Below are 243,793 nucleotides of genomic sequence, written 5' to 3' on the forward strand. Positions count from 1 at the left end.
AAAATAAATGCCTTCAAATTTTCAAAAGCAATTTTGCAATAAAAGCCTGTCATTCTTGAGAACTTCATATGAATATTGAAGTTTTAAATGAAAATAGTGAGAAGTTTTGAATGTTCCTGGTTCTAACTTGATAAATTTTAGTTACAGCTCTACAAGATGTACTTAAATTAGAGCAGTGGTTCTCAACCTTCCTAATGCCGCAACCCTTTAATACAGTTCCTCATGTTGTGGTGACCCCCAACCAGGGGTGGGTTCTAAATTTTTTTACTACCGGTTCTGTGGGCGTGGCTTATTTTGTGGGCATGGCTTGGTGGTCATGTGACTGGGTGGGTGTGGCTAGCTGGTTATGTGACCAGGTGACCATGGCTATGTGTATAGGGACTACTCATAGGGCTGAAAAAAGTCATTTCTGACAGGTCTTTGCACTTTTGACTGGTCCTCACACTTATGACCATCCTCACATTTATGCCCGTGCAGCTTTCTTAACAACCGTGTCACTCATTTCACAACTGCTTCTCTTCACCATGGTGACAAGATAGGGCAAAAACGTAACATGTGAGGACAGTCGTAAGTTCGAGGACTGGTCAAAAGTGCGAGGACCAGTCAAAAATAACTTTTTCAGCCCTCTGAGTAGTCCATATGCATAAAAGGATACAGCAATAGAGAGGGATGAAGGAAGGGAAGGGAAATTAGAGTAGAAGTGAGGGTAAGAGTGGGAGGAAGGAGGAGAAGGAGAAAGGAAGAGGAAGTAGGGAGGGGAAGAAGAGGGGGAGGAAGAGAAAGTAAGAAGTAAAGAAAAGAGAGAGGTGGTAGGTTTGAGGAGAAAGATTGCTGTACAATAAAAAAGATGAAAGGGAAGAAAGCCAACCCCAAACAAATATAAAGATATTAAGATAAAGAATGAATTGTTAAACTTTAAAGAATAAAAGAGAACAAATATGAATAAATAGCAATAATTAGAAACACACATACAAACATACAATGTATTTTCTTTTGTAGGAAGTTAGCACCCACCCCTTTCTTGGAAGAGTGAAATATTTTAGGAAATATGAAAAAGGCAGAATATTATATTTCCCTGGGATAAGCATGTTTTGAAGCAGCTCCCATCTTCCTGCCCCCACCCTTTGTCAATGGGCCATTAAGGCCTGGGCCAGTCTATTCTACATAACAAAGATCTACCTCCTTCATGCAGAGCCATAGTAGGAATTGCCAAAGATCCAATAAAGATAGGATTAGCCCTCTACCCATCTAGCAACAGAAATTCACCACATGTGACCTGGGAAGCACATGTGACCATCAGCCAGCAAGGCTAACTAAGACCCCCCACCCCCTGAGAGTCTGACAACCAATCAGGATACTCTTTCGGCGCCCCAAGAAATCCAGAGCCAGAGAGAGCATAAAAAACCGAGGATTTACTGTATCTGCCCTTTTCTGTTCAGGAACTCAAGCCATGTGATCCTGTCCACCATTAAACAATCTTTCCAAGCAGTCTCCATGTTTCCAGTGTCTTTTTCCCCACTTGGAGCACAACCTAGAAGGAGATTTCTTCCAACACTTTGAACAGAGTATTTGGCCGGTTCACAAATTTAAACAGTGTTTAGTCATTTCAATTAAATTTACAATTTCTATATTTCCTTTTTGCCATATTTATTCCTCATCTATTTTTGTAAAAAACCAATATTACCCTTCATCCTCATCTCTAATCATAATAAAATTCAATTTTTCCCTTCTATTCTATATTATACCCTTCCCATTGTCATCTATTTTTATATCCATCCTCACATTGGTTAATTATGTAATATTACAGTTGTTTAATATAAATTCAACATTTTAATATAAATCAATGTTATATAACTACCTTTTTTGTATATTAATCAATATGAACATGAATATTCCAATTATTTCCATGCAATCCAATTTCTTACAAATCAATTAATTATATTTACCAATAATAATAAACCAAATAATTTCCCCCATATATTCCTCCAAACCACAACTTAACCATTTCTGCTTTCAACACAATATACAATTAATAGTATCTCAATTATTACAATTCCCTAGTTAAATAGAGCTTTTTTTCTTTTGTGTTTTAAAATCTTGAACTCTCTTCTTTTCCCCTAAATTTCCCATTGTTTGCACCTACCTTTTTTGGTGAGGAAAAAGAAAAGAAATCTGCCTGCCTAATTTTCCAACGTTGCAGCAACAGCAAAGCCAACAGCCTGCTTTACTTTCAGTTTCATGTTTCAGCATAGCTATGGGAAAAAAAAATCTGCTCCAGCAAGCAGCAGAGCCCTGAGCAAAACAGCTGAGAGCAAATCAGCTGAGAGTCGGGAGCCGATCTAATCAAGGGCTAATTAGCCTATGCTGAAGCTCCGCGGGCCAATAAAATTACAAAAAAACACTGAACCCTTTGTTAAATTGCTGGCTCGCCCGCCCCTCGCCCACCACTGCCAATAAATAGTGGTGCGGAGCAATTTAACAAACGCAGAATCTCACCACTGGCTATAGGGCGGCCCTTTGAAGCCCCACAGCAAGAATTTAAACAGTTAGATTTTCCTCTAGCCATCAGCTGGGACTCAGGAGGCAGCAATAGATTGGGAGTGGGTAGGATAAGCGAACGGCCGGCGATCCAACAGAGCAGAGAGTGAGGGTGAGTGAAGGCATGGGGGGGTGAGAGAGGGCTTTGGCGACCACTGTGAAATGGTTGAGAACCGCTGAATTAGAGAGATCCCTAGAAACAAATGAGTAGAACTAACTTGTTAAAGTTTGATAGGTATTTTATTTATAAATGATTAGACTCTTTGGGGAAATTTTCAATTTAATTTCATAAAGCATGCAATGAAATAATATATGTCAACTAACTAAAGTTAAAGAGCATCTGGCAAAACAATAAAGATAGACAATATTTTTGCAGAATGCTGTTATTTCAGAAAGTCAGATACAATTATTGTGATGGGGAATGGTATTATTTGTTAAGCTAATAATAATGCTGGCGTTTCTATCTCATTCTAGGCTATACCCTGGACAAATTCATCCAACAAAAATATCAACATTTCATGTTACTGGTTTACTATTTATGCACATTGACTGCATCAGCTAGTCCTTGTTAAAAGTTCAAGTATCTCTCTAAGTCAAAAAGAAGCTAAATAAGAGTAAAATAAAATTTAACTCAACAATTAGTAAAAGCAAGTACTGTACCTCCCCAAGGTCATATCTTGGTGACTTCATTGATTATATCAATCAGTGTTTCTCAGCCTTAGCAACTTTAAGCTGTGTGGACTTCAACTCCCAGAACTCTCCACCCAGCATTCTGGTTTCTGGGAGTTGAAGTCCATACATCTTAAAATTGCCAAGGTAGAGAATTACTAATATGAATGCAATCTTCTTGGCAGTGATACAAGAATGATCTCTCATTGTCTTCTTCTTGGGTATTGTTCAGCTTCTTGGTCTAGTGTCTAGTCTGGGCATTTCCTCATAGTCTCTCAAATACTAACCAGGCCCAACTCTACTCTGAGCCCATCAAGGTCAGCCAGGAACTATCACTTGCTGAAATACTCTACAAAAAAAAAGTAACAACCACTAAATAATATTTTAGCTGAAGATCTTCAACACAGCAATGCTATTAGTGCAATGCTATTATTTAAGCTATTAGTGTCATCTTCCACAATCATTTCTACATGAAAACATGAGCAGTATCTCAGTGATCATGTTAATCACTCTGAAAATTCCATAACACTCAATTTTCAATTGTGAGATTAACAGCAAAGCCCTCAGTGAGTATAATAATCTTGAAACATAAAGCAACAGTGTGAGCAGCACAAGAAACAAAGCCAGCCTTGCACTGGATGAAAAATGTGATTATCCCAACCCAGCTTTATGACTGAAATCACAAAGAGTTAGTGCAATACAAGATTTGTTCAGAATTACTGAGTACATAATAAACAGAATTTATTTTAAGCTAAAAGATGAAGAGATAATTACAGATAAATTAATCTGTGCATATCTACATACGGCGAAAGTGAATTAAAAACGTTGCCAGAATTCACTCATCTAATGATTGAGAAACCATTAGTCTTTCTATAGGTTGTAATAAGAAAGCCTTCAAATAAATTTACTTTAACCCAAGCTTCAAACATACAACTAATGACTCTTCATTCTGGCCATTCTGCAGTTACTCTTTATAGTACATAGTAGTAATGCCTTTGTGGAAATTCCTTATTCGCCTGCTTCCTGGTTATTTCCTTTAGAAACTTTCTCCCAGATTTTGAATGCAAAGAAGTATGTTTATATATGCAGTCCTATGAGTTTTTTAAATGTTGTATAATAAGCAAGGTTTATGATACCCATTAACTAGTCAATTAAATATGCTCAGCTATATAGTCAGCCTATTACTGATCATACCTAAATAGGTATGAGTTAGCAAAGTTAATAGCTAATAGTTAGCAAAGAATGCCCTGGTCTATTTACATTTTAATTGCCCCTACTATCACCTAAAATAGGAGTACCCATTTTATATTGTTTGGTATGATTTTTCAAAGTAAAGGGACAATTCTTGCTACTAATTTTTAGCTTAACAGCATTTTAATGTATGGGGATTAGGAAGCTGTAATAACTACCTATAGAGAGTTGACATCAAGGTTACCGAATAAAAACATGCTACTGAGTGTCAGATCCACCTCTCATATGAAAATTTCTGAGGTTCAAATCCCAGCATCTTCAAGTACTTCATCTGAACTCTCTCAGAGAATTTTTCAGTCTTCTCAAACCTTGGATTAATTCTGAATGAGGATTATTATAAAACTATTGTTATAAAAAAGAAGTAATTTGTTACACAGTAATGTAATTAGTAAATTACTGAATTATCCTTATAGACAGAGTCTAGCCAGGAATGTCAAACTCCCAGCATCATGTTGCTGTCACGTGATGTATCACAAATTTTTTCCCCTTCACTAAACTGGGGGTGGACGTGGCCAGTGTGTGATACATCCAGCCGGCAGGCCGCAAGTTTGACACCCCTGGTCTGGACCATGTTTTTCAGGCAAATTTAAGTCGTGTGAACTTCAATTCCCAGAATTTTCCAGCCAGCTGTTGAGCTTCTTCAATGTCTTAAAAGTTGCCAAGGCTGAGAAACGTTGATCTACACCAGGGCTGTCAAACTCCTGGCCCATAGGCCAGATGCATCACGCACTGACCACGCCCATGCCTGGTTAGCAAAGGAAAAAAGTCCCGATACATCACATGATGACACCGTGATGACATGAGTTTGACACCCCTGATCTAGACACTCATAATCCTTGTTTGTCTTTAAAGCTGTGTAGCAGTATAAGAAACAGCACACCATAAAGCAGGAGTAGGCAATCTGGTAGTCACAGAAAGCACCTGGAAACTACCCTACTTTTTACAATAATTTCAATTTAAAAAATAAAGTGGCTGGTAAAATGCCAGTCTCTTGAACTAACATTATTTATAAGAATGGCACAGACCTACATAGAACCCCAAAGGCATTCCTACGAATAAGGATGGCAAGCTGCAACACAGAGCTTTGTTGAGAAATGTGTCCCAACACTTACCTACTCATGACAATAGAAAGCTAAGTTAGAAATAAACAAGTTTACTAATTGGCTTTCTGACATATGAGTGTTTTGTGACTGCTTACTCACCGTGGCAGATGTTTTGTGAAAGCATTCCTGTCATCCCCCTATATATTCAACATATATACAAAAAGAAGGTTTTAAAAAGTAGCATTTTTCCCACTGGTATTCAGAGCTTAGTTTATAAAGTCTTAAAAATTCTGATTTTGGTTTTATGGAGGATGGTGGCATGGACTAGATTTGATATTTTTTCATTGCTTGTGAAGTATAAGCTACAATATGAGGCCAGCAGAGCTGGATGGAGAATTCTGGGAGTTGAAGTCCGCCAGGCTTAAAGTTGCCAAGGTTGGAGACCCCTGTATTATACTGAATCTTGAAATAAATTTCAATGATGCTTGGAGATCAGAATTCCCAACCTTGGAATCTAGGAAAGACTATTAGAGAAGTTGTATGTGCCTCAGTGATAAGTTGGCTAACTATAAACTGAGTTTTCCCTATTTAGTCCACCCATAGTCTTCCTTTGCTCCCCACCTACTCAACAGTTAGGCAAATAAGGTGAAGAAAGAAAGATTTAATTAAGAAGAATTATTGGAGTGAGCTCAGAATTATCTACATTCTCTTTACGATTCTTTCTAATTAGAAGACTACAGGGGGAGATCAAGCCATTTCTTTATTTCTTATAGGATCTCTTGCAACAACAAATAATGAATTTTTTGAAATGACTCCATATATAGAAAATTCACCCAAAAAGCATACACTAGAGAGTATTGGCATAAGTAACCATTGTCTACTTGCCTTATTTTTAAGAATTTTAGGAGCCACTGAGAGCTACTCTAATAACAGTATATAGATTTGATCTGAATTAGAAAATCAGAGTTGATGTTCTTAGGACAGGGAAGGTTATCAGTTCAAAGCAACTCTGTTACCAGATGTTTTGAGCTCTTTCAAAATCTTTCAGAGCTGAATGTCTGTAAGCCCAGGCTTTGGATAATTCAGACGAATTTAGATACTTTAATGTACCTAAAACAACATACCTAATTTCAGTTATATATTAAAATTAAATGTGTCCTACTTTAGCAACGAATATTGCTGTTTCTTACTGTTGCCCAGGAAATCATTCTTTGAGAATCACCTCTTCAAAATATACTTACTGTAACTTCCTTTACCTGCTATAGGGAATACCATCCATAATTTTCAAAATGGCTAGATGAGTATAAAGAGAAAGCTCTAAATAAAGAAAATAATGGAAGTGCATTCTGAAACCATCTGTACTAAAGTAGGCCATTTATTTTAATTGGGCTCTTCAGAATAACTCAACTAAAATACAAATTACAGCCAGCAGACTACTTAGAAGTTAAAACTCAGGTGATAATACATTTTCAGCTCCATTAATGCATATTGTTGAAATGAAGACAATGATAGTCAGGTTCAATGGTCTTCTTTTTATATTGTGTAAAAAAAATAGATTATATTAGAAACAATAGTTGCTGCAGGTTATAAAAAATTGGTTTTTAAAAAATGGTTCTGCATTGACAGATTTTGAATTCTGGTTATGTGTTCCTTTCCATAATAGTTGTAATTCCACTTTAGAGATGAAGAGTACAAATACTTCTGTACAGACTGATCGCCTTTTGACATTTAAATTTTAGGGCTATGCACTGTACAGAGATCACACTAATAACATAGGTACCATATTAGTCACCAAAGTGTCTTCACTCAGTTGAAAAATTAATCTGAATGAAAGGACATGGGACTAATTTATTATGTAAAGGCCTTTAAATTTTAATGGCTCTTTTGATTACTGTGCTACAATAAAAGTACATAATCCTTTTTATAAGATTGCCAAATGCGAGACAAATCTTGCTAGGAAGCTTTCAGTGTTGCTAGGGGAAGTGCAAGGTTTTTGCAGAAACCTTTATGTTATGCTTTTCAGAAATCCCACAAGTTCATAAGCAGATATAAGATTTGATTCACCAGTTTCTCATATTTGTAACCTGAACATTTTATGTCATTTATTCATTGTTCAGTAACGGTCCACAAGGTAGCATAAAACATTTTTTCCTACAAAACAGTATCATTCAACAGAGTCACCATGAATCAAGATGGGCTGCGAACTAATCAAATGAATGAATGAATGAATGAATGAATGAATGAATGAATGATAAATAAATAAATAAATAAATAAATAAATAAATATTACAGTTAGAGAGCCAGTTTGGTCTAGAGGTTAAGGCAACAGTATATAAACCAAGAGATTGTGAATTCTAGTCCTGCCTAAGGTATAAAATCCTGCTGGGTGACTTTGGCCAGTCACTCTTCCTCAGCCCAACCCACCTCACAGGGATCTTATTGTGATGAAAATAAAAAGAGGAAGTAGTATTGGTCTGTTTACCATCTTGAATTACTTGTTAAAATATTAAAGGCAGGGTATAAATTAAATGAATAAAATAAAAATGTATGGTAGTTTGAACTGATTGTGAGTAACCAATCCAACGTCACCAAGGGAAATTCTATGGCCAAGCCTAGGTTCCCCTTAGTCCTAAACTAGGACCTTTACCATCATGTCACATTATAGGATGTGATTACTTTCTAGTACTCAAATTTGTCACATTAGTTGGCAGCAGTGTTAATACAAAAATAAAATCTATAAGTTTTGACTGAAAGAACTTTCACTGAATCTTACTGCTGGTTAAAATTCTTTTTGTCCCAGGACCGTGTGAAATTCCTGCTTTTTCTGTCATTCCGCCTCTACAATTTATGTTATCTCTTTCTCATAACATTAATACCAACCAATATATCAAATAATAATTTATTCCTGGTCTCATTGCTATTATCAAGGATAATATTTTTTTTTCCTATTGCAAGTTTCAGTGCGAGCTCATCAAGACAGACAATAATTCTTCTAGTCCCAGGTAAAACAGGCAATATTTCTTGCACCTTAATTATACTAAAAGTTTGCAATGCCATTGAAGTCTGTAAACCATCATGCCATGATGGTATGGTGTTCCCAGTTTAACTTGGAACCTATATTTATGATGAAGGCTCTTGTTTAACTTCTGTTCCACACAACTGCTACCAATCATGCCACCCGTGTCATATTATTTTGAATAACAATAACACCAAATATTCTAAAAATCTAAATCATGCCAGTTATTGTATTCACTGCATTTTCCTATGAGAACTTTGATTATTAATCTTTCCTGTTTATGCCTAGCAACTGTGAATACTTGATATCCACCAGCCCTTGTTCAGATTATGAGCTATTTCCTATGTAGTAAATTGCACAGCTAGCCAGCAGTGCAAATATTGAGAGTAATTAAAAGTCAATTTTGGACTATGACTCTGTTCAGCAGCACACTGAGTCAAGGTTTTCTTGATCATGTAGATCATAATTTTCAGGGTTCACATAATATATTAAGCTATGCATCATGACTGAATTAACCTAATGGACAAATAGATATGCTTGCATCAATCCAGTTCATTTATTTATTTATTTATTATATCCTGCCTTTATTATTTTTATAAATAATGTGGCAAACATACTTAATAATGCAGCAAGGTAATTTGTATGCAATGGGAATAGTTTTAATACAACTGCTGCATTGCAGGTTTGTTTTCTTTCTTTTTTCTTTGGTTAAAGCCTAAGAATTTAAAGATATTGCAGAACAGAGTTAAATATATAGCTTTAAAGAACTAGGACAACTTTTCATACATTATTCTTCCACAACCTGCCACCTTTCAAATGTGTTAGGGCCCTCTTCACATCAATTCTGCCATAAAGCTGTAGCTTATGAGAGTTTTAACCTTGTTAAAACAAGTTGAGATTATGGAAGTTCAAAAGAATCAATCTTTCCAAAGTGATTTTTCTTTTCAGTTATTAGGAGTGTGTTACAGATTGTGTTAACTTTGTTCATGCTGACTCACAGAAAGGATATTGACTAAAATATAATAGACACTACATGTCTGCATTTCTATATTCAAAATGGTAAATTCCTGCATAGGCGGAGTTGAATCCCCAGTTAATATTTGATCTCGCTGCTGTTTAGAATTTGTGTTTGCTTGTTTGCATTTATATAAAATATTTATGTTTTTTTTAATAAAAGGGATTGACAATAAGTCAAAACATAATAAAATAAAGAGGCAGTAGAAATAAAAATATTTTTAAAAAACCGCAAAACAGAAATGTATAACTTTTCTCAAATTGGGACATGCTTGACCTTTGAATGGTTTATAAGATGATATCACCCTAAGAGGTGAGAATAGCCTTTATGAGAGAACATAAAGGTGGATGAAATTAGGACAAAAATAAATTTTAACTAACATCAAAATTAAATTAATGGAAGACTCTTAACTATTTCCATCAATTTCATACTGTCCTCTCACAATAAAAATTACAGTTGGGCAACAAATTTTCAAGAAATGCTGGATGCTACATTTAAGGCTTGATTTAAACTTTGTATTAAAGTAGCTGGACAGCAAAAAAATATTTGCACAAATTATAGCAGTGGTGAAATTCTTTTTCTTTTACTACCAGTTCTGTGGACGTGGCTGGGTGGGCATGGCAGGGAAAGGATACTGCAAAATCTCCATTCCCACCCCACTCTGGGGCCAGCCAGAGGTGGTATTTGCTGGTTCTCCGAACTACTCAAAATTTCCGCTACTGGTTCTCCAGAACCTGTCAAAACCTGCTGAATTTCACCCCGGCATTATAGAGGCTTAACAGCACAGGATATATATTAATGAATCCTTGGATGTCAGAGGAACTTATTTCTAGTAAATGGGCAGTTTGGATGACATGAATTAAATAATTTTTTTGCATCTGTATTTACTGAATAATCTGTCCTATAAATAACTTGATTCTTACATTTTAATTGTAATGCCAAATAATTCCAACCCACACAGATGTTAATGGCACAGACATTCTTGCTGTGCTTTAACATTCACTAAAAGGAAGTAAGGGATTTGGAGACCTCCCAAATATGAACTCTAACATTCATCCTATTTTCATCCTATTTTTTTATAGAATCTGTTCTTTCCAATTATGTAAGTGAATATGTGACTGAATATAAAAACATAAGAATTTTTCAGAAGCTTTAGACAGATCTTTGAGCAAAGATACATACTGCATTCATTCTTAAGGCTAATTTGCTGAGTTCCCTTGGAATACATTGGTCTTTCGCTCTCATCATTTCCACATGGCTAGTTGGAATTGAAAACTGTAGGATGTCCATACATCCAAACAATACACACACACACACACAAACACCTACTTTGAAAATCTCCCCTTCATTGATAATCTTCTTGGCTGTATACTTATTTCAAAAGCCTTTTGTCTATGTTTAAAAGGACAACCTGTTCTCAGGGTACGTAAGAAATGGGATCCTATTATTTTAAAAAGTTTCTTTTTAATTTATCTTATTTTTAAAAGTTTCTTTATATCTGAACAAGGATTTGTAACCAAGATCTACTTTGGGAAATATTGAAAGAAACTTTCCACCAAAAAAAAATTGCCCTTCCCCACTAAAAAATCAAAAGCTTCATCATTTAATGCCAACACTTTGAGTTAGGCTCAGAAACATGCTAGAAGTCAGTGCAGCTGAGTTCGGGCATAAAATGACTTAGACTGTGTCAATGGTTTAAGTTGCTCCCTTATAAACTGCCACTTCATTTCCTCTTCTTTGTCTGTAATCTGACCCCCAGTTTGGCTAAATCATAAATAAAGTGATATTAGAAAAAAACCAAAGGATGTCCTTTCCAAGCAGACATGACCTAAGATTGTTCAAACATCCTCTAAGCCTTCCTTATTTGTATAGCTGATTGATGAATTTTAACATGTCAGTGGCAGATTTAGCATAAAGATATTTGCAGTAAATATTCAGGCAGCTCCTCTGACCAAAAGTAAAATATACATCTCGGATTCTGATGACTTCATGGACACACCCATGCAGTTTTATTAACAATAATACCAAAATATTTTGCTATTGCTTTCCTCTAAGATGGCCTTCAACTTTCCCATTTACCCAATCCCTGATATTTCCTGGAGGTTTCTGATTCAAAAGAAGAGAGAGAAGGAGTAAAACATGCAAGGAAAAAGAAAGTAAAAAAAGAAAAAGAGAAGAAAGAGAAAAGTAAGACTATAATAAAGAGACAAGAAATATATACAGAAGTGGTCTACAACCTTAAACACAGGAAGTATAAACAAATTTAGAAACTCTTCACTCTCTGTAACACTACATTTATCTCTTCATCCCATAGATCTCTTATCTATAAACAAATCAATAAAAGATTATCTTTTCAGTCCTGGTGCCAGCAAAAAGTTCATAAAATGTAACCAGAAGTAACAACATATCTTATTTAACCTTGATCAAATAAACCAACTTTATATTCCTTCATTTTACTTCTAATAATCTTTAGTTCATTCAAATATTGTTATACTATCTGATTCCTTTTCTTCTTCGTCCCATTGCAAAGTTCTTCAAGGCTTTAACAAGCCTCTTTTGTAAATCCAGTAGGAAAAAAATATCCAGACCACTCTCTTGGTTTGTAATTTGTCTTTCCGTTTTAAATGTTAAAAACTCAGCCTGCTTCTTTTCTAAATTCAGTGAAATATCCTTTTTTAAATCATTCTCTTCACCTGTCAAAATCTACTTTTGATACTATTTCTACCTGGCCAGATTAAATTTATTCTACACCTGACATTACTTCAGCAAAATCTTTTCAGTTCATCTATCCAAAGAAGCAGAAATTATTACTGAGATTGTTAATATTATGACTAGCATTTTCTGATTCCTTTCTTCAAAAGTCTCCTTTTTGTTGTTGAATGTTTTGTAATATCTTCCTGGCCTTTACATCTTTCCTCTAGCTAAAATCTTCTTTGAAATTATTAAATATTTTATCTAATTGAAACTATTAAGTTTTTTATGACTTATAAAAACCAAAACAGGTTTCCATGAGAAGCTGTTGGTTCTTTTTAATTACTCTAATCGTAAAATTTTCAATATTCCAATTTTATGTAGACCTTTCATCCATTTAAAACTTTATAAGATCAAAATCTTATTTAGCTTTTTGGTGTTTATTTCAGATTCTTTACATTCTTAAGTTTATGATTAACATTTTCTTTTGTTCAATTAAACTCATGGCTCAGTTTAATTATTCGTTGTTCTATACATTCTGTCTTTTGAAACCTCTGCTCTCCTAAATTTCACATACAGTATCACTTTCTTAAGTTTCCCTCTTCCTCACCCTATTCCCTACCTCCAAAACTTTATATTCATGAATCTTTGCGACTCAAGCTACTGTATATAGGCTATCATAGTTAAAGCTACAGTTGATTACATCATAACAGCAGCATGCTCTATTGAATACATATCTATTCAGCTCTTAAAATTTTCTTTCCTTGAAGCATTTATTCTCATCATCTATTATTTCCCAATTCTGCATATTCGCCTTTGCTTTTTCTTGGCTATGTATTCTTATGTTTTAATGTGGAGTTTTATGGGTAGATTAAAAAAGAGATAATTTGAAAATAAAATCAGTTTCTGTACTTCTTGAATATGTGTGTGTGTTTGTATACATACACACACAGACACACACACATATATTCACAAATACATAAAGTATTTTTCTTAGATTTCTTAGATTGCTTACTTTGGCTATACATATTCCTTGTTTTTTCCTTCCATGTTCAAACATTTCAATCTTTTCCCAGTAAGTCTCGTTTCCCAGTAAGTACTACAATGGAGTACAGGCATTCAAGCAAAGTCATTTCCCATGACAACTTTATTTCCATGCTATTCAAAGCTCACTTACCAGCATACAACTTGGTGTGTCACAAAACACTTAGTCACTTGTTTGCCTAAGCACAACGTAAAAAAGAGCCGAACTGTCAATTTTCCAATACATCAGTTGCAACTCTTGAAGACCGCCCCTCCCCATGATATGAAAGAGAGTGTTATCCATAAGCTTACTAACTTAACAACTGCACTGTTTCACTTAACAACTATGGCAAGAAATGTCATAAAATGGGACAAAACTCACTTTACAACTGTCTCTCTTAGCAACAGAAATTTTGGGCTCAATTGTCATAAGTTGAGGACTACATGTAGTATTCTGCCCATTGCCAATGACAATTTCCAAGGAAAATAACCTACACATTGAACAGCTAGGGCAGGGGTGTCAAAATTGCGTTGTCATGGCATCGTCATGTGATGTATCAGGACTTCTTTTTCCCTTTGCTAAACTGGGCATGTGCATGGCCAGCGCGTGACGCATCCAGCCTGCGGGCTGGGAGTTTGACAGCCCTGAACTAGAATGACACAGTGACTACAATTTAAGCTATGACCAGAGAGACCCATTTTATTTCCCTACAGAACTGTAAAGTGCTTACTGGTAAACTTCAAGCCAGACCCTGGCTAGAGTTGCACACCATAATGAAACATAAATAGGTCAATTGCATTTCCCCTTGGTGTATTGTATAAACCCTGCCTATGTGATTAGTTTATGATTATTATGCCGTCCCAACCCAGAAAACTGGTTAAATATATTGTATACAAAGAATCATGTGTGCATGCGCTGCACAGTTATTATGAGCCAAACATACTTTGTAAAGTTGTAATTATAAGAATAAAATTAGGCAAAATGCCCTCATTTAAACTAATTAGAACACCCAAGAATCAGGATGAAAAGATACAGGTACTGTATAGCTAGAACAAACATACAAGCACTCTTTGCGCATTCATTCATTCATACAACATTTGAATGCCAGTTATTATTGATTGTAAGTATGCTGAGGCAGGCAAGTAAATGGCATTCTTCAATTCCCACAAGACTTAATACATATTTTCTGTTTCAAACCTTACAAGGAAAAAAATAGACTAAGGAAGGATGTATTTTTCCCTAGTACATTGTTAGGGGATGTCAAAGAATTCCCATGAGGAGAAGTTAATAGTTAAAGATTCTAAAGATAAAGGTGCAAAACCATCATAAACATGACTGCAGGTTGTATTTCTGGGATGTGAAATGTCTTCACTGCTCTTCCTCTCTTTAATGGAAAGCAAAAGCAAAAGAATATATAAATGGTTCTTGAATTTCTAGACTACTGTGGAGAGTTTAGCCTTCTTCACAAGGTGTCCAATCCACACTCCCTTGGCCCCACCTGGTGTTTAATTATCTCAGGCCTCTCTTCGCTGGGGCAGGCAAACACACTGCTCATTTTAAAACTGGGGAAGAATTCCAGAAGATATAAACAAAGAATGGAAAAAGTGGATGAAGATTGTTCCTTCTAATCTCTGATTAAAGTTTAGGATTTCTACAAATCTTAGAAGCTCAACTGAGGGAACAGAGAACATATCAAAAGTTTCTTTCTTCATAAGAAATAAAGGAATTTACATGAGACATTCATATTTCTGTGCGGGCTAAGCCCATGTTTCTGAATTTCTTCATACAAATTAGGAAATAACTTTTATTCATACTCTGCACTGGGTTCCTGACTTTGTAGAATCAACTTGTAATTAATAAAATTAATTTGAAACTGTCCATCTCCTTTCATTAGAGAGAAGTACCATCATGTCATCTACCCAGAGCATTTTCTTTTGGGATTGTCTCTTATTTTAAGTCAAATTATTTTACTGAATGGGCACCCCATTGGAATGGAAAATAAAAAGTCCTGATCCGAAAACAAGATAAAGATCCTGGTAGAGAAAAATCAAGACTTCCTGGAGATTCAGCCATAAACTACAGTCACAATTAAGTTCTCAATGCAGCATAACAATGTTAGCTGAGTAAGAACCTATCAATCTAGAAACAATTAATTTAATTCAGATTCTGTCGTAACGCACTAAAGAAGTAGTTATTACTTCCAAAAGCATCAGAACAATAAAACCGGCCACAGGATAAACAGGGAGATAAGTCCTGTGTTGTTGATTTTTTAAAAAAATAAAATCTAGTGTAGGAAGTTAGCACCCACCCCTCTCCTAGAAAAATGAAATATTTTAGGATATACTAAAAAGGCAGAATATTATGTTTCGCTGGATGAGAAATGGAGAAGCATGTTTTAAAAGACGAAGCAGCTCCCACCTTCTTGCCCCCCACCCTTTGTCAATGGGCCAGAGGCAGAAACTCAATCTTTGTCAATGGACTATCATCTGCAACTCAATAGGACCCATCTAGCAACAGAAACCAACACAATAGGACCCATCTAGCAACAGAAACTTACCACATGGCACCTGGGAAGATTATATCAGCCAGCAAGGCTAGCTAAGACCCCCACCCCCTGAGAGCCTGACAACCAATCAGGATACTCTTCCTGGGCCTCAAGAAGTTCAAAGCCAGAGAGGGCATAAAACCAAGGCACACTCAGCATCTCTGCCCTTTTCTGTTCAGGAACTTAAACCATGTGATCCTGTCCACCATCTTTCCAAGCAGTCTCCATGTTTCCAGTGTCTTTTTCCCCGCTTGGAGCTGAATCCAGAAGGATATTTCTTCTAACACTAGCATTACTACTAGGGCCTGGTGGCTCAGCAGACTGATAGCATTGTGATTAACACCAGCTGTCTGCAATTACTGTAAGTTCGAATCTCACCAGGCTCAAGGTTGACTCAGCCTTCCATCCTTTCTAAGGTAGGTTAAATGAGGACCCAGTTTGTGGGGGCAATAAGCTGACTTTGTATAAATATACAAAAGGATGAAGGCTATTGCTTAACGCATTGTAAGCCGCCCTGAGTCTCCGGAGAAGGGCGGCATATAAATCAAATTTTAAAAAAAAAATTACAGCTGAACAGTTGATTTCCAAATACAAGGCAGTTTAAAAAATAATAATAAAGATTTACTTTTTCTACACTTGCTGTCACTAAGCATTAGAGCACAAGATTCACAATCATTGATTAAGTCAGTGGTCTGAATGACACATCAAGGAGAGCCAGTAGGGAGTCTCCAAATCTTGCACATTAAAAGACAAAACCCGTTCAACAAAGAGTATTTCTATGTTAATATATCATTAAGCTAATCAGTAAGTGATTGAACATTTAAACCGTGTGTATTCCTTTAAAAGAAACCGATTTTCAATCATCATATCATGTTTCATCTCTAAGCGTCAGGTCACCTTTTTACTATGTAAGTCAGATTTCTGTGTTCAGCCTTCTCTACATATACTGGAGAAAGATGTGTATTGATTGTTTGTTAATGACTGAACAGAAAAGGTAACCAGTAATCAAAATGTAGGACCCAGGCTGAATTACAGCCTCTTTAAAGATGTTTGCATTTTTCAGCTGAAGCAGAGTCGAACCTCCTGACCTTCCCTTTCATTCTTCTGTCTAAATTAGCCTATATTTATTTTATTCAAATATATGTTCTTCTTAACCTCTATTTTTGTCCCTGCATAAGTGACCCACCACTCTGTTTAGAGGGCATGCAAATGATTTTAACAGTATCTTAGGCTGAAGGCATAAGAAGAACAATAACAACGTAAGAAACACTGCACTGAAACAGGCTAAAGGACAGCATCCTGTTGGATACAATAGCCAACCATAGGCCTCAGGGAAGCCCACAAAAAGGAGAGCAATGATACATACACACAGTTGTTCTCCAACAATTGATATTCTCCATGGAATATTATCTCTGAACCTGCAGGCTATGTATGCCCATCTAATTAGGAGCCATTAGTAAGATTCCTGGCCATTAATTTATCTAATCCTCTTTTTTAAAGTTCTGTATGCTAATAGTCTTGTTGTATCCTATAAAGAGAATTCAGCTGCATTGATTAGTACTAATGTTGTAGGAGAAGACAAATATTTTTAAAAGCCAAAAGCTGTAGCCTTTCTTCAAAATAGAATTGTTCTAGTCCTCCAATAGTTTTGATTGTCCTTTTCTGTATCTTTTCCATCAACAATAACCTGTTTGAAATGTGGGTCCTGCACTCCATCTTTTAAATGTAGTCTGTCGTGAGCGTAGGTAAAAGGTATTATTTTTAATTTCTTTTGGTCTTCAGTACTTTCTCAAAATTGTGTTAGCTTTTATTCATGTGAATATTGTGTGTGTGTGTGTGTGTGTGCGCGCATGCGCATTTCAGACAAAAACTGAATTCTGATCGACTGTCTTGTTGGAAGGAGAGAGTTACACATCCTCTAATGAAAGGCAGCATATGCCAGAACAATGTTTAATGTGTATGCCTGTATTATTTCTATTTGAAGGTGAAACGATTTCACTAAAAATAAGCTAGTCCTCTCCACCTAGGATATCAGCATTGATCATAGCAGTGAAACCTTTCTGATTATAGATAACAGATGAGGCTTAATTAGTACAGGCATCTGCCTCCACCACTGAAAAAACATGATTGGAGAAGTCTGCACTCTTAATTAGAAATAGCTGTTAACCCCTCTTTCATCAGTCTGAATTAATTGAAGGAGATTCAGAATCCATTACTTATTTTTGCAACACTATGAATACATCATCAGCACAACACAGTTAACCATGGAAGATAAAAGCTGGCAACCTACTGCAGTCTGTTAGTTTTAAACCATAGTTCTTGAGTGATGTTTAAGCAGTTTCAGTAAAGCCTTTGCTACAGGCATTGCAGTAGATTTCAGGAAGAATAAAGAGAGAGAGAGAGAGAGAGAGAGACTCCAAACATCATGAATGAGATCTAAAAGTCTGCTTTAGGCATGCCCACGGATTGGAGTAAGCCAGTGATGTGTTTGACACATTTTTCTGTGAGCGACATACAAATCGTATGTTGCACAGTGGGAGGGATGCTATTCAGCGGGGCTTAATCAATACTTTCCTTGGACAAGCAGAGTTATTGTATATCAGTCACACATTTTATGGCAAGTTTTGAATTTCAAATACATGGGCCTGTTACAGATGTTCAAAAGGACTGAAATGAACATAGGCCAGCTTTGCCTCCAATTTCCAAATGGAAAACCTTCTATTTTCAATGTCCAGAAGTGTCCAGAAGAGCTATCCTTATGTTCTTATGTCTGTTATATTGCTGAATTTCACTGTCCAAATAAGAGCTCAATTTCTGTCTAATAATAGGCAGTAATAATGTTCAGGGGCCCCATAGATATTCCTGGTATTGCCTGCAAAATTTCTGCCGCCTCCTGTCTTTATTCTTTCTAGATACATTTAATTGAAAACAATTGCATAGAAAAATGTCTATGGAGATTTTCAATCATCCAGGTCATGGTTGTTCCAAAGATGCTTTTTCCAAAAGGCAACTGGATTTGTTTTGTTTTGTTTTGTTTGGAAAACATTTCACTTGTCATCCAAGAAACTGAAACTGGAACTGAAGGTACTGAAAAAGTTTCTTGGATGAGAAGTGAAATGTTTTCAAAGAAAAGAAAACAAGAAAATCTGGTTGCCTTATGGAAAAAGCACCTTTGGGACAATTACATGGGAAGGAAGTTAGTCTACTACAAGACAAAGGGCTAGCACCTGATGGCCTAAAAGAAATAGCCGGTAACTTTTTGTATTCAAGTTTGTATTCTGGCAGAATGATTTTCTGTGATTGGGTCATTTCTACAATAGCGTCCATGTTGTAGATAAATAAGCAACACTGATATTGTTCACAACATACTTTTAAACTTTTAAAGGTGCTCACCAGCAAAACAAAAAACAAAAAAACAGGTTGCCTGAATGTGGTTTACTTCCCATGAATATGTGAAAAGAGGAAAATATATTTTCTCTCTTAAATACCGGTAACGTGATAAGAAACAAAATATACATGAGATATCCTATAGTAATTATAGGGTACATGCCATATTATATCACATTTATACTTCTTTTAAATCATGATGTAGTAACTGATTCAGATGTTGAAATCTAAATGGAAAAGAACATCTTTTTTTGAACGTCTCCATCCACAAACCTCTTTTATCCTTAAATCCATATTCTGATGAAGGAGATATTTTCAGTGAAGTGTAATCTGCTTGTTAGTGCTGAGGCAGCTGTTTCAAAGCAGCAGAAAGCCCCATCCAAATCTCTCTGCCTTACGTGTGTAAAACTGAATATGTCAAAGGTCTTCCTCACTATAAAAGAGAATAGTGCAATTGAATGAAAGAGACAGATTTTCTTTCTGTTTGCCATTACTGATGTGTGTAGCTAAAAAAATATGCTGTACTCTGAAGGACAATTAGGTCCATCCTCACTTCAATTTCAAAAGATGCAATGAGAAAAATTGTACCTTTCTTTCTTCTTCAAATGTTTATTTAATATGGCATTTTAGAATTTAAAGAGTCGTGGTTGCAGGGTGAGTGTACTATTTTATTGTCTTATATATTTATGTAGCATGATTTTTTAAACTAGCTAATCTTAGGGAAGCGTATGGACAAAGACTCCTTACATTGTCAGATTTTCCTAGCACTTCTGTGACCTTGCTGTCTAGAATGTTAAAATATTAACCAAAAGCCAGACAGCAAAATTCTTTGAAAACCTGATACATAGTCTATGGCCAGTAATAAATATATCAAACGTGGCCTTCTAAGAAAAAGACTAAAATGCTTTTTAGTAAAGCCAGAAGGGTATTCTAACAATTATTATTTAAGGACAAGGAGTCAGGAATAAAAAAAGGCATCACTTGAAAAGAAACCAAAGCCTCTTGTGACTCCAGAGCGGAGCTGCCTTTGATGTTAGCAAGAGCCATATCAAAACTTTTCAATAGTCAGGCCACAAGGTCAAGATTTGTCCTAGAAAAGACACGAAAGCTCAGTCCTACTTTATAAACATACCATTTGGCCTGTCACATCCATGTACAGTATGACTAATGAAGAAGGGGAAAAATGTTAACCTTCCTGCCAGGTTAGTGGTACTAAGAGACATCCTTAATCAGGATCTAATTGGCAAACCAAGGTTCTTTACCAAGCACAATCAAACAATTGTTATCCAGAAAACTCAGGAAACATCTTCAGTAATGAAATCCGTGAAACAGGAAAGAGTATAAATTCCATGTAGAAGGAAGGCAGTTCAGATAAAGATTTAGTGAGTATCTTTCCAGAAGGAGCAGCCAATTTCAATAAACAAAGCAGCAGTGCTAAAGTTTGAGTTTTGAAACAATAATATTTTCCCCCCAAAAAAGAGGGAACCAACAATTATTTGCTTAGTTTTGCTTTACAGCAAGTTTTGGAAAAAAAAATATTACAATTGTACATGATAATGATTTAATTGCCATGGCTGGAAGCCACTCAGGCCAAGTTTTGATATGGTTTGACCCCTTTCAGATTTTTAATGATTTTACCTGATGAATAGATACTTAAAAAGTATTATCTGGGCGTAGTTAAGTTATTGTCTTAATATGGATGAGGACTGCTTCTAATTTAAATTATCACGTTCATATTTAAAGGTAAATGTAAAGGTTCCCCTCACACATATGTGCTAGTCATTCCTGACTCTAGGGGGCGGTGCTCATCTCTGTTTCAAAGCCGAAGAGCCAGTGCTGTCCGAAGACGTCTCCATGGTCATGTGGCCAGCATGACTAAACGTCAAAGGTGCACAGAACGCTGTTACCTTCTCACCAAAGGTGGTCCCTATTTTTCTACTTGCATTTTTTATGTGCTTTCGAACTGCTAGGTTGGCAGAAGCTAGGACAAGTAATGGGAGCTCACCCCATTACGCGGCACTAGGGATTCGAACTGCTGAACTGCCAACCTTTTGATCGACAAGCTAGCATCTTAGCATGGACAAATATTATAAGATGATTATTAAAAGTCACTAAATGCTAAATGCTAAAATCTGAAATGTTATTACAGAAAGGAGAAGCAGGAAGCAGCAAAGAGAAAGTATATGCAATCTGGGTCAGTCACTGGGACCAGAGGTTTAGTCTTCGGAGCTTTCTGACTCATGCTGGAGCCCATACTCACGGAACATCTCTCTCACACATTCTGTCGTAAGACAAACCTCTGGTTCCAGTGACCGGCTGAGATTGCATACTGCAACATTATCCTGGAAAACGTATTTATTTATTTATTTATTAAATTTTTATACCGCCCTTCACCTGAAGGACTCAGGGTGGTGTACAGCCATATTAAAACCACATATACCTATAAAATTTAAAAACAGTTTAAAATATATTAGAAATTTGGCCCTTATATTAAAAACTACAAACACCCGATTAAAATTCATTTTCTAAGCCAGCCCAGCCTGTTGAAACAATAGAGTCTTAAGGGCACGGCGAAAGGTACGTAGGTCAGGGATCGTGAGCATCTCCGGAGGCAATTCATTCCAGAGAGCAGGTGCCCCCACAGAGAAGGCTCTCCCCCTGGGTGTCGCCAGTCAACATTGTTTGACCGACGGCACCCTGAGGAGTCCTTCTCTGTGGGAGCATATTGGCCAGTGGGAGGCTATCGTTGGCAGAAGGCGATCTCGTACATACCCAGGTTCTAAGCCATGGAGTGCTTTAAAGGTGGTGACCAACACCTTGAATTGCACCCAGAAGACCACCAGGAGCCAGTGCAGCTCACGCAGGAAAGGTGTTACATGGGTGTGCCGTGTCACTCCATAATCACCCGCACGGCCGCATTCTGGACCAGTTGGAGCCTCCGAATTCTCTTCAAGGGGAGCCCCATGTAGAGAGCATTACAGTAGTGCAGACGTGACGTGACGAGGGCATATATTTACCTTCATTCATAGGGAAGTGTATGTGTTGTGGCCTGCCAGGGGCCAGTGGATCTGGTGGCAGACTCAGATAGTGAGGAAATTGGGGAGGAACATGGGCCAGTCGTGGAATCTGGGGAAGGCTCTAATGAGTGCTCTGCGTCGGAGGCAGAGATGGGACCAGGACCATCTGACAGTTGTCAGCTGCCTTCGGAGTCGTTCCCAGTGTGTGCATGCACAGAGCTGCCAGGAGAAGGGAACAGCTAAGGAACAAGGGTTACTCGGGAGTAAAGCCACAGGTGGACGGTGAATGGCCCTTCCCATAGGGAATAAAGAGGAGCGAAAGGGGAGGAGAGTTTGCAGGAGAGAATTAATTCAATTCATTAGAGTGAAGATCTGTTCCTGACTTCTTGCCAAGTATTGTCTGCTACAGAGTGGAGTTTGGAAGATATCGGCCTGGCAGTTCTCCAAGCCTGATAAAGGTCTGTAGTTGTGAAATCTCTGGAAAGACTGTTGGTCAGGACTTTGCTTGAGAGGAATTCCCTTTAAACTAAATAAAAGGAGTTTCATCGGGATGAGGAGTTGGCTTCGTGCTTTTGGGAAGCCTAAGTCAGAACAGTATGCTTTCCTTATTCACCCAAAAACAGCAAGCAGAAATCACTGCCCTGGATTTCTTTTTGACATGTGGTAACCGCCATTTTCTGTTTTCCTCCCAAGTACAGAAGCAAAACAAATCATCACGGCTGTACAGGAGAATCCTCCGTCTGACTGAAATGGTGTAAATGTCTGTAAAAATGAAAATACAAAATAAATGAATAAACAAACTCAACAGGTTCCTTTGGTGAGGATAGCATGAATAGAGTCCCTCATGCCTTGACCTCTTAGAGAAAAGGTAGAACATAAAATCTAGCAAATAAATAAATCTAGCAAATAAATAAAACTGATGTAATGGGGGTATATATAAATGGTCACCTCACTCTTCCTTAAATATTTTAAATCAGGAGTGTACAACTTTGGCAACTTTAAGACTTTTGGACTTAGAAGACAAGAATTTTCCAGCCAGCCCTGCAATACAATTACAGTAACAATCACTTTCTGGCATGACAGATATTATTTAATATACTTTCAGCATCTCCAAATAAGGATGAGATAACAAAACTGGCTGCTCCAGAACTTGCTCCCACTTCAATATTACTGCTAGTCACAAAACATATTAGGATATTGGCATTCTGTACAATAATCTTTTATTTTTTTAAAAAAGGGAAAGATGGATTTTTAAAAATCAGAGTAGATAAACATGCCTTCCCACTCCCACAGGCTGCCTAGTCAGAATTAATCAGAATTAATTTTTTAGTATCATTATCCAATCCTTTGCGACCCTTCTATAAAAGCTATTTCAGGTTTGATTGCCTTCCCAGTCACTGGTGAAGGACATAGCACTCAGTTTTCCTTATAAAAGCTAAGCCAAAAGGGACGTCTATCGTCCATATTACTAGTGGCACTAATAGCAATACAAAGTAGACCACTCCATCTTCATCAGGGATCTGTACCAATTGAGACACCTTGTTGATGATAACCTGACTCAGCTCTAAGACAGATTCTTTATTAAAGAGGTCACCATCTGAGTTCACGGCTACCAATCCCAACAAATCACATCTTGCCATAGGTGGGAGAGAATGGAAATTTCTAAATATCCAATCTCGTTTAAGAGAAATGCTGCATAAAGGCAGCCACAAAATAAGGTGTGATTGGAAGGATTTTATAGTACCCCAAGAAACTCCTGATGTTGGTTATTTTGAATGCACACACACAAAAAAAATTAGCATTCAAATACCTTGTTACCAAGACTTGCCACTTGCTACTTATTGGAAGGCTAAAACATGTTCAGAATGACAGTGCATCAGAACATGAGCTGAATAAATCTAGTGTAGTGTATGCAAGCAGCTAGGACAATGTGTCCTAAGTCCTTGTTCAGAGTGCAAAATGCAGATATATTCAAAATAAATATTCCCATCTGCTTGGGGAAAACAAGGCTGGAAGAAATAAAACGATGAGAAATTCCATTATTCATCATCTTTAAAACCTGTTACTAAAGCTTTTATTTCTCTATCTCTTGACAATTACTTTTCAGTTTTTTTTTATTTTAAAAAACTTAATGTTTTTATTTTTGTAAATATATTCTTGCCATATGGCCAGAGCTGGCTCAGCTGTACAATTAATATAAGTGATGTTTTATAACAACAGTAACCTTCAAGGATATCAATAAAGGTTGAATCAGTTGTGTGTCAACGTCCTCAGAAACACTGCAATTAATTGTTGTATATATATTTCAGACCATACAGTGCATATTGCTTATTGTTATTTATTATTGTATTTATATCCCAACTTTCTGTTCATTCCAACAATCTTCCTAAATCCTGGGAGAATGGGAACCTAACCTGTCTCTTTAGGAAGATCATTCCATAGCCTGGTAGCCAGAAGAAGGCCTTCTTCCATAAGACATGATGGTCAAGTTTCTGACAGCTGGCATCTTCAGAAAGGTTTCTCCTAATTTAAATAACTGGACAGATTCATGATAGGAAAGTTGGTCCCACAAATCTTTATATTTTGCCCTAGTCAGCAAGCAGCTACTATATTTTGCACCAATTGCAATTTTGAGACATTTTTCAATATTCATCTAGAGCAAAGCATACTGTGGCAGTTTTGACAGGTAGTTCCTTCCTCCTGTTGCTTTCTTTCTTTTTCCCTTCTTTTCTCTCTTCCTTCCTTTTTCCTTCCTTCCTTCCCTCTCTCTTCCTTCCTTCCTTCCTCCTTCCTTCCCTCATCCTTCTTTCCTCTTCTTTTCTCCCTTCCTCCATCTTTTTTCCTCTTCCTTCCATCCTTTCTCCATTCTTTCCCCCTTCCCTCCTCCTCCTTCTTCCTTCCTTCCACCATTCCTTCCTCTCCCCCTTCATTCCTTCCTCTCTATCCCTCCCCCTTTCTCTTTCCTTCCTTGTCTCTTCCCTTCCCTTCCAGTAGGTATGTGGCTATTGCTGTGCTGAGTAAAAGTAAAAGAGGGAGCATGTTTATAGGAAGCAACTATTGGGAAAAAACTGCCCTTTTGACCGAAATTTCACACATTGTTTGAATGGCCAGGAAAGTTGATAATGAGGATCAGGGGACAGTAACAGTACAACAGCAGTGCTAAAGCGGTAGCAGCAGTCCAGCAACTCTGAAACAGCCACAGTTTTCTTAAATTTCAATCCTACAGAAGCCATGCGGCCCGGATTTTGCACACATTCTGTAGATTAGCCTATCTGAGATATCCTGGTTGAAAAAGTTTTGCCCTCTGATGTACCAATTTGTTCAGTTAAAGATTACAGAGATAAAGATTACACAAGAGTTTTAATAGTGCTTTATATAAATAGTAACAAAAGCTGCTAAGAGTTCCATCCATTCCCCCTATCTACCAAAGCACAAACTTGTATCCTATCCTGGACAAAAACCTAACTGAAGTGGGTCCAGAAAATCAGTTTCATCCATCATTTTCCAAAGCACCAGAAGGCAAGACAAGAAAAATGGATGGAAACTAATCAAGGAGAGAAGCAACTTAGAACTAAGGAGAACTTTTCTAACAGTGAGAACAATTAACCAATAGAACAGCTTGCCTTCAGAAGTTGTGGGTGCTCCACCATTGGAGACTTTTAAGAAGAGACTGGACAGTCGTTTGTCTGAAATGGTATTGGATTTCCTGCTTGAGCAGGGGATTGGATCAGAAGACCTCCAAGGTCCCTTCCAACTCTGTTATTCTGTTATCACTTTCTTAGTCATCTTACTCAAGAATATAATGTTTGAAAGCAGACTATAATGGAAAGATGTTTCAGACAAAAGGACAGCTTTTTTCAATAAAACCTTATAGGTTCCTATAAACATGCAGGAACATATCCTCTGCTCTAGAAGACTTCACTTTCCATAACCATGGGAGCCGACCGAGTCCAATTAGCCAGGAAAAACCAAGGTTGAGCATGCAAGATTTTGACCAATCTAAGACTGGAATTGAAGCAATGCATTGCCATTGGGATATAAAGCTTATATTTCAGGCTTTGGTGAAATTGGTGAATTCCAGTCACCAATTCTAGGTAATATAACAATTTATATTGATTGTTTCCTAGTATGATTTGATTGCTTATTTATACCCTATGACCAGTGGTGGGTTGCTACCGGTTCGCCCCAGATCAGGCAAACCAGTAGCGGCAGCGGGAGGCTCTGCCACCTGCCCAAACGCTTCTGCACATGCACAGAAGTGGCGCACATGTGCACGCACACGCACATGCCCACGAGCAAACCAGTAGCAATGGGTTTTGAAATCTGCTCCTGCCTATGACTCTAATTAAGTGTTGTACCTTATGATTCTTAATGAATGTATCTTTTCTTTTTATGTACACTGAGAACATAACAGGGGTCGGTTCTACTTACCTTTACTACCGGTTTGCAACGGGGCCATGTGTGCGCGCTCACTTCGCTCATGCATGCGCTCTTCTGCGCAAGCGCAGAAGCATTTTCATGATGTCAGGGTCAGTGAGTGGGGCCTCCCACCGGTTTTACTACCGGTTCTATAGAACCAGTACGAACTGGGGACAACCCACCACTGATATGCACCAAAGACAAATTCCTTGTATGTCCAATCACACTTGGCCAATAAAGAATTCTAATCTAATCTAATGAGTCTTTTTCTTGCCTGAATCTTCTGGCGTAATTTTTAATATACAATGATGATTGGTTATTTATACTATTGTCATCAACAGAACTGTGTGTGTAGGCATACTGATATAGTTGCAAATGTGTAGCATTTGTAAAAAATCACCAGCCAATCAGCAGTCTCCATTGTTGGTTAACAATTACCCACATTTTGCCCTCAGTCAAACTGTCTCATCCAGCCTTATCTTTGTGTGAAAATGTGCCACCTTTTCCTGTCTGTAGAGAAGAAAGAGATCAAACTGCTGCCATTACTGAACTTGTCATCCATTTCAAGCAAAGTTCTTAAACTGACATGACTGCTGTGTGGTCTTTAGAGCTTTTTATACAGAGATGACATGTAGCTACAATGTTGGGTTCCCAGGAGTTAGCCAGTGAGAAACTAAGCATCCCTGAAGGATACGGACTACTCTTTTAAATGCAGTCCTTAAAAATTGATTTATTCATTTATTCATTCTATCTATATGTCCATATATGTTCCCATCATGTGGAACTGACACTAGGGGCTTGTTGCTATGGATAGCATCCAACTATAGCACCATCTAATCAATGTGGCTAATTTGATACACTATCATACGACACCCAACTCATGGAAGAAACCACTATCTTACAGTTAATCAAATTCACCTTGCAGGATTACAATGGGAGAAATATGTATATAAATCTATCTTCAAAGTGTTGGGCATAAATGCATTAGTATAAATAGGGGGAATGCATTAGTAAATGCATTCATTTACTAATTTATTCATTCTATATCTGTCTTTTGAGAGCATTAGGAGGCAAATATGGCACTTTCTGCTCTAATTTTTCCTCATAACTACAGTCCCATGAAGTAACTTGACCTGAGAGATAATGAATGATCCATAGTGACCATGACTGAGTTTACCTGAACCAAACTGTTGCCTATTCTAAGCCATCATCTTAACCATTGCATCACCCTAGTTCTTCAATATACAGGTAGCACTCAGTTTATGACCAGTTGCTTAGTGATAATTCAAAAGTACCCCTCAAAAGGTACTTAGGATCCAGTTCTGAAATTCTGACAGTCACCACATCCTCTCCCTGCAGTCATGTGACTGCATTTCTGGGGCTTGGCAACCAGCCTGCATTTATGGCCATTTGTAATGTCACACAGCCACATGACCACAATTTATGTTTTTGCCAAAAACTGGACTTTGCTTCATTTTTTCACAGAAATACCCATAGCAAACACTGCGGATTCACTTAGTATCCATGGTGTTTTGCTTAATGACTCCAAAACAAAGTTGTAAAATCAGATCAGTCACTGGATGACTCACTTTATGATCATCACTACTTATGACCACAATGGGTAAATTGTAAGTCAAGGACTACTAGTATGTCATCGATAGGGATGTAGATGCCAATCAGATCATTTATGTACCAGAGCAATCTGGAAAGAGCAGCTGTGACTTAAACTGCATTTCCTACTTCTGAGTTTCCTCACTATATATTTGGAGTTTCACTCCTCTTATTTTTCATAGTTTAATATGAAGAAAATAATTCCCCACGCTAGGCAATATTTTACAAATGAGCGGCTACAATTTGATTTAGCATCTTATTAGTGCTGCCTGTGATTCATGATTACATACTCTGATACATTCTGCTTTAGGTCAGAGTGGGCACCCCATGACTAATCTGTGACTGATTTGGCTACTGGCATAGCTGTAGCATTTGCATACTTCTTCAAACAGTGGGAAGGGGTGGAGGCATAGAGAAAGCATTCCCTAACAGCCGGGCAGGTTGAGGTAAAGGCTTCTGGATGCTGCAGAGGTAATCGGGCCTCTTTCAGAGTGAAAGTTGCAGCTGAAGGACAGACAAAATTGCTTTCAAGAACAAAGAGGAGAGGTGAAAAACAACAAGGATTGAGGAAACAGAGGGAAAGAAAGGAGCTGAGGTGGGAGGGATGGTGGAAAAAGAAAGGAGAAAGGAAGGTGAGGTGAGGTGAGATGAGGTAATCTCATTGAAAAATGATCTTTCAGAGAAAGAAATGGCAGACTGGTTGCAATCTGATACATTTAAGTAACCAGATGTGTGTAACTGTATTAAGTTTTTGAAAGAAATAGATCCCTTAAATACTGAACCCACATCCATTTCTCTAAACTTGGTAAAAGTACTGATTTTATGTAATAGCACTATGATGGTTACTATTAAACTAACCCTAGGCATATTCATAAGAATTTGTACATAAATATCAAAGTATCATCCAAATTTCCCCTTTAGCCATACCATCAGTGGTGGGTTGCTCCCAGTTCGCCCCAGTTCAGGTGAACCTGTAGTGGCAGCGGCAGGAGGCTCCTCCCACCCACCCACATGTCATCAAAAACGCTCTGCGCATTCACATGAGCTTCTGCGCATGCGCAGAAGCACCACGCACTCACAAAGCGAGCATGCATGCCCGTGTGCTACCAATAGCAAACCAGTAGCGCCGGGATTTGAAACCCACTCCTGCATACCATATAGATTTTGGTTTTACACTCAACATTTTTTTGAAGTTCAATCACGCATTTAACTAAGGGTTTTTTTTCCATTTCAAATTTGTAGGATTCAACCATTCCATGGTTTGTCAAATGGCGTGATTGTAGCAGAGTAAGTTACTTGAGACGACATCCAATAATTTAAGCTTAGAATTACATACAAAACCAATTAAATGCCATGTTTGGTGTAACAGTTCTTTCATTTCTAAATAGATCTAAATAAGCTTTATAGTCTACATATATTCACCATAATTCCCCAGGCGCCTTCTTCCCATTTTCTTGACAGCATCTGGAACTTCTAAATTATGCATGAAATTTAGTATCAAATCAATGAATAAATCTATGTTACTTTTTTAAAAAATAGAGAAAGGAGCCTAAAAATGTAGGGTAATGTAGGGTAATACAGTAACTCTATATTAATAACTCAATAATAACTCTAACAATATCAGTATAGATATTCTGCAGTATTAACCTTAGTGGGAAAAAATAATATTTTTTTTTTTCAACATTCCCACCCTGGGTTTGCACTTTAACCTACTTTTCCCTAATCTGATATTTTACAGAAACACCGACTTTCAACTTCCAGGATTTGCATAAAAACACATAAAGAGAATCTGCCAGGGGGAGAAAACAAGACAAATTCTTCCCTCTGATATGGTTGCTTTGCTTGAAAAGGGTTTAAAAAAAATGGGGCAAAAGTTTACTAGGTTGCAAGGAAGCATTTTTGCTACTACTAATTTATAATCTGAATGTGCGCAATCCAAAAAATTCTTTGCTACTTGATTTTCTAAATCTATAAACCATTTATTTTCCCATATAAAATAACTATTCAGAAATAGGCACAGCTCTCTATATGTCAGTTTATACCTCAAGAAGGGTGGGACGCAGTCTTTGCAATAAAGAATTTATTCAATATATTAACCATTCGGGCACATTCTCTATCTCTTACAACAACAAACAAGCAATTTCAAGCAAAATATGACACCTTCCTGTTACCATGCGTGTTGCCAGCGCTTCCTACCTCTGTAAGTGTAGAAATAATGGAATCAAATAAATATAAACAATGTTCAGACACTGTCCTCTATCACAACCTAATTCTTGTCTTTGGGGGACCCATAACTTCTTTTTATTAGAACATGCAGTGATTTTATTCAATTTGCTTCTGGCTTTTAGTGGGTTTCAATTCTCTCTCCTTCTCCATGGAAGTAGCCATTTATGTTAATTTCATGGACTACGAGGAGGCATCTTAATAGCATTAGAGTGACCACAGCTGGAGATTCTGGCACCAATAAAATAGCAGAACAGGCTTTCCTGCAGCCTTGCCCTCTTTCTCAGATTAATAGAAAAATTTCTGAACCAATTTGCTTTCTCGCAGCATGTTCCTTTAAATCACAGAATTGATGATAGTAGATACTCATATTTCACTTCTTTCTTTCTAAGTGTGCTTATGCATTTTTTTAAAAACCCATCAGAGCCTCGTCAGCTCTAGTGAAGCATTTGCTTGCAATTCAGCTATTACAGTGATGGGATTCAAAAAATTTTACTGCCGGTTTTGTGGGTGTAGCCTGGTGGGCATGACATGGCTTGATAGGTGTGGCTTGGTGGGCGTGGCAGGGGAAGGATACTGTAAAATCTCCATTCCCACCCCACTCCAGGGGAAGGTTACTGCAAAATCCCTATTCCCTTCTGATCAGCTGGGACTCAAGAGGCAGAGAATTGATGGGGCCGGTGCCAGTCAGAGGTGGTATTTACCGGTTCTCCGAACTACTCAAAATTTCTGCTACTGGTTCTCCAGAACTGGTCAGAACCTGCTGAATACTACATCTGAGCTTTTTTTTTTTTAAAGACAGCTGAGCACAATAGAAAAAGTTATATGAAACTCTCCCATTTCCAACCACAGGATTTGCATTGAACTGAAATGGACATGTATTAATTGCTTTGGGGATCACCATCCAAAATTTTAAAAATTAGAAGTTTGATGGGTGGTTCTTCTCTTTAGAATTTTTAGCATACAATGTTGTTCAATTAGTGAAACCATCCCAATAAATAAAACATAGCATCTCATTAATATTTGCTTCAATTCAGCATTGAAAGGTACCTCATATATTTGGTCATGGTCAGGAAATGCATTTTCTATTTACCCTTGAACAAATAAAAATGCTGTTAGGTTAGTTAGGCTTAGTGTGACATGATCACAAATTAAATTGAGGTTAAGCCTGGTTTTAATAGGTTTATTTACCTCAATCATCCAAGCCTGGAAAATGGGGTTTAATTTATGCTTGAGCATAATTCTCTGTCTTTGTGTTGAGTAGAATGATCACGGAATATTCTCCTATGTAACTAGTGAGAACTGGTGGGAAGGAAGGAAAATCAAGAAATCCAGGAATTTCTTTTCTTAACACACAAACATGCATATCAAGGGAAAGGTAGAGTGGTGGTACCAGGAGGATGGAAGAAGTATGGTTTTCTTACTTTTCAAGCAGCTCAAAGACAGAAGGAGACCAGATGTCTTCCAATTCATATGGATTTCTGAAACTAGGAAATGTGGAACACTTATTTATTTATTTATTTATTTATTTATTTATTTATTTATTTATTTATTTATTTATTTGTCAAACATGTATAAGATAACAGATATAAGTATAAACATGATTATGAATACAGGATAAGGATACAAATAAATGGGGACAGTAGGACAGGGACGGTAGGCACATTGGTGCGCTTATGCACGCCCCCTTACAGACCTCTTAGGAATGGGGTGAGGTCAACAGTAGAAAGCCTAAGGTTAAAGTTGTGGGGGTTTGGGGAAGTAACCATAGAGTCAGGTAGTGCATTCCAGGCATTGACCACTCTGTTGCTGAAGTTGTATTTTCTGCAATCAAGTTTGGAGCGGTTTACCTTAAGTTTGTATCTATTGTGTGCTCATGTATTATTGCGGTTGAAGCTGAAGTAGTCATTGACAGGTAGGACATTGTAGCAGATACTTTTGTGTACTACGCTTAGGTCAGACCAAAGGCAGTGTAGTTCTAAGTTGTCTAATCCCCAAATTTCAAGCCTGGTGGCATAAGGTATTCTGTTGTGAGCAGAAGAGTGGAGGACTCTTCTCGTGAAATACCTCTAGATTCAATTGTATTAATGTCCGATATACAATGCGGGTTCCAGGCAGATGAGCTGTATTTGAGAATTGGTCTAGCAAAGGTTTTATATGCCCTAGTTTGCAGTACAATATTACCGGAGAAGAAGCTTCACAAGCAAGATTTGCTCTTTATAAATTGTTGCTTTCCACCCACAATAAACATTGCAATTTGTTTACAGATAGTAAAAACAGCTGTGTTTCCTTCTGGCCTTTTGATCTTAAATAACTGGGACATTAATTCAGGCTCAGAAATCAGCAGCTTTTCATCTGGCTTTACTATGGTAATGGAAAAGTCAAAAGGAGATAGGACAGAAAAGCCCTCCCCCCCCCCCCCAAATCCAAAATCCTGTTGTGGGAAACAAAGCCTAGAAGAAAACAATCTGAAATTTGATAAGAATAACCAAACTCTGAATGTATTAAAAATTGTGTAATTGAATATTTCTAACCAGATTGATACCATGTTACAAGGACTTTATTCTTAAAAGATAGAAGTTATTTTATTTTTTAATTCAGTAGGCAAATGTATTCTCCCACCGTACAATCATACTGTTTTATTTCTATCAGTCTTATTTTTTCAAAAGAATAACTGCAATTTAAGGAATAAATTCTAGAGAATCCCCTTACTAAATTGGTCTGAATCCTCCAATGTACATACACATGCACACATTCAATTAGTTCCATATTGTTCATGCCTGTCATTATTATATTGAGCCAATATATATTATAGGATTGCTTTGTAAATGTCATAAATATTTCATAAAGAATTTTGTACTCCAACTGAAGTGTAAATAATTAATTCTATATTGTTAAAGCAGGAAAACAATTCAGATTGAATAGAAACATACATATTGCATTTATTTCCCAAAATTGGTCCAAAACATTTTAAAAACACAGAGGTAAAACTTTTCTCTTAGCTTCTTCAATGTTTCAAGAAATGTTATTTCTCAAATACAGCTGGTGAAAAAGTATTCCTAGTGTGTAACAGCAGTAGAAAAGAAAATCCAGTGATAGGAAGGTTAAATAAAAGGCTTAGAATCATTTTTATTTATTTTTATTTTATTTTGAATTTGTATACCCTTCTCCCTGAGGACTCAGGGCGGTGAACAGCCAAGTAAAAACATCAAGTACAAATATTAAAATACAGTTAAAAATATACATAAAACAATTAACAACAATAAACAAAACACTTAAAAACACTTAAAAAATTAGGCCAGCCCGGCTTGCTGGAAAAGAAAGGTTTTAAGGGCACGGCGGAAGGCACTGAGGTCTTGGATTCGCCTTATCTCTGGAGGCAGTTGATTCCAGAGGGTAGGTGCCCCCACAGAGAAGGCCCTCCCCCTGGGGGTCACCGGCCTACACTGTTTGGCTGATGGCACCCCAAGGAGGCCCTCTCTGTGGGAGCGCACAGGTCAATGGGAGGTCATCGGTGGCAGCAGGCGGTCTTGAAGATAGCTAGGCCCTATGCCATGGAGTGCTTTAAAGGTGATAACCAACACCTTGAAGCGCAATCAGTGGTGAAATGTAAAATTTGTTACTACCGGTTCTGTGAGCATGGCTTGGTGGGGGGGGTAATGTGACTAGGTGGGCGTGGCCAACTTTTTTTTTTTTACTTTTAAAAGCATTTTTTCTACAACTTAAGAGGTTACAGGAAAAAAATGCTTTTAAAAGCCTCTGACGATCCCAGCTGAGCCGCACAATCATCAGAGGCTTTTTTTTTTTTACTTTTAAAAGCATTTTTTTGGCCGAAGAGTTTGTAGAAAAATGCTTTTAAAAATGAAAAAAAAAGCCTCTGATGATCATGCGGCTCAGCTGGGCATGGGGGGGGCAAGGATTTTTGCTACCGGTTCTCCGAACCACCCGCCGCCATCGCTATCGAACCGGGAGCATTTCACCCCTGCTTAGAATAGGAACATGCAAAAGATTCTGTACATAGAACATATAGTATTAGATGCTTATGTCAAGCCATAAACACAGATTTTATCTGTGCATGGATAACAGTACATATATTTGGTGCAGACAAACTTACAACATACATTTTCAAGGCAGAGGTGTTTGGGTAAAAGTAATCATGGAGAAAACATAAGGCCCTGGCTGTGTTGTACAGCAACCGTTAAGTAGAGCAAAAAGTAAGTCCTGGTAAGATGGGGAAGAGACAGGTGAGTCAGATATGTTGCTCTTTCAAGCATGGTTCATGGCCTGCAGGTACTGGGGGGAAATGTGGGAGAGAAGTAATGGGGTTGGTCAGATATGAACCATGTGTATATGAGGTCTCAAATAGAATGATAACTAATGGGAAAAGAGCAGTGGTGAAATCCAAATTTTTTTACTACTGGTACTGTGGGTGTGACTTCATGGGCGTGGCAGGGGAAGGATACTACAAAATCTCCATTCCCACCCCACTCCAGGGGGAAGGATATTGCAAAATCTCTATTCCCATGCCAGCCAGAGGTGGTATTTGTCAGTTCTCTGAACTACTCAAAATTTACGCTACCGGTTCTCCAGAACCTGTCAGAACCTGCTGGATTTCACCCCTGGAAAAGAGGCACTCGAGAGATTAAGAGGGGTGTATGAACCAGTTAGAAGGGACACGGTGGCTCAATGGCTAAGACACTGAGCTTGTCAGTCGAAAGCTCGGCAGTTCAATGGTAAGACACTGAGCTTGTCAGTCGAAAGCTCGGCAGTTCAATGGTTAGTGCCACGTAATGGGTTGAGCTCCCATTACTTGTCCCAGCTTCTGCCAACCTAGCAGTTCGAAACCATGTAAAAAATGCAAGTAGAAAAACAGGGACCACCTTTGGTGGGAAGATAACAGCATTCTGTGCGCCTTTGGCATTTAGTCATGCTGGCCACATGACCACAGAAGCGTCTTCAGACAGCGCTGGTTCTTCAGCTTTGAAACGGAGATGAGCACCACCCCCTAGAGTCAGAAACGACTAGCATATATGTGAGAGGGGAGCCTTTACTTAGACTTAGAATAACTTTATTGTCACTTTGAAATGTGAAATGAAATTCCGTTGCATATGTCACATTTGCACTCAACTGCATTGAAATGCAGAGAAAACAGTGGGGAAATTACCATAGGTGGATGGACTAGCACACCAGTCATGAAGAGAGAAGGGAAGACAAAAAAGCCTTGTTCCACCTGTCCTTAAAACACCTCCATATTTTTGTCAGATTAATCCCAGAACTACCAACATGTGTTGACCCTGAAGTGTTTTTTCCAAAAGGCAACTGGACTTTCTTAATTTTCTTTTTCTTTGAAAATGTTTCGCTTCCCATCCAAGAAACTTCTTTAAAACTGAAGAAGCTTCTTGGATGAAAGGCAAAATGTTTTCAAAGGAAAAAAAAACAAGAAAAAATCCAGTTGCCTTTTGGGACAACTTTTGGAACAACTATGACCTGGATAATTGAGAATCTCCATGGACAACATATTCTAGGTTTCCATTCAGCCAGATTGTGGCTTCCCTGGAATAGTCTGGCTGAAGGTCCTGATCGGTGCACATCTCGACTTCAACAGAAGAACAAAGCTTGTCTGGTTTCAAGAGAGAACCTGGAGTCATGATCAAGACCAATACTTTGTCCTCCTCACCACCACTACATAACAATGGGGCACAAGCAGAGGTGGTATTCAGCCGGTTTGGGCAAACCAGTAGCGGAGATTGCGGGTGGGCCCGCCCACCCATCCCCCTGCCCACCCATCCCCCTGCCCACCCGCCCACCCCAGCTCTGTGCCGTCCTATTTAGGGACTTTTTTGAGGCCGGGTGCATGCGCGGAAGGCACACGCACAAGCAAAGCGCATGCACCGAAGGCTGAATGCACGCGCAGAAGGTGCACGCACAAGAAAAGCAAGCAAGGCAAGTGCGCGAGCATGTGAGGAAAACCGATGGTAACAAAATGTGAAACCCACCACTGGGCACAAGCAGCAGTTTTGCTAAAGGGGAATGCCTTGAAGAGGTTGATTGTGACTAATATGTTGAACTGTAAATATCTAGCTGGTAAGCCATAAACCATTTTATAGGTTTTATTATTTAGGGTTTTTTTTATATGTTTGTATGAGTTCTTATAGAATAGAATAGAATAACAGAGTTGGAAGGACCTTGAAGTTCTTCTAGTCCAACCCCCTGCCCAGGCAGGAAACTCTACACCACTTCAGACAAATAGTTATCCAACATCTTCTTAAAAATTTCCAGTGTTGGGGCATTCACAACTTCTGCAGGCAAGTTGTTCCACTGATTAATTGTTCTAACTATCAGGAAATTTCTCCTTAGTTCTAGTTGCTTCTCTCCTTGATTAGTTTCTACCCATTGCTTCTAGTCCTGCCCTCAGGTGCTTTGGAGAATAGTTTGACTCCCTCTTCTTTGTGGCAAACCCTGAGATATTGGAACACTGCTATCACATCTCCCCTAGTCCTTCTTTTCATTAAACTAGACATACCCAGTTCCTGCAACCGTTCTTTATATGTTTTAGCCTCCAGTCCCCTAATCATCTTTGTTGCTCTTCTCTGCACTCTTTCTAGAGTCTCAACATCTTTTTTATATCATGGTGACCAAAATTGGATACAATATTCCAACTGTGGCTTTATAATTATTAGTAAGTGAATATCAATACAGGTATTCCTTGACGTGCAATCACAATTGAACCCAAAATTTCCATTGCTGAAAGCAGTTGTTAAATAAGTTTTTGCCTCATTTTAATACCTTTTTTGCCATAGTTGTTGAGTGATTCACTGCAGTTGTTGTGTGAATCATGCAGTTGTTAAACAAAAATCTGGCTTCCCCCATTGACTTTGCTTACGAGACGCCAGCTGGGAAGATTACAAATAGTGATCACATGCAACTGTCATAAATACAAGACATTTGCCAAGTGCCTGAATTCTGATCATGTGACCACGCTCATACTACAATGGTCTTAAGTGTGAAAACTGGTCATAAGTCATTTTTTTCAGTACTGTTGTAATTTTGGTCAGTATATGAACGGTTGTAAGTCAAGAACTACCTGTAATACAATAATTTTATAATTCTATATGAAACGGCCCGTTGTAGCTCATTCAAATCAGTTTCACATTCTATGTGAACTATGCCACTGAGAAATGTTAGCAGGCAAGGGTTCAATAAAGTTGGAATGGGGTTGGGTTACAAGATTTCAAAGCATTGCTAGGTGAACTCTATATTTTATTTTATTTTATTTTGGAGATTTATATTGCCGCCTATTCTCACACGGCAACTCAAAGCAGCTTACAAGAATATAAAAACATCATATAAAAAAATAATAAAAAGATCTATAAAAAAGCCAATACTAAATTGAGGGAACCTTGCTGTATAACAAAAAAGAGGAAATGGAAGAAAGGCAACCCCGAACACACATATAAATATTAATATTAAGATAAAGAAGGAATTGTTAATAAATAAAAGAGAATAAATGTGAACAAGTAGGAAAATTAGAATTTGAGAGCGAATGAAGATGTTTATACAAATAAGCATAGAAATATTGAGATATGAATTAAAGAAAAAATAGGGGGAAAAGAGAAGATTTTGGCGAAATTGTAATTGAGTAAAATGTATTTGAACTTGAAAAATTGTATAAGATAAGATATGGCCAATACTCTGTTCAAAAAAAAAAGATGCAGGTGAATGTGGGGAGGAAATTCAATATAACTTGATTAAAAAATAAATAAATAAATTGAGGGAACCTTCTAGTAAAAACACAATAGAAAAATCAGCATTTAAAATGTTGATTATGGACCAGAATAGCTAAAGGAGATATAAGACGCAGAGAACTTTTCCTCATTCCAGTCCTTTTCTGCACCAATAAACCCAAAATGTCACCACCAGGTGGCATTTGTCTTTTCAGGAGCTCTTGATGATGACAAAACCAGTTCATAATTAAACAGATCTCATATTAAAAAATGGGGGAAGATGCCTTCTTTTTCCCTAATATTTTCAGTTCTTGAAGAGGTATGGTTAATACTCTAAAATTCTTGTTTCAGGCTGACTAGAGACCTAAAGAGAAACATGTTGTTGTCTGCTGCCTAGAGTCACTTTCTGTGAAATGGGCAGCCAAATAAATCTGAATAATAAATAAACTTTACAAGCATTAGTCTTAAAAAGTTCTTCTATAAGAGCCATGGTGGCACAGTGGTTAAAATGCAGTATTGCAGGCTAATTCTGCTGAGTGCCGGGAGTTCAATTCTGACTGACTCAAGATTGACTCAGCCTTCCATCATTCCAAGGTGGGTAAAATGAGGACCCAGATTTTTGGGGGCAATATGCTGACTCTGTAAACTGCTTAGAGGAGGCTGTAAAGCACTGTGAAGCGATATATAGGTCTAAGTGCTTTTGCTATTGCTATTCTATCTTGCTTTCAATAGGAAAGTGTGGCCAATCTCATTCTAGAACAACTAGATTAAAAAGGGGCTACTATTGTAGGGTTTATATTATAATTATTACAACTACAGAAGTAGGAGGCTGTGAAAATTAAGTGAACCTTTCCTCATTTTAGCTATAATTAATTTGTTTAGCCAGAAAAAAAAATGAATTATTTAGCCAGAAGTTATTTCTTTTTTTTAAATTGAGTTTTATTGAATTTTAACAATGAATTCCTATTCAACTCTTGTGCATGACTGTGACCATTTACATATTATCACACTAGTGTTCTCCTATACTCTATATAATTTTACTAAATCTACTATCTGTTATTTCCCCTTTTTTCTATTTTTGATCCAATTATACCATTTCTCCCATATTACGTAAAAATCCGAATCCATCAGTCCTTTCAATTCAAGAGTCATTTTGTCCATCTCGGCACAATCCAATACTTTTCTACTTATTAAATCTTCAGAGGGTATATTTGAGCTTCTCCAACATTGCGCAAATGCCAATCTTGCCTCCGTTGTCATATGTAGAATAATATATGTTAGCCAGAAGTTATTTCTATATTGGCCTATTTATTTCTGTATAGAAGGATAGTGATGAAATTGTTACCATTCAAGGATTACTTCCCTTCAGTTTGGCTTTGCAATCAACTCCATTCAAAACAGGCAGTACCAAACTGATCTGGCAAATTTGAAACTAATTACATGTATCATATGGCAGATCTGTACAAATATTTAATGGTGGTGCCGTAATGATTACTTTGCTCATTAGCTCATGACACTTCCTTATAACCTATTGTCCTAATTCCCTGATTGTTATGGAACGCCTTTCAGGTAATCATAACTCTCCTATATTGTCAACTGCAATATAGAGTTGAAATAATATTAGTTCTATTTGTGAAGCAGGAGATCAAGCTAGGAAATCAGACCCAGAAGCTTTGTGAAACTGACTAGAAGAGATAGGGGGTTGGCTAGAGAAGGAGCTTTCTCAAGAAAACTTAATGAAATTTACAACAAACCTAGTATACGGTTAAATGGGAAAGGGGCATAACTTCCTTCTCTACCATAGGGCTTGGTCATTGTGTGAGCACCAAACTAATGTTAAGAGTTCTTTGATGGATAAATCCGCCTTACTAATTAATGGTAAAAAGAAAAACGTAACAGCAATTACAGCAATTATAACTCCCCACCCTTACTTCTCTTGCATTGACCATGTGTTAGTGTATGCCGTACTAATTTGTTTACTGCAGAGAAATTGAGTTGATGATTCTCATCCAGAAGGTGCTGCACTGTAGATCTTGTAAAGGCAACAGCAGCTATTTTACTTGAACTAGAGAGAATCAGAAACTAAAGAAGAATATAAGAAACTACTATGTATTACTTCAAGTTTCTTTATTCTTAGAGCAGGAAAAGCTTCCACTGAAACATTTCAGGAAAACTCCTTTTTCCAATATTAGGAAGATTTGGTCATTGTTATCTCAAAAAAAATATATAGCAAGATCACCTAATGGTAGAAGTGTAAGGATAGCAAGATTATCTAAAAACAGCAAGATAATCGAAGAGTGTCTTTAATTTTATGCCATGTGTATATGTTAGAGTCCTTGAGTGACCTTAGAAGCTAAATAGAGTTGGTTCTGTTTACAACTTGAAGAATGAACACCAGGGAATTTAAGGGTTATGTGCTGCAAAGGAAGGGTTTTTTTTAAAAAAAAAATGCCTGGAAGAAGGTAATGGAAAATCTCTTTGTATAATCGCCAGGGTTTAGCTCAATTCAGTTTTGGCTGATCTTGGAAGAGATAGATTGGGAAGTAAAATAATGCTTCAGAAAAAGACAGTGGGAAATCACCTCCATCATGCTGCCAAGAAAAGTTACATCATTTAGTAAGGTGGTGCTACTGCATCTGATTCAGTTCAATTCAGAAGGGACACTTCAGAAAACGTGGAAGTATTAATGTAACCCTGTCTGTGAGGCATTAATACCGGAACCATCTGTTTCTAGGATTGCATAGTTATTCTTAATTCCAACAATTCTTCTGAATCATATTCCGAGCATTATTTATTTTATTTAACATATTTACATCGTTGCCTGTCTTGCTAAACCTGGACAAATGTATAACCCATAATTAAAACAATGTCACAACTATGAAAACACTTTAAAAGAGAAATAAAACAAAATAAATAAGATAATTAAAAATAAAGTTGTGGGAGAACACCACTAAACTAAATCACTAAATCATTGCACAGGCTCCCCATAGAATACTCAAGGTTGCTGGGAGAAGCCTGTTTTCAGATACTTCTGAAAAGCCAGCAGGGAAAGGGACTGAATTGTGAAATTGCTCCCACGACTCAAACATCCCAGAAGTTAATGCAGAGCTCTTCAACTCCCCACGACTTCTAAAACAGGAAACAGTTACTCCTTTTGCCACTTAATGGTCATCCAGATTTATGCAACCCAGGTTTGGCCATTCTAATTTAAAATTTTGATGTATATTAAAGAATGTCACTTAAAGGTTTTTTAAAAATTAAATTAGCAGCCGATCTGTGTATGAATGTACAAGTGGGATGAATGAGAGTTGTTTATTTTTTGTCACAATATTTATTTGAGTCCAATCGCTATTTAAAATCATTTCTTGTATGTGAGTTAAGGGAACCGCCTTCCCATTACACAGCCGTAAGGTCATAGATAGATACAAGTGGCCAGAATGACGCCAAAATGATGAAATGTGCATTGTGACACAACAATGTTAAGCTCCACCCTTTTCTACTTCTGCTGTAATGTTGAATACAGGTATGTAAGGAGCAGAATTTGCATTATAACATAGAAATGTGTGCTTCATTATTTGATCTCCATCCCCCTTGCACAAAAGGAACATAAGCTAAACTAAAAATTATACTCTTCTAGAGAGGCAAGTGATGGTTTTAGCATGAAACAAAATAAGCGCCTAGCACAGCTGGAAGCCTTTAACTGGCCAAGTAACCAAGCATGTTGCAAGGTCACTGAACTATGTTAGTTCAATCTGAAGTCTGTATATTTTTGGTCTCATAAACAGAAGCCAGTACGATATCAGAATAAGCAAACTTAGTCATATTGATCAGAAAGTGGATTCTAATTCAGACGTTTCCAGCCAGACATTTCCAAATTAATCCATAAGGGGGCCCTCCGGAGCAGTTACTTACTACTAAAACAGTTTTAGTGACAAGTGAATGTTTAAGTGAACCTTCAGCCACTGGGCTTCTTCATAGATTCTTCTATGTAACAATAGAGTATCATATTTGCATAAAAATGTGTGCAAGGCTCCTTATATGTTGACCAACAATATTTAAAATGGTTGAGGATCACAGCTCTAACCAAAAAAGCATTTGAATCTGAAGCAGATTCAAGGTGAAGAGAATATTTTTAAAATTTAATGCCATGCAAATTTGGAATGCGTCCTTTAATACAGGGGTCTCCAACCTTGGCAACTTTAAGACTTGTGGACTTCAACTCCCAGAATTCCTCAGCCAGCTTTGGGAGTTGAAGTCCACAAGTCTTAAAGTTGCCAAGGTTGGAGACCCCTATTTTAATACATATTCAAACAGAATTCCATCTACTAAAACAAAAGGCTGATATGCCCAATATTTGGCTACAATTAATATGAAGGTCCCCAGTTAGTTTAATGTCATTGTCAGTGTTTACTTCTGACAAAACATTTTAAAAAAACATTAAAAATGACTTCTCAGCCCATTCTTAAATAAATAAATAAATGTGTGGTTAGGGAGTGTGTAGGCTTAGCGGTTAAGACACTGAGCTTGTCAGCTTGAGAGGCGACAACTCGGGTTCAAGACCTGAGTGTTGTGGGACGATCTGAGTTCCTGTTACTCGCCCCCAAGTTATCACTTCGAAAGCATACAAATACAAGGAGATAAATAGGTGCAACTTTGGAAAGGTTACTGTATTCCATATTTTCATGCTGACCACATGATGACAGAAACGTCTTTCAGACAACGCAGGCTGCCTCAGCTGAGAGAGAGTCAGTCCCCTTGAATCAGTAAGTTTTTTTTAAAAGGATCTGCTGGTAACATTGCCATTGCCTGGGGAATGCCCAGTTGGGGGCTTCTTTCATGTACCCATGAAGTTGACCACTGAAGTGGTAGCCATTAATCTACTCACAGTCACCTGCTTTCAAACTGCTTGGTTGGTAGAAACTGGAGTGATGGGAGTTCACCCACAAATCACGGCAGCAATGGGTCTCGAACATGAGTCTGTCGATTGTCAGCCCAGCATTTTCACCTTGTGAATCATCACTCCCCTTGTTTTATAAGTAAATAAATGTGAAAATATCTATATTATATGTTTTCCTCCTATGCCTTGCAATACAAGCCATCATCCTGATTATCAATTATAAGTTATTGTTCTAAAGATGCCTCACACAACCTGACATAAATGGAAGGCACAAGTTAGCAGTTCAGAATTAGTCTTTCTATACACACACACATATTTGTTTATTGTTGTATTGTTTTGATTTATTTTTCACTATCTAATATTTTTAATCAGCTGTAAGCTGCCCAAACTCAATTGGCAAGTACATGGCTATAGAAATTGAACAAACAAACAAATTTATTTACTTTCTTTGCAAACAGGGATGGAAATATTCTAGAACAGGATTTTCAACCTAAACAACCCCAACGTGGCTGGGGAATTCTGGGAGTTGAAGTCCACACATATTTAAATTACTGAGGTTGAGAAACCCTGCTCTAGATGATTAAACTGTTATGTGCAAATGTAGGCCTGTCCTGCTGTTTCCCAAATAACTGTCTATTTTTATATTAAACAGTGGGAAATGTAGATTTATGTACCAAGCCCTCAACTGACCTTTGATCTACACAAGTCACTACATGTTTTTAAGATTACCCACTGCTTTGATTCCTAGGCTTCATCTTGAATGCAGAGACCCCTTTCTCTTTTTCTAGTGTGGACTTCATACAGCAAAGATTGTACAAGATCTATCTTAATTGTTGCATAGCTTATAATAGGTTCATATAATTAGATTCACTAAAAAAGCATTATTATTTTTTTCACATTGCTTCAATAGGTAGGTGTAGATGGAAAGCTTATTCTTACTTCTCTTTCTGCTAATGATCTGAGAAGATGGGTGATTAATCTGAATTATGTTCCATTTAATGTGGATTAAAATGATATGATCTTCGGGGGGGGGGTTGTTGGGAAATTTCAGTGGGTAATTCTCAGTTTACTTTACACTCAGCATCCTGCCAGTCACTCCCCACTCTCAGATCTGAGCAAGCAGACATGCCACTCAGTTCAGCTACCAAAAATATAACTTGATGTTTATTTATTAAACATCAGCAAACGTCAAAAGAGATAATTGGCCAAATGGGACAAAAACAGGGAGAGAGAGGAGAATAACAAGCAAGAATTGACAATATTTATTTATTTATTTATTTATTTATTTATTTATTTATTTATTTATTTATTTAGATTTATATGCCGCCCTATCTCCAGCCGGACTCAGGGCGGCTCACAACACTGGAAACATACTGTGGTAATTAACATGGACAGCCCCAGCTTTAATCTTTTTATGTACATAACAGCAGTAGGATGAAGATGGAAATAAAATCCCAGGTGATCCTTCCTCTAATCTAGTGAACAGAAATGATGTATCTAACAGCACGCACACACAATACCTTCCACCTTTCATTCATTTTTCATTCTCCGTTGCAGCCCCTCCTCTCAATTTTAGATTTCTTTTGGGTTGTAATTTGATTCTTTGTTAACCAACTTGGCCAGTTTTAGCAATTTATTCATTATTCATTATTTTTATTTTATTATTTGTTTGTGTCCCATCTTTATTACTTTTACAAATAACTCAAGTCAGTGAACATATGTAATTTTTTTCTTCTTCCTATTTTTGTCATAACAACAACAACAACAATGTGGGTTGGGCTGAGAGAGAGCGACTGGCCCATGATCACCCAGTTGGCTTTCATGGCTAAGTCGTCTTCCGAGACTTACATTTAATTTTAGAGCTAGTCTGCTTTACCCCACTAATCGATGCACTTGATACTTAGATAGAGGAAATGTTTGGTAAATTTACTGTGGATTGTTAGTGGTATGAGATACAAACACAAAACAAGTGGAAAGGACAAATGCATCCTCTATTGCTACTCCTTAAGAATGTGGGATGTTAGCTACTTTAGCACATCATTCCATTTTCCTAATTACGACCTTTGTTTATATTTTGTATGCTTTTGGCTAAACAGTTGTGTTATTCCACCATTATGATAATAGAATGAAGATTTGCACATCTATACAAACTGACCTAGTCAAAGCAATTATGCGCCATAGGGCTGACCAACTATTCTGCTAAGTATGCTGAATGAGAACTAGCACAATTTGTCACTTTCCCACACATTTGGTTATGTTCCAGCTCATTCCACTGGGTAAATAGATACATCTATCATTAGCAGATAATGGACTCGTTTTAAATGGTTTTAAACTTTGTAGCTCCCCCGAATAAATATTGATTGTTATAGCATCATGGCAAGATTATTTTTTAAGGAGAGATCTCATTTTTTAAAATGATCCACTGCCTGGGGACATCATTTACTCCCACATACCCCAAGTTAAAATGCTCTTAAATGTATGTGATTTACCAGAATCTCATAACAAAGATTCCCTTAATTGAAAGGATTTTTCAATCAAAAGCGTTCTGAGTGAAAATAGATTTTCAAAATATTGACGATGGCTCGATCATTTTAAAATATCACATGTGAGAAACATAGCTGGGATTTAGGTCTTCCAGTTTTGTGAGGGGTCCCTATTTTATGGTAAGGAGAGGAGAACAGAAGGATATAGCATGGATCGGGGTGGGTTCTACTTACCTTTACCACCAGTTCGCAATGGGATCATGCAGAAGGTTCTGTGCATGCGCAGATCACTAATGACGACATCTGGAGTGATGGGCAGGGCCTCCTGCCGGTTTACTACCAGTTCTTGCGAACCGGTCTGAACCGGGGGCAACCCACCACTGGCATGGATAGCTTGTAGGGTGGTTTGTGGGGATCTGGTTTGTGAGGTGTCTGTGAGGCTGATTTAAGCCAGAAGTCACCTGAATCAATGGTGGGTTGCTCCCAGTTCGCACCGGTTCTATAGAACCGGTAGTAAAACCGGTGGGAGGCTCCACCCACTCCACCCACTGACATCATCAAAATGCTTCTGCTCATGCCCAGAAGTTTCTGCACTTGCGCAGAAGAGCACGCACATGCACGAGCAAAGCTCATGCACATGCACGGTCCTGTTGCGAACCAATAGTAAAGGTAAGTAGAACCCACCCCTGACCTGAGTGTTCCTAAGTCAAATGGCTGGGGGTGTCCTTGGACAGGAGGAAAATGCTGGGTGGGATGGGAAGGGGATCATTGAGCACAGGAACTCAGGGTTGAAGGAAAAAGGAGGTATGATGGAAGACGGAAGACTGAGAACAGGCTGCATATGGGGAACGTGAATTAAATATTTTTGGTCTATTTCTTCTTCCAGCTCTCAGTCCTCACAGCAGGAACCAGGGTTCAAGGACCTTAGATGGTGCTTTAAATCTAAGCCTATCTGTAATAAGTCCTTCATCATCCATGACAGTTGAATTACTTGTATTATCCAAACCTGGATGAGGGAGATGAAGGGACTTCCTTGGGAATCTGCTCATCCAGTTTGGGGTTTTGTACAACCCAAGACCCTTAAGGAAAGATGAGAGGATAATTGTTGTTATCAATGAGACTCTATTGACACCAAGAGATCCTACTCCATAGATATCCGGATGCAGGATCATGTTTGTTTTGCTGGGACAGAGAAATGGGTTAGATTTTCTGATTGTATACTGTATACTGTACAACAACATTCTTGATAGGGCTGCTTGACTTGAATGTGATAAAGTGGTGGAGTTCCCCTAGCTCAGTGTTTCTCAACCTTGGAAGCTTGAAGATGGGTGGACTTGAAGTCCACCCATCTTCAAGCTACCAAGGTTGAGAAACACTGCCTTAGCTAGTAATGTTAGAGAACTTCAGCATGCCTTCTGTTAGAAAGAGTGGCTCAGTGGTGGGTTTCAAAATTTTTTACTACCAGTTCTGTGGTGTGTACTACCAGTACTACCAAGGTGTGGCTTGGTGGGCGTGGCAGGGGAAGGATACTGTAAAATCTCCATTCCATCCCCAATCCAGAGGAAGGTTACTGCAAAATCCCCATTTCCTCCTGATCAGCTGGGACTTGGGAGGCAGAGAATAGATGGGGGCGAGACCAGTCAGAATTTTTACTACCGGTTCTCCGAACTACTCAAAATTTCCGCTACCGGTTCTTCAGAACTGGTCAGAACCTGCTGAAACCCACCTCTGGAGTGGCCCATATATTCATGTCTACTGTGAAACTGTAGACTTGGCCCAACTTATCAGGATCTGATACACATGAGAATTATATACTAGATCTTGTTTTGTCACAGAGCTCATACAACATGAGGGGTCCTTGGTGCTCTCTGTGCTTGCTTGTTTTCTTGCAGAAATTTCATTACCCAAACTATGTAACATCATCAGTGCTAGATTACCCCTCATTTCAAGATGAGCTACAAATACTCTCCTTTATTCATACAACATGATTTGAAAATGAAGGGCACCAAATTTTGCACTTTGTCATGGATAGATCATTATCTGTTTGCTACACAGTTATAGAATAGAATAGAATAGAATAGAATAGAATAGAATAGAATAGAATAGAATAGAATAGAATAGAATAGAATAGAATAGAATAGAACAGAACAGAATTTCTATTGTATGAACAGTCCATTTCTCTGCAGTGGGAAAGGCCTATTAAATTAATCTGTCCCAGATGCATGTTGGGAAATCTGTGAGCTTCCACAGGTCTCTTGGGAAGTTTCCTTAAGATCTAGTAGGTAAGTCAGCCAAGACTCTGGTTGCCCATTGGAATGAAAAGAATATCTGGGTTACTGGACTGGATTGTACCTGGAGAGCCACTCCCTGCTCACAGCTCCACTGGAACCCTTTAATTTACTGAACAGCTCAGGAAAATGCCTGGAACACCACTGGAGAAGTCCCATCTCAAGTTTGACTGGACATTGGTACGCATTCAAGCTTCAGAGTAGTTATCTAAACTACTAAAAAGGAAATATTTTGCCACCATTACTGCATCAGCTAATTGCCACCCAGTAGTCCTTTCTAAGGTGATTCATCCTTTCTAGGAAAGGATGATTATCAAAACCATCTGTGCTGTTCAAGAATTCTTGCAGCATTTGGCAAACAAAACTGCACTCCAGCTGGAAATGACTGGGTCTTATTTTATGATGTGGAATCATTTAGGGTTTGTGAGTCTTGAACAACATGCTACGCCTCTTGCAATATCAGTTCTACTATTTCTCTGTTGGATCCCTGCCTCCCCATAGTTGGTTAACCCCTCCTGTGGGATGGCAGAAGGTTGGAGCTGAGAAATAATAAATGCTTTTTTGATTGAGGAAGTACCTGTAGTTAACTCTGCAGGACGCTATAATATGCCTTCTGCTCAAGATGCTTTCACTTGATTCACTTGTTTTAGACAACTTTAGCCCTGTCTTCAACCTTCCTTTTCTTGGAAAATTGTAGAGGAAATGTCCTACAGTTTTAAAGATACTGAGAAGAAATAGTTTGGAACCTGGCGAGTAATGGTACAGGCCAGGATCTAACATTGGTCACAATTCTTGCAGATTTTAGATTAATAGGGATTGGGGAAGTGCAACCGTCCTGGTCCTTTTGATTTCCCAATAGTTTTCCATACCATGAAACATGTTATAAATAAATCATGATATATGTAAACATGGAATAAGGGACAGTGTCCTGCAACAATTCTCCTCCTTCCTGAAGTGCAGTTCAAATTGGTGATGGTGGAAGAGGAGAGATCTGCCAGCAGACCTTTAATTTCTGGAATAACTAAGGAATATTTCCCTTCACTCAGAGGTGGGCTGCTGCCGGTTCGGACCGGTTCTGGTGAACCGGTTGTTACAATTCTGCGGAGTTCAGCAACCAGCATATCCCACCACTGGCTGGCCCCGCCTGCCCCATCTCGCTTCGTCCACCTTGGCCGGTGGCTAGAATCATGTCCATGCCGAGCTACACTCTGGCTCCTTCGCTCGCTCGCTTGCCCAGACCACACGGCCCACTCACTGGAAAGGCACACTCACTGTTTCCCTCTATGACTGTCCTTGGAAAAGCCCGGCCTCACAATCAGACTCCCTTTCTTCCAATACTCATGTGGGGAACCCAGGCTTGGAGTAGGAACAATGGTTTGGAGCTTGTTAAGGAGGACTGCTCTGCCCCAGCCATGCATTTTCCAGGGCTGCTTGGAGTGAAAAGCATGCAATATGCTGCCACTAAGCTTCTCCAGGGTTCCTTGCATGAGTGCTGGAAGAAAATTGGCCGATGGTCGGCTGCAGCCAGGCTCCAGGCTTGGAGCAGCAGCAGATGGAGTTCAGGGCACATGATCTACTCCTCAAGCTCCCAATGCCCGAACCAGCAAGCTGGAAGAGAGATTCTCCATCATGCTGGTGAGTATGTACAGACCAAGTGGGCTTTTTGCTTCCGCCCCCCCCCACCTCCCCATCCCGATCGAGTGTGGCGCAGACAGTCCAATGGAGGCAGAAAACAGGGTGTTTCCATAGGCCCTTCTCTTTTTTCCCCCCTTAGCGTCCTTTAGCCAGCATGTCCAGGCAGGATCAGCAGGCAGTCGCAATCTTTAAATGGGCTTTTATTTTTTTTTTATTTTTTTTTTAATTTGATTTATATGCCGCCCTTCTCCGGAGACTCAGGGCAGCTTACAATGCGTTAAGCAATAGCCTTCATTCTTTTGTATATTTTATACAAAGTCAGCTTATTGCCACCACAAACTGGGTCCTCATTCACCTACCTTAGAAAGGATGGAAGGCTGAGTCAACCTTGAGCCTTGGAGAGATTCGAACCAGCAGAAATTGCAGGCAGCTGTGTTAATAACAGGGTTCACTAAACCCCTCTACTATCAAGGCTCTTTTATTTTGTCAGCCCAAGATGGGGGGAAGGGTACGTAGGAAATCGCCCTGTCTCTGCAGCATCAGCCTGCCTGCACTTCCCCACCTTGCCATGAGTGACGGTGAGTTGGCCACACTCACTAAGTCACATGACTCCCCCCAGCCACGCCCACCCAACCAGTCACTAGGCAAACTGGTTGTTAAATTACTTGAAGCCCATCATTGCCTTCACTCTTTTTTAACATGTACATGAAAATACTGGGGGAGGTGATCTGTCAGCACAAGAGCCAGCATCACCAATATGCTGATGATACCCTCTTATATATCTCATCCCTGAGTCAAATAGACGATGTGGAAATACTCACCCAGTACTTCAAGGCTGCAAGGGTCTTGATTGGGATGACTGACTAAATCCCTCAGGAAGTAATGGCTTCGGACTTGTTGCCCAAATAAATCCAAAGAATTCTTTCCCTAATTCTGAGTGGGATAAATCCTGTTTAAAGAGCAAGGGGCACCTGTGGCCATGGGAACTTTTGCACCAATTGTGAGCATTCTGGACCTCCTGGAAAACAAATCTAGTCAGATCCTGTTTTGGATTCTACAGGAGGCTGCGGTTGAAAACATTCAGAAGCGACAACAGGTACAGAATCTGGAAGCCCAAGCAATGATGGGTAGGTCCCGATATACTTAGCTGAACCACTAATTTGAGAGTTTTGAGAGGACAGTAGTCACTTTCAATCTTTGGAAATCCCACCTAGCAGAGATTCCACTTTGTCTTTCCTGGGCTTTAGGGAAATTGTATAGGCCAGCCTGTTGCCTCTTCCACAGGAGGAGGAAGTCTTGTAATTGAAGATGTGGATCTGTGAGTATGTGGCATTTTCAGTTTTTCAATTTTATCCTTATTGCTCTTTGTATATATATATTTGGGGCTTAAGGGTCATGATTTTACATGTTGATGTTGTTAGATGTCAAGAGTAGAATGGGTAGCAAATAAACAAAGCAAAAATGAATAAACTTTTAAAAAACTGATTTAATTAGAAAATTTTAATTAGAATACTTTCATCAATAGGACATTTCTATTCCAAATGAGCCTGTTATTAACTTTCTATGGCAGCAGAGAAAACCTTTTGACTCTGATTATTGCTCGTAATATCAAGTAGACTGATTCTTTGATTAACTTTTCATTTGCTGAGAATGAAGTTAATTACTCTACCATATCTAGCAGCAAAGACAGTATTGCTTGTCTCAGCGGCAAAAAGCTACGTAACAAAACTTAGTTTAAAGGAAGGAAGGATAGGGCAGTTAACATCGTAAGTGAAAACTGGGAGCTGAGTAAGTAGGTTCCTTTTCAAATGGCAAAACATTTGCAGCAAGCATGCTGCACTTTCCCCTTGAATGATAGCCTCAGGGTGGAATTGATGCAACATGCTAAAATGGGAAAAACTCTAAAGATGTATCATGAAGTAACCATGCAGAAATAGCATTATTTTGCTTCTTTGCTCCTTGGACTGTAAAAGGAGTAGCAGTACATCTTTGAAATGTATGCATTGTCCAATAGGGTACAGCAGATTGCATGAAAATAGCCATGGTTACTGAATCTGTTTAATAATATAAATAGCGTTAAGAGAGAATTAGATCATCATGACAGAACATAGTGTTTGATACAGAGAGCGACCAGGTTTTATTTTAAGGAGTCAAGAGGGTGAGTTATTAGAAAGGTGGGGGGGGGATTGGTTTTATTTTTAGGAAGTTGTAATAATGTGCATCACTTCACATCTAAGCAGATATAATGTATCTCTACTCCATGCAATCCACCTTGGTAGGAGACAAGCAAATATATGTTGGTTTGCAAGATTGCTAGATTAGAGAACCCACTTTCTATAGATAATTTGAGCATTTTGTGTGAAAAACAAAATAACCTTTGTCATAGTGACCCAAATGTTCCAACACAGATTATTACTGTTCTTACCATTAACAGAAAATGCTACATGTGGTTAACTCAATTAGGATTTGGAATCGTGTGTGTGTGTGTGTGTGTGTGTGTGTGTGTGTGTGTGTATTTCTCTTTAGCCAGGTTCTTCCTACGTAAACCAAGATTTTTATGCAGCCCTATTCGGGTTTTCTCCCATGTAAAATTGGAAGTGTCTTGGCGACGTTTCGACGAAGTCTCATTCGACATCTTCAGGCTGGTATCTTCGGCTTCGTGCTTCTAGGAGCAATGTGTAATCACAGCTGTTTCTTCCTTTTAACTACCAGTGGGGATGTGAACTGATTGGGTGGGAGCTTGGCTGTGTTCTGATTGGGTGGAGGTGTGTTCTGATTGGTTGGGGGCTTGGCTGTGCTCTGATTGGATGGGGATGTGTTCTGTTTGGGTGGGGGCTTGGTTGTGCTCGGGTTAGTCTGAGTTGCAGGGGGATTTGAGCTGGTAAGCTACATTGCTGTTATTTGGCTTCGCGTTCATGGTTGTGCCACATCTTCATGGTGGGTGTCAGTTTGCTTCATGTATGGATTGGAGGGGTTTAAAGTGGCTAATAATGCAGCTGTGGTCTGCCTTCTGGTTTGTGGTTGTGCCTCATCATCGGTGTGGGTTTGCTTTTTGTGTGAATGTGTGGTGGTGACATCCTGTGTGGTTTTCGTGAGTGTGGGTCTGGTGTCATTCTTTGTGTTAGGGACTCGTTTGTCAATAAGGGTGGGTTTCCAAATGGCTGGTAGGTGGGAGGTATCATCTCGTTTATTCATGCTGTGTGGGTGTTTTTCTCTCTCGATGGCTTCTCTGATTATTCTGTTGTTAAAGTGTTCAGTTTTGGCGATGGTTCTGGTCTTTTTAACACACCTCCACCCAATCAGAACACAGCCAAGCTCCCACCCAATCAGTTCACACCCCCACTGGCAGTTAAAAGGAAGAAACAACTGCGATCACACATTGCTCCTAGAAGCACAAAGCCAATGACACCAGCCTGAAGATGACGAATGAGACTTCGTCGAAACGTCGCCAAGACACTTCCAATTTTACACGGGAGAAAACCCAAATAACCAAAGACCTACATACAAACACCTGCGAAAACCTCAGAAAACAAATATATATATATATATATATATATATATATATATATATATATATATATATATATATATATATATATTTCTTTTGATTCATAGGTATAAATGTGCAATATTTTTGCAATCAGGGTTTTTTTTCCTATGTTGAAAGATGTTAAAATGGCCATGGTGGGATGAAATCTCTATTCATCGCTTTCAGGCCTGTCAGAAATTTTATGTTGTTTCTTCTGTGACTTATGGGAGACTGGGATAGCACTATTTCGGCCTTCTTGGGCCTCTTCAGCCAGACACACCCATATTTTGTGACTCCTCCCTGTAGAGGTCAAATATTTATTTCTTTTGATTCATAGGTATAAATGTGCGATATTTTTGCAATCAGGGTTTTTTTCCTATGTTGAAAGATGTTAAAATGGCCATGGTGGGATGAAATCTCTATTCATCGCTTTCAGGCCTGTCAGAAATTTTATGTTGTTTCTTCTGTGACTTATGGGAGACTGGGATAGCACTATTTCGGCCTTCTTGGGCCTCTTCAGCCAGACACACCCATATTTTGTGACTCCTCCCTGTAGAGGTCAAATATTTATTTCTTTTGATTCATAGGTATAAATGTGCGATATTTTTGCAATCAGGGTTTTTTTCCTATGTTGAAAGATGTTTCATCCCACCATGGCCATTTTAACATCTTTCAACATAGGAAAAAAACCCTGATTGCAAAAATATCGCATATATATATATATATATATATATATATATATATATATATATATATATATATATATATATAGTTTTCTGTTGAAGCACCTGGTCTACCCCAATATGGGAGGGAGCATACTGCTTCCCTTTCGCCTTTCAGCTCCAATCCAGGAGCTCTCAAGCAGTCACATTCACGACAAACAGTTTTATACCAAATTTATATTTGCTGATATAAATTTATTGTATTTCTTTATCAGCAAATATAAATTTTATATATAAATATATATATGGGAATATCTACAGATTCATATGAGAAATTGTGACTTACAAGAGGAGTAAATGGTATGAATTAATGAAGAAAAAAAGAAAGAAAGAAAAGTACTTATATTGTTTATGTTGAAAGCAATAGGGGGATTAATATGTTAAGTGTTCCAGGAAGACATTTCAACAGACTTCTGATTGAACAGTATGAAATCTGACAGCAAGCACAACTGGAAAAATGCAGTTTGGTTTTATACGGGGCAGAGGGTAAGCTGAGCAAAGGTTTGCTTTTCATCAGGCCAGTTTAAAAATGTATGAATGTGGGAAAGAAAGTTTACTGTACTTTGGTTGATTTAAACCTGGTATGATAAATAAGCTTCAGTTATGGAATGTTTTGCCTGAGTATAAAGCTCCGTCATTGAATATCTCTGTAGTAGTATATGATGGAAGTAAAGCATAAATGAAATTCTTAGCCAATAGTTCAACATTGAGCAGGGAGTAAGACAAAATCTGTGTTGTCCTTTTAGTTGGTTAATGTACTGACATGTAAATATATAAGGAATCCTTGTGGTGACAGCAGAGATCCCTTGGTTGGAAATGCAAATGTACTTTTATATGCAGACAATGCCATGTTGCTGTCTAAGAACTGAATTCTGGTGAATATTAAATAGATTATATGATGTAATGAAGATCTGAAAAACAACAATCAAAGTAATTGTTTATAAAAGAGAAAACAGACTGAATTATTGCAAGTTATAAATACAAATAGTCCTCGCTTACCAATGATACTTGGGACCTGAAACTCTGTTACCAAGTAACATGGTCATAAGGCACGACATCATGTAACCACACTAATTTACAATGGCAATTCCAGCAATCCCAGTTGCTGTTGGCAGGCAAATCCTCCACAGTTGCAGCATTCTATGGTCACCTGATTACCATGTACACCTTCCTGGTGGCTTCCCCATTGACTTCTCTTGCTGGAAGCCAGCAGTAAAAGTCACAAATGGCAATCACATGCCACATCGTCATAATTGCAAGTTGGTTGTCAATCACTCAAATTGCAATCATGTGACTGCAATGGCCACAACTATGGGGACCCATCGTAGGTACTCCTTGTTCAGGACCATCATCACTTTGAACTCTCAGTGAATGAATGGATGCTGAGCAGAGGTGAAATGCTCCCAGTTCGGACCGGATCGCCTGATCCGGTAGCAATGGTGTTGGGTGGTTCGGAGAACCGATAGCAAAAATCCTGGCCCCCTCCATGCCCAGCTGAGCCACGCGATCATCAGAGGCTTTTTTTTTCTCTTTTAAAAGCATTTTTTCTACAACCTCTTCAGCTGAAAAAATGCTTTTAAAAGTAAAAAAAAAAGCCTCTGATGATCACACGGCTCAGCTGGGATCGTCAGAGGCTTCTAAAAGCATTTTTTTTCCTGCAACTTCTTAAGGTTGTAGAAAAAATGCTTTTAAAAGTTAAAAAAAAAAGTTGCCCATGCCCACCCAATCACATTACCTCCCCCACCAAGCCACACCACAGAACCAGTAGTAACAAATTTTACATTTCACCACTGGTGCTAAGCAAGGACTACCAATATATAGCAAAACAGAGCAAGTCAACGAATTTATGTACTGTAAGTTGGGAGAAGGGAAATACGTTGTAAATTTATTTAAGATACGCAGATTCTGGTAAAAGATAGTGTAGTGGATGGTCTGTGGTCTGTTGTCAAATGTTGTCAAAAGACATGAAAAAAGATGCAAATAAAATAATGTTTATACCCACTTTGTTATATGGGAGACAAGTATATTCAACAAAAAGTTGAATGCAGTGAGAATGGATTACTTAAGACATATATGTGGTGAAAATAAGGATAATAAAGTTAAAAAGAAGATGAATAAATGTGGTGTGAGTGATCTGAAAGAAGCATGTTTAGTCATACTGGAATGGAATGAAATGAATGGAATGAAATAGAAATAGAATTGAATTGCAAAACAAATATATGAAAGCATCAATGGGTTTAGAGGAAAGAAAAAGATTAAAAAATCATGGTTGGAAGAAGTTGATGACATCCCCAAAAAAGAGAAAGGGAAGTTTAAAAAGCAAAGGCAATAGAAGTGGTGGTACCTATGTACAAAACTAGAATGGTTTTAAAAGATATATTGAATAGCGTTGGTGTAAATTAAATTTAACTCTACTCTCTTTTTTTTTTTTACTTCATGCATTTCACTTCATTGATTTATTGTTTTTGCTCTCTTTAGAGATTTGCATAACATTGCTAACCTCAAGAGAAAATAGCACAATGGGATATGTATGCATATTTGTATTCTCATATAGTGCATTCTTTTCTTTCTTTTGCATTTCATAAAGACTTTCAAAAGATTGTTTAGAAATCATAGCCTTTCTGGTGTAGTGATTAAAATATTTAATGCAAATCAGCATTCATTAGCAAATAAACTGAGATTTAGAATAAGCTTTTTTGATTGCCTTTTAACATCTATTAATTGATTCATTTCACCCAGGATAGATATTACAAGTAATTAACAAGGAAGGGTCCTAAATTAGTTGTACAATATCAGCAGCATAACAATGAAGAAAATGGTAAACAAAACGTTTGATGTTTTTGGAGAACAGGAAGCATTTCCATATCTCCAGAAGGGCAGAAAAAAACATGGCCTGATGAGTGATGGAAGCCAAATAATAAAATGTGTGACATTTAAAAATGTAATGGGCACCATGTGCTGACCAGAGTTTTTCTTGACCATGTTTACTACTTATACAAATATCACTCTGTTAGGCCACTATAGAGAACTCCTTCCCAAATTTTCCAGCTGATTCTGTCCATAACTGCAATTTTGAGTAAATCCAGTAGCCACTACATCAAAATTATACATAATCCAGGTGTCAAGTTCCCCTGACCAACTCACCAGTCAAGCAGAGATCTTTGTTTATGGAGATCCTCAGTCATCCAGGTCATGGTTATCCCAAAGGTGCTTTTTCAAAAGGGAACTGGACTTCTGATGAAGACACTTCTCGTCCAAAAAGCTTCTTCAGTTCAGAATGGAAGAAGATTCTTGGATGACAAACAAAATGTCTTCAAGGAAAAATAAAGTCCAGTTGCCTTTTGAAAAAGCACCTTTGGGACAAGCAGAACTCTTCTGACTTACTGTAGAAATCCCACAATCATGGCTTAGTTAGCTACAAATATTCATTTCAAACAAAAATGAAGCCAATGCAAAGGTGCAATCTCCCCAGTGATTTAAACTACCAAGAGCCTTGGTAGTACAGGGGTTTAAGGCACCCTGTTATTAAGCTGGTTATTAAGACCAGCTGCCTGCAATTACTGCAGGGTTCGAATCTCACCAAGCTCAAGGTTGACTCAGCCTTCCGTCCTTTCTAAGGTAGGTGAAATGAGGACCCAGTTGTGGGGGCAATAAGCTGACTTTGTATAAATATACAAAAGGATGAAGGCTATTGCTGAGCACATTGTAAGCCGCCCTGAGTCTTCGGAGAAGGGTGGCATATAAATCAAATTAAAAAAAAAAACCAATAAAGCCCCATAAATTAATGGATTCTCTTTGCCTTTGCCATGATGGCCTTTGAGCCAAATGGCTGTTCATTGTTTATATAATTGCCATTTCTGGCCTGAGAATACATGACTGTTGCCCTAATGCCAGGGAACCACAATCTCCAGTTGCCAACCATTTCCCTGATCACATCCTTTAGGTATGGTCAATAACAGTTCATCAAAGTCAAGATGCCCCTGGTGATGCTACTGTATCAATGCAATATTTTTGGCAGTGTTACAGAAATGCTTTGCTGTTGCTTTCTTCTGGGACTTTTCAACTCCCCAGTGATTCCCCATCAAGGACTAATCAGGATTGATCCTGCTTAGCTTCTAAGATCAGCTTAAATTGGATAGATGCTGCCTCAGGTTGAAGTTAATCCCTTAGTTGAATTTCTAAGCAAAATGCATATTTAGGGGAAGGGAGAAAAAAAAACCCTAAATGTTTGGGTTAGCAATGTTTGGCTTAGCAATGCAATTTCCAAGATAAAACTTCCACCTTTTGGGGATTTATTTTAAAGTAGTAACATACAGCAATCCCAGTTATATGAATAACGTGCCATGAGTGGAGACCTCTTTGCATAAATACAGTACAATGAAATGTAGACATTGCTTTGTTAAAGATGAAAGCAATGGAAAATTGCTGAGGGGAGGGGGAAATCAGATCTGAGATTGTAGTATTTTGTTAATGCTGAGGACAGACAATAATATACACAATCAAAGCATGCATGTGTGATTAGAAGGTATCATCATCGCCTTGGTGAATCTAACTGGCGCTTTTATTGGTCTTCATACATTTTTATCATTCTGACAACTTAGGGTCCTATGGAGAAAAGAAGTGCTTGAAGATTTCTCTATATAAGTCCTTATACTCAGGTATAATATAACAGAACATAAAGTAGGTTGTGTAAAGTAATTGAGATGCTCTGGGACCTTGGAAGATATAACAATTTTTTAGGATGAGAAGGGATAAAAAGTCACTAGAAAGATCACAGAGGGAAAGAGATGAAACAAAAGGGAAATACCTGAACCAGAGCCAGACAGAAAAGAATGACTGTCTACTGAATCACATAGGGGAAAATTACATTTTATAGCCTAGTAAAATAAAAGAGTCTTTACCTTATCAAATGATAGATGAAATGGTTTTTCATTGTCTTACAGCAAGCAAGAGGCAACTGACAATACAGCATGTTATTTAAAGCATTATCCATATAACTGGAAAACAGTTTCAGTATCATATTATGGATTGTCAGTTGTCTCTTGCTTGCTACAATACAGGTGTGGGTAATTAATTTTCCCAGGGAGGGAAAATGCAAAACTGGGAAGGCCAAACCAATAGGGCTTTTGCTACCTCTGCTGGCCGGCCAGGAACAGCCAAAGGCCCAGATGTGGCCCACGGATCATAGAATGCCCAGGTCTGCTAAACAACATTGAAGAATCGTTTCTTTCACAATTCAGAGCCAAAAATATGGACCATTTCATCAAAGACATCTGGAGGGTATCAGCTTGAAGAAGGCTCTCTTAAATTTAAAGGGCACTGATTCTTTTCATAAGAGTCCTGGGTGATCTTTTACATAATACATCTGAGTGGATCAGTATAAATAGCCATAGGTTTTTTTAAAAAATGCAACTCCCTAAGAATAATGAATATATGCATCCAAATCAGTGGTGGGTTGCCCCTGGTTTGGACCGGTTCTATAGAACCGGTAGTAAAACCGGCAGGATCTGCCCACTGACCCGGACGTCATCAGAAGTGATCTGCGCATGCGGGCACAATGCGAACCGGTAGTAAAGGTAAGTATAACCCACCCCTGATCCAAATGTATGAAACGTCAAAGTTCATATTTAATGTATTTTAAATGGTTTTTAACATTTGCATTATGTATATTTTACTTTCTGGCTGTTCACCGCCCTGAGTAGTTTGGGAGTAGGGCGGTATATAAATTTAATTATAAATAAATAAATAAATAAATAAATAAATAAATAAATAAATAAATATGTCATGGAATAACTGTCATCTGAGCTATGACACATTGACTTATCTTTCTCCAAACTGAGAAAGGCGGATAGGAACCTATTTATTTCCCACAAGATAAATGTGAATTGCTTTAGTAAATTGCCTCTTATGCTAGTTATCAAGCCACCTTATTCCCACATTTGAGCAGGTTTTTTAAATTGTGAGGGAACTATCTTAACTTTCTGGGAAGATTTCTAAATTATTTCAAGCCCCACTAGTTGCCTAAATAACCCAGTAGTCTTTAAATATGCCAATCATTCATATTGGTTATTTCAGTGTTCTCCTTTCTACATTTCTACAGAGAAGGTACTCAAGGCTCCCCTTGGGGAGTATTATTTGCCCTGAATAGAAAGAGTTGAAACAGTCAGTCATGTCCTTTTGTATTGTTCACTCTATTGTGGCACCTGATTCTATTCTCATGCCCACCTCCACCACATTTTAATGAATGGGAAATATAACTCTATTTAATATTATACCCAGTAACTTTTGGCAAATCTGAAACCATCAAATCACTCTTGGCATAGAAAATTATGTGTTGCTGCCTGTTAGGCACAAGCTCACACTGATCTGAGCTTTGTTGGCTCTTATTATTTAAGTAAACATGCGCATTACTACATATGAACATATTTGCTTATCTGCTTGTTAGTTGCTTATATGTTTATTCTGCAGGTTCTTACTTGTTTGGTCAAGGTCTGTAATTAAAATTCACTTGACTGCCTGGTATTTTTATTCCGGTCAGGAACCACCGTGTCTTAATTAATTAAGTGCACATTCCTCCTGATAGCAATACTTAGGTTGCATTTTGTTAGGTTCCAGTTCTTTAAAAGGATACAAGTGAAAATCAAACAGAGCAAATCTCGTAAGCAGTTCCCGATAAAAGGGTTCAATCCAATTTGTTTATGGTCATTCGACTACAACCATTGCTGCAGAAAGAAACCCAAAAGGAGCATAGTTTTTAATCAATAGACCCAGATCACTAGTTAACAGCAGGCTTCTCTGCTGGTGTATATCTGTGAGTCACAAATGTGGCAATAGCAATTTCTTGCAAAAAGTAATAATAATTTCAAATACAGCCAAAGTCCTAAACAAGAGAAGTCTCATGCTGCAAATTCCCACAGCTACCTTGTGTTTCATACGTCTCAGGACTTGTTGGTAAACTCCCAAAACATTTGGGCAAAATCCCAAACATTTGCTTAAATGTAGAACAAAAATAAAACCAAGGGAACCAGAAGTGTTATTCTAAACAATATGCAGATATTTAGCATATCTCTGTCGAGGAGGCACTTAAATAAGATGTCAGTTCAGCTAAAAAGGAGGGGGGCTGGATGTGCACCGTTTGGTATTATAGTAGCAAAAAAGATAATTTCATTTAACTTCCTGAGGGCTGGAATACAAAATATCTTCTTTATTAAACAGCGACAGTTTGTTGCCGAGGCAAAAAGAACAGCTTTCTGATTAAATACCTCTGGGAAAAAGTCTGTAGCAAAGCAAGTTATTTTTCTTCAGGGGGACATTTCATACAGAACTTATTTTCTTTGCCAGCTCTGACCATTTTTCTTTCAGAAGCAACACCCCTCTGAAACCAAGCAGGATCAGAACCCAATCCCCCAGTGCAACCAAGAGGATAAAAAATGGCATCCAAAGGACCGTGGGCAAAGCTACACACTGTTCTCCCCACCTCGGCATTTAAATCGTGATTCTGAATGTGAAATCCCCTACAGCCCCTGAAATGTATCTAATAATAAATTCAGCGCATTATTTATGTAAAAATCTGCCCCATTGAAATTTCAGCTGTGGAAAAAGCAGAGGGATGGAGAAAGTGCATAATGAGATTTTCCAGCACAATTCTTTCTCTTCTTTCTCTTGCTAACTGGGAATTTTAACAGAATCTGCCACTTGACCTTTTCATCTTATTCATAACAAGAGCAAAGAAAATAAGTCAGCTGTGGAATCATCCATATCTCTACAGAAAGCTTACTTGGTTCCTTTTTCGGCGGAAAGGCATCTGATGATGTGTGCAGATGTGTACGCACACACAAAAATATGATTTTGAAATGTGTATTAAAATATTTCTTCTTCCTTCTTTTAACACTATCCAAAATGATTTTTGTGTGAGGGTGTCTTTTTGAGTCAATTGTGACTCCGGGGATTGCCTGAACAAGTCCCTGCAGTTTTCTTGGTGAGGTTTTTCAGAAGTGGTTTGCCATTGTCTCCTTCCTAGGGCTGAGAGAGAGTATAGTATAGAATAGAGAATAACAGAGTTGGAAGGGACCTTGGAGGTCTTCTAGTCCAACCCCCTGCTTAGGCAGAAAACCCTACACCACTTCAGACAAATGGTTATCCAATCTTCTCTTTAAAACTTCCACCGTTGAAGCATTCACAACTTCTGGAGGCAAGTTGTTCCACTGATTAATTGTTCTAACTGTCAGGAAATTTCTCCTTAGTTCTAAGTTGGTTCTCTCCTTGATTAATTTCCACCCATTGCTTCTTGTCCTGCTTCATGTGCTTTAGAGAATAGCTTGACTCCCTCTTCTTTGTGGCAGCCCCTGAGATATTGGAACACTGCTATCATGCCACCCCTGGTCCTTCTTTTCATCAAACAAAACATACCTAGTTCCTGCAACCGTTCTTCATATCTTTTAGCCTTCAATCCCCTAATCATCTTTATTGCTCTTCCCTGCACTCTTTCTAGAGGCTCCACATCTTTTTTACATTGTGGCGACCAAAACTGGATGCAGTATTCCAAGTGTGGCCTTACCAAGGCATTATAAAGTGGTATTAACATTTCACGTGATCTTCATTCTATCCCTCTGTTTATACAGCCTAGAACTGTGTGCAGTTGCTGCACACTGCTGGCTCATATTTAAGTGGTTGTCCACTAGGACTCCAAGATCCCTATCACAGTTACTACTATTAAGCAAGGTACGATATATACTTACCTGTGTGTTTTGTTTTTCTTGCTTAAATGTAGAACCTTACTTTTTTCACCATTGAATTTCATTTTGTTAGATAGCGCTCAATGTTCAAGTCTGTCAAGATCCTTCTATATCTTAAGCCTATCTTCTGGAGTGTTTGCTATTCTTGCTTGCTTGGAGTGATTGGGCCAAAGTCACCCAGCTGGCTTCATGCCTAAAGCGGGATTCAAAGTCACTTCTTCATAGATTTCTAGCCTGGTACCGTTAACTGCTACACCAAGCTGACTCCAAAGTGAACATGTAAAAAAAAAAAAAAAGGATGTTACTTTTAGGTATTTCTACTCAAAACTAAAAGTATTCAGTTAAGCAAGGCTTATTGCTAAGCAACTGTATAGGTGAGTGTAACCAGAAACAACATTACATTACCAATGGACAGACAGATTCATTAGGTTGGTCCCTTTTGAAATAATCAATGTTAAGCAAAGGAATACGAAATAGAAAGCCCAAAACTCGAAAGCTGAGCTTTCTTTTTAAAAAGAAAACAGTTAAAAGTAGCCTACACTAACCTCCATAATTCTCCAAAACTCCTTATATGCCATCCTTGCTTCCTTTTGTCCATACCACAAAATGACAATGACATTACACTATTATGACATCATCCTCCAGATGATGTAAATTCTATAATTTATCCTTATTTCATCGTGACACAAATGACATAAGGAATGCATGCCATTACATGACAACATCGTGCTGTGCACAATTTCTGTTCCTCTTTGCCTTCCTTTTAGATGTCCATGCTTCATACATTAGCTTTGTTCTTTAACTTCCCCATCTCCCTCTCAAGTTGTTATCAAGGCTACCTATGGATTAACTACCCATCCTTTCTTAAAATGATCCAGGTGCGTTTTGAATATTACCACCAGGCAGGAATTTTCAGATGCAAAACACGTGGAGAAAACTTGACATTTTGCCGCTCTTACAGTCACTATGCAAGCTCAGATGTGAGTTCTTACTAGTGCTGAGTCAGGTCCACTTCTGGATTTACAACACTGTTGCTCTAAGCATCTTTGCAAGCACTTCATTCCCCTTCACTGCCCATTATCAGTTTGGTCAAATAATGCAAGGGGTTTTTGTTTTGTTTTTGTTCTTTTGCAATATAGAACAGAGTTCAATTAAGTAACCAACCTTAGCTGTGTCATGCACAGTATTCACAGATATTGTTAGTTCCAGTTAGTTTAGGCCAGGGGTGTCAAACTCTATTTCATTGAGGGCCACATCAGGGTTGTGTTTGACCTCAGGGTGGGCAGGGTTGGTGTGACCAGAGTGTGCATGGCCAGCTCGACATCATTTGTGTTGGGGGTGCTTGTGATGGCCCAAGCGCTCTGCCAGCAAAAATGGGCTCCCGACCTCCGTTTTTGGCTGCGATGGCCTCCTGCAACCCTCTGTCAGCAAAAACGGAACTGCCATGGGCAGCCCTCCTGAGCTCTGTTTTTGGTAGCAGAGGCACTGGTCCTTTGCAGTGGACCAGCCCGCCTAGGGCAGTCCCACAGGCCAAATCTAAGCACCCCAAGGGCCACATCCAGCCTGAAGGCCTTGAATTTGACACCCCTGGTTTAGGCACTTGATGGCTAGCATGCACAATGCAACCAAAAACCAGTTTTACCTTAAGCATGCTCAAGCTAAGATTGCTAATTTGGAAACTACTTTGCCCATATTTCTAATAAAAGTACAAACAATACAAAAATAACCATTTGGAGAACAACGTTTTTTTTTTTTTTAATCATACATTATAAGCTATTTGCAACAAAGGTGTTTCCATTCAACTGAACTTGAAATATAACATAACACATATAACATAACATACATAACATATACATAAATATAACATATTCCTAGAAATGCCTACCAAGAACAAAATCCCCTCAAATTCAGTGTGGCTGATTTCCAGAGTTGTCCATATAGGTATGCAGTCTTTAGCATACAAAATCTTTGCTAAGCCTTCAATCCTAATATCTACATAAGTCTGAAAAGCAAGAAGGGCAGAGCAAAACACTGGCTGCCTAACAGAAGAGTTTAACAGCACCACTGAACAGCTAATAGGCTTTTCATATTTCAGACATAAAACTTATATTGGTGATATAACACCAAAGGATCTTCTTATTGACTTCCAAAATTGGGGGGAAATGGTTGAAAATAATGCAAGATTGCTAATTTTACAACATAATTTATTTTCTTCCATGATTTCTCATGAGAATACACAAGACCTAATGATTCCCCCCCACACACTACAGTGTTATAAAACATTGTAGGAAATCACTTAAGATAGTACATCCAGTTGTACTGTACAATAAACGGTTTCATAAATGGTCTGCAAAGTATATGAATTAACCTTATCTAATATTACAATAGAGTGTAAGTATAGGTAGGCATTTTTAGGAATATACTTGGTCTTTCAGAAGAATGCAGCTCTTTCTGATTGATTTTAAGAGGCATCTCTTGATGTGTAAGGAATGGAGTTCCAAGCCAGTTCTTAGCCATCCTGATCTGTGATTCTGGAATTTGTGATTCAAAGATGTCTGGAAGGCAGATATCTTACTTTTTAACACCAGGTATGATTTGGCCATTAAGTTATTCAATACATTTATCTACAGTACCACTAATCAATAGTAACAGATTAGGAAGAAAAATCCAAATGAGTTCTATGTGTGAAATGGAAGGCTTAAACTGGTTTATGACTGTCGTGGGCAGCACCCAAAGATGGGTTTCAGCAGGTTCTGACCAGTTCTGGAGAACCGGTAGCGGAAATTTTGAGTAGTTCGGCGAACCGGTAAATACCACCTCTGACTGGCCCCACCCAATCTATTCTCTGCCTCCCAAGTCCCAGCTGATCAGGGGAAATGGGGATTTTGCAGTAACCTTCCCCTGGATTGGGGAGGGAATGGGGTTTTTACAGTATCCTTCCCCTGCCATGCCCACCAAGCCACACCCACCAAGCCATGCCATGCCACGCCCACCCAGCCACACCCACAGAACTGTTAGTAAAAAAATTTGAAACCCACCACTGGCAGCACCTAACCAAGTAAGGAGGCTATCTGACAATCCCAGGGTACCAGACTAAACTGGGGGATAAAATAACACATTCTGGAAGAAGACAGTGACAAACCAATTCCATCTGGTTGCCAAGCAAATACAAGGATGTCTCCATAAAGTCACCAGGAGCTGACGGAATGAATAAATCTTTATGGTTTTATCTGTTGCCTCTCTACAGCAAGAGTTATAGACTAGTAGTTGGATAGCATCAGCAATCAGTAAGGATTTGGGAGATGGTGAAAACATGCTGCAGTGGTGATGTAGTAGGTCTGTTTGCTTTCATTGACCATTCCCCAAGGCTTTCAGCTAAGCTACTGAGAGATTGCTGAAATGCATTTAGAATCAAACCAGTCTGGAATGTCTTTGATTTTTTTCCCCCCACTATACAATCACTTTCCTCCTTCCTATTCTTAATGCTTCAAGCACATCAAAGTGTCTTATACATCAGCTTAGTCCTTATAGAAGGATGTTAGCAATTATTTTTGCTTCGTTTGTTGCCTTCTCCTCTTTTTTTAGTTGTAAAAAAAAAATTAGTCTATGAGTCTAAGTTAAAAACAATAATCACAAATTAGCTAAAGGCTTTGTATGAAACATTTTGTTTGCTTTACATTTTCACAATGCTTTTCCTGAATAATTTTGTCTGTAGCCTGTCAGGCTTTATCTCATAGCTTTGAATAGTAATTCTAAAATCAATGCCCGCATCAAAGGCAGAAATATACTTTGTTCTAAATTGCAATTTGACAGAAGAAGGGAAGAATCCAATCAGCCTTACATGGTAGGTAGAAGAAAATAGTATAGACAACTTTTCACTTCTAGAGATTTAATCAGAAAGAAAGAATCTGTAACCAAGTTAATTCTCACTCATTGTTATTAAAAACTTCTACTATATTAAAATCTCACAAACACACTCAATAATTCAGGAATCAAAGACTTTCCATGCCAACAGCAATAATAGGTGATTATTTTTTAAGTAATGTGCTCTACCTCTGAGATGGTAGTCCTGGAGTTATAACTTTATTGAGCCCCACAACTATGATCGTAAATCGTGAGGGTGATGAACTGGGTCACCCCATGACCAGGCCCAATTTTATCACCTTTTTTGTGGCAGTCATTGTTAAATGAACCCATTGTTTACTATGTGGTGGTTTTACCAGAAACCAGAAGCAAAAATATCAAAGGTCACATGTCTGTGGGCACTGCAAACTACCATAAATTTGAGTTGGCTGCCGAGCACCCAAAATGTAGTCATATCATCCGAGGGAAAGGGCAGACACTGTAATTTCAAAACTGGTCATAACTCCTTTTTTGGGCATCTGTGGTAACTTCCAACAGTTGCTAAGCAACCAGTTGTAAGTCAAGAACTACCTGTATACTTTTTGTTACTACTGAACAATACATGACAATAATTATAAATGTCTCTCTGGCAAAAAAACCCCCCAAAACCTAGTCATTTTCTCAGAATATTATTAAAGGATATTCGAGAATTTTGTTATATAATATTACTACAGAATATTATCAAATTAGTTTAAACAAATATGCATCTTCTCATTTGACACACAGTGGGATTATGGGTCTGAAGGAAAGCAGCATTGTTTAAAAGGGATGTACAGTGCAATGTAGAAACATTTTCAACCTTCTATCAAATCAGAAGAGGGTGGCAGTGTGCATTATAATTTATTAGCCTTAAAAAATTGAAAAGTCTCAATGCGATGCTGCTGTAAAACCCTGTTCTCTGTACACACTATTATAAAGTGATTCTTGAGCACCAAGTCTTCTCTTTTCATCTAATCTCCCATTATCCAAGTATCCTGTGTGTCTCTGAAATTTTCATACCTTTTCCTTTCCTTTCATTTTCTTATTTGGAGTCTTCAATATTTGCTGATGTGTATGTTATTTTATGCCTGCCCAGATAAATGTCAGCAGATTAGAGAAGCAGTCAGAAAAATGGGTGAGTGGGAAAAGGAAGATGATATGGGACGAATTGCTGTGGGTTTTGTGTGCAGTGCAGTCCAAAATGGAAATAAGCAGGTCAAGTAAGTCAGAACCACAAAATTACACATTGTATACAGTACATCCAAATGTTGGCATGGAGGAGGATCCCTCAAAGAAGCAAGAACTACACAGATTTCAGAAAGGTGACTTTAAATCTGCAGTAGTCTGTAGTAAATACAGAATCTTGAAAACTGTAAGGGGAATTTCCCACTATTTATAATAAAATTACTGTTTAAGGCAAGTTCTCTTTGACAGATTTGAAATGCTTCGTCTTAAATTTTTCTCCACCAGGACTAAGTTGTTGTTTATGGCAGGGGTCACCAACCTTTCGGACCTCAGGGACCACTAAATTCATAACTTTCAATCCCGCGGACCACTAATATGAATTAGTAATGGAATGGGGTCCTTTAGGCACTTAGCGTGGCCACCTGTTAGCAAAGAGAAGCGCCCCCGGGTCAACCCTAGCTTTGCTGTCCATTGCAGCTAGGAATCTCAAATACAACCAATAATGAACATTTGTCTTGTAGCCAGCCCGGGCACTAGATCACCCCACCTCCCCTGCAAACTCTGTCTCTCAAGGAGCCCAGCTGAAGTTTCATGCACCGCTGACTGAAGCACCTGGACTCCCAAGGAGGGAGAGAGAAGCTGGAGCTACTAAACAGGCAGCCAAGCTAAATGCCTGAAGGACCCCATCCCATCAGCGAGTGGGATTAATTACTTTGGCAGGCTGTATCCGGCCCAGGGGCCATATATAAGGATCCCTGACAGTGCAATATAAAAAATGCAAAAATGCAAAGATTTTTCTGCGGACCACCAAAATTTTCTCACGGACCACCAGTTGGTCCACGGACCACCAGTTGGTGACCACTGGTTTATGGGATGAGCTTTAAAGTACCATCTCCTTAAAGAAACTGTATCTTTTCCCAAGCTCACTCATCTGACTGCTGCTACTTCATGAACCCAGAAAAGATGTGCTTCACTTAATACAGGTAGTACATACTTGACTTACCACCATTTCTTTAGTGACCGCTCAAATTTATAATGGCATTGAAAAAAAGTGACTTATGACCCTTTTTCACACTTACAACTCATGCAACAACTGAATGGTCACCTGACCTAAAATCAGATGCTTGGCAACTGGCTCATATGTATGACAGGTCATGTGATCATTTTTTGCAACCTTTTGACAAGCAAAGTCAATGGAAAAGCAAGATTCACTTAGCAAACATGTTACTTACTTAACCACTGCAGTGATTCACTGAACACTTGTGGCAAGAAAGGTTGTAAAACAGGGCAAAACTAACTTAACAACTGCCTCGCTTAGCATTGGGCTCAATTGTAATCATAAGTTGAGGACTACCTGTAACGTGCTGACAAGTTCTATATGTGCAGTCACCTACATTCCAAAACATCATTTAGATTAATGATGATGAATGAAACTATGTGAATCTACATTGCCATGCAGCATTAGCCCACACATATATTGGTGTATGTGTGCACTTGTTCTGCCCCAGCTACGGATCCCAAAGAACACGGCACACACAAACTCTGAACAAAACTTAGTTTACTCAAATAACGCAGTTTTAGCAAATGCCGGCTGTTAATATGCGTTCTTAACAGCCTGCCAGAATTCCACAGACAAGATAGTCAGAGTCTTACTGGAGTTGGCAGAAAGTCCAGAAGCAAGGTTGCAGAGAGATCCAAACTCTATGATTAGCGAACTAAAGTTGTTTCCTGCAGCTTGTTGCAAGCTGTGTTCTTTCTTAAATAGGCTAAGGCAGTGGCCAATTAGCCCCAAGCCTTACTCTCAAGGAGACCTCCTCCTGAGGAACCACTCCTGCCTTTTGGCAGCTCTGCGTGCCCGTGCATTGAGAAGACGCTCCTCCTCTTCATCCTCTGCACTTAAAGGAGCTTCTGGAGGTTCTGAAGGCCCTGACTGAATCCCTGCCTCTGGCACCACATCTTCTTCAGCCTCCTCACTGTCCGACTCGAGCGCCGGCTGCACAGGCTGCTGGCACAGCACCACACCAGCCTCCTCCTCATCGGGATCAGCAACAATCCGTGCAGGCCGCTGGCGGGCCACAACAGCAATGTGTTTTAAGAAGGATTCTGAAAAATCGGAACAATAACAGAATGATCAGCAACCTAAAAACTAAGTCATATGAAAATAAATAATAACATTTCAAAGCGGGCTCCCCATAAAATCTAATTTAACATTTATTCCACTCTATCCATTTCCTCCACTCCCCTAAATGTATCACTTAAAAATCCCTTTTCTTAAACTAATCAATCTGTAGCTAGCTTATTCACCCACTGTCTTACAAATTTACCATACACAACAATTCTTGATATCTTTAATTCACTGCCCACACTACTTAAATATATATATATATATATATTCCATTATATCTAAATAAAAAAAGAAAAGACAATAACTTTAAATTTATAGTCCATATAATATCTTCTTGAAGTCTTTCCACTGGATTGTTAGAACCAACATCCATAATAGGGTAACATAGCTTGCTGATGCAACAGTTTATTCAAGGTCTCCAATCATATCTGCCCCCATCAGTAGTAAACATCTTCTTATATATATAAAAGTAAAAACAACCACCCGAGTGACATTATAATTATATTCCATATAATAATAATTGTGGGTTTCATCAGGATTATTAATTTCCATCATCGTATTGGGTAACAACCCGATCTTCTGCATGTCCCAATGTGATTCTCTTGCCTTATAATTCAAAATAATTATAATATATTTATCAACACAAAAAGAAGTTTCAAAGTAGATAATTCAAAACCATCAATTTGAGGCTCTTTCCATGTCCCAAAATTACGGCAATGCAGAGATCTGCCACTATCCTCAGGATGATATTGACCAATGTGTCGCCTCCTCTATGTTTTCACATAATCATTCATATTTTAAAATCACTGGCTTCACTGTTGCTTGGGTTAGAAATTTCTATTTTTGCACAACCTATTTCTTTTTTGTTTTCTTTTTGTGGGTTTGACTTCCATCCTAATTTTTTGTGTCTCGCGTTTCTTTTTTATCCCTTGTATATCCTCTAATTGGTTTCCATGCTTGTCCTTGCCTTGATAAGTCATCACATTAAAATCAGATGGCACTTCTCTCGAATTTGTAGATAATCCAGCTGGGGTATCCGATAAATCCAAAGGCAATTTATCTGGTACAGTCTCTGTCTTTAGTTCCAGCTCCTTCTGCTTATCCTGTATTATATCTGAAGATGTTAAATTCATTTTCAACCTATTTTGATAAAATTCTTCCGCTCTTTCAACAGTATTTAACTGGTATCTTTCTCCTTGATATCTCAATATAATACCAACTGGGACGTCCCACCGGAATTGAATATTTCTCCTTTTTAACTCAGACACCAGAAAGCCAAATTTCTTCCTTTCCATTAATATCTTAGGTGGGAGTTCCTTGTAAATCCAAATCTTTCTTCCATACAATTGCAAATTAGAATTGAAGGAATTTTGCACAATTTTATTCCTAATTTCTTTATCTGAAAAATAGATTACCACATCTCTAGGCAATTGCCTTTGCTTGGCAGTCCAGGAGTTTATTCGATAAGCTCTGTCAATCCTACAAAACACTTCCTCAGGTTGAATCTTTAAAATCCCAGCTAGAAATTCAGAAGATATTTTCCTTAAGTCATCTCTGTTATTTTCCTGCAAACCTCTAAGTCTTATTGCATATTCTGTAAAATTATATTGTATCTTTAGAACCTCTTTTTCAATCCTCTGTTGCAGAGTTTCTACATTACCAGACTTTTGATCAGCATCCATTTTAAATTTTTCTTCTGAACTATAATCCTGAATATTTAACAAATCATTTTCAATTTTTTGAATTCTATTGTCCAATTTGTCTTGAATTTCATCCATTTTTGACTCTAGTAAATTAGCATTTATTTCCAACCGAATCATGAATTCTGACATTTTTAAAAATTTTTGCTGCAAAAAGTCAAACTTGGATTTCACCAATTCCTTAGTTTCCTGCTTAAATTTTTCAAGTTGCTGATTCACAATCTCATCCCTTCTTTCAATCTCCTCTAAGAGAAATTCTATTATATTAAAATCAGGTTTCTGGGACTGAAGAGTTAAAACTTGTTCCTTTAAATTCTTAGTGGGGGAATCCCCCCCACCTATTTTTTTGTCTGACTTCACAAGCCTCAGTGCCATGTTTCCGCCTAAGCAGGCTTTGTTAGAAGAAAAAAAAAAACAAGACAAAAGACTTCCAGCCAGCAACAATCAGGCCTCCAGGGGAAAAAGAGAAAAACAAAAACAGGAGCGGAGTTTTGTCTACAAATGTAGCCAGTGGTATTTATTCCGCTACATTGTAATAATAAAAAACGGAAGAACTTTCCCTCTCAAACTCTTCTCCAGCCGCGGCAGACGCCATTTTAAAAAAAACCTTTTTTCCTCTTTCTCTTCCTCTATTCTCTTAAGTAATTTTTAAAAGATAAGTAAAATACTTGCGCTTCAGTATTACAGGTCCAGCTCACATTTTCTTTGAGTAATCTGTCAAATTCGCAGGCTTGCTTTTGACGCCTAGCTCTGCATTAGCAGAGGTCTCCCAAAGCCCGGAGCAGCGGCTGGGGATATGGGGCATCTCATCCGCTCCATCCCAAAAGTAAAAGAAAAACTTTTGGGACTCTGCAGAGAGTTCTACCCACCCCTGCCGGCTCTATCTCCGTTTCCTCATGGGAACGGAGTTTTTTCGAGCCGCCGTTCCGTTGTGAAGGCGGCTCTGACAGGCTATGGAAGCTGACGATCCCAAAGGAACGTCTGGCGGCGGCCAGCAGCAAACAGGAATGTTATTAAAGTAGGACTTATCGTATAGTTTTAAAGTGGAAGGTGGTTTTGAATTGTTGCAATAATGTATAGATATAAAACACTATTATGCTAAATTAGAAGTTATTTTATAATAGTTATAGTATAATGTGTTTGTTTTTTGTTTTGTTTTTTTCTCTTCTTCTTTTCTGAGATGTATGGATAAAGGGGGATTTATAATACTTTTAGTAAGTAAAGGTCAGTATTTTGAGGAGGGAGTAAGTAATCTGTTATGAATTAGGGTTTTTTTTTTTGTTACGAAGAAGTCACAGGGGGGGAAGGGTGGGGAGGGGGGGTTAGGGAGGGGGGGGGAGGGGGGGGAAAAAGGGGGAAAAATTTGTATTTGAAAACTTTTTCAATAAAAAAAAAAAAAAAGAAAATAAATAAATAAAGAGCTAGACATATTATAACTTTGAGAAAATGTATGTGTGATACAAAAAAAAAATGCCATTCAGAAGAAGATCAAGAGGAATTCTTTATTACTAAGGATGGTAGGATGTGGAATTAATGATTTAGATTGCAGGAAAACAGATTCCAATGGACATTTAAGAAAAAAATTGTGAAAGTTGTGCAATACTGAGAGGCTGTTCAGTTGTACTTCTATCTATCTATCTATCATCTATCTATCTATCTATCTATCTCCATTTCTACATAGGGCTGCCCACATTGATGACTCTGGGCAGCTAACAAATACTTTAAAAAATCCTGAAAATAAAGAAAAAACATACGTATGATATACAGCCGAGACTAAAAACAAACTCACCAATAACAAATCACCATGGAGCCACACCTCCAGAATCGCAGACCCAGTGACAAAATCATGTCTCAAAGGTCTTATGAAAGGCTGACAGGGTCAGGGCCAGCCTAATATATGGGAGAATAATATTCTCCAAGCATGCCTTCAAGCATAGACAGGGCATCTATCAGCTACAATACTTTAATTTATATTTCATAGTCCAAGTTACCTCTTGCAGTTCTGTGATTCCAAGAAAGGGACAATAAATGGTCTTTCCTTGACGTCTCATTTTTTTTGTTTATATAATAATTTACTTATTTGGCCTACAGTATTTCTTTGAAATCTCTTTTAGAAATAGGGACATGTATTGTATAAAATGCCTTTTAAATTCATAACATCGTTTCCCTTGTTTTCATACCTAATGGCATATATAGAGGTAGTCCTTACTTAGTGACTGCTTCATGTAGTGACTGTTCACAATTAGGACAGTATTGGAAAAAAAAATAACTTTACAATCAATCCTCGCATTCATGACCTTTGCAGGTCTGTAAAGCAAAGGAAAGCAAAAATAAGATCATAAATGCATGGTGGTTTCAATTACTGACCACTTTGCTCAAAGACCTGTGGTTATTAAATGACAATTACTGTAGTTTGCAGCTGGGCTCCTTTACCCTGAGTTATCTGTTGCTTTCTCTTACACTTGTAATCTGGACTATATTGTTTGGACCAGTGATGATCTATTAAAAGACATTCAACAGTTGTAGTCCTTTAGAGGTAGGATACCTGGAGCCTGATATACTATAGGTAGTCAATGGAGCACAAAATTTCTGTCGTTAATTGAGACAGTTGTTAAGTGAGTTGTGCCTCATTTTACAAACTTCCTTGCCACTGTTGTTAAGTGAATCACTGCAGTTATTAGGTTAGTAACACAGTTGTTAAGTGAATCTGAGTGCTCCATCACTGGAGGGTTTTAAGAAGAGATTCGACAGCCAATGGTATAGACTCTCCTGATTGAGGAGGGGTTGGATTAGAAGATCTCCAAAGTCCCTTCCAACTCTGTTATTCTCCTTCCTACAATGGCTTCCCTCTATTTGCCTCATCTGGCGTGGGGACAGTAGGACAAAGAGGGACATAATTAGACATATATTTTTTTGCAAACTCCGGTGGATAGGAGGGCAGAATGCTGTCCTAACCCAAGTTGCATTCCCTTCCATGCCAATGATGTGTGACAGTCTTTTGATGCACCTGAAGGGCTATAAGTTTGTGAACCTAACTCTAGAGTATCTTTTTAATATCCCTGTGTTTTCTTAGTTCCTAAACAACATATATTTTATGCAGACAATTTAATGACTTGAAGTAGTTATGCAAAAATACATCATCTGACCTGTGCTTATTATTGGGCAATTTGGAAAAAAAAATGAATTAATACAGTAATGTGCTTACACATTGTGGGATTGGTCAGAGACATCCTCAGAATTAACTCTCTGCAGTTGCTGTTCTATAATTGCAAATCTTGTTACACCAAATTCTATTTCCACCATGCAGCTCAAAAACCAAGACTGAGATAGAATAGAATAGGATAACAGAGTTGGAAGGGACCTTGGAGGTCTTCTAGTCCAACCCCCTGCTTAGGCAGGAAATCCTGTACTATTTCAGACAAATGGTTATCCAATCTCTTTTTTAATACTTCCAATGCTGGAGCATTTGCAACTTCTGGAGGCAAGTTGTTCCACTGATTAATTGTTCTAACTGTCAGGAAATTTTTCCTTGGTTCTAGGTTGCTTCTCTCCTTGGTTAGTTTCCACCCATTGCTTCTTGTCCTACCCTCAGGTGCTTTGGAGAATAGCTTGACTCTCTCTTCTTTGTGGCAACCCCTGAGATATTGGAACACTGGTATCATGTCACCCCTAGTCCTTCTTTTCATAAAACTAGACATACCCAGTTCCTGCAACCGTTCTTTATATGTTTTAGCCTCCAGTCCCCTAATCATCTTTGTTGCTCTTCTCTGCACTCTTTCTAGAGTCTCAACATCTTTTTTACATCGTGGCAATCAAAACTGGATGCAATATTCCAAATGTGGCCTTACCAAGGCCTTATAAAGTGGTATTAACATTTCACATGATCTTGATTCTATCCCTCTGTTGGCTTTTTGGCAGCTGCAGCACACTGCTGGCTCATACTTAAATGATTGTTCACTAGGTCCAAGATCCCTCTCACAGTTACTACTATTGAGCAAGGTACCACATATACCAGTGATGGCGAACCTTTTCGGCACAACATGCTGAAAAGGGACCACTTCACATGCACGCTTGTCAGGAAGAAGAGCTGCCCAGGGGGCATGCACGCCAGATAAGGTACTTTCGGTTTCCAGCATGCGCATATGCATCAGCAAGCAAGTCTTCCAGTTACTGTTGTGCATGCACACATGCTGATCAGCTGGCCACCATGCATGCTCACGCCAGAAAATGAAAGACCAGCTGTTCTGGTTTCCGGAACTGCCGCATGCACAAAGGCCAGCTGATCATCGCGTGCGCATGTGTGCCAGAAACCCAGAAAAGGAATGGGCAATGCCATGCATGGCAGGCAACATAGGTCCACATGCCACTTTGGGCACACATGCCATAGGTTCACCAGACATATACTGTACCTGTGCATTTTGTTTTTGGATAAGATAGTCCCTTATTTGCAGCTACCAAAACTCAAGGTCTAAAACAAAGCGGAAATATCTGCATATTAAGTTGCATAATATTTTTAGTTTCTTGATTCCAACTAACTCAACCTATCATTTGGGCTGGATTTTATTATTTCTTTCATTCTGTCAGCTGTCATTTTTGTTTTTCAGTTAAACAAAACTGTTTTATTCCAACAGTACAGCAAATAGTAGAAACACACCTCCTAAGTGGCAACTATAAGCTGGGTAGACTCCCCAAAATATTAGGGCAAGAACAAGCAAAAGCAAAGCAAATAATACTATAATTTTTGATACAGATGACATCCCAAAATACTATGAAAATGCTCCCAAATACAGGTCATCTTTAACTTACAACAGTTCATTTATTGACCATTCAATGTTACAACGGCACTGAAAAAAGTGACATAACTGTTTTTCACACTTATGACTATTGCAGCATCCCCATGGTCACATGATCAAAATTCAGACACTTGGCAACTGACTCATGTTCATGACGGTTGCAGTGTCTCAGGGTCATCCGATCACCTTTTGTGACCTTCTATCAAGCAAAGTCTACAGGGAAGTCAGATTCACTTAACAACTATGTTACTAACTGAACAGCTGCAGTGATTCCCTTAACATCTGTGACAAGGTCGTAAAGTGGGGCAAAATTCACTTAACAAATGTCTCACTTAGCAATAGGAATTTTGGGCTCAGTCAAGTCACCTGTAATTTTTAAAACATTTGAACGCTCTTTGCCCTTTTCTGTTTCTTTTTGCTGTGGCCATGCACATTTCTCTTTAGAATGAATTCTTTTATGAGAAATGGATTATTCAGCAGATAAGCTTGAAGGTTTTTGCATTACTCCCTGTTCTTGCTACATTTCATTGCTTCTCCCACCTCACTTCTCTCCTTCTCATCTACCAATCGAACCTAGCAACCACATGCAGTGTAATTTTTTGAAGATTCTGCTTCAGGATTTTTAAAAAGGGCTACTTACAAGTGTATCTGAGAAAGAAAAGAGGAGGAGGAGGAAAATAAGCAACTGGAAGAAATCACATCACTATCGTTCCTTTTGGATGCCTTGCATCATATATGGGTTTTCTAGAGGGGTTTGTGTGTTGGGGGTGAGGGAAGAGAATTAGTTTGTAGAGAGATTGAATTAAAATAACCAGTATATTCAGTTATTTAGTGTAAGCATTTGATTTAATCTCTGTGAGCGCTGGCAGTCCCTTTTTAAAAACTGATTTTTATTTTTGCATGACAGTAAACTGTTAACAGAAATCAGTTCTAATACATAAAATAAGCATTAATCATTGCCCTCTCTGCCATTTTTACTTTTTTTTTTTTCTAGTGACTGGTTTTGTGCATCACACTAAGCCATAACAACAAGGTTTGCTAGGCGAGGCTAAACTGAGCTGGTAGTTTATGCTTCCCCATAATGTAAGGGTGTCTTTGTATTGGCTTTGTGGGTTTGTTTGAGTATAATGAGTTTTGTCAGTGCAACAGTTGTGATTTGTAAACCTTCATTAAGGGTTGAGGATTTATTTATTTATGTGATTTCTCTGCCACCTGAAACCTAAAGGAGTCTAGGCAGCTTACAAAACTTGTAAAGCAAAAATACAATATAAATGTCAGAATTATGATTACTTAAAGTAATAACATAGAAAACCCACCTTTTTCCAAACAAATGCTAAAAATAAGCTGAAATATTTGATATGGCACCTAAGGCCCAAAGTGTTTTCACCTGTTTACAGAAGACCATGAGAGTGGGGGCCAATTGTCAGGTAAACCAGAAAAAAAGACATCACTAGATGGACTAATTCTACTTTATTATTTATTTATTTATTTATTTATTTATTTATTTATTTATTTATTTATTTATTTATTACATGTATTTATATGCCGCCATTCTCCCGAAGGACTCAGGGCAGCGAACACAAGTTAAGAAACAAGTACAATAAAATCATAATTTAATCCAAATAATTAATTAGTAGTAAATAATAAAGCCCGGAATCAGTCTCAGCCTATTTGTTTGAAAAGCCAAGTCTTCAAGTCCCGACGGAAGGAGCGGAGATCAGGAGCCGTCCGGAGCTCAGTAGGTAATTCATTCCACAGGGTGGGAGCACCCACAGAGAACGCCCTACCCCTGGGCACAGCAAGGTGACATTGGCTCGCCGTCGGAACCCTGAGGAGAGCGGCCCTATGTGAGCGAACAGGACGGTGAGAGGCAGGCAGGAGAAGGTCATGAGATAAGATGACATTATAAGATGACATTAACAGAATCTTGCTAATATGAAAGTATAAATTTCTTACAACTGCTTGATCCATTAGGCTGGACTCTTCCTCAATTTTTTTTCTCTGAATATTAAATCACTGGGAGCTTCTGCCTCTCTTGTCAAATTATTTTCTAGGCAGCATCTCTTCCCTGTTTTCCTAAGGTCATCCACACATTTCACTACCCATGCTTTCCCCAGGAGACAAGCTGTTCTCAAGGAGAGGAGCCACCCACTGAATGCCTATAATTACAGCCCCTTTTCATTTGATATGACTTGAAGAGCTCCACATTCAATCATATTGCAAACAATTTAAATCTACTTAACAGTTAAATAACCTACAGTGTTCTGTTATCTGGAAACCATGATTTCGAAGTCCTCCAACTTGACAAATACTTGAAATTGGGTGGAATTTCAAAATCCCAGGCCAACATGGTCCTTTCTGGAAATTGGTAGACCTTTATCTCAATACCTGTCAGGGGACTATAAGAATGAGATTTGGGTGTACTCGAGGAATTGTCTGAGGCAGAGTTTCTCAACCTTGGCAACTTTAACTCTCAGAATTGAAGTCCAATGCCAGCTGGGAAATTCTGAAGTTGAAATCCACACAACTTAAAGTTGCCAAGGTTGAAAAACATTGATCTAAGAATTCAAAGACTGGGGTGACCTGAAGAAGCTGCCATTAAACTTTAATAAAGGACCATTAATTCACCAGCTACTAATGGACAATGAAGAAGATACCACAAAAATAAAAAAATATCTTGCATAATTTGAGGAAAGGTTACTTAAATACATCAAAGGTGCTTTCATATACGATGCTTTTCATTCTATTTTCTCTTTCTAATCTCTCACAAACTTGTGTTAAGTGCTTGTTCCAGTGGTGGGTTGCCCCCGGTTCGGACCGGTTCACAAGAACCGGTAGAAAAACTGGTGAGAGGTCCCGCCCACCGCCCCAGATGTCATCATCAGTGATCTGCGCATGTGCAGAAGCTCCAAACCAGGGAGCCCCTGGTTTGTTCATCTTATTTCAGCCAGCCTGAACATGCTGAAAGGCAACACCATAAACAGATTTATCAAACTGACCAATAAAGGTGCTTTAAAAATGGTATTCAAATTGTGTCATAAAAAAATATCTCCCCACCACTCCAAACAAAATAAAATAAGTAGTCCTTCTCAATCCCCATAATTTATATTTTCAGTCCAAGTGTGCATTGCCTCTAGCTATCTGCAAAGAAATAAGAATTATGTTAGGAAAGCAATCCTGTTTTGAAGACAGCAGTTCAATGGGGAATTGGCACTATAGGGCATCGTATGCCAAGGCAACTAGATACACAAAGGCAGTTTCTTCCCTCATGCCATCACTCTGCTGAATATCTAATTCTCGCAGCTAACAAAATACAGTGACTACTATGTTTTTTGTCTAATGGGTATATTAACCCATAGGTAATATTATGCATAGGGTGTGGCTGCAGTATTTATTCTTACTTCTCCCTTTGACTAGCTGTACCCTTTAATATTATTATTATTACATTTTGTTGTTTTGCAAATACATCTAACCATACATAGCCAAATAAATAAAGTAAGTAAACAAGTTCTGATTTTATTAAAAAGCCTCTGCTAACTGTAAAACAGGGAGTTCTCAATTTACAATCATTCATTTGGTTACAATGGTCCTGAAAAAAGTAACTTAAGAATAGCCCTCGCTTCTCACGCTTATGACCATCACAGTGTCTCTGTGGTCACATGTTCAAAATTTAGGCCCTTTGCAATCAGCAGAAAGTTATGAAGTTTACAGGGTTCTGGACAGTGGTGGGTTCCGCCCAGTTTGGCCCAGTTCCACGGAGCCGGTAGCAGTGACGATATGACGTCACCTAACCAGTTCTCCCCCCTGCCCCCCCACCCCCCGCATTATTCTTACCTTTTATTTGGCCCCACCCCCAATCTATTGCTGCCTCCTGAGTCCCAGCTGATGGGCTATAAGGAAAAAAACTGTTTAAATTCTTGCCACGGGGCTTCAAAGGGCCGCCCTACAGCTTATCAGTGGTAAAACGCAGTTTGGTGGTAGACCGGTGCCTCCAAAAATGAGTGGACCGGTGCCTGCAAAAAGAAATGGGTTGACCAGTGCCTGCAAAAATAAATGGGTAGACCAGTGCCTACAAAAAAAAACAAATGAGTAGACCGGTGCCTGCAAAAAGAAATGGGTTGACCAGTGCCTGCAAAAATACATGAGTATACCGGTGCCTGCAAAAAGAAATGGGTAGACCAGTGCCTACAAAAATAAATGGGTAGACTGGTACAGCTCTGCAAGCAGTTAAAAGCCTGGTAGACCAGTACCTCTGCTAAATCCTAAAGAATTGTCACATGACCATCAAGCCACACCCACAACATAAGCCACACCCACAGAACCGGTAGTAAAAAATGTTAGAACCCACCCCTGGTCCTGGAGTCACATAATCAGCATTTCTGATCTTCCCAGCTGGCTTCTGACAAGCAAAGTCAATGGGGAAAGCCAGATTCATTTAATGACCAGGTGCTTCACTTAACAACTAGTATGATTTACTTAATGACTATGGCAAAAAGGTCATAAAATAAGGCATGACTCACTTATTGGGTATCATCTGGTAGCAATTGTGGTCGTAATTTGAAGGCTACCTGTACTGAAAGTGTAACATTTTGGCATTTTGTAACCTGGAAATTTTCACAATAGCTTAAACACGAATGAACACTCAGCTCTCAAAAAGTACAGTGGGGAGAAGCCTCCAACCAAACTGGATGCTACAAAGAGTATTTCTGGATTGGTTTTATTCTTTTTCACAGACCTGTGTATCAGTATTCACTTAATTTGCCTTTCTAAAGTGCCTTCTAGAGGTATTATTAGAACTCCAGTTCCAAATATTCTCATAGCCACAACAGCCATTGGCTGGGAATTCTATGAATTAAGGTCCCAAAACATCTCAGTCCATGTGGGGCTGCTTTCTGCTTATTATTTAATACAAGACCAGCTGATTCTTTTATGTATTATTTTAGGAATCCCAGGGTGATGAAGCTGGCAGGATTTAAAAGGCTTAGTTCCTCAAATTATCAAAGGAAATATTCTGTTAAAGAAATTTGCATGCAAGTAACATTACGTTCTTTTTCAGTTCTTATAATGGCTACAAGGAAAGCCTTTTAGGGGGGAAAAGTTCTAATTGATTGATCTTCTAAAATTGCAAGCATTTTTCTCTCATACTCTTTTCTCTCCATTTAAATCATGCTCTGAAAATTAATGTTCACCTTCCACCAAATTCTGAAGGAGGGGTAGAGAACTGATGTGGGAAAATAGTGCAGAAGTTGACTGTCACATTGTCTATTTTCCTTAAACCTCTTGGGTTATGGCTTCTGATGGATGAGAGTGTGGAAGTCCTAACTTGTGCTTAAAGCAGAACCTGATTGGCTAGATTTACTAGAGATTTACCCAGCTCTTTATATGTAACTCCAAAGAGAGAAAAGATTTTCTTTCCCTAATGGATTAGGTCATCATTAACCATAGTTGGTTGGCTGCATTGGCTTCCAGTGGTCTTCCGGGTGCGCTTCAAGGTGTTGGTTACCACCTTTAAAGCGCTCCATGGCATAGGACCTGGGTATTTGTGGGACCACCTTCTGCCGCTGATAGCCTCCCACCGACCAGTACATTCCCACAGAGAGGGACTCCTCAGGGTGCCATCAGCCAGGCAATGTCGGCTGGCGACCCCCAGGGGGAGGGCCTTCTCTGTGGCAGCTCCTGCCCTCTGGAACGATTTGCCCCCGGAGATACGAAGGATATGGGATCTCCGGGTCTTTCGCCATGCCCTAAAAACTTTTCTTTTCCATCAAGCAGGGCTGGCGTGAAACACCCCCCCCCCCCTTTTTTTTTTAGCTTTTTAAATTGTCAATGGGTTTTAGTTTGAATGTTTTAAATTTTGGGCCAAAGTCATGTAATTCTTTTAAAAAATTTAAATTTTGTATTGGTATGTGTTTTAGTTCTGGCTGTGCACCGCCCTGAGTCCACTAGGAGAAGGGCAGTATACAAATTGAATAAAATAAATAAATAAATAAATAGTTTCTTGGTGGGCTTTCTTTTTTTCTTAGAAGGGATTTACATTTTATTTTCAAATTTAATAGGTCCCGATACCTAGTGAGGACTGTTGTTTATAAACTATATATGCAGCACACAGTATATTTCCTTTTAAGATGGCCAAGCTCACTCTTAATCAAATCAAGGTTGCTCCCTATAGCCCAGATTATAATGATTGTTTTTCTTTTCTTTGATAAATATGAACTTCCAAATACTAATGAGCGTATCTTATTCCCCTATATGAGAATCTGTTTGATGTAGTAGTTAAGGCACCAGACTACAAACCCAGAGATTGTGGTCCTTAGGCACAAAGCTTTAGGCACAAATCCACCTCACTGACTTTGGGCCTCTCCTAGCCATAGGAGGAAGGCAATAGCAAACCAATTCTGAAAATCTTGCCCCCAAAATTGCAAGGAGTGGTCAGGCAGTTGCCAGGAGTCAAGATTGATTTGGAGAAGCAAAACAAACAAACAAGCAAACAAACCTTTAAATCCCTAAATACCCTTTCTGCTATTATTTTTTGCTGTTAGGTGTGAATGAATATTTAACATGAATGGCAACATTTAGAAGCATGAGTGCTTCTTTTATGCCATCTGATTTGAACCACAGTATTCATGATCTCCTAAATTGGGGCGTCATTTCTCTCAATTCTGCCTAATTCATTGTGAAATAACACAGTTAATATTGAAAGATGGAGGCTCATCAAGAATGAAACTGAGAGATTATAAATATATTTTGCAGATTGGTTCCCAACTGTGTAGTCATTGAGGATATATAAATCCAGGTACATGGCCATCTGTTTGACAGAAAACCCCTACCAGGTTGCACTTTTCATATTTTGCTTCCATTGCATATTTTGCATTCCATTGCAGGTTTTCCTCTAGAATTTCTTCAACATAATGACATTAAAATAGTTGGTTTTAGGAATTGCCATCAGGGTCCAGCCTGGCATTAAAATCCTGTCCTATATGATTGATGACATAGGATAAGGTTTAGTTCATTTACCTTTTATTTTCAATGCACTCCTAGCTGGTTTTTATCTGAGTCCGGCAAATGGGAGGGGTGGGGAGTTGTTATATATTAATGAGGACAATTTCAAACTTTTTGAGACCCAGTAAAGAAGTTGCTACCAATGGCTGTAGGGGTGGCAGGGAGACATTCTAAAATGCCAACCTGTGCTAAATAAGTCCTCTTTTAGATTGCCTCACTAGCTTACCAGGTGTTGCCATACAAGACTTAATACAAAATTCATTAAACTCCAAGGTAAATGTAGGCCAAATTTCCTGCCCAAAAAAAGGATATCAAATTTTGAAAGGTACTTTTAAAAGGAATGGGTCCTTTGCATTTGCTGCCCAGCGTGAAATACTCCAAGAGATAAAAGTTTGAACGAATGTCACACTCTATGCTTTTGAGGACTTACAGATGTTCTGAAGGTGTTGATTCTATAAGGGGGTGTAATGGAATGTTGTCCAGAATCATAGGAGGGTGGGGCTCCTTCCCAGAAGGCAAAGAGATCTTGGGGAATGGGAATGTCTTATAGATAAGAAGAGGGCAAAAATGATCCTCTCTAGCAATTCTATCTGTAGTTATTGCACACAATTGCTTTTGGCAAACAACATTAAAGGAACTACTCAGAAGTGTCCTTCTTGGCTCTTTGGGTCTGAAACAGAGGTGGGTTTCAGCAGGTTCTGACCAGTTCTGGAGAACCGGTAGCGGAAATTTTGAGTAGTTTGGAGAACTGGTAGTAAAAATTCTGACTGGTCCCACCCCCATCTATTCTCTGCCTCCCAATTTCCAGCTGATCAGGAGGAAATGGGGATTTTGCAGTAACCTTCCCCTGGATTGGGGAGGGAATGGGGATTTTGCAGTAACCTTCCTCTGGAGTGGGGTGGGAATGGAGATTTTACAATATCCTTCCCCGGCCATGCCCAACAAGCTATACCCAACAAGCCATGCCGCACCCACCAAGCCACACCCACAGAGCCAGCAGTAAAAGATGTTGAAACCCACCACTGGTCTGAAAGGGTGTGAAATTTCCCTACTTCTGCTTGATTCCAGGACCAATGTCCAGAATAGGCACTATTCCTTGCACCTTGGATAGAGTGTTTGCAGTAAGATTCTTAGACAAGAGTAGAAAATATACTTTGTTGAGTGCCCTTTGCAGAACATAAGATTCAATCTTTCCACTTCAGGTTTCCAGTAGACATCTGGAATGACAAAGTTGGATTTGGAACTACCATCTTTAGAAAAAATGTCATCCTTGCCTTCTATGCTTAACCTTGTAGAAGAAAATATTAATTGCTTTGAATGTTCTGTAAAGCATAAAAAAATCTTTTTACTCATTCTATGCCTTCTTGTATCAATAGAGACTTCCTTCAGGCATCTGGACTTCCCTTCTCTTCCCCCTTGCTACGTTTGTGAATTATTTTGTGAAATTGACCTTCCCAGTAACATGCCCTCTTTCCAGCTGGAGCAGCTGTTCTAAAATAGCCATACTTCCTATTAAGTCTGCTGACAATTTAAGCTTATCTTCAAGGTCAAACACTCTCTGTTCTAGATTATTGTAGTCTTAACTCTGCCTGTAATAGGACTGGGGCGTTTGTGTTTTGTCCTTGAAAACTATTTGAAACTTAGCAAGGAATGATTTCATCTCACAGCTGGGAGATATTGTTGTTTAAGTATGAGGAGGATTATTTCTGATTGCAGAATCAGTGAATTGTGGTGAACATCTTGGAGGTCTGTTTATCCCTCTTCTGTCCAGCTCCTGGCTTTTGTTGATAAGACTCAAATCAATCTGCAAAACAACTTGTTTATCTGGTACACTCTGAAAAGTGAGAGCTGACGTTTGAAGTATTTGTAAGGGTGGCCTCTCAGAAACTCACAGGCAGCCACTGTCGTGAGCCGCAGGAGTATTACAAACAAAACAGTCTACAATCTTTCTCAGATAATTCCCCTTGTCTCTCAAAGATGGCTTTCATCATTTGAACAGTAAGGAAACAAAGCTGATACACCAAATTTCCCTCCAATCCACTGGATAATACTTTCTAAGCCACTTCCTCCTCCAAAGTTGGAGATTCATTGCGGAGGGAGAGATGGTGTCCTCTAAAGTTTTAAATCTTTTTTTTAAATTAAATATTTTTGATTTCTCACTTTGTTCTTCAAGTAGCCAGTAAATAGTCCATCTTTAGTAGTTCCATCATTTTCTTTAGGGCAGAGGGCTAGAGACTTATACCCAGAGTTCTAACTCTTCCCATCTGAAAAAAAAAACCCTACAGTATAAAATCTCCAAAAACAGATGGTTAAAAATAATAAAATTATTCAAGGGAAGCAGGGCACTTACCACCATTCACCATGGCATATGTTATGTATTGAAATGAGTAATTGAAGCTAGTTGTTGAAGTTATCACTCAGGTCCACTATTGAAGCGGGAAAATACTTTAATCTGATTGGTTGACCAGCTGATAGCCTCCTATAAAAGGAGCACTGTCAGCCAGGCTGTTGCTGTTGTTCGTATGAAAGAGCTTTGCTGAAATCACTCTGGCTTCACTTCCATTCTCACCCCGAACATAACACTGGTGATGAGGGTGGGATCGGATGGAAATTGAGGCCGAAAAGAGCTGAGCATGAACCCACTCAAGAGCTGAGCACCAATTGCCTGGGCTCGCATCGGTCTAGTAGAATGGCTGCACTAACGCCATTTACTCCATACAACCGAGCCTCGGAGACATGGGACTCATACATCCTTCACTTTGAGTGTTTCCTTGAAGCCAATGATTTTACCAGAATATCGGATAACAGGAAGAGGGCATTGTTCCTAAACTACTGTGGCCCAGACATTTTCAAAATGGCCAGAGCTCTCCTCGCTCCAGTGGCCATTCAGACAGTACTGTGGGACACACTGCAGAACAAGCTGAGGACTCACTATGGGCCCAAACCGTCGTGAATTGCTCGCCGACATGCTTTCCACCTTTGCAAGCAGAGGGCGAATCGATCAACCAGTATGATGCAGCCCTTCAGAAAGCAGCATTGTACTGTGAGTTCAGAGACTTAGACGATATTCTTTTGGACAGAGTGGTTTGTGGAGTGAGAATGTCAACCTACAAAGCTTTCAAGTTGCCATGAGCAAGAGGGAGTTAACTAGGGCATCTTTTGGAAACTTCACAGAGAGTCGTCATATTACAGTGATGTCTGCTCATAGAACCAAACATCAACCTCCAGATGGTGCTCAACAAAGTGCAAGCCACCAAAACGTCAAATCAATTAACAACTGAAATCCAGAAATAGACCAGTCCACCCTCATCGCACAAAACAGTTGCTGTGCACCATGACAATGTGGATCAACTGAGTCAACTGAGGATGATGAGGATGTCTGTCAGTTCAAATCATCAAAAAGGTAAGGTACAGCAATCGAGAAGAAACAAACGACATGTGTGGGCTGTGGCAGAAACCACCTGAGAGGAGCGTGTAAGTTTAAGAATGCCATCTGCCAAAGTGCAACAAAAAGGGACATTTAGCTAGAGCATGTCACGTCAGCCAGCCTACAAGCCAAACAGGCCCCAGGAGAGCACAACATAGACAACAAAATCATGGAGAAAAATGTTTCACCATCTCCAAAGTCACTTGCTGGGCAGATACAGTCATTGGGCAAGCCAGCCTCACCTGCTCAAAAAAAATCCATGTTACCGTCATGATCTAGGGGTCCCCTTGTCACATGGAGGTGGATACTGGGTTGTCCATGGCCATTGTTTCCTGGAGCACAATTAAAAAACTGGTGCCGAGAGTCTCTAAAAGCCATCTGAAGTATCGCCACGTTCACCTCTGAGACTACCAGCATTCCTGTCATCAGAAGTGGAACCTTCCAAATCTCATTCAAGAACTTTGTGGGCCCCTTGCAGCTGATTGTGGTGGATGGCTCCTTACCAAGTCTTTTGGGACTGGACTCGTTTTCCCCTCTGGGTGTTACTGGCATCAACTCCATCAGTAACCCTGATATCAAGACTCTGGTCCGGGAATTTGCCGACATGTTTGAAGGAGATCTGGGCAAGCATAAGGGCACACCCATCTCCTTCAACCTTGACCCCCAGGTTGCCACGATACGAATGAAGCCACACAGTGGGCTATTTGCATTATGTTCAAGGGTAAATGAACAATTAGACAAACTGATAGCCCAAGGAATTTTAGAATCAGTCAACCATGCAACATGGGAGACTCCAATCGTGACTCCTGTAAAGCCAGATGGCTCAGTCCGCATTTGCGCAGACTACAAATGCACTTTAAACAAGGCAATGCAACAAAACACATACCCAGTGCCAGTGGTGCAACATCTACTAGACTCCATGGGTGAAGGAAATTTTTTTGCCAAATTGGACCTTGCCCAGGCCTATCAACAACTTCTGAATCCTCTCTTTCCTTTATCATCATAGTTAATCTATTCATTTCTGCACAATCTAATTTTTTTTAATTACTTCTCCCTCCAATAGTATATTCTCTGCTTTCCAATTTTGTGCATAAACAATCCTTGCTGCTGTTATTACATGTATAATTAAATACACATTATCTTTACTAATTTTCTCTGGTAAGATACCCAATAGGAATAGTTCTGGTTTTAAGTCTATACGTTGTTGTATCATTTCCTCCACCCATAACTTAATTTTATTCCAGTAGCTTTTTGCTTCACATGTGGTAATATGAACTGGTAACTGGTGGCATTTCCAACATTTAGCTGACATCTTTAAGCCAACATCTTTAAACATTTTTGCCAGTTTCTCATGGGGCATATGCCATCTATAAAACATTTTGTATTGATTTTCCTTGTATGCAGTAGACATTGTTAATTTATAATTTCTTTCCCATAATTGTTGCCATTTATCCAATTCAATTGAATATCCAAATTTTTTTGCCCAGGCTATCATTGTTTCTTTTACTTGTTCTTCCTTTAGTTCTATATTTAATAAAAAAATTATAACCTTTTAAAATTAATTTATCGTCTGTTCCCATGAGTATCTTATCCAGCATAGTCTTCTCTGAGTAAAAACCCTGTAGTTTAACATCTTTTTCATATCTAGTTTGTATTTGTATATACATATACCAATCCATTTCAATTCCCTGTTCTTCCAGTTCTTGTTTCCCTTTCGATTCCACCTTATCTGTTAACAAATCTTTATATCTAACAATATTTCCAAAATTAAAAACATTTGAGTGAATTAAGGCTTCCATTGTTGATAACCATATTGATATTTTCACATAATATTTATCTCTAACTTTTTCCCATACCAATAACAATGCATTTCTTATATAATGTCTATGAAAGTACATAAGAGCCTTGGTACTACAGTGGTTTAAAGCACCCTGTTATTAACACAGCTGCCTGCAATTTACTGCTGGTTCGAATCTCTCCAAGGCTCAAGGTTGACTCAGCCTTCCATCCTTTCTAAGGTAGGTTAAATGAGGACCCAGTTTGTGGGGGCAATAAGCTGACTTTGTATAAAAATATACAAAAGTATGAAGGCTATTGCTTAATGCACTGTAAGCCGCCCTGAGTCTCCGGAGAAGGGCGGCATATAAATCAAATTTAAAAAAAATATATATATATATGTATCTTATTTCTACCATACCATAAAAAGGCATGGCAACCCAATTGTAAATCAGGCTGTTGCTGTTGTTTGTATGAACTAAATAAAAAGAGCTGTGCTTAAATCACTCTGGCTTCGCTTCCATCCTCACCCTGAACTTAACAGCATACATAGAGCACTCTCCTATTTTCTTCACAACCATAACCCTGTGGGATAATTTGGACTGATAAACTGTAACTGGTCAGTTGTGATACTAGGTAAGTAGCACTGAAACCTTTCACTCCATTTTTTTCAAGTTTGTGAATTTATTGTATTTGTTATTTATTTATCAAATTTATATAGCTACCCATCTCACTGGAAGTGATTCTGGTGGCTTACAATAATTAAATAAAACAATAATATAAAAATATGAATGAATGAATGAATGAATGATAGAGAGAGAGATGATAGATGATAGATAGATGATAGATAGCTATAGAGAGACAGAGAGAGAATAAGTAAATTAAAGAAAATGTTGAGAGTGTTTTAAGGAAACATACTTTGTTTCATTAAGAATTAACACCTCTATGTCCACCTTTGCTTTTGTAAGAAAAGTTTATATACCCAAAAGAATTATTTTGCTGCCAAATTTACCAACAGAATCGGGGCTAAGTGAAGACAAAAAAGCTAATTTGACTCCTAGATAACAGAATAACAGAGTTGGAATGGACCTTGGATGTCTTCTAGCCCAACCCCCTGTTCAGGCAGGAAACCCTATACCATTTCAGACAAATGGTTGGTGAAGATTGTTCAGTTGCATTTAAAGCATTTTAAAACATTGGTCTGTCATCTGAGGTTCTGGAACCTTTTTTGATTCTCTTGAATAACAAAATAACAGAGTTGTAAGGGAGCTTGGAGATTCCCTAGTCTAACCGCTTACTCAGGCAGGAAACCCTACACCATTTCAGACAAATTATTGTCCAATCTCCTCTTAAAAACCTCTAGTGTTGGAGCACCCACAACTTCTGGAGGTAACTTATTTCACTGATTAATTGTTCCGTCAGGAAATTTTTCTTTAGTTCTAAGTTGGTCCTCTCCTTGATTAGTTTCCATCCATTGCTTCTTGATTTCTTGACTCATACTCAGAAGAAGAAAAAAAAAACAAACATTCTATGCCATTTTCTCTGTTCTCCATTTTCCATCTTTAATCATAATTTCCTAGAATTTCTTCTATCAGTGATGTTATCTTCACAGATCCTCCCCACGGCTAGTTGCTTTTTCTATCTTCTGCGGTATATATAGTCAACATTTTCCACTTCTCTGTCTACTTTTTAATAATATTCATAAAATTACATTAATTCCCCCAACTCTCCAGTCTACACTTCTTTCCGCATGATCTGTTGTCTTCTTGCTATTTCTGTGTACTAGCTTTTCTAAAGTTGGTGGCTTTCCTCCCCCCCCCCCCCCCACAAGATGTGTTGGACATAAATTTCCAGAATTCTCAGGCAGCACTTCTCAGCCATCTGGGAAATCAAGGAGCTCTAAAAAGAAAAAGATGTACAATTCAAATATTTGCCTAGGCTCTTTTCTCTTCTGCCCATTCCCTGCTTTTCTGGTTTACAGGTGTGATATTTCTAGCAGGCTTTCCCATTGCTGTCTCTATTACCAATGGTGCTATATAAATAAAATTATAAGGAGGCTTCCAACGCCTATGAGAACCACATAACTAATCTGGGCTGTTGTTCTACTAAGACATTGGCTTATTCAAAATGCAATGTGGTTGATGTTATTTACCAATTAATGGGAAATTGATGGATCTCCTCTCACAGTCATTCTTAAAAACAAGTAGCATATAATTAGGCCATTAGATTTTTCTCACTTTTTCACATAGTCTTCTGCCTTATAAGTAAGTCACTTTTTAATGCATAGTGAAGGATGATAAATCAACTGTGGTTGTTCCGTTTCTCCGGTAGAAGTGGCTCCTTGCAAATAAGCACCTGAGAAGAAAATGTGCATGCAAATGAACCTATTATGCAGCCTGTCCCACAATTCCCAGGGCTTATTACCTCTGAAATTGCTTTCTGCATAAGGAGTAACTGGAACTTATTGAAGTTTTTTTTCTTTTGTCACTGCAAGAGCCATACTGGTGTGTTGTTTCAAGTGGATAAAATGATAGTCAGAAATGTCAGTGCTAAATCTCAGATTTGCATCTCTATAGATACTGAGATTTAAAAGATATTTCAATTTTGTAATAGAAAATGCCTATTTTTGTCTTTATTTCTACTCTATTACGTCTCGTCTATTATAAGACTAATATAAATTGTCATTGTCACCAAACAGGGTAAACCGAATGTGACAAAATTTAGATATAATCATTACAAAATTTAGAAAAAGATGGGATTCTTATGATATTATAAGCCATGATGTAGTTTGGTTTTGGCTTAGCTTGTACAAATTCAGGTTGTAAATTATAATTTGGTTCATTCAATCAATATAGTTTGACAAATCAGGATATCTTAAGGACTAACAGATTTATTATTCATCTATTATGCTATAAGTGAAACTTCTCAAGAATATATGCTATAACAATAAATCTTCAACATACCATTGATTTTGATGGTTTCAAAAACGTCACATCTCTGAAAGTTGTTCAGATATTCATCTAATATCTTGGCAATTGCTGATTGCATACAATAACTATGCTTGCATGCTTCAGGGGCTAGGATAATTTAATATGTACAAGTGAGTTTGCACCAGCAATGATTCCATAATTGTAGAGGCAGAATAGCAACCCAAAGCAGCACACACACTATGGCATCATCTGAAGAGATAGATTCCTTTCCCATGATAAACAGGAAACATGTACAGATTATATCTATGCGTAATTCTTTAGAAGTATGAGCTACAGAGTTCAAGACATATTCTTGAACAAGTAAGATTACATCCTGTTCTTTAATTTTCTAACAAGTGCTAGCCTGTAATAGCAAAAGTAGATAAAGTCCAGTATCTTTAAAGCTGACATAAATGTAATTTTGATTGACTTCTGGTCCATGTTATTGGAAGATCATGAATACTATCAGGAATTTTACCAGGAAAAGCCCACAAAAGCATATTGATTTTTAGATCAACTGCTTGACCATATGTAAGAGTGGCAGTACATGATGAAGGAAGCATATTTAGTGGAGGAGAATATGTATTGTGTTTTTATATTGAAACAGGATGCTTTATATTAAAGCTTTTATCATGCAGGGTCTTATCAATTACCTAACAGAGGGTGATCTCTTGGGCAGTAAAATATTCAGTTCAAAGAATGTCTTCCATAGGAAGTTTGTACGTGAGTGTGTGTGCCTTAAAAGTACATGGACTAGGTTTACACAATTGGTTTTGTAATTTGTTTCATGCTCACATGAAACTTTTTCCAATGGTATCCAGAGGATCAAAAAAGTAAAAATAGCAGCCACTTGATTTAAAGACACATCCCATTTTTATTTGTGCTGTAGTACATATGGAGTACATATTAAAAATGGCAGAGCTTTGTGCGGTTGTGGCCAATAGCTTGAATTTTTTTTTTACTATTCCCATGCAGATATCCTTGATTTTACAAAAAGCTTTATCTACTCTATGCATCTTTCAAAAGTGATTTGTTTAATACTGCAAGATCTTTGTGCAGAGTCAATTTAAACAGACTTAAACATATATCTCATCAGATTACTTGCATAGTTGTTACAACAAATAGCTTTGGAAAAATGGGTTGAACAGTTTCAAAACAGATTTTTTTAAGATACATCACATTTATCTTTTCAGAAGAATGCCCAATACTATACAAAACAAAAATAATATCAAAGTACCAATGCAAACAAGGTAGAAATATATGTAGCAATTAAAAAGTAACATTGATCTAGCAATAATATTACAATTTAACACCTAATCACCCATCCAAAGCTTTAATGATTAAATATTTATGTATATATTAAAAGTATTCAAAAAAGTATTTTAAAAAAAGAAATTCTAAAGGAATATATAATAATGAAAATAGAATGAAAACACTCCATTAAAAGCAAATAACTATTAGGGAGAGTTATTATACTTAATAAATCAACATAAAGTTAGATTTTTAAATGTTGCTTAAAATTCACCAGTCATTTATACTGATATACATATGCAGGTAGCATCTTCAAGTTGCTCTTCTTCTAAATGAAGCTGCAAAATATAAAAAGATGAGGATGCATGGCTGTAGCATAAAATTTGAGTCATTTACTATGTTGTCTTTCTTTCTCCTGATCTTTCTAGCTTCTGTCAGAAGAAAATAGCACCTCATTTATTAATTGTTAATTCTAGTGCTTTGATCTACAAGTCTCAACAACCTTAATGAACCTTAGCAGTGATCAAAAATATGGGGGTTATAGGCTAAACATCTATAGAGAATCTATTCTTGCCATGTTTCACACCATATGTAAATAGATTTCTAGGGCATCTATCAAAAATTTTATTCAACTCAACCTGATTTAATTTGCTGCAGGATTAGTAAATTATATCCATACATTTGCTGTTTTCTTATGCCACATAAGTAACATACGAGTTGCTTTCAAAAATGCTTTTTCAAAAGGCAACTGGAATGGTTTTTTTCCTTCAGGAAGATGTTTCGCTTCTCATTCAAGAAGCTTCATCAGTTCTGGCAGGATGGTGGAGGCAGTGGAAGTATCAGTTCTGACAGGATGGGTTAGGATCATATTTCTTTGCAGTCATCTGGTCACTTGGCTCTTGAGGCCACTTGGGGGTTTATCTGTGCCCTCAGGGTCATCTGTATCAGAGTGCAAATGGGATGGAACTTTCTTGGGACTGTTGAAAGGACTGCATTGTAGACAGGAGATAAGTAGTGTCTTAGCATTCTCCCTCTTTTGAGAGAGGGCTTCTCAATGTTAACATAAATGGCCTCTTTTATCCCTTTTTCAAACCAATAGTTCTCTCTATTCAGAATGTGGACTTCATCCAGAATGTGGACTCTCTATCCAGAATGTGGCTAGTTGAGGCTTCCTGATGAAAGATGAAATATCTTCCTCAAGGAAAACAAACAGTCCAGTTGCCTTTTGAAAAAGCACTTTGAGACAACTATGACCTGGATAACTGAGATTCTCCACAGACATACAAGTTGCTCTCGAAGCAAGGTAGGAGCACAGAATTAATTCATACCAGCAAAATAGAAAAGATAATTCTATTTCCTCAATGATATTGTTAACTTAAAAATCAGTCTAAATCTTTGTTCAACTACAAAAGGATACAGGCTATGTGAAAATAAAAAATTGCTTTAATTAATCTGTCTACATATTAAATAGAATTAATTTTGTTCCTAAAATAATATTGGATGAATTGACTGTAATATCCATGCCAATATTTGAGAAGCATAGTTTTTTTGCTACTATTTCTCAAGATTCTAGGAAATCTAAAGATGATCCACATTTTCTGGTAATAGAAAAGAATCTCCTAAATAATCTTATGTAACTTTTCTTGAAATTAGATAATTGATTTCTCTTTTCGAAACCAGGAAAACACCAGGTTTAAACACAGTAATATCGGAACTTCTGAGGCTAATTAGATTATTCAACTTCCTTCATCATGAATTGAAGCTGTCCTAATACAAATTTGAAAGTTAATTAATGTGATAACAATAACTGGTAAACTTTTTGCCAGTTAATTAAATCCAAGCTGTATGTTTCGGATTGAGGTTGATCAATCCAAATCATTTTTCTGAAAAGTACATGGGAATTTTCAACATGCTGTCTTTGTTGATTTAAAAACTTATTCTAATTTAATCTTGAATGAGATTATGGGGGGTAAAAACCCTCTTTCTTTGTCTGACAAAAAACAATTATAATAGACAAGTCAATGCATAGTCTCTAAACTTAGAATCACCAAATTTATTCGATCTACTGGAGGTGACTTCATCAAATGTGGCATCTTGAACCTTTTGCAATCCACTGTTATGGGAGAAGACTGAATCTTTGTCCCCAGTATTGACCAACATGCTTCAAATCATGCGGCTCCCTGATTACCCATAATATTAATCAAGCCATTCAGCCTAGAACATTTGCCCAAGAGAGCTGTAGGCTGGATGGCTTGAGCCTTCCACAACATTGCAGATAATCCCATAGCATTTGCTGAAACCAGTCATCTTGAAATATGTTGGTCAATGCTAGGAGACGGCATCTTTGTTCTGGCCAAAGTATTTTGAAATTCATCTTATGTTCTTGTACGTTGTTACAGCTTGTCAAGATTCACCTGAATCGTGATGCTGTTTGTTTGTTTGCTTGTTTGCCTTCATCAAATGTGCATGCTGCACCATCAGTGACTCTAACTGACTTACAAAATAAATTTTTGTGTCTATCATCTGCAAATGTAAAAATCTTATATTCTAACTTGTTATCCAATACATTTATGAATATATTGCAAAACCACCAAATTCAAAGAGTGTCAAGGACCCCGCAGTACAACCCTGAACTACAAATATTCTCTTCTATCAATATTGAAAAATATACTGCCTAGAATAAAGCCCTATAGTATGCTACTCAACAATGTCTTACATCACAACATGAAGCTATTGGCATAAACTCACTGTGTATAGTAGCTCAACTGTATGTAACCATCTAATTGTGACATAGTCCAGTACATAACTTGCCACTCTTTCCATTAAGACAAGATAGATGATTTTGTCTAATGCTTTGCTAAAGTCCAGCCCCAAGGTCAACTAAACTGTTCACTTTATCAAAAAAGGAGATTGGTTCAGAGGAAATCAGCTTGATTTGACAGGACTCATATCCATGCTTGCTCCTTCCAAGCCACACTTTCTTCTCAGTTATTTCCAAAATAGAAATAATGTTTCCAGGTTAATATGGAGAAAGGATAATAGAAATTATTATTGAAGCAATCAGATGCTTTCCAGTGTATATTTTGTCTGAATTCCTCAATAAGTCCCATAGGAGTAGTTCTGCTATTTCATATTAAATACAAGTTGATCCCAACTTTCTAACTATTTGAGGTAAAAGACCTCAAGACTTAAAAGATTTAAGCTAATGTCTCCCAGCCAGTTGCCTTCTAGTTATCTAGACAATGTTACAATAAAATGTATAGGATGGTTTGCACAAATAAAGAAATTAAACTGTGAAAAGAGTGATATATGATGGAAATAAAACATGAATAGTTCAATTTTTATCAGTAAGACAAGATTGTGTGGTATCCCTTGGTTTTATTAATGTATTTATGGATACATAAAGTATAAGGTGAGTATGAGTATAAAGAATGCTCATGGTACAGGTTGGCTAGTTAAGATGTTAACATGTATGTAATTTTTGTGAGAAACATTTCCATATTGCTGGCTAAGAACCAAAAATCATTTGCAGTAAATATGTATGTTGCAGCATGGATTAGAAAATTAATATATTTAAAACCAAGATAGTGTGTTCGATAGGAGTAATTCAGTTAGTGCTTGCATATTATGCATAATTTTAAAAAAACCAAACAGAAAAAATAAATTTGCAAACCTTAGCAGTATGTTTACGAAAGATATAAAATTAAGATGTTCAAATACTGAAAAAAGGGTAGTGGATAGTATATGTGTGTTGTTAGTAATGAATAACTGTTAAAAGAAGCAAAAATAGAAATGAATGAATGAATGCATGCCAGGCATAGCTATAGAGATAAGTAGACAAATGACAAACATATGCACAATGATATCCTCATGCAAGAGCCACAATGGTCATGTTTGCCTTAGACATAGTATTTGCCATCCCACTCATGTCATGTCATGATTTGTTACAAATGTCACTGCAAGTTTCTGTCAAGTTTGTTATCTGGATACTTCAGGAGAAACATACATGCCAGTCGAATACTGTAGGAATGGGAACAGAGCGTCAAGAACAAAGAGTAATGAAATAATGTGGACTGAGAATCAAAGTGAGTGATCGATATAAAGAAGTGCATGGAGATGGTTGGGTTACTGAATGAGAGTCAAATATGAAGGAACAGTTGGAAGGAATAGAAAGACTAAAAAAGTCACAACTGAACTGAATTGATGAGATGCTCAGAGAAGTTAGCAGTTTAAAGAACAAAGTTAATGTATGAATTAAAATATGGATATGGAACAAGATCCAGTTTTGGTCACCACATTATAAAAAAGATACTCTGGAAAGAGTGCAGAAAGGAGCAATAAAGATGACTAGGGGCTTGAAGACTAAAAATTATGAAGAATGGTAGCAGAATTGGGCATGGCTAGTCTAGAGAAAAGGAGAACTAGGGGTGACATGATAGCAGTACCCCAATATTTGAGGAGTTGTCACAAAGAATGGGGGGAGGGGGTGTTCAACCTATTTTCCAAAGTACCAGAAGCCAAGAAAAGAAACAATGGATGGAGACTAATCAAGGAGAGAAGCAACCAAGAACTAAGGAGAAATTGTGGGTTCTTCTGTTATATGTCCCCATTTAACTAAGTCATTTGTGAGTGCTTCATCACTGGAGACTTTTTAAAAGAGACTGGCCAGCCAACTTGTCCAAAATGATATAGGGTCTCCTGCTTGAACAGGGGGTTGGACTAGAAGATCTCCAAGATCCCTTCCAACTCTATTATTCTGTATTCTGTCTGCAAGAATGGAGAGATACACAGTGATAGAATGAAAGATATACAGTCAATTATATTCAAATTTCCTTACCTCCTGCTTCTGCTTTCTTTGATTTATTATTTCTGTTCTTTGTCTTCTCTTTGTATAATTGATGATTGTATGATTGATGCCCAATATTTGGAGGAATACATATCAAACCCAAAATTGTACCAAGCAATATGTCATTTCTATGGTTAAAACTAGATATTGTAATAATAAGTGAACATACAATTTTTGGAAAGCTTTTCATTACATGTCATGGAATTTTTTAGGTAGCAGTTTGAAAATTATAGAGTTAAAGTTCACTTGATTTGTGGTTTAGATAATATGGTAATGCTTAAATGATAAGCTATTTTTGCAAAGCAGTTTAAAATCTATCTAGTTGACACAGCAGATGGGGAAAGGTTTCTTGTGGGAGGTTAGAAGCTGTATCCTGGTACTTTGTAGAGAGTTGTAATTAATATCTGAATTCACCTCTCTCTTTAACTTTGGCCAACAAACATTTAGTCTTATTGGGCTTTGTTAATTTTTTCCTTAAGCAAAAATTATTTAATGCTGTTTTCATTTAAAACTGCTCTAAGCACAGGGAAATGAAAATAATCAAAAATTTGATAACTCAAAACCAAAAGAGTTTATCCTCATAAACTATGTGTGATAACTGATTAAAGTGTTTTGTTCATGTACTATTTGAAATAAACATTTGGATCTGTTTTTTCCAGGATGGAGTTGAATGATCTCCTCAAATTCCTAGGTAAGGTAAGAATAAATAAAAACAAACAATATATACATTGTCTATGCATTATCTAATGTATATTCTAGGACTTTGAATTTTTATTGTTTTAAATTATTATTTTAATTATGCTTTGAGTGCAGAATATATCATTATGCTTCATATGGTTGTAGATGTTTGCTACTTATTGCTCCTGGCTCTCATTGTTTCCTCCTGGAAAATGCTTTAAACCTGTTTCTCCAGCACAAATCTTATGCTTTATGTTGTTTAAAAATGATTAATGTGTGGATTTCTCACTTTTAACTTGTACCTAGTAATTATTTAATTATATACAGTATTTGTATGTTGCCTTGTGGAAGACTGTCAAGGAATATACAAAGCAATTAAGCAATCATCAAAGCATAAGTGAAATAATAATAATAATAATAATAATAATAATAATAATAATAATAATAATAATAATAATAAATAAAGGAGCCTGAGTGGCGCAGCAGACTAATGCTACTGTTAAAGGTAGTATTTAGCTTCCAGCTGCCTGCAATTACTGCGAGTTCAATTCTCACCAGGCTCAAGGTTGACTCAGCCTTCCATCCTCTCTAAGGTAGGTAAAATGAGGACCCGGTTTGTGGGGGCAATAAGCTGACTTTGTATAAAAATATACAAAAGTATGAAGGCTATTGCTTAACGCATTGTAAGCCGCCCTGAGTCTCTGGAGAAGGGCGGCATATAAATCAAAATAAAATAAATAAAAAATATAAATAAATAAATAAATTAGGCCAACTAAAAATATGCTCTGGGTTACCTTTCAGAAAGCAAGGACAGCAAGTATTAATTGTAATTTCCCAAGGAATACATTTTATAATTAATACAACAGCCCAAGAATCATTGCAAGTGGCAGTGTTTTCAAATGGACTCTTCTTAACATTTTAAAGAGAAGTCAGGTATCATAAAGCACCCCGCTCCATAGCTAATATCACTACCTTGAACAGAACTGAGAAAACAATATGGGGTCTATGTAGAGCTTTTAGGAAAGGATGATCCTCGTATTATCAGTTAGTAAATGATTCTATATTTTACATAAGCTGAATCTTTCCTGTGATCTTAGTTTAGGTATGACATAAGCAGGATATATATATAACTGCGGGTAAGATTGGTTCAGAACAGCCAACCTGTTCTACTACTATAGTCATGAAAATTTTTGAACATATATATGTATATTAATGAAACATTACAGTAAAGGATAAAAAGAATGTACTTATAATTTAAATGTATGGTTTTAAAAGTCACACCGTAGTTACAGAAACAAAAATAAGAACATAAAAATTAATACAGTACTTGCAGATGTCCTATTTTAGCACTATTTAATTACATCAAATTTTTGCTCTGATGCAACAATGAAACTCTTTATTTTTTATACTGTTTTCCTCTGATGAATCTTCCTTTTCTTCATTTTGCACTCACAAAGATTAGCACTTCAAGTACACCTGTGCTGGCCTCAATTGTGCATATACTTCCCTCACATTAACTGACTTTAAATTGCATTAAATGTGGCCTGGTATCAATTTACAATTTGCATTATCTAATATTGCATTATTCAAAGTTGCACTAATTGCAACCTACTTGTATAAGTATATCTTTTATTCTTGCTACCATTTCAAAATCGAAGGATAAGATCAATGAATTTTCTTTAACTATGAACCAATATTTCCAATATAAATCAAATCTCAATTCTTGAGACAGACTGTCTTCTGACTGCTGTTTAATCTTATTAACTTTCATCCAGCCCATTATTCAACCCACTGTTTAACTTTCAAAGATAACAGCTGCTTCCTTGGAGTAAGCTAATAAGAAATAATATTCCAATATGGCAGTGGAGCATTAAATAAATATCTGTATTCACTATGACTGGTGCCCATTAGAGTGGTGGAGAGAAGGCCAGACATTAGTTTTAGATGAGGCGGGTAAATAAGATTACCAATCTAAGCAGAGCGCTCCCTGGGTTATGAAATAGTCCAGGTCTTCTCTTGAATTTACATTTATTTTCTCCATAGCCTTATTTGCCTACTTAAATAATAACATTATGCAAACGAGGGAGACTACATGGTAACACCTGACAAATCAACAAACCAAAGCAATAAGGAAAGAGGTGGAGACTGTAGTGACTATATGTATGAGTGTCAGAAATTTGTTTGTATATATTACTTTGTGGATGCCAGACAAGAGCCTTGGTAGTACAGTGGTCTAAAGCACCCTGTTATTAAGACCAGCTGCCTGCAATTACTGCAGGTTCGAATCTTGCCAGGCTCAAGATTGACTCAGAAGGATGAAGGCTATTGCTTATTGTAAGCCGCCCTGAGTCTCCGGAGAAGGGCGGCATATAAATCAATTTTATAAAAAAAAAAAAAAAAAAAGTACAAAGAACAAGTGGGATGGTAAACCTTTAAGCAGAACACAGTCTATCACCTATCTGATTTTGGGTGTTGTAATTGAGGAACTTGCTTTATTTTGCTTTCCTCACTGGTATTTTAGATCAGGGGTCTCCAACCTTGGCAACTTTAAGACTTGTGGACTTCAACTCCCAGAGTTCCTCAGCCAGCTTTGCTGGGAGTTGAAGTCCACAAGTCTTAAAGTTGCCAAGGTTGGAAACCCCTGTTTTAGATAGTAGTTCTGGATGGCAATTTACAGCTGTGGATTCAGAGCTGCATTCTTTGAAGTATCATATTGGTTTGAAAGGAAATTGCGGATCACTCTACTCATTATGTGGAATGGATTATTGTTTTTTATCTGGCCGCTATCCTAATATGTGGACCAAGCTTCAACAATCGCTAAGTTGGGTGGGGAATTCTGGGAACAAAAGTCACCACCTTGGGAAGGCCCTTAGGTTAGGAAAGGTAACCTAAAAGTCTACCAAAATTATCACATTATTTGTCAACCTATTATAAAACTGTTGTAATAATTCAACATATTGAAACAAGCAAGAGTTGCCTAATATTTCTTTTTCTCCCAAAGGTGAATTGAGGAAGCTTTTGCTCTTTTTGTCCATTGCTTGCTTCACAGTGGGTAAGTTTTTATTCATTTAAAATATTTTTGATCTAAGAAAGTTTAGACTGATTTATCACTTAACTGTGTTGAATAATAATTAAAAAACAAAAAGGGTTGGATTAAAGTTGGTTATTCAATAAAAGACCTTTTTTTAGTGAAGCAGCTGTAAGAAAATGTATACTGTAAACATCTTTCCAACTCTTTTCCAGCAAAATAAATCCGTGTGACTAGTTATTTTACTTTACTTATTTAAATTCTGTCTTTTCTCAGTAGGCGCTAGTCAATAGGATGCATATAGCAATTCCATTAATAAAAATACTAGAAAATCATGAAAATATTAGTCACAATATGTTTTTGAGATAACTAAAGGAAGACATATGGTGTTAGGAATTCAGTCCAAATAACCTAAACATGGTAGGTAGGATAATTGATAGAGCCCTCATTCTGCAGGACATGATGGGTTCAGTCTTCCTGGGAATATTTCTCAGTTTCATTAAGCAAGTCATAACTCCTAGTTATGTTATTGTACATTCTTCAGATTTAAGCCGCTTCAGATGTTCCAATCTTGCTTTTCTTTTAGTGATTAATTGACCCATACTCTCCAAAGATTAGGCATGAGTGCCTTCTAGTGGCTGCTGGTTATTTCCAACTTATTTCTTTTTATTTTCTCCACAGAGTCTGCCTTTAAATGCTTTTTACCCAACAAAGGTAAATGCCAACCCTATCACTTGGATCTTCTTTTTCTTGCTAAGGTTTCTCCCACTGTTCTCCAGGCACTGGAGCTGAGACTGCTATGCATGTAAGCCCTTGTGCCACTAAAAACATTTGTGTAATGAAGAGATACCTTTTCACTGCCTGCATTTTAATCTAAATTGATCGAAATCATGCTTGCCAAATTAATTAAGAAATGAAAAGGCAAATCTTTGTATTTACTATTTAAATGTGGTCTGCACCTGGATTCAAACACTCTGTAAAAATTGTGGATTAAACAGAACAGAAAGTATTGATGCTTTTGAAATTTGCTGTTGGAGGAGGTTCCCAGGAATACAGAGGACAACAAACAAAGGTATCCCTGAACAAATCAACCCAGAGTTCTTATTCAAGTCACAAAATTCAAATTATCCTATTTAGACACACTATGCAAAGATCTGTTTCTCTAAAAAGGGCTCTAATGCTGAGAAAGGTAAAAGGAAAGAGAAAGAGAGGATACAGCAAGGTGGATGTCCTTAATTACAGTAAGTCAAGGGTGCACTGTTCAAAGGCCAGAAAGCTTTAGGTTAAGGACCAATGATCATGGAGCAGATCTATTTGTGTGATTGCTAAGAGTCAATGAATTAATGGCACATAGTCAAGGGTGAGAAAGTGAGCAATGTGAAAATAAGTCAAGGAAAGCATTCATAATTTTAAAAGATTAGAAAAATGTCATCAATTTTTCATATCCATATTTTTTTTCCCCTGTTCTCTCATAGGTGTTTCCGGTTGCGACTATTCTTTGTGCAAATTTCAACCAGGTGAATATCTTTGCTTACCAGTACCTGCATATGCCCCAGTCCCATGTGCCAATATCTGTATATGCTTCCCATTTTCTCCTTAATTACAACTTCAGGTGCAGGTTGCCAACTAAAAAACTTGAAACTTCTCTCCAATTGACTCTATCCACCCTTTTAAGATCACCCTGGGGGAGTGGGGTGGGTGGGTGGACGGGGGGGGTGTATTGATTAAAGAAAGCCACTTTTTGGGGGATCCAGGAAGGGTGCCTTTTCTGTCATGCAAATTCACCATGCAAATTCAGAATGGCCCTGACCCTGTTTGCCTTTCAGAAAGTCTTTAAGATCTGGCTGTTTGCCCATGCACCCGGGGTCAGGAAGTAAATGAAATTCAGGGGAGTAGTTGTTGCTTTTACTCTTCATTGCTTCTTTTGTTTGCTTGTTTTGATTATGTTTTGTGTGTTTTCTGAAGTTATTTACAGTGCTGTTTTTAAAACTTGAAACTTTGTTCACTGCCCAGAATTGCTTTGTCAAGATGAACAGCCATAATATTGAATAAAATAAATAAATAAAATTATTTAGATAACAGACAAATTCTACACAACACTCCAATATGGAAGTTATTCTGGACCATTACGGGAATGCAACATGGCAGTTCCCCAATTCGAATGATATAAATACAAGTGCTCCTGGGTAAATGAATTGGGAGAAACACACTAATATTGAACACAATTTATCAGAAATAGAGGTCAAATGTTCTCACTGCTTAAGTGAGAATCTGAAGTGGTTGTTTCACCTGCCAGCCTTAAAGAAAATATTTGGTCTCTCTATTTATTACCAAAATAGAAAAAGACCAGCAGCTATATGCAGATCATTTTGGAACACACTGGGTTAATAGGCAATTAATTTGCAGGAAGTACAAACTTGAGTCTTGTGGTTTTGTAGCAGAAAATAACAAAGATTAAAATCTCTGATCCTCTCACACTATATTCATGTACTCCATCTTTTAATAAAAAAATGTGAAGCAGTTCTCAGAAGTCATCCTCTGCTTCTATTTTTAAAATACTGTAAAGTAGTGGCTATAATGCTAAATTCTGCAGTTTTATTCAGAAATTTAAAAATTATTATAATCTCGAGGGTCAAAAAGACAATGGGTCCATACCTAACATCATCTCTATTTTAATTATACAATCACAGAGCAGTTTACTTCCACAGCAATAACTTTTTCACTTTCCAAACCTTTATAAAAAAGTGTGAAGTATTTCTATTTCCACCAGCACTGAAACACAGAAAACATATAAAGAATATTCTGGAGAACTGGAGAATTCAAAACATCTAAATACTGTCCCCATCAGTACACTTTCCCGGTACCGCTTACCTTCTTTGCCAGAGGAAAGGATCATTTAATCAGCATATAACAATGTAGGCTGGCGACCCCCAGGGGGAGGGCCTTCTCTGTGGGGGCACCTATCCTCTGGAATCAGCTGCCTCCTGAGATAAGGAGGATCCAAGACCTCGGTGCCTTCCGCCGTGCCCTTAAAACTTTCTTTTTTCAGCAAGCTGGGCTGGCTTAACATATTCTTTTTAATATTTTTTAATTCTTAATTAGTTTGTTATCTTAAATTGGGGCCAAATTAATATATATCCTTTTAATTGTTTTTAATGTTTGTATTGTATGTTTTTATCTGGCTGTACACTGCCCTGAGTCCCTCGGGAGAAGGTGCGGTATATAAATTCGAGATAAAATAAAATAAATATATACGGTCTCTGCCTGAAACGGGCCCAGAATGCAGGGATGTCATCAATGATGGACATATCTTGATCCTCTGATTCATAAGCTGCACTGGTTGGCCTGGATTCTTGACGGATCACCTGTCTCCCATAGCATCTGCCTGCTTGGTTCAATATGACATGATTGGCATGCTCAAGTTTCCATCGATTGAACAGTGCCATCTGTTGGCATTCTGAAAGCTCCTTTTCTCCATAATAGCACATGCCCTCTGGAATGAAGTTCTCCCAAAACTCAAGCAACTCCCACCCTGCTGGTATTTTTAAGGATCCTTTGGAGGAGACAGTTGATGCCTCTTTTCTCCATTCTATTCCCATCTGGGTTTGTTTTCTTTGCCATCGTTTTTTTGGTGCACCCTGTTTTTGGGGGGAGGGTGTTGCATTTTAATTTTAATCATTTTAAATCATTGTAAACCATCCAGAGTCTCTAGGAGTTAGTCAGTATATAAGTGGAAGGACTGGGAGAAGGAGGAGGGTGGGAGTAATAGTAGTTTTGGTATGATTTCAAATGCACCAAACTACAGTCATATATAAACCAACTTAAAAACATTCAACACCATCTGATTTAGATGGACATCCACATGGGGCAAGTGACAAAACATGACACAAAACTGTGGTCCAAATCCACCCCTTGCATACCTGCACATAATATCATAATGCACGTATGGAAAGTTGAAACTGGTATGGTGATTTCACAGGATAAATTTCATTATTTGGGTTTTATTTGGCTATCAGTCTAACATTGATCCTGCTGTATTACAAAGTCCTTGCGTATAAGTACTCATAATCAGAAGCTAATGCAAACTGCTAATATTATATAAGTAAAATAGGGGGGAAATTAGCGAAAAAAATCTGCCCCCAAATTAAAAGAATATCCCCATCTTATGTCTGTTATGAAAGGTTAAAAATAAAGTGCCATATTGTATGGAACATATATGGTGGATAACCATAATAACATTTTTCCAAACTATAATTAAAGGGAAAGTCAATAGCTAAGCCTTGTTTATGCCAGACTAACGTAAGTACAGTAATAATTTATTATACAGAAAAACCAGAAGTCCTGGAATGGTTCTAATAAAGTTTGTGATCTCTTTCCTTTCTTTGGAGTTAGCCCCAGTGAGCGGAACTGCTTTCTTTCTTTGTTTCTTTAACAGATTGGCAGGATGATATGACTTACTACTATGAGGAAATTTCTGGAGTCCACCTTTTTTGGTCACCACTTTCTAACATATCCAATCCGTTTGCATATACAGTATTTTTAAAATGGTAAGATAGTAAAAAAAAAAATGGCAGGGGGGGATTAGAAAATAGAAGTGGCTATTTCTAATGTATTGAACAAAATACAGCTCAAGAGTTAAATCTAGATAAAACTATTTGCTGATTTATTTATTGAATTTCTATACCGCCCTACTCCCGAAGGACTCAGGGCGGTGCACAGCCATGAAATAAAACACATAAATATACAAAATTTAAAATCGAATAAAATGGATTAAATAAATTTGGCTGAATTAATACCCATAATTTAAAATACCCATATTTTAAAATCCATTAAAATTTAGAATTTACACTTAATGTAAATGATTAATGGTATAATTAGTGAGTCATACTGAAAAAACCACATTGTCATTCGAATTCATACAATGTAAAAAAAAATCTAGAAATACTGATGCTTTCGTATACTTATGCCTTTATCATTATAAGTTGAACTCTTATCTCTCTGTCATTTTATTTAAAATGTGCTTAAGATCAGCGATTCCCAGTCCCTGGGCGGCAGCCTACTACCAGGCCTTTAGCCCCAAATATCCCCAAATGTATACAATCTATCTGAGTAAATCATATAAATGTTCAGTATGCCAGCATGGCAAGTCACTCACTGAAAATGGCATAGACAGATAGTTCTAAATATGCAGGGTGAGAGAATGAATTTCACAATTTAAAATTCTGGTTTTTGTGGATGAAATCCTGTGAGAATTTAATATAGAAATACACTATATTTATGAATTTGGTTCTTTCTCAGGTTAAGGATTATTTCATTATTTTTTCACTGCCTAATTGTTAAGCAAAAAACTCCTTTTGCCCTCTTTCTTTTAAATTACTCTTGATAATGATAAATTATGGATCTGAAGTCAAGAAGAAAGAGAAAACAAGAAGCACTTTCTTCCCCTTTCAGAATTTATTTCTGCTCAGCGAGAGAAATGGTAGAGAAAGAAACTCATTCCCCTGATTTATAGTCTTCTAGAATCACTGAATTAATGCAGGTAAAAGCATGAATGGGAGAAAGGAAATACTACTCTTTAGAGATGAATCAGAGATCTGATTATCTAGATCAAAAATGGCAGAATTAAAATATTATTTATTGGCTCACATCCTTTGGATACTTGAAGTTAAGTATCATCTCTCCATATGATCTTCTGTTCTCCAATCTAAGTACTTTGTATTTTTAGCTATTCTTGGTGCATTTTTCATTTCAGATCCTCCTTAAAGAACTGGTATAGGAAATCTCAAACGAAGTATTTCTTATCACTTAAATCTAATCTTGATAGGTGCACAATAAATCCTTAAATTCATTTGTTGTTTGTTGTTTCTTGAAATAATTGACCATTAGAAAAGACAAGCTGGAGTCGATGTTCTACAAGATCTGGATAGTTGTAGTTGCATGACTTTATTATTTATCTATTTATCAAATTTGTATGTTGTCCAACTCTCAATGACTGGGTTTAGAACAACCACCCAAAATGAAATTACAACAAAGCCAAATTTTTAAAAAGGAAAAACTTTTAAAAATGGCAAAAATGACAGACTAGATCGAAACAAAGCAAATTGTTTCTCTCTCCCTTGTCAAAGGTCCCTGGGAAAGATCTGATTTGGATCATGCAGAATCATATTGGACCTTAAAACAATTAGTCAATCTTCAGCCTTGCCCGGTTTAGCTGCCACATTCAGTTCTTTGCCACAGCTGAAGGTTTTTAATGCAATTTTTCATTAGAGAGTTTGTCCTTCTGGCTTATTATGTTAAATTGATTTTCCTGTGCTTCTTGCTAAGACAGACAAATCTATCTAATTTTCGTTTAAAACCCTGCAGACAACTCTCTCCATTACTGCTTCTCCCATATGGTGAGGTGACAAGATTAGGCACAAAGGATACCAATGTCATTTCAAGTAATTTGTGGTGGAATGTAGACTGGATTCCCAGAAGGGTGGGGCTGCATTCCAGAGGGCAAAGGACTTTAGATAGTTTGGTTGAGAAAAATAGGGTTAAGACCAGGGGTGGGCTGCTGGGGGTTCGCAGGAGTTCGGGAGAACCTCTAGCTAAGATTCTGTGCAGTTTGGAGAACCCCCAAATCCCACACCTGGCTGGTCCTGCCCCCCTCTCCCCTCCCAGGAGTCCCCACGCCAGTGGTGGGTTGCTACCGGTTCGGTCTGGATCTTGCGAAGTAGTAATGGCGGCGGAAGGCACCCGCTCGGACGTCATCACAGATACTCTGCGCATGCGCAGAAGAGCCATACGTGCGCAGAAGCCCCGCGCATGCGCAGAAACACTGTGCATGTGCGCTCCCATTGTGAACCGGTAGCGAAGGTAAGTGGAACCCCTCTCTGCCCCACGCAGCCCATTTTGGATGCAGGTAAGTGCAGGGCGCACGCGGAGGCTTGGGAAGGGCAAAAAACGGGCCTACTGGAAGTTCGGGAAGGCCGGAAATGGTCCCGGAGCCATCTCCATATCACTCATGCTCTTGGTTCTTAGTTTTCATCTAATTCTTGTTGATTTTAATCTGTTTATATTCATTTTATTTATTTGTTTATATACATATTTATTATATGTATTGTATTGTACTGCCCAGACAGTGAGATAGGCAACATATAAATTTAATAAATAAATAAAGCAACTAGCAATTCTACATAAACAAACAAAAACACCTTAAAATGATAAAGCAATTCCATGAACAAATGAAATAAACTTCAAGGACTCCTGATGTTTGAAGTCCAAAATACTACTAAGTTGAGACTTCAATATCTGGGCAATTTGCCCATCAAAATGGGATTTAGGAGGAGAGGGAAAAGTTGCTGAAACTATCTACATGGAGAAGGTGTAACATGTGCAGTAATGGCCTGGGTGCATCTGATATTATAGCCAGAAACATATGATTAAAACATGTTTTTTGTTTTCTCTTTACTTACAGGGCTCCCAACTGTTGTGAGAAGTTAGAAAAAGTTTCATCTCCTATCAATAGAACCCGGAGATACATGCTTAAACGTTTTCCTGTGACTATATGGGTAACAGCTAATTATTCCCATGAAAGCTGTGTGACAACAAAGAACATTACAATCGTGCCTAGAAAAATAGGTTAGGCACTTTTACTCACTGTTTACTTGTTTTTTACAAGATTTTTAAATCTTTAATTATCATTGAAATAGTCATTTCTCAGTTATATATTTAACCAGGCACTGAAATGCCATTTGGCTGGAAAGAACCTGATCACATCAAAATATAAGCCAGTGAGGGGTAGAACTTAAAGATCTGAACTAGAATTGCAGAGGCCCAAAATTCATGTTTGTCATCAGCTATGGAAACTGAGTTGGTATCTTAATCTCCAGAGCAATTGGTCACCCCCAGCCTTCTTCAGGGGATTTTTGTGAAGGAAAATTAGAGGAGGAAATGCCCACCATGCCACTATTTGGAAAAGGAGAATATTGCTGCTATTTGATATATTTTTATGATATATTAATATCTAATATTGCTGATGAATAGAGGAGAACTTATGGCTCAGAGGTTAATACACCTGCCTAACATGCAGGCAGCCCAAGTTTGAATCCAAGTAAGGGTATGGCTAGCTGATGAGAGCTAAATAGTTTGAAATAGATCTATACTAGTCTCCCTTTATTTCTTTATCAGCGAAATATAAATTTGGTATAAAATGGTTTGTCGTGAATGCGACTGCTTGAGGGCTCCTGGATTGGAGCTGAAAGGCAAAAGGGATGCAGTATGCTCCCTTCCACATGCTGGGGTAGACCAGGTGTCTCGATAGAAAAACACTTAAAATATATATACTTTATACATATATAAAGTGTTGGGCAAACACTTTCTTATTACCATCACTTGAAAAAAACAGTTTTTTTACCTCGTTTATGCACTAAATATTTTAATGCCAATTTGAAATTCGATGCTGCAAAGCATCATGATGAACTTGCTTCCATCACTGGGAAGGCCTCCTGTTTCCTCCATCATCTTTATCAGGGGTGTCAAACTCTCAGCCAGCAGGCCAGATGCGTCATGTGCTGGCCACGCCCACCCCCAGTTTAGCGAAGGGGGGAAAGTTGTGATACGTCACATGACAACAACGTGATGCCGAGAGTTTGACCTTCATAATTAAAAAGGAAGCCTCCTTTTAACTGATCTTTTATCCTGGTGATTTCATGGATACTGTACATATATGTAGTTTTTTCAGAACAATATGGAAGTGGTTTTCTGCTCACTTCTTCCAGAATGGTGGGGGGGTTTTTTTAAACTTTTCAACCTAGCCTACACTTTCTGGTGATCTCCCATCAAAGTCACTAAGCACTTTTGACCTTCTTTACTTTTTCTAGATCAAAGTGAGTCGGATATTCCCACCTGCTTAGTGATATCTTACCACCCACCTTTAAAAGTGTGCATTGTGTGGATGCTTGGGTGGTTTTAGGGGTGGGGAATTTTTGGTGGGTGGGAGTGTGTCTGGGGATTGTCATGTGAGTTGGGTCTGGTCTCTGGGTTTTATGTGAATTTCATTGTATGGGTATACTGTGTATATACGTACAATGACAATAAACTTTATTTATTATTTATATTTTATTTATTTATTTATTTATTTATTTATTTATTTATTTATTTATTTATTTATTTATTTATTAAAAATATTTCCTTTGACTAGAGAAGGTGTTTTGGAGCTTGTACAAATCAATGACTTTTGCATTTCTTATATTCTAGAAAAATGCCCTTCACCTTTCAATGTAAACACACAACAATTATTCAATAAGCTAATAATAACATGGGAGTCGCCACAAAATATACTACAGTATGAATTGCAATACAAGGAAGCAACGCAAAGAACCTCATCCTGGATACCGGTGTGTATTTTCAGTAGATATAATACAGAAGAAAATGTTCTCATTGTCAAAAAAAAATCTAGATATCCTCCATGTGTTCTTTTTACTGGAGTGAAAGCCAGTTCATTGAAGTTTAATTCTACAGTTCTTTGTTTCTTTCTCTAGCTTGTTAAAAGAGCTTCTACACCTCACATTTCAAAGGAGGCTGTTTGATATCAGATCCTTAGTATCCTTTCACTTTTTTAACTGACCAGAAGTTTCTTTTCTGACATTCAGACACATCCTTCTAAAAGAGATATTATACTTGGCACAAAGGTGCCAAGCCAAATTAAGTAAGCCTTACAGAACAATCCAGAAAGCAGTTGAAGGAGGTATACTGTACATATGTTAATGAATTAACAATCAGGGCAAAATGGGAGGGTAGCATCTGGAAAAGAAAGAAGTACACTAGTTCCAGAGTTTATTTATAAATCATATTTACAACACTGTCCAACTCCAGATGCCTTTGGGAAGCAAACAACAATAAAAATTAAGTATAAAAACCATCAGGAAAAAAAACAAGAGTTACCGTATTTTTCGGAGTATAAGACGCACATTTTCCCCTCAAAAAAGAGGGCGAAAATCTGGGTGTGTCTTATACTCTGAATGTAGCCCCACCCAGCTTCTCAAACGGAGGTTTCAGAGACTGAAAAAAGCATCAGAAATGAAGCTTCAGAAAAGAAACCCCCAAACAGAGCTTCAGAGGCTTTTTTTCTGAAGCTCTGTTTCGGAGGCAGGAAAAAAGTTTTTTCTGAAACAGAGTTTCAGAAATTTCAGAAGCAGAAAAAAAAGCAAGGCACAGAGCTCACAACCAAGGAACCTGTTGCTAAAATTCACCTCTGGGAACAGCTGATTGGGAGTAGTCCAGGAGGCTGATCTATCCACCAACCAGCTTTTTTCTTATTTTTCTCCCCAAAAACTAAAGTGCGTCTTATACTCCGGTGCGTCTTATACTCTGAAAAATACGGTAATCTTGAAGGGATTAACCCAAGTAAAGAGCTATTTTCTCTCATTCTGAATCAGATCTGCCAACTTTTGCTGCTAATAACAACATCAATAATTTGACAACAGAACAATATGCTGAATGAGATTTTTGTATCCATAGCAAAAGGGATGCCTGCATCTTACTTTCTGTTCGAAGGTCTTGGGATGCTGACTAAGGACTACAGCCTAAATGGACACTTCTACAAACAATTATTAGCTCATATAACAGAGTACCTTATTATTAAATTGAACCAGATTATGTTGCAAGGACACAGTTTTATATTTGTTTACCTAAGAATAAGTCCACTGAACTTAATGGGATCATTTGGGGGTAGTTTAATTTATTTAGATTTTTTCTCTGTTTCTGTATTGCTTCCTATTCTCAGAGCACCTCAAAACAATGTTTGTAATTTTAAAATGCACCTAGTTAAGATACAAAACTCAATAACGTGAAGTTATAATAATGAAAGCATTCTGTATTAAAGTGTTTAAAAGAAATAGGATAAAGGCAGAACAATGCATACAGTATCCTTACAAAGAAGGCCTATATGAAGAAGCTAATGGCAAACCATTTCCAAGAAAACAATGTGTTTGTGATAAAAGATTCTCTTATTTCGAATTCTTTGCAGGTCTCCATGGAAATGAAAGCCTTTAATGTTACTATCTCTGGTGTAAACCCAGCAGCATCCTACATGGTTCGCCTTAGATGCATACCCAAGAATAACCGCTGTTCTGTTTGTCTTTGGACAGAAGAAACTAGTATCCCATATAGTGAGTGTCATGTTGGGCAATTGATAAGACAACACTACTGTATTGATGAAATTCAAAGTTTTACTTGTTATTTTATGAAAGAGTTGCTGTGCATTCAGTTCTGAAATGAGACTTGACATACTTTGTCTTTTCACAGAGCTTACCAAAAAGCCTACAATTTTGAAAAATATAACTAAAGAGATCTCACCAGGAAAAAGAAGTTTCTTTCTTACATGGGAGGTATATTTTCATTTTCATAATTATTTATTACCTCAATAGTAGCAACTGTGAGAGGAATCTTGGAGTCCTAGTGGACAACCATTTAAATATGAGCCAGCAGTGAGCAGCAGCTATCAAAAAAGCCAACACAGTTCTAGGCTGCATAAACAGAAGGATAGAATCAAGATCACGTGAAGTGTTAATACCAGTAGCGGGTTGCCCCTGGTTCGGACTGGTTCACAAGAACCAGTAGTAAAACTGGTGGGAGGCTCCGCCCACTGCCTCAGATGTCGTCATAGGCGATCTGAGCATGCACAGAAGCTTCTGCGCATGTGCAGAAACTCGGCGTGTGCATGAGTGAAGCGAGCGCGTGTGCGCGATCCCATTGCAAACCGGTAGTAAAGGTAAGTAGAACCCACCCTTCGTTAATACCACTTTATAATGCCTTGGTAAGGCCACACTTGGAATACAGTTTTGGTCACCACGATGTAAAAAAGATGTTGAGACGTTAGAAAGAGTGCAGAGAAAAGCAACAAAGATGATTAGGGGACTGGAGGCTAAAACATATGAAGAACGGTTGCAGGAACTGAGTATGTCTAGTTTGATGAAAAGAAGGACAAGGGGAGACATGATAGCAGCATTCCAATATCTCAGGGGCTGCCACAAAGAAGAGGGAGTCAAGCTATTCTCCAAAGTACCTGAGGGCAGGACAAGAAGCAATGGGTGGAAACAAATCAAGGAGAGAAGCAACTTAGAACTAAGGAGAAATTTCCTGACAGTCAGAACAATTTATCAATGGAACAACTTGCCTCCAGAAGTTGTAAATGCCCCAACACTGGAAGTTTTTAAGAAGATGCTGGATAACCATTTGTGAAATGGTGTAGGGTTTCCTGCCTAAGATGGGGGTTGGACTAGAAGACCTCCAAAGTCCCTTCCAACTCTGTTATTCTATTCTATTCCTTTTCTTGTCCTCTCACCCCATATAGCTTAAGAAAATACACATGAATGTTTTCTCTTTGCTCATTAAAAACCCTCAAGAAAATATGTTAAAATCAGTCCCTTAGATCAATCATTCTTGGTTTGCGTAACCATAGCTTCCCTGACATCTGAATTAGAAAACTATGTTTTAGAAGGTTTAAGGTTGAAAGATGAGAAGAAACCCACATTCACATCATTTGTTTCCTATCCAAGAAACTGGTTAATTAAGCCTTCTTCTATAAAGGCATAGAAATACTAAATAATATGGCAGTCAGATAATTAAATATAGCCAAGAAAAAATGATAATGGAAAAAGTCTAATGAAGTCATGGTTAATTATATTTGTCAATGAAAATTAAATTACATAATTTATTTGGATTACTTTTGCATTATTTACAAATTTAACTCTATGTATAATATTACTGTTGTGCTTAATTGTTTAGTGCTGGTATTTATCTGCCCTAGACTTATGAAAGCAAGCATACCATTGGATATTTCATACATATTAAGAGAATTCTTGACTCCTTCCATGGAATAACATATCTCAACATAAAGAAAACGTGCCTGCATCTGAATCTCTCAATGGCAGCATACGATATTAAAATCACTGCCTATAATGAACACGGAAACTCATCCTCAATGACATACAGGGTTCCAGATTTCGTATCAACATATTCAGGTAAAATAGTTTCTTAAAAGAACATTAAGAAAAATTTTCCATTTGCATTTTAAGTTTCAGATAACAAACTATGGAATATCATTTTTTTTAAAATGCTGTCTTGCCTCAGGTTTTTGTTTTATTATCTTCAAATTCATGGAATAATACAACATAGAATTCAATAAATTTAGACCCTGTTGCATTAGTACATCATGTGATGCTCAAACCATAGCATACAATATTGCATGTTTTATTCGATTTGTATCCTTATTTTCAGCTTATTCTGTAGGAAAAAAATATAGATTTCTCCCATGTGAGAGGTTAAGAGTGAGTTTTCTTTGAAGAATATTCCCTTACTTATTAACATTTCTACTTATTCTTACAGATTTACCTGGTCATCTCATTATTTCAAATTGGCAAAATTATACTATTATAACCTGGAATCTAAAATATAACCCTGATTGCCTGGCTATTGATTGGGGCACTGGAATAGAAGACATGAAATCTAAAAGTTTATGTCAAAATGAAACAAACGTAATACTTGGTAATGTCATTTTTATAATATGTTAAAAGTAGAATGTTGTTTTCATTTTAAGAAACCACGTTAAAAATGAGTTTATAGTTCTGTTTGGGCTTGCAGAGTTTTATAAATGCATACAAAAAGAGCAACAATAATGACTGAAATGGAAATATGAACTTCCAACTGCATCAAAAAAAAGTCACTGAATGTTAGAATTGCTCTGCATTCTGGTATAGGTGTAGATTTCAACCACAATCTAACATAGAATTAGATACGCTTAAACCAGGGGTGGGCTTCAAAAATGTTAGCAAGAAGGCCTCTGCCCAGTTGCTGGGTGGGTGTGGCCATGGTGGGCGTGGCCAACTCAGTCTCCTGCACCATGGCGGGGGGGGTGTTTTTGCCCTCCCTGGGCTCCAGAGGCTTTCCTTCAGCCTCCAGGAGGGCAAAAATGGCCTCCCCAGGTTCCGGAGGCCCTCTGGAGCTTCCTGAACTTCCGGTAGACCCATTTTTCGCCCTCCCTGAACCTCCGCACAGACCCTGGACTTACCTGCATCCAAAACAGGCCTCATGGAGACTCCTGGGAAGGGAGGGGGCGGGGCCAGCCTGGAGTGGGATTTGGGGGTTCTCCAAACTGCACAAATTCTTAGCTAGAGGTTCTCCCGAACCCTTGCAAACCCCCAACAGCTCACCCCTGGCTTAAACCAATTGATATCAAATGTCTATTGTGACCTAAGAAGCCTGCTTTCAAATCTGGGTTTTTACTTTACTGGACTGAGGTATTTGTTGGACTGTAGATTAAGTTTTATCAACTAACCAGAAAACAGGGCAGTTAGCGTAATCTTAATCCCTTAACAGCAAATGCAAATTTAAAGCAGAATATTTAAAATACTGCAGAAATTGAGTACAGAACACCTTAATCCCCCTTGTGGAACTTCTGTGCACTATCAGTGAGACTTGCACAGTGAGACTTTCGAATAATGCTAAGTGAATATATTAAGAAAACTGCATTATTCTTAGCAATAGCAATAGTGCCAAAGGCATGACATCCAAAAAGAGAACTGAGAGATTTTTAATGAGAAAAAAAAAGGAATAAAATCCTGTAAACATAATAAAATCATTTTCTCTCCTGGAATTTCATGAATCTTTGGGTAGATTCTTTGCTGAAGTCAAGCACTCTACATCCACTCTACGTTAACTAAAGTGGTCACTCTCAAAAAAGAAGGTCAAAAGAAGATGGATCGACTATATTCAAAACAAGTATCAGACTAAGAAGATTCATATAGCTTATGAGTGAAACATTTTCAATTTTTAGCTTATGTTTATAGTGTTTTGATCTATAAGGAGTTAAAGACCTAGAAAGAATTTGAAGTCAATAATTTGTTAGCGTATTTTAGTCTTATGTTTGTGGATGCTATACCCTGTGCTTGTTCTGGGAAGTCTAGGGAGGGGGGTGGGGGGAAGGGCGAGGGGGGATGGGTGGGAGGCCAAGGGGGGAGGGATGGGGGGAGGGGGAAAGTTTGGGTGGGAGAAAATGTTTGTGTTTCCTATAAAACTTTTCAATAAAAAAAAAGAAAAGAAGAAGAAGGTCAGACAGATTTGGCATCACTTATTCTAAGTCAATCAATGCAGTCTCCTGCCAGGCAAGGCATTATTATTAAAATACTCGCAGAGTGCTTATTAATTAAGGACCACGGGAGACATGATAGCAGTGTTCAAATACTTGAGGGGCTGCCACAGAGAGGAGAGGATCAAGCTATTTTCCAAGGCACCCGAAGGCCAGACAAGGAATAATGGATGGAAACTGAAAAAGGAGAGATTCCACCTGAAAAAAAGAGAAATTTTCTGACAGTGAGAACAATCAACCAATGGAACATCTTGCCTTCAGAAGTTGTGGGAGTTTCATCACTGGAGGCTTTCAAGAAGAGATTGGACTGCCATTTGTCAGAAATGGTGTAGGGTCTCCTGCTTGGCTGGAAGGACCTACAAGGTTCCTTCCAGCTATGTTAATTTGGTAATTTGTTCCAGAATTTTGCACAGTATCAGTCAAATTAGTTTACTCTTTAATCATCCAGGGCCTTCTCCTCTCCCCCCCTTTTTTTTAAAGATAGGAACAATCTTTGTCGTCCAATTCCTTGGTGCTATGCTCATCTTCCATGATCATAGAAAAGGCCTCTGAAATTACATCCACAAGGTCCTTCAAATCTCTTGAATCCGGTCTTAGCAACAAACTCAGCATGTCAGCAGCTGCTCCTACACAATCTCTGTATTGGGTTGCCAGTCCTTTCTTTTCTCAATTGTTCTGCTTTAACCCAATTGAACCCAGTTCCTTTGGTGCAGCAATGCTACTTCTTAGTAGCTCCTTCGAGCTGTTTCTATTATTTGAATTTATACATTATCACTTTTACTGTCTTTGCTTCGGATGCAGATTAGCAGATTTATTTATCTACTTTATTGTGTCTCATCTGTCTTTCACTGATAAGCAGTTCTCTTTTTTTCTTAAATCATATTGTTTTCTTAATTGTATATTTCCCAAGTAATGAAATTTCTGTTACCTAGAACATCTCCAACCTTATCAGTTATATAAAGTAATGCTGCATGCATTGGACCGCCGAAGCAAGGACTTAATGAAAGATGAACGGACACTGGCGGTGGCCGACTTCTATGCAGTGGAAGGAGGTATTTTTACAGCACTTTCTCGCTTTGCTGAATGTTTGTCACTTTTAGTGAATTCCATTCCAATCTCCTAATTATAGTGTTATAGTTTCGAGTGTTTGATTATATAAGAGGAGCCAGGTTTAAGGTATATATAATGTAGTTTTTCAAGTGTTTCTATTGGTGTGCTTATTAATCTTGCAATTTTCTTCATCCTTTAATGTATGCATGTATATTATAAGTCAGTACGATAAAAGAATCTAAAATACTAAAATAGAAAATAATTGTAATAAACTACAGGAATTGAATGACTCAGGGGAGGGGAGTTTCCTTTGGCTGCTTTATCAAGCACATTAATTTTTTCTCTGCACTAATCCAGAACATCAGCATACACATAAATTCTATCTGCTTTCCAGTTTCTGCCATGAAATACTGCAATGCAAATAGGGAATGAAATCTAGTGCAGCATTCCTCCTAGCAGAATTGCTTCTGTCAGCAGATTCAGGAAGACAGCAGTTCCCTTGCACACCTTCTATAATCCTCTTTCTGCATTTGCAAATTTTATTCGTTGGATTACTCAAAGCTCCAATGCAGATTTATTTTCTTTGACATCTATATTTCCCTGGATGTGGAGCTTTTTTAATATATCGTTTCCAATTTTAAACTTGTCTGTATATAGTTTTCAGCTTTCTTCAGACATGACTTTTACAAACTTTTGATTGAGGAATACCAAAAGTTAAGACACCTTTTTAATGTTAACATTCATGTCATATAAAAGTCAGTGAGGGTAGAAAACCCAAATTTGTTCCCCAAAGTTTTATAGCTTTGATAATGTGTAAGGTTGTTTTCTGAGCTTGGTTGTTTTCTTGCAGATGTTTCATTACCAAACAAGGTAGCACCCAAACTAGGTAGCATCATCAATGCTAAAAGGGAGTGAGCTTTGTTTACATTTTATATACTAGTGGATTGCCCTGTCAGTGTTTATGGAAGTGATCTTGGTGGTTGCTTCATTAGGCTGTTGTTTACTGTTTGTTTGTCTGAGTTGACAGTTCCCTGATTGTGGTATTGTTCACTTCTTGATTGTTGGTCTAGTGCTAATCTTGGTGTTAAATCTCTGTTCATCTGGATATTTATGGCTGGTGAGGAGGAATTTTGGTCTCCCCCCCCCCACTTTTTGGCTTTTTGATTGTCTCTTTTGAAGGGTATATAGATGTTGTTTATCTCTATGGACATGTTGATGGTTGATTTGTTTCAGTGCCAGAATTCCAACAATTCTGTAGCATTTGGGGACTTTGCTTGGTCTAGGATAGACACAGTTTCCCAATTGAAATTATGGTAAAATCTGTCCAGTGCTGGGATCCTGCCGGTTTAACGATCGGTTCAGTGATTGTGCACTTCACGCATGCTGTGCATGTGTGTGCAGTTTTCTGAAAACTTAGCTTCCGCATTACTGCTGGGGAGTAACACAGGGGCAGCAATCCGCTCTGCTGTGCGAATCAGCTGAGAAGATATAGATCAGTAAAGCGCAGGGACAGGTGGGCCCACCTGATTGTCAGAACTACCGGTTTGCCTGAACTAGTCCGAACCGGTAGAATCCCACCCTTGAATCTGTCCATGTGCTATGAAATTAAGGAGTTTTCATCATGTCTTCTGACTGCTAGTTGGTGTGTCATTGATGCATTCTGCCAGTCTTCTTCCAGTTTGTCCTATGTAATGGTTGTTACAGTCCTTACATTATATGTTACATTGTGTGTTGTAGATGACTCCTGTTTTTTTCTTCTGGGACTGCTGGATGTTTTGGTTTACTTAGGCTGCTTGGGAGGGCTTTAGTTGTTTTATTGCTACGATGAGGCCATGTGCTTGTAATAGTCTGCTTATGTTTCTGAGTTGTTTTTGACGTATAGACAGTGTTATCCTTTTCACAGCTTGTGCTATATTGGCTTGAGTGGTCAGGCATTTTTTGATGAAGTTGCATGGGTATCCATTTTAATGGAAGATGCTGTACAGATTATCTGTTTCCTTATTCTGATGTTCAGGGTTTCTCCAGTGTGTTTGTGTTTGTCTAAATAGTATTCTTGCACAGCTACTCTTGTAGGAGATTGGGTTGTTCCTTTGGTAATGAAGCACTTGAGTAGTTTTACGATAGACTTGTGTTTCTAATTTGCTATCACTGCCCTCTGCTGACGAGGATTTGATGATGATTCTTTTACATCACCAATAATGACATACTGAAATGCTAAAGTTAGACCTTTTGTATTTTTATTTAATTCTTTATTTTTATTTAACCTTCCAATTTCAAGGATGACAACTCCATATTAACATTGGGTGGCTTAAAAATTAAAAATTAAAGAAAACAAAATATACCACAAGGGAAAAAAAAGACAGGTAACCAGAAACCAAAACCCCAAAAGTCAAACAGGCAATAATAAACCAAAGGGGTTCCACCGCCATCACCCACATTCTAGCTCAGGGCAGGAGAAAACAGTATTTTAAGCAGTTTATGAAGTTCAGAAGGTGGGAGCAGGGCAAATAAATATTTTTGTTACAGTTGTGAAGCTCAATAGATGTTAATTTTATGAGTGTCTTCTATGAATTAATGCTAGAATGAAAATCAGATTGATTCACACACACACACAAAAACAATACAGAGTTTAGCCCAATCGGTATGGCTGTCTAGAAGGAATATGTCAAGTTTTATTCCATTATGAGTAATTGAAATTCATTTCTGTGACTCAGGAGGCTTCAAAAGTGCCAGACCACAAGTCCATTATTTCCAATGTGTGCTGACTCTCGATGGTGAGGGTTGCAGTGCAATTGATTTAAGAATAAATTCGGGACTCCTGAAGTATATTGATGTAATAGATAGGAGCTGTAACCAAGATTTTTTCTTTTGTATCAGTATTTTGCAAAGTCTAACAGCACCAGAATGTATACAATTGATCAAAATAATTTTGGAAAATGGAAAATTGATTTGGATGTTCTTTTTAAGTCCCCAGGATAGGTCCAACTAATGTAACAATTTCAGCAGTGACCAAACGTTCAGCTGTTGTGAATTGGACTGAGATACCTACAAAAGATTGCTTGGGTTTCCTTTTGGGATACAGAATTCACTACACAGAAGTCACAGACAGCATCTCTTGGGGTAATTTACTTCATTGCATGGACATGATTAATCAACAGATTTATTATATACCCACTCTGTAAATAAATGTGTTATTCAAAATGGAAAGTATTGAAGAAAGTATACCTTGTGTTTGGCATTACTGAAGTTTCCCTTCACCCGAATGAAATGTTTAAAATTAAGGAGGAAGAAGAGGATTAATTAAAACCCAAAAGGCAGGTGATATATAAATTGCTCAATAACTTCAGCATCTTATAAACTTCAGAGCCTTCAAAGTGCTTTAAGGCCTATTTGCAGGGGTGAAATGCTACCGGTTCGGACTGGTTTGGCCAAAGCGGTAGCGATGGCAGAAGGTAGCTTGGAGAACTGGTAGCAACGGCAGCACAAGGCTCTGCCCATCCCCCCCCTCGGTTGTTGTTACTTTCTGGTTTTAGCCAGGAAGTAACATGTTTTTTACCCTCTGCGCATGCGCAGAAGGGTTTGTGCATGCACAGAGGGTCCATGTGCGCAAGTGATGTGCGTGGCGCATGCACTTCTGAACTGCTATGGAAGGTAAGTAGATTTCACCCCTGCCTATTTGTCAGTTCTGTTGAGGACAATCCTGTAATGTAAACTCTTGCCTAAGGCCATTTGCTCATGTCAGATCAGAAGCAAAAGTTAAACTGAGAATTCCCAAATGTTCAATTGTCATGTTAGGGAAAGCTTAGTTAAACAGGATTAGTCCATCCCATAACTTTATAAAGTAGGATCAGCACAAGGCACTGGAACTTGCAAGAAGTTTTTGTGGATGTGTCAAGGAGCTGGATGCACTGTTGAATACATTGGGCATCCCTTGTAAAGATTCTCTACATCCTCTAAATTTTCTCACGATAAAAATAGAAAAGTTATATAAAGATCTGAAGACCTAAAGAAATATTCTATCAGCTTTTCCCAAGCTAGTATCCCCAGCTGTGTTGGAATGCGATAATTGAATTAACATCTGAAGGTCCTCAAAGGCCCCGGTAGAAAATAATTGTGTTTATTATTTTATATAATAATAAATGTATAAATGTATGTAATGTATATAATGTTATATATCTATTTAGAGGAAATTTAAAATGTGGTGGGTTATATATATATATATATATAGTGGCTCAGAGTTTAATACAACTGCCTAACATGTAGGCAGCCCAAGTTCGAATTCAAGTAAGGGTATGACTAGCTGATGAGAGCTAAATAGCTTGAAATAGATCTATACTAGTCTCCCTTTATTTCTTTCTCAGCGAAATATAAATTTGGTATAAATATATATAACATGTTTGCATGACAAGAAATAGATTTTCTTTAACTCAAACAATATTAGGCTCCTAATTTTTAAAGTTTCCTATAAAAGAGAGAGAGAAAAGGAAAGTCAACAGGCATGTATCACATCTATGCATTTTGATTTTGGAGGCAGCAGTGAGCACTGTTCATAATGACCCACATGCTGCAAATGCTTTACTATTCTGAAATAATATGAATCTTTTACTCCACTTCAATAAAATATTTAAGTGAAAAAATGTTTTTAACTTCAAACACCAGAGAAAAAGATACTTAGAATCCATATATTGCAAGATATTCTCCTACAGAGCAGCATGATTAAATGTCAAAGGAGGGGTTTGAAGTCTTTTCAGAAAGTAAGACATCATAGTTTAAATGCAGAAGAGCTGGTTCCCTTTAACTCTCCTTCATCTTTTTCTTTTATAAAGAAACCGGTTGTGAAATTAAAAGAACTCAGAGAGAGGAAAGATCAAAAGAGAAAAGAGAAGCAGCTGAGAGTTGGACAGGGTAAAAAGGGGAGAAAAAAGGGAGGGTAACAAATATACCTAAACTAGAATTTAAAAAGAGATCTTGACAGTATCTTGCAGCCAGCTAAGAAATAATGGTATAGTACATAAAGCAGAGTGAAGTTCTGTTGATGGTCCTCTTTAAAGAGAATCCACATATATTGACTGCTCATATCATGTTATTTTACTATAATTATAGTAAATTTAATTTACTATAATTAATTATACTAATTGGTAAATTCTGTTGTTAAGTGATACAATCATGTCAAAACAGTCATAGGACCACCATGCTGCTTAGTGACAGTATTTCTGGCAGTTTTGATTGTCATAATTAAGCAAAGACTGCACAGTTAAGTGACAACCTCTAATGATCACAACTTCTAACTTCTTGGCAGCCTTCCCATTAATTTACGGTAACTTCCCCTTTAAGACAGCTTGGAAAGTCACAAATCTTAATTACTTGACTGTGGGGATACCACAACCACCATTTATGAGATTTGATCATAATTGCCATCATTCGTCCTTCAAATTTGAGTGGTTGCTAAATGGGTAGTCATTAAACAAGGACCATCTGTATTGCTAGGCAAAGTTTGAATTGTTCAAGATCATTTGATTCTATGTGTAAGTGGAGGCAAAATACAATAGCTTCTACACTATATAAGAAAGGTGCCATGTTATCAGGTAAAGTATATTAAGGGAACAAACTAGGTCTATCACTGGCCAAACTTCAAGAGAAGAATTCTCCATTTATCATTTGAGGAAAGCATCACTGAAAGCTTAGAACAGTGTTGAATGAATTCTGGGAGTTGAAGTCCACCCATCTTAAAGTTGCCAAGATTGAGAAACACTGGCTTAGAAGATACTTATCTATCACCCAAATACACTTATAATGAATTACTCCTCTCCTGGGGTAGGTACAGCAACTATTATTCATAACATCTTAGTCCTTCCCTTCCAGCTGTTACTCTCAATTCTTCAATGAAACAGCACCGCTTGGCTGATCTTAAGGCAAATACCCATTATACAGTCCACATTTCTGGCATCACTAGAAAGGGAGAAGGAGCTCAAAGCCAGCCTCAGGATTTTACTACCCTGAAATATGGTATTTTGATATTTTATTATTATGCATTTACTTATTATTACTTTTCATGTGTATTCTACTCTTTCGCATTAATATTACCCAGCTGTGTAAGTCAAATTAAGACTATCCACAGGACCAGGTTGTATTCCACATTGACCCAGCAGAAATGGCCAACCTTTTCAGTGCCAACAATCGGCACAGCTCTCCCTCCTAATCAATTACTGGGCCATAAATAACTGCATATATTAGATCCTTGATAGAGAAAACAGTTATCTTACCAGTGGAACATTTTTTACCAAAAAGGCTAATTCCCTAGAATGGTGTTTCTCAACTTTTTCTGTTGCTTATTTCTTCTTAGATCAAGGAGAATTTAAAGGAATGGTTGTTGGCCTCTGTCTTGGCCTCATAATAATTCCAGCTATTACTATCGCAATTTGTTCCTCAGTACTGAAACGGTAATTATATTTTCATGATCTAGAAATATTTTAATTGCTTTGCATGTTTTTATTCAAATTGTGGTAATTAGCAAACAAAAGCCACAGAAGCCAAAAGCGGTGCAAAACTTTTAAAGCCATGAACAAAAGAAAAATAGGGTTCTGCTCACCTCCTCAATGGACTTACCATTGCCTTGTTGTCCAGCTCTACAAAAGTTAAGAATTAAGTAACATTATTAACAGAATAACAAATGGTTGTCCAGGCCCTTCTTAAAGATCTCTAGTATTGGAGCACCCAGAACTTCTGAAGGCAAGCAGTTCCACTGGTTGATTGTTCTTACTGTCAGGAAGTTTCTCCTTAGTTCTAAGTTGTTTCTCTCTTTGTTCAGTTTCTATCCAGTGTTTTGCCTTCTGGTGCTTTGGAGAATAGGTTGACCTCTTCTTTGTGGCAACCCCTCAAATATTGAAACACTACTATCATGTCATCCCTATTCTTCTTTTTCATTATATTAGACATACCCAATTCCTGCAAACATTCTTCATATGTTTTAGCTTTCAGACCCCTCCCGCAGTTATCTTTGTTGCTCTTTTCTACACTCTTTCCAGAGTCTCAACATCATTTTTATATTGTGGTGACCAAAATTGGATGCAATATTCCAAGTGCGGTCTTACCAAGGCCTTATAAATTGGTAGTATCACTTCTCGTGATCTTGATTATATCCCTCTGTTAACCCTCATCTGGGAATAAGCACTCAGAGGGATTAGTTAGGAGAACTACAGAATACAGAAGCAAGTGCAATACAATGGGCAGGAGAAGGGCAGAGAGAAACCATTGCAAATGAACTGGTTCTAAAATCATGTGAAATCATTTCTCCCCTTTTCTTCTTCCTCTTCTGCATTTGCTTTGCAATTTCTCACTCAGAATGATGAGAAAAGCAGTAAGGATAACAGTAAGCATACTTTTTCCTTATTGAGGTCCTGCTAGGAAAAATGGGGTGGGGGGAGCTTTTGATTCAGCACATTTAAGCTTCTGCCACCTCAATACATTTTGGGAGTTCTTCTTTTTGCACCCAGCGTGCCAGCAAAAATAAGGGCAAAGGCAATTATTGTGTTCCCATGAGAAAGCTTGCAAAGCTACATCAAATTCTTTACTGGCAGATTACAATCTTGTTTCTCAGAAACCATGGAATGCAGAATTTCCATAACCAGAAATGATAGTTTGTTTACTACTTGCAGTTTAAAAGAGAATGTAGACCAATAAAATGTAAAACTATTTTAACCCCTTGAATTATAAATGTTTTAATAAAACAGAAAATCATTGTCAGGGATTTGATGATCAAAACACATTGACTAGCACAGAGCAAATAGGAAAACCATTATGAGCAATTGAATAGGATGGCGTTTGCCGGTAAGAAGATGCTGCGCAAAAAAGAAAGAATCAAACAATTATTTAAAAAATGAATGTTTGGTAATAAACATATTAATACATAAATCTCACCATCCTGACAATTCTTAGCTCCCACAACTTTTGCTGTGTCTGTGTGATGGATTATACAGGGGGGGGGGAATCCTATATGCTTAAATAGTGTATTTCATGCAATTTTAGCTAGGAGTTACTTTTACAAACTGCACCAAATTGCACAAATTGATATTTGCAGCATGTAAATTGCACCTGCTAGTTGGTTTTTCTCAGATAAACCCATTCTAAATGCTTTGGTCAAAAGGTCATTTCTGCCAGGTGCTCAGCTGTATCTCCTGCTAACACTGAACTCATTATGAAACTTGCAAGATTAGGTTTTTAAAAACTAAACATAATTTTCATGTTTTCAACAATATTTGGACTTTCAGATCAAGAAAATTTTGCTGGCCACCTGTCCCAAATCCGAGAGATAGCAGTGCTATGCAAGTTGCAGAAAGAACTTTTCCAGTGGTATGATTCTTTTAAGCATTTTAGCACCATTTAATATTGTGGACTTATCCCCCATTCAGGGCCGGATTTTCCTATAGGCTAACTAGGCTTCAGCCTAGGGCCTCAAGATCAAGAGGGGCCACTGAAAGGGCCTCATAAGTGGAATAGCCTAGGGCCTCTTTTCATCTAAATCCGGCCCTGCCCCCATTATTAAATAGCATAATTGTTTATGTATAGAATGCCTTTCCACTGTTGTATTTGAATCAACATACTGTTGGGTTTTTGCTGTCTGCACTCTCATCTTTTATAGTTCTAGAACAGGGGTGTCAAACTCAAGGCCCGGGAGCTGTGGGGTGCTTAGATCTGGTCTGTGGGGCCGTCCTGGAAACAGCGAAGGACAGGCTCATGGTGCCTCTGATAGTGAAAACAGAGCTCAGAAGGGCCGCATGTGGTCCTCCTGAGCTCCGTTTTTGCTGGCAGAAGGTTGCAGGAGGTTGCAGCTGAAAATGGAGCTCAGAAGTCAGTTTTCGCTGGCAGAGTGCTTGGGCCACCACAGGTGCCCCGACACAGTGACATTGAGCTGGCCACGCCCACTCTCACTCTGGCCATGCCCACCCCAGTCCCCCAAGATCAAACCCAACCCTGATGTGGTCCTAAATGAAATTGAGTTTGACACCCCTGGTCTAGACATTGAGCAGATCAACGTGGAGAATTATTTTGCTATTTTTAAGAAAGCTCTGTTGAGTTCCATTGATAGATCATCACATTTTCAAATTGATATGTGTAAAGTCAGATTAAATAATCAAGGTTTAACAAAGTTAATTCTCTGCCTGAACAGAATACCATACTACTTTAATTCAATCTGCATTTCTTAATTCTGTGTACTATCTTCTATATACAATACATTTCCAAATAAACTAGGAAATGGCTGGCATGTAAATTAAGAAAAGAAAAAGAAAGAAAATGCTACTGAAACTTCAATAGAGAGAGAGCTAGCAATAGCACTTAGATTTATATACCACTTCACAGTGCTTTACAGTACTCTCTAAGCAGTTTACAGAGTCAGCATATTGCCCCCAACAATCTGGGTCTTCATTTTACCAACCTCAGAAGGATGGACGGCTGAGTCAACTTTGAGCCAATGAGGATCGAACCTCTGGCAGCCAGCAGAATTAGCCTGCAGTATTGCATTCCCCCCACTGCAACCACAGCTTTTGAATAACAGATAATATGACAATACAAAAAGTTTACAAAAAGTTTTTCATCAGTATTACCGTACTATAATTTGTACAAAGAATCTAATATCCTTGTGTAGAAAATAGATGAATATTTTAAAAAATATTAGAGAAACAGATTATGATTAGTACTATAACAGTGAAAGAGGTTTCCTATAAAAAAAAGTTTAAACTGGACAAAGGAATAGTTGTCAATTCCTAAATAGGTCAATCATATGAATCTGCCACCTCTGAATAAATTGATCTCTACTCTCTAATTGCCAACCAACATAGCTAATGGATATGTTGGTTAGGAATGTTGTGCCCTGCAGTCCAGCACAACTGGAGCTTATTAGGTCTGTCACCTTGCAATGTCATACCATGATTAATTAATCACAGTAAAAGTAATTTTCTCAATTTGTTTATTAATTTTACTTTAGGAATTAATATCTTTAACCCTGATATTGGCATAAGAAATTAAGGCTGTGTTTGCACAATACTTACCCGTGGTTAATTTAACTCTTATGCTCAATTAGTCCAATGTTCTGGGCCTGCACAGGATCTAATTACCCAAACGGACTGGTAAGGTTGTCCGGTTTGTGGCTTAGGGTCTAGGACTTTTAGTCTCTGACTCTTCATTTTCCTCGGGCGTTTCTCCTCCAGCGATTCTCCCCCAACTTATCTCCTCAACTGGCACGCCTCCAGTCATTTGCCCTGGGGAATGGGCCACCGGCCCCTGCGTCCCACACCCTTCGACAGACCCATTTGCAGAAAGAGGGTTTATCCTGGATGTTCTGCCCTCTGTGACAGTTAGCCACCAACCGATTGCTAGAGGGGGTGTAATAGAAATCCAGCGAAAGGAGAGAGGTGTAAAAGAATTTGCCAAAATGCCTTCCTTCCTTTCCATCCCGGTGGCTTAATATGTTGCTTGAATACAGTGACAAGTTGTTTTCTTTTCCACTTCATTGTATATACAGGCTCTCCTGAGACCCAGCTTACAACCGTTGCTTCCTTCAGCACCACTGAACGAAGCTGATAAGCTTTATGTGATAAAGGATGATTTGGAGGCATTTCCTCCAACAAGTCCAGCAACTGGGAGAGTTTCCACGGAGTATTCTGAAGCAGTTGTACGGGAAAAGGAAGTAACACTTCCCAAGCCTCATAACAGAGTAAATGCCAGTGAGAAGGCAAAGGCAGGCCTTCACCTTGATTATGTTGGTATGGAATTCAGTCACAAAGCCATGCAGAAGCTTTCAGAGAATCTGCCTATGAAAAAGGTCCATCTCTAACAGGAGTTGTCCAAAACCTCAGGAAGCAAAGAAGAATCACCGGTATCTTGCTGTTCTTGAGATCCTGTGAGGTAAAGCTGATGATGCTTCAGGCAGTAAGCCTATCGTCAGAAAGTATATCAAAATATGAGCAAAAGCCTCTTATCACTAGATGGAGGAAATGTAATTAGAATTCATATTGGCATAAGTAGCAATTGTTTGATAGATTCTAATCAGACAATCTTATTGAAATTATTTCATTATATTTCATATATCATTGGGAAGGATCTAATTATAATACATCTGAGTTTAAGCTCCACCATACAATTATATTAATTTCTACTATGGGAATTTAATTTTTAAGCCTAATGATTTTTTACTTGAAGCAATTCAGCACTATATTTCTAGAGGGATGTTGTGAGATATTGAAGCCATCCCTCCCTACAGTTTAGGCATTGGCACTATCTTGGTCCATTCTTTGCACATGCTTTTTTCTAATGTACGTTATGCCCAATGTTTTTCACACTGCAGTTCTATTTGTAGCAATGTAGCAAAAAAGCTATTTTCAAATTGTGCTATTCAAGTTGTCAAAGCTTGAACAATTTCAATTAACATAACAGTAGTCTGAAATAAAGGCCACATTGCTTTTGATCCCTGTATTACTTTATATGAAGGTAAACAAATGCTAACAGAAATTAATATATCAAATACCTGTATTAATATTTTTGCAATGAACCATACTGTCTTTTTTAGCTAAGCTTACCAATTGTTCGTTCCTGAAGCTCTCTCGATATGAATAAAGTCACTTATTAGTTAATATTTACCAATCAAAAGAATTCATGCTATTTGGAAGTGGCTTGATAGCAGAATGTGTGGTAAGGCAGTGGAAATTAAAACCAGTACAGTATTTTTCATGTTTTCGAGTTTAACTCCCCTATCCCTCCATTGTGTTATGACTTTATCTTTGATGGCAGTGTGGAATAATTATTTATATTGCTAGAACTCTTGGAAGTGTAAGGTAAATCACCAGCTTAATTGTTCTAACATGTTTCAAAGTCCCATAAGGATCTAAAACTACCTTCTATTCCCAGTACCTTGTCAGCAACATTTAGCAAAGTTAGCTTCTTTGGCACCTGTGCTCTTTCCACATTTACTCAAGATGCTATGGCAGGCCACAAGGTCATCATACCCACCCATTGTACAATCCTTGTTATCTCCAAATCTGTCATGTCTGTATCTGACATTAAAGACAAGATTATTCTACAACCTTCATCTACACATTTGTGGTTATAATGCACGAGGCAGAAAGATAGGCTGTGTCCTTGCTAACAATGAAATTTTAAAAAAGTAAATTCAACTTGAGAACTTATGTGTTTTAAACTGACAGCATTATACTGTACTATACAAGACCTTTTTGTCACATTGAAATAAATTTGTATACTTTGGGGTTTGTTTTACAATTATTCCCAGTTTTGTAGTCTTGTGCAGTCTTTCTCTTCGTCTTTGCTCTACATCTTCCTGTTTCCACCACCACCACCACCACCACCCTTCCCACAATTGCAATTTTAGTGTTCAAAATCTACGGGAGGAATCTGAGCCCTCAGGAAAAATTGTAGAAGAAAATAATCATGCAAACACTGGCTACGGTATTCTTCAATTTGGTGCAATATTTTGCATAAGGAAATGTTTATGTATTCCTGTGGAACTACACAGAAACAAAAAGAAAGTGTCTCGATGATCTGATGCAATTTCAACAGGGATTTTATTGTAGACTCACACAACCTTAATCTATTCAGCTACTACATTAATTTTAAATTGATCCTAATCGAAGACTCACTAGGCCAACTGTAACCATCTCAGCCTCTGCTTGTAAATTAAAGTGATACCATCTTTGGCAATATATGAAAAAAAAAAACTTGGAACATTTGTGGAACATAAAGTACTGGCCATTACTTTATACTAAAAAGTTATAAACTTTTAATACGTATCTCCTCTGTGTTCCATCTTTTTTACTTTGCTATGTACCAAAGCAAACCAAAGTATCCACGTAACAAAATGCAGCTATTGTAGTAAATGATAATCAACTTCAAGGCATTTTTTTAAAAAGCAAATCAAAACTACTTCCCTCTAAAATACTAAAATTTATTAGTGATGGTACCAAAGATAGCAAGTATACAATCTTTGCTCTATGCTACTTACACATCATAAATATGACAGCTGCTGTTCCAAGACACAATCTTTCACAGTCCTTCAAGAAGCATGAGGTTTGTCATTGCTTTATCAGAATAAGCTGTTTGCGAGCCAACTTCATGTGGCATAAACATCACAAAATTACTGTCCATACTTTACATGGTAAAGCATTTACTAAAGGTTTTTTGAAGAAAAAAACTTTAGACTGTAACAAAAAAACAAAAACACCTCACCCAACAATGAGCTACTAAAGCAGTGTCACAATCTAAGGGCTCTATTATCTTATAGCTTTCACTTTATCATAAATACTCACCTATCTGTCCGTAAACAGAAATATTGAGAACACAAACTGAAAGCTATATGACTATTTGGCTTTTCATACCTCTTTTAAGGCCATATGATTGCATTACATTGTATTCAAATAGTTCTTTATTTTACAGTACAACCTTTTGCTTTAAATTTTAAAAGGCAGCAATGAGGCCAGAATTAGTTGCACTCATATGCTTTTTTCTTTCAGATCTTTATTGAACAGAACAGAAATCTTAATTTCTTTACTTGTGATAGAAAGTATAGAGATAACTTCTTACATTTAGCCCTTAAGATACATGCTTTTAAAGAGAGCTTTCTATGTTCCAGGCTGTTGAGAAGTAAATTACTTTTATTTAGCACTATTCAACTCCCTGGTTCAGTATATGATCAGAAAAATGTATGGATTAACTGGATCATGCCCACCTTTTTATGGTCGCTAAACAGCAATTAGGTAGGGTTGTTGTTGTTTTTTTACTTGAAATCAAGAGATCTTCCAATTATTTCAAATAACTAATGGTTGATATGAAAATGCTTTCAAATGCTTGCCTACTGGTGTGATAGAATCATCAAAGAAGAACTCAGAGAATTTTTTTAAAAAAACTCTTAGTTACTAGAAATCACTATTCTCTGTGTCAAAGGCACTAAAGCATCCGCTTGTGCTCTACATCTCCATTAAAAAGTAAAAATTAATCTTTCTGTTTCTGTTCTATTTGCAAGTGACTAGGCACCCTGTAATACAACTCAAGACAAAGTCAGTTGTTTGGAATTACTACATAGATGTGCTTATAATTGGAAGAATGGAACTCTAGTATAAACATGAATCTTCTTTTTAGAATCAGAACATTAGCATGCATTGATCAACTACTAGTTAAGAGAAGAATTTTAGACTTATGTTGTAAAGTATGTTTTTAAAAATATAAAAAGAAAGTCACAAACAACATAGGAAGAATCTTCACTTGCCTTTGTGGGCATAAACACAACGGTAAAACTGTGTTAGGTTAAAACTTTTCATCACTTGTAATTTACAACATCAAGGGAAATATGTTTATTTCTGCACCATTTTCAAGCACATCATCAAAACATATCACATGGAGTTTAGTTTTAAAACCATAAGAAAAACAAAATTTATCAATCTACAAATATTTTAACAACTTCCAAATGCATCCCCTCGGTAGCTTTTCAGGATAGTACAGACTGCAACCACCTAGTATTTTATTATCAATGAAATACATTTATTTTGGAAGATTTGACCATTGCCGTTTGCTTTTGTCACACCATATCCTATTGGTCAGTCCTGCTTCTTTGTCAGTCCTCAAACTGACCAAACCACCAAGGCTGGAATAGCTGCTAGCAGAATTTGGTATGTCCAGTTGATTGCTTAATATTTTTTATCTTCTTTTGATGTATTTTGCAGATCAGACAAAAGGTTTTGTATTTCTTTTCCAAAATGGGTCAAATGTCCATTCAACATTCTACACATCTTCAGTTTTAACTGAGATTGTTTCTTCATTTGGTTGACAGTTCCCATTCTGTTGTTCAATTTCTGCTGCAATTGTCTCCTCTTCCTCTGCTGCTTTATTGATCTCAGAATTTTGATTCTCTTTACTGAGATCTTTATCCTTTGTAAACAAAGAAAAAATATTTAAAAGGCAATAAATAAAAAATACACAACAAATGTATCTACAGTATTTTTTGGACTGTAAGACACACTTCCCCCCCTCCCCCCAAAAAAGATAAAAATCTGGGTGCGTCTTATAGTCCGAATGTAGCCCCTCCCACCACCGGCCCCCACCCTTTGGCCTCTGCCTCCCAGCAATTTACTTCCTTGCAGCAAACAGCAAACAGCTCATTTCAGCTTCAGCACAGCCTAATTAGCGCAAGCAGTTGATTGTCAGTTGGATTGGCCTCCCAACCCTCAGCTGTTTCAGGCTGCAGGGATTGCTATTGCCTATTGCCGCGCGGGCCTCCTGCAAGCAGGCAAATTGCTGGGAGGCAGATTTTTTTTTCTTGTGCTAATCAGGCTGAAAACGAAACTAAAGCAGGCTGTTTGCTGTAAGGCAAATTACTGGGAGACAGAGGCAGAGTTATTGTGAGTGTTTTATGAGTCTTACTTTCTTTTTTTGTGTCCTTTTGTTGTAAAATTTCTGTCTAGAATCAACAATTAGCTGGAATTTAAAAAGCATTTCACTAATTTAATTAAAATGTTACCTGAAGGAAAATAAAGAGGGGAACATCTAACAGATTGCGTGCTGAATAACTTACTGATTCTGATTACAGTACTAATCTATGCAAAGAAAAAAACTTAAAAACAGTTCCAAACTGGTAAAATTTCATATTATTTCCCATATTCACGCACTAGCGCATATCTTGTTTTCCTCCCCAAAAAAGGTAGGTGCATCTTATAGTCCAGAGCATCTTATACTCCGAAAAATACGGTAATTGATTTTTGAGGGCATGCACGGTCCCTCTCATTACTCCAAAATTTGAATTTTAAAAGTGTATAAAAATGAAAATAATAATAATAATCTCCATGTAAACTATATGGGACAAAAAAGAACAATAGTCAATCTAAATGGAAAGGAGGGAACCCAAATGCACACAATTCGTGATTACAAGGATCTGAACAAAGTAATAATTAGACACCATTATCCACTCCCATTTATCTCAGATCTACTAGACCAGTTACTAAAAACATCCATTTTTACAAAACTAGACTTGAGAAGTGGTTACAACCTTATCAGAATGAAAGAAGGGCAAGAATATATCAGCCTTTGATACAAGATATGGAAGGTTTGAATACACAATGATGTCTTTTTCAGCCTTGTTTCAAGTCTTATTCTGAAGGTTTTTCTCTAGCTTCACGAACCATTTCTGAAGACATTATTGTCTATTGGATGATCTCGTGGTTTACTCTGAAGAACCCTGCTTGCATGTAACTCATGTGAGAAATATATTGCAAAAAGTGCGAGACAATAAATTCTTTACTAAATTAGAAAAATGCACATTCAATCTCACTTGGGTTATAGAATATCCAGAAGTCATTCAAATAGATCCAGCAAAGATGCAGTCTATTCTATTATGTATCTTCACTCCCACTCCCTCGTAATGGAAAAGACTGCAGCACTCTCCAGGCCTTGCTAATGTCTACGGGAAATTCATCCCTAATTTTGCCAAGCTTGCAAAACCACTTCTGCAATTCCTGAAAAAATATCAGTGTTTCTCCTGGTCCAAAAGCAACCCTTTTGTTGTGCAAAATGTGAGTTCCACACTAAGTAGAGAAAGGGGTGGGGGGAGTTTACTTCTATGCTCATTTGACTCAAGAGCATTCTGCCCAGCAAAGAGAAATTATGACATTTTCAATGAAGAATAGTTTGCATTAAAAAATGCCTTTCAACAATAGGGGAGGGCAGGAAAATAGGCGGGCACAATCTTCTTCCATGAACTGTTGTTACCTGACAACAATTCAGTAGGATACAGAGGAATATTTAAAATTCAATACAGGCTTCCAAGAGAATTTTGGTGACTGAAAACCCTCACTGAAATAAAGGATTATGTTTCCTCTTTCTATCTACCAATTTTCTATCAGCCTAAAGAGAAAGAGTTTGAGAAATCTTTCCATTTATGTGCTAAGGGATGCAGCTTTCACTTCTAGAAGTGGAGTTAACTCAATCCTACCTGGTTGCTGGCTGCCACTAAAGGGGATTGGGAACTTGCCTTACAATAGATAATTGCTATTTAATGTAGGTCCTTCTTGTAGAAATACTACTCAAGGTATATAACATACATATATTATTTAGTTTATTATTAACTTCAGAACAGTATTAGAAAATATGCTAAACTGATTAACTTCACCTTCTGCAATTAAGAGTGGTTGTCTTTCCTTCCTATTGGAAACAATATTCTACCAAGCAACTCCTCCTGAGAAGGCCCCAAAAGAATAAAATTCAACACTGCAAATTTTGTCCTTTCACACTAAACTATTTGTTTTTTAAAAAAGGAATATGGTATTTATGACTTCTTGTTCTTGTCTGAAATTACTGAAGTATTTCAAAGAGAATTTTTCAGTAATTAAATAAAATTTAGGAGGTATCCAAAGAACCAACGAAATACAGCAGGCATTGAAGTCTTCCTAAAACATTCTACAATGATTGTATTGGCTTGATCAAAATAAGCTTACCTTCACAATAATGGTTTTATCTGATTTCTCTTTGACTTCTTTGTCTTTACTACTCTTTTGCTTTGAGGTAGACCTCTCCCTCTCTCTTCTTCGATCATTACTTACATCTCTCTCCTTCTCTGTCTTTTTGTCTTTCTTGCTTCTGTTTTGGAAAAAATATTATACACACAGATGTAATTAGGATGGTTCATTTCATGCTTACAGAATTCATTAAAGAACGATTAACGATTAACAAAGTCACACATCCTCAAACAATACTGAATTCAAGTAACATTGGAAGAAAGTCATATATTTAATGACAGGAAACATAAAATTTATTTTAGCAGTTTCTTCTAAATACTTTACACCGGTAAAACATGGGCAAGCAAATTTTAGATTTTACTCAAGATACCTGGAGAATAGTAATAATCAACTATTCTCAAAATTAGCACATAAAGAACCTCCCAGTTAAGATTAAATAAATGTTTGTATTAAATAATGTTACTCAACAAAGAATATCTAGCAATACAAAACTATTTTACACGCCAAATTTAGCATTTAAAAAAAATAACCTTAGTTCCTTTGCGAATAAAATTATTTAAGTCATCTTAAAGTTTATCTATTTATTTATCTAGAAGATTTGTATGGCTGGCCACCTTAAACAACTGCGAACAGCCTACAACAGCAGTAAAAAATTAAGCCGGGCTGGCTTAATTTCTTTTTAAGGGTTTTTTAATTGTTTTGTTTTGCTTATCGTTTTAATTAATGGGGCCAAATTTATATATATTTTTAAATGTGTTTTAATATTTGTATCTGATGTTTTTATCTGGCTGTTCACCGCCCTGAGTCCTCAGGGAGAAGGGCGGTATACAAATTCAAAAATAAATAAATAAATAAATAAATAAATAAATAAATAAATAAAAAAACAATAACTATAAAGTGTATCCATCAAACTAAAAAAATCCTGTACCTTAATAATCCTTTTAGGATAGCAATAGCACAGATTTATATACCACTTTACAGTGCTTTACAGCCCTCTCTAAGCAGTTTACATAGTCAGCATATTGCCCCCAATAATCTGGGTCTTTGGAGGGATGGAAGGCTGAGTCAACCTTGAACTGGTGGGACTTGAACTGCCAAACTGCTGGCAATCAGCAGTCAGCAGAAGTAGCCTGCAGTACTGCACTCTAATCACTGCACCACCATGGCTCTGTGCACAGGATGCACTGCAGGAAGCTCCAATAGCGACAATTAGGCTAAAGGCTGCCTTGAGCCAAGTTCAAATGCAGTCTTTAAAGAACTGGTTTATCACTGCCTTTTTTTTCTAAGGGTTTTTTTCAACTTCTAGTCAGACAACTAGAACTATTGTTCCTTTGAACTATTGTTCAAAGGAACAATAATGGTTTGAGATTTATATTATAAGTAAACTGTCAAAGTTTGGAGACTACAAACACGCACACAAAATTTAAGGTAAATTATTTAGAATGTCCTAAAAAGAAAAAAAACTTGAAGGTAATTATTAATCAAATAAGAAAAGCCAGACATATGTTTTGTTTCTTTCTTTGTTCGGTTTTTTGTTGTTGTTTTTTTTGCATTAATCTACTTGCTGTTAATGAGAGGCACATACTGCAGTAGAATCTGAACAGCACAAAACTCTGCATGATAAATCTATGCATTTACCTCCTTGGAGATGGAGACCGAGATGATTTCCTTTTTGTGATTTTGGATGATCTGGGAGACTTTGAAGGACTTCGGCTCTTCCTCTTCCTTCGATCTCTGTAAGATTCATTAATCAAAAATTAATGGAAATCCACCGGGTATTACTAATTTAATTAAGCTCAAGTTGCTCTCTCATGTAGATCCCAAATTGCAGTCAACCTCATCTATATAAAGTTATCTCATCTATAAAGTTATCTTCAATCACATTTTGATTGAAAAGCAACAGTTGCTGTTTTTATCATTATACCAGAGAAAAACAGAGACCCTTCTATAAACTGCTGCGGGTGCTCATTCACACCTTGCTAAACCATAATTTGGCATAATAGCCCTGCAAATACAATTTATACAAAAATGCATTAAAACCTAACACAAGGCGAGTTGATAAAAAAAATAATCCTGATCTGGTATGTTTTGAAGAACAAAACACTTTCAATGCAGCAGATAATATTTAGTTTTACTCATTTGAAGAATAACCAAATATATATAAGGCGTTTTTATATGTGTGGACGTTTATTGCATGATACATGAACTTCATGTAAATATCAAGACAAGGCAAGAGATTTGCACAAGAAAAATCTTGTCTAGAAGCACCAAAGGTTTACCTCTGAAATCCTTCATAATTTAACAGATGAAAGTATATGGTAATCAATTCATAAAGTGGCCCTAATTTAATTCCTTCAGAAATATGCAACAAGTATAAAATAAGTCTCATTGTTTTAGTATGCACACTAAATGTACTATTTATTTACTACAATTTCAATTTTTTTTAAAAAAAATGAATTGAGGAACTTTGAAAAAAATCAAACCTGCTAGAACTACGTGATCTTCTTGAGGAACTATAGCTTCTAGGGGGTGTTTTAGATCTCTTCTCCTTTTTCTTTTTTTCATCTCTTTCTCTGTCTCTGTCTCGATCTCTTTCTTTGTCTTTTACTTTTGCTTTCTCCCCTTCTTTATCTCTTTCATGGTCCTTTTCTCCCTCCTTTCCTTTCTCTTTTTCTTCCTCCTTTTCTCTGACATGTTCTTTGTCATCCTTCTCTTTGTCTCCTTCTGTTTCCTTCTCCTTTTCCCTTTCTTTGTCCAAATCTTCTCTTTTATCTTTTTCCATATCTGTTGCTTTCTCCTTCTCTTTTTCTTTCTCCTTCTCTTTGTCTTTTTCTCGCTCCTTATCCCTATCTTTCATTCGGTCCTTCTCTCTATCCTTGGTCTTCTCCTTCTCCCTCTCTCTCCCTCTATCCTTTTCTCTGCCTCTATCTTTTTCCCTGCCCCTATCCTTTTCTCGAACTCTATCCTTCTCTTTTTCTTTATCTCCGTCTTTCTCTCTAATCTTTTCTTTTTCTCTAATCCTCTCTTTGCTTTCTTTCCTCTTCTCCCTGAGAAAAGAAAATATTTATTAATTTAGCTTACCTAACATTCACTGTAAGAGAGCACAAGTCAAGTAAACTCAATTCCCAAAACTGTCCTTTAACAGGATACACTGATTACAAATGGCAGAAAAATTACAAAATAGCATCTTGCAGAGAGATGGAAAAATCAGTAAACGAAAATGATATTATGCTAACTGCTCTATCCTCATGCCATTTGTGGTGACAAGTTAAATATACAGCTGGATAACATGCAATTATAATTCTATAGCAAGATATACTATTAAATTTAACTTTTAGGATTACTCCTAAGCCTTTTAGTGTTTGGGGATAATATCAAAAATATATAATAGCATTAATTATAGGAATCTTACCAAGAAGGAGAGCTGCTTCTTGATCTTCGGCGTTCTTTAGACTTTGAACGCTTTTTGGGTGGACTTTTGGATCTCCGTCTATCCTTTTGACTAGAACGTGATCTATCACGGGATCTACTCCTGTAGCAAGTAATTGTAGAGGCTAAATGCTATAAATTATACTGGTTCTCTTCCTATGTTGCCTGCATTATTGAGCATTTTTTTTAAAAAAAATGAACGTTCACAAATTACTAAACAACGTGAAAAGCCAAACAATACGTTCCAAAGCCAACTTCAAAGCAAAAGGCAAATAAAATGTAATTATTGTATGAATAATGATGACAAATTATTATAATCTTATAATTTTTCAGTTTACAAAAAGGGCTATAAAAATTCTTCCAAAAGTACAACTACATTCACAGCCAGTTCAAAGCATCTGAATTTAGCATTAATTATACATTGTAACACCCTATGCTTCCCATTTTGTCTCCAACTCCCAAGGGAAGAGAAACTAACCTGCGAAGCTTATTTGTATGCAGTAAAATTATGCCAATTTTAGCAATAATCCTTACAGGTAGGCTTGGAGAGAACCTAGGCTGCCTATTCCATCACAGGAGAAAGTTCAATCATAAGAGCAAGAATGTGGATTCACAGATAAAGAACGAGTTTCAGAAATACATTTACTATTAATACTTTGTTTTTAGTAAGGTCTTAAAATTTCAGTATATATTATTGGATATTAAAAAAATGGCTGGAGATAAATATGAATATTAAATATGTGGCACTTTCTTGGGATGAATGCTATGGATCAAGACAGATATTTTTCATAGTCATTTCTAACAATAGTATAATGGAAGCATTTTGGTATACTCATACACAACTTCCTTATAATGTATCATTATGTTTGTGAAGTCTGTGTCTAAAGAATTCTTGGATTTAAAAGAGTATTATATTTTATTATTACTTCACAGGTTGTCGACAGCCATTTTACTTTTCAATCCTGAGACACTTTTACTGTTTTTTTTTCCTGTAGCATATATCATCACTATTATACTATATAATGCACTACAATTAAATATTAATGCACAAAGAAGGGTTCAATCTCATCTTGGTCCTTCTTGGTAGAACCTCCCTCCTAACTTAACCAAAAATTGAAATCCCATTTGTCAACTAAATCAGTGCATTTTGATTTGACTTTCAAACCAGACTGAATTTTTAGAAACAATTTGTGTGGGTGTGTGTACAGTCTTAGCACATTGGCGAGCAACAAGCAAGGAATTCTAATCTGAATAAGAACAAAGTTCCCAGTTCAGAATATTATAATAATGTCTAAGGAGGACTGCAAGCTTATCACCCATTGTCATAAGCCAGGATTCTTAGCAATTTTATTTTTGGCAATCATTAAGCTTAACTTAGCCACAAATTAAGAGCAAGTTAATATATTTGCTTTGCATGTGAAAATATTAAATTTCACAGGCAAATATGATTTAGGTACCACCTCAGGGCTGCGTAAAGATCTGAAAATTCATGCCATAATTTAATAGCTTCTTAAACTGGACAAAAGGATCTCAAAACACAGGTTCAGCTATATCACAGCAATTCCTGGAACCCTTGCCGATATAAACCTTTTTGGCTCCATGGACCAGCAGCAGCAGAAATGGTGGCAATTGAGAGGATGGTTTCGTGTGTGCAACCCAATCCCACACATGCACAAATAAAGCTTTGTGCGCTTGCCTGCCACTTGTGCAGCCCAGTTCCCAACGAGTCACGGCAGGGAACTGGGGACACCTGCCTTAGCTGACACAGAAGACAAATTCACTATAGATCTCAGAGAAGCTTTATGTAGAAGACTTACCTGCGTTTTGAATGTGATCTTTTCCTTCGAGATTTTGAACTAGATCTGGATTCTGAACGTGAATGGGAACGCGATCGACCATCTTTTCTTTCACTGCTCTTTCCAGACTCTGAGAGAAAAAACGACTTTGCAGTGTAAGCTCAGAATATTTAAAGATCCCAGCTAACAATCTGGCACAAGTGGAATGTACCACATATATTGCAAGGGGCCTACTCTCTGCACATCTTCCTTCTTTGCAAAAATCCTTCAGAAACATCCAAGAAAGTCATTGCATATATTCGTTGAGTGCAGCCATCCTGCAGCAGTACACATAAACCAGATAATTATAAACAGCTAGCTAAATAAGGAATGGGATTTGTTGCTGCCACAATGCACAAGATTAAAACATGTTTGGCAAAATTGATTTCAGACAGAAAACACACAATTTGATAGAATTTTGAAAAGCTATGCAGAAATGAACATGAATAGCACTGGAATTTTATTGTCAAAGCATTGCTACAATTAAGTAGTTAATCCCCAAATCTTTAAGAACATAATGGACTCAACCTATAAGAAAGGCAATAATTCTAGAACCAGAGTCAAGAAAATAAAAATGTGTTCATTCTGTTTTTACAATAACATGAAATGAAATGATAGACTGATTCATAATATATATCCTTTAATATTCTACAAACTTAGTTAAATGGCTATGGTGTTTAAGGTCACTGATTTTTTTACATTTGTTTATTGAAAATGGACTGACTAGATGTTAGCCATATCAAGAAAAACTACCAAGATAATCTGTATGATGTTTTCTTTCATTTTTAAAAATAATAACATATCATTCAAATAAGGAAAACATGAATGCTAAAGGTCAGAGTTTATTTTTCTTTGTAAGGTACTTAAGAAATTTTCATGGTCTGGTATTTGTTTCTTGGATAATCTGCCAACTGCTTCAGTAATTTTCATTACAAAATCAAGTTATCTCTAGAATTTGCCTGTCAGTTGTCTTCTGATGTTGTGATAAATAATTAATTTTAACTGCATGGATTATTTTAGCAGTTCAGGTGCAGTCTTCCCAATCCAATACTGCTAGTTTTGACCTTTTTCCTAATTACCATAATTTTCTGATGATTCTGAGTATTACAACTACTTCAATAAATTTAGAAGTGTCCTTTACACATCAATACCTAAAAATAAAAAAGCAGAGCAACTGAGCAACTCATCTGCACTTAAACAAAACACCAATGCTCCCAAGAAAAGTTATACTGTATTTTTTGAGCTATAAGACACACTTCCCCCCCCCCACCAAAAGTGGGTGGAAATGTGTGTGCGTCTTACAGAACGAATATTGCCAAAACCCCGCCCACCCGCTGGCCCTAACTCTTCGGCCTCTGCCTTCCAGCAATTTGCCTCCTTGCAGCAAACAACAAACAGCCTGGTCATCTTCAGCACAGCCTGATTTAGCATGAGCAGCTGACTGGCGGTTGATCGGCCTCCCAGAATACTGTCGCCTCCGCACATCCCATTTTCCACCTCAGCGCATCCAGTTTTCAGCCCATTCCCATTGCCACCAATTGGCACCGTTGTTCGACGGTGATGGGGAGTGGCAATCCCTGCAGCCTGGAACAGCTGACTGGCAGTATTCCGGGAGGCCAATCCAACTGCCAATCAGCTGCTTGTGCTAAATCAGGCTGTGCTGAAGATGACCAGGATGTTTGCTGCAAGGAGGCAAATTGCTGGGAGGCAGAGGCAGATTTTTTTTTCTTGTTTTCCTCCTCTAAAGCTAATGTGCGTCTTATAGTCCGAAGAGTCTTATAGTCCGAAAAATATCAATGCAAAATAATGAAGCTGCAAGCCATAATGAGAAAGAAGTCCAAACAGAAGGAAAAAAGAAGAGAAACGGGTGAGGCAGTAAGAAGAATAAAAAACCTGAAAGAAGAATTAAGGAGACCACAAAATGAAAGATTGTTGGAAAGCTGTGAGGAGTTGGGCCAACAAAAATAGTACTTTTTTTAAAAAAGTATTAAAAATTATTCAATAGTTTGACATAAAAAAAGCAGTGCTATCAGGTACCTTAACTGCACATTCTTGACTATAAAGTACTAAACCACTCATCAAAATTACTGAGTCCACCAATGAATTCTGCCCAGGATAGCCTCTCCCTGTTTCCTAGAAGAAAAAAATGCTCCACCAAACATACATGCCAGGAGTTACCCCAGTGGAAATGCAGGGCAAGGAGAAGCCTACCTGGCTCAATAGCAGCTGATATAAAAGACTGAGCTTCCCGTACTCTCTTCATCACTTCCTCCAACTCCTTTGCAGCAGCTTGTGGTGTCATTTCAGGTGGCTTCACTATTGCATTATTGGAGTGGTTTATTCTAAATTAAACCACAGATTGTATTGAGTTATTTCACTGCATGTATGCATATGTTTCAATCTAGCTTTTTTTTTTTTTTTTTTTGTTATGCCATCGAGTAGAAAACAGACTCATGTTATTTATTAGCTCATGGATGGTTTGGACTAGACTTCAAAACAATGAATTTCACAGATAAAACTACTGGTTTTTTTTTTATCTTATTCCCTGAGTAATAAGTCATTTTTTTTTTTTTGCATATTATGATTAAAGGAGGGGGAGTTAAATCTATCAGAGATACATTTTACATAAAAGCCTTTAAAGGTAAAGATAAAGACTTTCCTTTCCTGTCCTGTCCTGTCCAGCTCCAGGCCGTGGTGCTCATCTCAGTTTCCTAGCCGAGGGACCCAGTGTTGTTTGAAAACCTTTTCTGTGGTCATGTGGCCAGCATGGCTATACGCCAAAGTCATATGGAACATTGTTACCTTCACACCAAAGTGGTACCTATTTATTTGCTCACATTTTGCATGTTTTCAAACTGCTAGGTGGGCAGGAGCTGGTGCAAGAACAAACGCACACTCCGTTGCGCAGCGTTCAGGTCTCAAACTCAGGTGGTCGGATTTCCAGCTGACAAGCTCAGCATCTTTAACTGCTGAGCCATTGCGCCACCCCCCTCTTAAAGGCCTATCACTTTTAGCAATTACTTACCCTGCCTATTCCTCCTCTTGGCTAATGAGACAGAAAACTAATTTGAAAAACATGGTCCAAGAAAAATTTGAGACCTGAAAATACAGGTGTCAAACTCAATTTCCTTGAGGGCTGCATCAGGGCTGTGGTTGACCTCGGGGGAGGGACGGGACTGGGTGGGCGTGGTCATATTGACGCCACTCCCCAAACTGCTGGCATGTTTCTGGGCTGAAGCAACATGGGCTGGCACCCTTACATTTTCCAGGGCAGCTCTGTAGGCCGGATCAGACCACATTGTGGGCCAAATCCGGCCTGTGGGTCTTGTGTTTGACACGCTGTGCTAGTAAAATACCTCCTTTGAACTCAGATGTTTTTCTTCTTCCCCTTCTGTCAAATCATAGTCCCATAACTCCTTAACCTCTTCCATCACTTTCTCACATATAATTATTTTGTTGCATTACTGCTCTCCTAAGTCTCCTCTTCTCTCCCCCTTCTTAATTTCCTAAGAATGCATATGGATCTATCTGAAGTCCAGAGGCATTTTGACTATCAAGATACAATTTAGCTTCTTTTTTATGAAATCCAAGCAAAATATTAAATTAGCATAGCATTTTAAATTTTATTAGATATTAAGAGAACACTTCTTGAATGTAAAAAAAGAACATGGGAATGATGTCTGTGGCCAGTTGCTTATTCTTGTACATGTAAGATAAAACAAAAATGAAGCCATTAAGCTGCCTCTTATCTGATTTTTCAAAATATGCCTTCAACCTCTAAATTAAAATAAACCCTAAATTTTACAGCATTTAATACGGTGCTTTTCAGAGAGATTACAATTTTTAAGACTCTCAATCAGTACTGTGAATTGTTCAAGGTCTCTAGCACAGAATAGGACCCTATCAATGTAGTACAGAATTGTGTCTCAATTCACCAGCTGCCTTTATGAAAATATAATATATGTGAGTGTTCTCTCAGATTTTCATAAAAGCATCTTTCCATTCATATTTTATGAAATACTTCTAATTGTACATGCCAAGAATGAACTGCAACTTCCTACAGGCCATCCAAATCTTCTGTGCTAAATCCCCAATGCTTATCCATGGCTTCTGTCCAAAAGTTATTTATTAACTAATTATAGCAAATGTATCACTTGTTTTATTTGGAGTAAAGTCAATGAGTTACCAATAAAAACATTTGCATTTTTCCCATAGACTCACAGCAGATCTATTTGTTAAGTGTGTGCAATATATTGCTTGAGTAAACCTATGGGGCTTGCACAAATTTTGTGGGAATGCATACAAATGTCCCTATGAAGAATATGTATGTATGTATTATGCTAGAAATAGGCAACCTAATACTCTCCAGATGGTTTGGACTACAACTCTTACAAACTCTTTCCACTCTGGCTAATGTTGATAGAAATTTATTATAAAAGTGTGTTTTTCTTACTTCAATGGTCTGTCTCCAAACACAACTCCATTAAAGGCAAGAGCTCTAGGTACAGAATTCTGGTCAGCAAATTCCACAAAGGCAAAGCGTGTTGGCTGGGTTTCGTCACCTGCCATCCGCACAAACTTCACTTCTCCAACTTGCTTGAAAAACTCAAGCAACTGATCAGCTGTTGTAGTCTGAAGGGGGGGGGAAAAATAAACTCATTTCTCATTCTGCTTATTTGGAATCATGCCAACTACAATGTTCATTTCTGTCACCAAAATTAAAGCTATTCCTACATCTTGAACACCAATATTAAAAGCAAGAAATAACACTTTTATCTGCATATTTCTAAATAATAACACCTTAAACATCCTGTTTAAATTTAACTCACTTATAAGCATGACATTTTCTGTCTGTTTACTCCAAAAGGAAATGACAACAATGATTATTGGGTAAATATCTCCTTTAAAAATACGTCTGTGTGTATGTATGTATATGTATGTATGTATGTATGTATGTGTATATATTCATATTTGAATATATATGCTTATTTAACCTACTGTAACTTACTTTAGTTGTATATATTCCCGAAAATAAGATCCTGTCTTATATTTTTTTGAACTCTGAAATAAGCACTTGGCCTTATTGCCATGCGCTCAAAAGCCCGATTGGGCGTATTATCAGGGGATGTCTTATTTTGGGGGAAACAGGGTATATATATGTCTGGTTATGTGAACATGTTGCAAAGGGAAAAATCTAAGTCTCTTTGAAATTGTTATAATTTTACAACTTTATAATTTTAACATTTTTAATCTTAATCAACTTTAATATTTTAGTTTTAATTTTAAATACTGTTTCCATGTTGTTATTACACTGTACAACACCTAGAATGGTGTTGAGGGAGCAACAGAAAGAATTAGTAAAGGATATATTCTATAAATGCTTAAGATGAAATCAAGAGATTTAATACAGATAAAACAGTAATGGAGATTGAATAACTAAATACGGAATTTGAAAACAAATTTTGTACAATTGGACACGTGTTTGTAAAAATTTGTTGAAATTTGAAAAGAAACAAGTTAAGGATTGCATAACAAAATGGTTACAACATACAGATGGATCAATGGGAGAGGTTGGAGATAAAGAAACTAAATTTACACTATACTAAACTTTAAAATAGATTTTTAAATAATTTTATTGCTTTTAGAATAACCAAAAAATAAAAAGCAAAAGAAAACACAATATATAATATAGTATAATCTAATACATATATTATAAAAAAATAACATCACTTTTTAAGTGCTTTAAAAAAGTGAAAAAATACAAGAAAAATAAAATATAGCATTAGAATAGTTATTCTATATACATTATCTATTAAGCAATATATCTATAAACACATATACTCATATATGCTTATTTAACCTACCATAACCTACTGGAGTTTGTAAAAGAGGATGCCATATTTCTTTGTATTTATACATACAAAGTCAATCTACTCATAAGTAATTTAAGATACAATTTTTACAGAATAATGTACCAGTGGTGTATGACACTTATGAGACCATAGAAGTTATCTAAGATGTATAAAGACATCTAGTCAATGTGAAAATGAGATGTTACTATTTTTTCAATGCCCCGTTTTGTTCATTTTGCTGTCTATTGGATTATTTTAGTTTGACTGTCTACTTGATTTAATGTTTTTAGCTGGGTTTTTTTCCTAGTGTTTGGTATGCTGCCAAGAATCTACTGGAGTTGGGTGGCCAATAATAGAAAAAAAGAAGAAGGAGGGAAAAAAAAAAAAGGGGGGGGGGGGACAAATACATATAATAATGCAAAGATGCCCATGCTTTGGATCATTATCCTCAGAGATCAGATTGTCCAACTTTGTCAGTCTATCCCAAGACCTTTAAAACTTGTTTTGCCCTTGGACTTAGGGGTGAGGACATGGAGCTGAGCCCAGGCTTTGGTTATGTTAATCTGCATCTCTTTTTAACTCAGCTGTTGTTTTATATGTTCCATTTTTTGTTTTTTCTGTTTTTGTATTTTTTTAACAGTTAACCAAATTATGATTTTGAGATGGGCAGCCATGTAAATTAAAATAAGAAATACATAAAGGAGTATTATATTGGTGCGTTATTAGAGCTGCTCCTTAGCAACAGCAGTTCTGGCAGCCATGATTAAACAAGGACCATATGAATCATAATGCAAAGATCTCGTGTCACGGTGACTTCTGACTTAACAGATTTCCCAGACTTTGCTTACATGAAAGACTAAGGTAATTGGATTTTCTGATGGAGAGAATGGAGCAAACAACTGCAATTATACACAAAATAAGCAGCTACACTTTTTATTAATATATTCCTCTGTAATAGAAATGTTTACCTGGGAATTCAGGTTTCCCACATATACAGTCCTTCTAATTTCATCAATCTTGGAAGGATCCACATTGCCCATAATGGGTGGCTGGGGTATGTCTCCAATAGCTGTAATATTATGATCCAATGCTGTTGCTGGTATAGCTCCTAGTGGACCAAGGGAAATTCCTATCTGTAAGTAGAGAATATAGAAACAAGCATGGGGTCTTTCTTCTGTTTTGAATAATACAAAAATATTTTTATACTGATTTAAAAATTATCTGAAAACACTATCTTCAGTTTTAAAACATGAAGCAATAATTCTTTGAAATTCCGGGCAATAAGGCAATATTCTTAGCAGAAAAGTATGTACGAAGATTGAATAATTGGAGTACTGCAAAGCTGTTTCAGTCCTTTTAAAGTCTGGCAGCTTTCTATACAAGACTGTACCAATCTATAAAAATTCTAGCTTTAACATTATTTTTCTTGCTATTTCCTCTGATCCTCTTTGCTAATATAGGCTTCTGATGAAGTCTAAATCTTACTATGTTAAGGATTTTGGTTTATCCTAGTAAATGCCCCATCTTACTTTGGATTTTAACTACAGTATTTTTCTCACTATAAGATGCCCCAGACCATAAGACGCATATTAGCTTTAGAGGAAGAAAACAAGAAAAAAAAAAATCTGCCTTTGCCTCCCAGCATCCATCTGGTTAGCGTCCTTACAGCAAACAGCCTGGTCAGCTTCAGCACATTATCGAAGCCCCAGCACGTCAGGGCTCTGCTCTGTTGCGCCCACCACCAGTCAACTGACCTGAGCTGCCGCCGCCAGGGAACCTTCACTGCCAGCAACAAACAGCGGCAGCGGTGACAGGCGGCAGCAGCGAACACCAACCCCCCTCCCTCCCACCCCAATATTCGCTCTAAGATGCAGAGAAATTTCCACCCACTTTTTTTTTGGGGGGGGGGTGCGCACCTTATAGTGCGAAAAATACTGTAATTACACATTATATTGTGTCAAAGCCATCCCTATCACAGGCTAATTACTAAAAATGTAACTGAATCAGTTGCATTATTACATCTAGCATTACTTACTGAACTCACAGGAGGCGTTGGTATAGGAAGCAACCCTCCACCAGGAATCAGACTTGTCATTGTTGGAGCAGGAGCCAAGAGAGAGAGGGCTTTGGCTTCATCTGGAATTTTACCTGAAGAGCAAAATGATTTTGTTATCAAAAGTAAGGTCACCTTTCAAATTTTATTCTTCTATTTACTATTTCCCTTCAACTTAAATATAGTAAAGAAAACAAAAAACTACAACAGCCTTTTAAAAAAAAGCAAAACAACACACGTCTTCCTTTCCCCTACTCCACTAGGAACAGTAAGTGAGCAAAACTACAATCTCATTACCGGATTTTTACTTTAAAAACTGAACAATGAGTAGATAATTATTTAACACTTTGAGCTATGGGTCACCTGTACTGGAAACTTAATGTTCATGAACCAAACGATATCAAGCATGGACGCTTTCGCAGGACGTTGTTTCACGGTGATCGAAAGGTGTGTTACACATGACAACCGTTCGTGTTGGCTGCATCACTAATAGCACACAGAACATCAGATACAGAAAAGAAGAACATTTTTTAAAGTTTAATCCCCAGAAATGGCAAATAACCAAATCAGTCAAAAAGAAAAAAGAGGAAACAGGAGTGTGCTAAGCAAAAACTGGCCTTTTCTTCTGCTGAAAGTGGCTGTGAAAAATATTGCCAGTTGATCACCAGTTGTCAATCTGGTACAACAAATCAAGAAGGCAAGAAACATAACGATTCATAGTTTAAGTACTTTGACCTAACAAGACTCACACCTCTATAGCATTATGAGGGATAGTGTAATCTAGTCTTTACAAAAATATTTACTTGATCACTGGCATGTTTGTTATATCTGTATAATGTCAGTGCAGCTGATCCACTGTTGATTTTACAAGATGACAAGGAGATTCTGTCTCTCGCTATACATATTCAGGGAGCAAGGTTTACCTCAATAAAATTGCTCAGGCTCTTAACTCAGAAATGTTTTATGTTAGGGATTGAAAATTAGGATAAAAATACTTTAAATAATTAAATAAAAATTATTTCACACTAGCCATGGTTATCCATATTTGAATAATTTGATTGAGTTGATCTTTACTAAAAATGTATTTTAAGGATAACCAATTTATACTACTCTTTAAAATGCTTTATAGCGGCTAACTACTATATTTGTGGGTTATGCCCAAACAATTTAAATGTAAATATTTTAAGCGCAGGACTACTAAAAGGATTAGTTCCTAATCTATCCAGATATTAAAGACTGCAGATGACAAAGTACTCTGCCAAGGAGCCACTGTCTGAAATAACTGTTCCTTATTAGAGCAAGCACAAGAATTTAAGTCAATCTGGCCTCATAAAGCATCAATTATCTAGAATTATAATAGTAAGAAAAAACACAGTATTTTTTATTTTAAAATCCTCACCAACTAATCTACTAATGCTATAATGTTCCATTAAAAAAGCCACAGACATAATGTAGATAACACAGATCTCCATATTAAGCTCAAAAAGTTATCCCACTTCAAAAAGGGGAAGATGTTTCTGATGTTAAAAAGTTACCTGAAGATCTATATTAAACATTCTGACAATTTTGAGTTTTGGAAGGATATTATTTAAAACTTTTTATATATAAAAGTTGAAACACTGCAAACTTTGATTGAGAGGAAAGATTAAACCAGCTACATAAAAACCATAGTATAGTTCTACTTGATTGAATGGATTTAAAAATAATAGGATCTTGACTGAAATAGTAAGTGGACTGCATTTAAATGAAAGTATTTCAAACCCAATTTCCTATCGTTCCATAGGCCTAGAAAGTTCAAGTGCACATTCCAAAATAAATGCTTATAAACTGCAGTCTTCCATGACCATATCTAATTGGGATTTCTCCTACTAATGGAAGACATTTAATCCAATCGAGGCACCCAATAGTCAAAGGAAAATAACTAATTTTCAATGATTTTCCTCTTCCCTGTAAATTTCCTCATTCCTGAAAGCAGCATGGGAAATCATACAGAGAAATGAAAAGTCATAAAGTAACTTCTCTTACTTAATTGAGAAACCTTTGATCAGTGGGTGGCCACCAAGTAAATATAACAGGTAACAACTTATAGTAAATACTGAACTTTCGAACCTATACCTACATGTTATTTACTAGAAAACAAGCCTTCTTTTAAAAAGTAACAAAATTAATATCTATCTTCAAAATTAAAGAAAATAAAATAATTTTAAAACATCTGCTAAAAACAGACTTACATCCAGAAAGGGCCCAACTGTACCTCACTGAACTTGTGCAAGACCAAAGTTTTACTTCAGTAAATTATTCCAGACTAAATATCACCGCATGTTTTCAATGTAATCATAAAAAGGTAAGAACAAAAATTTATAAAAATGTATTTGAATAGTTATTTTGGCAAAAGACATTCCCATGCATAGGACTCCTTAAGTGCACAACACTCAGCACTGGTGATGGCTCAAATGACACTTAAAAGCAATGATGTAAAAACATAGACATTCACAAAAGGTTTTTATTCAGAACTAGACTATGTCACTTTAAACTGATTAATAACTTTAACTACTTCAATCTGTGTAATATAATTCTATCAATTTAAAGCTTCTATCAAAAGTTTCAGCCCCTTACTTTACATTTCTAAATAATTTGTAGCTTTAGTATAGATCCTGCTGGTCCATTAGATAAACCAAAATTTCCAGTAGGGTTTACTGCTAATTGTGTAATTCCCTATTTACTCATAAAATTATCAGAGCACAGTAAAATATTTTTATTAATGAAAAAAGATATGCAAAACTATGATAAAAGATGCCAAAAATAATTTGTGAACTTTCATCCCTGTTGCAAAAAAAAAGTAGCAAAAGTTATTGTTCTTGGGAAGGTTCTGTAGAAAATATTCAAATTCTATGTGTCTGTTAATCCGAGATAGACTGTCATAATCATGTGCCAAGACGCAAGAAAAAAAAAAATAGTGATGCTTGTCACCTTCTCACAGAATGCTACAGTGAAGAGAAGACAATATACAAAACAAACACTGGTCAGCACAGAGTTATTTTGAGTATTCCCTAATTTTTTTTTAGATTTGTTACAGAAATTAGGATATTTAATATCAAAATTAAATAAATAGAAATCCGATTAGCCTTGAAATAACATTAGCCTTCTTGATATCATATTATCAATATGTTTATATGCTCTGCAGTTCAAATTTCAATGGGAAATCTCAACAGACTTCCAGAAAGCTTAGGCATGAAGGAGAACATTTGCTCAAAAACATATTTTGAAAAGTAACAGAGAGGTTCAAGGTGGGGGCATGGGGAAAGAAAGTTTCTGAAGACATTACAGAAGAAATGAACACTTCAAAACTTAGTCCACAGAAATCAATGCATAATATAGAAGCTGAATTATATGGAGATAATGTAAACAATTTGATCACTTCATTTGATACTCAACAGTCCTAATTAATACAGAATTTCCACTGATTTCAAATTATCTAAACTTAAAATTGCACTTACAGTTTAAATGTAAAGTCTAAACTGACTTTAGAATTATGTCAGCTCTTACTGATACAGTATTAGTTCCACAGAATAGATTTAAAATGAATCATGAATTCCTATAACAGAACAGCATTTTTACAGAACTGAAAAACCAGTTCACAAATAGAAATAAAAGAATTACAGCAAGAAAGGGACAAAATTAAAAGAAGAAGAAGAAAAATAAAGCAAAACAAAATAATAAAACAGAGACAAGGCGTCCATCTTCTGCAGGCCAGACTTCGTTCTCATTTTCCCCCATGAAGTTGTCACTTGGCGGCAGGTTTAGTGGCATGGCAAACAATGCCTAATTCAGGCAAGTGTAACAGGTCTGCCTTGGCCAGTCTAGTCATCTAATAATGCACAAATATCACACAGAGAAAACATACAAAACCAAATTAATAGTCAAAATCCATCTACCAGAAAATGTGGACATAAAAGTTCAGAATGATGATTAAAGGTGGTATCAGATGTATTTCAATCTTGTCATCTCTCTAACTAGACCGAAGTCAGAGAGAAACCTCAAATACACATAAAATGAGAAGGGGACCACGCATTTTGACAATGTAATGTTGCACTGTATCTAAAATCACAAAGTTAATCATGAAGTATGAATTATATATTTGACATCATTTTTACTATTCAGTGAAGCCATTGCCATGCAACGCTGAGAGTAATTCCTGACAGACAAGATGAACATTTTAAAAAGGTCTTAACATTCTTCCCTCCCCATATCTGGATTTTGTACAATAATAAATTCATAAATATTAGGTATCACGCTATTTGGATTTCCCAGTAGAGAGTAGATCAACAAAGCATGTGTGCTCTACATCCTATGTAACTCTCTACTTTTCATATAAAATCCAAGGAAACTACTAGGTTTGGTATATATAAGCCTATGGATTTGATCTGAGCATTTTACTTTAATAAACCATATGAATCACTTGTAATTAAACTCAAAATTTAAATAATTAAGAAATTATATTTACCCAGCACTGACTGCAGAGGAATAGCTTTGCATACTTACTTTGGAATAGCTTCTAATAGGCTTACTTTTAGGTAGGCTTATTGGTAGAATAATCCTTCCCAATCCAAGTATCTTTCCACTGTGTTCAATGAATTCCTCAAATTCTCAGCCAAAACAGCTGGCTAAAAATTATATTAACTGAAATTTAACATATCTGGGAAGTACAAAGTTGGGAAGATCACCAGATAAATTCTGAGATTTGGAAAAAAGAATTTACATTGGAGGAGGGAGTAAATGCCAATGACTGCTGCATTCTCTTCAATTGTTTTTACATGTATCAATTTTTTATTCCCATGCAGACAGTTAAAATGGTAAATTTTAGACAAAATTCAAACTGATAAGATTATATGCATAATCCTTGATGTAGTATCATATTGACTTTATACCACATAATAGGGAATGCATTTTTAAAAATATAATAACTCACTGAGGGAGGAATTACAATTTAACAAAGTGCCATTGTAATATAAATGACTTAGCTTTCTGTTAACTCATCTTATTATTGAGCCAAATATAAAAGGAGAGAATAGGGCTAAGGAACACCACTAAATCCTCTGCATTAGTCTAACAGAAAGATAATAAAGTTAGTAAAGAGAGATTTTTCAGTTGGAGAAATCTTTGTGTCTTTCTGGGCTGTTTTTAGCACAAAGACAAGTAGAAGAATAGAAATTGTCTTTTCATATATTCTTCTAGGCATGGAAAATACATGAGGGAGAGCTGGTATATTCTCTGTTGTATCCTTATTAGAAATCAAATATAAAAATACAAGCGAGATTATAATTTAGATCAGAAGTACAAATCAATATATTAAGACTAAAAAAATTCAAAGATGTACAAATGTAACCTTTGATAACTATGCTAGTTTATGAAGCTGCTCCAATATATTGTTGTAGACAAAGGGAATAGATGAACACAATAAAGCAATATTTTTATATATTTGCTTTCCTGAATAAACCATATTAAACATCAGTACAAGCAAAATGAATTAGCAAAAATTACATGACCTAACTTACTAATACTTTTAAGTCGTCGCTCTTATCAGACAATTTTGCTTTTAAAACAAAATAAAGAAACTCATTTGTAATATTCTCTATCCAGATATGTCCACATTTTTGCACTGGAAAAAAATATGTTACTTAAAAAAGAACTATTCCTCATTGTGTTCCTGAAGTTGAACTATATAACTGTACTATAATTAACTTATTCCTTTCTATATATAGTGATAGTTTGTTGTAATGGTTAAAGCATCAGGCTAGAAACCAGGGAACCATGAGTTCTAGTCCCTGTTCGGGCACAAAGCCAGATGGGTAACCTTGGGTCAGTAGCTTTCTCTCAGCCCTAGGAAGGAGGCAATGGCAAACCATTTCTGAAAAACAGCCAGAAGACAGAGTGATACCCATGCCTGGAGTCTCGAATTCCCTAGCAGGAAAATTATAAGGCCTAAGAAAAGCAAGTAAAGATGTAACAGCACCAACAGATACTTTTTTGATATTTGTATTTTAGCAAATAATCTTCCACAGCCCAAAGAGCTATGAAGCTATTTTAAAATAAATAATAAATGTAATATGGACAGAAAAAACAATCTTTCAGATTACACATAGGCCTATCAAGGGAGCTTCTCACTCTACAGTCATTCATTAAAATGCTAAACAATAATCTATGTTAATTGGATAAAGGTATTATAAAAGAAAAATGGAATAAACAAACACTTGAGAAAAACTGAAATCGCAAAGGAAGCCAATATACAGGCTGCGTAGAACTGTTCAAATGATTTATGGAAAGCAAAAGTTTAGCATAAGCTAATAATGCTAAGAATAACAGAAAGGATTTCTTTAGATATGTTCACAATAAATAAAAATGAAGATGGCAAACTGTTAACAGATAACAAAGTAAATACAGAGCTACTCAATCCCTCTTTTAGTTCACTTTTTTTTTTAATGAACAAAAGAATTTTGTCAAGAAATTAGGAAAAGCAATAGGTTGAGATGCTTCAATTTGGAGTTGTACTCAGTAATCTAAATGAACCTTTTAAATTCTGTGGCTGAAGCTTGGGCATAGCAGAAACATGGCTGGGAATTATCTTTTTTATTTTGAATGAGTTTAAATTTCCAGGGCTAGATGAATTACATGCTACATGAAATAACTAATTGTCTTGGCTGAATTTCTCGAGAACTGAGCAAGTGCCAGATGACTAGAAGAGAGACAATAATGTCCCTATCTTCAAAGAGAGGAAAAAGATTCAGAAAAGTATGTGCCAGTCAGCATGACATCAATACTTAGAAAAATTTTGAAGAAGATAAAAGAAATTAATTTGGAAAAATATACTTACTTACTTACCAAATGTTAGCATGGACAAATCTTGTCAAAGTAATCTTATGTCATTTTTGACTGAGTACTTCTTGAACACATTTTGGGAATGCTGTATATTTAGTGCACAAGACATTTCAAAAAGTAACTCATGGCATTATTAGCAAAATAGTTAAGTAAGGACTGGGTGACAATTAAGTGGACACAGCTGGGTCAGAAATCATACTCAGCGGGTGCATATTGATGGTTGATCATCAAATCAGAGAGGTATCATACATAATCCCACAAAGATCAATCCTATGTCTTCAACTCTTCAATATTTTTATTAATCATTTATAATTGGATGAAGAAAAGAAAATGATTCTAAAATTTGTGGAGAACATAATACAATGAGCTAGTTAATGCATCCATAGTCAGAACTAAAATAAGTAATGATCTTGACTGATTTGGGAAATGGTCTAAAAGTAAGAGAATAAAATTAATCAGAAATAAGCACAAAACTTTTCCTTAGGAAACAATCATTAAATGTACAAGCATAGGATGGAAAATATATAATCTGGAAATAATACTAATAGAAAGGCAAATCTGTCTGAATCATGGCAAATACTATTTCTACTTCTTTCTCTTTTGGTCAAAATAGTATAGTACTTCAAGGAGGATTCAAAGAAGTTGTTGTAGTTCCAGAAAAGAGCAATGAGAAACTAGAAACTAAATATTATGAAGTGATATTGCAGAGATTGTACATGCTTAGACTTGAGGGGGAAAAACACAACCAAGGGAAAATACGATAGAACTCTTTAAATATCTGATGTTACAAGAAGCCAAATAAATTCTCTCTCATTCCAAAAGGTAAATAACCAAAAAATAATTTAAATTTCAGAAAGGCAGACTTTGACTGCTAGAAGAAACTTTCTAACAGTAAGAGCAGTTCATAAAGGAACCAGACGCTGTTAATTCTATATTTTTAACTGATTTATAGAAAACAAAAGGCTGAGGATATAAAGGCTGCAATGGCTGAGATGGAAAATCTAGAAACAAAAAAAAAATGGCAATGCTGAAATTCATAGGTACAATTCTAATTATTCAGGCAGAAGTTAAAAGGTGGGATTTTGAACAAAAATATAAATAATTCAAGACTGAGCATACAAGTGAAATGGCACTCAGTGAAGGCACAGCATGTTTCAAACTTAATAGTTGATTGTCCACTGCAACCTTACAGCTGCATCTATGGTCCAGAGTTTAAACTTAAGGTATATATTACCTCCCTTCTGAATTAAAACTATTTGGTGGGATACACCATTGGAAGTGGCTGACTTACTTTTCTTTAATGGTTCTGTCTCGGCTAGAAACCACTGTTTTCAACTGCTGTTCCCAACATCTTCCTTTCTACCAACTATGAACTATGAATGAATTATTAGTAATAATGTTTTTCTAAATCCTCTCTTACCTGCATGGCTATTCCACTTTCTTGCCTCTCTACTGAAGCTACAAAAGTGGCCTTCAGATATAAGTACTGAGCTAACAAAACCAAAAAGCTAATACAGGAATAACTGATCATATAAATATTTTGCAACACTAATATAAAAAATAAATGCACTCTAATACTAACATAGTCCAAATAAACCCATAGAACACCCCCCTTAATTAAAATTCCAATAACAGTAGAAGTAAATACAGGAGCTTTTTAGGAAGGCTTTTGCCTTGAAAAATGGCATGGACATAAAAAATATCCTTAAGTTAAAATGGCTAAAACCTTACGCTGTATGTGTTTTCTCATGGGAGATTTGATTTCAGTCATTTTAAATATTCAATTTTCAAAATGTTTAATTTTGAGATTACCTGAAGCAATTTGGGGATCTTGGTGTGGTGTTGACCCCCCACTAAGTAACTACTCTCTATAATATATCATTTTCTGTATCATTTTATTACTGGAAAAGATATGATAATTATCTTGGAAAAATTGTTCTATTTTCATAACTCATAATAAAAACTAAAAAATATGGTTTCTATTGCTGTAACAAAGACGTGTACTCAGCTTCATTTAATTAAAAATATGTTTAGGACATTTTCATATATAAATATGTCTGTGTTGTTCAACTCACTTTTTGTAAGCAAATGGCGAACAACACATATTGGAACAAAAAGAATTAGTGAAAGAAGCAAGTCATAATCCTTGTAAAAGACTACATTAAGGAAAGTATCCACATATTTGCTGAAAAAAACATATGGAACAAACTGACAGAGTGGAGACCACAAAAATGAAAAAAAACATACTGAAAATACCAACCTTCTGCACAGGGCACAACTATCAGAGCTCTGTCAATAAAAACTGTGTTTGTTAGATGCTGGGCCACACCAACACTTGAAGACTCCCGAAACTTAATATAACATACTTTGGAAGAAAAAGCGAGCGGTGCATTGCTGCAAGAAAAAGAAAACCAATTAGATGTTACAGTTTCATCTTTTTTTCAAGCTGTGCTCAAAAGTAATTGTGAACTCATAAACACCAAAAAATAAAAATTAAGACTTATATTTTTCAATATCATTTTAATGCATCTTACGCTGATGCATGTGAAAGTTAATTATAGAAGATATCAGTTCTTCTACAGATTCTTAATTTCTTATATGTCTACTTCATATGTGGTTAAGAATATCAAGCTTTTGCCAGACAATATCACTCAACAACTGAGTTTCCTATTTACTCCATAATATAATAAAATATACATCTAAGCATAATCATTGCCTTGTTGATAAAACATTGTTTCACTACCATTATTAAGTTTAAAAGTAACTATAAATATTCCACTTTTTATAAACTAGTTGACTCTAATAATGCTTTAATAAGTGTCACATGACACTTCTATAATTAGCCTATATAGATAAGACCTTCTAAACAATTTAGGCTGATTTTGAAAAACCACAGTTCAATCTATCTAGCTAATTTCTAATTCAGACATTTCTATGAACTGAAGTCAATCTGGAATAAAGATGGTGCATTATGTGACATGTGAACTATAATTATGCTAATATATTTAAGAAATGGTTTAACAGAAACCATCTGAAAAAGTTTTCCAAAGAACGTCTGACTTCTATGTCTTCCTTTGAATGCCTTATTTCTTTCTTACATTATCATTCCTTCTTTGATATTAAACCTGCAGGGTCATTTTTAATATTTTGACATAACATTTACAAATGTTATGCTATATAGTATTTCAGTCTATATAGAATGTTTCTAATTATTTTCCTCTGCACAGATTGTAATTTTAAAAGGCTTAAAAAGCCTTAAAATTAATAACTATTTTGGGTTCAAATTGTGTGATACAATGTTGATAATCAAACTGTAAATATATTATTAATACTCATATTTCTGTTACAAAGCCAGTCAAAACAGCTAAAATTTTAATGCATTTAACAACTGGATTAATTGCAGGCATGGAAGACCAAAATCTGAACTAGAATATTGTAGCCAATAAGTAGCATCTCCAATATTAGAATGCTGATCTATGAGGAGTCTTGCAAATTTGCATTGGCATTCAAATTTTAAAAGCTATTAATAATAATGCTAATTGCACAAATCATTCATATTTAGCTTAGTTATGATTACTGCACATTAGCAAATAATACTTAATAAAGCATGCTTCAGAGACTACAAATTATTTTGTATTAATTAATATTTCAATTAATTATTAATCTGTTCACACTCAGTAAACAGAAAAGAGAACAGAAAAAATTCAACATCAGTTAATTCTAAGTAATATATAATCAGACAAAATACCCTGATCTCAAAAATGATAACTTGGTCTTTAATGGCAAAACTGTTAACTGTCATAATGAAGGTTACAGTAGAAGGATCATGGATAACTTTAAGTCAATTACTGAAGAGGTGAAATATGCAAATTCATATTCAGAAAGCAATAAAAATGAAATCCAAAATTGAGCAACAAAAATATAGTTATTCAATATTTCGACTGTGTGCAGTTTGAATTTACTGAACAGAGATTGGTGTAAGGAGACTAAAAGGCTTTTGAATTCAAAAAAGAAACAACATAAAAGGTCGGTGACCAACAGTTTGTTTTATCTTAAGAGGCGTATATGGACAATCTAGGGTCCACATGCAGACCCCCAAAATTCCAGGATTGCAGCACTGGCATTTTGTAGTAAAAAAAAACTATTTTGGCAGAGCATATTCTGGCTATTTTACTGGTGATGAGGAATCCGGAGTGGGAATGATATAATTCTCTCTTTCAGAGATGTCCCATTCCTTTCCTGCTATTAAATCAAAAGAAATATTAAAAGGGAATGCAATTCTAAAACTTTTCTTTTTTCTAAAGCATCTTTTTTATCAAATCCTGTTGTTTTGTAAACCATGGTGCTTTATTTGAACATGCTGCACAAATCAAGCTAATTAAAGTTTATTTAATAAGGTTAACAAAGTCATGGCTTATGTGATACATGAAAATAACCAACAAAAAGTATTTTTCTGTGCCATATAGCAGTGGTCCCCAACCCCCGGGCCGCGGACCGGTGCCGGGCCGTGGAGTACCTGGCACCGGGCCGCGCAGCGGCCGGGGGACATGAACGCTGCAGCACAAAGGCTCCTGGGCCGTGCGCAAAAGCTCCTGGGCCGTGCGCAAAAGCTCCTGGGCCGTGCGCAAAGGCTCCAGGGAAGAGAGCCCCGCGCAGGTACGCACGTGTGGCCCAAAGCCCCCACCCCTGCGCGCGCTCAGCGGGCCACGGTAAAATTATCAAAGGCTGATTGGTCCGCGGCGATAAAAAGGTTGGGGACCACTGCCATATAGGATCTGTTGGGGAGAGTGTCGGAAGCCTGGAGAAGGCTATTTATGAAAAGTAAATGTTGATTTAAGTATATTTTGGCTTTTCTAATAAAACAATTATTTCTGCATTCTATATTTTTACACGCCAAGAATTTAAAAATAAATTTAGATTTTTACTATATACTGTTATCAATAAATTATAATGAAGGAATGGCAAGGCCAAGGATCAAAGTAAGAAAATTATTCCCCAAATTGAAAAAGGAGAAAAACAGCAATGAAGAAAGAAAGCAAAATTTTCAAATTCTAAATCCTAATAGCACTATAGACTTTATTTTATTATCAGCTATCATCGCTTTTTATAAAGTTCAAAACTCTGACTTCAGAGTCCTTGCTGAGACTCCCCATCCCAAAAAGATATGATGAGAAGGGACTCTGCGAAAGCTTCAAGAAAAATTGGAGGAACTAAATATGTACAACCTACAGAACAGCAGGGAATGGAGGGGAGGGAACATGACTGACAGTCTGAAACCTTTAAATATATTAAGGGTGTGGATGAAGTACTAGAAGGCAGTATTTTCAGTACTAAGAAAAAATCAAAACATAAGGACATAGTCTCAAACTGATAGGGGGGAAATTCAAAAGCAATGTTTGAAAGCTTGGGACCAGCTTCCAGCAGAAACAGTGGGTCAATTATTAGTAACTGACTTTAAACATAAACCCATGTCCATTGTCTGACAAACATTTTAAAAATAAAATAATAAATTAAAAAACCCTCAAAAGACAGGCTACATGGACTACTAGCGGTCTTTTTCTGACATCAGTTTTCTATGTTTTTATGTTTCCTTTTCTGTGGAATGTCCATCAGAATTAAGTCAAGATTCACTTCTAATATTCTGGAAGCTTTTTAAGAACATGTCTTTTTCAAAGGCAGATCAGTGAAAAGCATGTATGAGTAAGTACATAAATATTTGCTTTTGGGTACATCTTAACCTTAAGGTTTATTTTCTTAATAAAAAGAATCATGTCTCCTATCAGTGACATGTTTGGTACCTTTTATCACACAGCACATTCACGTGCAAAATTCTAACTACTTGATTATAACAAGTACTTGAACACGCCTTGGAAATGTGTCTGGGAAACCATAACAATTCAACCTTCCCTGAACATTATTGAAAGACTGTAAGACATGCATGTCGGGATTTTAAGATTTTACATAAGGTGATACAGTATCTGCGATTGACCGTACCGTGTTACAAGGAAGAACCTCCATTTATCTACAATATTAAACTAAAGATGCCTTAAATAGGTTGCAATTCCTATCCTAACCGTACTGAAATTGGCGGTTCAGCCCATGAAAATTTCATTAAACCCTGTTCCAATTAAGTAAGCAAAGGACCGAAGCTCTACAGGGTTGGTTGAAAGACTAAGGCTGATAAACTGCACAACAGAATCATTTGGATGAGCTGAGGGGGAGAAGCCTCTGGGAAGGGATTCTAGAGGGCTGCCCTTGCCGCATCTTTTCCAAAGCCAAACAAACGGCTGAGGGCTCGGATCAGGGCTTCTAACAAAGAAGCGCCAACCTCAAAGTCGGAGGCATTTCTCACAATGCCCGAAAGGGAAAAGAATGATAGGACTGAGACGAAAGAGGGAGAAAAATAAATCCGTGAATAGGTGCCATCTTCACTCCGGGCAACAACCCTCTCAGAAAGCAAAAGCCTCAAAACGGAGCTACTACCAGCCACCCACAAGCAAAATGGAGGGCGCAGCATCCGGTCAGGTTTTTTTTTTTTTTTTTTTAAATATATACCCCTTTCCTTAAAAGACAGTCATTCCCGCCATTCTCTATGGCTTCCCGGGCCTCACTTACTCCGGAGGGTAAAGGCGTAACTCCTCAATGTCACCTAGGAAACCGAAGAGCGTCCGCATCTGCTCACTAGTAACCGCAGAGGATAAATTAGTGACTTGAATAACCGAAGTAGGAGTTAAAGGAAAGCCGAGGGGGACCCCGATTCCACCGCTGTTCATCATGATGGCGGCAATTTCTCTATCTGACCCAAGCCAACGCACGTAAGTGAGGAGACGGAAGTTACCATAGAAAAGGCGTCTTGTCCTAGAGTGCATATAAGTTACGATGTTTCCGTTCACGTGGTATTCTATGAGGTGGGAAGCGTTAACAGCGCTTGTCCTGCGGGTATGGCTTTCCTAGAAAGGTGGTTTTGTAGAGGAGGGTGGGGGAGTCCCTAATTTGGACTGTCATTGTTAACCAAGGGTGATAAATGATCTCGCCACTATTGGAATTGAAGTCCAGCACGTCTGAAAAGGGACAACTTGGAGAGGACAGCTCTATGGTCAAAGTATCCCAAATACAAAAACCAAGGCACAGTGCGAAGCCCGACCTTTCCTCAAGCTAGAACGAAGTTCTCCGAAAACCCCGCATAAAGCAAATTCACGGGTTGATGCACGTGGGAAAGGGGGGGGGGAGGCGTTGCAGGGTATGACGACACCTGGTATTTTGTAAACCAAACGACGGTGACCGTGTACAGTCACACATTTTTAGAGCCTTACACTTAAGCGCTATTTAAGCATATTTTCTTGTCCCATATTTATATAAAACATGTTTTGTATAATTATGAGACAAAGAAAAACATTCTTAAGTAGTGGAAGCGTCTTCTATAGGTGGATTTTTCATGTATGTATGGCACCAAACAATTCTTCACGTCACTGAAGGATATTATTTGCCTTGTTGGGTTGTACCCAGATTAGACCAGGTTTAAAAAGCGCTTCCTAGACCTGAGGCTCCGGCGCCAGCTTCAGAGCCATAGTTGGAAGTGTTAAGGATTTGAGGATCCACAGCTACAACCGCTCAATGTGATGGCAGATACGAGTGGGGACTAAACGAGGGTTGGGCGGAAAGACGTCTTGGTATGTTTCCAGAGTTTTCATGCTAATTGAGTGTCCTCTCACAAATCACACGTTTTCCTCGCATACAATGAATTCATGGTTTATCAGTTGAATTCTGCATCCCGTCTTTTCACCGCTCTTTGAAAATCTAAGAAAAAGCAGGAACGGAATAACGGGGAAAGACTTTTCCAAAGCGAGGAAGGGGGAGGGCGGACACTGAGGACCAGGCATGGGATCCCAGCAGCTCTCTCGGTACCGGGATCCTCAGCAAGCTTTCCTCTGGGTAGATTCAACTCACTTCGGACATTCACTTTCAGGTCTCTTAAGAAACTTGGCAAATATTGGAGAGACTCCCCTCAAATTTTGGACATTTCCCTCTGGGTCCGTCTAACAGTTCAGGGATGAAAAAGGAATCCAAAAAAAGATTCAGATTTTGAAACACTTTGGTTTCTGGGTGTGAAATGGGCAATGATCTTAAGGAAGCAGAAAGCCCTGTACTAGTTTTGACGAATTTGTATTTTAAATACTCTCATAATTTTCAAAATGCTTGTTTAGCTTGCAACACTTCTCATTAGCATAACCCACAAAGCATAATTGAGAGACCTGGAAAAGCATCCTCTCTAAATTGTTGCCATTGGCTGTGAATTTCATTTAAGAGTCAATTTGTCTACCTATCTATCTACTTAAGCTACCTACCTTCCGGAATAGCAATCAGTATCAAATGCAAATCAGTATGAAATGATTTGTTCATACATTCTATTTAATTCAAATACTTTTTTTAAAAATTCTTTAAAAATTCCAAGGGGGTAAGTTTCAACCATTTATAAAAAGAAAGTTTAATTTAAATTGAAACCAATAAAGTACACATAACTTTAAAGAGCATTAGTTTATTATCTATTCTTCTCATGTGTTACTCCAGAAACAATTTAATTATATACAAAAAAACTGGAATGCTGAATAAATGCTGATCAATAAAAACATTACAGAGCGGCTGACAAGGGAATAGTTATTTTAAAAAGTAGTATACAGCAAATTAATGATAAAGGCTTGGTTCTGTGTGTCCCTTATTGCTATGATTGTGTTCACAGATGTGTTCAAGTATGTACACATTTTTAAACTTGTCAAAAAATAGTAAAAAAAATATTTACACAATAAATATGTGGGACTTTTTCCAAAAATTTCACTTGAACTGATTCTTTAAAGAACTGTTACAAAAAAACCTGAATTGATAACATGATCCATTCTGTATCTATTCCATCAAATTTCCAGACATATTTTGATAAAATGAGAAACATTAGAAATCCATGGCTTCAAGAAATGTTTTCCTGTTTCGATGAGCTTCTTTTTTCAACAATTTCTCCTCAAACATATATTCTGACAATGTTTTTTCCCCACAAAAGAACTTTAAACAGAATTTTATTTCCTTTTAAACAGACAATAAGCACCATTTTTTCTTGCACTGTTACTTTAAAGTTTAAACAATGAAAAATTTTGGCAATGGTTTTAACAAAAATTATTCAAATGAATTTCTAATTTAGTTTAAGGAATATTTCTCATTTCATACAAAATACAATATTTTGGGACATATTTCATTCTTATGACTTGTATGCAAAGATAAATAGAATCCATATTCAGTTTTGAAACTTATCTTTCATATAATTATGATTTTGATTATTTATATTCTCTTTATTAAAAGACTGAATTTAATAGTTAAAAGCAATGAATATGAATGTGAGTCACTGAATAAATTGTAAATAAAATAGCAACATTGAAGCTTGTCACCATATAGCTTTTTTTAAAGATTAACAGAAAATGTGAATTTTACCAAAATACAGCACATTTCTGCTAATATAAAAAACAATGCCTATGTAAATTTTAATAAAATCAACTAAAGTTAATGTACAAAGAGTTGTTAAAGGATTTCAGTTAAAATTAAGAATTATATGCATTACAATATTCAGTTGGTAAGTGAAGTGCAATATCATTTAGGTTTAGGTATTCAAAAACTACTGAGCTAACAACGTAGATTTTCCATTCAAGTATGCTTTTGCAAAATCTTTAACAGATTGTTACTTTGCTAAATTTCTTTTTAAAACTATTGATTTCTATTAAAATTTCAATTAAATGAATATTTTTCCAACGATGGGTTAATCATTCACTTTTAAAAACAGTTACTGTCTTCTATGGCACTTTTCTGTGGTCCATAATACCTATGTATTACTTATTATCTCGTGAATTAGGCAATATTATTCCATCATGAACATAATAAACATTTGTCAAACAAAATTATAATCCAATGTTTTATGCAAGTAATAATAAACAAAAGGCAGCTTGTAATAAATCACTCTTACATTAATATAGTTAGAAATCCTTTAATGACTCTGAAGTGTCGAATTCACATTTAATGTCACCTGTAGGAACAGCCCTTTGAAGATCACACAAGTTGGTGGGCCCAAAATACCTGTCCCTTTACAATAGGGAACAACCTTCTATTGCTATGCAACAGCATCCCATAACCTGGCTTTGGTTATAGCTCCATAGTATTATTTCTTTTAGTCTCACAAGGCAATTGAAGGCCAACGAAAATCAACAGTTCTTTCTGAATCGCTTATTCTGGGGCAGCCCAATCTTCATATGATTCATTATCATAAGCCTCCTTGAAAAGACCACAGCTTTTCTATTCAGAACATGCACATGTTAAAATTCAATGTGTCTCTGCGTTATCATCATACATTACAGGCAACACAGCAAAAACTGGCCATTTCAGGTTCTTTTCAAAAATGTATAAATAATTTGAATATGGAGCATTTCATACAAGGCAGAAGAAAGTCATTCTTTTATATAAAACCAGGAATTTTTGTAATGAGAGTACCTTTTCAGTACAACTCCATAACATAATTATTTTTAAAAATATGTGTGATTAAAAACACTCAAAACTAAATTACACATAAGAATATGACAGGCAATGGATTTGATATGAACCAATCCTGTAGAACTTCCAGAAGTATATTTATTCACTCTGCCTTTAAAAAAAAACAAACCTTCATGTTTTGTTGTATTTTTTAAATTGGTACATATAGATTCTCCCATTAAATTCTTCTCCCTTTCTTTTAATTTCATACTTTTACCTGGCCTTTTAATTTAATCCAATCAGTCCACTTTCAGTCTACCAATTCATCTATACAATATGCACATTGCAAAGCCAACTTTTAAAATTTCTTACCAATAGCTACCGAAGTGGTTTCAGCAAAGATTCTAAAAATAAATGAAAAATTAAAGGCAACAAATCTGCTATAGGACAGAAAGCCCTGCCATCTGTCCACTGGCTACAATGGAGGCTCCTTGTACACAAAGTTCTGTAATGTATATGAATTATCCACAAAATAAACCTACCATCTGTACTAAATACACCACAGGTTTGTTCTTGGGAGGAGTGATCCTTGATTGCTACACTGTCTTAAAACAATTTAGCTCTAATTACCATATGCATTTCCATAACTGCTTCATTTATATTCTTTACAGTGGTTTTTCCCCATAACCACAAATTCATTATTTTATTACTGTACATAGTTTTAAAAGTTTTGCATACAAAAATAGTCAAAATATTAAGTCTTCCACAAGTCCTTCAAAAATTACACAGAATTTCCTCTTTCTCCACAGTGCTTAAGAAAGCTCTCGAACAATAGTAAGTTCCACTGTGTTCTGAAAAGTCTTTAGCAAAGATACTGCTTGCCCATGATCAATACTGATGAAGCTATATCCATTAGCCTGAAAAGAAACAAAAACATTAATTAAAAGCAATAAGTTTTTAAAGTTTGTTTTTGAACCTTTTTTAAAAAACACCATTCAAATGAAATTCTAATTTTTAATTTTCAGAAAACTTTGTTGTTGTTCCAATAACATGTCAATGAAGGAGGAATACAAAAGAGCAAACATGTTCATATGTACAGTCACAGCAGTGGTGGGTTTCAAATTTTTTTACTACCAGTTCTGTGGGCATGGCATGGCTTGGTGGGTGTGGCAGAGGAAGGATACTGCAAAATCTCCATTCTGATCCCAATCCAGGGGAAGGTTACTGCAAAATCCCCATTTTCTCCCGATCAGCTGGGACTCGGGAGGCAGAGAATAGATGGGGGCGGGGCCAGTCAGAGGTGGTATTTATCTGTTCTCCAAACTACTCAAAATTTCCGCTACCAGTTCTCCAGAACTGGTCAGAACCTGCTGAAACCCACCTCTGAGTCACAGCCACTATCTTCTATCTCTAGGAACTGAATTAACAAAATCATTATCATCATTACAGCTAAGACTATAATCCTGAAATGTTAAATAGTTAATTCAAACACTTTATCTGGAAACTTTACCAAATACTGTACTATTTTGCAATAAGACTCAAAATGGTAATTCCTCCAACTTTTTATTTAAAATCAAAGATTTACATACAATTATTCATTTTTAATAATTTGTATGGTGCCTTCAGAATTTTTTTCTAGGGTGGTTTACAATATGTGGCAGAGAATGTTGCGTAATTTTAAGGATCAGACTCAATAAATGATTCAAGAATGAAGTATTCAAACATAACACTATTTATTTACAGTAGGCATTCTATATTCTCTGAAAGATTGTAGATAGAAGCAAGGAGGAGGTGCATACATCCCCTTTTATATTAACAAGGCGGAGTAAAGGATGGGAGTGGTTACATATGAATATATTAAGGGAGGAAGAATAAATTAACCCCTGATACCCCGTGTATATACAATTCCCCTATTAGAGAATAAGGCATTTACTTGTGACAGAGAAAAGAGACAGTATCTTAATAGACTTTTTTCCTAATTATCTACAGAAGGGGGAAATGGGTAAAAAACTCAGAAAACTGATAGAATCTTGCAGACAAAGGCATAACGCTGTTGAAAATAATTGATGAATACTTTAAATTACATTACCTGAATAATTTTATCTCCTGGCTGTAATAATTTGGATGCAGGTCCTTCAGGCTGTACTCTAGTCACAAAAATACCCTTCAGGATAACAAAAACAGAAGTAATATAATAAACATGTATTTATGCTGGGTAGTTATTAATAGCAGCAGCTATTGGCTGGCTATATTATTTTGAACAAAAAATGTTTCAAATCTAAAATTCATGCATGTTATTAAAGCCAATAACGTGTAGGGAAGGTATAAGAAGGGCAGTTAGTGGATATGTGGGATTCTGCAACCCAATCTCTGAATAATATTACATTTATACTTGCTTCTGATACAAAATACATGTTAACTAAGCTGACTTTGTATAAATATACAAAAGAATGAAGGCTATTGCTTAGCGCATTGTAAGCCGCCCTGAGTCTCCGGAGAAGGGCAGCATATAAATCAAATAAAAAAATAAAATAAAATAAAATAAAAAAACTAGGTAGTAATGAAAATAAAGAATTGAAGTGAACCCATCTTAATATCGCAATATTAGATTATATCAGTCAGTACCACACAAGTACAATATCTTCAGTGGCAATGGTTAATATTCCAAATCTTTTCTACTGCATAGAACTTTTATTTCTACTGTGGCAAAGCTCCTGACCAGGAAGCTATCATAAAACTTCCAAACATTCCCAAGCCTCCCCTCAATTTTAAGTAATATAATTCTTCCACTCCAAATGGAAGAATTGGGGAAGGAATTGGCTATTTATCAACTGCCAGGGGGTAGTTGTAATGCGTAGATTTCCTGAAGCCTAATGAAAAGCCTTATTGGTCAGAGCGGTGATCATTAATTACATTGGTAATTGATCTCATGGATTCTGAAAAGGGTGGAGCTGGACTACTAGGTTTATCAACCTACAGGAATCAATTTGGCATATATTTTTGTTAGCTGACATCTATAAGTTCCACTAGGCTGCTAAATCTTTTCAATAATATAGCAGATTCTACAGTTAGATTTGTTTATTTTAGAGAGTATGCTCTAAAGTATGCTTACTTCCTAAATAATGGACAGAGTAGGGGAGATTTACGCCAATGACTTGCAATCTTCCCTGCTTGGTTCCCCACTGTTTTTCTGGGGAACCTAGCAGGTAAGGTTGGAAATGACAGTCACATGATTGTGGGGGTGCTGGAACAGCCACAACTCTGACAGATCAGAACTACCATTCTTTCGTTCACCATGGTTGTATTTTCAAACAGTGGCTAAACAAATAGTTGAGAGATATAGGTAGTCTTCCACCTACAAAGCTCCCTTAGTTTTAATAGCATGCTTTACCATACTGTGAAAGAAGGCTTATTTTAAAATAAATATCTTCTTGAAGCAGAATTTTCTGATTATAACAACAGTTGAAAGAAACTCATATAAACTTTCTTTGAACATTACAGTGAATTAATTTTTATGACATGACATTATAACTTATAGTGTTACTGTATAGTTGAAATTATTTTATATTACAAACTATGTTTATGTTATGTTTATTTTTTTCTTATTTTCATGATGAAGACAGCTTTTTTCATCAAAAGATTATGTAAAATACATTTCAGTATTTTAATCCTGACAATTTGAAGACATTTTGAAAAGTTTGTATTATAAAAGGTTAATGAAAAATAAGCACACAAGTGATATTGCGATAGATGTAGGAAATTAAAATTCACATTTTAAACATATTAATTATTTATATCTTTTATATTCATTATACAGATGTAAAGATATTGGATGGCATCTTGAGAAAAAAAGTAATTTCCACTTTAAACCCATAACAGCTAAATGGACACTAAGAATTCCTGTTTCTTTGGAATTTCATTTAACAAAGAACAGAAGAGAAAGATTAAATATTCTATTTGTATTAAAGGCAATACGGCAATGCAGAAATACTCTAATCAAACCTGCAAATAACAGTGCAGATTTTTTAATGTCAAGGCAGTGTTATTTCTTGTATGCATTGCATAGCAGCTTAACTGTCACATTCTATATTAACTGAAGCTTTTAGACAATTCTTTAAGAAAATTAAATAGATCATTACAATAGTTTAACCATATTACCTGTTATCTCACCTATTATCTTCAGAGACTGAATGGCAAATAAGCTAAAGAAACAAGCCAATCAACCCGTAAATGCCTACAGACTCAAGATGTGGTGTGTATGTGAAGAGTTACAACTCACCAGTTAGGAAATGAAAACACGAAACAGATTTATAGAAAGTACTCATGATTTGGAATATGTACAAAATGATGTTTAATTATATACAATTTTATGATTTATATGAAAGATTTATAAACATTGTATAAAGAATGCATGAAAAAAGCATTGGCAAACAAAATATTAAACACTGATGTACAAATTATCAGTATGTTTGTGATATTTGTATTTTCAATTTTTTCAAATGTTAAACAGAGTCTCAATGGATAAAGGATAAACGTTCATTTAAAGAACATATTTTTAATTAATACTCACATCATCATCTGGTCTAAAGGGGTTTCCCCTACCCCCAACTCCTCCTGATATACTAAATCCAAGTTCTGGATCTTTTTCAATTCTTACTCGAATCTAAAATATAAAACATAATATTTAAAAGCAGGTTACTTACATATTCAAGACTGTGAAAATGAAGATAATCAACCCAATTATCTTGAATATGTTAGGGATATTATTATTTTTACAGTTGATGTTTTGTTTATTTATTTTAGAAGTATTGCTTATATTCAGTAGTGGGATTCTATTGGTTAGCACCGGTTCGGTAGAACCGGTTGTTAAGTAGTTAGGAGAACAGGTTGTTAGAAGAAATCTCTTTTTGTTTTTTTTCCACTTTACAGGGTTAATTCTGTAAGGAATTGTTTCCTAGCCTAATCTTTATTGCCCTGCTTACAGAAACTGCCTCTCCATTAGCCCTTATTACACTGTTGGCAGTATTCCGGTTCCAGAGCTTCTTGGAGGGTTTTTTGGGGGGCTTGATTTTCTTAAAGGGGAAGGGTTGTTTTACGCTTTTTACACCGCTGTTGGGAGGAAATACTCCCCTGTTGGAGTTCTTCCAGCCAAGGTGCAATGATCAGCACGTTGAAGAAATAATTGAATAACAAAGCAGAGGCTTTTAATGACAAGGAACCAAGATGAGTGACATTCAGCAAGACTTATTGGCTAGCTAGAAAGATTGACATTCAAACGTGAGTTTAACTATCCTTTCTGACTTTTGGTCTAAAACTGATTTTTGGTGAAGTTTAATTCTGGGCTTGGTGATGTTTAATCCTGTGTTTAGTAATGAGATAATTTTCCCTATTCAACTTTGTTTGTAAGGAAAAATGTTAATCTCTGTTCCCGAAAAGAAGCAGCTTCGAAAATGTGACTAGTTCCCGTGTCTATTTGTTCTGGTAATTGGTTTAACAAGCAACAGATACTCTGTTTGCTCCTTTGCTTCATTCTGGAGAGCTTAAATGACCTCTCTGCTAAAGGGTTTCACTTTATGAGCTACTGATAGTTATTATTGCATTTTAACTATTTTAATTCCTCATGGTGCTCTGCCACCCTGCCTGATTTGTAACTCCAGTTTGCAGGTATTTCTAATCTAATGATTGGTATTTAGGGCAGCTTTATGCAAGCAAAGAAGCTTTTGTATTTTTGTACAGGTAATCCTGCACTGAGAAAAGTGACTTACGACCGTTTTTCACACTTACGACCATTGCAGCAAACTGTCATTAGGGCAAAGAAGCGATGTCACATGACCACTTGGGCACATCCACCCGGTCACATGAAGCACCGCAGTTGTGAAATGATTGACACGGTTGTTAAGAATGCTGCAACGGGCATAAATGATGACCGGTCAAAAGTGCGAGGACCTGTCAGAAATCACTTTTTTCAGCCCTCTGGGTAGTCCCTATGTGAATAGGGAGTACTCAGAGGGCTGAAAAAATTATTTTTGACCAGTCCTCGCACTTTTGACTGGTCTTTGCACTTACAACTGTCCTCACATTTTACATTTTGCGTGTCACCGTGGTGAAGAGAAGCAGTTGTGAAATGAGTGACACGGTTGTTAAGAATTCTGTAACGGGCATAAATGTGAGGATGGTCTAAGTGCGAAGACCGGTCAAAAGTGCGAGGACCAATCAGAAATGACTTTTTTCAGCCCTCTGAGTAGTCCCTATGCACATAGTCATACCCACCCGGTCAGACAACCAGCTAGCCATGCCCACCCAGTCACATGACCACCAAGCCACACCCATCCAATCACATGACCACCAAGCCATGCCCCCAAATAAGCCACGCCCACAGAACCAGCTGTTTAAAAAATTGAATCCCACCACTACTTATATTGCTTTTGTAAACTACACTGAAGGGAACTTTTAACTCAAAAGTTAGTTTTTTAAAATAAATAAAATGTATCTAAAATTTTGACAGCATTCCTAAATAATGTCTATGAAAGTAAAATAGTACTGTGATAATAAAGCCATTGTCATTTTTGTAAGCCTGAAAGAGGCCACAGTGAAAGAAAACAACAAAACAGAATTGAGGTTAAATATAATTTTCAGTGCTTAGTTATAGGAATGAAATCCATAATCTATTAACTGATCCATAAAATAAAATTTTTCCCTTGCCTCTTGTTTTGATACCTCATGGCATTGTCTGTTTGGACCTTGAGGCTGATTATAGGGATGGGCAACTTTAAGCATCAGATAATCAATCAATTGCTCTCTGGAAGGATGTCTTGCCACCGGTGTTTGGGGTCCAGCATGATGGATTTGACTATAGTTTGGCTGAGGTCTTGAGGGATGACCCATCTGGCCATTCATCAAAGGTATCTGAATAAATGAAACATCTCGTTAATATTTACAGTTAATATTTACACCAGCAAGAATATATTTTGATTTATTCACTATTCTATTTATGCACACAAACACAAAAACAAACACTGTATTTTTAAAAATACACAATAATTTCTTTATGACTTCTAAATAGCCAATATTCACTTGTTTGGAATTGTTCTTGCTGACAATCAAACTCTAAAATGACTTATAAAACATTTGAGAATCTCCTAATGTATTTCATGGTCTCATCTCTCTCAGATGTGTTTCATTTCCAGAGAAAATGAAGTGACAATCACTTAATTATTAACTCCTAGGGCACTTTTTAATAGAAGGCTAGTTGAATAAGCAATGTTGACAAAAACTACATTAAATTAATACAAACAGTACAAAGAAAGCAGAAGTGTTTAAAGATGGTGAAGGGATTTGACAAGAATAAAACCAAATTCCTCTAAACCAGGGATGTAGCCACAATCTTGGTACAAAGTCAACAAGCTCAAAAATTCGTTAATGTTTTCAGGCCTTTCAATAAGACAGAATATATGTGGAAGTTGAGCGTTCTAAGCAGCCTCAGCTATCATGGTTAATGGATAAATGCTAGACATTATCTAGATACATGGGGTTCCTTCTATCAACTTACATCTAAAAAAAATGATTACAGTAAATTGAATTCTTACTGACCTTAATTCAATGGGTTATTACAAAAGTACTTAATTTTTACATGACAGAAGTTACAGGAGAGAGCTGGATGGGGAAGGGGGAAAGAGATTCAGGGTAACCACACCCTAGAATATCTCTATTAGGGTAGAGAGTTACAGTTTGGCAAGATTCTGTCCATTGGATAAAAGCAAATAAACAACTGGATTTTGTTGGACCTGATATTATTGGTCTGATTACCTCAAATATCTCTCTAAATACATTGAGGAATAAACTTCATTCATAATGAAGCCTTTGCATTTGGATAAAAGTCTATACGTACAGTATCTTGTAACATAAAGTGTGAGTTCTAGTCCCACCTTAGGTATGAAAGCCAGCTGGATGACTTTAGGCCAGGGGTGTCAAACTCAAGACCCGTGAGCCGAATCTGGCCCACGGGGTGATTAGATCTGGCCCGGGGGCTGCTCTGGAAAAAGTGAAGGACCAACCCATGGTGCCTCTACCAGTGAAAACGGAGCTTGGGAAGGTCACACGCAGCCCTCCTGAGCTCTGTTTTCTCTGGCAGAAAGGTTGTAGGAGGCTGTTGCGGCTGAAAACACAGCTCAGGATCCCGTTTTCTCTGGCAGAGTGCTCAGGTTGCCATAGGCACCCCTGACACGAGTGATGTTGACCTGACCACGCCCAACCCAGGAATGCCCATCCGGCCTCCTGAGGTCAAACACAACCCTGGTGTGGCTCTCAATGAATTCGAGTTTAACACCCCTGCTTTAGACCAATCAGTCTCTGTCAGCCCAACCCACCTCATGCTCGAGTTAAATAATAAAGGTGCAATAAAAATCTAACAATAAAAAACAAATAACTAAATAAAAAGTTCCCTCATTGATTATATTACTCAGTTTAACATGGTGGACAATATTTTTATCATCAGTTTTTGTTATGTAAATTTTTTTGTTATGTAAATTATGCTGTTACTTTTTTCTTGACCTTTACTTGTCCAACTCTTGACTTCATTCTTTTTAGCCAGCATTTCCAGGAACTCTAGCTGGCTCTCACTTCCTTCATTTCCTCCATATCAGTTTATATCTCCTACAATGCTGCTTGGACTCATCATCTAGCTCTGATATTTATCTTAATGCTAGTGTCCGTAAAAGTGTTATTACCTATAGCTGGTGGAATACTGGCAATAGGGCTTTCACCCATGTCCAACTTATCATAAAAAATAAGCTGTGATTAATTTTCTTTGCAATGAGATACTTTGCTCCGATTGCTCTGATTTCAATTAGCTCTGGCTGCCCACAAACCAAAAGAATATATCAAATCTGCCCATTTCTTTCTCCCTTTTCCCTTATCAATTGATACGTATCGGAATAGCACTAAGCCTCCATTGTAGATGAAGAATGGCAAGAGTGCTATGGTCATATACTTTTCTTTTTTAAACAGTGTCCAGTCTGTACTTTCTTCCTCAGATCAGCTCCTGCAAAAATCCCTTGGCATTAACCTACACTGGCTCTGTCCTTTTCATGGATGGGTCACTTTCCCCAGCTAGTACAAAAGCAGTGGACTTTTCATTGCTTCTAGTCCTTCTTTTGACTGCCAGTCTGTCTTTTCAACTTCTTATGACATCACTGGAATCATAATGAAATCCTTCACCAGTTCTCAAGATTGTTTAAATTTGAATTACTTTAATGATTAGGTTAGTAAGGGGAGGCAGTGAGTTAATGCATACCATGGACATCCCAGTACTGATAAAAGACTAGGTGCTAATGCCTAAGGACATATTATTATTATGGTTCTGAGTCAGCCTAATATTTTGACTACACTTGGCATTCTTATCCACCTAACAAGTCCTTCGCAAGAACCTGAGATAGGCAGATGTTTTTGTTTGACGATGATTATTATGGTTCATCGCACTATCAGCCAGATGTTTAGACTGGATTTGACATTTTTATCCACTTATCAAGTCTTTCCCAAGGTCCCATGATAGGCAGCTATTATTACTATTATTATTTGTTAGTCCTCATGGGTATTAAGTATCTACTTCATTCCTAGAAAGGTGATAATTTTATATTTTACTGAAAAGAAGAATGCTTAACTGAAAAAAGAGGAACAATCTTTCAATCTGCTACTGGCAGCAACAGCAGAGGAAGAGACAAAGGTAAAGCACATGAGCCTAAAGGTCATATATGTAAAATTAACATTTAAACAATACTAATTACTATCACTACATTACAGTCATATGATTAATGAATCGTACAGTTTATTACCTGCACAGGAACTTTTTTAATGGCATCTGGAACAGCCTCTTTCAGACCAAGTGTGGGAGTTGAATAATTCTGCTGTCCAGAAATGAATACATCCTCCTCTACTGGATTAGCTGTTTGGGGATGCTGAAAATTACAAATAAAAGCATGTAAACATTTCTGCTATATACCAAAGCAAGTTAACCTTTTTTCATGCTGTTCATAAGTTTGTTCCTGTATATTGCCTTACAATTACGCCATTTGGTTTGTAAACATACCTTTTAATAGCAGCTTTGCTATTTATTTTCTCCTAGGAACTGAAATATAGCATGACTTTGGACAAGTGGACATGCTGTTCAACGACAGATGCAATTGGTGCTTCAGTTTAAAATAAAAGGAAAGTCCTTGAACTCTTGAATCTATCACATGTATTTTAGCCAGGGAAGCAACATAGGAAATCAAATTAAAGACCAGAGCTACACAGGAAGAATATGGTTTTATTAAATTACAGACGTTCATAGTTAGTTTCGCCCATGAATTAGACAGCAAAAAAATGATGACAAAATGAAAGAAACTGTAGAAGTGGACATGATGCAAGTGAATATGGACATTTACATAGCACCATAGTAAAAATTATACTGGTGCCAAAAGTGGAAGAAAGAGAAAATATACCAATAGAAATCAGAAATCTTGCCTAGTCAGTGTGATTGAGGACTAGAGTGAGAACTGGATTATTATTTTTTTTACTCAAAAGACCATAAGTGCTGTGCATGGAGAAGCAATCCAGACTTGAAAATAGACTACTTATGGAAAGAAGAAAGCATAGAAGATAGTCACATTCATATCTGATCAATAAGATGAACAAATCTTATTAGATCAATCAGACGAATACATGACAGGAAAGTAGGCTCAACCTTATTCATACTACAGTACATCCAATATTACAAGACAATTTCTATTCACATAACAGAACTTCTTTGTTATATGGGCTGCAGATCTGGTCCAAGTGTTCCCAACCACCAAGAGCAGATTTAAAGGAATCCTTAAATGTAAAGATGTGGTGCAGATGAGAATATCCATTTATCAAGAAAAATGAAAGATACCAAAATCTTTATTATATATACTTTAATCTGTGAATAAATAAATTTATAAATTAAGCTCTGTTACTACTTCTAAACATGAATATATAAAGAAATATATTTATTTGCATAAAAAACATTTATATTTTGAAATTTTCCAAACAAAAACCCCTCTCACAATTCAGAATGCTTGATCAACTTGGAATAAAGTTGAATCATTTAAGAAATTCAAAGCAAGAGGCCATCTATTTATGTTTAAAATCATAGTGGTGCTGAACAAATGGTAGTTATGCCTGGTCCTATAGGTTACAGTTATTGCAGTGCCCTTGTTGTCATGTGATCAAAATCTGGGTGTATTTATGACAATAGATAACTTCAACTCCACCAATATCCTGCTCCCATCTCTGCTCTTTAACTGCCATGCTCTTCACTGCTTCTGCCAGCCCAGCCACCCTGTGCTCCACTGTCTCTGTTCTCTCTAGATAACTTCACAAGGTGTGCCTGGACCTTTGCAAGGCAGCTGTTCACCAGGCTAGGCCTTCTTCCTGAGGCTGTTCATGCTCTTGTCCAATTTGAAAGGCTCACAAGAAGGCTTACAAACTTGCAATTTTGACAAAGACATATTGGCTTTAGAAGAAGGCAGCTGCCTTTCAAAGGGCTAGGTGGGTGCACCTTGCCAATAGTGGGAGAAGAGAACAAGAGAAGATCAGCTGAAGGGTGGTATGCAGGATACCCAAAAGGGCAGAGAGATGGGTAGAGATAGGCAGGTGCGGGTAGTTGGAAGCAGCCCCTAATCTTACTGAAATCTGGACTGGAACAAAGCTGTGAATGGCTTTAGTCAGGGTGTATCATAATGACTGGATGGGATTTGGTTAACAATGACAACTGGCATGATCATCACTAAACAATATAGTCATGTGACATCATGCCTTATGACTGCATCACTTCATGATGGAAATTCCAGACTCAATTACTGCCATAACTTGTATGTTTATATTTCATCAAAATCTTTTAAGTTATCTGCCAATGCAACAAATAAACGCATTCCATACATACAGTAAGCTGTCCCACAGACTAAAACATGCCAATGAGTATTTTTAAAATCAGAAGATGATCTGCTGTTTGGCTCAGAGCAGGAAATGCAGTAATATTAAGGGACAGGTGGATTCATGCATTATTCTGAAATCATTACCTTTTTAAATCATTACAGTAACAAATAAAATCAAACATAGTAAAGATTTCACAAATTGCAAAAATTCAATTGAAAGTCATTTCCAATTTCCTTTCAACAAGCATTTTATTAGGAGCGTACTCACACGAAGAACTGGAACACCAGAACTTCTTCCGTCTGCAACACTCAAAGCAACATTGCCCTGGCTGCCATGCAGATCCCTAGAGCTGCCATAGTAAAAGTTGCTAACTGGAGCATAATTGGAATTAAAGGACCGTGACAGCATGCTCTGAATAAAGAGGGGACAGATAACAGAGATTAGTGCAGCATGCATAAATCATAAGCCATGTTATACACAAAGTCAGTGCAGACACACAGATTGCATATCATGTTATAACCATGCAAACAAAGAACCGTCCCGCTGTGAATACAAAATCTCGGTCACATGCCATGTGATTTTTCACAATATAACTGAACATGCTGTCTGACATAATCACCATACAAAGCACAGTATACGCTCATTCATTTGCCAGGACCACCTCTCCCTATCTGCCCATCCCACGAGACCAGATTTTTTTTTTTTTTTTTGAAATCTTGCCATTTAGTAAGACCTTGGAAGTCTGCCTTTTCCACATTCACTACATAGTGAAAGCCCAATGGAATTTCAGCACTTAATACATGAGAGGTTGACATCTACCCATTGTGAAAAGGCCACACAAACTATAAGACCGGGAACCAGATTTAAATTGAAGATCAATATCTCCAAGTGCTATGTAACAATATTTCCAGTATTATCAAAACTTAATGAACAAAGCAGCTCCAGAAAAAGTCCTATAGAAGGAAGCCTGCTAATCACCCTTTAAAACCAGGTTTATTCAAGAGTGGCCTCCAAGAACAAATGGAACAAGAGCCAATCTAGAAAAGAATTGGTATTAAGCTCTAGCATGAAAGAAAACCAAGCCTGCCTCTAACAAAGTACAATGCTTTAATGCATCTTGAGATTGTAAAGATAGCGCTAGGAAATTTAAATCAAATAGCTTCAAGGATGTCAAAGTTTCTAAATGTACTGCTTCTTCTTATTTACTACAGCCTAGTTCCCAAACAAAAACAGTTAAATATATTCAGGTATATTAGGAAGAAGTTTCTCCCAAATCTATAGCCATAAGAAATGTCTTGGCTTTGTTTGTTTGTTTTTACTGGTTGTTGTTTATGAGTTTTACTGAAGTAATATTATTGTTTTGCTTGCTTCCTGCTGGGCTCAAAATAGTCTGTGCTAGATTGTATTACAATTAATTGTTTTAATTCAGTTCCATTATTTCTTAAGACAATTTTTAAAAGGTTTTTTAAAAATCCTATTGTTAATCTTTTTGTAGGGTAGGCAACAGCACTCAGCCTGAAGTACCATCCTACTTTTTGTGATTTTAAAGTAAAAAAATATATAAAAAACAACAGGGAATTGTTTAAGCCAATATAACATTTAAGACATTCCAAATTTTGTTCCAGACCCTCAGAACATTCTTAACGTGGCCCATATTGTGTTTTTTTTTATTCCAAGCATTTTTTTTTCTCGCTTTCCCTCTTCTAATAAAGATACTGCTGAGGGAGAAAATTAAAATAAACTACATAGTGAAAAAGTACTTTTGCAAATCAAGCTGAGATAGGCATAAATTAAACACGATATTGTGCATGAGAGAGAGAGAAAATATCCATCATTTCTCAAAAGTCTGTGGAGGGATAGAAGAAAAGAAATTTGCTACTGCCATTTAAATCTAAAGCAAACAAACTTTCTATCAAAAATTCACCAAGTTTTTATGGCAGACTAAGGCAGTCTCATGTTCCTCAAACATACTATTAACTGGTTGAAATGGCTTGGAATTAAAGCAAGTTTTTTTTTTAAAGTTCCAGTTTTTATATTTATATGTATTTATATGTTTGTATATTTTACGTATACTGGATGACTTTGGGCCAGTTACTCAATCTTCACAAGATTGCTGTGGGAAAAACAGAAGGCAAGAATATTAGGTATGTTTGCCACCTTGAGTTACATTACAAGTAGTCCTTGGTTAATGTTAGCAACTGGGACCAGACTTTTTGTCGCAAAGCAATGCAGTTGTAAAGCATGACATCATGAGACCACATTGCAGTCCCAGCACTCCTTGTTGTCATCAGTAAGTGAGAATCAATACCGGGAAAGTACTGAAAACTGAAGGAATCAAAATTCCTTTTGGAAATAACATTAAAAGTTTGGATGAAGATGATCACTACAAATCATCCTTCAAGAATCTGGGCATTCTTCAAGATGACAATATCTAGCACATTGAAGGTTAGAAGCACTTCTAACCTTCAACAAGAAGGTTAGAAGTGAATATAGAATAAGACTGAAGAAAAGCTTAAAAAGTCCAAACTCAGTAGAGGAAATACCATCAAGGCAATTAACACTTGCAATTCCAATAATTAGATACACAGCTGGAATACTGGACTGGACTCATACAGAACTAAAAACTATGGGTAGGAAGACCAGAAAAATAATGACAATGAAGCATGACCTTCATCCGTGCAGTGATGTTGATGGACTCCTTACCAAAATAGGTTGGTATGGAATGTTGCAAGTACATCAGGCAGCTGAAGAAGGAAAAAGGGCACTGGGATAATATCTGAAGAGCAGTGAAGATGTGCTGAAGCTAGCATACAAGGAAGGCTTACTGAATACTGGAGAGACCAAACTGGCCGAAAGAAAGACCAAATGAAGACTAGAAAAGAGACATGGCAAGGCATTATAGGGCTAGTACATAATAAATAGCAGGCAAAGCAGATAACAATAAGGTCTGGGCAATAGCTAAGAGCATGTTGAAGAAAGAGACAGAGGAGCTAATTATGGCTGCACAAGACATTAAAACAAATGCATAAAGCCAGAATTGAGAAGACAGCAATAAACAGCAAGTGCCGCCTCTTGCAAAGAAGCTGAAGAAATAATGGACCACTTAGTTAGCTGCTGTAAGAAGACTGCACAGATTGACTACAAACCAAAGACTGAGAATCTCCATAGACCTTTACCAACCATGACATGACAAAATAACAACAATGGTATATTGGAAGATCTGCAAGAGATATCATTTGCCTGCAAGCAAGAATTGGTGAGATGACAAAACAGAAAAAGTCATAGAAAATGAAGAAGCTAAAGTGGTCTGGAATTTTAAAATTCAAATGCATAAACACTTGCCGCATAACATCCCAGGCTTAAAAATTGTCAATAACAGACAAAGAAAGTCTGGATTGTAGACATTGCAATACAAAAAAGAACTGGAGAAAGATCACAATATAAAAAGACCTGCAAACATAAGTAGAATGACAAAAGAAAGCAATTATGGTGCCAGTAGTAATAGCTACCTTGGATATAATCCCAAAATCTCTGGAGAACCACTTGATCATCATCAGCATTGACAAAATACCCATCGGTCAACTGAAAAAGGCAGTTTTACTTTGAACAGCTTGTATCTTGCAACAATACCTTTAATATCATCAAACAACACACCTGCCTATCCCATGTCCTTGGGAAGAACTTGATAGGTGGATAAAAATTCAGACTAAACATCTGGCTGACAGTATGCCCAGCAGTAATATATAAAGTTCAGATCAATCTGCAAATCTGCATTTAAAGGAAAATAGTACCTGAAACATCCAACCTTAGAAATAAATATTCAAGAAAACCATTCCTCCACTCCAAGATATAAATGCTGAAGACGCACCAGGCGGATGTTGATCCTTACCAGAATGGACCAACATCAATAGATATGAGCCACATAATATAATCGTTTACATTCCGTAATGTATTTCCATGAATGAATACATACATATATACACACACTGACTTGCCTGAGTCTTTGGCAAGGATGACTGATGCCGCTCTCTTCTTTTAGGGTTTTGTTTTCTTTGTCATCATTGTTCTGTCTTGGTATGTGTGTGAACGTGCATGTGTGTGTGTGTGTGTTCTTAAACGTTTTTAACAAGTGTAAACCACTGAGAATTGCTGAACGTCATGCGGTATATAAATTTAGTAATTATATAATCAGAAAGTTAACTTTACTAGAAATCATAGCATTTATCCTCAAAAAGCTAGTGAACTTTGCTACTTTTTAATACATTTAAATATATAATGGAAATGTTTACATTTATATTTAGATAGAAGTTTTTACAATAACCTCTTGCAATTTCTGTTCAACAGATTCAATTAAAATATTTCAAGAGTATAGTTTACCGGACAGGAAACCTTCTGTTTTGACTTATTTAAAACTTCCTGTTTATTTGCACAGTTTCTATGTCAAACTGCTAATGTACAAAGCTGGAAGAAATGGATAGCTAGTGACAGGCTATCTTTTGAGGGAAATAGGCCTGAACCAAATACTTCTAAGGAAAAACTATTTCATAATTAAAATTTTTACATCAAACAAATAATCCCAATCCTTGACATCTGACAGTCAAAAGATGATTGAATTTATGTAAGCATGCTCGCTAATAGTCTTCAATATCATAAACGAGTCTTATATTTAACAGTTTACCATATCAGCAATTTTCCTCTAATCCTCTACTGTTGTATCAGAAAACTAGAAAATAAAAGTTTTTGTGATCCACACTTTCACCAACCCCATTTTGGGGGCGGGGGGGCGGGGGGAGACTGGAAAAATATGGAAAGGCAACAAATGGGACAATAGAGATCAATACAGAATTAATATCTGTGTAAGGGTACGTCAAGACTGGGAACAAAAAAACCCACAGCCTGATGAAATTTCTATGTGAACTTTTTCAAAGATATATTATGTATTAGATTGAATTTGCCCTAAATTTCAAGTTTCTGTGTAACTAGATATAGGTAGACCTTGACATTCAACCCTAATTAAGGCCATAAGTTGTACCAGTCGTTAAGTGAGTAACCATGTGACTGATTTTATGATTTTTTTTCAACTACTGTCAGGAATTTTGAATTTAGTTTCAGAACTAGCCCTGAGGAAATCCACTCTGACTTCAAACATCCAGTAAATAGCTGGTCATAAAATGAGGATTACCTGTATATTGCCACTTTCCTAGTACCCCAGAAAAATTAAATCATTTGAAAAATTGCTATCCTCAGGGAAGTAAGTATATATTTGATATTTTTCATTTTCACAAGAATGTATAATCAGCAAAGTAATAACCATGTCACCTTAGTAGGATATTATATTATCTCGGTGTTTCAAACATGCTGCTGAAGATGGTTAGATTTTCATCTGCTTAGATGTGATAAACATTAACTTTATGGCAATGATTGATGATTTTAGAGTTCTTCCTTCCAAATAAAGCATACTAAGTATTATAATAAAACATCTAACTGGCTAATCCTAAAGCTAATTTACCTATTCTATGGAACATGAGTTTATTACTAAACCAATTATTGAAATTTTGAATTATATCAGAAGCACACATCCCTTAAAATGGCAAGCTTTTACCAGTTTAATAAAAAAAACAGACTGCTGAATTCAAGAAGAGAAAGTAAAACTGCTTACCTTTTCTAACTTTTTGGCCTCTATGTGCCGTAGTACTTGTTCCCTCCAGTCAGGAGGAACTTTATTTTTTCCTGTAGGATCCATCAGAGAGTATTCAGAATTAACTCTTGGATTTGTTCTTTTAGACGGACTAGTCCTTGAGTAATTGAAGTCACTGACCGACATAGTTCTCTCTGGTATTTCGTTTGCTGAAGGACGGGCACTCTGAGGTCGGGGTACATTTGGTCCATCAATGCTATGTGTTCTTGCAGAAAGAGGTCTCTGTTGCCCTGACAATTTTGGCGGGACTCTTCCTGCTGAATGCAAATCCCTATACGTTAAATAATCCCCCTCAGAAACCAGAGGACGGCGTGAAGATCCAGAATCAACATTAACTGAAGCAGTAGAAGACACGCTACTCTGTCGCTGGAGAGTATTTCGGGTTGCACTAGAAGGATGCCTGTCATTTGGTGAAACAGCCCACATTTCCATATGCCTACCACCCATCCTTTGATGCATATTATAGGCAGCACTAGCTCTAACGTTATTATGGTTAGAGAAATTCATGTTAGCCGAATGTTTTGCAGAAGTGCAGCTCTCTGTACTATCCAGCCTTGGTAAACGCTGAGAAGACAAACAACTTTGTTCGGCTACAGGATTTTGTTTCTGGAGCCACAAAGACTCTTTGGGTACAATACTGCTGCTGTATTGAATATTATATTGAGGGGTAGTGAATGGTTGTGAAGAATTAGGTCCTTGTCCTCTAACTGTATTGGTATCTTCAGGATTATGATTCAAATCAAATTTAATTGCTGTTTTTGTAGATATTAAATCAGAGGATGATGAACATCCAGGAAATACTTGTAATGGCTGATCATATAAGAGAGTAGCTGACTTGCTCCGGACTATATTTTTTCCATCTGCAGCCATACCTGCTGATTTTATTGCTGGATTAGGATGCTGGGCTCCACTGTCATTTATAATATCACAGATTTTTAGAGCACCTGTCTCCATATTAGTTATGCTATGGGATTTCACCACTGGCCCACTCCTCTGTGGAGACAAGTCTTCAGTGCTTTTTGAAAGACACATTTCTAAAGAAGAATCGGTTTCAATGGTGGCACTTCTCTTTAGCTCTGACTTTCTTGCAGAGTGTGGCATGTCTTCAGAATGTCCATTGATACTATTTAATGGGCATACATTTGGATATTTGTTTTCCAATTGTTCAATTTCTTCTTTCATATGTTCATTTATCAAGTCCTTAATTGACATCTCTGTTGATTTTATTTTATTCACTACATTAGATTGTAGTCCCTCTTCAGCTAATTTGCAGATATTCCTGTTGATCTGATGCTCATCGGTAGCATTATTTAGTTCAACACCTTTCTCTATTAAAGCTAATCTCTCCTCAATATTTAAACTGAATTCAGATAGATTTGTGATTTTATCTAGAGAGTTCATTTTTTCTTCTATCAGAGCATTTACTTCTCCATTTTGTAAAAGACTGTTAGAATTTTCATCTTCCCTGTAAAATAAAGCAATCATAAATATAACAAGAGCAATTTCATAAAATGGCCGTATTTGATAAATGCATTTTAAGAAAGCACCATTAAGCCAGATTTAATCATCTGTAGAGACAAATGAACTGGAACTCAGGATCCATTGATTTCAAATGGATTTTACCTGTTTGCATTTAATTTCATATAGTGATCAGACCAAGATATAGTAAACTATTGTAAATACTGTATAATCAAAAAACTGATTACAATATCAATTTAAAATATTATTCAAGGGTTTATTTTAGATTATCTGATAGTTCATTTAATATTTTTATTTTAAAAAAATTAAAAAATAAAATACTGAAAGAAGGAGACATCACAGAAAAAAAAGTATTTATTTGACCATATTAGCTTCCCTGATTCCACAAGGCAAGCAGAGGGAAGAATAGGTTTTTAAGCAAAAAATAATAATAGTAATGAAAGAGTTATCAGTCAACCAAGACAAGGGGGAGCAGTTGTTAACTGCGAAGTTGTGTCCGACCGATCGCAACCCCATGGACAACGTTCCTCCAGGCCTTCCTGTCCTCTACTATCCGGGGGAACAGTACAACTTATCTAAATTGATAATGGGATTAACATCTTTTCAGTCTTTTCTAACAAACAAACATTGTGATACACCTGGAAATTGTAAACTGCATGATGAAGGGGCAGTCTAAAACTTTAAACAAACAGAAACATTGTTAAGGATTATCTCTTTATTCTGAATGAATTTAAATCTTCAAAACAAGATAGCAGAACCAGTTAATGCCTAGTTGAACCCTTCTGTGAGCAATCCTGGAGAACTGGTGAAATGCCAGATAGCTGGAGGATAAGAAATGTTGCCCTTTCTTCAAAAACAGGTAAAGGAATATCCAGAAATGCAATCTGACTGACATTAGGATTTAGAAAGATGTTTCAGAAATTTATAGAGTTAGGTCTAATAGTATCTTGAAAACAATGCAAGGTACAGATTTGTCAAGAACAAAATTGCCAGATTAATCTTATTGCATTTCTTTGGTTGGGTTATTTTATCAATGAATTGAAGGAATGAGGTAGCCCTAATACTGTATATCTTGACTTTAGCAAACCATACAAATACCTCACAATATTCTGATTAGCAAGCTAATTAAACATACTAGATAGCATGACAATTATGAAGTAGAGAGGATGTTTATTAAATTTGCAGATAATACAAAATTGTAGGGGATAGAAAAAATGTTTTAAAAAAATTTTTTTTCATTATTTCAAATAGCCTTATAACATACTGTAATATTTCTCAAACCTGATTTTGGTATTGACAGTCATGGTAATTTCTTTGTCTGGAGAACACAATGATGCTTCTTGGCTACTGTCAGTGTTTAGAGATTCTGAATCCGACATTCGGGAAGGAGAGGAACAATTGCTATTATTCTGATTGCTGTTATGGGTGGGATCATCAGACGAAGAATCTACTGCTTTACTGTCATCTGAAAATAATTTAATTTGATTTAGCATATTCATATTACTAATTCATGCAAAGTTATATCTATGGTACGCATTCAGTTTAAATGAGACTTTTCACAGCCAGTAAATATCAGGAATCACCTGGAGGAACACCTTCCTGGAACTCAGCGAGGCTTCTCCAAACCTGCAGCTTGAAGCACCATGTCCTCTAAAAGGAATGTCCACCAGAGTGCCAGTAAACTGGCAGAAAAGTCACAATACCCTGGGAGTTTGGGGAATAGCTTAAGAAAAGCACTTCTATTTTTTGGAAGAACATTTCTGAATGACTCATACAACCTTACTAAACATGCTTAACTACCCAAATAGTTGATTTTAAGTTTGAATAGGCTGAAGAATCAGCATTTCTATACTGGTATTAGGATAAAGGTATTCCTTTCTGCCAAATGGTTCCATAATATTCTGATTTCATAGTGAGTCATATTTAATGGCTCCATAAAGTTCTCATTTCATAATAATCAGCATGTTTGTTTTGTAACTTGCATGATTTTACCTGGATCAATCGGCTTTATACAAAAATACTCAATTTTATTTGAAATACAGTTAAGTCCTTGACTTGTAACAGTTCATTTAGTGACTGATCAAAGTTACAACAGCACTAAAAAGTGACATGATCTTTTTTTTCCACATTTACGACCATTGCAGCATCCCCAAGGCCACACGACCAAAATTCAGATGCTTGGCAACTGGTTCCTATTTACCACAGTTGCAGTGACAAATGCTCAGCCTTTGTGATTTCTGACAAGCAAAGTCACTGAGGAAGCCAGATTCACTTAGCCATCTGTGATTCACTTAACAACTGTGGAAGAAAGGTCATAAAATGGGGCAAAACTCACTTAGCAAATGTCTCACTTAGCAACACAAATTTTGGGCTCAATTGTAGTTGTAACTTGAGGACTACCTATATTCAGCTTGGGGTTTTGAGTATACAGAAATATATTAAAAATTTGTGAAATCATAAGGCAGCAATTTGTTAAATAAAAACAATTGACCATTAACAATAAAAATATTTGACAAATTCTGTGTTTAAATCCTACAAAATAGCAAATGCATTCAAGAACATTTTAACAAAATTATAGGGACTACAAACACAAAATAGTAAAACTTTATCATCCTAATCTAACTATATTTGTACTAATTATTTATATTAACACCTCAAAAAAGATTAAGAAAATGCCATACATTATCCTAATAATAGGCAACAAAGCAGAAAAGCAGTAAACAAAAAAAACATAGATAGTGGTCAGCATATCAAACAAACTAGGCTGCAAGGTATAATAACAGTTGCAGATTTGACTTGTTTAGTTTAATCCAAAATTGAGGATGTGGAAGACAACAAGCTATAACAAACCCAAATAATAAACACTGAAATGGAAGATAGGCAGAATTAAGGCAACAGCGGCGAAATCAAATTTAAGCACACAGATCTGCCTTTACACAGCACTGGGATCTCTTTTCTTTCCTAATAGCTGCAATGCAGGCATAAACAACTGAAGAAGGAGTGTAAGTAAAAATGTATTTTTATGCTATTTTTCAAGCAAAACTCTTATTTGTAACTTTAGTCATCTCAGAGAAATAGATCTCTTTTTAAAGCATTATCACTGAATAAATGCCTACCTTTTTTGCTATTGCCGAGTGCTACTACTTTTGGTTGGTTAATGGAAGTTTCTATGAGAGGAGGTCTCATTTCTGCTACTTTCATTTCTTCATCAGAAGATAGTTCTTCTGATTCCTGTAAAAGAAGATGAACATCAGGTTTGTCAACATAACTACAATCTATTTAAACAGCCTTTGAGATCAACACAAAGATCTTAAAGCAGCAGTCTCCAACTTTTCTGGCACCAGGGACAGGTTTCGTGGAAGACAATTTTTCACAAATGGTTTCGGTTTTGCTTGTTCACCCCAGCTGTGCAGTCCGGTTCTTAACAGATCAGGGACCGGTACCAGTCTGTGGCCTGGGGGTTGGGAACCCGTGCCTTAACAGATTTTCCACAAAAGCTGCTCCTTAAGAGGTATATAGCTGTGTTTGGAAAGCTGGTCTTCAGAAGACAGCTTGCCACTAAAGACTGTAAAAATGTTACCTCACTGGGTGTTTTAATTTATTATTTATTTATTTATTAATCAAATTTCTATACCGCCCTACTCCCGAAGGACTCAGGGCGATGAACAGCCAAGATAAAATACAGATAATACAAATATTAAAAAATCCCTTAAAATTATTAAATATTTTGGCCGAAACACAGATTAAAACACCCAATTTATAAAATCACGAATTAAAAATTTAAAAGAGGAGAGTTAGGCCAGGCCAGCCTGCTGAAATAAAAAAGTTTTGAGAGCACGATGAAACGTGCGCAGGTCCGGGATCCTCCATATCTCTGGGGGGAGCTTGTTCCAGATGGTAGGTGCCCTCACAGAGAAGGCTCTCCTCCTGGGGGCCGCCAGTCGACACTGTTTGGCCGACGGCACCCTGAGAAGCCCCTGTCTATGGGAGCGTACTGGTCGGTGAGAGGCTATTGGTAGCAGAAGGCGGTCTCGTAAATACCCCGGTCCGATGCCATGGTGCTCTCTAAAGGTGGCAACCAAAATCTTGAAGCGCACCCGGAAGACCACCGGGAGCCAGTGCAGCTCGCGCAAGAGGGGGGGTCACATGGGAGCGCCACGTCGCTCCCATAACCACCCGCGTGGCCACATTCTGGACTAGCTGGAGCCTCCGGGTGCTCAAGGGGAGCCCCATGTAGAGAGCATTGCAGTAGTCCAGGCAGGAAGTAACGAGAGCATGAGTGACCATATTTAACGAGTCCCGATCTAGAAAGGGACGCAACAGGCGAATCAGGCGGACCTGATAAAAAGTCCCCCTGGCCACGGCCGTCATGTGCTCTTCCGAAGACAGTCGTGAGTCCAGGAGGACACCCAAGTTGCGAACCCTCTCCGTGGGGGCCAATGACTCACCCCCAATAGTCAGTGATGGCACCAACTGACTGTATTGGGATGTCGGAAACCACAGCCACTCGGTCTTGGATGGGTTGAGCCTGAGTCTGTTTCTCCCCATCCAGATCCGCACGGCCTCCAGGCACCGGGACATCACTTCAAGGGCATCATTGGGGTGGTCCGGGGTGGAGATGTACAGCTGAGTGTCGTCAGTGTACTGATGGTACTTCACCCCGAAACCACGGATGATCTCACCCAGCGGCTTCACATAAATGTTGAACAGAAGGGGCGAGAGGACCGACCCTTGTGACACCCCACATACAAGGGGCCTCGGGGTCAACCTCTGCCCCCCTGTCAACACGGACTGCGACCGGTCAGAGACAAAGGAAGAGAACCATCATAGGACGGTGCCCCCCACCCCTAATTCCTCTAGCCGGTGCAGCATGATACCATGGTCGATGGTATCAAAAGCCGCTGAGAGGTCTAATAGGACTAGGACAGAGGAACAACCCCTGTCCCGAGCCCTCCAGAGATCATCAACCAACGCGACCAATGCCGTTTCCGTGCTGTACCGTTTCCGTGCTGTAATTTAGGCTAGTAAAATATGGAATGCAGTGAAAAATATATTTTCCATACTGGACACTAGTAATAATAGTATGTAGGATATTTGTAAATTACAAAAATCTCATCTAACTTGAGGCTATATAAATAAAACAGTTATTATACCTGACTTCTTTTAATCATGCCGATTGAAATTTTTCTAATACTAATTCTCACAAAGTTATAAAGCTAGGACAGTATAAAATAAAAGCAATAGCAGCAATAATCATATTTTAGTTGCACAAAAATAATAAAAATATATTTTTGAAATTTGTTACCAGGTAACAATTTAAATAAATGTGAATAATAATTACCCAAATAACTAAATACCAGGTAACAAATTGGGTAATTATTATTTGCATTTAAATTTACTATTCAGTAAAAGAGGGACACGGTGGCTCAGTAGCTAAGACGCTGAGCTTGTCAATCGAAAGGTCGGCAGTTCAGCAGTTCGAATCCCTAGTGCCACGTAACAAGGTGAGCTCCAGTTACTTGTCCCAGCTTCTGCCAACCTAGCAGTTCAAAAGCATGTAAAAAATGTAAGTAGAAAATAGGGACCACTTTGGTGGGAAAGTAACAGCGTTGCGTGCACCTTTGGCATTTAGTCATGCTGGCCACATGACCACGGTCGGACAGCGCTGGCTCTTCGGCTTTGAAACGGAGATAAGCACTGCCCCTAGAGTCAGGAACGACTAGCACATATGTGCAAGGGGAATCTTTACCTTATTCAGTAAAAAGTTTGATGTTGGTAACTAACAGAGCAATCCTATGCATAACTACTCAAGTGCATGATAGTTTTGGGAGACATGTAGAGGATTATTCTATTTTTAGGGTGCATGTATATGATTACTGTATGAAGTATGCATGGGAGTTTAGTTATTGTTTTAGATTTATAAAAAAAAATATTGAAAATTATATACTTATGTTTTATCCAAATTTAATGCCATGATGATAAGAGAATAAGACATAAAAATATATAAAATACCTCCAGAGTATCTTCATGGTTAACAATTGGCTTCACATTTTCTGTGACTTTAACTTGATTGTTCATCTGCGAGTTTCTGGTACTGTTATCATCATCTGATTCATTAGGTTTCTGCACACAGTTTCCCATAACATTCTGCTCGTTTTCCATTTTGTTTTTCACTGAAGTAATTTCTGAAGTCTAAATATTTAACGTAATAAGAAAAGAGATTCCCATTGGATGAGGCCTCTTAAGTACACTAAAGATAACGTGCAGATATTATAAAGTGACAATAATCAATATCCCCACTTCCTCAGATTCCGATTTTGATATCAGATTAAATTTAGCAGTTGTAAAGTATTACTGACTCGAGACTGCAACATATCTTGCTGCATTTCAATAATAAAAATGAGGATTGCAAAATAATAAACAGCTGGATTTCACTGGTATGGGACCTCACTCAACAAAATTAGCAGATTTACTGCATGTCCAAACAAACGAAATGAAAATGCATTATAGTATAGAGAAAAGTAGTATAAATTCATCGAATATAAAGTCCACCTACACTGGTCCTGACACTTTCCTACCAGCCAGTTATAAACTCAACTATACATGTAAAAAAGGTGCTATTTATTAATATATAGCTAAAATAAAGAAGAAAAAAGCTCTTTTAGCAACAAAATGAGAAAACAATATAGTTCTGTGCAGGATTTTTTTTTCTTTTTTACAACATATTATCATTTTTATTGCCTTCTGCACTTCTCCCAAAAATGTTTATAGCAAACATGTTTATTTGCCCAATCAAACCCTATTACTATGCAGTTGAATTTGTTTCTTGAATTTCAGATATATGGTCTTGACCCAACATATTTCTGCAAATGAGAGTACCGAATTTTTTGGAGTATAAGACCTAAAAGGGGGTGAAAATTTGGGTGTGTCTTATACACCGAATGTAGCCCCGCCCACCCACTGGCCCCACCCTTTGGCCTCTGCCTCCGAGCAATTTGCCTCCTTGCAGCAAGCAGCAAGAAGAAACAGCCCATTTCAGCTTCAGCACAGCCTAATTAGCACAAGTTGATTGTCGGTTGGATCGGCCTCCCGACTCTCAGCTGTTTCAGGCTGCAGGGATTGCAATTGCCTATTGCTGCGCAGGCCTCTGCTGCTTGTTGCAAGGAGATAAATTGCTGGGAGCAGATTTTTTTTTTCTTGTGCTAATCAAGCTATGCTGAAAATGAAAATGAAAGCAAACAGCCTGTTTGCTCTTTGCTGCAACAAGGCAAAATTGTTGGAAGGCAGAGGCAGATATTTTTTTTCTTGTTTTCCTCACCAAAAAAGGTAGGTGTGCCTTATAGTCCGGAGCGTCTTATACTTCGAAAAATATGGTAATTTATTTTATAACAGGGCACTAACTAAGTGGTGAAATGGGACAAAAATTCAATTAAATCCAACAATGCTTTGAATTATATTTCAAGGATCAACATTAACAAAAGTATAAATTACCTTCTTTTTTTTCAGCAGTAGCTAAGCCCTATGTATCAATTACTCTCATTCCAGACTAGTAGTTGAAAGTACTCCAAGACCCTGCTCAAGTCAGTGTGATATCTATCTGTAGAAAATCTGCCAGCTTATCTTTTCTTGACAAGAGCTGACCTGGCCAATTTATCTGCTTGTAACTGACAAGGCATAGGGCTTTTTTGGTGATAGCACCAAGACTTTGGAATCCCGTTTTGCTACCAGATTTTAAATGCTGTTGTCTTTATATTTTCTTAATTGTGCTGAGTTTTTTCGCTTTGAGGCCATTTCTGAAGGTTTTTTTCAATTTTTAAGCAATTTGATTCTTTATAGGGTTGTTTTATTCTTTATCTTGGTTGTTATCTATTAGCTGTAATGTTAATTGAATGGGCCAGTCTGCTAACCAAAATTGTGAAACACATATCATCTCTATCTTGGATGCACATCTTGTAAAATGTACAGAATGAGTCATTTGTATGTTTTTTTTTTTAAATTATCTTCACAATAACTATAGTTAAAATAAAAATTAAACAGTTCAAATCTTCACTGCTCTCAAAAATTATTAATGAACATGTAGTGAAAAGTTAGACAATTTCAAGCATAACACTGAATCTAACCTTTACTCCTATATCCTTTACTGAAACTTGTTGGCTTTCTTGCTTTGCTTCTTTATTAGTTTCTTCTGTGTTTTCTTCATCTTTTAATCTGTGCACTATTGTTTGAACAGTTTTGACCATATTCTTCAATTCATCAGGGTAAGGTGTTGGATATCTCTTCAAATTGCCCTCCTATAGAAAATAAATCAATTTTAAAATTAACCAGTTATAAACTGCAGCAAAGAGTGTTCCACATTCTGATCAATACAGTAAGTGCAGATACTCTCAATTTACTACAAGGGCTACAGAATTTTGGCTGTAAATCAGGGCAGTTGTTAAGTGGGTCACGTGACCTGACTCTATTTTATGTCGTAAATTAAGTCACCAGCCATTAAGCAAATCAAGTGGTTGTTGTCAACCCTGAAGCTGACCTGACTGAAGCCATTTTTGACAGCTTCAGTGTTGCCACACTGGAGCTGAGGGATAGGGAGGTGGGGAGTTGAGATAGTTGGGATTCTGTAGCCAAAATAAAATACTTTCTCTTGTGAACCAAGGACATTCTCACACCCTGTCGCAGAAAGGCGGAGTGATGTCACACAGCAACCAGACCGTGCCATGATTGGACCATGTGACTGATTGTTTTGAGAAAGTGACATTTTACTTTCAATTAGGTAAAAACTGTGGGAGTCTTCAGAATCAGTTTTCCCCAGATCTGTGCTGATATGATATTTCGATAAAGCTATTCTTTGAGGAATCTACCTGCCTTGGAGTTTTGCTTGATATGGATCTATTACTTGGAACCCTGACAGTTGTTAAGGGAATCCACCATATCCAATGGAACTTTTTTGCTGTTTTCTGCCAGAAATTGCAGACATGTGACTACAGGTGCTGCAACCAGTCATAAATGTGAACCAGTTGCCAAGCACCCAAAATGCATGGGGGGTATTTTATGACAGTCAAAAGTACTTAATAGGCTGTAAAACATGCTTTCTGAGGCTGACATAACTTCAAATGATCATTAAATAAGGGCTATCTGTAACAGCACCTATATCTTGGTCACTTTCCATCTAGACTACTGTAATGTGCTATACTTGGGGCTGCCTTTGAAGACCATTCGGAAGTGTTGGCCACCACCCCTCAGTATGCTCTTGTTACATGACTGATATGCAAGCTGCACTGGCTCCACGTTTTCTTCCAGATACAATGTAAGGTGGTGGTTATCACCTTTAAAGCTCTACAGGGCACAAGAGCAGGTTATCTGTAGGACCACCTCTCCCTGAGATTATCTGCCCATCCCATCAGATCAAATAGGTTATGCATGACAGATTATCCACCTCAGCAAAATATTACATCCAAAGCAGCTTGTGGTTCATCTGTAAAGGATGAAGCTAAAGGCAGAATAACAGAATAAAGCAAATACATACTCTAGGCGGTGCCTCTCTTTCATCTTTATCTTCATCACATTCAAAAGCCACCTGAGCACGCTGCTTCCTTTGCTCCTCCCACAGTGAAGGATTGAAACTCTCATTATCAGATATGAACATAACTGAATAAAAAGTATAAAGGTAAGTTAGAGCAAATAAAGTAATTCACACAACAGCAGGCAGCATTTCTTAAAAACCTCCTTAACAAACAGACTGAATGCATTATAAACAGCTAAACACAAGTTCTAATTTAAAATGAATGAAGTTTCCATTTCCATTACTACCTGGCTACAGAGTCAAGATGTGATGAACTTTTACTGAAATCAAATGAAAAATATTTAGATCTGAAAACTCACGGTAATCACTTAATCTTGTTTTTTAAAAAAATAAAATAAAATCTTTATATAGGCAGTCCTCAACTAATGACCAGTTACTTGGTGATCATTCAAAGTTACACCAGAACCAGAGGTGAGTTTCAGCAGGTTCTGACCAGTTCTGGAGAACCGGTAGTGGAAATATTGAAATATTGAGTAGTTCGGACAACTGGTAGTAAAAATTCTGACTGGCCCCACCCCCATCTATTCTCTGCCTCCCAAGTCCCAGCTGATCAGGAGGGAATAGGGATTTTACAGTATCCTTCCCCTGCCATGCCCACCAAGCCACGCCTACCAAGCCACACCCACAGAACCGGTAGTAAAAATTTTTTGAAACCCACCACTGACCAGAACCCTCCCCCCCCACAAAAGGTTCTTACAACCCAGTTCTGCTTCCATCATCCCCAGTCATGTGACTGCATTTTGGGTGCTTGGCCACTCGGACACATTTATGGCTATTTGCATTATCCTGAGGTCATATGACCCCAATTCATGATGTTTTTGCTGAAAAACGGCATTTACTTCTGATTTTCAGCAAAGATGCCCAACAGCAAACAATAAGTTAATTAACGATCCTGGCGGTCATTTAACAACTGCAGCAGTCACTTTATAAGTATGGTGTTTGCTTAACAACTGTCACGAAAAAGGTCATAAAATCGGGTCAGTCATGTGAGGGCCCACTTTATGACTGCGGTGACTTATGACATAATTGGCCGGCTCCATTATCATTGTATGTTAAGGACTACCTTTACTAATTGCTCTAAGTATCACAATTTCAGTATTCTCTACAACTTAAAGACTGCTGAAGAAACAACCACTTGTTTTTTTTCAAATTTGTTAATTTATATTTTGGACCAGATATTGCACTCAGACTGTCCTAGGGGCTACAATTATCTATGTTTATAAACAGCAATTAAAGAAATTATGCACAATGAATCTATTCATCTCCTCATCCCAATTATAAAGGCTTGATAAAGCATGAAGTAATTTATAAAATAAATAATGTGGTTCCATTCCTAATGTATTCCAGAAGGCAACTCCCAATCATTTCACGAGGACTTCTTCTATGTGCAGTTTAACTTGTACCTTGTTTTTTTTTCCTTTTATATGAGACAGTAAATGTCAATTACTAATTTTAATCTGAGCCGTAACTTCCAATTTATTCTTTACTCAATGCTCAGAGTATATCCAGAACATAGACACAAAACATATTCATTTATAAGTGCTGTAAAGTTGTGTTTTTTTTAAATTTGATTTATATGCCGCCCTTCTCCGGAGACTCAGGGCGGCTTACAATGCGTTAAGCAATAGCCTTCATACTTTTGTATATTTATACAAAGTCAGCTTATTGCCCCCACAAACTGGGTCCCCATTTTACCTACCTTAGAAAGGATGGAAGGCTAAGTCAACCTTAAGCCTGGTGAGATTCGAACTTACAGTAATTGCAGACAGCTGGTGTTAATCACAATGCTTTTAGTCTGCTGAGCCACCAGGCCCTAGTGTAATGTGCCTAAAACAGCAGTTGTTTAAATGCTGCCTCATAAGTCTGTAATTTGCCAAAACCTAAAAATCTTTCCGAATCCTAATGGTCATCAGATCAATATTAACACTGCCATATTGGTGAGAGCTACAGAATTTAAATATTGTTAATACTTGTTTCTCCAATGAAACATGTTTAAAGCTTTTGCAGGTGTTTTGAATTTCTAAGGTCAGGCAAATAAATCCAATCTAAGCATTTTTTTACTCCAAGTAGCATTTTGTATAATAATCAATAAATATAATTCTTACCATCTTCAGATCTTGGTTGTTGTGGGAACATATAATTAGTAACAACAGTTTCCTGTGTTTCTGGATCAACTTCTTTTTGAAGTGGAATGAGAGGCTTAGACTGTGAAGGAAAGAAAGGAACATTTATGAATGCATATATAGATTATACAGGGTAAACTACTACAATTCATTTTCTTTTTCATCTAATTATTTATATATCTTGCTATAAAACATTAAATATGGTTCTTTGAGACCAGTTCAAAATCTGCTCTGGATTATTAGATAACTTTCCTCTACTGATCTCGAAGGGGCAGAAATCTGCTAGCATGGGAAAAAGCAACAAGATCTACTTGAATGATTCAACATGCCTGACTCCACAGAATCTTATCTCAGTTCTGAAGGTATAGTGATAAAAAGAACTGTATATAGCCCCAAAACTTAATTTACTATATTTGCTCTGTCACTTCATACTAAGAGATAAGCCATGATTGGTAATTGTTTGGACACAAAGCAAATTATATGTTGATAGCAAAAAAATATCTAAGATATATAACTATAAGATAAACATGTGCTGAAATTACACTCACAGCCTATAATCCTGCATATTTTGTAAGCAGCCCAGAGAAATATATGAGTTGGGCAACTATGTATAATTTGATAAGTAAATAAATATTTGTTTAATTAGACCACAATGGGTATATAATGTGAGATGGGTCACACATTATATAGGTGGGTCATTAGAGAGAGCTTGTTTACAAAAATCATATATGCCTGTAAAAAAAATTAAGTAAAAATCATGAAGCAGAATATTAAATATGTTATTTGGTCAATCTATAAGGAAACAGATACAGTTCAGGTATTCATTCTTCATATGGAAATACCAAAGAACTCAATTTCCAGCAATTAGACAAGCATATGTTTTACTGTGTAAGTAAAACTGCCTTTTACATTTTACTGACACATCTTCCTTCCTCCCTCCCTCCCTCCCTCCCTCCCTCCCTTCCTTCCTTCCTCCCCTCCCCCCTCCCTCCCGCCTTCTGCACAGAGGGAGGGAGGAAGGAAGGCTTAAACTTTTCTTCACAAGCAAATTAGAAATATAACCCAAGTATTTTCAACTGCACTTTTATAAAGGAAGGGAAGATATTTCTTAAGAAACTGAGTTATAATTTCTCTGAGTGTTTTTTGAGTATCTAAAATCCTCTCAATGACAGTTCTTTCTTTTCATTTCTGGGCAAAATAACAATAAAATATTTTTCTTATCAGAATCATAGCAACATATTCAATACAACACTTCATGATAAAAATATCAAATGTACAAGCCAATATTATGAAGTAATTTCACAATGTATTTTCAGTTCAAGTCCTATTTTTAAAGCATACTCTGTTTCAAAGGAAAATATAATAAATTATGAAAAACAAATACCATTTACCTGATTATCTGATAACCACAAAGCAGTCAAATGTTGCAGTTGCAAAATGCTATAAGGCAAATACTTCAATCTGTGAATAAAAGTCAAGACGACTGTTTAGCTAATCAGCAAATCAAAGACAGTAATAATTATTTATTAGTAAAATACAGCACTAAAATTGTCATTTTTTCCACATTCCTATCCATTTTAATGATTATTGGGCTTATAAATTATTTTTGTGGTAAGTTCAGCCTTTTAAGTGGTTCCAGACAGTTTTACACAGCTAGACTGTGACTAAGTTCTGAAGCAGAGCTCAAGTAACACAGGGGTCATAGTCATTTGCACACTGCTCTGGAACATTAAATAATATAAATGAATTAAAAACAGAGGCAAAAAGAAGAGAAGAATCCATCATAATGTCTTCGTCCTCCTGGTGTGAAATACTTCCCACCAGTTTGAAGGTTGCAGGGGCTGCACAACTGCAGCCCCTGCAACCTTCAAACTTGTCTGGAATCAAAGCATATTTCTCTTGCAAACAACTATGTTCTTTCCTCAGTGCCCATTCCTATCTAAATTCTTAAGTCACATTTTGTAACACTTCCTAGACATACCTTTTCCCACCAACAGAAACTATAAAATAATAAATCAAAATATTTTATATAAAGTATGCTTTATATAAATAAAATATATTACATGTTCATTCTACCTTCATCCAAAGAAACAGTTAATTCCCTATTTGAATACTCCATCATTTTATGCTTATAACAATTGCTATGTGAGAAATAGTGGATTAAATCCATCCAGAGCTTCATTGTGAATAATAGAATATTCATGCAAAATAATTTAAGTTACAAACCTATTATCACTTAAATTTATAACTTTTAATTTCTGCATATCACCCATTTCCTCCGGAAGAACCTCTAATTTATTAGAATGAAGAAACAAAACAGTTACATATTTCCAGCTTCCAATCTGAAATAAATAAACATAATTATGCAGAAGATTATTTTATCAATAATAAATGTACATATTGCTATTTTTCTGTCGAATATAAAAGTATATTTCAATATGACAATTTTGAATTACCAAAACTGACAAGAAAACACAGCTAAAAGATCATATTTCTGATCGTATTTAGACTTTCTACTTTGCAGAGAATAAAATTCACATTGAGATTACATGTATTTTTTCTATCTAATGTATAGGAAGGCAAGCTGCAGCCTCTGTATCAGTCCTGAACAACTCTTCTGCAGAACCTGGAAATCCAGTTGATACTATCTGAATTCTAACTGAATTAAGATAAGCCAATAAAATCAAACTAAGATACTTTAGCAGTTGTGTCCTTTATGGTCAACTCTCTAAGTTCAAATACCAGAGCATTTAGTACTGGAAGGAAAAGAAAGCCTTTGCACAATTGCTTCTGGTATGCAATCAGATGATGTTTTCTGAATCGGGAGGCCCTTTAGACAATTATAATCTATGCTATAATCATCTAACAACTCAAGTACTGCAATGCATTCTGCCCAGGACTATCCTTGAAGATCATTGGGAAGATTAAACTGGTACAGAATGCAGCAGTATGTATGGGCATCTCTTGTGTCCTTCTGTGTACAATTCAAGATGCCTATTGTTATCTCTAAAAACCTGCATTGTTTCTGGAAAGAGAGATCAGAAAACATACTCTATCTCTAAGTCTTTCCATTAGTGGAACAGCAAGTTTGGATTCACTGTGTATTCCAATAACAGAAAAATCTTAATGCATCATTAAAAAAAAGGTGTAGACCATTTAACGAGAATACTTCATGGTCCTGAAAACTGGGTCCTTAATTTCCAAACGTCAAATTTTGCAAATTTGTCACATGCAGGACAACGCTCCAGGTGGTAAAAGGTTTTTAACAAGTATTCCCTCCTCCAGCGCCCCCATTTCTCATGACAAAGTAGTTACTCTCTCCCAAGCATTTTTCGTTTTTATTCTTTTGTTAGATTTATATCCTGCTTTTTGAGCTGACTTGTGCCACAATGAATCATTTGGCAGATGAGAACCCTCTGTACTTGAGCATTTTTATACCAATTTTCCCAGAATCAAGAGTTCCAAAATTGGTTTCTAATTTATATCAAAAAAAATTAAAGCCACATTCTACTATTCTATTTTTTAAAAAATATCTCAACAAATCTAATATATATATATATATATATTGCCTATAAAGACAAACAACTTTATCCATTAATAAAAGCATACCTCTGGTGGCAATTGTGTTAAAAAATTATGATCTGCAGCAAAAGTCCTTATGTTAGAGAGCTGCCCAATAGAAGAAGGCAAAGTTTCAATTTCATTGAAGCTGCAATCCAGTTCTTCAATTGATGTTAACCTAAACCAATTTCAATAAATAAAATCAGAGTTGGCTCATTTTATTTGTTAGTAGAATATAAATTCAAATATGGAAAATATAAACAATACCAATTGAAACTTGAATTGCTACTGATTTGGACAAAGCTCAATATCCCAAATCCCTATAGACCTCCAAAATAATCTGAATCTACTGGATATGCAGGATTATAAACTTCAAGATGGTTACAAATACAAATATGGGTATATTAATAGATTTGAAAGGCTCTATTTAAGTTATTCATTAAAGAACCATTAAAAATGAAATATAACATGTTCTTTGTTAAAGAAGATGTAGAAATACCTACCCTCCTATGGAATCGGGCAAGTACATTAACTGATTTTCATCAATTTTAAGAACTGTTAATTTCTTTAGACAACCTGTTATAAAAGAAATATTAAAATTGTAGTCATACAGTATTCTTATGACATAATCTACATCACTGTAGAGGAAGCAAGCAATAGCAATCTCTCAAGGTATCTTCCATTTTTTATGCAACTATTTCATTGTATCCTATGCAAACCTGAGTAGCAAGATTATTCTAGTCCTAGATCAATTGCAATTATTAATTAAATTATTAATTAATTAATTATTAATTAAATTATTAATTAAAAGTACTTCTTTTAATTTATTATTATTTATTATTAAAGGATATCCATAGATACTGTCAATTGAGGAAAAGAAAAACAATTTATTTGCAAGTGTCCTTATGGTTAGTACAGAGCAATATCTAAAATCATAAATACTTAATAATTGACAGACCTATACTATATTCTGTATTCCCTTTGCCAGCTCTATGATCACAAATAAAGCTGAACTGGGATGATGAGAACTCTAGACTAATAAATCTGGCAGGCACTGTATTTTACAGCAGGCTAACTAACGCAAATCAATTTGGAAATATTAATCTACCTACTGCATTATATTGGATTTATTTATTGGTTCGATTTATATGCCGCCCTTCTCCGGAGACTCAGGGCGGCTTACAATGTGTTAAGCAATAGCCTTCATACTTTTGTATATACCTGCTTAGTAGGGCTTTCAGCCCCCCCCCAAGCGGTGTTCTTTTTTTTACAAAGTCAGCTTATTGCCCACACAATCCGGGTCCTCATTTTACCTACCTCGGAAGGATGGAAGGCTGAGTCAACCTTGAGCCTGGTGAGATTTGAACTTGCAGTAATTGCAGGCAGCTGGCAGCTAAGTGCTATTTAACAGCACTTTAGTCCGTTGCACCACCAAGGCTCTGTTAAACCATTATCATGGGGGGGTCCTTGGTGCTCTCTGAGTTTGCTTGTTTTCTTGCAGATGTTTCATTACTCAAACTAGGTAACATCATCAGAGCTGGTCTAGAGAAAAGTAGCACTGATGTTAGCTAGTTTGGGTAATGAAACTTCTGCAAGGAAACAAGCAAGCTCAGAGAGCACCAAGGACCCATCATGTCAATCCCGAGCTACAAATATTCTCCTTTATTAGTACCACTGTCATTGTTTCTACTGATGAATTACTTTTAAGTTAACTTCAATATAAAATTGTTCTTTAAAAGAAAAAAAAGACAAGGTACAAAAGTACATTTATGTTTAAATAAAGAATGCCAAAATGTTGTCATGGTTTTATGATATATTTATAGCTAACCATACAAACCAATGGACTCTGGCAGCTGCTGAAGTGAATTACTAGATAATAGCAGGTCTTGTAAACTTTCACATCCTGAAACACCTTCTTCAAGAGTTTCAATATTGTTTTTGGAAAGATCCAAGTAGGTCAAGTGCTTCAAACTGCCCATAAACTGAAAATACAGAGGCACTGGTAAAATACAAAGCTTGTGGATTAAAACATGAATATACCTACTCTACAGGTAATGCAAATTAATTCTACTGCAAATTTTATTTGCTATGACATCATTCTTCAGATCATACTTATGCTCTGTTACAAATTAGGATGTATACTTTAATCAAAGTTTTACACAATCCAAATCTAGAAAAAGATATTTCATTGTGGGATTCTACTAAAATTTTTAACCAATTCCCCCTCTCTATGAATTCAAGAAAAGCGATATGCTATGGGACACAGAAAAATTAGTCCTTGTCATTTTCAGAATTTTATCCCGAAGGTGTTCAGTGTTTGCTGAATGTAAAGAGAACTTTTTTCATGAATCTCTTTCAAGAAAGGTGACCAGCATTTTTGAACACAATTATTCACTTAGGCATTAAACATACTACTGAATTGTGATAGTAGTTGTAATATAAATATAAAATATAACAATAATAAATATACATTACCCCTGGAACAAGTGTTAGTTTGTTATCATCCATCCAAAATTCTTTTAACCCACTTAATTGTTCAAGTACTTCAGGCTGATAGAAATTTAAAATTTAAAAAAAATACATTATAATTATTTTTATAATAGAATATTTAACAGAAAATACAACATTAAGAGAAAAATACTGAGAATTTTGCTGATTCATTTCATGTATTTATACATAGATGTTTTACTCTCTATTCAAAATCTATTTTTATGTTCAAAATCTTTATTTTTATCAACTATTAAGTTTATTGAATTACATAAATCTAGAATTGTCAATTCAATGCATACTTTAAATGTTTCACCAAAATGCCATACCTATAGCAAATAAAATTTGGAAAAAAGCAGTCAGCTTTAAAATGACATAAATCAATACAGTTAGCTTAAATATAAAAGTTAAAGACAATTTCTTATCTGGCATTGTCTAAAAGATTTAAGGATATGACCTTTTAAGCGAAACTGTTACTTAAGTGCAACTTACCACTTCTGTGAATTCATTACTTCCCAGATCTAACCTCTCCAACTGAGTCAGTCTGTTCATGGTTCTGCAGAAGTGAAAAGGATTAAAAGTACTTAGATTTAAGGGAAATGCCAATTATATCTTATTTTTATCTACTCATGCTTTTATTAATGGATAAAGTTGTTTAAATAAGCATTACATATTTAATAGTTATAGAAAACATACCAAACAGGATCAGAGCTCATAAGAAGTAAGCAGTCATATTATCTTATTACTAAGATTAAACGATTTTGCTCTAAATACTAGCATCTTAGTATATATATTTCCTGTGCTTTAATCTAATTGTAATAATTACTGATAAAATTTATATGCCCTCCAATTCGCAGCAACTCTGTAAATAAAACAAATGGGCACAATCAATTTATATATATATATATATATATATATATATATATATATATATATATATATATGGATGCTCAAGGCTAAATTATGGAAAGTTATTTGTTAAAATAAGAAGGCAGGATACAGATAAATAATAAAAATTAAATTTAAGACAAATGGGCAGTCTGTTATATAATGGAAAAGGAGTTAAAATCAAAATTATGGCACTTTTGTCATAATAAAAAGGACCAATTAGAGAAGACACACAAAACTATCAACAGCATTTTCAAAGGAATAAAAAAGAAATAAAAAAGAAAAAGCAACATGCTTCCTAGGATACCCTCATCAGCAGAATTAGAATAGCAAATTAGAAACACAAGTCTATCCCAAATCCTCCAACACCAACCAAGTATTCTATTATTACCAAGTAACAATCCAACCTACCACAATAGAAATTGTGTAAGAACACTATTTAGATGAGGACAAACAACTGCAGCAACCCCGAACACCAGAAAAGGAATCAAATCTTTATCTGTACAGCTTTTCCCAACAAAATGGATACCCCATCAACTTTATCAAAGGTGTCTCAGCCCAATATAGCACAACCAACGCAAGCTGTGAAAAAGGATAACATTGCATCAAAATACATAAACACACTATTACAACTAGTACACTATTACTACTAGTGTAAACCAACGAATGCCCTCCAAAAATTCTAAGTAAACCAAAAGATCCAGCAGACCCAGAAGAAAAAACATATACAACATATAATGTAAGGACTATAACTATCACTATGTAGGACAAACAAGACTGGCAGAGCACATCCAGGAACAACAACTAGCAGTCAGAAGACATGATGAATTTCACAGCACATGGATAGACAATCAACTGGGAAACTATGAGCATCCAGAACTAAGCAAAGTCCAAATCCACCAGAGAATTCCTGGAAATCTGACCTTCAGACGAATCAGCCATCAACAGGCATAGAGAGATAAAGGGGCTATTTACATCTAACCAACTCAGAGAACACAAACAAAAATGTTGTCTGTAGATACCCCTCAAGTTATGATCATTCATTCAGCAACAATCTGAAGTCACAAGAACATGATTACCATATCCCAGTAAACTGCAATCATATGATCACCATTTCTTATACTCCCTGCTGACTTCCCACAAGCAGAATCAATGGAAAAGCTAGCAGAGAACTGTGATCACATGACCACGCACAGTGGTAACCAGTACTCCTGGAATTGCTATTGCTAAGCAATGTGATCATGTGATGTCACACTTTGCAACTGCATGCCTAGCCACAGCAATTCTGGTCCTAGCTGCTGTTGTAAACTGAGGACTGCTGTTGCATTGCAGTTATTAAAATATGGTTATGGTTTTTTCAACTAAATGATAAATATTACAGTCCTAAACATGCTTGCAAAAAATTTAAAAAGGACAATGTGAATTGTCCTCCCAACTATAAGGAAGAATTACTGTCAAAATGAATAATTGCATAGATAGATGAAAAAGAAATAATTCATAGTAATTCCAACAGAAACAAACCTCAAACAAGACAATGGTCCTATATCAAAACTACTCACAGTTGATTTAAAAATTCTAATTTTCACTCTATTTCAAGTAATTCATATCAAAATATATTCAAATATCACTGTGTACTTACTTTGGCAACATTTTTAACTGGTTTTCTCGAAGTTCTAAAATCTGGAGTTTAGTTAACCTATAAAAGAAATACAATTTATTACTTTTTGAGAAGTATGAAATAAAACTATTAACATAACAGAGATTTAATTTAATTGCAAGTTTAAACTATTAAAACATAAATTTGTGACCTTACCTAATAAAGAACTGTTTTAAAATACAGCCCTTCAAATCATGCTGCTTGTTTTCTCCAATATTTAGATTTTTTTTAATTTACAAGAATAAGTTTCTAAGATCTAACATAAGTAGAACTTAAAATTATTTTAAAAAAATAAACATACAATTCAACTGTTTTTTTCCTAAAATTACTTTACTGATTTTGTCTTCCTGAATGGAATCATCTCTATTTCTGAGCAACAGGATTGTCCAATTATAATGTTAGCCTATTCTTCCTAATGATCAAAGTAAGTATGCAGGTATTTCTTTTTCCATACTAGTATTTAAAATTGATCTTAATCTCTGAGTTCCTTTTATTTAATATCCTGTAGGATGTTTGTCTAAAAGAACTGTAATCATTCATTCATTCATTCATTCATTCATCTACTTTGTATTCTCAAATCAGTAACTCGGGTTGGGGGTAACCAATCCAAAAAACAATTAAAACACAATATTAAAAAAAAAAAATACAAATAGTAGCCATGAGATAGTATAATTAGTGTCAGCATAACCAGGAAATGGGGCTCTGCATATACACTGAACCCCAGGTCTGGCCATGTAGGTCTGCAAAACCTTCCAAAAGGCCAGCAGGGTCAGGATCATCAGAAGATAAGGTATTCTACAGGGCGGTCACTACAGCAGAAAAGTCATTCCTCTTGATCCCCACCAATTGACATTCCTTGGCTGACAGAATTCAGTAATTGAATATGATTAACCATGCTCTAAATCAGTGATGACTAACCTTTTCTGGACTGAGTGCCAAAAGTGCGTGCATGTGAGTATGTGAGTGTGCGCATGTGTGCGCCTGAACCCCCAAAATACAATGTGCGTGCGCACCCCGCACATGTGCCCTGCCCCTGCATGCCCCCTGCACACACCACACACCCCCACGCATGCGTGGCAGAGGCCCGAAAACCAGCTGGCCGGCAGGAGGCAGTGGGCATGCGCAGCAAAGTTAAACTGGGGCGACTGCTCATGTGCCCACCAGGGGTGGGTTCTACTTATCTTTACTATCAGTTCACAACGGGAGCTCACGCACACGCTTCTGTGCATGCGCAGATCACCCATGATGACATTGTGGTGGGTCGGTGGAGCCTCCTGCCAGTTGTACTACCAGTTCTATAGAACCAGACCAAGCCGGGAGCAGCCTACCACTGGTGCCCACAGAGACGGCGCTGCATGCCATCTCTGGCACGCGTGCCATAGTTTCGCTATCACGGCTCTAAACTCAATCCTCTTTTGATCAGTTTATATCTCAAAATTACATTCGATATGTAGCTTTGGGGTTTGGAACATTGATTTTATAATCGTGATTTGTGAAGCTTGCATCTGTGGATAATTTAGGTAGGGGCTTAGCTAGGAACCACAGAGCAGTTGAGCCAGGGATTTTGCTGTGAATAATTTGAGAGTTGAGGGGATACATCCTCCACCATTTGCACAGAAGAATATTAGGATGGCAGAGCAGCTTTTTTTAAACCTGCATGACCATTGAACTGACCCCAAAAGGCAATATCTAAATTATTGAAAACCCTGACCTACTGAATGTCCTGCCTTTTTATTATCCAATGAAACTTCGTGAATGTTCTAACAGAGACCATTGTTTTGATCTTCTGGAAATTTAGTACAAGGTTATTTTTACTGAATAGCATCCTAGGTTTTTGAGTGCATGCTAAGGCCAGCTGGGATCCTTGAGATAATGGCTGCATTAGCTGCATAAAGCACAAGTGGAAATCCTTTATCTGCCATTCTAGGCAGATGAAAATTTGGATTTGAGAGTTCTTTTTGCTAATGAGTTCATTTCCAAATTGAACAGACATGGTGCTAAAATGCATCACTGCCTGACTTCCCTATGTACACAAGATAAAGTCTAAAATTAGACCTTGTGGATCACAACGTTTTCTTATAGAGTTTTAATATGATTACAAGCAAGACCCTCAAGTCAATGTCCAATCCTCCTTTCTCTATAGAAGTTTTGCAATAGAGTCCAATGCTGACTTAAAGTTAACAAAAGCCACATACAGAGAGACTTGAGATCTACTATAGTTCTGAATTAAGACATTTTAGTACAAGGACATGGTCTACTGTTTGGAAGTATTTGGAAGATTCAACATTCAATCCTCTTTCATAGCTACTAGTGACTTGCCTTTTCAAACTTATTTACAACTTACCTGCCAAAATTGGCTGGTAAGAATTCCAGAAAAGCATCATTCAGATATAATTGTGTTAGGTTTAACAACTGTGAAAATCCATCTGGAAGCCTAGATAAATTTAAACAGAGAAAAATTTAACAAATACAAGATCATATTCTTAACCTGAAGACAATGTAATACTCATTATTTTTAAAATAATTTTTTTAAAAAAATTATTACCACAGAACTTACTTTGAAATAGGATTTACACTGGCCTCAACAATTGCTAAAACTTTACAGTTCTTGATATTTTCTGGAAACTCCTGTATACCTGTAGAATCAGAACATTAAAAAGTATCAGAAAATTAGTAATGCGGTGTTATAAAGATATTACATGGGAGGTGACATCTAAACAAATAAAATGGATTTTCCGTACCTTATTTATAGCCAAAAGGCTTAAGTTTCATAATTGGAAACACAAATATATGGCTCAAATTATGCAGTGGTCTGCAAAATTTACTCATACAGCTTAGCTATGCATGACTGTAATAAATCATGGCTTCTATTTATTGATATATACTTGCCTATAAATGTATAACCTGCATGTTTGTTTGTTTCTTTTCTTCATAATTCTTTATTTTGTGTGTGTATATAGTGTTGCACAACTACTTCTCTTCAATTGTGCAATTATGACTTTTCTGTAAATTAGAGAAAGTTGAGTAGTAATAATGACTGCTACTATGAAGGTGCATTTACACTGTAGCAGCAATTTTTGAACTTATTTTTTATTTCAAATTTTTATTGAAACTACAATAGGAACAGCATTCTTGGATAAAATGTAACTGCAAAAGCATTTGTTAAGTATAAACTACAAAGTTTGTATTTGATTAGCTAATATAAAAGGGTAGTGAAAAATTGAACTGCTTATTGTAGTTCAATGTAAATGTATTAATTAATTCCTAATGGTATTTGAAATAGTGGCACAAAGATCTCAGAAGCAGTTTTTGTGGAACAGCATTTATTTCCTTCTGTCAGCCTCTAGAAATAACATAAGCTCTTCATGACGAACTGAATTCCTTGTGAGCATCCTTTCAGTCAGTATCAATTTTGAAAGAATAAAAAATAGATTTTCTGTCTATCTGTCTTAAGCTTTTGCTCAGTGTGGGATAATCAAGGAACAATGAAACTCGAAACATTACACTTTGAATATGGAATTTATCACTTAGTTACAATGCAGACATCTTTTTTTAAAAAGGCAACTCATCTGTTCCATTCTATATTTAAGATGGTACACAATAATAAATTTGAAACTAAATATAGCAATAAGGCATTTGAAACAATATATCTGAAATTAATTGAAGTCCCTAGTAAAAACAATGATTCTACACCCTTTCAGATTTTTCCTATGTGGAAACAAAACCCAACACCCATGTTTTAATTGGTCCCTGGGCCCCGTTTTCAGCCACAATGGCCTCCTACAGCCCTTGGCTAGCGAAGACGAGCCCAGGGGGGATGCGCACGGTCCTCCCAAGCTCCATTTTTGATCACAACGGCCTCCTGCAGCCCTCTGTCAGCGAAAACAGAGCCCAGGGCAGTTGTGTGCACCCCTCCGGGCCCCATTTTCAGCCAACAGCCTCCTGCACCCCTCTGCCAGTGAAAACAGAGCCTGGGGGGGCTGTGCGCAGGGCCCCCGAGCTCCATTTTCGCTAACAGAGACACCGTAGCCCATCCTTCATTGTTTCCAGGATAGTCCCACGGGCCACATTTAAGTACCCTGTGGGACGGATGCGGCCAGCAGGCCTTCAGTTTAATACTCCTGGTCTAGATAAAGGAGCAATCTAAATCAATGTTTTACAAGCTATCAATGTTTTTTAATGCCCCTCAGAGTTCAGACTTATGGAAAAGGTTATACTGGAATTGTATATACAAAAATTTTTTATTTGTTTATCCCACAAAGAAAGTATTAAATTTTTTCTAACTATCAAAATAGCATACCTAGTTATTACATTTTCAAATGAAACTGAAAATCACAAATATTTACAGCAATTTCAGTTCTCAGGAAGGTCCTACTAAAAGCAGATTTGGGGAAGCCCTATAATTTGTTAACACATAGAAAATTATCAAATAAATAGTATCTAGAGACAAAAAGAGAACACATAACACCTGCCCAATTAAGAGTAAACATGGAATGCTAACCAACTGCCAGTGGGAAAGAAGGAAAAATGGAACAGTGTTACTTAAATTCTAAACAAAAAATAACACAAATTGAGGTAATTTGTTGCAAGTCACAATTCCAGCAGTATATTTCTTTTAAACAAATGTAACTTATTTGAGCAATAATTAATGTCAATTTGGATTTGCAACTTAGGTGGGTACTACTTATAAAACAGAATTCATTCTGCATCTACATGTTCCCCTTCTTCTTGCATGTCTGAATAAAGGCAGCAGGAGCCGAACTGGATTTGATATTGTTTTTGTTCAGTCAGGTGGAAGCATCTAAGCAATTTTTACTGAACTTGCAAAGCTAAACATAGACAGACCTGGTTGGTACTTGGATGGAAGGTCACCAGGAAACCATAAAGGTGTCATAAAGTTATCACTGAAGACAACAATGGCATATCAAGAAAACTAAATGGATTTGTCCATAAAATGGTAATGTCAGGCTGGTATAATGACTAACATACCGTAACAAACACATGAAAATCTCCAATTTAGAGTATTATACAGTTACTTTATTTTAACTTCAGGTGTGCCGTGCCAAAGCACATTCCTTTCTAAAAGAAAGATGAAAAGTGTTTTTTGGTGAAATCAATTGATTTAATAAAAAATATGTCAGGTACTATCACCTTTGAACCAACAAGTTATTTCCATAGATTCAGAAATCTAAATGTCTATTTTTATGACCTTGTTCTTTAGTGCTCATGATAATATTAGGAAAAACTCACCATTTTTGCTGACATCCAGTTCCCTGAGGTTAATGAGATTTGCTATGGATGCAGGCAATGTTGTTAAATCATTGTCCGGCAAACTCAACTTGTATAGAGACTGACAGTTAAAAAGTTGCTATTGAGACAAAAAATAAATAAGCAAAACTGTTAATGAGGCGCAATACTTGTGAATTTTCAAAATTATCTATAAAAACGTTATGTTGAACAACTTTGTGAAAATAATAATCCATAATTTAATATTGTAACACTTCAATAAGTTAACACTTATTGCTAATATTATAACTTTTAATGATTGGCGTATTTATTTTTATCAAGTGAACACAGAGGCATACATAGTTCTATTCATACTGGTAAGATTAGAGTTTGTATTTATAAAAATGGAAGCATGACAAACATGTGATTTCCCCCCCCACCAGCCAGCTTTTGGAGATTCTTTGGTGTAGTCCGATATAAATTCTATAAATAATCACACAATTGGAGACTGTCCCCAATAGTCTGTTAAGAATTTATACTGGTATAGTCAAGGTCAAACACCAGCACTTCCCCTCACCCTTTCCCAACCTATCTGGTCTGACAAAAGTTTGAAAAATCAAAAGTTTGCAACAAACCTTCAATTGATCTAAATACAAGTTTCCTAACCTTCATACAATCCAGATTTATGTAACAACTGAAATTTGTTGTTACATAACTTCCCTGCCAGCATGACCTATTACCGAGAAATCTGGGAGATGAAGTTAATACAGCTGGATGACAGTCATGTTGGGGAACGCTGAACTAATAAAAGAGTATTGAATCTATGGCTTGAAAAGGCAAGTTTTCAACAGGTGCCTAAATAATAGTATAGTAAGTAGATACTTCCTCAAATTTCAGGGGAAAAGCATTTCAGGGTGTAGAACTTTCACTGAGAAGATCAGACTGGGAATAGCCACCAGATGACATTTAGCATTTCTCAGTAAAGGTTGCAAGTCCTTCCTGAGGTTAATAATCTGGCAGATCTCCTACAGGTTTAGTTTGTTTAGCAACTGTCTCATAGAATAACTATTTGCAGTTACAACAGCGATGAAAAAGTAACTTTCCACCCAAACCTTGTGTTTATGACCTTCACAAGTCTGTAAACCAAAGGAAAGTTGAAGTAAGATGGTAAGCAAAGCCACAGTTTCATTCAGTATCTGCTTTGTTTAACAACCAAGTTGCCAGTTGCAACTGAGGTCACTATATTTGAGGACTAGTCTCAAATAGCATAAAAATCAGTGGTGAAATCTAAAATTTGTTACTACCGGTTCTGTGGGCGGGGGTTGGTGGGGGAGGGGGTAATGTGACTGGGTGGGCGTGGCCATTTTTTTTTAACTTTTAAAACCATTTTTTCTACAACCCTTTCCACGAAGAGGTTGTAAAAAAATGCTTTCAAAAGGCTCTGACGATCCCAGCTGAGTTGCCTGATCAGCAGAGGCTTTTTTTCTTTTAAAAGCCTCTGCCGATCAGGCAACTCAGAGGCATTTAAAAGAAAAAAAGTCTCTGATTAGGCAACTCATCTTGGATCGTCAGAGGCTTTTAAAAGAAAAAAAAGCCTCTGCCGATCAGGCAACTCAGCTTGGATCGTCAGAGGCATTTAAAAGCATTTGACGATACCAGCTGAGCCGCGTGATCATCAGAGGCTTTTTTTTAACTTTTAAAAGCATTTTTTTGGCCAAAGAGGTTGTAGAAAAAATGCTTTTAAACTTTTTTTAAAAAAAGCCTCTGAAGATTGAGCAGCTCAGCTGGGCGGGTGGGGGGGGACAGGGATTTTTGCTACAGTTCTTCAAACCACCTGCCTCCATCACTAAGGGATCGGGCGATCCGGTCCGAACCGGGAACATTTCACCCCTGATAAAAATCATAAAGCTAGATTGGTAGTTAATGGCAGACAGTGCAGTGCACATCCAAATATCATGTATCTGTTATTTCTAAGAAAACACAACCCCATATGGAACAAAATCAACTCCACAATTCCCAAAGGAGGAACTACCCACCCACCAGTCTCAATCTTTTTTAGGATTGAGTCTTCGTTTCTCCCGATCATTACTGCACATGGCTCTGGTTCAGAATCTGCACCACCTCTCCTAATTTTAATGATATAGAGAAGTCAAGTCAAGGGTGATATTTAGCCCTCCCCCCAAATTTTGATGAGTCTTAATGGCTTCACAGATACCTTAAATAATATGGGGGAGAAAGTGCCTTGAGGCACCCCATAGCATAGGGCAGTGATGGCTAACCTTCTTGCCGTCAAGTGCCAAAAGTGGGGGGAGCGTGGGGGGGGTCGCACACATGCATGCCCACTCTCATAATTCAATCCACCTGGTGCATATGCGTGCGACCCCACCGCGCGACGCCTGCTTTTGGCACACGATGGTACGGTGGGCCCAGTAGGCCCGTTTTTTTGCCCTCCCCAGGCTCTAGAGGCTTTCTTGGAGCCTGGGGAGGGTGAAAATGGCCTTCCACACACCCCCAGAGGCCAGAAACGGCCCATTTCCTGACTTTCGGGAAGGCCCGAAAATCAGCTGGCCAGCGCGCACATGCGTGCTGGAGCTGAGCTACGGTAATGCTCGTGTGCCCACAGATATGGCTCCACATGCCACTTGTAGCATGCGTACCATAGATTCACTATCACGGGCAAAAGCACACTCAACCAGTATTACTCTCCAAAACTGTACATGCAAGTAGAGGGAGAATCACTGTAATACAGTGCCTCCAGTTCCCAACTCACAGAGGCAGCCCAGGAGAGTATTTTTGTCAACAATACTAAAAGCTGCTGAGAAATCCAATCGAATAAATAAACTCAATTCTCTTTACCTCAGTTCCCATAAGAGACCATCCTATCTCATCTAGATGCATCTAGGAACCAGCTTATTTGACAGACCCCCAATGTTTCTGCCTAATCATTATGTGCTGGCAGATTTGGCATGCTCCATGTTCCTTTAAACAGTACTATCTATGGGGGTTCCAGAAATGTGCCTTCTTTGCCATGGCAATCCATAAGGCCTTAAAAACATGATTGCTTTCCCAGGCCTTGGGTTAAAATGAATGGAGTCCTTTACTGGCTGTATTTCTGTATATGTTTTTGTGTAGAGTAACCGGATCCCATTTTGTTTCATATTGCATTTTTATGGTTTATTATATTGTGAGCTGCCCAGAGTCAACCTGGAGTCAGGCAGCACCTAAACGGAGTTAAATAAATAAGTAAATAAATCTATCCACAGTTGACTCTGTCCCAAAACCAGGGCTGAACCAAGATCAAAGAGAATAAAAATATATGTGCAAAAATGGAAAGACTCTACAATATCCAAAATAGAGAAAAGGTTTATAAAGGTAATAGCAAAATTAACTTCTTTGATTAGAGAAACAACTACCCCTTGTGGACTTTTTGCTGAAAAAAGAGAAAAATGAACTTGTATTTAGGTTTGGGGATTAGAAAGAGTAGCTTATGGAAAGAAAGAAAGAAAGAAATTATAATGCAACCTCAGAGAGAGAAGGTAAAATATAAATGCATTTATGACCACTTTCAAGAAGATTGGAAGCTGCTTCTTTATAATCCTTTCTTTTCTACTTCTATTTCTTAATTTCTTTCTTAATTTCTGTTTCTTTTCTAATACCCGCATTGTTCTATCTTCATAAAAATGTCTTCAATAAGCTTTAATTTAAAAGTAATGAGCAGTATCCTCTAAAGCAGAGGTTTTCAAACTTGGCAGCTTTAAGACTTGTGAACTTCAAGTCCCAGAATTCTCCAGCCAGCATAGCTGTCTTAAAGCTGCCAAGTTTGGGGACCCCTGCTCTAAAGAAATGCAAAACTATTGCAGCTCAGGTAGTTTGAGACAATTCAGGCAATGTTTCCTGAGGAACAGAAAGACAAATGGCCTTCCTTCCAGTCTGATGGCACTACTCTCTCATGCAAAGATTCATTTACCACTCCCTGCATCCGACCACTCAGTCCCTCAGCCAGCTCAAATGAGGCCACATCACCAGAGATCACAGAGTGTGTTGTCAATCAGGCAGATACAAGTTTCTTGTCCATGGCCATGGCTTCATAAACTGAAATACTGTGTATCCCATAAAACAGAATATGGTAACCTGTTTTCCCATTCTGTAAACCAACAAGTGGCTTATCAGGAAAAGATATCATCATTAATGGCACAGAAACTGTATCTCTGAAAAAGGGAAACTTGGAAGGAGAAAGTATAAACCTGCTATGAAACTGTGTACATGTAAAACCATTCAGTTGGACAGCTTAATCAAAGTTGGTAGACTTTCTCATGTCTACAAGATCCCAGTTTCCAGAGAAAAATAGATAAATCCTAACCTTAAATTTTATCTGAAAAAGTGCTATATCTTAAATTGGGAAGTGATAATCACTTAAATAAAAATAAGGCTAGGATCATAAAGTCAATTTATATAAAATATTCAATCACATATTCCAGATTATAATGCACATTTCAAAATGTAATTTATGTACAATTTGCCATCTTTGGAAGGTTTGTTGCAGACAAAAACATTTTGATCTTCCTAAGGTACGTTTTTAAATAGTGTTATTCTGTGATTTTAGATCGCCAGAAACATGGAAGATTGACAACTAGAGTCCTAACAAAAAAGCAACTTGGGATGAAGAAGATCAGACAAGGACAGGAGTATCAAAAATCTACCTCATTATACTTAGGGCACTGAAATAACTTAATATCTACTATCGTTATGTAGTATATTGCTGGGATGGTGCAGAGGGAAAAAGTGTAGCAGTCAGCTGCTCGTTGTGAAACATCTGTTTCAGGTGCTTATCTAATAGTTTTTAATTTGTTTAGCTTTTGGATCTTGAGGATGCAGACAGAATGTCTGAGTAACAGAAGCTGTTTTTCAACATTACACTTTTTGCTGATTCAGCCAGTGAAAAATGTTTCTTTGCGTGTGATGATATTGCAATATCACTGTGATCCGAATGGTACTGATTATATGGATCTGTTTTATTCAGATTTTTGTCTTGAATATTGGACCAAGGTTACCATGGTCATCTTGGTAAACTATCTAATTCTTTTACTTTTTAATGTTATCAACCAAAATAACTTACAGCAGTAGAGCCACACAAAGCACCTAAAAGGAATGCTTCACAAAAGCTGCCAGTTTGAGTGAAGCACCTTTTGTGAAAACATGAAAAAAGTTGGAAGGCCCGCTTGGCTGCCTCAAAAGGCTATTCCTGGGAATGTTTGCGCATGTATGCAAATACTTCCCTTTACTGGTCATTGCAGTGAAAATATCATGTAGAAAATTAACAACAGTCTTCAGAGACGCTATGCATGCCTGTCAGCATATAATCTGCTTTAATGTTTTAATGATTGTACTTTCTTCACATTAACAAGTTTTCTGAAATGTTCCTTCCTAAGGCGGGGTTGAGATCAATATATTACAAAGGTTGTGCTCTATTCTACTGTGCTGTGTTTGAAAAATAGAACACTATTCAATAAAACCACTTTATTTTGAACTTTATTATTTAGCATCTACAGGAAGCCACTGGGAAGGAGTTATCTGAAGCTCTGGAGAGCAATAGTGCTAATATACTTCATCTAGGAATGTGCAAAACATATTGCTTGAATTCTAAACCAGTCCATGTTCAAGGGGGTCATTTAGTAATATAGCCTAGAATACTATAAACTATTTTCTGTTCCATAAAATCTGTTCTGCCGGCCACTCACAATGCTAAAACAATAATCAATAAGTAAGCAACTATGGTTCATTTCAACAAAGATGACATGCATATGTACAGAGCCTTATATAAATATTGATATGTCAACCTTGATTTGTCATTATCAATATGACAAATGAAGGTTGACATATCAATATTCTTTCCTGATGTACGAACATTAACAAACTACTAGAAAATTTACTCTACCTGCTTTTGTACACAAAGCATTTATGTGAGGATTCACTGTTATTCACTTACATAAAGAAATGCAATATGAGAATGCAACATACCTTTGGAAGCTCTTCAATTTGATTAGCATCTAAATAGAGTTCTTCCAATGTCTTTTCAAAAGTAAAGATTTCCTTAGGAACCTGCTCCAGGCTGCAGTGCGAGTAATCAAGGGCAGTCACAGTTTCTTCTTCTCCACGCAAGCAACGGCATGGGACCAATCGCACGAACAAGTTCCGTTTTGTTGTCATTTTCAGGCACTAGCGTGAGAAAACAAAGAAGTACTCTAAAAATAGTAACAAGCCTAGGAAGTTGAATAAAATATTTCCACATATTTACAGATATGAGTTGTTTTTTAAATGAAAGACACTAAGTACTTAGTTCAAAGCACATACAAAGTTTTTAATGTTTTCATGCATCTTCTTGAATAGAATTATCTCTAAACAGAAGTATTAGCCTCTTTATACTAATGAATCCTCCCAAAAAGATGTGAAAGCCAGCTATGTAACTATCTTTTTTAACTTGAACACAAAATGGAGAACTATGGTTGAACCATGGGGTCCTTAGTGCTTTCTGACTTGGTTGTTTTGTTGCAGATGTTTCTGGATACTCCATTGCTGGAGGTCTTCAAAAAAAATATTGGGCAGTCATTTATTCAGGATACAATAAGGTCTCCTGCATTTCAATTTGGGGAAGCGGGGGCGGGTTGAACTTGAAGACTTCCAAGATCCTTCAGCCCTATGATTCCATGCTTCTATTCTATGATTCCAAATACATATACCTTAAATTGGGTGGTTTCAGTTTTGGCTTCATTACCTTGTCATTTTGTTTTAAAACAGAATTTGGTGGCAATTTATTACAGCTTCCTGAGTCTCTGCTTTAACAATTCTTGTATATATACAATCATAATAGAAAATTATGTCATGCCAATATCTGTGGACCTCTGATAACCAGTTAAGAGTGTAGGAAAGCAATGTAGAGTAAACATTTTAATTTGGTCAAAACATCTTCCACAAATGGCAGACAAGGAAATGTATAGCATTATCTGAAAATTAAGTTCTAGCATTCATGGATTTGATTCCTTGCCTTCTCTCCATTCTCCCTTTCCCCGTTCTTTGCTTTGTATATTTATTTATGATGCCAAAGATCTAATGACTAGAGAAACAGAGACAATATAACTAAGGCTTTATCATTTTAAGAACAGATAGCGTTTAATTTCAAACTATGCACTTAAAATTGAATAGGTAAATCAAGTAAAATGTTCTTTTATTCCTAACTGCTATATTTATTTCAATAAAAAAGCCCAACTAAAATATTACTTGTTAAATAATTAAATGGGATGTCCACGCAGTCATGCTTACCACTGGATTATGATTTTCTCCCTGTTGCTTCTTCCCTGAGCTTTCAAAACCAACATTCTGTGAAAAGGGAAACAATAACTTTGGTCAAAACTATAACTCTATACAATATTCTACAACCTTCCGTTTATTTTTTGCTAATACTTCCCTTTTTAAAATATTAACCAAAATAAGCTGTAGATCAAACACCAAAGTGCAGTAACAATTTTAAAAGATATTAGGATATGTACAATAGAAGAAAATATATAAAAGAACCCAAAATACAGTAATTTGCTACCAAGTGAGGGTGTTTCACAGAAAGGGAACTATCAAACTGAATTCAGGTCCCTTGTTCAAGAATATTGCAACAATGGCTTCATATTCGGATAGGTTTGTACTACATAAGGCAACTCAATCAAACCTTTTATGTGAAACAGGTAAACAGGGTAGATATGTCAAGTTATACCAATAAAGAGCAGTGTCCAGCTTCAAAAAGCAAAGATCAATAATGAGAAAACAGGCTAAGAAACGGAAGAGACAGAATTGAACTATGGTTAGTATACAAATGCATGTTGGATGTCTGGTTGTTATTACCTGTTTCAGGGCTTCTTCCTAATATGCAGTAGCTAGGCACTTTTTGTTAAGGGGAGAACCTACATCTTACTCAACCTCTACTAAGTCAAATGCTGAAGAAACTTTGCCAAAAGCTTGTCAAGAAGTCTAATAACTTAGTATGTTACAGCTCACTACAAAGGCTTTGCACCGATTCCAAAAACTGACGAGAAACTAGTGGAACTAAGTTCTGTTCAAAAACATCCCTTTCCAATTAGCAGCCCTGCTCCCCTCTTTGGGGCCAACTCAAGGCAGCTCAAAATAGAATGCATTATGATTATCTCCTATGCCTTTTAATATACAACCACAGGAAGGATTATTCCTAGACTTTAAGCTACCGTAATTGTCATCTATATGCTAATGAGAGGGATTCCTCTCAATTCTATATTTTTCCATTGCTATCAGTTTGACATTGAGTATCTCCAAGGCCCCTGAATAATTTCAGGAAGTAAAGGAATGTATATGCAGTAACAAATACAAACAAAACTGAGTTCCAAGAGACAGCCATGCTTTCATGATTTGCATCATGATAACCAGCTGATGCAGCACTCTGGTCATTATCAAGTCTAAAGGCTACTGGAATTTTTGGAATTGTCTATAGAAATATGGCAAGCAACAGAAGAAACAGTAAAAGCTTTAATCAAACTGTGACAGCAATAAAACTGCCATTAAAAAAATGTGCCTGGCCGCATAGTGTCTCAACTTACAACCAAAATTCCAGTCCCAATTGTGGTCCTACATCAATGGCTACTTGTAATACTTAACCCAAACATAAAACACTACAGTAATAGTGCCAGCTATTCTGCTTGATAAATAGATAGATTCTGCTTGACAAAAATTTATATTTGTACCTAAGACAATATGTATCTATGTATAAAATGCAAAATGAGAATACTAACCATATGACAGATTTTAACTTTGAACAGTTACATCATCTGGATTGAATATAAGAAGTGAACAGTAGAGAATGCCATACTGCGCACAATTAATTATTGTATCTCCCAAAGATTGAATTCTTTTTCATATACCTAAAAATATTAAAGGCATTTTGCAGTTATTTCAGTTCAAGATTTAATTCTAGGTTATTTAAATTGTTTTTTTTTCTTAGCGATATATTAAATTTTAAGAATAGAGTGAAGATTCCGCCCCCCTCCTCCCAATCAGGCCAAGTTGGTTGGGCTGCTTTGCAACTTCAAACAGCAATTCTAGACAAGTATTTCATTAAATAGTACAATTTGCTGGTACAATTCAGAATCATTAGTTCCATCAATTATGACAAACTATCCTGAGGCAGCATGATAGCAAGGCCCAAACCATGATATTGCAACTACATTTCTCAGATAAGGTTCCTATGCTAGAATGCGGAGTTGACCTTTTGCCAAACAAATTGCTTTTCATTCAAGGAAAGAAGTTTTATATTGGTAACATCTATCCACAAAACATTATTTCAATAGCCTTCTGGCTTATCCACTTGGACTTTTGGAAACCGTAGATTGGCAGTAATGTTCTTTGTAGAGATTGCTAGCTTTCTCCTTGCAACCCAACTCCTGCTGATTAGTGTTCTCCCAATGTTGGCATCATGAACACATTTACCAATGCCGTTGCACAGCTTTATTTTGTGCATCAGTTGCACCAGCGGTGAAATGCTCCCGGTTCGGACCGGATCGCCCGATCCAGTAGTGATGGAGGCGGGTGGTTCGGACAACCGGTAGCAAAAATCCCTGCCCCCCTCCCCATGCCCAGTTGAGCCGCGCGCTCATCCGAGGCTTTTTTTTTTAATTTTTAAAAGCATTTTTTCTACAACCCCTTCTGCTGAAAAACTGCTTTTAAAAGTATTTTTTAAAAAAGCCTCTGATGATCACGCGGCTCAACTGGGATCATCAAAGGCTTTTAAAAACATTTTTTCTATAACCTCTTCCAAGGTTTCAAGTTGTGGGTTTAACCTTTTCAGCCCATCATTGCATAGGATCAGATTATCTGAGGGGCCACCTTTATCCAATTACATCTGCCAGTCCCATTAGATCTGGAAGAGAGGGCATGCTTTGAGTCCCATCTTCTAGGGATTTACTAGTTAGCAGGTCCTAGGTGGGCTTTCTCTGCTGGTACCCACCTTCTGGAACACTTTCCTTCACAAAGTAAGGTTAAGTCTCGCCCCTGTTAATATTCTGTAAATCCGTTAAAATCTGCTTATGTCATTTGGCTTGGAATGCCAGAAGAGGGGTGATATTCAAAGATAGCTCCATCATTGTACTTAATTTATTTTCTCCTGTGGGTAGTGGTTTGTATTTTAATAATAACTTTTTCCATTTTATTAATAGCTGTTTATGTCTTTGTTTTATTTAATTGCCATACACCACTCAGTCACTTCTTGTGAGATAGGTGACCATATAAATTTCATACATAAATAAAAATGCAAGAGCAGCTTTCAGTTCCTTTCATTGGTGGAATCTATACAATCAGCCTGAAAGTTATTCATGGAGTCCAAACTTTTTGGAAATAGTTTTGCATAACATTTCCCAACTTGTGAAATATCAATAATTTTTGTTGGAGGTCCTCAGTAATATCCTTTGAGCTATGATACACTTCCGTGTTTTTAAAATGAGACTTTGAAGATGAATAGCCAAAATTCTGTTCTTTTTTATAAGGCAGGACCTTCTACATTTACATCCGATTATCATACCAGTGATTGAACACACGACTTTAATTTCCCCTTCAAATAAACTGATAATCCTATAGGCTTAAATTCATTTGCCACACAAAAATATTTAGCTTAGGATCATTTTCCTCAATAAATGAACAATTATGATGTTTTTGACCCATTTGTTAAATTGGGACTGGTTTTAGGTTAATTTTTATACAGAAATATTGAAATTTGAAGGAGTTCACAAACTTTTAAGCAGCATGTGTATAACTGATTTTACATGGAATACATTCTTATAGTCTATTAAAACATTCCTTACCACCAAAACCCAGAATGTTTCCAAAAGTTGCTGGTAGCATCATTTTTAAAATTTCAAAATAAAATGTTATGGATTTAGTATCATATAAAAATGTAGTTCTGAGAAAGTAAATGTTATTGACCACTATCAGACGTACTTGTACTGTAATAAGACACATGTAAGGTTGCACACCAAATTCCTAAATTCAAAGCTTGTAGGCAACAAATGAGGGTTTTTGTTTTTCCCTTGCAACCAACTGCAGAACAGTTATTTAGGGATCTTCCTTCAAAATATATCCTGAGGCCCTTCATATCCTTCAGCACTATTATTTTTAAAATGCTTCCAAAGTCACTGCTTACTCGTTGCATTCAAAGTTTAATTTCCTGAGTATCCAATAACTACTTCCCTTCTGCTTTTTTCTAAAGGTTGATTTCATTTGTTTTATAATTAGCATCATTTTAACGAAGCTTTACACTTGAATATAAATTCACCAATGGAACATCCTTCCACTCAGGATGATCCCCATAGGATATAAAACTCTTTTTTTGTGTATTGTATAGATGTGTAATTAGAATTGTTGCTCTGCCTGTAATTAAAAGTTGGGGGGGGGTCACCACTTGGCCCAGGCAGACAGGAGTGCATTGTGGTATCTGGCAGCTTTTCTCATAAGCCAGGCCTTTAACTTCATGTTCTTGGCAAAGGCCACTAGCTGATAATTGTAATTGTATCTGCTTCCTGAACGTAGAACTTAAAAGAATTTATTCTGCTTCACTGGATTGCTTAGAAGACTTTGGGTAGAGGGCATCCCACTTTTATTTATTTTATTGCATAGATGGATTCTATAGTACTTTTACAGTGGAAGGTGCCTAGCTGATCAGACCTTTTGCCTATGAAATGAATAGCATTTTCCTTTCATGTCAATATAGATACTCTTTCTAAGCACTTCAGTTCCAAATTTAATTTACTGTTCCATTTAATACACTGCTATCTACTAAATAGAATACTTTACTTTATTGTCATTGCATCTAGCACAACAAAATTAAATGCCATCTTCAGTGTTGTTGAATTCAATTATTCCAGGGGTGTCAAACTCGATTTCATTGAGGGCCACATCAGGGTTGCATTTGACCTCAGGGGGCAGAGTGGGCGAGGCTAGGGTGACCATGGCTGGGATGGGCGTGGCCAGCTCAACATCCTGCAGCCCTGAGCTGCAACTCCCCATGGAGTTTTTGCTGGCAGAGGCACTGCGGGTCAGTCCTTTGCTGTTTTCCAGGGCAGCTCCATGGCCAAATCTAATCACCCTGTAGGCCAGATCCGCCCCCCGGGCCTTGATCTGACATCCCTGAATTATTCCATCAAATCAAATCAGTTTATTGCATGAGGCCAATATATAGGTAGTCCTCAACCTATGACTGGTTGTTGAACATCATTTTAATTATGATGAAAAAGCTCCTTCCTCAGAGTGATGGCTGCCACACACACACACACACACACACACACACACAGGGTCAAATGACTATGTTTCAGGCATTTGGAAACTGGCACGCTTTTCCAACCAATTGCAGTGTCCATGGTCACATGATGACATTTTTTGTCAGTTTCCAACATTTTCTGCCATGGGCAGAAATGCCCATTCAGCAAAATGGATTCATTTAACAACTAGTTTTTCTCTTTATGACAGTCATAAAATAAATCCAATTACATGTTGTCTCGACTTACAAATGCAATGACTTACAGCTAAAATTCCAGGCTCCATTGTGGTCGTAAATTGAGGGCTACTTACATAAAATAAAATGATTTTATTTCTCTCACACTTTTAATGTGCAGTAGTACGTGTCAGGCTCTTTTAGGCAGGCTTAGTCCGAAAACAAAAGCCACATAAATTCCTGGGAAGATTTTTATTGCCATTAAGTTAATGTAGCAGAACCTTGGAAGATTGTTAAATTCTCCCACTCAACTTCTATCTCATGTAATGGAGGCAGAGTCGCTCTGAATCCCTTTTCTTATGCTTCTCCCTCCCCTGGGCTGTGTTGTGGCCCGCCGGCAGCCAGCAGAGCTGGCAGCAGAGTCGAACAGTGAGGAGGTTGCGGAGGAACTTGGCCAGTCCTGAGGACTGGGGAAAAGCTCGGACGAGGGCTTTGTATCTGAGGCAGAGAGGGGGCCAAGGCCATCTGATAGTTATATGCAGCCTCTGGAGTCTGACAGCAGCGAGGCAGAAGAACAGCGGGAGCCTGTTCCCAGTGTGCGCATGCGCAGAGCTGCCAGATGATAAGAACAATTAAGAAAACACGGTCGACTTGGGAGTAAGGCTTGGAGATGATTGGCCCCTCCCATAAGACATTAAAAAAGAGAGAACGGGACATGGCTTTTGCAGGAAGCAATTAGTTCATCTGGCCGATTCAAGATTTGAAAATTCTGTTTGTGACTCTGTGCCAAGTTTGGCCTTGTCCTGCATCTGGAAATTAGCTCTCTGGCAGCATTCCATGTGAGACAGGTGGGTGTTAATAACCTTCCTCTGAAAGACTATTTATCAAGCCTTGCGGACTGCAAATGAAAGTAATTTATAGTCGTATAAATAAAAGAGGTTTTGCGGGACTAAGATTGTACTTTATACTTTCTAAGGAAGCCTATGTCAGAACAGGCTGAAGTACAGGTAATTCTTGCTTTGCAACCATTAATTTAGTGACCATTCAACGTTCCAACATTGCTGAACGAAGAGATGACCATTCCTTGAATGGCTATTTATGACATTTATTGCCAGATTCCAATCAGTAAAGCCACTGGGAAAGCTGGCAGAAGTCACAGGTCACAGTCATGTGACATCACACTTAATAACCACATGTGATTTGTTTAACAACCTCAACCAGAACTTCTGTCGCAAATCTCATCATTTTTCGTTTTATGGCCATATCATTTAGCAACAGAGTTATCAATTCCAACTGCAGTCATTAACTGAGGACTACCTTTATCTCTTTTGCAATGGTCCCTCTATTTTCTCAGGGTCTGTTACACATTCCATCATAACACTAATATTCTTCCCAGTATAACTCAGGTTAAAAAAACTGAACAGTTTACCCAATCTATTGCACTGCTGAAAAATTTTGGAGAAATCACCCACAAAGTAAAATCCCATCAGAAAACACATACAGCACAATTTTGCAGTTAAAAGAGAAGAGAGTGAACAAATATTGTACCATTATACTCTTACATTTATGAATGATCAGGCCTGTATATTCAAATGTCATAATTTTTAATATGAAAAAGTAACTTATTAAAGTATTCTTCAACGAGATTGTGTTGCTAGCTTAAACAAATGAATCAGTTTTTTTCATTCTAAATTGAACATTCCATTTTTAATAAAATATTCTACAAGTTTAGAAAATAAAACATGTAACACATTAACCACAAGTTTAATTTCTCCTATTACCTTCCCTCTTACAGAACTACAGAACTGGAAAAGATGCCAAAAAAGGTCATCAAAATCACTGAAGCTGTGACTGCAACTTTATGAAACTAGACATTAGAAATTTTAGTCAAAAAAGACAGTATAATGATGGAACACAAAATCCTGAACCATATGAAGAGTTTTTCTTCCAACCTAACAATCTTAAAGGAATATTAAATGTGGGAATCTTCAGACAGAAGAGGAAGCATTTTTTTATACATTGTAGACAACTCTGCTATTTACTATTTATGCAAGCATCAAGTTACTTTTCTAATCTTGCCTATATCAATCTCATTCTTCTGGCCATGCATTGAAAAATCATATAAGTTGATTTCCAATTTAAAAAGAATTTTTAGATTAGAAAATCTCTATTTTCAATGTATTATAATTAAACAGATGTCTGTGAGTGCTATATATATTCCATCCAAGATATTTAAAAGTTACTAGCAATGAGAAAACTTTTAAGCTTCTCTTAAATAAAATCTGTCAGATATAATGCCAGAAATAATTCCTAGGTGAAATCAGTTTTCCCTGTTACCAGCCTGAAGAATACCAACCCATCATGCAACCACCCCCCAAAGAATTTTTTTTAAAACCCTGCTTACCCTTTTCATTATGAAAATATAATACCAAGAACTGTTAACTCGATGCCTTGCTTTTTAAAATATTCAAGCTCACAAAACAGGATGTGGTTCCCTTGACTGAAAAGACTATTACTGAGAAAAAATATATTTTTGTTTTATTTTTTTCTTTATTTTTTTTTTTGCTTACTTTATATTACCGAAAACAATTCTATTGAACTCCCAGTTTCAAGCAGCAGATTTGTTTTATATTTATAGCCATCCTTCCCCAGGTGATTTATACCATTTGGGTTAATTTCAGTGAAAGACTACCATTTGCCCAAAGCCATCCTATAAGCTTTGGCAGCCAAGTAAAAATTTAAACCTGACTAAGGTGTTGCAAATATATTTAAAATATAAGCATGATTATTGTTAAAAGCTACTGTTCTAATATCTTGCCTCTCAAACTTCTTTCAACCATGTGGTTTTGGAGTTCCTTATGTTCTTCCGTTTGTAGATTCTTGACCTAGTCCACTGACCTACTCAGATGGTTGAGAAAATAAGAACAATTGAGTTTCCCCATCAGGGAGAAATGACATACTGATTTTATAAAATTAAAAACATCTTTTCAAATAATGATGTGCATAAATTTAAAAATTCTATGCAAGATCATCCAATACTATGGACTGAGATATCATCAATATGCTGATGATACTCAGCTTTTCATCTCCATTCCTGGTGATTCAAGCAATGATGTGGCTGCCCTTTCTCAATGCCTGGAGGCTATAGGGCAGAGTAAAAATTTTTTACTACCGGTTCTGTGGCCGTGGCTTGGTGGGTGTGGTGTGGCTTGGTGGGCGTGGCTTGGTTGGCATGACAGGGGAAGGATACTGCAAAATCTCCATTTCCACTCCACTCCAGGGAAAGGATACTGCAAAATCCCCATTCCCTCCCCACTCCTGGGGAAGGATATTGCAAAATCACCATTCCCACCCCACTTTGGGGCCAGCCAGAGGTGGTATTTGCCAGTTCTCTGAACTACTCAAAATTTTTGCTACCAGTTCTCCAAACTGCTCAAAATTTCCGCTACCAGTTCTCCAGAACCTGTCAGAACCTGCTGGATTTCACCCGCTATAGGGGTCTGGATGGACGACAACAGGTTTCATTTGAACCCAGGCAAGATGGTGGATGCAAGTGACCTCAGAATCTGGTTATCATCATTCCCGATGGGTCTGGACAGACCTGTTGTGCACCATGGGGATCCCTCCTGTACTTGCAACTCCTGCTCAAAGAACAAGTGGTAGTCATGGCTAGGAGGGCCTTTGCGCTCTTATCTTTTATCATGACATCCTGCACATGGTCACTCATACCCTAGTCTTCTCTTGGCTAGATTACTGCAATAACTCTACGTAGGGTATATCCTTGACAGGTATTCGGAAGCTACAGCTGGTACATAATGCAGCGGTGCACACAGTTCTGGGAGCCCCTAGGATTGCACATATAACACCATTATTGCACAAGCTGCATTGATTATCAGTTAGCTTCTGGATGCAATTCAAGGTGTTGGTTGTTACTTTTAAAGCCCTATATAGCATGGATCAAGGGTATCTGCCCCACTTGTCCCAATGGAAAATGCCTGCTATATATTCCATCTGCTAAGGAATTTTGGCTGGCAGGATCAAGGAGAAGAGCCTTTTCAGCTGTGGCCCCATCCCTAGGGAACACTCCATCACCAGAGGTGAAAACTGCTCCCACCCTTATGATCTTCTGGAACACTATTAAAACTGGCCTTTGCCAGTTGGCTTGGGGCTGGGGAACGGGGACACTTACTACTGCAGGTGGTTGATGGGATCAGAAGACCTGTTTCCCATGCTGTCTTGAATAATAAAACTGTGAAACCCACTTTCACATTATGTTTTAGAATTCAGAAATTCTAAAATTTATTTCAGCAAATGCACTCATTAATTTTCAAAGCATTTAAACTGCACTTCGCTAAATCCATGGAACTAGAAATTAAAATTTGTAGAAATTTTCAAAATTTATGTGGCAATTTTGATGCATTGCTATAAAAATATGAATGAATTAACTTCAATTCAATGTTTTACAAATCTGAATGTAGCTCAAATCTAGGTATAGTTATTTAGAATAAAATTTCTTTAACTTCAATAGAATTATTTAAATTATGAAGAATCAATTGTCAGTGGATTAAATTTTATAATCTGTATCAACCTGCATTTAATGTGTTAATGCATAATAAGTCATTAAAGAACCACTGAAACATCTAATTTTGTTTAATTTGTAAATGCTAACTATCACAGCTCTTAAACGTTCACAACAATTAACACTTTAAAATAGGGTGAGTAGGCAGTACAACTGTCAGTGGCCAAGGGCAATACAATTTCAAAATGTTAATAGCCAAGTACAAAAACAGAACTATAATTCCATTACTAAAGGAAAGTATTTTTTTTTCCTTAAGTGAAAAATGTTAGCTGAAGGGATCATTGTATAATTTCTATTTTTTGTTAGATAAGCCTAAAAAAATCACAACAGAATTTTTGTTTCATGTTTGTTTCCTGCTCAAAATTGAAAGAAAATTGCATTCCCACCAACTTTCAGTTATATGACTTCTACGAGCTCTTACACCAGGCCTGTCAAACTGGTGGCTGCATGCCGGATGAGTCATGTGCAGGCCACGCCCACCCCAATTCTGCAAACAAATACATCACGTGACGTGATTGAATTCATCACGTGTCATGATACATCACGTGACACAATCGAGTTTGACACCCGTGTCTTACACCCTGCAAAAATGAACACTCTAATTGCATAAGTATTGTAGCCTACTGATTCATGTAATATCTTTAATCAGATTGCAATCTTATCAAAATGTAAGCTATTGTAATATTCTCCAAAGCATGATGTAAATACAAAAGCATAGAATGATATAAACGTGCACATCTATTCACAGACAGACATATTTACTATTGCTTCAATAACTAAAAACCTGAAGTGACTCAATCGCATAATGAAAACTCTACTGTTATAGCACAAAGGAATTGCCGATACACTTAACAGTTTAAAAAAATATCAAATATAGGTAATCCTTGAATTACAACCACAACTGGAGCCAGAATATAAAACAAGCAGAGCTGTTAAGTGAGACATTGGTGTGACTGCAGTTGTTCGCTAAACAACTGCAATCCTGGCTCTCCCAACTGTGGTCATTATGCAACCCCACAGTTGTTAAGCCAATGGAGTGAAAGAGCTGTCTGACGAAGGAGAGCAGGCAGCTTCCCTGTGAGAGCTCCTGTGGAGGGCTACAGAAAAGAACTCAGATTTTGGGGATCCAAGCTTCATTTCTGCAGTCTGCCACAGGAGTTCCTTTCACTTCCATGCATGAAGGGGAACTCCAGGGCCTGCAGAAACAGGGCTCAGAATATTGAGATCTGACTTCTGTTTCTGCAGGCTTTTAGAGGAGGTTCCTTTTCCTTCTGTGTATGGAAGGGACTACACTGGGCGGAAGAAACAAAGCAAGGATTCATAAGATCAGAGTTTCATTTCTGCAGCCTGCCAAAGGATTTTCCGTGCTGCCCCCTCCCCCGTGTATGGACAGGAGGGAAATCCCTCAGCAAGCAACAACAGCTTTCAAGTTTCCCAGCCAGTTTCCCCACTGACTTTCTGGGAAAGCTGGCAAAAAAAGATTGCACATTGTGGGCATTTGGCACTCTGGTAGTAAGTGAAAACAGATTGTCAAGCACCCAGGACACAATAACATGACAGGGGAGGGCAACATTTTACAAAGGCAGACATTTTTGACCCATCGTAACTACAGGACCACTGTTTGATATTTGGGGGGTGGGGGAATGTGATTTTGTATCTTAATATAAATCTTCTCTACTGTATAACTCAAATACTGGATACTTTCCACTTGAATACAACAACTGTTATTCTTTTCCATTCCCATTTGCTTATTGATTCTTTGTAGGGCTGCAGACTATTTACTAATTCAATTTATGCTTTTATCTTTTTTACATTTGTCATTTGAAAACAAAGCTATAATAGAAAAAGTATTATTAAAAGCTAAACTCTTTTATATGACAATATAAAGCTGTAGAAAAGAGTCAATGAATATTTCAAGAGTCTGTTAGATGGAATATTTCTCACAGTAACTGTACCATAAGTATTATTAATAGTTTTAAAGCAGTCTTTAATTGAATTTCCATACAGTTATATATAAACATACCAAAGTTTTCAATGATTTTTTTAAAAAAAATGAATGCATTTATATGCAAACAAATACAATTATGATGGAAATGGATGCTCAGTTTTTCCTCCAATTCCAATATTTTCCAACTTGAAAATAAATCCATATACTGTGTCTCATACTGTACTAAATAACAATATGAATCCTTCCCAGTGGGGTGCTTCAACATTGCCCTAACAAATTTAAGGTATCTGTGAACTCTGTAAGAGGAACGTATTTTGGTTGCTCCATAACACGTAACTGTATGGTAGAGCTTTGCTTCATTTTAAAGAAACTCCTTTGGGAGGAGGGGGTTGTTTGTTCATTGTTGTTGTTGTCTGGCTTCACCTGGCTACAGTATGTTATAAATGTCAACATTGAAGATTAATTCTTCCATGTACCCTTCAGAAAGGACATAACTATTCAGCAGGAAACACATAGCTGGTACCAAAGTAAACAGCAAATGGACTATTTCTTTAGCTTTCCCAAAACCAAATGCACATATATAATAGAGAAGGATTGAAAAACAAAACAATGCAATACAAAGTAAATGAAAATATGTGTTTGGACCCACTGATACGCATGAAGGTTTCCAGACCTTCCTCCTACAACTCTGCTACACCTGTCTTGCATACTCTAGAGAGGTAATCACTAGCTAATTTACACTTGCCACTTATTTACCAGCAAGTAGCTAAATGGCACCGTCATTCTACATTCTTCTGGCCCAGCAAGAAGGCTTCTGCTAAAGCTTAGGTCACCTTTTCAAAGTAAGTTCCAATGCTTCACTCCAAATTTTAATCTTTATTACACATACAGCAAAGAACAAGAGAATTTAAAGGGGGGAAAAGAAAATGGAAGTAGATTGAAATTTACTCTGGACAATTGTAATATTTATGACAGCCCAACAATATAAATATGGATATATGGAGAAAATGTGGGAACTGGTATTAAATTTACACTAAGAGAGAACCTTTACAAAAATAATGAACAATGCGACAGCAGCTAAAACTGCCTTACATGTTGAAAGAAAATTTTGGTCATGCATTGAACTTGTGAAAAATTTAAAAAGGTGCAAATCCATAAAATTATGTCAGAGATGATGATAATAACAACAACAACCTTTATTGTCATTATACGTGTATACGCAGTATACCCATACAACGAAATTCACTTAACACCCAAAGACCAGGTCCAACACACATAACAATCCCCAAACACACTCCCACCCATCACAATTCCCCACCCCTAAATGGATAATAAAACCATAATTATTCCTATTGGGTTTTATGGATAAGGAACTAGAAAATATTATAAATGGTAATTGCAATGACATTATTATATTAAAAATTTGGAATACCTATAGTGCAAGATTGGATTTTAAAATAAACTGAACTTTAAAAAATGGTGAAATTAACCAGAGAATAAACAACAAAGAATATTTTTGAAAATTGGAAACCTTATGTGGACTTTTTGTTGAAAGAAGAAAAGATCAAATTGATTATTTTGGGATTTGGCAATTAAAAAGCCATGGAATGGATGGAGAAAAGGTTAAGATGACAATTACTCAATACAAAGAAGATATAATTTTGTATTTTTTCCTTTTAATTCTTTTCTGTATTCTTTTTTACTTTTTATCTTTTGTTTGTTCATTTTTACTATATTAAAACATTCTAATAAAAATATATTTTTTAAAATTGTAATGTTTATTATAGTCCAAAGACTATATATTTTTCTATTAAATATCACAAAATCTTATATTCCTGAAAAGTATACCAACTACTGGGACACTTTGTGGAAATCACACATAATCAGCTTTAGAATAATGGCAAATAAAGTTATAGAAATATTCATCATTGCCAAAAAAAACCTCATTTGAAAAATAAGCCTGATACATATTTTCACTCTGCTTGGAATAATCCATGTATTATAATTGTACATATAGGTTATGTTAAGTAAGACTTTAACAAACTCACTTTTGATTTATTAAAGAAAGGATAGAATATTTTAGAGAAGATAGAACTCGTTAATTTTTATTCTAACATGATTTTTATGTCTGGTGTGCTGTGGTGCAGTGGTGGGATTCAGCCAGTTTGTACCACTTTGGGAGAACTGGTTGTTAACTTTGAGCAGTTTGGTGAACTGGTTGTTGGAAGAAATCATTAGGGCAGAGAACCGGTTGTTAAATTATTTGAATCCCACCACTGCTGTGGTGACGCAGTGGTTAAAATGCAGTACTGCAGGCTACTTCGGGTGACTGCCAGCTACCTGCAATTTGGTAGTTCAAATCTCACCAGGCTCAAGTTGACTCAGCCTTCCATCCTTCCAAGGTCGGTAAAATGAGGACCCGGATTGTTGGGGGCAATATGCTGACTCTGTAAACCGCTTAGTGAGGACTGTAAAGCACTGTGAAGCGGTATATAAGTCTAAATGCTATTGCTATTATATTGCTTAGCTTTATTAATTATTAAATCATCACCTATTTTAATAATGGGTTTGATCACTTTTATATACAGCACTAACCTTATGTTACTTTGAAATTTTTACTCAGTTTTACATAGCTTGTAAGTCTCTTTTCTATCTGCTTACTTTTTTTCCCTGCTTTTTCTTTTTTCTGGATTGTGCTTCCATATATCTATTAAAATTTTTAAAAGAAAAAAAGAAAATATAATTTCCATACATTCATATTACACAAATTGAAAAATTGACAAGTTGATTTAAAAATAAGTTACTTAAATCTGATTCAGCAGAAAAACATCTCAATATTTCTGTATAAAATTAAATGCAATATAGACAGAATTAGAAATATAATAACTTTTTGACTATTCTCGTATATTAAGAGTACATGTAAGAAAAATCTCATTCCAGTTTGAGGTATCTACTTTAAACCAAATGAATAGCAAACCTTAATGTGACCAAGTGTGCTTAGATATATCCTTCAGATGTGAAAAGTATTAACAATTAAAAAGTAAAATTGCCTTCAATTTGAACTTTATGCCTGGATGGATAGCATGCATGCATTTTTCTAACACTTGTTCTTGACTCTACTATTAGAGAGAAAATGGAAGAAATGTTTTGTCCACACTTTATAATAATCTGAATCTTCTCCTTCTTTGTTCTCCATCGTTAATTTATATTTAGCTTTAATATTACCAAATAAGACCCTGTCTTATATTTTTTTGAACCCTGAAATAAGCGCTTGGCCTTACTGCAATGCGCTCAAAAGCCCGATTGGGCTTATTATCAGGGGATGTCTTATTTTGGGGGAAACAGGGTATATATTTAATTGTAACTAGAAGCTAAAAGGGAAGCGGTGGCTCAGTGGCTAAGATGCTGAGCTTGTCGATTGAAAAGCCAGCAGTTCAGCAGTTCGAATCCCTAGTGCTGCATAACAGGGTGAGCTCCTGTTACTTGTTCCAGCTTCTGCCAACCTAGCAGTTTGAAAGCACGTAAAAAAAATGCAAGTAGAAAAATAGGGACCACCTTTGGTGGGAAGATAACAGCATTCCATGCATCTTTGGCGTTTAGTCATGCCGGCCATATGACCATTGGAGACGTCTTCGGACAGCCCTGGCTCTTCGGCTTTGAAACAGAAATGAGCACCGCCCCCTAGAGTCAGGAACAACTAGCACATATGTGCGAGGGGAACCTTTACCTTTACCTAACTAGAAGCTGCTCAGAGACTGAGAATAAGAACAATATTGCATTTTCTGCTCATTTTCCAATAAAGACCACAACACTATATGAGGCAGTTTCAGTTCCTAAATCACATTTGAACTCGTACTAAAATAGCTCTACAAAATCATGATTATCCGGAACTGAACCATTACCTTTTATTCAAGATGTTACAGATTGTTCAGTAGCATCCTCTTTTGGGGGGTCTTCAGTACCGATTTATGCAACAATGCATTCATCACTGCACTCGATTCAGTCAATCTTTCCTGGCTAGCATAAATCAGTCATGAAGAACAGGGTCAGACAACAAAACATTGCCCTTATAATAAAGCAGCTTCTCCCTGCCCTCAGGCCATAACAACAGAAAGCCAACCCACAGAATTAGGCCAGATATGAAATCTGGCACCCAAGGCATCACCAAAGCACTTACCATTAAGTACTTAAATGCTGCCATTGGGTTATATTAGATTTAAGCACCTCTGTCACTGGGGAGAAATTAATAAATCCTCTAGCTATGCTAGAAAAATATTTGATGATATATGAAATGAAAGACCTTTTTGTTACCATATTGTCTCATTATAAGGATGCCTTAGTACAGAATCTCAAACTCACAGCTCAAAACTGCCCAGCAGTGCTCCAGACCTCAGTTCACAATTATGAGCAAGCCGGGCCAGAGGAAACATTCCAACAGTGAAAATCCAAGACCTATTATCTTGCCCTGACCAGTAAGTTTTCCAGCAACAACAGGGTCTTCTCAGCTGCGCTCCAAGTTATTGCATGCTCAGCTCCACATTGCTGAGAACACGAACTTGCTGTCTTGGTCTGTGGCAGTCACTGCTTCTAAGGCTGCATCAGGTTCTTTGGCAGCAGTGAGGAGAGGACAGACCAAAAAAAAAGATACCGTATTATTTGGAGTATAAGACGCAGTTTTTGGGAAGGAAAATAAGAAAAAAGCTGATTGGCAGGTGGATCGGCCTCCTGGAATACCCCCAATCAGCTGTCCCCAGAGGTGAATTTTAGGAACAGGTTCCTTGGTTGTAAGCTCTGTGCCTTGTTTTTTTTTTTTTGTTTTTTTTTGTTTTTGCTTTTTTTCTGCCTCTGAAACTTCTGAAACTCTGTTTCAGAAAAAACTTTTTTCCCTGCCTCTGAAAGCCTCTGAAACAGAGCTTCAGAAAAAAAGCCTCTAAAGCTCTGTTTGGGGGCTTCTTTTCTGAAGCTTCTTTTCTGGTGCTTTTTTCAGCTTCTGAAACCTCTGTTTGAGAAGCTGGGCGGGGCTACGTTCGCCCAGCATAAGACGCACCCAGATTTTCATCCTCTTTTTGGGGAGAAAAAGGTGCATCTTATACTTCGAAAAATACGGTAGGTTAGGAGGCTGGGGCTGCCCAAGGAAGGAAGAAAAGAAGAAAGCAGTTGAGGAGGACCTGGCTGCCCCGTCGTCAATGTCTTTTTACTTAATAGATTTATGTTTAATGACATATCATGCTACTTTTCATTATCATCACTTCTTATGACTTCTACATAATTTTAAAAAGGTTTTCAAGCTTGCGATTCTCTTATGAATATGCTGTACTTATGACAATTTAAGTTTGGGACTCTTACCTTAGTATATAATCAATCCACCTTGCTGACAAATTCTCTGTCAAATATAATCTAGCACCGCCTGGCAATGGGTTGGTCTACTTAACTGCCAAAATTCCCATCAGTGCTGGGCTACCATGCAAAGTGTATGAAGTTGGAAAGAGCCTTAGGAACTATACCGCTTTTCTACTGCACAATCAGGTTCTCAACAGCATCAGTGCTTCTAACTCTAGAACGTATCATTCACAACATTGCAGAATCAATTAAGCTCTTTAAATCTTTCAGAAAAGGCCATCTAACTAGTCCTCCACACTCAAAAATAGAAAAACTGATGTCACAAGTTTAAATTTAACCATGAATTGATCTGATTAGGATGAAGACAACCAAACTCCACATATTTTCATGAACTCCACATCAATACTATACTATCATAATCAGTGGTGTAAAGCACCCTGTTATTAAGACCAGCTGCCTGCAATTACTGCAGGTTCGAATCTCGCCAGGCTCAAGGTTGACTCAGCCTTCCATCCTTTCTAAGGTAGGTAAAATGAGGACCCAGTTTGTGGGGGCAATAAGCTGACTTTGTATAAATATACAAAAGGATGAAGGCTATTGCTTAGCGCATTGTAAGCCGCCCTGAGTCTCCGGAGAAGGGCGGCATATAAATCAAATTTAAAAAAAAAAAAAAGGCAAAATGTAAATGGAAGTTATGTTGTCCTGTACATGGTTTGATAAATTTGAACACTCCAATAGTTATCATGAAAACCATGATTTATGATTATACACCAACAGCAATGCAGATGTTGCAGTCTCACATCACCACGGTTTTGAAGTTGTTCAGTGCCACCTCTGAAACTCTTCAATTATTTTGTCACAGATGCATTTTGACCAGTACACTAGCAACCACCTGACTACAATCATGGTTGTAACAGTACAACCAAATGTTGTACTGTAGCATTCCCAACAGAAACATGATTAATGTTCTAAAGAATTAGGCACAACTGTCATGGCCAACCCAAACTGGAAGACTCTGAAATCAGGAAGTCTGCTCTGAATATATCAGAGCAGACTTCCTGATTTCAACTTCAGAAGACAATAAACTATTGAGGCTGGCCTCAGTAGCAATAATCAAGAGCAGCTCCACTCACAACCAGGATGTTGATTGACTGCCCAACCCTTAAGCATACCATGCTCTATATCTGAGCCAAGCAAAAGCAAAAGTACTCTATGTACTTCTCTACCTGGTAATGGCATTCCTAGCTTTGATTGATTCTCACCTGGCAGAGACTCTACTTAAGAGTCAGCATTAGCTGACTCTTAACTGGGTACATCATTCTACCAGATTTCCATGTTCTTAAAGCCCTGAATCTCCTGCCTCTCAACATTTCAGTTGCTGTGAACCTGGGTTGGCTGACAATCTTTGGATCATGACCTGGCAACACTGTTGCTACTTGGAACTTGTTTGCAAACAATCTCATGTATGATTGAGATTTTGTTGAGGTGCACTTACACTTACATATGAAGTCTGCTTACTATTGTACTTTAACCAGAAATAAAGCCTGAAATATGTGGCCTGTAATATAATAGTAAGTATGTCAACTGAAACTGATAAAACACTTTTTAGCTGTCATTGTCAAAGTGACATTGAAAAGCTATATAGTTAAACTATCAATCTCACCATTAAAACAAACTGGATTATGATGTCAACAAAAAAGATGCAAAGACCTTATTCCCACATCAGTCAAATAAACCATTATTAGCATTTCAGCTTCGAGTCTATAGGCAGTCCTCACTTAGTTATAATAATTGGGACTGGAATTTCAATTGTTAAGCAATGCAGTTCATCAGGTGAAATATCAGGAGTCCACACTGCTTAGCCAGAGCAGTTCCAATAGTTCTAGTTGTGGTCATTAGGACAGCAGGTTTCAGCGACTGATGGAAGACAAGCCCAGCATGCAGAGGCCTGACCTCTTTAGGCCAATGTTTCCCAAACCTTTCCCTTCGTTACCCAAAACCATTTACCAGAAAGTCCATTTTACCCAAAGTAAAACACTTTATTGATTTAAATATCCATGTTGTGATTGGTAATGGGTTAATTGGTAACAATGTAAAACCACTGTTATCCAATTTGGGGTACCAAAGGTGCTTTTCCAAGAAGCAACCAGACTTTCTGGTTTTTCTTTGAAGACTTTTGCTTCTTATCCAAATAGCTTCTTCAGCTCTGACTGGATGGTGGGGAATGGAAGGATTTATACCCCTTGCAAACAGCTGGTCATTTGCATTCTTTTTAGTGAGCATTAAGGGAGGGGTATCAAACTGGCGATCCATGGGCCAAATACATCACATGCATGCCACACCCACCCCAGCCCCCAAAGGAGAAAAACATGTGACGACATGACGCTGCAAATTTGACACCCATGCCAAATTAAGGCCACCTGGAGGTTTATCTATGTCATCAGGGTCACCTGAGTGGTGCAAATGGGTGTGGCGCCTTCTTGGAACTGTTGAAGGACTGTGTTGTAGACTGGAGATAGATGATGTTGTATCTCTCCCCCTCTTTTGAGAGAGGGCTGTTCAATTTTGACATAGATGGCCTCTTTGACCCCTCTTTCAAACCAGTGGTCTTTTCTGTCCAGAATGTGGACTTTGCTGTCTTCAAAATAGTGACCTTTGTCTTTTAAATGCAAATGGACTGCTGAATCTAGTCCTGATGGGTTTGTTCTCCTATGTTGTGCCACATGTTTATGAAGTGGTTGTTTTGTTTCATCAATATACCGATATGCATATGGCTCACTGCATTGTACTGCATATACCACTTTACTCACTTTGTGTCTAGGTGTTTTATTCTTGGGGTGGATGCAAATGACCAGAATGCAAATGACCAGCTGTCTGCAAGGAGTATAAATCCTTCCATTCCCCACCATCCAGTCAGAGCTGAAGAACTTTCTTGGATAAGAAGCGAAACGTCTTCAAAGAAAAACCAGAAAGTTCATTTGCCTTTTGAAAAAACACCTTTGGGACAACTATGACCTGGATGACTGAGAATCTCCATAGACAATTTGGGGTAATTTATTCAGGTTTTTTTTTTCTCCCTGCTTGCTTTTGTCCCAGCCTTTCTCCTGCAGAGCTTCAAAGGAGCCAGCAGCTTCCAACGCACTGAAACCCACAGACTTGTTCTCCAGCAGTCTTCTGGTACACGTTCTGCAGCTCACACTGGAAGCTGCTGGCCCATCACATTACTTTGCAGGGGGAAGCCTGAGCCAATAGCAATGATTGGTCCAGAAAATCTAATATTCGTAGTTTTAGCTGTGGTTATGGTTTAGTAATAAAATAACCATTCTGTGCACTTGATAAAATGAATTGCAGGTGAGTTTACACTTTTTAATCAAATGTGTTAGTCAGAAAAAGCTATAGCACACTAACATTGCTGTCCCATTCACGCTAACTTGAATAAACTTCAGGACAAAGAGATTCATGCAGAGAAATAGCAGTGCATATAATGGCCTCTTCTTTCAGACTGATTTTGCAGCAATAAAGAAACCGATAAATTTACTCAGAATAAAATCCCCAAATATGATTTTTTAAAAAAAACAAAACCATATGTCGGCAAATTCTCTTCCCTCCCACATTCTCAAATTCTGAAAAATCATTCCAAGTCTACAAAATATATTGAAAGAAGAAATTCTATGGTATTTGCATTTTATTGAGTTTCACTTTTGCTTTTTAAAATATGTCAAAACGTTAAAACAAAAACATGTTTTTATTGAATAAAACATGATTTTGTGAGTTATATAATTTTAATTACACTAAATATCAAAGGAATGAATGCATAAATATCAGCTAGATTTATGAATTTAAGTGATTCTTTTTGAATATTTTGTTTAACAGAGCAATACTGTATATTTAATACTTCCTCTTTTATTACTTGAATATTTTATAATCTGTGATAGGCCATGTAGCTCCTTCCTCTTTCCTTCTACTTGCTCCATTCCTCCAATTTATTATGTTGAAACTTTCATACAGACTTTCCAGATTTCATTAGGTCCAGTTATATCATTCTCTATCTAGACTCCTTTTGTCTCAAGTTATCTATCATTAAAACATTTATTGAGTGTGTTTTTCTTTTCCTGTGAATTTAAGCAGAACAAATTGCCAGGGCATGTGGACATGGACTAATTTCATTTTACCATCTCAGTTTGGTATCCCTGATACCAAATATTCTTCTTTATGGTTATTAAATAGATTTTAAAATCTCAGCTTCTAAAAACAATATTTTTTAATTAAGTCCTTTTTGGACACTTGAAATGATAACTAATCTAACCAGCTCAAGATTGACTCAGGCTTCCCTTCTTCCAAGGTTGGTAAAATGAGGACCTGGATTGTTGAGAGCAATGTGCTGACTCTGTAAACTGCTGAGAGGGCTGTTAAGCACTGTGAAGCAGTATATAAGTCTAAGTGCTATTGCCTAATATCTATTGCTACACATTTATAATAAAATTAAAGGAGGAAGTAACTGAAAACCACACAGGTTACCTCTGGCCATAACTTGTCCTTTCCCTCCCTCATTATTAAAGAGTTCCAGCAGCAAAAAATAATAAATATAGCAAAATTCAATGGCACTGTAACTTAAAAGACTTAGTCCTGATTATTTTAAGATTGGTTTTATACAGATACTCCTCAATTTACAACTGTTTATTTAGTGACCCGAGTGTTAAAACAGCACTGAAAAAAGTGACTTATAACCATTTTTCACACTGATCTTTGCAGCATCTCCATGGTCACATGATCATGCTTGGTGTATTTATGACGGTTGCAGTATCCCAGGGTCATGTGATCAGCTTTTGTGACCTTCTGACAGGGGAATCCAGATTCACTTAACAACCATGTTACTAATTTAACAAATGCAATGATTTACTTAACAACTGTGGCAAGAAAAGTCATAAAATGGAGCAAACTCACTTCACAAATGTTTTACTTTAACAACATAAACTTTGGCCTCAATTGTTGTCGTAATTCGAGGACTCAGAGGACTTACAGAATGCACCTTCTCCTTCCCCTTGCAGCTCTTTCTGTCAAAAAACCCTCTATTTTAGAAGGGGGATGGTATGACTGAACTATTGATGTAATAGGGAAACCAGTATAAACTGCCTCCCTTCTGTTCTAATGGAAGTCTGTGCTACATAAATCTCTCACATGAATGAAACAACAATTTCTATTTGCCTAAAAACAAATTTGTTTCCAATCCATTGTTTGAGCAATCTGAAATTCAACATGTATTTGGCATTCAAAGTGACACACCAAAACATACAAATAAAATAATGTCTTCTATCTTCATGCAAATTTATGATCACCTGTGTTTCACACTGAGAAAATTCTAAGACTTAACATAAATTCACTCAGGGAAAAAAATAGAACCAGAAGCAGAAGTGGAGCATATTACCCAAGATCATAGTCAATTAATGTATGATAACTCCAAAAATACTTCATCAAAACTGCAAGTCCGTGGTTACTGACTCAATTAAACATTCTCAGAGAAGACCCACACTTTGTATGGCAACTAGGTTTGCTGTAAGCATAACATTGTTACAGTTACAAAGGATGTATCTGAAAAAATACACAAATAACATAGGACAAGCCTGAACCAAAATACTTTGGTGGCAGCTGTAGAAACAGATTCAAATCCCAATTTACTGAATGTGCCTTGTAATCATTGTCTTATGGGCAACTGAAACAATAGTACTTCCAACATTGACAGTACATACAGACCTACAGATATCTCTTTAAAGAAAGGTTGAATTATTATCAGACTCATATATTTTTAATTGTAATCTCACTACTACTTAATAAATTTTGTATTTATTTATTTACTTTTCTTTCAAAGGATGCAGCTGGCAAAGTGCAGAAAGGCTTGCCTTGACAGGAATGAATTACCAGGAAAACATTACAACTTTACGCAGGAACACATAGACTTCATAGGCCCTTTGGGCATTATCCAATGAAAGGCCTGGATCCACATGTTTAGGTTATTTTATTTATTTCCAGGGGCATTGCAGACAGGCTCTTAATACCACCTCTTTAAACTGAATCATAGAAAAAGTGTCAATTCTTCAATATTCTGAAGCTGCTGAGTTTCCCTAATGTGGTATTTTCCAGTTATGTTGTTGTGACCATTCACGCTATTTACACACATGCTATGGTGTGTTTTTTTGCAGGGGAACAGAAAGGAATGTCTCTAAATTAACAGACTCTGCATTTGATTTATTAATGTCTGCAAAATATTATATTCACCTGTTTCTCTTGTTACTAAGTTAGGCTGATACAGTGGCACAGTGTCTTATGAAAGTAGGCGCATTAATAATTAAATATATTACAATACACTTGCAAAATATAAACTGAAGAGCAGTTTGTAATCACCCTATGATAAAGAAAAGTATTTATTCAAACGGGCTACAATTGTAAAATGTTGATTACGATTTCTAAAATATGTTGTATATATTATTTTTCTGATCAAAACTAAAGGTTTTGTACAGTAATAAAGGGAATAGAGCACCAATGCAGTGTTCTGAAAAGATCAATTAAAAATGTAATACACAAACCAACTAAAGAAAATAGATCAGATAATTTACTGTCATAAACTCTCGATTTTCAGGAGTAAGAATCCCAATAAATCGTTTTACACTAAACTAATGAACTTTTATGACATCAGAATTAGCCAAAAACTGCATCAAGACACACAAATTTTCAAAAGGGTGGCTAATGTTTTCTAGGTTTTTGAGTGGAAAAGATTCCAACAGTTCAAAATACAGATGTGAAGTTTTACAGCTGTAACTTTTATAGTTAGACATTTTTGTCCCCTTCAGCATTTAAAGTCAAGGCTAGGAATTAATATTGCTTTTGAAATTACTCTTTTCTGTAAAAGGACTACAGGTACTGTACTCTATTTCAAGTTCATGACTAAGCCATATAAGGAAGTTAAATTTCATTGCCATCTATTTTATTGAATATTGTTGGATGACAAAGTAATCTTTGCTCAGATCACGCTATCAGATGTAAAAAGGGCTTACCCATATATATTTTACTCTGACAAAGCTAACTGGAGTGGAAAAAATTACTTTTCCATCCATGTAGACTATAGAAATAAAAACATGTGTTTTCAAGACAAAACATACTTTACTTTCAGTTATCAGTTATATAATTTACAATTTTGCTCAACTCACTTTAAATAAAACATTCAATTCTTGCCCAATCAACATTAAGTAATTCTACAAGTGGGATATTTTAATTCCATACCCAAAAAAATCAAAGATTTTTGTTTTACAAAAACTTTTAAAAATCTTTTTAAACTACCTTCATGTTTCCTGATTACCTAATTATTCTCAAATTAAAATATCTAGTCCAAAGAACATTTTTTTTCTTCTTTTAGGTTGCTATTATAGATTTGGTGTAGTAACTAATAACTTTGCTAGACTCTTGAACAGTTTTCGACTAATTTACCCGAAAAAGAAGTTGCTTAATCGGAATTGGAAATCGCTATCGAATATCTTCAAACTGCAGACCTTGGAAGAGGAACTGCAACTCTCATAAGCAGTTCATCAGGCCTTTCCAGCTGCATGAATTTACTCCTTAACTACCAAACAGAGGAGGAAATCGATCTTCCCTGTCCAACACCTCTTAACTTTTCTAACCTACAAGAGAAAAAGAACTTCAACTATAATATCAACAGATGGAAGGGGGAAAGTTGCCATTTCAGAAATAAGTTTCAACTGAATCACGAATGCACAATCAAGCAGTCCCATTGCAATACACTACCTTCCACTGTGGAACAAAGAAATTCCTGTTTGAGAAGCTTTAGCCCCGTTCCTCCGCCCCCCCCCCCTCCCTTCCCACAACACCAAATCCACTTTCTTTCACTCCAGTTCGGCCACGAACAAGTAAGCGAGACAGATACGGTCTATTGCAACTTTTCACAGGATTAGGGGAGTGAACTCCAATACTTGTATTATAAAAGTCAATTATGCGAGGAAGCCGATCAGGATCTGGGGGGGGGGGGTGGAAAGTACTTTCCCCCTCCCGCCTCCCGCGCAAAGCAATTTTTTCCCCGAGACATTCAACAACCCCAAACTCCACGTACAAATTCGGACTTTGGGATGACGATCCGCCCACCTTACACTTCGGCCGTCCAGGTTTCCTCCATCTACAAGCGGGTCCCTTTCGCCACTCCGCGATGCTTTAAATCCAAATCAAGTTTTTCTCGAGTTAACAAAAAAAAAAATAGAGAGAGAGAGAAAGCCAAGGGGGAAAAAGGCCAACCTCGGCGAGGGCTGCGGGACACGACCGAGCGGAGGCCACAGGGAAGCGGGGCTGGAAGGGAGGTGGAGGAGGTCTTTTTTTATTATTATTTTCCCCTTTCCCTCCCCGCCGTTTCACTTTTCCAAGGAGGGGAGGGCGGTCTCGGTGGGTCCCTCGGCGTCTTCGCCCTCTCTTTCCGCTCTGACAAATACGCGGTTTCAGGTGCTTCGCACACACCGCCCAGTCCCGGCTTTAGAGTCACTTCCTGCCCTTCTCGAGGAGGCGGCGGCGGCGGCTAAGAGCAACAACGGGGCCGCAGTGCCTGCGCAGCAGCCTGGCTTGCTTCTTCCGAAGCGGGAGGCCGATCCCTCTCAACCCCCCCACCTCCGGCTTCTTCTGCGTCCGTTTCGTAGGCCGGGCCCCGGATGCCGTAGCAGCAGCAGCGCCTGCCGCAGCCCCCCGTTAGCGCCGCCGTCGCTGCTCCTGCCAGAGCCGCCGCCGCCGCCGCACGCGGTGGGGGGCAGAAAAAGAGCGGCGCTCCCGTGAGCTTTCCCTGCTTTCCTTCCTTCCTTTCTTCCTTTCTTCCCCTCCGCTCGCTCCTCGGTCTTTCTCTCCTTCGCACGGCCGGCTCCTCCTCTCCACACTTCCTTCCCTTCCTTCCTCTCGCCTTTCCCGCCCCTCTCTCGCTCGGCAGCTCCCTCCGTGGGCGCCCGCCGTCGACTCGCTCCAGCGTCTCCGCCGCGGTCCCCAGAGAGAAGGGCGGCGGCGGGAGAGCAAGCAAGCAACAGCGAGGGAGGGCGCTCGCGACCCACGAGGGCGGCGGGAACGGTGCTGTTGTTGCTACTACTACGATTACCACCGCCGAGGAGTGGGGGGGGAGGAAGAGAGAGAGAAAGAGGGAGAGAGACCGCAGCGCCGCCCAGACAGCCAAGCGTGACTGAATGATACTCTCCTCCTACTCCCCCGCCGGAGCAGCTCCAATTCCTCCTCCCCCCCCCCCCCCCGTCCTCCACCAAGCTCAGACTTTCAGCCTCGGAGCCAGACAACAAGTCTAGAACCAAGGCGAAGCGAGGGGCAAGCGCGACTTAGCCAATCCGGAGAGAGGAGCCGCTAGCAACAGCCAATGACCCTGCTCGAAAGGGCGGCCGTGAAGGGAAGAAGATCATGTTAGGATGT

The 243,793-nt window shown here is 37.1% G+C and overlaps 3 protein-coding genes and 1 long non-coding RNA gene across 8 annotated transcripts; 2 read left to right on the plus strand and 2 right to left on the minus strand.

Moving 5' to 3' along the window:
* The first annotated feature begins 102,265 nt into the window (after window positions 1-102,265).
* On the plus strand, window positions 102,266-128,132 carry LOC139310395 (interleukin-6 receptor subunit beta-like). The gene is made up of 15 exons (XM_070934554.1): window positions 102,266-102,362; window positions 102,597-102,638; window positions 105,557-105,668; window positions 108,581-108,744; window positions 110,362-110,501; window positions 112,133-112,274; window positions 112,411-112,493; window positions 113,915-114,128; window positions 114,493-114,651; window positions 117,184-117,303; window positions 120,269-120,421; window positions 123,164-123,307; window positions 123,645-123,741; window positions 125,569-125,650; window positions 127,821-128,132. The coding sequence occupies exons 1-15, from the start codon at window positions 102,266-102,268 to the stop codon at window positions 128,130-128,132; spliced, it is 2,061 nt and encodes a 686-aa protein (XP_070790655.1).
* A 2,107-nt stretch (window positions 128,133-130,239) lies between these two features.
* On the minus strand, window positions 130,240-161,646 carry SREK1 (splicing regulatory glutamic acid and lysine rich protein 1). Of its 3 annotated transcripts, none has more exons than XM_070938851.1 (12): window positions 161,469-161,646; window positions 157,114-157,247; window positions 147,969-148,072; window positions 146,893-147,057; window positions 144,526-144,704; window positions 142,284-142,414; window positions 140,055-140,163; window positions 138,221-138,340; window positions 137,292-137,855; window positions 136,447-136,542; window positions 134,788-134,929; window positions 130,240-132,229 (listed from the first exon to the last, which is right to left on the minus strand). In XM_070938851.1, exons 1-12 carry the CDS (start codon window positions 161,627-161,629, stop codon window positions 132,083-132,085), a joined length of 2,052 nt encoding a protein of 683 aa, XP_070794952.1. In that variant the 5' UTR covers window positions 161,630-161,646; the 3' UTR covers window positions 130,240-132,082. The 3 variants fall into 3 exon arrangements, with proteins under 3 accessions (XP_070794952.1, XP_070794951.1, XP_070794953.1); XM_070938850.1 differs by having other exon boundaries at window positions 147,960-148,072; XM_070938852.1 differs by lacking the exon at window positions 161,469-161,646 and adding an exon at window positions 148,341-148,463 and having other exon boundaries at window positions 147,960-148,072; window positions 157,114-157,193.
* Window positions 161,447-169,678, plus strand: LOC139313307 (uncharacterized). Its single transcript, XR_011600086.1, has 3 exons — window positions 161,447-161,668; window positions 166,379-166,463; window positions 169,537-169,678. It is a non-coding gene; the product is annotated as an uncharacterized lncRNA (long non-coding RNA).
* ERBIN (erbb2 interacting protein) lies at window positions 164,859-243,485 on the minus strand. 3 transcript variants are annotated; one of them, XM_070938848.1, is made up of 28 exons: window positions 242,492-243,485; window positions 231,665-231,710; window positions 217,304-217,360; window positions 216,005-216,202; window positions 210,011-210,128; window positions 207,318-207,396; window positions 207,105-207,194; window positions 204,743-204,799; window positions 202,708-202,771; window positions 202,204-202,278; window positions 201,566-201,710; window positions 200,232-200,304; window positions 199,777-199,906; window positions 198,394-198,509; window positions 197,559-197,628; window positions 196,150-196,249; window positions 193,988-194,109; window positions 192,585-192,755; window positions 190,477-190,656; window positions 187,581-187,695; window positions 185,746-185,929; window positions 182,947-184,450; window positions 177,555-177,698; window positions 175,184-175,306; window positions 172,056-172,259; window positions 169,924-170,016; window positions 167,443-167,517; window positions 164,859-166,270 (listed from the first exon to the last, which is right to left on the minus strand). In XM_070938848.1, exons 2-28 carry the CDS (start codon window positions 231,704-231,706, stop codon window positions 166,166-166,168), a joined length of 4,434 nt encoding a protein of 1,477 aa, XP_070794949.1. In that variant the 5' UTR covers window positions 231,707-231,710; window positions 242,492-243,485; the 3' UTR covers window positions 164,859-166,165. The 3 variants fall into 3 exon arrangements, with proteins under 3 accessions (XP_070794949.1, XP_070794948.1, XP_070794950.1); XM_070938847.1 differs by lacking the exon at window positions 242,492-243,485 and adding an exon at window positions 232,559-232,627; XM_070938849.1 differs by lacking the exon at window positions 231,665-231,710.
* Between the last annotated feature and the right edge of the window lie 308 nt (window positions 243,486-243,793).

This window comes from Pituophis catenifer, unplaced genomic scaffold (assembly GCF_029215685.1).
Source record: "Pituophis catenifer annectens isolate HBS135680 unplaced genomic scaffold, rPitCat1.0.hap2 SCAF_2, whole genome shotgun sequence".
Lineage (NCBI taxonomy): Eukaryota > Metazoa > Chordata > Lepidosauria > Squamata > Colubridae > Pituophis > Pituophis catenifer.

What these genes read in the sequence shown, in the direction of transcription:
- LOC139310395 (XM_070934554.1), top strand. Translation starts at nt 102,266, where the DNA reads ATGCAAAGATCTGTTTCTCTAAAAAGGGCTCTAATGCTGAGAAAGGTA. An exon ending in AGAAACTAGTATCCCATATA is followed by an intron (nt 112,275 to 112,410) that starts GTGAGTGTCATG and finishes GTCTTTTCACAG; the next exon opens with AGCTTACCAAAAAGCCTACA. An exon ending in TGTTCCTCAGTACTGAAACG is followed by an intron (nt 123,742 to 125,568) that starts GTAATTATATTT and finishes TTGGACTTTCAG; the next exon opens with ATCAAGAAAATTTTGCTGGC.
- SREK1 (XM_070938850.1), bottom strand. Translation starts at nt 161,629, where the DNA reads ATGATGAACAGCGGTGGAATCGGGGTCCCCCTCGGCTTTCCTTTAACT. An exon ending in TTACGCCTTTACCCTCCGGA is followed by an intron (nt 157,248 to 161,468) that starts GTAAGTGAGGCC and finishes TTTTTCTTGCAG; the next exon opens with CAATGCACCGCTCGCTTTTT. An exon ending in CGGTCTCCATCTCCAAGGAG is followed by an intron (nt 134,930 to 136,446) that starts GTAAATGCATAG and finishes TTTCCAAAACAG; the next exon opens with AAGCAAGAAAGACAAAAAGA.
- ERBIN (XM_070938847.1), bottom strand. Translation starts at nt 232,590, where the DNA reads ATGCATGGAATGCTGTTATCTTCCCACCAAAG. An exon ending in TTACCAGCCAATTTTGGCAG is followed by an intron (nt 204,800 to 207,104) that starts GTAAGTTGTAAA and finishes TTTCTTTTATAG; the next exon opens with GTTAACTAAACTCCAGATTT. An exon ending in GTAATGAATTCACAGAAGTG is followed by an intron (nt 202,279 to 202,707) that starts GTAAGTTGCACT and finishes AATTTCTATCAG; the next exon opens with CCTGAAGTACTTGAACAATT.